Source organism: Erythrolamprus reginae, chromosome 1 (assembly GCF_031021105.1).
Source record: "Erythrolamprus reginae isolate rEryReg1 chromosome 1, rEryReg1.hap1, whole genome shotgun sequence".
In the NCBI taxonomy this organism is placed as follows: domain Eukaryota; kingdom Metazoa; phylum Chordata; class Lepidosauria; order Squamata; family Dipsadidae; genus Erythrolamprus; species Erythrolamprus reginae.
This window is the reverse complement of record NC_091950.1, coordinates 127,413,284-127,645,986: the sequence shown is the minus strand read 5'-3', so window position 1 is coordinate 127,645,986 and position 232,703 is coordinate 127,413,284. Positions and strand designations below refer to the sequence as shown.

Sequence of the window (232,703 nt, the reverse complement as noted above, 5' to 3'; positions counted from 1 at the left end):
TATGGACATAATCTGGATCTCCCTAGCAATTAATTAGCACAGTTTATTGTAGCGATTTCAAAATATAACAGCCATTTCAATATGGAATTTTATGAGACGTTACAGAATATTTTCACAAGACACTGTATGGAACATGATAGCACCAAAATTGACATATGGAGGAATCGGGGATGAGAAACATAAGATGAGGATGTTTAAGGAGTTCTCTAGTTCTATTTTTGTATCCTTGCTTTGAAATTTATGATTACAGTACTTGGTTTTGGTTGCAATGAAAACTCTTGTTTTGCTTAAGCCATTTTAGTAAGAGTTGCTGTAAATTACACAATAAATAGCAGAGTCCTTGCTGAATTGGAAGGCTTGCTAAATATTTGACACATTTTGGAGCCAGAACCCCAGCAAAGCTTTGATTTGTGAAGAATGCAAATCACCAGGGCACAACTGTGTCCAGAATATTAAGCCAAAAATAGACAGATATAACATCACATAAATTATAATTTGTTATTTTAAAATGACCACAAATACAAAACAATAGTGTCCCTTCCAAGTTTAGAATTTGTGTAAGCCAAAATTGTTTTGATGCTATATATACTCTCAAGACAGCGATGTCACCAGTGCATTCTGTAGAATAAGCAAGAAGAAATGTCACAGCCTGCCAGTAGATACTTTGTGAATAAATTGCTGCCAAGCATAATAGTTGCTAGCAAGGCTTCCCAAAATGCATCAGTCAACAATACATGACACCCCAACAGGATGTCACAGAAGCATACGCAATGCACAACTTTAAGCTACACCGCCTTTCCTCTCTGACCTTGGCAGCCACTCCTGTCCAGGTCTTTGTCTCTGAACCTCATTTGACTCCAAACATCGGTGTCAAGTCTAAGAAAACAATTTTTCTGCCAGGATAAAATAAGATCTAGCGAGGGAAGAAACAGCTGCCATTTTTTTTACTGGATCCACAAGTTAATTTTTGAAGCTCCAAGCAATCTTTTCCATCTCCTTGATGTTCTGGGCATATAGATTGGATAAATGAAGAGAGAGTATACAGCTTTGTCTCATTCCTTTGCTGAACTGGAACCAATGTGTTTTGCCATGTGCCATCCAGATCTGGCTTTGGATCAGGACAATGAGATGTTCTGGGATCCCCATTTCTCTAAGCACGTTTTACAACTTGACATGGCCAACACAATCAAAGGCTATTCAATAATCAATAAAGTTAAAGTTTGCACTATTGGCTTTCTCAATTATCCAAAGAACATCAGCAACATCACTTGACCTCCAGTGTTTTCTAAGGCCAAATGAACACCTTGCGTTCCTTTTTTTACAGGTAGAACTCTAAAATGTGTTGATTGATTCTAAACATTATTTTGCTAGCATGTAACATTAAGAAAAATAATTTGGTCACTTTATGAATTTGCTGAATCTCCTTTCTTTGGTATTGATGTGTAGACTAACTTCATCCAATTTGTCGACCATTGTGTCATTCTACAGATTTGCTGGCAAACCTTAATTATGGTCTTTATAGATTCTTCTCCTTCTTGTGTAGATATTTCAACAATTCCTGAAGACTTCTAACATGGTAATATTCCTATACTGCTTTAGCGGAACAGCTAGGATGGCCTACCCACCTTATATGACCCTGCTAGGATTAAATATCCTTGGCATACACTCATGGCATTCTTTAATCATAGCCAATTCCCCTGGCATGAGGAGGCAGCACAGCCAGACCTTTGGAGAGTGGGGGCTAAATGTCATATCCCTAAATATTTCATCAAGAGGGATGGATCACTTTCTGGTTTTTTTTCCTTTGCCAGTTGAAATTATGCCCAGGAAAATGTCTTCCCTGGAAATATACATGACCTTGGACCCTTCCTTGGCCCTGGCAAACAGCACATGTTGAAGATTTGTATATTGCAAGCACTATGTTGTAAGTAATGTAGGTATGAGCCTGGGGATAACATCAATCATAGAACTAAACACAATGTCCTAGTCAAAACAATACCTCTTTCAGGTGAGGGGAATCATGAGTCTGCTTGGGTAAGCAGAGCCCTTACATCAAGTGTAAACCTTTCATTATGAAAAGAATTGCTCCAAACAATAGTTCCAGTATCTCACTACATAGAGCAGCCATGCATAATACATTTCTTCAAGATTTTAAGAATGACCTTAAAAAGAAACAACTTGGAACAAAGATTATGGTAGAAATCTTGCCCAAATATTTATGAAATGAATATTTAGACACATGTAGATGTCCTTTTTGGCATGTAAAAAATATAAATCACCATATACGCCTTTGTGTTTTGGAAATAATTACACTTCCATGTTAGCATGGTAATGTATTTTGTGAAACCTGTGATTTTTCCAAACTGGCTCATTCAGCTAGGCAAATAAGAGCAGCTGATACCATGGGCATAAATGTAGCAATGGCACATGAATTATAAGCCACAAAAATCAAGCTTTTCTGTTGAATAAGAGAGTTTCTCAATGGATTTAGGGCTTCCTTGGTGGGTAAATAATGTATTTTCCCCTAGAGAGCCAGGAAGATGATTTTACAGGAATACCCAGAACTGTTACTTAGGCAAAGAATCTAAAACATTATTTAAGCCCCATAAGATTCAACAGGCATTTGGGCAAATACCTTATTCACTTATTCAACATACAAGAGGGAGGGGATATAAAGCACAATACAATTTGCAAGATTCTGTTATTATAGCTTATCTCAATAAAATATGGTTCTAGTCCGCTGGGGAATTGATTTTCTGGTCTCATCTACTTAGTAGGCCCAACATTTCTACAGAATTGTGTCCTGTATGAGGACCCAGATTGTTGTGGGCAATATGCTTACTCTCTGTAAATCACATAGAGAGGGCTGTAAAGCACTGGGAAGTGGTATATAAGTCTAAGTGCTATTTATTTATTGTTAGGGTTGAAAGGGACCCCAAAGGTCATCGGGTCCAACCCCCTGCTCAAGCAGGAAACCCTACACCACGCCAGCCAGATGGCAGTCCAATCTCTTCTTGAAAATGTCCAAAGTCAGGGCGTTCACAACCTCCACTGGCAGGCCGTTCCACTGGTTGATCACTCTGACTGTCAGGAGGTTCTTCCTTATTTCCCAGTTGAATCTCTCTTTGGTCAGCTTCCAACCGTTGTTTCTCGTCTGGACATCTGGTCCCCTGGAAAATAGTGTGTCCCCCTCCTCTCTGTGGCAACCCCTCAAGTACCTGTAGACTGCTATCATGTCCCCCCTGGCCCTTCTTTTCTCTAAGCTATCCATGCCCAGTACTAGCAATCTCTCTTGGTAAGTCTTGGTTTCTAGCCCCCTGATCCTTTTGGTAGCTCTTTTCTGCACCTTCGCTAGAGTTTCTATGTCTCTTTTGAGGTGTGGTGACCAGAATTGGATGCAATACTCCAGGTGTGGTCTTACCAGGGCATTATAGAGTATTCGCAATAACAAATATATTGTTAACATACAAATCTAAATAATAAATAAATAAATAAATAACAAGTAATAACAAGTAGCAATAACTTAAAAGCGGAGAAGCTTGGATGGTGGTCAAAGTGGCACAAATTTCCACAAATTTTAATGGCATGATTAAGTCAAGACCGAAAGTCAGTGACCTGCCTGCAATTTGAAACTGAAGGCTAATATTTTCTACCAGTCACATATCGCAAGCACCAATGTGCCTTACTTTATCTTCGCACTAATATGTTCTTATAGCAAGTCTAGAACAAAGTCGATGCAGGTTGTCTCATGACTCAATACATGCTGATAGTTATTCACTGTACATCATTATCAGTGTTCCCTTTACATGCATATTAAACCAGGTGGATTTTTTCCCCCTGCTTTGCCTTGATCAGTTGCAAAATTAAAAATTAGCAACAGAGTAAGATTTAGCCACCATAGCGATCAGTTTTAGGGATACATTTTTATCACAGTACTATAGTTAATGAGTAAAAAAACAAAAAAAACAATATCCTGAATAGTGACTTCTTTGAAGTTAGAACTATTTGGTTCTATAGTCAAAATTGTTTTTGATTAAAATATGCATTTTGACTTTGTGTCTTCCATTTTATAATTTACAATTCTAGTGTAATTCAATCTAATTTAACACAATTTAACCTAATCTAATCTAATCTAATCAGAAGAAAATTCCAACCTTTTTACTTTATTGCAGCAGGAAAGATGGAAGAACATACTGTACTTCCATTTACCTTAAACATTGGTGTGCCTTAATCTAGAAAAGGAAACTGCTTTGTGGGAGTGTTTCCATACATGCAACTGATGCATAAGTAAACTCAAAGTATTTACATATCCATAATAATGCTTATCACTGTACAGTTTAAGTGAAGTTATTACAGTAGATAGTTATTTTTTCCTAAAACAAATAGATGCCTTTGGCATGTGCTCTTTGTCCATTAGAAAAGAACCCCTGGCCACAGGGAATATGAACAAATGGTTTCATTGGGTAAAAACATCCAAGCTTTTGTCTGCCATATTCTGCAAGATACCAGTGGTGGCGTGAACTATTATGCGTGACAAACTCCCAACAGGTGACTATAAAATCACTAAGCCAAAGGGGAAGGAAAAGAACAGAACTGAAATTGAAGCGGGGGAAATGGCACCAGTAGGAAGATAGAATTTATTTTATCCTTCACTGCTAAATCTGATGTTCATCACCTTGTTCGAAACACATAACCTTCAACTTTTGACTATAATTGAACCTAAACATTATGTAATTGATTGAGGATATTAATTATTTAAGTCATGACAGTCATAAAGTGGATCATTATGTTGATTTCACAACCTTTTTTGCAGCAGTCAAGCAAATGTTGTGATCATTATATGAATGCAGTAGTTGTTAAGCAAATTCCACAGTTTTTAAAGTGAGTCCATTGTTCGCTAGAGGGTGGTTTTTCTTCCAGAAACCAAAAGTAAACGGCGTAAAAACTTTGTAAATCCAAGTCATGTGGCCACAGGATGCTGCAAATGGCTGTAAATGCAGAGCAATTCTCAAATGCCAAAATACAGAGTCACATGACAATACGGCTTGTGTTCATAATTGCGCCTGTCAATTATGCAATGAATTGAGCTTGCTAATTTTAGTCACGGTCCTTGTAACTTCAGAATTGGTCGCAGGAAGGTTTTCGGGGTATGTGTGTTTGTCTGTCATAATTCTGTACAGGCCCCGAGATATTGGTCGGAAGTCAAAGACTACCTTTACTGTAGCTGGATAGTTCTTAATCCTGACTAAAAACTTGGCTGTTTCTTTTTTTTCAAAGGTTATAAGGCATGAACAAATTTTATTTTCTTGCTGGGCTCATGCCTTCTAGCTTAGGAAGAAGGAGTATTGAGCCTTTAGGCTTAACCTGTGTCTGGTTTGCAGATCTACTATACCTTGCTTTGAATGAAATGTAGACAAAGTGTTGGGGAAGGCAGAAAGTGTCTAATGGCATTTTCTGGTTTACCTAGTTTCCACCATATGTTGTATGAGATGCTGTGGTTAGAATGCAGTACTGCAGAGTACTTTTGATGTCTGCTGGCTGCCTGCAATTTGGCAGTTCAAATCTCACCAAACTCAAGGTTGACTCGGCCTTCCATCCTTCCGAGGTCAGTAAACTGAGATTGTTGGAGGCAATAGGCTGACTCTGTAAATCGCTTAGAGAGGGCTGTAAAGCACTGTGAAGTGGTATATACTGTAAGTCTAAGTGCCTTTGCTAAGTGCTAGTAGAAAGTCCTTTTCTTCATGCTGGAGGACATGGGAAACAAGTCTTCCATGAAGCAATGGATGAATTCAGACACGGCTTAACTAGCATCACAAAGTTAATCCTCCTGACATTGTAGAGCTCTTTTTAATACAATAAAAAGTGTATTAAATCGGGGCAGGCCATATCTGCGGAGTGGGGCGGCATGCAAATCCAATAAATAAATAAATAAATAAATATCTCCTACTTCTTTTCTAGTCCCCCAAATCACACCATCCTTCAGTAAGAAAGGAGATGTTTGGAACTATAGATAATTGGGATATAGATGTTGGGACCGGTAACTTACCAGTCAGGCTGCTTGAACTATTTGCTTAATATATCTACAGTATCGATCTACAGTATGTGACATTTCTCATTACAATCTCATTACAAATCTCAAAGTGTCTTACAAATAATAAAGCCCAGTGGGTTGAGTCAATTCAAAACATGCTTGATTTAAAAAGTGAACAACAAAAGGAGAAGAGAAAGAAAGAAAGAAAGCCAAAGCCGCATATACTGTGTTGAAACAGGAAAGGATTAGGTGAATATGTCACTGTAGGTTATGTATGATAACTGCAGCGAGATTATCGTGGATGGAAAGGTTTGACAATAGCTGTGACAGAGAAATGATTGGCGAACATGACAGAAGTGGTCCAACTTGCTTGATGAAAGAAAATACAATATCTACATTTCTTGGTGATTGTATTTTTACATAAAAAAGAAAAGAAGTTAACAATTGATGGTTTTGATAATTAGACAAGGTAGATTATAGAAAGAAGAGAGTCACAATGTAACTTTAAAAAGATATTAAAATAATTGTAGTTATAATTGCTGCAAAGAAGTTTGGAAGTCACTCCTTTGCAGCTTTCCTTTTTTTTTTGTTTTATCTGTTACTCTTTTGGGGGCAATTTTAATCTTTGTCATTCCCCCCCTTTTCTCTTTTCTTTTTTACTCTGCTAGTTTCTGTTAATCTTATTCTTGCATTTAAAATTCTCAATCTTATGTGTTTCTCTCTCTCTGTGGGTGTAATATGTTACTGTGTAGATAGAACATGTCTAATTCCAAAAATTCTGAATTTTCAATCTGAAACATTTTCCTTTGCATTCAGAATGAACTGTCCTGATCATTTAGAAATGGTTCAGGTCTCAAAGGCAGAACATTTCCAACAACTTTGAAGCTGCATGTCATGAACACGAAACAGCTGTTTCAACCCTTTCCCCACATCCCCCTAGGAGCCATTGCGTGCATTTCAGGAAAGAGAGCCTTTTGGCCTTGTCAGTAACCATAAGATAGCGCTCTGCGGTTTTCAGCCTTTCTCCAGTCATTTGTAGCCATCGACCCTGTCACAACAAAGCTGACCTGTCAGCTATCCTTACATTTCAACAGCAACATATTGAACCTGGTTCAATGGACGCTTGGCAATGTCATGACTACAGCAGAGGACTTGTGTGCAAATGCACGCTCATTCCATTCCACACCAGATGAAGCCTCTGGGTCAACTACAAGGGCAGACTCAAACAGAACATATTTGAATAACTTAAAATGTAAAAGTTACCAATACATAATCTGCAGGAATTGGGCATGTCTGGAGGCTGTTGGGGCCTGGATGGGTGTCATCCAGACTCAAATTCAACCCGGATAAGACGGAGTGGCTGTGGGTTTTGCCTCCCAAGGACAATTCCATCTGTCCATCCTTCACCCTGGGGGGGGAATTATTGACCCCCTCAGAGAGGGTCCGCAACTTGGGCGTCCTCCTCGATCCCCAGCTCACATTAGAGAACCATCTTTCAGCGGTGGCGAGGGGGGCGTTTGCCCAGGTTCGCCTGGTGCACCAGTTGCGGCCCTATTTGGACCGGGACTCATTGCTCACAGTCACTCACGCCCTCATCACCTCGAGGCTCGACTACTGTAACGCTCTCTGCATGGGGCTACCTTTGAAAAGTGTTCGGAAACTTCAGATCGTGCAGAATGCAGCTGCGAGAGCAGTCATGGGCTTTCCCAAAAATGCCCATGTTACACCAACACTCCGCAGTCTGCATTGGTTGCCGATCAATTTCCAGTCACAATTCAAAGTGTTGGTTATGACCTATACAGCCCTTCATGGCATCGGACCAGAATATCTCTGAGACCGCCTTCTGTTGCACGAATCCCAGCGACCGATTAGGTCCCACAGAGTCGGCCTTCTCCGGGTCCCGTCAACTAAACAATGTCGGTTGGTGGGCCCCAGGGGAAGAGCCTTCTCTGTGGTGGCCCTGACTCTCTGGAACCAACTCCCCCCAGAGATTAGAACTGCCCCCACCCTCCTTGCCTTTCGTAAACTCCTCAAAACCCACCTTTGTCGTCAGGCATGGGGGAATTGAGATATCTCCCCCGGGCCTATATAATTTATGTATGGTATGTTTGTAGATATGTCTGCTTAAAAATGAGGTTTTCTTAACTACTTTAAATTTTTAAATTGTAAATTATTAGATTTGTTATGAATTGTTTTATTATGTTGTGAGCCGCCCCGAGTCTACGGAAAGGGGCGGCATACAAATCTAATAAATAAATAAATAAATAAATAAATAGATAGAAGATAGATAGATAGATAGATAGATAGATAGATAGATAGATAGATAGATAGATAGATAGATAGATAGATAAATGTCTAGCCTGGGGAAAAGAAGGACTAGGGGAGACATGACAGCAGCATTTAAATATTTGAAGGGCTGCCAGAAAGAAGAGGGAGTTAACCTATTTTCCAAATTTACCTGAAGGTAGGACAAGAAACAATCAGTGATAGCCTGCTCCCGGTACAGTAAGGTGCTCCATTCTGGTAGCAATTTTGGGGATGCGTGCGCAGCTGTGCGCCCGATGCGTGCATGCATGCCAACTTTCGAGATTTCACTTCCGCGCATGTGTGGCAAGCGAAATCATGCATGAAAATGCTCGTTCAGGTGAGATTTAGCTGATTTTCATCGATTTTTTGCTTTTGCACATGCGCTGAAGCAAAAATATCATCGAAAATCACTGAAATCACGCTTGTGTTTCACAAACAATTTCACTTGCTGAGCATGCGCAGAAGCAAAATTTCACACTAATGGGTGCACGTGAACCCGCTAGGCACGTGCCCGCCCACAACGGCTTCTGAGGGCGCACCAGTAGCGCCGAAGACGGCAGGCCTTCCCTGGAAACAATGGATGGAAACTAATCAAGAAGAGAAGCAACCTGGAATTAAGGAGAAACTTCCAAAACAGTGAGAACAATTAGCCAGTGGAATGGCTTGCCTTCAGAAGTTTAGGGGTCACCATCACTGGAGGCTTTTAAGAAGAGACCAGAATAGCCACTTGTCCGAAATGTCTAGCCTCTCCTAGCTTGAGCAGGGACTGGACTAGAAAACCACCAAGGTCCCTTCCAACTCTATTACTTTGTATTCTGTATTCTATATACCAGTGTTGGTGAACGTTTCCGGTACCAAGTGCCAAAATCGGAGCATGTGCATGGGAGCACCAGAAACGGAACAGCAGCTCCCTGGCACGCACACATGGGAGCACCAGAAACCAGAAGAGCAGCTCACATTTGCATGCCAGAAACTGGAAACTGAAGCTGAGCTTCCGGTCACCTGGTCTCCCGGTTTCTGGACTGCATGCATGCACGAAGAAAAGCTGGCCAGCACACATGTGTATGCTGGAAAACCGGAAGTTCAGCTTCCTGGTCTGTGCATGCATACCAGGGACCTGCTCTTCCAATTTCCAGCACTCCCGCATATGCGAAAATCAGCTAGCCGGCGCACATGTGCACGCCGGAACCCAGTAGAGGGACGGGCAATGACTGGCTTGGCCAGAGAGATGGCTCTGTATGCCATTTCCAGCATGCACGCCATAAATTCACCATTATGGCTATATACCAACAGAAATTGTTAGGAGATATTCTTGGTTTTTATTGACAGAGTTGACTATGAGCCACTTTGAGTCAGCATAAGAGAAGTGATTACTGAGTGCACTTCCCGGCTGATACAGAATGAACATGTCTGAATATCCTACTATTCTTAAACGCACTTATGTTCTTCACTTCCTAATTCACACAACCTGGGAATCAAATTGCAAGTATGCTCCAATCTTGGGAAGCAGTTCAGGTAAATGACTATATGAGTGGAGTTCCACTCATGTTAGTTTCCAAATGTGTCATAGTCAATGGTATTGGCCACAGTAGAAAAGGCTCTTTCCCTATTCCTCACGAGCCAAAACTCTTTGACAATGAGGTCTGCAGCCTGCCCCTTCTGTTAGATTGAGTGGGAGAATGCAGTGAAATAACAAAAACAACAAACTTAAGTCCATTAACCAGTAGCTGTGATTTTGTCACAGCTATTCCTTTTCAGACGTTGTAACTCACTATGATTAATGATCAGAGTCCTGAAATCCAAACATAAGGTTCTGGGAAAATCCGGAACGGCAATGCGAAGTCCAAAAGCACGATCAGATAATCTTCCACACTGTGAGGCCGGCACACTGTCCATTTAACAGCAGCCCTGATTACTTGAACCCCACCCAACCACAGGTGGACTCTATTATCTCTTATATCATCTACGAAGCTGTTCTCTTCTATGCATAGCTCTACGCATGCATGGATCTATCACTGCTTCCTCATCAGAGTCTATCGAAGATAAGGAAGATGATGACTGGCTTCTTCCTGGGCTGCCTGCCAGCCCCCCCTCTGAAGGTCCCATCTCACAGACGCTCCCTTCTTCAGAGGATAATTCACTGCCCGAAGCTGTCGGCAGCAAAACAGGCCTGTGACATTTCGATGTTTCACCTACATCCACCCCCACAGTCCTTGGGGCAGGAGCTGGGCCAGAGCTAACCACAACATCCTAGCTAAAGATTAATTTTCAGATCTTCTTTACATGACTTGATTACAATGGTAGTGCAAAGTTTTCCTAGGCACATCAATTGGATGAAGCTGCAGAGGGATTTCTGGCTATGCCTTTGCTCTTGGATCAAACTGTCCGCTGGGTGAATACCACGGGAGGCTGACAAAGCTGAGGCCCATGTCAATTGACAGATTATTCTGCAAATAATAATTCAACCCAGATGAGGAGACATCTGATAACAAGCACTTCAAACCGGCTTCTCCTTAATTAACTCAGGAGTAAGAGAGGCCGGGAAATTCCTCTTACAGTTTCCAAGGTTCTGGACTTCCCCCATAAAACATACTTTGCTGCAAACCATGTCATTCTTGCTTCCTTGCTTTTGACAGCTTGGCCCCAAGCAGTGAAGGGTTTTTACTACCACACTGTGGGTGTGGCTTATTTTGTGGGTGTGGCTTGATGATCATGTAACGGGGGTGGCTTAAAGATCATGTGTTTAAAGGTGGACAACTTGATGTCACTCATGTCAAGGTTTTGGGTTAGGGTTAGGGTTAGGGTGCCTCGCCTTTCCTAGCCTCAAAGAGATACAATTTCACTTACTATTACTGAACATCCAAAATATACAATTTAATTCTATGTATACATGCCATATGGGTACATACATATTACACACAGGCACACAAAAATATACATTGTCTACTATATAAAGTGTATGTACACGCACACACAGCTCTTCTAAAATTATACACATTCAACCTCATTTACTGCGATAGGAAAAACATACCAAGAAGGGGGGGGAAATCATTTTTTTTCTAGCGGTTCTGTGTACCTGACCAAAATTTTTCTAGCGGTTCTGTCTACCTGACCGTACCCGTAGGAGCCCATCACTGGCCCCAAGCCTATGTAAATCAAACAAAATAGCGCCATGGAGAAAAATGACAACAGGCAATTACTAGACTATCCAGGCTCCCTCCAAGGCAAGGGACGTAATACACAGTACACTTCCCCCCCCCCCCAATATACTTGAGTTGGGTCTTGCTGGGATGACGCTGGGGACAAAAAAGAAAGTTTAAAGTCTGGCTGTGGGACTTAGAAATAGGACACCTTTTCTCAGGGAGAGCTGCAGGCATCAGTTGGTCAACAGCCATCAGGAACTGCAGACTCAGTAGATCCAACAGAGAGAACCACCTGAAAATCAAAACCCTGCCAAGTAGCGTGCAAAAACAAGGCTGTGAACGATCACTCTGATGCATCATCGCAGTGTCAGAAGTGAGCAAGAAGCCACTGAAGCCGACACACACTTGTCCTCATCAATTTTCTAGCGCTTAGGAAAGTCTGCTGCTTCTCCTACAATCCATTGCTCAGTATTTGCACCTGTCTAGTGCAATGTTGCTTTTTAATGAAAAGCTAGGTCCATATCCTGGCACGTCGGTCTGCCAGTTATAGCCGAGCACGCGTTTGCTTTTGCAACATTCAACACACTTTGAAAGTGTGGTAAGCCCTTTCGGGTTCCTCTGTGGCTTTCACGCCTCAGCCCCTGCAGTCCGGGGGAGCTGCCCCTGCCATCTTCCCCAAAGGTTTGGAGGAGAACCCACCCCTTCTTTAAGCAGCAGTACTTTTTGAAATCCACTTCTAGTGTTAAGAGAACTGTTGCTGAGTAATTTCGGTGCAATGCAGCATCGTGTCTCTTTAAGCTCAGGACACTTGCGGGCTGGTCAAAGTGAAATTTCTCTTTGTCTCTCTCTCTTCCCATCCCTCCCTCCCTCTTTTACAATGCCCTAGTTTTACTCATCTGGAAACCCAGCCCTTGCTGTACAACCTTCAACTGAAATACACCCACCTACAACTCCCTCCCAACTTCAAAATCAGGAACCCCAAATGAAACCACATTAATCAGCAAAGGTTTCTTTTCCGTTTTTCTTTTTATAACTCTGGTGATCTAGGCATTTTTTTTCTCCTTTATAGGCAAAAGGCTAAGGCTGCAAGGTAATATTTTAACATAGGCATCTTGCAGGGGGAAAAAAAAAGCCTCTGGCACAGAAAGGATCTTCTTATAGCCGAAGGAATTAATCAGAGGCAGAGCCCAATGCAGTAGTTCACACTCGATCCATTACAAGAATGACTGAATCTCAGAAACAATGGGGGGACATTTCCACACAGTTAAACACTGTCCGCTGATGCTGTGAGTTTAATTAGGTGCGTCAGTAAATCATCCACAGACACGGAACAACATGCAGAGTGAGAGCCTTTGAATCTACTCACTGTGCAGCAAGGCATGAGTGTGGTATCGTTCTCCAAGCAGTCCTTCCACAGCCTTCAGCGGAGCAATGTGCTTTTCACTCCCATCTCAAGCAGTCCAGCATTTGGGGAGGTGGGGGGAAAGGAGCTGGGGGGAAAAAGTGATGCTTCAGCCAATTAAATCTTCTAAAGCCGCCATCCACAGGAGACCATTCCTCTCTCGTGCCGTGGCTGCAGACGCCGGCATCAACCAATAAGGAAGACCGGCATCCGAATGTGCAGAAAGGAGCATTGCTCTCTCCGTGACTAACCAGACCTAGAGGAAACTCTGAGCTTCTGGGGTGTATGTGGAAGAGGGAACGTGACAATGGGAGGCAGATAGTAGGCGGATCTGGAAGAGTTTAGAAGGACACATTCTGTAATCATAAAAGTATTTTATGCCCAAGGGAATGTGATGGTTCCTGTTGCCTGCTCCCTTTAGAAACATAGAAGATTGATGGCAGAAAAAGACCTCATGGTCCATCTAGTCTGCCCTTATACTATTTCCTGCATTTTATCTTAGGATGGATATAGGTTTATCCCAGGGATATTTAAATTCACTTACTGTGGATTTACCAACCACGTCTGCTGGAAGTTTGTTCCAAGCATCTACTACTCTTTCAGTAAAATAATATTTTCTCACGTTGCTTCTGATCTTTAGAAAATTTAAAATTTATCAGGAAAGACATTTTCAATTGTTGGTCATTTAAATTAATCTCCTAAATCAAATAAATAGCAAAAGAAGCCTCTTGAACTCAAATATGTAAATGATGCACGCATCTGACATTATATTAAGAATGACTTAGTGATTCTGTTCGGATTGTCAGGGGAAATTTAAATGTCTACATTCTCTTCTTGAGATATTCTTGAAGTATTAATAAGCTGGTGAGACCACATTTGGAATACTGTGTTCAGTTCTGGAGACCTCACCTACAAAAAGATATTGATAAAATTGAACGGGTCCAAATACAGGCTACAAGAATGGTGGAAGGTCTTAAGCATAAAACGTATCAGGAAAGACTTAATGAACTCAATCTGTATAGTCTGGAGGACAGAAGGAAAAAGGGGGGACATGATCGAAACATTTAAATATGTTAAAGGATCAAATAAGATTCAGGAGGGAAGTGTTTTTAATAGGAAAGTGAAGTCTTTCCTGATAAATTTTATGCTGAAGACCTTCCACCATTTTTGTAGCCCATCTTTGGACCCGTATCTAATGGCAGTGAGTGAGTGGCTGTGTTCTTCTTTCATTCAGCTTATAAACTACCGTACTTTCCACCACTTACCCTAAGCAGTGTACGCTCTGTCCGCAACAACAATTAAAGCACTACATGGCTACAATTGCACTGAGGAAACATTTCCCAGCATGGATAATCAAAGTTATTGCTTTTCATTGCCCTTTTTTTTTAACGTATTGGGGTTTTAGATCTAATTTTAAATTTAGATTTCTTATATATTGTATTATTATATTTATTTTGTTGTGAGGCGCCCTGAGTCTGCAGAGAAGGGCGGCATGGGAATCTAATTAATAAATAATAAATAAATATCTTAAGCTAAGATTGTGGAGAGATCCATAAACAATACTGCAGTTTGCCATGGCTTTAAGCCAAGACTAAACACTTTCAGCGCAATATGTGGATCCGGCTTGTGTCATGCTGTGGAATGTGCTTGATCATGGAGTATGCATGCAAATGGTAGGCTGGGCCAGAGTACCTCTACACAAGATATTTTCTTTTAAGAAGTCCTCAAGCAAAAAGGAAAGCTAGGGAAAAAAGAGGGGAAATGAAAGGAGATGGATGATTTTAAATAAATACCTCCCTCTTAATTTTTAAAATTTGAGTAATACAGCATGTGCTTTCACACAAAGCCGCTCTAATATCTTTCTTTTCTACCCTAAATAATATACTGCTCAAAAAAATAAAGGCAGCACTTAAACAACACAATATAAGCGGTGGAAGTGATGTGCCGGTGCCTGGAGGCTGTTGGGGCCTGGATGGGCGTCAACAGACTCAACCCGGATGAGCTCAACCCGGATAAGACAGAGTGGCTGTGGGTTTTGCCTCCCAAGGACAATCCCATCTGTCCATCCATTACCCTGGGGGGGGAAATTATTGACCCCCTCAGAGAGGGTCCGCAACTTGGGCGTCCTCCTCGATCCACAGCTCACATTAGAAAAACATCTCTCAGCTGTGGCGAGGGGGGCGTTTGCCCAGGTTCGCCTGGTGCACCAGTTGCGGCCCTATCTGGACCGGGACTCATTGCTCACAGTCACTCATGCCCTCATCACCTCGAGGTTCGACTACTGTAATGCTCTCTACATGGGGCTACCTTTGAAAAGTGTTCGGAAACTTCAGATCGTGCAGAATGCAGCTGCGAGAGCCGTCATGGGCTTACCTAGGTATGCCCATGTTTTACCATCACTCCGCAGTCTGCATTGGCTGCCGATCAGTTTCCGGTCACAATTCAAAGTGTTGGTTATGACCTTTAAAGCCCTTCATGGCATCGGACCAGAATATCTCCGAGACCGCCTCCTGCCGCACGAATCCCAGCGACCGATTAGGTCCCACAGAGTGGGCCTTCTCCGGGTCCCGTCAACTAAACAATGTTGGTTGGCGGGCCCCAGGGGAAGAGCCTTCTCTGTGGTGGCACCGGCCCTCTGGAACCAACTCCCCCCGGAGATTAGAACTGCCCCTACTTTTCCTGCCTTCCGTAAACTCCTTAAAAGCCACCTTTGCCGTCAGGCATGGGGGAACTGAAACATCTCCCCCTGGGCATGTTTAATTTATACATGGTATGTTTGTGTGTATGTCTGTTAGTATATGGGGTCTTTTTTAAATCTTTAAATATTTTAAACTTGTCACATTATTTATGATTTGTTCTACGTGTTGTGAGCCGCCCCGAGTCTTCGGAGAGGGGCGGCATACAAATCTAAGCAATAAATAAATAAATAAATAAATAAATAAATAAATAAATAAATAACTCCAAGTAAATCAAACTTCTGTGAAATCAAACTGTCCACTTAGGAAGGAACACTGATTGACAATCAATTTCACATGCCATTGTGCACAGTCAACTTTGTACAGAGCGAAGTCTTCAATGAGAATATTTCATGCAGATCTAGGATGCGTTATTTTGAGTGTTCCCTTTATTTTTTTGAGCAGTGCACAATCTCCTCTGTCCCCGTTTTCTAAACCTTGACAACTTGAAGATGCGTGGACTTCAACTCCCTGGCTAGAGCAGAGGCTTTAAAATTTGGCAACTTTAAGGCTTGTGGACTTCAACTCCCAGAATTCTCCAGCTCTGCTGGCTGGAGAATTCTGGGAGTTGAAGTCCACAACAAGTCTTAAAGTTGTCAAGTTTGGCGACCCCTGAGCTAGAGAATTCTGAAAGTTGAAGTCTTCAAGTTGCCAAGGTGGAAGAACACTGTTGTGTCTTAATTGGCATTTACGGATAGAATGGAGGAGGTGCAAGGGGATGCAAGGAAAACAGGAGAGATTTAAAAAGAGGTCCATCAGGTGAGTCCCATCTCTGCTTCAGAGAAAATATAGTTCGTTAAGCTTTCAAATCCCCAGTCAGCAGTAAAGCTTACTGGATGATATCAAAATTCTACATTCCTTCTTTTCAAAGTGCGCAACTACAACAGGAGGGTTGAAATTAAGCACCCCTGAATATCATTGTGTTAATATTTTAAAACTTCTTACTTTTATTCTCTTGAGGAAAATTCTCTGCAAGTAACCACTTGACATTCAGCTGTTAAAATCAGTAGTTTACAAGCAAACCATAAACACTCAACAGTTAAAGGCTTATTTATACATGCATCTTTGGCAGTTTGGAAGTCTTGCTCTGGAGAAGTCTGACTGATCATGTTCTGGGAGATAATTTTCAGTTTCTTAAGATTGTGGATAGGACTAAATGGTTATTTTTCTTTGGCCCATGACAGGAGGCCCCAGCTCCTGGGCCCTAGCTCAGTACCGGGCTGTGGCCCATTGGAAACTGCGGCCCATTGGGAATTGTTACTAGCAGCGTGCAAGTGTGCAAGGCTCTATTTGTGCAAGTGGTGGGTGGCTGGGTGCATACACAAAAACCATTCCATCTCCCCATCCCTGCTACCATTGCTACAGGTCCACAGACTCAGAAATGTTGGGTACCACTGGCCTATGACATGTACTTTAGATCCTTGATCATCTAGGTCAGGGGTAGGCAAAGTTGGCTCTTCTATGACTTATGGACTGCAGCTCTCAGAATTCCTGAGCCAATCATGCTAGCTCAAGAATTCTGGGAGTTGAAGTCCACATGTCATAGAAGAGCCAACTTTGCCTACCCCTGACCTAGGTTATTAAAATCTAGCAGAGGAAGACAGCCAATCAGTTTAATATTGATGTAACAATTAATGAATTAGCTATTGAGCTAGTAGACTTACCAGAAGGTTCTTTTATTGTGTGAGTGTGTGTAAGTAGGGTTGCACAAATTGACAATAGTTGAATGTTCTCACAAATGATGAGAATAGTGTAAAGTTATGTGGAGAAAATATATGCTCCAAGAAGTAGTAAATGTCTCATTAAACCTTGGGGGGGGGGGGTGTAGATGTTCCGTCTCTCCTAAAGAAGACATCCCTTAACCTGGTTAGCTGAGAACAAATATCTTATTACAAATATCCCTTCAGAAGATGGTGGGTGATCATCTTTATACATTTTTAGAAGATATGGATTACCTGGATCCATTCCAATTGGCTTTGAACCTGATTTTTTGTATCAAAAGCATTTTGGGCACTGTGCCAGAAAGTTCTATGAGAAAGATGGGAAGAATACAGTTCTGTTCATTCTCCTGAGTATTTCTGTAACCCTTGGTAATATTCACGAAAATTATCCACTGAATAGTTATATGGGTTGCAACAGGAAATGCTGTATTTTCATCGTTCTAATTCTACCTCCAGGATGAGTCTTCAACATCTTTATAAATGATTTAGATGAGCAAATAGGAGTCAAGGGATAACATTTACAGATGGTATAAAACCATGTAACATCTCAGCAAATAAGCTCAAGATTCAAAAGGATCTTGTAGACTGGAGCATTGAGCCCCACCTAACAAAGTGCTAATCAGTGGAGAGACAGGGATATTACAAAGCAGAGAGGGTGGATTTATTCTACATAGCACCTGAGGATAACAACCGGAGGGGAAATGCTCCCGATTCGCTCGTGCTTGTCAGTCATTGGAGAGCTGGTCATGAAAGGAGGGTGAGATTTCGCCCACCTGCCCGGACACTTCCATTTGGGTTCTTTTACCCTCTGCACATGCCCAAAGTGTTCTATGCATGCGAAGAGGGTAAAAGAACCCAAATGGCGGCATCCAGGCAGGTGGGTGGAGCCTTGTGCTCCCTTCGCAACTGGCTCTCTGGCGACCGACACGCATGAGCAAACTGGGAGCATTTCACCCAATAAGAACCAATGAGCAGAAACTTCAAGTGGATTGTTCTGTGTTGTTCTTGGGCTGGTCCTTTGGTTTTATGGTGTTGAGAAATACCTGCTGGGAAGTAAAGATATGGTTTAATAATCAGTTAATGTTTTAATAATCATTAGTTTAATATTTATTTAATAATTAGTGAATTAGCTATTGAGCTAAAAGACATGCCAGAAAATATAAACTGGTTCTTTTTTTGTGGGTGTATATGGATGCAGGGCTATACAGATTGACAATGGTTGGATGTTCCAACAATTCCAACAAATAATGAAAATAGGGGAATAAGGGGAATAAGGGGAAAGTTTTAGGGAGAAAATATATGCTCTATTAAATGATATGGGTAAATAAGTGAATCAGACAAAATAGTATAGAAAAAGTTTAACTGGATAACCAGGAACACCAAGAATCAATAAGAAGATGAGAAGTTCTGAATGCTGGATAGACCAGGTTTTGATAGTGTCAAAGGTGGATCTTGGAGAGAAATGGACATGGAGGAGAATAACCTAAAGCAGAATCACTACAGGAAAATACAAATTCTGTATGGAAATATATTAGAGGGCAGATACAGCAGAATCTCTGGTCACAACTATAATTCATTGCATAAATTTGATTGCAACGCGATTTGGTTGTGACCTAAAATTTGGCACTTACCAAAAAAATGGTGAGGAAGGGGAAATTGGCTGCAGCCATGTTTGATCGCCACCCCAGTAAGTGTTCGTGACCAGATTAAAAAAATTGTGAATTTTTTTATCAGAACCTGATTAGGTTGTGATCAGAAGCGTTTGTGACCAGAGGTTCTATTGTATAAACTTTTAGCAGAGTGAAAATGGACATAAAAAATTAGGATTCGGAAGCTGCATGGAATACAGTGAAAAGAATTAAATGAAATAGCAAAAATTCAATTGAATGCTGGAATGCAGATGCTCCTTGCTTGCAACAGATCCCACAATAGCTTTTATAATATTGGTAAGCACGTGGCTGCAATCTTTTCTGGTGATGAAAAGTGTTTTGGTGCATTTTAGTATTGCAACTTATTAACTTTAGAAAACTAATACCCATACACATGGACCTAAAGATAGATGTTTGAATTGCACTTAATAGATGGACTAAAATTCAGTGTTAGGTATTCATTTGTTGAACATCTTTTAAAAACCTTTTAAAGGTTGACTCAGCCTTCCATCCTTCCAAGGTCGGTAAAATGGGGACCCAGATAGCTGGGGGCAATATGCTTACTCTCTGAAAACTGCTTAAAGAGGGCCGTAAAGCATTATGAAGAGGCACATAAATCTAAGTGCTATTGCTATTGCTATTATAGGAGTCATCATTCACTGCTGCCATAGTAAGACAGTGTAGATAGATGGCTCAAAAGAAAAAAAACCCCCACTGAAATAATTTATTATTGGCCATGGAGAAACAGAGCAACGGCCCTGCTTAGCTTCTGACAGTGACATTATCCACCACTTTCAGTGATGGAATTGATTGGGTGCTGGGGTCTTCAGCAATTGAATTGCATGGCCTCTTCCGCCATCTTCTAGATCTTCCTTTACCTTCCTTTTCTCCATTTTAAGGCATCAGAGGTGGCTCGCTTTTGTTATTAAAGGATAGCAGCTTTCCCATGTCCCATAAAAGCAAGCTTACATATGAGGTTTAAACAGACTCTTACCCTTGAAGAGTGTTCAGAGACGGCAGAGTCCAGAATGCAGCCACACGAACTGTCATGGGTGCACCTTGGTACACCCATATAACACCTTGTCATGGTCAGACCATTTTCTACTATGGCTTGACTTCGAGGCTCCAATCCTCCCCCGCAGGGAGGCAGAACCAACTAGGTGGTTCCGCCCCAGACGCCTGATGGACACTTTCAGAGGGTGCTTGGGGTTATACCAGACTCATTTATACACAGTTCAGCAGAGTCTCTTGCTGTGGCCTGGAACAAGACGAGTCAGTCGAGGTGACTGGGGCCCGTTCTTGTCCATCTGTCTGGGAAGAGTTTGATCTGGTGACACCTGATGAAGTGGACAAGGCCATTGGAGCTGTGAGTTCCGCCACATGTTTACTGGATACGTGTCCTTCCTGGCTGGGTCTAGGAGATTGTCAACGCTTCTTTGGGGAGCGGGTCCTTTCCGGCTCCCTACAAGGAGGCACTTGTGCACCCCCTCCTCAAGAAGCCTTCCCTGGACCCAGCCATTCTCAACAACTATTGTCCAGTCTCCAACCTTCCCTTTATGGGGAAGGTGGTTAAGAAGGCGGTGGCGCTCCAGCTCCAGTGGTCCTTGGAAGAAGCTGATTATCTAGGCCCTCAACAGTCAGGTTTCAGGCCCGGCTACAGCATGGAAACTGCTTTGGTTGTGTTGATAGATGATCTCTGGAAGGCCCGGGACAGGGGTTTATCCTCGGAGAGGGGCGGCATACAAATCTAATAAAATAATAATAATAATTATTATTATTATTATTATTATCTAGTAATATCTAGCTATTTGTAAGCCAGGTTCTAAGGCCCCCCCATGCTTCCCTTATGACAACACCAGATTGATAGCAGTGAAGACAATTTTCTGCATCTTTTCACTGCCCTCCAATAGTCACCCCAGATTTTGCAGCCTAGATGTAAAGCCCTTTAAAGCTTTTCCTATGGGAGAGGTCTTCAAACTTGGCAACTTTAAGACTTGTGGACTTCAACTCCCAGAATTCTCCAGCCAGCATAGCTGAATGTAGAATTCTGGGAGTTGAAAGTTGCTAAGTTTGGGGACCTCTGTTCTATGGTAACTGTGATTATCTCAAAACCCATGAAGGCTGCACTAGCAACAGCAAGTAGACCTATACAGTGGTACCTCTACTTATGAACTTAATTCATTCCATGGCCAGGTTCTTAAGTAGAAAAGTTTGTAAGAAGCAGCAATTTTTCCCATAGGAATCAATGTAAAAGGAAATAATGCGTGTGACTGGGGAAACCACAGGAAGGGTGGAGGTCCTGTTTCCTCCCAGCAGATTCCTCGAGAGGCTCTATGGAGACTTTGCCCTGCCTTTTATGGTTCTTTTCCTCCCAGCAGATTCCTAGAGAGGCCCCATGGAAACTTCGCCCTGCCTTTTATGGTTCTGTTTCCTCCCAGGAGATTCCTAGAGAGGCCCCATGGAAACTTCGCCCTGCCTTTTATGGTTCTGTTTCCTCTCAGGAGATTCCTAGAGAGGCCCCACGGAGACTTTCCCTTACCTTTTCCGCCCTATTTCCTCCCAGGAGATTCCTAGGGAGGCCCCACGGAGGCTTCTCCCTGCCTTTTCCGGTTACAGTTTTGAAGGCTAGGGTTTGTAAGTGGAAAATGGTTCTTGAGAAAAGGCAAAAAAATCTTGAACGCCGGTTCTTATCTAGAAAAGTTCGTAAGTAGAGGCGTTCATAGGTAGAGGTACCACTGTATACTGTTTCACAGGCCTCTCTAAGTAGTTTACAGAGTCAGCATATTGCCCCCAACAATCTGGCTCTTCATTTTAACAACCCTGGAAGGATAGAAGGCCGGACCAACCTTGAGCCGGTGAGAATCGAACTGCAGGCAGAAGAAATAGCCTGCAATACTTCATTTAAACCACTGCGTCACCATGGCTTAACCTTTATGTAATAAGCATTTTGTTATCCTCAGTTATTAGTTTTGTTATCCAGCAGGTTCTTTTTTTCAGTTAAACATGTCTGCAAAACTGTGCATCAGTTTTCACCAAAAGGAATCTTGTCTTTATAATCTGTATGGGATCTCACCAACTTGCAAAGGAAAAGTTACATTAAGAGGTGGACTGCTTCCTATTTAACATCTGCACACAGATAAATTATACATTTTGTATACATAACAATGAGAAAGACGGAAGGACAAAAATTATTAAAACCAAAGAAGGCAAGGAGAATTCATTTGGACAAACACACCAAAATCCAGTGCTATTTTACTGAAAGAGCAGAGTAAAAAAAGCCACCCAAGGCAAATTTCTGTTACTGTAGAAGCAGAACATACATTTCTATACAACAATCTGTATCTTTATAACACTGGAATATCTCCAACTCTTAAACTTGAACAAGGGGAGCAGTTTTACTCACAGGCTTAATGCAATGGTGGGTTGTGTTGAAGAAAGCTGAGTGAAATCTACAATACTATAAAATACAACATAGCAATATAATACACTCAAATATCATACCAATTTTTAATGCTGCCAGCGCATTGACTGAAAGAAATATATGAACCCCTTCCCTTTTACAAACCACATCCTTCATTAAAAATGCCTTCATAATTTTAAGATCAGTGTACCAACAAAAGTAATTCAATGCAGAACCTTTCGTTTTTCATTAATCGTATCCATTACAAACTACAGCAGCATAAAACAAAACCATAGCCATATACATACATACATATATGTCTACAGCAACATATGCATGAGTGTGTATGTATTTCACTGCATAAAAAATCTGCAGCTGAGAGTTTCAGTAGATCTTTGTATTTTTTTAGTCAAAAGAAATAGAGCAAATATGATTTTTCTAACTACAGGAGTTCAGGCTTTTGAAAACTATTTGCACAAGAATATAAGCCACAGAACAAAAAGGAATGATAATGAACCTGAGTAAACTCTATTCAAATAGAGGCAATCATTCATTCAATAAATCAAATATTGCACTTTTAAATAAATCTTCATCACAGAAAAGAACACAAAAATACAACCAGGGCAGGAGGGGTACCTACCCCACCAACGCCACACGCCATTACAACAATCGTATGCAAACCACAGTTAAAGCTACATAGCTTTTCTCCTCCCCTAAGAATGCTACTTGTGGTCAGTCCTCAAGATCAACTGAAGTGACAGCTTTCAAGTGATAATCTTATAACTTAGCTAAACCGTTCGCTCTAAAGTGGGCACTGAAAATGACCAGTGTTGTTTTATTTTTGCATGTGGTGAACCAATCCTTACTATGCTTCTATAAGTATCTGGAAACCTGAGAATGTATGGAGGGCGTATGTGCGATAAAGTTCGATTTAACGGGAAATCACACATGAGTTTATTGCTACAGTATTCAGTTCGCAACAAAATAACAAGGTTTAAAGTATCTAGTTAGTTAACATTTAATTTGGGCTCTGATTCAGAAAAAGGCAAGTCCAATCCTTGGTTTGACTTTGAGATCTGAATATGAAACTTAATTATGCAAATTTCAATGTCTCCACTGAGTGCAACTGGAAACCAAGTTCTGTTTATGTGTTTTGCCTTTCTATAGTAACTTCATGAAAATTGAAAGAATGGTAGAGTTGGGCGGGTTGCCTTAGGGGCAGCAACTCAAATTTGGCCTCTTTGAGAAGTGTAGAAGTCTCTGAGGGGCAAACAATACTTTTCCTCTCATTGGACACTTTTCAAATTCTCCTCTAACTCATGCTAATGAAACCTAAGAGCAAAGGATCCAACTTCAGATCATTTGCAAACATGTCAGGAGATGAAATGGGAGAAGGCTACCTCCCAGAGACCTCCTGCTTAGACTTCCACTTGTTTCAACAAGTTATGCTGAAAATCAGCCATTTTGTTTTGGAAGGAAAGCTGCAGAGATGGGGGCCAGGTATAAAATCTGAATGAAGACTATCCGTCCCCCCCAACCTTGTGATAAAGGAACAAAGCCTCCTAAATTTAAGTCAGGTAGATAAAAGCGGGGTTGTGCTAGGCATGTTGAAAAACTACTTTTTAAAATAGAAATAAATGGTGTTTAAAAACCTTTTGGGAGGTCTGAGTAACATGCCATGATTGAGATCCTTGAACTATCATGGTCAAGCAGGAAGCTGTTGATGAGGTATTCATAGGTCCCATAAACTCCACCTTTGATATTCCTGCTTTGCATGGAAAAGTATTACAGATAGTCCTTGACTTATGACCATAATTGCGCTGAAAGTTACAGTCCTAAATTGCAGCAGGTCATCACCTGACTGGACCTAATTTTATAACTTTTTTAATGGCAGTTAAGTGAATGCCATGATCATTAAGAAAATATATTTTAGCCAATGGATTTAGAGAAAGAAGTGGAAGAACACGGGGTCAGTCAAAAGAGGAATTAGCCTAGTCTTTCTACATAGCCACAAATGGGCTAAATCCAAGCCCTCTTGAATTTTGTGTGTCCCCTCCCCAGCACCAAGATAGTACTAACTGTTAGTTGGGTACCTTCCAATGTTTAGGTGTGATTAGTAATCAGTTTAACTGGAACTTTATGTGTGGTCTTGATCTACACAGTGGGTGTAGTTTGCTGGAAATCAGAAGCAAACACCAGAAACTGACAAAAAATGGTGAAAATTAGGGCAAAAGCAATAAAGGTGTGTGTCTGTGTGTGTGTTGCCAAATGTCCAAAATGCAATCATGTGACTGCAACAGTAGTGGTTTGTGGCTGTGATAACTTTGAAATCAAAACTGTTAGCTTTTGGAAGGTCTGCGGTAATGGTCCCTAAAGCAACCGGTCATAAATCAAGGACTACAGGTAGTCCTTGACTTACGACCATTTGTTTCATGACTGTGCAAAATGTCAAGAGCAAAAAGTGACCTTCCTTACACTTATGACCATTTAGATGCCCCTGTGGCCATGATTAAAATTCAGGCACTTGGCAACTAATGTGTCAATAGAAGAACCTGGATTTGCTTAACAACCATGGTGATTCATTTAACAACTGAGACCAAAATGTTGCAAAATCTGCCAAAACTCAATACTGCATCATTTGGCAGGAGAAGTCCTGGTTCAATTGTGGTCATTAAGTCGAGAGAACATCCTGTAAAGCACTGATCGCTGGAGATTTGTATTACTTAAAATCCTTACCCTGAAGAACTATGAATTGAAAAAAACTTGATGAAACCATTAAATTGATAAGACATTAAAAGTTGCCAATTCATTCGCACACCCTCTCCATCTTTGCATTATTATTTGCATACCCCTAATAGATAAACCTGAGGTCACAAGTATCAATGGCTACTTGGAAATCCCTTATTTTTTTACTTAGAAATTAGCATATTTTCCCAAAGTAAGAGCTTGACTTCCTTTTGTTTCACAAACAACTGCTAATTGTCCATACCATTTTCTTCTGTGGTGTCCCTACTATTGTCAAATGTGATCAACAACAGCTATTTGTAAGTATTGCTAAGCATACAAATTATGACAATACATGAAATCTCTACTCATTATACACATGGCAATGAAAAGGTATTAAGGACACATAAGCTTGAGGTCAAAGAAGAAAATGGTACAAAGAAACCAAACTAAGGATCTTCAAAGGGCATGAAAAGACTACTTTCATCACATTTTTTTTTAGAAAAATGGGAAATATTTTCAATACATGAAAATAAAATTGGATAAATTTTAATTTACCCATATAAGAAAGCCTTGTCCTTCTTATAAAAACAAAATATGATCATTATTGTGCTCACAAGATCAAGCAAATGAATTCTGAAATAAACTTTCTGCAGAATAAAGTATCATATAAATGAATGGTTGCTAATTCCAGAAGGAATGAATAAGCACAGGTATTCCAGATTAAAAAAAATTGAAAATAATCATATTCAAATGTTAGACATCATCTGAGAATTTCAATACAAAAATATAGATCTCTGATTATTTTGTCCTTAGCAAAATAGAAAGGCACAATTACATAATAAAATATCCTATTTATAAAAGGTTTACGTGTTCTCATTTTTAAATAAAATGAATTTGAGAAGTCACTGTGGAATTTAAATGTTAAAGTGACCAATATACATCATTAATATTTCTGGAACACGAACAAAAGAATCAGTATCCTATAAGTCTGAACATGAGCATGTTTAAAAAATAATTTAAAAGTGTCTGTATTTTTCATTCTTATTATTCAGCCAACATTGATTTCACCAATTTTTTTATCAACCCCCCAATGCAGAAATTTTCTGCAAAATACATTATAGATTTTTTTTTCTTTTAACACTATACTGAATCCACAGTTTCCACTGGCAATTTAACACGTGCATCTTCAAAACAGGTGCTGAAGTCTTTGTATATAAAGTCATACAAAAGCAGTGCATATTTTTTCCTTTCTCTGCAAAAGGCCCAAATGGGAATCAAGTCATTCCTTTCTAGTTATACATGGTAGCCATTTGCCCTCCCAATGTATGGTGATGATGGTGTGAAGTTCTCATAGATTGCCATGGCGTCTGTGTTCTGATAGATGAGATCCATTTTCTTCTCTTTCTTAGATTTAATAATATCCATAACACAGAGGTTTAGGAATACATATTGGTCCTAAGAGGGGGAAAAAACAAGGCAATTTTTACCATAGGTTTTGGATGATGCGTCCATCAGTTTAAAGAGAAAACTGCACGTCTAAAACCCATCATGAAGAGGGCTGTGTTTTGGACTCAGTCTCCAAAAACTGCTATTTATTCTGAAGCACTTTGGAAACTGAATGCAAAGCACCGTATAAACCTAATAATCACAAGTAGTCCTCAATTTGTGACTGTTTCAGGTTATCTGCCCAGACCTGGCCCATTTTTGAAGTTCCAATGGCTGCAGACATACTTCATCATGTTGGGGTGCTTGCAACCATCTTGCATTTAAAGCCATTTGCAGTGTCCTGCACGGTCACATGACCATGAATTTTGGAATTTTATGATGCCAAATAGTGTTGGGCGAATCGAACTTGCATAGTTCAGGTTTGTACCGAACTTTGCGGTGTTCGGCATGCCGAACCTGAAGCCAAACTTTTTAAAAAGTCCATGTTCAGGTTCGGCGTTTGCTCGAACACCGCGGTGGGCGGGAGGGGGAGGGCTCTGAATCAGTGAAGGAACTCTGGGAGTTGAGCCTTTTCCGTAAAAATAAAAGGAGACAGGCGGCTGCGGGCTGCCCTGGGCAATGGGCACAAAAGGGGAGGAGAGCCGTGCCGCCTCCAAGCCCAAAATTTCCCCGCCTCGGGAATGGCGCTGCAAGCAAAAGGAGGTGGGGAATCCAACTATGGGATTCTGGGGACGGGGCTTTATTTCTGGAAGACGGGAGGGCGGGGCCAGAAGTGTTTGGGTTCAGGGAACTTACCTGAACTCTGCCGCCAAATTCGTCCGAACCCGCCAAACCCGAACTTCGTTGGTTTCACCCAACACTAACGCCAAATAGTCATAAAATTGGGTGCTGTCATGGTGACCCACTTAATGACCATCATATCTTATAACCAGTAGTAGGTTGTAAAACCCTTTGCTATCGGTTTGCACATGCACGAGATACTTCTGCATTCTGGATGGGTGGGTGGAGCCTCTCGCTGCCGGCGCTACCGGTTCTTAGAACCACGCTGATCTGGGAGCAACCCACCGTTGCTTATAACCCTAATTCTCAGTTGTTACCCTTAGAAGTTAAGGACTACCTGTATCCAATGTTTGTTCTGCATGCTTAGAATAAAAGTCTGCCCATACCTCTGTTTGTACCATTAAAGATCGATGCATTCGTAGATCGTAAACAGTGCCGTACACATCAACTGTGTTCTCTATCTCCATCTGTTGTATCAAACGGTCAATTGCAATGAAAGTTCCTGTCCTCCCAACACCAGCGCTGTTAAAAATAAACGGCATAGGGTTGAAATACCTTCATCTCACTCAATAGAATAGAATAGAATAGAATTTTATTGGCCAAGTGTGATTGCACAGACGAAGAATTTGTCTTGGTGCATATGGTATCAGTGTACATAAAAGAAAAAGATACACTCGTCAATAATCCAAAGGTACAACACCTAATGATAATCAGGGTACAAATAAGTAATCATATCATATTGTGAACCAGTCAATATCGTAAGGATACAAGCAACAAAGTTATAGTAGTGCAGACTTAGTAAATAGTTTAACAGTGTTGAGGGAATCATTTTTACTATCTTTTTCAAGCATTACGTTTACAATCTAATCTAAAAATAGTACTGCCTAATTTTTGTCTCTTCTACATAGAGAAAAAATAAAGGAAACTAATGTCCTAACTGTCCAGTTGTTCTGTTTATGGGACTACAATATAATTATATATATGTATGTAAACAGAAACATCATCATTGTCTTGTCTATAGGGGATCACTGGATTACATGGATGGGATTGTTTCTATAATTGTCATTAAGAAAGCTTTATGATGGAGAGCCTCCATTTGTTTTGGACTCCCAAAAACATCTGCCACTTGAGGGAACTAACACTATTTCTTAATGGCTGAAGACAATCACCAGGGACAGTTTGTTTCATCCCAACTTATCAAAGGGACACCCCTCGTTTGATAATGCAGCCTCTCTCTGATACATGATAACACATGCCATGGTACTTGGAAATATACAGGCAGCTCTCATCACTATCCATTCCAACCCATGGAGTCATCCCATGGCAGCAGGACTCTTTGCCAGCCAACTATCATAGCTCAAATTTGGTTTCTTTTAAACCAAAGAGTTAAGACGCCATCGTCAGAAACTACAGTTAATTGTTCTATTTCATTAACACACTCCAATTACTTAAAAGTAAATACAAAAGTTCCGGATGCCCCCTTCTGGCTATGGAGAAGAAAAATGCAGAAATCCCAGGGGTCAAATATAATCAATATAAAATAGCTTCTCTTGTTCAGATAAGGTGAAAGCCACAAGATAGTGTGGCTCCATGTGTACAGTGTACTTCCTGGATTTATGTTAGACTGATAGCGTGCATTTGACAAGTGGGTGGATTGAATTCAGTTGTCACTCTCCAAATGGCATTGCCACTTCCTAGCAAATTGCCTGACTTTATAATTTGAAAAGTACCCTGTTTCAACTCCTACCCTCAAAACGTCACTACAGAGCACTGCACACCAAGACAACTAGACACAAGAACAGTTTTTCTCTAACTCCATCACTGTGCTAAACAAATAATTCTCTCAACACTGTCAAACTATTTACTAAGTCTGCACTACTATTGCTACTAGTTTTTTTCTCATCATTCCTCTCACCTATTTCCTCCCAGTTAGGACTGTATGATTGTAACTTGTTGCTTGTATCCTTAAGATTTTTATTAATATTCATGAGCCGGGATGGCGCAGCAGGTAGAGTGCTGTATTGCAGGCCACTGAAGCTGACTGTAGATCTGTAGGTCAGCGGTTCAAATCTCATCACCGGCTCAAGGTTGACTCAGCCTTACATCCTTCTGAGGTGGGTAAAATGAGGACCCGGATTGTGGGGGCAAGAGCCTAGCTCTGTTAAAAAGTGCTATTGCTAACATGTTGTAAGCCGCCCTGAGTCTAAGGAGAAGGGCGGCATAAAAATCAATCAATCAATCAAACAAACAAACAAACAAATAAATATTGATTGTTTCTTCATTGCTTATTTGACCTCTATGACAATCATGATTTTTGACAAATCTATATTTTCTTTTATGTACACTGAGAGTGTGTGCACTAAAGACAAATTCTTTGGGTGTCCAATCAAATTAAATAATTCTAATTCTGTTTCCATGAAGAGCCTTGCAAGACAGCCCCTCATTGTAACCTAAGAACAACTACACAGAATCATACTTAAATGTCAATAAAGGTATTTTATTTGCACCTGCAGTGAACTAAGGTTGGGGAAGAAGATGGCTTCTGTCTCATGAATTCGTGCACCAAGTGCCTGAAGCTGATGAGGAGGTCAGTGGTTTCCGGAACCCCATGATCGGGCCAGGCAGTGAAGTGAAACTGACGCACAGGATGACTTTCCGGTGAATCACTCTTGTCAAAATACAGAAGAGAAGTTAGAATTCACAAAGAAATTATTTCTGCTGATGCCTCCTGGCAACTTGCTTTAATTTATTTTTTTTAAAAAAAGCTTTGTTCAGACAAGCTATCGAAGGGATCGATTGTGACTCATCTTTATTCCGAGTCCTGCGATTGCTTTTTTGAAATATTTTTAATTAATTTTTAAAATAATAACAGATACACACAACATAAAACACAGTGCACAGTGATGCATGCTCCCACCACCCAACATCATTCATTCAGACCCCTCCACCAAAATGAGTGTACAGTGTTCCCTCGATTTTCGCGGGGGATGCGTTCCGAGACCGCCCACGAAAGTTGAATTTCCGCGAAGTAGAGATGCAGAAGTAAATACACTATTTTTGGCTATGAGTAGTATCCCAAGCTTCCCTTAACACTTTAAACCCCTAAATTTACAATTTCCCATTCCCTTAGCAACCATTTAGAAATTTTAGATTATTACTCACCATGTTTATTTATTAAAGTTTATTAAAAAAATGTTTTTTAATGCAGATGAAAGTTTGGCAATGACATATGACATCATCGGGTGGGAAAAACCGTGGTATGGGGGGGGAAAAACGTGAAGTATTTTTTAATTAATATTTTTGAAAACCCGTGGTATAGACGTTCCACGAAGTTCGAACCCGCGAAAATCGAGGGAACACTGTATACCTTTTTAATAACATTTTAAACCAAGAGCATTACCATATTTACAAATTATAGAGTGATTCCAGTTTATTCTTTATGCCTTGAATTCTACTAACCATATAACCTCTAACCCTGTCCCATCTTCTCATCAGTTCTTTTTCACTTTATTCTCATTAATCATATTCATCTTTATATCCATAATTTCAAACTGAATGTGTTCCACCATATACCGGGTCCTGTGATTGCAAACCCAGGAAATGCAAGAGACAAGAAAAAAAGGCAGATCCAATCTATCTGGGCAAACATACATTTTCTCTCAACTTAATGCCCCCTCAGCTGTGTTGGAACTCTTATTTGCCAGAATTATCAGGCAGCAATGCCAAAAACAAAGCTCACTGGGAATTCTGGGAAGAGTGTTTTGCACGATTGGGGGCATCAGGTTGGCAGAAATCGACATAACTGGAAACAAAAACAGCGGGAATGAAACTAGATCCAAGGGTAGCTATAGTAGGAGACAAACTGGCAAGGATAAATATAGCAGGAAAACAAACCCACCCTTATGTTCATGAGGTCACATAAGAATCAAACAAATTTCCGGATCTAAATTTTCTATCCAACATTTTTTATTTTTTATGGAAATGCTAAAAGATGGTTAAGTGAAATAAAATATAGTTAATGCAGGTGCCGGCAAACAGGCATTTATATATAGCTTTATTATGATCTTTAAGAAGATGATTTATACTCTGAATTTGGGGTGTGGAATAATTTATTTTGCCCATTTTGAAACCTGCATAGGAGTACTATGTTGCTTCTGTCTGGAATAAATTAAAGATAAGACTAATCTCTATATTATGGCGCAATGAACGGTAGTGGCCAGTGGTTAAAATGCAATACTGCAGGCTACTTCTACTGACTTGTCTGCCGTTTGGCCATTTGATTCTTACAAGCTCAAGGTTGAATCACTCAAGGTCAGTAAAATGAAGACTCAGACTTAGGCGAGGTGGGGGGCAATATGCTGACTGTGTAAACCGCATAGAGAGGGCTATAAAGCACTATAAAGAGATATATAGTGATCCCTCATTTTTCGCGGGGGCTGCATTCCAAGACCATCCATGAAAAACAAATTTCCGTGAAGTAGAGGAAAGATATTTTTTAATGTATTTAACGAGTATTTGGACTTTTAAATCCCACCCTTTGCATTAAACAGTCATTCTATAATGTTTCTCATCTGGAACTACATGTGATATCCTAAAAGTTTCTTTTATAGAGTACAGTAGTACTGTAAAAGAATTTTATGAATTTTTAATGGATTTAAAATTTTCAATGGATTTAATGGATTTAATCTCCCTTTGAAAACCTGTGTAGTAGCGAATCCGCAAAAGATGAACCATGGTAGCGAGGGATTACTGTACAGTGTTCCCTTGATTTTCGCGGGGGATGTGTTCCGAGACTGCCCGCGAAAGTCGAATTTCCGCAAAGTAGAGATGCGGAAGTAAATACACTATTTTTGGCTATGAACAGTATCACAAGCCTTTCCTTAACACTTTAAACCCCTAAATTGCAATTTCCCATTCCCTTAGTAACTATTTAGATTATTACTCAACATGTTTATTTATTAAAGTTTATTAAAAATATTTATTAAAGGCAGACGAAAGTTTGGCGATGACATATGATGTCATCGGGCGGGAAAAACCATGGTATAGGGGAAAAACCCACGAAGTATTTTTTAATTAATATTTTTGAAAAACCGTGGTATAGACTTTTCGCGAAGTTTGAACCCGCGAAAATCGAGGGAACACTGTATACCGTATTTTTCAGAGTATAAGACCTTTTTACCCCCAAAGAGGGTGAAAACATGGGTGCATCTTATACACTGAATGTAGACCCACCCAGCCACCCCCACCCTTTGGTCTCTGCCTCCTAGCAATTTACCTCCTTGCAGCAAACAGAAACAGAGCCTGTTAAGACAAGCAACTCATAATCAGCTTCCCTACCCTCAGCTGATTTGAGGCTGCAGCCACCTAATAGAACTGAAAGTGAAACTAATGCTGCAAGGAGGCAAATTCTAGGAGATAGAGGCAGAATTTTATTTTCTTTTGCTAATTAGACTGCTGTAACTGGATACAAGAAGGCAAGTCAATAACTATAATATCTGCAAAATGTTCAAATTATTGGACTTATTTTTTTATTATAACTTATTTATTTTCAAATCTTTTCTTTAAAAACAATGATACAATGATACTTTGAGTAATTGTTATACATTTTTATATGTTTCCATTTTCTCTATACCAAATCACATATTTCTTTATATAACACCATTTATTTCCGTTTTCTCTATACAAAATCACATTGTATATATTTATTATTTCTATTATCACATTTGCATTAAATGTTTCTATTTATATATTTACATGTTATATTCAGTTATTGACTATCATCTTCTCTTTTTACTATTCTCAATCCACTTTCCCAAACACTGTAATAATCAGATTCCATTTGGTCCCGTAACTCCAAAGTGAACCTATTCATTTCTCACACTCATATTTTTTTTTAAATTATATTCTTTGAAGGAATTTCTGAATTTTTCCAGAGTTGCACAAAAATTACTCCAGCTGCAGTGGCTATATGTAGTACCAAGTATTTGATACTTTTATTGTATTCTTTTTTTTAAATGATGTGAATTCAATTGAATCTTTTTGTTTTGGGGCACAACTACCACATGTGAAAGAAGGTGCCTTGTGTTTTTTTTCATTGCCAGCAAATTGGGTTTAATTTTGGGTAATTTTTTGCCAATCGTGTTGGGGCCAGGTGCCATCTATAGACCATTTTATAATAATTTTCTTTATACGTCACTGATTTAGATAGTCTAAGATTTTTATTCCATACTTGTTTCCAATCTGCCAAATAGATATTTCAACCTATGTTTTGCACCCATGTCACCATAGGACTTTAACTATATCTTCGTTTCTTTCATATTGTAAAAGATAACCATAAAATTTAGAAATATTTTTTTTCCTCTGGGCCTGTCAAGAGTTTATCCAGAGTACTAGCTTCGAGGTCAATTCCACTTTCTTTCCTATGTATCTTATAATGTGATTATATCTGTGTATAAGACCACCAATCAATAACTATATTTTGTTTTTCTAATTCGTCTCTACTTTTAAGTTATCCAGTGCTCTCCAATAGTCATTTTATTTATGTCAAATGTATTTGGATATATAATTGCTTCCATTGTTGAAAGCCAATTTGGGATTTAAAAATAATGTTTTATTTTTATTTCCAGCCAGATTGTAATTAATGCGTCCCTGACCATATGAGATTATTGGACTTATTTTTTAAAGATTGCTTTATTATTCTTTCTAGACAACTTAATCAAATGAAGAAGCTTTTTAAAATAAATGCTTGATCTGAAAAGGTCTAGTGCTTTTGTCTTTTCTTTTAAATAGCAGAGAATAATGTCCTGTTTTAGTATTAAAATAAAGCAGTTAAGGTAAACCCTGACTTATTCATGTTTGGAGTAGATTTACTTAAATAATTGGGAGGAGTTAGTGTGACTAGAATTAAGAAAACTTTCTGGCATTAATATGCTGCCATAGTGTACATGTCTCCCATTCTTTGCTATTTCTATGGTTCGAGCATGCATGCACAGCAACAGTGTATATCATATGTGCTGTTTGCTGGGAGGCAAATTGCTGGGAGGCAGAGGCAGAATTTTCCCCCTTGTTTTCCTCCCCCCAAACTAAGGTGTATCTTATACTCAGAAAAATACGGTAAGTCTAATTGCTATTGTATTTACGCTTAATAAAAACTGATACGTTGTTTCCCAGCTCCAAACTTCAGGGCTTTAAAACATTTTTTCTGCCCAAATTCCTTGAGATTAGGCAAAATAAGTACTGATCTAAAGTACGTAAAGTAGGTAAGCAAGTAGATAAATACTAAACCTAACTCTGGGAACAAACTACACATGGTTAAAACACTGGCCCAACCCCAATCCTGGTACAACTATGAAAACCTCCTTCGATCAGGTCTGGTTTTACAATATTTATTTTATCATAACTGATAAAGAGGGAGGGTATTGCAGGATTACTTCTATTCAGCATTACATAAAACCACTTGCTGATTATGATTAGCATGGTGTCAAGTTTCATTACTCTCTTGAAGCACCCAAATTGAACATCTTGACTCCTGGCTACTTGGTAACCGGACAGCACAAATGGCAGCAATCAAGCTGCCAAGGGCAAATGTGTAAGTGCTCTTGTTCTAGATCAGGTTGCAGTGAAGGTACCACCTTAAGTTGGACAAAGGCTATCCTAGCCATGCTCTCCATGTGCTCCTGTGATGCCTGCAAGTTTGATCCTGCACCCCACAATCTCAGACCTGGTCTGTCCAGAAAGAAGTGGAATTACCATAAAACAATGCCACCTACTCTCCACTCTTCTAAGGAGCCCAGGAAGATATTGTGCCTCCCAAAACTGAAAGCTGCCCTGCTGTCTTTTAAGGATGATTATGATTCCACTTTCTACGCTTTGCCACAAGTCATCTATGCAGTTTTAGTCTCATAACATGGGTTCAAACCCTGATTGCTCAAAACCCAGATAATTTCCTTCTATCAAGAGAAAGCTCTGTAATATATGATCATTACTCACTTGCTGTATGGAGAAATCTCTTATTGTCCACTCGGGTAAGAAAATTTCGGAAGTCATGGCCACCATTATATCCCCATAGTTCTTGGATTGTTTGTTTGGCCAATACTCTTCACATTTTGTCTAAAAATATAAATGACCCATAGGTAAAATAAATTCATTGTCAAATCCTTTCTTGGACTGGAGATACCACAGCTGCAAGATACTGTAATAAATCAGCTTCCTATAACATTGTGCCAGACAAACGTTATGTAATGACCATTTTTACAAAATTCTTAGGCAACACAGTTAGAGAACTGAAGAAACGATGAAAATCAGCTTTGCCCTTTTTTTTCCCTTAAGTACAATCACATTCAATTCTTGAAGACTGCCTGGAGAATTCCGTGCAGTTTTCTTGGCAAGATTTTTCAGAAGTGGTTTGTCCTTGACTGCTTCCTACCCACTGAGAGAAAGTGACAAGTCCAAGGAGACTTGATTGGCTCTGCCTAGTTTGGGACTAGAATTCACAGATTCCCATTACTCGGCTGATGCCTTAACCACTGCACCAAACGGCCTCTCGTTTTTCTTCTACTTTGAATATTAACATGATTCCAATCACCATCTATGGCAGGGGTAGGCAAAGTTGGCTCTTCTAAGACATGTGGACTTCAACTCCCAGAATTCCTGAGCTAGCATGATTGGCTCAGGAATTCTGGGAGTTGAAGTCCACAAGTCATAGAAGAGCCAACTTTGCCTACCCCGATCTATGGGACAGCTACAAGAAATTTCCTTATTCTTGCCACAGAACACTGTTTTAATTATCTGCTGTTCTGTGTCATTAGACATGGAGGATCAGCTTCTCCTTAGTAACAGCATTATAAGAACTATGGTTGCGCAATGGTTAGAATGAAGTACTGTAAGTTACTTCTGCTGCCTGCCAGCTGCCTGCAGTTAGGCAGTTCGATTCTCACTTGCTTGAGGTTGACTCAGTCTTCCATCTTTCCGAGGTTGATAAAATGAGGAGATAAATTGTTGGGGGCAATATGCTGATTCTGTGAACCACTTAGAGAGGGCTGTGAAGTGCTATATAAATCTAAGTGCTATTGCTATTATCTCTAAAAACATAAATTAAATTTAAATGGAAATATCTGTTAATAATTTACTTTTATTTTTTACCCCGTCAAACCTATTCCTCTGCCTTTTCTCTAAATTCAATTTTGAAAATTTTAGTATGGACATTGGCATTCCTTGCTTAGTTACCACAGAGTAACTCTTGCATACAGTTACACTGTGGTAAGATGAGCAGCCAATAAATTTAATAAATAAACAACTGCCTTTGCCAGCAGTATATATTGTATCTGCATTTATTTAGAAACAAGTCATATTTATTTGTGTAAGGAGCAAGGAATAATAGTTTTAAATAAATTCTAATGCCACTCATGTATATGATAAATAGCTGTGGTTCTGATGCTTTGTAATGGGTCCTAGAAACATAGAAACATAGAAGTCTGACGGCAGAAAAAGACCTCATGGTCCATCTAGTCTGCCCTTATACTATTTTCTGTATTTTATCTTAGGATAGATATATGTTTATCCCAGGCATGTTTAAATTCAGTTACAGTGATCCCCCGCTCGTTGCGAGGGTTCCGTTCCAGGAACCCCCGCAACGAGCGGGTTTTCGCGAAGTAGCGCTGCGGAAGTACAAACACCATCTGCGCATGTGCAGATGGTATTTTTACTTCCGCAGCGCTAGCGAGGAGCCGAAGATTGAGGACTCAGCTCGGAAGCTGCACGGGTGTTTTAAAAGGTCTCCGCCGGCATGGGGGGCTTCTTAGCACCCCCCCAAACCCGAGTTGGGGGTTCGGGAGGTGGTAGGAAGCCCCCCATGCCGGCGGAGACCTTTTAAAACACCCGTGCAGCTTCCGAGCTGAGTCCTCAAGCCAAGCGCAGAAGTTAGCCTTGAATCCCTTTGAATCCCGCCGCTTCTGCTGGATACGGGCGATGGGGGGGCGAGCTGCCACAGCCCCTGGCTTCCGCGCCGCTCGTCCCACCCACCGCCCGTATCCAGCAGAAGCTGCTGGATTCAAAGTGCTGCTGGGAGCCGCAGGCGAAAGGAGCTCGGGCATCGGAGCGCGGCGCCAGGCATTGTTCTCCGGACCCCGCCCGCTCAGCCCCGCGGCGGCCCTTTCCCTCTCCAGGCTGCGGGCGGGGTCCGGAGAACAATGCCCGAGCTCCTTTCGCCTGCGGCTCCCAGCCCACCGCCTGTCTCCTGCTGCCCGGTTTAGCCAGGACACGAGCGGCGAAATGACTTGGAGGAATGTGAAGCTGAAACCGGCCGGTTTCAGCTTCACATTCCTCCAAGTCATTTCGCCGCTCGTGTCCTGGCTAAACCGGGCAGCAGGAGACAGGCTTTGAGTTTTGGCTGCGGGGGGAGAAGTAGGACTTTCCTAACTCCCTCGCCCCGCAGCCAAAACTCAAAGCCTGTCTCCAACGCGCGCTACGATCTTCCGGGCGAGCCAGGCTCAGCGGATCAAGGCAGCCGCTTGGGCCGAGAGGAGCCGGCCTTGATCCGCTGAGCCTGGCTGGCCCGGAAGATCGTAGCGCGCGTTGGCTGCACCGGCGGCGAAATCGCTCGCCGCTGCAGCCAATGCGCGCTACGATCTTCCGGGCCAGCCAGGCTCAGTGACGGAAGGCAGCCGCTTGGGCCGAGAGGAGCCGGCCTTGATCCGCTGAGCCTGGCTGGCCCGGAAGATCGTAGCGCGCGTTGGCTGCACCGGTGGCGAAATCGCTCGCCGCTGCAGCCAACGCGCGCTACGATCTTCCGGGCGAGCCAGGCTCAGCGGATCAAGGCAGCCGCTTGGGCCGAGAGGAGCCGGCCTTGATCCGCTGAGCCTGGCTGGCCCGGAAGATCGTAGCGCGCGTTGGCTGCACCGGCGGCGAAATCGCTCACCGCTGCAGCCAACGCGCGCTACGATCTTCCGGGCGAGCCAGGCTCAGTGACGGAAGGCAGCCGCTTGGGCCGAGAGGAGCCGGCCTTGATCCGCTGAGCCTGGCTGGCCCGGAAGATCGTAGCGCGCGTTGGCGGATCAAGGCCGGCTCCTCTCGGCCCAAGCGGCTGCCTTCCGTCACTGAGCCTGGCTCGCCCGGAAGATCGTAGCGCGCGTTGGCTGCACCGGCGGCGACATTGCTGCCGGCTTGGCTTCGCTCGCCGCTGCAGCCAACGCGCGCTACGATCTTCCGGGCCAGCCAGGCTCAGTCACGGAAGGCAGCTGCTTGGCCCGGGATGCTGGGCCGAAAGGAGCCGGGCTTGAAGATCGCAGCGCGCGTTGGCTGCGGTGGCGAGGGCTTGCAATAGAGGGTGGAGGAAGCGGCCATGGGAGGGCGAGCTGCCTCAGGGAGGAGGATCGGGCGGGACCAGGTGGGGGCTGGAATTTCTCCGCCAGGGCGAAGGGCGGGCGAGCGGCGAAGGGCGGGCGAGCGGGTGCTGGGGAGGGCTTCTCGCCCTCCCGACAGCAAGAGGGGGGAGCGAACGGCGTGGGCAGGCGAAGGGTGGGCGAGCGGCAGCGAGGAGTTTGCGTGGGCGGTGGGGAAACTCCTCGCTGACGCCAGCAAGAGGGGGAAGACCCAGGGAAGCCGCTGCCATCTACGCATGCGTGCCCGGCACGCATGCGTAGATGGTATTTTGACTTCCGGGTTGAAAAATCGCGAATTACCCTGTTCGCAATGGTCGGGGACGCAATAACCGGGGGATCACTGTACTGTGGATTTACCAACCACGTCTGCTGGAAGTTTGTTCCAAGCATCTACTACTCTTTCAGTAAAATAATATTTTCTCATGTTGCTTTTAATCTTTCCCCCAACTAACTTCAGATTGTGTCCCCTTGTTCTTGTGTTCACTTTCCTATTAAAAACACTTCCCTCCTGGACCTTATTTAACCCTTTAACATAGTTAAACAGTTTTTTAAAAACTTACCCGGCCTTGTTCAATGCATTTAGTCAACATAACCACTGTGTAAATCTTTTTCTCCCAGATCACGCGCCAGAAATCTTGCACAGTGTTAGGCAAAGGGCCTTGTGCTGCAATAAACTCTTTCTTGGAGTTATACCCCTGTGACAAAAATATGATCTCAGTATCATTTTTCAACAAACTTGCCATTCTAAATAATGTGCTTTAAACACACCAGGAAGACTTACCGGCAAATAATTTGCATTAATGTAATCATCATTTGGATGATTTTGAGCTGAAAGTTTAACACGAGAAATATCATCTGCAAGGAGAAAAAAAAAAGATGTCAGGTCTTGCTTTTTAAATGTAATTTAGAAAAATTCATTAAATAAATAAAATGCATTTATTGTGAAAGGTCATATGAAAAGTGAAAAAATATAGGAAGGGAGGCTACAAGTAAGTTTAATTATGTGAGGTCCTTGGTGCTTTCTTAGTTGGATAGTTTTTTTGCAGACATTTCATTCAGTGGCGGATTCCACTTACCTGCATACTGGTGTGCTGCATGTTTGGGAGGTCATGCGAGCATCCCCTTGCAAGATTTTGATTCTGCGCGTGCGCAGGAAGCAAAAAAAATCCCCAAAATTTAAAAAAAGAGATGGTGCTGCCCGACGGACCGGCAAAGATGGCACCGGAGTGGTTGTGCGCAAGTTGCACATTCTGGCGGCTGCTACCGGAACAGAGCTCCGGGGCATACCGGTAGCAACCCACTACTGATTTCATTACCAAACTATCCAACATTATCAGTAAAATTCAATTATTCAAGTCAGGTTGTAAAATTTAAGGAAGTACTAATAAATTAGCACTTCAATCAAATTAATTATGCTTCAACCAAATAATATCTCACTAATTTCATGAAAGAAAGGAGCTAAAGAAACTTTCAATTTTCAAATCCAATTTTCAATATTTTTTTTTAGGAGACAGTGGTCAACATATATTTATTTATTTATTATTTATTTATATTTATTTATATTGTCCAATACAAATTGAAAGTTAAATAGAATTAAAACATGTAGTAAATACCGGGGAAAGGATAGAAGAAAAGATATGAGAATAGAATGTGTCAATGAAGAGTAGAGGAAAGGATATATGAATAGGAGAAAAGATATATAAAACATAGGAGTTTTAACTTTTTATATATTATATAATTATATATATTAACTTTTTATATAACTTTTTATCTGGTACACATAAGAATTTGATGCAGCTCAGTAGAGAAGCAAGGTTACTGAGAGAGAGTTTTTGAGCACTAAATACCTATTTTCCACTTCATTTTTTTTAATAAACTCAAGGCCCAGAGGCCGGATCCGGCCTGTGGGGTGCTTAGATCTAGCCTGTGGGGCATCCCTGGAAACAGCAAAGGACTGGCCCATGATAGCTCTGCCAATGAAAATTGAGTTCGGGAGGGCTGCACACAGCCCCCGAGCTCTATTTTTGCTGGCAGAGAGTTGCAGGATGCCCTCGTAGTCAAAAACAGGCCCTGAAAATATGGACAATTTAAAATCAAAATCAAAGTTCCATTTGGTATGACAACTAAACACAAAAGCAGAAAACATAGCAGGAACTGTTTTGTGCCAAATGGAAGTTCTAATTACATTTTATAAAGTTAAAGTTGTAATAATTTAGGTAATAGTAAGAGTAAATAAAGAAATACAGTGGGGAACTTACAAGGCAAAACATTGTTGTATCTATTTTTTCCTTTGTTTTCTGGCGATTCAGCAGCAAATTTAGGCTGATTAGCACCAACTGGCCTGAGATCCTACAACAGAGAAAAGATATAATTTATTACTTTCTTGTCTCAAAACAGAAGAAACAGTTTTTGAATATTTAGCATTGTTGTACTTTAGTAACAGTCGATGCCAGGAAAAGGTAATTGTTATTTCTGTTTGTTAATTTGTTTTTACAATTGGGTTACTGAATGAAATGCACTCAAATATATAACTCTTGAAAATTGCAAGGACTCACTTAATAATGGAAGTGAGTATGTATATACACAAGAAAAAAAAATCCTGTGTGAATAAGAATTGTTAAAAAGCATACCTCGTACTCTTCAGCAAACCCACAGTTTGAGTCAGCTTTCTGTTTCTTAAAATAAGATTCGTAATTTTCCACTTTAAGCAATATTGATCTGCAAAAGACAAAAATAGCAACTACTGTTTAGTGTACAGTTTTGTTGAAACCACAAAAAAGTACTGAGTCACTTTGGGACTCAGCTCCTTAATTATGCAAAAAATGTCCCTGCATAAGAGTCAAGTGTTCATTGAGAAATGGTAGAACATGTCAAGGTATGAATGAGAGTCAATAACAATTTAGAAGTTCCAAAAGTCAAAAGCAAAGTGAAGAAAAGAAACACTTGACACGTGAAGCATTTTCAAGTAAAGTAAAACAAAAAATTCACTCAAAAATCATGTATATAGCTTGCTTGGAAACTAAACAGATATCAGAATGTATAAATATTTGGGAAGAAAGGTAGAAACAATAATTATATTTATTCAGGATGGAAATATTTACTTACTTTTTAGGTCTGAAAAGGAAAAAAGAAAGAAAAAGGAAAATATAGATTAGCTATTGTCCTTATTAACTGAGCAAATCAATTTTTATATATAACATTTGGATTCAGCAAAGGTTGTAATGAATTCCCATAAAATAATTCCCTATTGTGATATTAATGATTCCAATTAAGCTTTGGAAACAATGCATTGCTTTAAAAATTTATCTTATCCATATTTAAGCTATGCTATTTGTATGCCGCCCCGGGTCCTCGGAGAGGGGCGGCATACAAATCTAATAAATTATTATTATTATTATTATTATTATTATTATTATTATTATTATTATTAATGCTCTTTCCAATTATTCCTTTTCCCCTGCTTCTTACAGACGTTTGGAACAACTTTAACATTGTTACTATTAACATGAAACTAGATAGGATACCATTTTCAGAATTAGCAACTGTGTGAATTGTTTTCTTAAAGATTAAGTGGCTTTTTAAAATAAACCGTAATTGTTTGTAAAGCTTTGGAAATGCTATGGCATTTATTTATTTATTTCAGTGTATTGGCTTCTGCCCAAATCCAACAAATTTCTGAACACTAGACAAAGAAAAGAAATTCAACTCACTCAATTTGAGTAAACGGCACTTCGTTATTTCTATCTTTCCTATAAAAGAGAAGATTGAAAACAAGTTACTTGGGATTTTCATTTTTTAATATTTACATCAAACTATTTGTGTAGCTTTCCTTCTTGTTAAGGCACTTACATTATACCATAAATTATGCTTTTCTGCAGGCAACAAATATGTTTTCAGATATTAGTAAATGGTGATGTATTCAATTTTCTGTGACAGGACAGTTCTGTGTTTCTCCAAAAAGACAACCCACTATGAAAAGAATCCCATCATGTTTTTGAGTGTATGCGATCAAACTAAGCCCCACCCACAAAATTAGCCTTAATTAAGATCATGCCCAGCCCGGGATGCAGAGGTGGGGTAAGGCATACAGGTAAAAAAATAAGCTAGGGTGGGGATGGGAGGATGGAGCTGTCCTACTTACCAGGTGTCAACCCCCCCGACACTTGTCTTGCCGCCGTTTCTTCTGCGGCCACTTGCCACCACTCGCATACATCACTCTGGCCTCCATTTTATTTTCAGTTGCTTGCCGGAAGGCATCTGCAGCTGATAACAGAGCTCCGGATCGATCTGGAGGTCTATTATCAGCTGCAGAGAGCTTTCTGGAAGGTACCTGCTGCCGATAACAGAGTTCTGAATGCGAGTGGCAGCAAGTGGCCGCCCAGTAGCGAGCTCCTGCTGGGCGGAGCTGTCAATGCCACCGCCATGAGGTGAGTCAATAATTAGAACCGTCTAGAAAGAAGGCCTAGCTGTTTTTTCGGGGGTCAAAGAAAGTAAGACCCGGACTTCTTTTTGGAGAAACACAGTAGCAATCCTACCTTATGATTCCAGTACAGTATACTTAATACAAGCTTATCACCAAGAAAAATCTGACGTGTAGCATCAGATTTAAAGCAAGAACAAATAAGAAACAAACTGTCCATGTTTTGAATTACAACTCCCATAATCCATTAATAGCTATGCTGACGTTTTGGCTGAAGATTTCTTAAAAAAAAAAAGATTACGGAAACAATAATCGATCTGAGAATGCTGGGAGCCCAGGCTTAATCAATTTGGAGAATCTTGGTGGACTCTGCAGTAGAGATGTCCACAATTTATCATGGAATTCAAAATAGCTGCATTATGAAGTTGATTTTATACCTGTTCTTTTTCCAGAAGATGAATCCAACAATTGCAACAATAACTAACAGAACCAAAATGCTTCCAACAACAGCTCCTGCGACGACAGCTGGAAAATAGAAAAGCAATATACAGTCCTCTTCATATTATTATGCTCCTTTACATCCTTCTAATGCTTCAATCTGCTCTTAGTCTCTCTCTCTCTCGCTCTCTGTCTTTTATATCTTGTAGCTTTTTATCATTCTTTTTATATCTTCATTTTCCCTCTTCATGTATATTTTTAGATCCTCTATGCCTCTTTTTAATGACTGTATCCCCCCACTTATGCTGCTGATTTTGCTATTATTATTATTATTATTATTATTATTATTATTATTATTATTATTATTATTATTTTGCTTTTATTGCCACAATTTAGTCCTTAATAAAGACAGTCACCTAAATTGGATCACTTTCAAAACTTCAAAACTTAATTGACACAGAGCATGCTGGCTGGGGAAATCTTGAATTTGAACTCCATACATCTTAAAGCTGCCAAGCTTCAGAAACCCTGATATAGAATGATGTACTGCATAAAAGCAAAATGAATTGTCAATTCACAAATCTGTTATATTTGTTACTGCTAACGATAGGGAAGCAGCCCCAGTTCCTGAATCTTGGAGCTAAGAACACGAAGTAAAATGTATAGCGTATGAATTCTCATATATGCTAGCACATGTAAGGCTTCAGACTAGCATACAACAATTCCCATGTACAGTCATACCTCGTCTTACGAACCTAATTGGTTCCAGGGGGAGGTCCGTAAGACGAAAGGTTTGTAAGACGAAACATTGTTTCCCATAGGAAACAATGTAAAGTCAATTAATCCGTGCAACCAAAAAACCCCCCCGCAAAAAAACGACGTTCGGCGACTGCTGGGAAGCCGCGCGGCTATTTTAAAAGGTGACAGCCGGGTTGGGGGGCTTCCCAGCAACCTCCCGAACCCCAAACCCGGAAGTTCGGCAAAAGTTCGGGGTTCAGGAGGTTGCTGGGAAGCCCCCCAGGCCGGCTGTCACCTTTTAAAACAGCTGCGCGGCTTCCCAGCAGCTTCCCGAAGCCGAACGCCAAACCCGAAATTCCGCGTTCGGCGTCTGCTGGGAAGCCGCGCGGCTGTTTCAAAAGGTGACAGCCGGGCTGGGGGGCTTCCCAGCAACCTCCCAAACCGAACCTGGGGTTCAGAAAAATTTTGCCTCTTCTTACGAACTTTTTTCGAGTTACGAACCGGCGTTCGGGAGGCCGCTGGGAAGCCCCGCCGCCCAGCTGTCACCTTTTAAAACAGCCGCGCGGCTTCCCAGCAGTCTCCGAACACCGGTTCGTAACTCGAAAAAAGTTCGTAAGAAGAGGCAAAATTTTTCTGAACCCCGGGTTCGTATCACGAGTTGTTCGTTAGACGAGGGGTTCGTATCTTGAGGTACCACTGTACAGTATATATGCAAATTCCTTTAAGAAGGAGAAAACACCAAAGTAAACTATCTGGATGGACAAAGCTTTCCTTCAGTAATTCACTGATACGATAGATTCAAATTAGGAATGGCTTAGAACACTGGTCCCCAATCTTTCCAGCTTAACAGACAGGCAGTGTATGTGTGTTACGGTTCCATATGAGTAGTTGCCGCAAGCAGCTATATTTGTGTAAGTGGTGGCTGTGTATGTACACTATTTATGAATATGCAATATTGATTTTCTCTTCAACTTTAGTAATGATTTTAATCTGAAGATTCAAAGGTTTGGTCAGAATAGAGCTGGGTTTGTAACAAGAATTTAATCAATACCTGGATTCTCAGGTAAGCCAACAAACGGTGAAAAAGGAGAAAATGAGACATAACTCTTCTCTCCGTTGACAATGGTGCCGTTCAAAAATATAATTCTAGTGAAAGCAGCAACACATGCCCTAATCAAGGGTAGAGGAGAAAGGAAATAGCTATTAGGCTGAGATACAATCAAGAGTTTTCAAAGACATGTAGATTATTCATTCAGCATGTTTTATTGACATGTATTATAAAGTTGCATTATGAAATATGAGAAAAATTACCTGTATGACCCAAGAGGATCTAATTTTCCATTAACATAACCATATGTTTTAGATTCATCTCCTATTTCAACAACATAAGACTGATTTTTGCTAGAAGAAGATGAACGCTTTTCTTCAGTTTTGATATATGCAACGTAACTATTTGTTTCTTTATTCTTGAAATCATTATATGTGTAGTTTAAAGTCTCAGTTGTGGCTGTACCTAATTATAAAGAACAACACATTGTAAGCTAAAGTTAAATGATAAGCAGCACTTCAACAAAATACTATTAGACTGGTTTTAAAATGAAACAAACAAAACAGTGAGATGAATTTTTACTATTTACATAAAAATCCAATTAATAAAATAAATAAAACAATAAATTTATTTAGTTATCTGGGGAAGTTTGATGCATAAAAGATCTCACTTCTATAGATGCAAGATTTTTTTTACTCCCGAACAAAGGTTATTGTGAAAATTTTGGAAATAGTTTATATACAGTTTTAAGAGTAAATTAACAAAATGGTGTTTTGTTAATTTGGTTTCTAGAATTTATTGTGGGAGGAGAAGAAATATTTGCTTTCAGTTGTATGTTTTTGAAGTTGATTATACTGCCTTTTAATTTCTTCCTTGTTCACTTTTTAAAAGAAAGAAATATCCGATGCTCACATTACTTGGGCAATTTGGGTATTTTGGTGTGGACAATATTACAAATTTTGCAAGGGAGGGTTTTTATAATAGTTTCTGTTTATTGCAGGGGTCCCCAAACTTGGCAACTTTAAGACGTGGACTTCAGCTTCCAGAATTCACCAGCCAGCTATGCTGGATGGAGAATTCTAGGAGTTGAAGTCCACAAGTCTTAAAGTTCCCAAATTTGAAGACCTCTGGTTTACTGCTTTGAAGCTTCTTAAATTTTGCTGAGCAGTTGTTCAGGTACATGGGTGGTCTCCTATAGCAGTGTTTTTCAACCAGTGTGCCGCGGCACACTAGTGTGCCGTGGAACATGGTCAGGTGTGCCGCAAGAGGGGAGAGAGAAAGAGAGAGAGAAAGAAAGCAAGAGAGAGAAAAAGAGTGAGAAAAAGAAACAAAAAAGAGAAAGAAAGAAAGAAAGAAAGAAAGAGAGAGAGAGAGAGAGAGAGAGATAAAGAAAGCAAGAGAGAGAAAAAGAAAGCAAGCGAGAGAGAGAGAAAGCGAGAGCGGGGGGAGAGAAAGAGAGAGAAAGAAAGCAAGAGAGAGAGTTTGTGTGTGAGAGAGAAAGAAAGCAAGAGAGAGGGAGAGAGAGAAAGAAAGAGAGAAAAGGAGAGGGAGAGAAATGGGAGAAAAAAGGGGAGAAAAAAAGAGAAACGAGAAAATAATTGAGGCAGAGAATGAGAGGAAAGAGAGAGAAACAAAAGAGAGAAGTGACTCTTGATTTAAAGCATATGATAAAAAGCACCCAAAGAATAAGAGAGAAACCCCCCCCAGCCCTCACCTGTTTTTGGAAATGGTTCAAGAGTGTGTATGCACACACACGGGCGGGCCCCCCCCCAAAATGTATAATATGTACTGTCTTAGAGTGTCATTTTGGTTGGTGGTGTGCCCCAGGATTTTGTAAATGTAAAAAATGTGCCGCAGCTCAAAAAAGATTGAAAATCACTGTCCTATAGGACAAGTGTCATCTTTAAAATCTCATGCCTTCTCATGTCTTCAAAATGTCCTGCAATTTATAAAAATTGTGTAATACCAACAGGACTTAGAAAACTACTTTAGCATAGGTTTATATCCTTCTTCAAAACAAAGCTCTGCCTTCTGCCTAAGTGTATCGGTGATTATTGAAACGGATGTCCATGTGCTACCTCTATGTTGGATGAGGCAGGCAGGATTCCCTTGAGTACCATTTGTTGGGGGTCAAGGGAAAGGGAGGGTCTTGCCTTCTCTTTTGCTGAAGATCCCCATGGTGGGCCACTGTGCGACACAGAATGCTGGACTCAATGGGCTTTGGCCTGATTCAGCATGGCTCTTCTTATGTTCATAGTGATCACAATACACAAGTGCAAACTCAGGTGTTGAATGTTTTGCAAATCAAAACAAAGGAGAAACATTTAACTCTGTACTAGAGATGCTTTTTCAAGAGGCAACTGGACTTTCTTGTTTTTCTTTGAAGACATTTTGCTTCTCATCCAAGAAGCTTCTTAACTCTGTAATGATTGTAATTGAATAAATGAATCCATACTAAATTGTTCTGGAGGTTTTATAGGAAAGGAGGCAAAAATACAGGCAGCTAATTTCATAACATACTACTATCAGCCATCTTGAAACTGAAGGCATTTCCTAACACTAAATACTCGCATTCAATAAATTAAGAAGTGATGATATACAGGGCTGTATTTACAACACTCATAACAGAGTTACTGCTTTGAGATGGATGGCCATATAAAATTGCATGTGTGTATCATTCATTATTGGAGGACAGAAAATTATTTATGTATATATACATCTTCTATACACATTTATGAATGATAGGTAGAACATTACTGTGTAACACTCACCACAAAATACTGTTTTGCCAATAATCACCTAGAATTAATAAACTGCATGACATTGCCCTACAGTGCATTTATCCCACCAAAATATAGATACAATACTTTGGGAAGGAAATAGATTGATGAGCTGTCTATTTCAGCACAAAAATTAAACACATGCTGTTTAATTTTATGAAAATTCATGCTGTTCACATTTTATGAAAAAAGATACAGTATTTAAAATGTTTGGAAAACTGTTTGTGATTTCACTGAATTATCTGTGTCATTTTTTAATATATTTATTAGATTTTTTTTTTAAAAAATCAGCATTTATTGCTTTTAAAAGTAACTCAAGGGAGTAAAAATACCATTACTTCCTCCTCCTGTTTTCCTCGCCACCAGAGCCCTGTGAGGTGAGTTTAGGCTGAGTGAGTGACTGGTTCAAGTTCACCCAACTGGCTTTCATATTTATGGGAGACCTGAGACCAAGTCTGATATCTGTGCCAGCCCCTTTATCATTACACCAAAATAGCTCCCAGCAACAATATGGAAGTTGTTCGCCACTGCTTTCTTGAAGATATTTATTTATTTATTTATTATTAGATTTGTATGCCGCCCCTCTCCGAAGACTCGGGGCGGCTAACAACAATAAAGACAAAATAACAAATCTAATACTGTATTAAAAACAATCTAAAAAACCCCAATTTAAGAGACCAATCATACAAACAAGCATACCATGTATAAATTCTATAAGGAAGGTAAAAATTTCAATTCCCCCATGCCTGACGACAGAGGTAGGTTTTAAGGAGCTTGCGAAAGGCAAGGAGGGTGGGGGCAACTCTGATATCTGGGGGAAGCTGGTTCCAGAGGGTCGGGGCCAGCACAGAGAAGGCTCTTCTCCTGGGTCCCGCCAAATGACATTGTTTAGTCGATGGGACCCGGAGAAGGCCAACTCTGTGGGACCTAACCGGTCGCTGGGATTCGTGCGGCAGAAGGCAGTCCCGGAGATATCCTGGTCCGATGCCATGAAGGGCTTTATAGATCATAACCAACACTTTGAATTGTGATCGGAAATTGATCGGCAACCAATGACTTCTCAGTTTAGCTCACAATTATGATAATTCCTGGTCTGCCATCAAATGAAATCTAAACTACTAAGCTATCAAAAAAGCCAAGATCATCTAGGCATTTGATAAAAAACGTAACTGCTATTTTCCCAATAGTTTTAAAAACAAGAGGAGGTGACTTTTGCATGTAACATATACTGGATTTAAATGCTGGTTTAGAAGTTACCGTATTTTTCAGAATATAAAACGAACTTTCCCCCCTCCCAAAAAGAGGGTGAAAATTTGGGTGCATCTTATACACCGAATGTAGCTTTGCTCCGTCTCTTTTTTTCCAAGCCTCTGAAACCTCCTTTTGAGCGGCTGAGTTAGGCTACAATGAAGGTTTTCAGAGGCTGGAAAAATGCCTCTGAAGCAAAGGATGAAAAAGAAGGCACAGAGCTCACAACCAATGAACCTGTTACTAAAGTTCACCTCTGGGAACAACTGATTGAGGGTATTTAGGGAGGCCATCCACCCTCCCAATCAGCTTTTTTCTTATTTTTCTCCCCAAAAACTAAGATGCGTCTTATAGTCTGAAAAGTTCAGTAGCTTTCACAGACTTTGACTTCATTTTTTTAAAATAAAAGAGCCCTCATATATACAGTAAATATTCATGACATAAAAATAAAACACTTTTAGATCAATAGAAAAAAAAATAATTATCCCAGGGATATTGTACTTTACCTTCTGATGTGGTAACAATTACTGCATATGCCGTTATAGGTCCATGACTTGAACTAACACTGTTGAACTGAACATTGAAAGAGTTGTGGCTGGTGGCCTCGACAGTAGGGGATATGGTCAAAGGTGGGGGATCTGGGAAAGAAAAAGTGACCATGACCGTATCAGGATCAGGAATACCATTGTGCCAAACCCCCACTGCCCTGAGATTTATTCACAAAGTAACAGCCCTAAGCCCATCATGCAAATTTTATGACCCCATGTTCCAAGTACCACTTCTACATTGGTGTTCAAAGCATCTACCAAAGCACTTCCAGGTTGAAAGGTGGTGGCATCACCATTGCCCAGGGAGAGGATACCTGAGGGGGGGGGATTCATTTCATGTCCTGGTTATTTTCCCACTTGTTTTTAATCTACTTATCTACTTTTAATTTCATGCTTTCAAACCGCTAAATAGACAGGAGCTGGGCAAGGATGGGAGCTCATTCCGTCATGTGGCATGCTCTTGGGTTTTGAACTGCTGATCTGTCGACCCCTCAATGGTCATTTGATTCAGCATCCTAATCACACGGGACACCATGCCCCCCCTTTCTGTTCCAAGCTGAACTGCAGAATGGATGTAATGAGGCTGTTTTGAAAATTACTCACAACTGCCTCCATTTTCCTCTATGCACTAGCATCTCCTCATTCGAATTAGTAATTTTGCAATACAGTGTTCCCTCGCTTTTCGCGGGGGATGCGTTCTGAGACCGCCCGCGAAAGTCGAATTTCCGCGAAGTAGAGATGCGGAAGTAAATACACTATTTTTGGCTATGAACAGTATCACAAACCTTCCATTAACATGTTAAACCCCTAAATTGCAATTTTCCATTCCCTTAGCAACCATTTAGACTCACCATGTTTATTCATTAAACTTTATTTAAAAAAATATTTATTAAAAGGAGATGAAAGTTTGGCAATGACATATGACGTTATCAGGTGGGAAAAACCGTGTTATAGGGAAAAAACCCGCAAAGTATTTTTTAATTAATATTTTTGAAAACCCATGGTATAGACTTTTCGTGAAGTTCGAACCTGCGAAAATCGAGGGAACACTGTACATACATACATACATTCCAATTAGATAATTTACCTCAGGATATGGAGATATAAATGTATTGCCAATACAAACGAATTATATGCCATCAAACTGGTGTCAACACTTAGTGGCCACATACATATCTCTTATTAATAAGAAAATGCCCCCCTCTGTATATCTAAAAATGTTATACAACCAATATATAAAAAAGAATGGAGGTGTCATTTTCTTCACATATGTTCTCCAACACATCTGCTCCAATAATTATTAAGAAATTTATAAAGCTTTTGAGAAGTACCAGGGAGAAAAACAGAAGCATCAATCACAGAGATTTTCATATAAGTACATTTCTCACGTAAAAATACATATATGCATCCAACAGCTGTATCATTTTTATTCTTTACATAAGTCCATACAAGGTAGCTTTATATTTACCTGTGATACTTGTGCGACATTGTTTTTCCTGAGGAACACTCATTTTCTTACACGAGAGAGTGACAATGCTAATGACATAAGTGGTAAAGTAATCCAGGCCTGTCACAATGGTTGAATAGTTTTTCCCCAAAGTCTTGTTCCAAGTATTGTTTAGGACCTCAATTCTGAAGCCTTCGTAACTTCCATTTGGAGTGTTCCAGTTTAGACTTAACTGTGGCTTCTTTTCTATCAGATTGCAATCAAATCTATCCACTGATGCTGGATCTACAATAAAAAAAGAACATCTATGGTTGTCCATTTGCTATTTAACAAGCAGACAAATTACAGTAAAAAGTACAGTAGCATGGAGCAAGGAAAAACTTCTTCCTCAGTTATTTCTTTCTTTTTCAAAGAGTTATTCATCCCAGAAATGCAAATGGGTACTAAGAGAAAAACCATACCAACATAAACACGGGTTGTTATCGCACAAGGAGATAAATACTGAACTGAAAAATATTTCATCTACCCTGTGAATTAATTTAGCCTATTCTATTAATAATTTCTATGGAATAAGCTTTATTTGATTCACTGGCATTTATTTTTGAGGAGATCTGAACAGATTTCTACTAGCAACATTCTCATTGTCACAAATTTAAAAACATTTGAGGAATCATTCCCTATTGTTCTGGATTCTGGTTAGAACTTTGGTTAAATTGGAAATAACGCTTACTGAATGCAGGATTTCATAAACAAAAACTCCATTTTTATTTCTCCTCTCCTCCGTATTCAAAATGCATTACAGGCATTCACATTCCTTCCTCTCTTATCTTTAGCAATTAGAGCACACAAACACATTCCTCCAAGCCTCCTCCCTTATCTTAAGGTTTATGTCTATGCAGTATACTGGCACACGTCCATGATGGATTTACAACATTGACAACTCCCCCCTTCTTCCCTGCTGGCACCCGGACATGACGAATAAATCACTTCATAAATTAACCCATTCCTCCCCTTAATATCTCTTCCCTAACACTTATTCCCTACGCCTTTGAACCCTTCTGAAATGAGGGTTTAACCAGTGATTATCTGTCTCTTCTTCACTGGAGTCTGGACTCATAGCAACATCCTGTGGCTGGCCTCCCACCTGTTCTGATACCTGTAACCCAAGACCTGCCACTAATTCATAAACACTATCTGTATCAGAGTCATCAAGCTCTTCACCATCCTCCAACTGACCAGGAGTATGTACAACACCTATGAGCTTGAAAAGATTCAGAATTACAATTTTTGCAAGATAAGGATTGAGTCATTGAAAGAAAAAAACACCAAGCTATTTGCTGTAATCTGTTTTCCAATCTTCTATTATCATCTCATCATCTTTAGACTTCTATTTGTCCTGCGTTTTCTGATTTTAAGACAATCTTAGGTAGATATTGACTGGGTTCACTCAAAGCATTTAATCAGATCATAGTCAAGAGATACAAAATGGTAGGCATTATTAGTTTTATCCTTGTTTAATTTTTATTTTGATAATTTAGTATGGTATAGGACAGACCATTTTGTGAGATATAATATAGATATTGATATAATGTCATCCCAGGAAAATAGAATATTTTGGTAATTACATTATTTGTTATATCAATACACAACTTTAATGTGCTATCCAGCCAGTAACTGGAGCAAATAAGGGCCTCTCCATGCATAATGGAAATGACAGGGATTCCTGGTGGTACAAGAGCTGATAGGATATAAAGTCTACTTTTGTATGTAACCCCAGCTCTTCTGCAAAGTGCATCTTTAGAGTAAATCTTTTATGAATTACAGGAATTGTAGGACTTGGTGGCACTGGTCAATATCTCTTAAAATTATGTATCCTAATATTCAGTTGCTGTATTAGCCCAGATGGGAAATTAAGAAATAATTGCTAGGTATCCAACTGCTAGGCATAAGGTAGTATCTAATTGAAATAGAACAGCATATCTGAATACTAAATTTGTCCACTCCAGAATACATTCTTTTTGGATTATGTTCACAGTAAACCATATTTTTCTTCTAATGCATAAAAATCTAATAAATAATAATAATAATAATAATAATAATTATTATTATTATTATTATTATTATTCCTCCTGAAATTAGGTTGGTCTCAACACTATTTGTCTTTCAAAACTAATTGATAGGTTAGGTGAGTCTATGGGTTGTTATTATTATGCATGTTGTCATCCTTTTTGCACTTTGTTATGTATTGTTATTTTTTAATTTTAATTACTGTACCCACCTAGAGTGCTTCTGTTACACTGAATAAAATAAATAAAATATTCAACTCAGTTTTCGGATGTATCCAGACTGAAGACTTCCATTTATGTACACATGGTATGACAATGTTTATTCTGTGCACCGAGCAATTTGCACCTCTTTAATATGTACATCTCTAGAGACTTACTTGTACAATGATTTATGTTTTTAGGGATCCCTTCAGTCTTGTTATCTGCTGCTATGGAATATATGCTAAATTGGTAATTAGTACCAGGATTTAGTTCTGAAATTTCAATGCTAGTAGTGGGGGATGTTTTATTAGTTGCTTCATTGATGAGTATCCTATAAGAGTATGTAGAAGCAGCTGCATCAGGATTTTTCCATGATATGTTGACCATGGTTGTACCGACATCTTCAGCTGTGATGTTGAAGACTGAGTTAGGTTCTGTAAAGGAAGAAGAGTATTTCAATACACACATACATGAGAGACCTAAGTCCTTCTTTAATCCCATTTATTCCTTTCTAATGGCAATTTGCTTTGACCATTAAAATATCAGATATGTGTATAGGTAACATGGAATAAATTTGATACACTATGAACTAAACTCCTGCTGCAAGTTATTTGTGACTGACAGGTAATAAACATTTGTCTTTAAAAAAAAATAAGCAGACTACTTCATGGAGAAGTATTTTCATCATCACACAAAGCTAACTTTTGTGCTTAAAAAAGTCAGAAATATGATTAGGTTTCATGTGGAAAGCACAAAAGAAAACTTTAAAACTTTGTTTTACAAATATCAAAGTCAATATCATTCAATCTTGTTTTCCTTGAAAACATAGTGCAAATGTAAACAATACTCTTTAAGCATTACCATTAACACACTTATATCACTTTATTTAATTAACATTTTATTTACTTTTTACTACTGTATTTTTCAGATATAAGACGCACCTTTTCCTCCCTAAAAGAGGCTGAAAATTTGGGTGCGTCTTATTCTTGGAATGTAGCTTTTTCAAAGCTTTTTTTTCCTAACTAGATGCTAACACTCTTCCTGGCTTCCTACTCCCTCCGAAGAAGGCCTAAGTCTTTGCAGGCTTGTTTTCATTCCCTCTGAAAAAGACTTTTTCAACCTTAACACAGTACAGTGGTACCTCATGATACGAACCCCTCGTCTTACGAACAACCCGAGATATGAACTCGGGGTTCAGAAAATTTTTGCCTGTTCTTATGAACATTTTTCGTCTTACGAACGCCAAACCCGAACATCCAGGTTCGGCGTTCGGGAGGCTGCTGGGAAGCCCCCCGGCTGTTTTAAAAGGTGACAGCCGGGCGGTGGGGCTTCCCAGCAGCCTCCTGAACCTGAACGCCAAACCCGAACATCCGGGTTCGGCGTTCAGGAGGCCGCTGAGAAGCTCACCGGCTGTTTTAAAAGACGACAGCTGAGCTGCGGGGCTTCCCAGCGGCCACCCGAACGCTGAACCCGGAAGTTCGGCACAAGTTCGGGTTCGGGAGGCCGCTGGGAAGTCCCGCAGCCCGGCTGTCACCTTTTAAAACAGCCGGGGGGCTTCCCAGCAGCCTCCCGAACACCAAACCCAGAAGTTCGAACTTTTGCCGAACCTCTGGGTTCGGGAGGCTGCTGGGAAGCCCCACAGCCCGGCTGTCACCTTCTAAAACAGCCGGGGGGCTTCCCAGCAGCCTCCTGAACCTGAACGCCAAACCCGAACATCCGGGTTCGGCGTTCGGGAGGCCGCTGAGAAGCTCACCGGCTGTTTTAAAAGACGACAGCTGAGCTGCGGGGCTTCCCAGCGGCCACCCGAACGCCGAACCCGGAAGTTCGGCACAAGTTCGGGTTCGGGAGGCCGCTGGGAAGTCCCGCAGCCCGGCTGTCACCTTCTAAAACAGCCGGGGGGCTTCCCAGCAGCCTCCTGAACCCGAACACCAAACCCCTAAATTACCATTTCCCATTCCCTTAACAACCATTTACTCACCATTATTACTGGTACTCACCAGTGAATAAGACACTTAGTGATCCTGATATTTATAAACATATTTATTTATTAACAATAATTATTTCTTTTGTTATTTATTTGCAAAATTTATAAGTTTGGAGATGACATATGACGTCATTGGGTGGGAAAAACTGGTATAGGAAATAAACCGCGAAGTATTTTTTAATTAATATTTTTTTAAAACCGTGGTATAGGCTATTCGCGAAGTTCGAACCCACGAAAATCGAGGGAACACTGTACTCCATTTTTAGATACATTATCTCTTATTCATTTATCTCTTTGGGCTTTTATGCTTCTTTAATTCCAATGTATAGAGGGCCAACATTTTCCAATTTCAATGGGTTTAGAAACATAATGTGACAAGTGATACACATTGTACTTGTTTTCTTTCATTAGGCTCCACAATGGCAGAATTTGTTAATTTAATTTCAAATAAATTGCAAGTCAAATTTATACATTATCCTAGGACCCATCAGACATCAAGGACTTCCAGTACAATCATATCATTTAAATACACTTACTTGTATAAACACTTTTATCCTTTGGATCTCCCTTCGTGCCATTAATTTCTGCATAAATTTCAAATTTGTATAATGCTCCTGCTTCCAAGCCATCAACTTTCACATACGGAGTATTAGAAGTTTTACTGTCAAAATAACTAGTTCCGTTGATGTATATTTGATAAGTATAATTAGATGCATTTGTATCATTATTTTTCCACTTTATATCCAGAGTTGTGGTGGTGACATTTTCAAATTCAATATCATACACTGGATTGGGTCCTGTTTTAAGAAATAAAATGATTTGATGTTATTCAGTATAAAGTATACTGGACAGAATGATATTCATGGTTTTAACACATGCAAGAATGTTGAATAAGTATCTGCAGGAATTTTATTCAGTTTAATTGAAACTAATTAAGAGTTTGGGTAAACTTAATCAAGGTCAGGTAGGAATGTGAGAGGAGAGAATGTGATTAAACTTGCATGGAGTAAATGTGGACACGTTATTATCAACCAGACTTTGCAGCATCATAAAAGTGAAAGATTTAAAAGTGAAATAGCTAAACTTTTAGCATTAATATTTATTTTGGCTCTGTCTTAAATAAAATTTCAGGAATACGTAGTATAATCTATGTTTGTATGTGTTTATATATGCTGCAGAGATGGTCAAATAAGGTTTGGTGGGCAAAATGTTGCTATTTGAATAGGGCCTAAAATTCAGATCCTAGGTAAACATAGCTCGGAAGAATTTGAAACAGCCGCAAGCCCTAGAGAGAAATGTGGGGGAGAAAGTGAATTACAATTCTTGTAGATGTATAAAACAAATACAGGTAGTCCTTGATTTACAACAATACCTTTCAAAGTCACAACAGCACTGAAAAAAGTGATTTATGACTTTTTCACAGTTACCACCCAGGGGAATGGGCTCTAACTTACCTCGCTGTTGGTTTGCTTCCTCCGGTGCCACATGGGCGCGCCTTGTGGGCGTGCGCGCACTTTGTATTTTTGGCACTGCATTTGTGGCAATGCCAGGGGAAAAACCCCTCCCTCAAAAAGAGCCGAAAATAACACGGTGACACATGCACAGTGCCGGAAACCTGGCTTCTGCATATGTGGTGAAGGGGGGGGAAACGGGGGGGGGGGGGATCCCAAAGAAAAATCCCCCCGATCCCCCCCTCCCAAATGGTGGTGTCCATGGACTGGCATGATGTCATCATGACGTCACCAATGGGATGATACCTGTTTGGGTGAACTGGGAGTAGCCCACCTCTGTTACTACCTTTGCAGCATCCCCATAATTTGGTGATAAAATTGAGATGCTTGGCAACTGATTCATATCTATCACAGTTGCAGTGTCCCTGTGATCACCTTTTGTGACCTTCTGACAGGCAAAGCCAAAGGGGAAGCCAGATTCACTTAACAACCGGGCTACTAACTTAGCAACTGTAGTGATTCACTTAACAACTGTGGCAAGAAAGGTTGTAAAATGGGGCAAAACTTACTTAACAATCACACTTGGCCAATAAAGAATTCTATTCTATTCTAAATGTCTCACAACAACATACATCTTGGATTCAATTGTGGACCTAAGTTGAGGCCTACCTGTAAGTACTATTGAAAAATACAACTAGTCACATTTGTATATTTTTTTCAAATATATACAGTGTTCCCTCGATTTCCGCGGGGGATGCATTCCGAGACCGCCCGCGAAAGTCGAATTTCCGCGAAGTAGAGATGCGGAAGTAAATACACCATTTTTGGCTATGGACAGTATCACAAGCCAACCTTTAACACTTTAAACCCCTAAATTACCATTTCCCATTCCCTTAACAACCATTTACTCACCGTTATTACTGGTACTCACCATTGAATAAGACACTTAGTGATCCTGATATTTATAAACATAATTATTTATTAACAATAATTATTTCTTTTGTTATTTATTTGCAAAAATTATATGTTTGGAGATGACATATGACGTCATTGGGTGGGAAAAACCGTGGTATAGGAAATAAACCGCGAAGTATTTTTTAATTAATATTTTTTAAAAACCATGGTATAGGCCAGTGAGGGGCAACCTTTTGAGCTTGGTGTGTCAAAATTCACCAAAAAACCAAGCATAACTCGGGTGGTGTGTCACCTTGAGAAAAAAAGTTTGGACAACCCCCCCCTCTTTTCCTCCCTTTCGCCCTATTTCTCTCTCTCTCTCCCTCTTTCTTTCCCCTTCTCTCTCCATCCCTCTTTCTTTCTTCCTTCCTCTCTTTTTTGCTCTTTCTCCCTCCTTTCGTCTTTCTCTCTTTCTTGCTTTCTCTCTCTCTCTCTCTTTCTCTGTCTCTCTTGCTATCTCTCTTTTATTCTCTTTCTCACTCTCTCTCTTGCTTTCCTTCTCTTTCTCTTTTGCTTTCTTTCTCTCTCTCTCTTGCTTTCTTTCTCTTTCTCTCTCTCTTCCTTGCTTTCTTTATCTTTCTTTCTCTCTTTCTCTCTCTTGCTTTCCTTCTCTCTTTCTCTCTTGCTTTCTTTCTCTTTCTTTCTCTCTCTCTTCCCCCCTTTCTCTATTTCTTGCTTTCTTTCTCTCCCTTGCTTTCTCTCTTTCTTGCTTTCTCTCTCTTACTTTCCTTCTCTCTTTTTCTCTCTCTCTCTTTCTTTCTTTCTCTCTCTGTTCCTCTCTTTCTTGCTTTCTCTCTCTCTCTTGCTTTCTCTCTCTTTTTCTCTCTTACTTTCCTTCTCTCTTTCTCTTTTTCTCTCTCTCTTGCTTTCTTTCTCTTTCTCTCTCTCTCTTCCTCTCACACACACACACTCTTTCTCTCTCTCTCCCTTGCTTTCTCTCTCTCTCTCTCTTGCCTTCTCTCTCTCTTTCTCTCTTATTCTCTCTCCTCCTTTTTCTCTCTCTCTTTCTCTCTCGTGCACCACGGCAGCAACAGAGAGAGAAAGAGAGAGGGAGAGTGGAGAGAGAGTGGAGGGCAGCTTGCCGGTCCGTGGACCCCTGGATCAGCGTCCCTGCATGGCCCCAGCGCAGACTCCGCCATCGCCTTCGCCTCCACCTAAGAGGCAGCAGCCACATTCACCCCTTTGCCCTCCCAGGTGTCCATGGAGCTCAGCGCCTGGCCACGCGCCGCCTCCGCCTCCCGGTAGCACGCCAGACATCTACCTGAGGAACGGGTGGTTGGGCGCCACGAAGGGCGACGCTTGAAGGCCACCATGGCGCCGTTGTTGTCATCACGGTGCAAAGCCAGGCAGTCCCGGATCGCTCGCTTCTCCGGCCAGCAAGCCGGCTGCCAGGCAAAGTGGCGCGATTTTTAAACACGCGCTTTTCAAATGCGGCGCTTTCCTGGGCAGCCGACTTTGCTGGCCAGAGAAGGGAGCGATTCAGGACTGCGTGGCTTTGCGCCAATTCAAAAATTTCTGCCGGGGGAAGGGGTTCCTAATGGCTGTGCGGGCACACAATGGCCGGCGCCCTCCCACCGGGCCCCAAAAGCTCACGTGCCATCACCGCCAGGGAAGCTCCAGCCGGGTTGGGCTCCTATTCTCGCTCTTCGCACGTCCTTTTTTTTTTTTTGGTGCTCGGAAATCAACAACGCGGATCCTTTAAGAACCTGCGCTTGCGCTCTGCCAGCTTTTTCCTTCCCGGGCTGGGTGGGGGGGAGGCGAAGGAGGCGCGGGCTTCTCCAAGCAGCAATGAAGGTGAAACAGGAGGGAGGGGTGAGAGTGAGGAGGCTTTTTTTTTTTTGGCTCGCGTCGCGTGCGTTTGGCGGATTCTCTCCGAAAGTTTCTCCGGCGGCCGCGTGTCACTAAAAATGGCTACGCGTGTCAGTGCTGACACGCGTGTCATAGGTTCGCCATCACTGGTATAGGCTATTCGCGAAGTTCAAACCCGCGAAAATCGAGGGAACACTGTACTCCATTTTTAGATACATTATCTCTTATTCATTTCTCTCTTTGGGCTTTTATGCTTCTTTAATTCCAATGTATAGAGGGCCAACATTTTCCAATTTCAATGGGTTTAGAAACATAATGTGACAAGTGATACACATTGTACTTGTTTTCTTTCATTAGGCTCCATAATGGCAGAATTTGTTAATTTAATTTCAAATAAATTACAAGTCAAATTTATACATTATCCTAGGACCCATCAGACATCAAGGACTTCCAGTACAATCATATCATTTAAATACACTTACTTGTATAAACACTTTTATCCTTTGGATCTCCCTTTGTGCCATTAATTTCTGCATAAATTTCAAATTTGTATAATGCTCCTGCTTCCAAGCCATCAACTTTCACATACGGAGTATTAGAAGTTTTACTGTCAAAATAACTAGTTCCGTTGATGTATATTTGATAAGTATAATTAGATGCATTTGTATCATTATTTTTCCACTTTATATCCAGAGTTGTGGTGGTGACATTTTCAAATTCAATATCATACACTGGATTGGGTCCTGTTTTAAGAAATAAAATGATTTAATGTTATTCAGTATAAAGTATACTGGACAAAATGATATTCATGGTTTTAACACATGCAAGAATGTTGAATAAGTATCTGCAGGAATTTTATTCAGTTTAATTGAAACTAATTAAGAGTTTGGGTAAACTTAATCAAGGTCAGAGAGGAGAGAATGTGATTAAACTTGCATGGAGTAAATGTGGACACGTTATTATCAACCAGACTTTGCAGCATCATAAATATTACAGTATATCAAAATAAATCCATGATCATATCTCTGAGACCGGAGATATCTCCGAGACTGCCTTCTGCTGCACGAATCCCAGCGACCGGTTAGGTCCCACAGAGTCAGCCTTCTCTGGGTCCCATCGACGAAACAATGTCGTCTGGCGAGACCCAGGGGAAGAGTCTTCTCTGTGGTGGCCCCGACCCTCTGGAATCAACTCCTCCTGGAGATTAGGATTGCCCCCACCCTCCTTGCCTTTCGCAAACTCCTTAAAACCCACCTCTGTCATCAGGCATGGGGAAATTGATTCCCCTGGACCATTTTTATTTTATGCATGGTTTGTGTGAGATGTATGATTGCTTTTTATATGAAGGGGTTTAAATTCTTTTAAATATTGGATTTGTACTGTTTTTAATGTTGTGAGCCGCCCTGAGTCTTTGGAGAGGGGCGGCATACAAATCTAATAAATAATAATAATAATAATAATAATAATAATAATAATAATGATAATAATGCATTTTTTTCCAATTAGGTCTTCAGCAAAATGCAAGCCACTTTCTTTTCGTATCTTAAAAATATTATGTATTACTGAAATTTGCATACAGAAGAAATCACATTTTAGGTTATAGCATTTCTTGATTGTTTTACTCCTGGAGTAACCCTTGAAATAATATTCAACTCTTAGCATAAAAATCACAAAACATTCAAAACAAAATTCACTTTTAATCTATACAACCCTCATTTTACAAAATTCACTACCACAAAACAGCAGGCTGGTCACTGAGCTGCCATACATTAAATCAGTGTTTCCCAACCTTGACAACTTGAAGATATCTGGACTTCAACTCCCAGAAGTCCCCAGCCAGCATTCGGTGGCTGGGGAATTCTGGGAATTGAAGTCCAAATATCTCCAAGTTGCCAAGGTTGGGAAACACTGCATTAAATGACCAGCACACTGAATGGTGTTATTGTAACACTGATTCTCCTTCAGAATTAGATGGTCCTTTAAATCTTTTTAGCAGTTAACTTAATCATCAGTCAATGGAAATTAATCAAATTTGAGAACATTTCCCAAGAAACAGGGTAGAATGCAAATACAGTAGAGTCTTGGTTATCCGTCCTTCAGTAAGCCGACATTCTGGATTATCAGACGTCGTGGCTGCTTGGGGGCGTGGCTGTAGGCCCCCCTGACACTCCCCCAAACATGACAGCCACGACAGCCATGATGGGGAGGAGGGAAGCAAGCTAGAGAGAGAGAAAGACGGAGACAGAAGCCAGCAAGCTAGAGAGAGAGAGAGAGAGAGAGATACAGGGACAGAAGTGTGCGTGTGTGTGAGAGAGAGAGACGGGGACAGAAGCCGGCAAACTAGAGAGAGAGAGAGCCAGGGACCGAAGCGGGTGAGCGAGCGGGCGAGAGAGACAGGGACAGAAACAGGCGAGTGAGAGAGAGAGAGAGAGACGGGGACAGAAGTGAGAGAGAGAGAGACAGGGACAGAAACAGGCGAGTGAGAGAGAGAGAGAGAGACGGGGACAGAAGTGAGAGAGAGAGAGACGGGGACAGAAGCCGGCAAACTAGAGAGAGGGCCAGGGACAGAAGCAGGTGAGCGATCGGGCGAGAGAGACCGATGGGGATAGAGAGATGGGGAATAGAAGCAGGGGAGAGAGAGAGATGGGGAATAGAAGCAGGGGAGAGAGAGAGATGGGGATAGAAGCAGGGGAGAGAGAGAGAGCTGATTTTTAGCTCGCACAGAGGCTCTGGGAGGGCATTTTTGGCTTCTAGAGAGCCTCCGGAGGGATGCAAGAGAGCATGTTTACCCTCCACTGGCTTCAGAGAAGCCTTTGGAGCCTGGAGAGGACTTCCAGTACAATCACATCATTTAAATACACTTACTTGTATAAACACTTTTATCCTTTGGATCTCCCTTCGTGCCATTAATTTCTGCATAAATTTCAAATTTGTATAATGCTCCTGCTTCCAAGCCATCAACTTTCAAATACGGAGTATTAGAAGTTTTACTTTCAAAATAACTAGTTCCATTGATGTATATTTGATAAGTATAATTAGAGGCATTTGTATCATTATTTTTCCACTTTATATCCAGAGTTGTGGTGGTGACATTTTCAAATTCAATATCATGCACTGCACTGGGTCCTGTTTAAGAAATAAAATGACTTTATGTTATTCAGTGAAAAGCATACTAGACAGGGTTGAATATATTCAGGGTTTCAACAGATGCACAAATTTCATTTATTTATTTATTTATTTATTCAATTTTTCATGCCGCCCTTCTCCTTAGACTCAGGGCGGCTTACAACGTGTTAGCATTAGCACTTTTTAACAGAGCCTGCATATTGCCCCCACAATCCGGGTCCTCATTTTACCCACCTTGGAAGGACGGAAGGCTGAGTCAACCTTGAGCCGGTGATGAGATTTGAACCGCTGACCTGCAGATCTAGCAGTCAGCTTTAGCAGCCTGCAGTACTGCACTCTACCCACTGCGCCATCTCGGCTCATGCAATATTGAATAAATATCTGCAGAAATTGTATTCAGTTTAATTGAAACTAGTTAAGGGTTTGGGTGAATTTAATCAGGGCCAGGTAGGAATGTGAGGGGTGGGTGGGGGTGGAATGAAGCTTGCATGAAGTTTTGAAGCTTACATGGAGTTTTTCCTCATTTTATGACCTTTCTTGCCACAGTAGTTAATAATAATAATAATAATAATAATAATAATAATAATAATAATAATAATAATTTATTAGATTTGTATGCCGCCCCTCTCCGAGGTCTCAGAGCAGCTCACAACAAGAATAAACCATGTACAAATCTAACGTTAAAAACAATTTAAAACCCTTATTAAAAAAAGAAAAACAATCACACAACCTAACAGACTATACATAAAACCATAGTAGCTAGGGGTATATCAGTTTCTCCATGCCTGGCGACATAGGTGGGTCTTCAGGAGCTTTCAAAAGGCAAGGAGGGTGGGGGCAGTCCTAATCTCTGGGGGGAGTTGATTCCAGAGGGTCGAGGCCGCCACAGAGAAGGTTCTTCCCGTGTCCCGACAGACGGCATTGTTTAGTTGACGTGACCTGGAGAAGGCCAACTCTGTGGGACCTAATCGGTCGCTGGGATTTGTGCGGCAGAAGGCGGTCCCACAGGTATTCTGGTCCGAGGCCATGTAGGGCTTTATAGGTCATAACCAACACTTTGAATTGTGACCAGAAACTAATCGGCAGCCAGTGCAAGCCGTGGAGTATTGATGAGACATGGGCATATCTGGGAAAGCCCATGATTGCTCTCGCGGCTGTGAATCACTGCAGTTGTTAAGGTAGTAACATGGTTGTTAAGTGTACCTGCCTCCTGCATTGATTTTACTTGTCAGAAGTTTGCAAAAGCTGATCACGTGACTCTGGGACACGGCAACTGTCACAAATATGAACCTGTTGCCAAGTGTCAGGATTGTGATCACGTGACCTTGGGGATGCTACAACAGCAGTAAGTGTGAAAAAGTCCTAAGTCACTTTTTTCAGTGCCACTGTAATCATCTTTCGGCTGTGGCGAGGAGGGCATTTGCCCAGGTTCGCCTAGTGCATCAGTTGCGGCCCTATTTGGACAGGGAGTCATTGCTCACAGTCGCTCATGCCCTCATCACCTCGAGGTTCGATTACTGCAACGCTCTCTACATGGGGCTACCTCTAAAATGTGTTCATGCAGAACGCGGCCACGAGAGCCATCGTGGGGCTTCCTAGATTCACCCATGTCTCTGCAACACTCCGTGGCCTGCATTGGCTGCCGATCAGTTTCCGGTCACAATTCAAAGTGTTGGTTATGACCTTTAAAGCCCAACATGGCATTGGACCAGAGTACCTCTGGAACCGCCTGCTACCGCACGAATCCCAGCGACCGATAACGCCCCACAGAGTTGGCCTTCTCCGGGTCCTGTCGACTAAACAATGTCATTTGGCGGGCCCCAGGGGAAGAGCCTTCTCTGTGGCGACCCCGGCCCTCTGGAATCAACTCCCCCCGGAGATTAGAACTGCCCCCACCTCCTTGTCTTTCGTAAATTACTCAAGACCCATGTATACCACCAGGCAGGGGCGAGTTGAGACACCTTTCCCCCAGGCTTTTTTATATTTATGTTTGGGTATGTATGTGTTGTTTGCTTTTTAAATGTGATATGGTTTTTATGTGCTTTTTAATATTAGATTTGTTTTCGCTAGAATATTGTTTTTATTGTTGTTGAGAGCCACCCCGAGTCTTTGGAGAGGGGTGGCATACAAATCTAATAAATTGAATTGAATTGAATTTGAATGGTCACAAAGTGAACTCTCATTAAGTCGATGACTACTTGCACTTACAATCTTCCATGTATATTATGCTGGAAAGTGTTTTCCACATAGTATACACAGTAGTGCCATCTTTTGTTCAATCTTTATAAAAAATGTATAATTTTTTACCTATGAGGGCACATGCAGATAGAAAAAAATCACACCTAATTGCATATTTTATATAACCATTTTATGTAATAATGAAATGTACATAATATCTCTTATTTTAAAGTACTTACTTGTATAAACACTTATTTCACTTGGATCTCCTTCGGTTTTATCATCATCATCGAGTTGTGCATATATTTCAAACCTGTATAATATTCCAGGTTTCAAGTAAGGAATTGATACATAGGTAACGTTGGAAGTTTTATTATCAGAATGACCAGGTCCATCAATATGTATTCGATAAGTATAATTTGATGCATTTGTATCATTATTTTTCCATTTTAAATCCAGGGATGTGCTAGTGATATTTTCAGCATTAATATCATATACTGGACTGGGCTCTATTTAAGAGAAAAAAAGCTTTTAGGTGCTGAATGATAATCAAGATTAAAAAATTAGCATTTTTTCTGTGGGGTTTATAAACCATCATGTAATTTGCACAACATGCAGTATGTCTCTAGTTAATAATTTTATTTGACAAATTAGGAGCTTATTATAATGTTATAATATTGATCCTTTGGGTGTTGACTGAAAAGCTGGGCTCAATTTAAGTAAAACAATTAAATGTTTCTTTCAATTATCTTGGATTAGGAATGGGATCTGTACCAAATTGTCAATTAGGCTGGCTGATATAAAACTCTATTTAGGTTTTCAACAACCATAAGTAAAATAAACTGAACTGGAATAATAATTTGCCCATTTGTTTCCCACCTCCACCCTCCAGTTGTATTTGCCTCAATTTTATTTCATTTTTATTTCAGTTTCACTGAACAGAAAGATGAGAGAGAACATCTCTTTTGTGTCAGTTAAAACATAATTGTTTCCAATAATTACTACCCTTGTGCTACAATATTCTCAACCATACAGAAAATTCTAAGCTGACGCAACCCAATACCTAAAATTCCGCCTGAATTATGATAAGATTAGGCCTGATGTGGCAAGCCAATAAGAAACACACAATAGATAAATCTTCTTTTGTAACATTGATATTTACAAATAAAATGCCAAGAAATTGTGTGTTTTTGTTTTAAAAAAGAAAGGAGTGGGCTTGTTTTACAAAAAAACCACCCCAAAATATCATCATTGTAACATAGATTAAACATATGGAAAAGTTAAACAAAATTAAGTGAATTATGTACTTCCCTCCATAAAGAGTTTACATTTAGTTTTAGATGATGATAAAGGAGAGCGATATAATAATGACTGAAGCTCACTCAATAGCCACAAGCATTAACTACAATTACTTCACTTAATTAAGTGTACTTACTGGTATAAACAACTGTTTCATTCGGATTTCCTTTAGTCTCACCACCATTTAACACTGCATATATTTGAAATACGTATCGTGTTCCAGGTTGCAAGTTAGTAATTGTCTCACTTGATTTATTAGAACTTATATTATTAAGTTCACCAGGTCCAACAACAACTATTTGGTAAGTGTAACTGGATGCATTTTTATCATCATTTTTCCAACTTAAGATCAGTGTTGTGTTGGTGATATTTTCAGCATGAATACTATGAACAGGACTTGGCTCTGTTTAAGAAACAGAAAACATTTTTTTAAATCAGAGTATTAAAATCATATCAAACCATTATTACAAACCCAGACTATGATTTGTTACTCTATACATCTTCTCTTTTTCACTGTTTCTAGTACTGTGGTACCATTTTAAGGTATGGCAATTAAAATCATGTTTAATATTATGATAATTTTAAAATGGCATGGCCATTTTATCACTCATATTAAGATTTTAGAAGTAGAATGTAATAAACCAACGCTACAACACCAATAATAAGATTTAATAAGGAGGAAGATATACTAGCAAAACTTAATTATTTTTTTACTTGAAAGTTTCAGGCTGAAACCCTATGCAGTACCATGCAATTATATTTTTATAAGAAAGATATTTGTATAAGAAAAGAAAGAAAATGTAATTTACAGTCTACATCCATATGTAACCAGTTTGGCAAGAAGGCTTTTTAATAGTGCAGTAAAAATTTAACAAATTAATCTATGAGGCCCGTGTTACCATGACTTATTGATAAATAATAATAAAGTCTTTATTAAAGAATTCCAGCAACTACTATGTATCAAATGCAAGCCCTATTTACTATGAAATCAAGATTTAATTTTTTGCACATTTTTGCCCTGCACTTCATCTTGAAGCTGCTCTTTGTTGAATGGGAACTATTAAGGAGAAGAGGATGAGAGATTCCTCTACCAGCAGAAGTTTCTGAGCCAAGCTACTGGAGGGTAGAGAATAAAAGCTCTACACATTACACACCAAAATTCTTGGAGGTGGTCACTGCAGTCTGTTTAGAACATAGGGCAACCTGAAAAAAAACAGCTAATGGGTGGTTCTATCAACAGATATTGTAGGTGGGAGACACTTGGTATAAGTAGATGAATTCTGGTTTGCTGTATCACCTATGTGCAACTTAATTTTCATGACATAACCAGCCATAACAGCGAATTCAAAACCTTCCCTGGGCAAATGTTAACTATGAGAATCTACAATTAGCTGGAATTTTAAAAGCGGCCCCGAGTCTACGGAGAGGGGTGGCATACAAATCTAATTAATAATAATAATAATAATAATAATAATAATAATAAAAAAAACAATGACATCGCAATCCCAGGGGATAGCGGAATTGAGGAGAAGCAGCTAGAGAAATTAGTGAAATACGAAGTTCTAAAAATTGAGCTGCAACGGCTCTGGCATAAGCCCATGAAAGTGGCCCCAGTGGTACTTGGCACGCTGGGTGCAGTGCCAAAGGATTTCGGTGGACATTTGAAAACCATTGGAATTGACAAAATCTCCATCTGTCAATTGCAAAAGGCCGCTTTACTGGGATCGGCAAACATAATTCGCCACTACATCATGCAGTCCTAGGTGCTTGGGAAGCGCCCGACTGATGATGAAATACGAAATCCAGCATAGTGATCTCGTTTGCTGTGTTGTATTGACATAATAATAATAATAATAATTATTATTATTATTATTATTATTATTTTATTTATAATAATAATAATTTCACTTAATTAAAATGTTAGCTGAAGTAAAATGAAGAGAAGGGGAAAAAGTTTTACATTTAACAGATTGTGTGCTGAGTAACATACTGATTCTGATTACAATACCAATCTATGCAAAGAAAAAAACTTAAAACAGTTCCAAACTGGTAAAATTTCATATTATTACCCATTTCCATGCACTAGCATGGAATTTCCTCCCCCCCCCCAATAGCTAGATGCATCTTACAGTTCGGAGAGTGTTATACTCCAAAAATACGGTATACCTGTATAGCTCAGGCCTGAACAGTGGAACCCACAGTGCTCTCTGGGAGTACCAAAGAATGTCTTATCTGATTAAAACATGTAGGTAAGAGCAAAAGATAGAAAAATCTGAACTTTGATTACATTATAAATAAGGCTTGTACTCAAAACCTACTTCCTGGAATTCTTTCACAATGGCTTCATGGACTTTGCTACAACATATCTACTTATCAAACCTTTGGTATCTCTGCAAGTCTTAATTTTGCAGTTTCTTGTGTAGATAGCCAAAAGGAAGTCTGATAGTAAGGCAATACTGACAAAATTAAATCCAGGCTTCATTTTCTCAGTGACTACATCTAGTTCCGGGGAGATGGGGAGGGAGCTGTGAACAACTCAAAATCATGACCTTATTAGTTCATTTTAGTGAGCTCAAGTTATTGATGTTGGAAAAACAATCCAGGTCTATTTTCAAGCTGGGAATAAAATGGAGGATGATTAGAAAGATGATGAAGCAGAACCAACCAACCGCATGTGGTTCTGAATCAGCTGCCCCAGTACGACAAACCCTGGTGGTTCTGTTCATCAATAAAAAACATATTTCATTCAAACCAGCCTCTGTATTTGCTCTGTATTTTCAGTGTCTTCCTCCCAGCTTGGAACTGAACCAGATGGATTTTTCTTCCAACACCTACTATACATTTTTTTCTCCCGTGGTGAAATCCAATGTTTTTTAATACTGGTTTTGTGGGCGTGGTGTGGCTTGGTGGGCGTGGCTTGGTAGGCGTGGCAGGGGAAGGATACTGCAAAATCTCCATTCCTTCCCCACTCCTGGGGGAAAGATATTGCAAAATCTCTAGACCCACCCTACTTTGGAGCCAGCCAGATATGATATTTCCTGGTTATCCAAACTACTCTAAATTTCTGCTACTCATTCTCCCAACTATTCCAACTTTTCACTACTGGTTCTCCAGTACCTGTCAGAACCTGTTGGATTTCACCCCTACTTAAAATGTAACAATGCCAATCCTATTCAGAATAATCTTGAAAATTATTTTTGTGGAATTTCTAATCCATTACTTACTTGTAAAAATATACTGGCAGCAACTTCTATTGTCCTCAGTATTATTGATATGAACAATATACTGAAAACCAGGATAAAGATCAGATATTGAATTATTCTCAGGAAGACCGACATCTGTATTATTTTGGAAAGTTACATTTGTTATCGTAAAGCTGTCGTTTAACTGGATGCTTATTTTTGTTTCTGTTACGCTGTATAAGAAATTGCATTCTTCATCACCTACACAGAAAAAGGAGGAAAATATATTTTTAAATAACCAGAACTTCATAACATCGTACAACATTATTTCATTTTTATTCTTTATTAATTGATGGGGGAAATAGTTTATGATTAATACAAACCCCAGATATGATGAACTGAACAAGAGTTGATGCTGTTAAGGTTAGCAGGCAGGTAGTGCTGATGGGCTGTTAATGCATTTTTCACTGGACCATTTGCAAAGGATATAATGCAAAGAGTGGGGGAGCAGGGTATGTTGTACCCCATGGATGTCCCACTGTCAGATAGTAAAAGGCTAGTTGAGGTAGCACAAAGCCAATGTATCAAGATTCGAAAATATGATTTATTTAGTATGTGTGAACCCAATCAACTGCACAGTAGTTCTCGACTTATAAACACTTATTTAGTGACTGTTCAAAGATTTAACAGTACTGATCATTTTTCATAATTATGACTGTTGCAGCATCCCCATGGTCACGAGATCAAAATTCAGATGCTTGGCAATTGGTTTGTATTTCTGCCAGCTGGGGATCATGGGATCACTTTTTGTGACCTTCTGACAAGCAAAGTCAATGGGGAAGCTAGATTCATTTAATGACCGTGTTACTAATTTAACAACTGTAGCAGGAAAGGTCATAAGGTGGGCAAAATTCACTTAACAACGGCCTTGCTTAGGAATATAAATTTTAGGCTCAATTGCAGTTGTAAGTTGAGGACTACCTGTAGTTTATTTTAACAAACATGCTTAATCAGAGCTTAGCATGCTACATAAGCCATCTACCTCTGTATATGAAGTTTATAATGTTACCCTTTCAACATTCAATAAAATTGTTATGGTGAAAAGCAGTGAATTTCAAATTATAGGTTAAATATAATAATCTTTCCTAGGTTCTTTACAGAAGAATGTGGTTTTAAGTATTTATACAATTACAGAATCGTCAGTGTTCATTTTGGGAAAACCTTTAAGCATAATACTGAAAGTCAGATATATATAACAGCATAGTACTTACATGCAGCAGTGACTTTTACCTGTAAAACAAAAAATTATACACAGTGTTAGAATATTTTGAATCTGTATACAACGGATCACCCTAGTACTAGTTGTACTGTATATCTCTGTATCAATATTATAACAATGCTATTGTTCTAACACACCAGTCAAATTTAAAAATATATCGATCCAGATTCAAATTGCAAAAGTAAAATTTTATTTTATTCCAGCAAATGGCTGAATGTTACTGAACAGTGTTAACTGAAACCATCCAGTATAGATAATTCTCATACACTGACTGCGGAGGAAACCAGCAAGTCTGTCGCTAAACGGTGTGATCATTTACCACGATGTCATGTGACAGCCCTGAGTTATAACATCAATTCCCACTGCAGTTATTAAACAAATAAGGATGGGCCATCAAGTGTGATGTCACACAACTGTGACTTGTAACTTTCTACTAGTTTTCTATTGACTTTGCTTGTTAAAAGCCAGCAGGGAACATTTGCAAATGGTGATCAAGCAGCTGCGGGACACTGCAGCCATAGTAAATATATTTGGGTTGTCAAGCACGCAAATTGCAATATGGGGACACTACAGCTACAAGGACCATGATAAGTCTAAGTCAGGGCCATTGTAACTGAATAGTTATAGTTGCTGAACAAGCAGTCAGTCAGCAAGAATGACCTGTATTGTAAACTAACATTTCATCTGGCAATCAAGTGGTAGGAATACGAATTAGTTATAAATTCTACAATTAGAAATCAATTTACATTGAACACAAAACTTGTCTCTGTATCAAGAATGTCAAACTCGATTTAATTGGGGGTCCCATTAGGGTTGTGTTTGACCTCAGAGAGCTGGGGTTGGCATGGCCAGTTTGCTTAGTCCTGTTGGCTCCTGTGGTGGCCCGAGAGCTGTGCCAGCAAAAATGGGCTCCCGAGCTCCGTTTCTGGCTGCAATGGCCTCCTGCAACCCTCTGCCAGTGAAAATGGAGTGCTGGCACCCTGCGGGCCAGATCTAAGCTCCCTGTGGGCCAGATCTAGCTTGCAGGCCTTGAGTTTGTCACCCCTTATATAAACTGCGAAGATAGCTCCCCATTTCTCTTTCTTAGTCTGGGTCCAGATAACACTAAGTATACACAACTATGTATAGTGATATGCATGATTCTCAGCCCAGCCTGAAATCCATGAATGCAAAGGTCATTCAGGGCCTCACAATGAAACTCAGCTAAGCAAAGTACTGCAAATACATTAAAAAGGGCATACTTTCTGGTTTTATATGAATTGGACATTCGGCAGTTTTACTACTTCTGATAAATTCTAACTCAGAAGTATTACAGATTCTGCAAAAGTATTGAAAGCCTGGGAGTCTCCTTACATAAGGGCTTGTAACATTCTTAAACTTATCTGAACATTGTCTCTAAAAACACAAATTAATCTGCTTTTCCACAATCTGTATTTCCTGTTGAAAAATTACTTTCACATTTGATTTAATTTCTGCTTCCGTGAGATAATGTGTTAAAGAGAATGATCCATCGATCTATGCACATTGAAATATATTAATAGTATCATTCATATTTCATAAGACACACAGGACACTGGGAATTATCCCATGTAATATTGATAGAACACCACAAGAGGTCAGAATAAAACCATAAATGCACTGAAAACATATTAAAAAAACTTAGTATTGACACATTTCTAGATTGTTTTCCTCTTTCATTAAAAGAAGATCATCATTGCTTCCTTTCCTTTTCTGCAATGCATTTTATTCAACTTTGATTAACTTTTGGGATTTATTGCATAAACATTGCAAAGTTAAATCTTATCTCCCGTTCCAAAATCCCTCATACACATGGCTTGAATTTTGAAATCACTGATTTACTCATTCAATTTACCGCTGTTATCTTGGCTTTTCATTTTAAAGGAACAAATAGAAGAATGTAATATAATAAATTCTTATCACTTGGCAGGGATCAGAAAATTTCACAGTTTATGTCTCTACAAACAAGATGCTTCCTTATCAGCTGTCACCAGACTTCAGATTTCTGATATAATCTAATGATTTGCCTAAGAAGTTATGCTTATATCAGGAAGTTAAACCTAATCTTAGTCTATATAAATGAAAAGGCCAATGCGAACTACAAGTAGGTTGGTTTACAAGTAGGAGAGGGGCGGCATACAAATCTAATAAATTGAATTGAATTGAATTTTTAAAAAATCTTTGTATAGCTCTTCCAATTTGTTGCTTTTCAATTAAAATACCTGACTTTTGCACAGTATTTTGTTCTCTTAAAGATGATTATACAGCGGTACATCAATACTCAGCTGCTTTGAAAACTTGTTAAATTTTTTTACTCAATGCATTTTTATGCAAAAATTTTATCCCGGTACTCTTTTTTATTTGATAATCAACATGCAAGCTAGAAACTTGTCAGTATCTTGTTGATGTGCTACTCTTGCTGGCCAAAACCAAGGTCAGGCATTAGTCACGTGGTTTGTTTGGTACCGGCCACCTGTAGCACTTGTTGTGCCTCCTGGAAACAATTAACAATGAATACCTACATATCACTGTATTTGAAAGAATAGGAACTATGCCTCTAACACCATTTTTTTAGTTATGAATTAGTCACTTTTAATACAGATAGTCCTCGACTTACGACATGTCAAAGGGTGATATTCACTTACTTTCCCTACCGGTTCGCAAATGTGAGTAAACATGCATGCGTGTAGCCTTCTGCACATGCGCACAGCCTCAAAAATGTGGATAAATGGAACATGATTTAAGTCTGGGCAGGTGGACGTTCCTACCCTATCCTTCGCTGAACTGGAGAGAATTGGCTGAATGCCACCTCTGGACCAGTCGTTTAGTGACAATTGGAAGTTACGACAGACTCCACCACACACAAATCTTATCTGGTTTCAAAGTTATGACTAATGTAGTGCTCCTATGGTCATTCGACATTGCTTCAATCACCGGGATGCTGCAGCACCTAACTCATGCGTATCTCCCCTGCCCATACCACCTCACCAAGTCTCTACAGGCTTTTGTCCTACTCCTCACACAACACTCAGCCACCCAAGGGAGCCTCAGGTCAGTTGCAGAGGTTACAGAGCTATTGCAACTTGCAAGCTGCATTAACAGGGGGATAAAAGCAAGATCACGTGAAGTGTTAATACCCCTTTATAAGGCCTTGGTAAGGCCACATTTGGAATACTGCATTCAGTTTTGGTCGCCACGATGTAAAAAGGATGTTGAGACTCTAGAAAAAATGCAGAGAAGAGCAACAAAGATGATTAGGGAACTGGAGGCTAAAACATATGAAGAACGGTTGCAGGAATTGGGTATGTCTAGTTTAATGAAAAGAAGGACTAGGAGAGACATGATAGCAGTGTTCCAATATCTCAGGGGTTATTGCCACAACCTATTCTCCAAAGCACCTGAGGGTAGAGAAAAAAGCAATGGGTGGAAACTAATCAAGGAGAAAAGCAACTTAGAACTAAGGAGAAAATTCCTGACAGAACAACTTGACTCCGGAAGTTGTGAATACTCCAACACTGGAAGTTTTTAAGAAGAGATTGGGCAACCATTTGTCTCAGGTGGTGTAGAGTTTTCTGCATAAGCAGAGGATTGGACTCCAAGGTCCCTTCCAACTATTCTATATTCTATATCAGTGATGGCGAACCTTGTTTTCCTCCGGTGCTGAAAGAGCGTGGATGTGTACTATCATGCATGCTACATGTGCCCACACCCATAATTCAATGCCTGGGGAGGGCGAAAGCAGCTTCCCCCACCCCCTGGAGGCCCTCTGGAGGCCGGAAACGGCCTGTTTCCCAACGTCTGGTGGGCCCAGTAGGCTTGTATTTTGCCCTCCCCAGGCTCCAAAGGCTTCCCTGGATCCTGAGGAGAGTAAAAAACGCCCTCCCCCATCCCCCTGGAGGCTCTCTGGAAGCCCAAAATGCCCTCCCAGAGCCTCTCTGTGAGCCAAAAATCAGCTGTCTGACACAAACATGCAGGCAGGAGCTGAGCTAGGGCAACAGCTCGTGTGCCAGCAGATATGGCTCCGCGTGCCATAGGTTTGCCATCACTGTCCTATATTCTATATTATGTATTCTATGCCTCAGCCTGCTCCCAAAAAAGCCATTCAGCCACCCAGGGGAGCCTCTGTATGGCCCAGTGAGAAGCAAATCCAATGTCTGCAGGGCTCGCAAGTTACTCAAGACCCACCTATATCGCCAGGCATGGGGGAATTAAGACATCTCCCCCAGGCTTTCTTATATTTTATGTTTGGTATGTATGTGTTGTATGGTTTTTAAATTGTTGGGGGTTTTTAATGTAATTTTATTATTAGATTTGTTCCATTGTTATACTGTTTTTATTATTGTTGTGAGCCGCCCCGAGTCTTCAGAGAGGGGTGGCATACAAATCTAATAAATTGAATTGAATTGAACTACGGTAGTATATTGGGAGATCATGTTTGGGGGCCATTATGCAAGACGATGATATGGGAGCTTCACTGAATGACTATAATGACCTGTGACCATAATGCACTGGCTAGGCTCCGTTACAACTATAACTTGAGACTATCTGAATTTTGTATATAAAGAACAATACGGAAATTCGGGGGGGGGGGGGAGCAAATTCTGCATTTGCACAGTATACTAAACCAGGATAAACTGGATTGAGTAGTTTGTGGCTCTGTGTGTTCTGCAAGGTCAGCCTTCTACTTCATCATGTTGTGTAAATTAGTCCTTATTGTAATTCATAATATGTGATTATTTGTGGCACAGCGCATTAGATATATGAAGAAAACTTGCACTGAATTTCATTTTACCATGTTGTACGGACACAGCCAGTTTTCTTTCCCACTTACTCCTACTACTTACTCCTCCTCCTCCTCCTCATTGACTTCAAAACATTGACTTGTGGATGGAAGAGTGAGGTGACTGTGAGCTCGCTGCCATTTCTAAGAATGACTGCCTCCTCTACAAAATGTGCTTTCTACCTCCAGGGATTGGATTAATAAGGAAGGAGTTTCAAACCTATCTAGGATGTACAGTAGAACCCCGACTTACGAGACTAATTGGTTCCGGAAGGAGGCTCGTAAGTCGGAACGCTCGTATGACGAAACATTGTTTCCCATAGGAAACAATGTAAAGTCAATTAATCCGTGCAACAACAAAAAAAACCGCTGCCGCCGAACGCGGAAGTTAGCGTTCGGCTTCAGGAGACAGCTCCTTGGCGCTCGTATCCCGAATGTGAGCTCGGGAGGCGAACAAAAATGTCGCTCCCCTCCCAGCTCTTATCTCGAGTAGCTCGTAAGTAGAGCTGCTCGTATGTCGAGGTTCCACTGTACTGGTAATTGGGGGGAGAAATTAATAGAAAGGGTATAGGCCTAAGATAAAAATAGGTCTAATATTATAGAATAGAATAGAATAGAATAGAATAGAATTCTTTATTGGCCAAGTGTGATTGGACTCACAAGGAATTTGTCTTTGGTGCATATGCTCTCAATGTACATAAAAGACAAAAGATACATTCGTCAAGAATCATGTGGTACAACACTTAATGATTGTCACAGGGGTCAAATAAGCAATGAAGAAACAATCAATATTAATAAAAATCTTTGGATACAAGCAACAAGTTGTAGTCATACAGTCCTAAGCAGGAGGAAATGGGTGATAGGAATGATGAGAAAAAACTAGTAGAAATAGAAGTGCAGACTTAGTAAAATGTTTGATAGTGTTGAGGGAATTATTTGTTTAATAGAGTGATGGCATTTGTCTTGGTGTACAGCGCTCTGTAGTGACATTTTGAGGGTAGGAGTTAAAACAGCTTGTGTCCAGGATGCGAGGGGTCCATAAATATTTTCCCCGTCCTCTTTTTGACTCGTGCAGTATACAGGTCCTCAATGGAAGGCAGGTTGGCAGCAACTGTTTTTTCTGCAGTTCTGATTATCCTCTGAAGTCTGTGTTGGTCCTGTTGGTTTGCAGAACCAAACCAGTTACAGAGGTGCAGATGACAGATTCAAGTTATAGAGGTGCAGATACAGTTCCTCTGTAGAACTGTATCATATCGTATAGTATAGTATACTGTATAGTAGTCAAAAATATTGCCTGATATTTTATTTATTCATTTTATTTGTCAAGTACTTATTGGTAATATACCCAGGTATAACACAGTTTACAGACAGTAAGATGGGTATTGATAAGAGGGACCATTAGGACAGGGATGATAGGCACGTTGGTGCGCTTATGCATGCCCTTTGTCCTGCTTTGTACTTTCACTGGACATTTCCACTGGACAACTCCCTTGTCCCCAACATCTTCCTTCTCACAGTAGCTTTCCATAACGTCATAATAGTTAAAAAGAGTGTTGCAAGACAGTGTTTTTTATTGCTGTTTGAAGCATCTAGCATTTAAAGTTGATTTTAAAAGTTATCTGCTGTCATAGGCTATATGTTATCTTCCCAAACTATAACGGAAGAACATTTTGTCCAGAAAGCTCTTTTATGTGATAATTCTTTTCATTGCATAACATATAATTTACATATGTATTAACTTACTTCATTAATGGTATCTTTTCTAAATTTAGTAAGTTATTAACTTATACAAGGAAACTTTAATGCTTCTTTTTGAAAGAACATGATAATTTGTGTGTATCTAAGCTTCAACCCAAGCAATTGCCAACTACATTTCTTCTAAGTCATTCCCCTTGATTCTTACTCTGCTTTTTCTTCTCTCCATAACAAATATATACATATACCTGTCAACATAAGACATATCAAGGCTTTTATTGAAGCAATGTAGTCTTTAAAGCAATGCAGAGTACAGGTAGCTCTCGACTTACTTACTATTTAGTGACTATTGAAAGTTACAACAGCATTTAGAAAAAAATAACTGATGACACATTTTTCACATTTACAACTATTGCACAAAGCCATGATAAAACTTCAAGACATTTGGCAATTGGCATGAATTTATGACTGTTGCACTATCCCGGGTTCATGTGATCACCTTTTCTGACTAATTTAACAACTGCTGTGATTAACCTAACTGCAGCAAAAGAGGTTGCAAAATGAGGCAAAACTCACTTAGCAACTGTCTTGCTTAGCAACAGAAATTTTGGGCTCCGTTGGTTGTAAATCAAGGACTGCCTCTAATAGCTATCCCTCTAACCCAGTGGTCTTCAAACTTGGCAACTTGTGGACTTCAACTCTATGCTGGCTGGAGAATTCTGGGAGTTGAAGTCCACAAGTCTTAAAGTTGCCAAGTTTGGGGGACCCCTGCACCTTAGGTTGTTTTAATTTACAAAAACCTGATATCAAATGCAGATGATACTGCCTGGGCATGAAAGACCAGTTTCTCTTACTGAAAATATGCAAAACCTAAGATAAAGGAAGCGTTTTGCAAAGGTATCTTGGAATGAAATATGGAAAAAAGAACTTTCTGATTATGGAGGTAAAACCAGGCGCAGGCAGGTAAATTTGATTCAGTGGTTATGTTCATTTGGAGAGGTAAAATTTTATTGATTTATTTATTTCCTGCCTTTATTATTTGAACATACCTTATGCTTCTTCGTCCTTCTCACTTTCTTCCCAAAAGTAGAAAGCTAGTTGGGCTGAGAGAGAATGACTGATCCAAATCATTCAGCTGGCTTTCATGACCAAGTCAGGACTAGAACTCGTGTCTTAACTACTAAACCAAGCTGCCTCTAAAATTCTCTCTTTTTTTGAAAAATTATAGGCAAAAATATTTCTATATATTTAAAAAACAGCAGATTTGTGCCGTGGGTACCAAGATGTAAAACTTACAGCCTAATGCCACAGTGATTTACACAATTCAGAGATTGTAAAATGTATTAAATGTTTCTAATTCTTTTTCTATTATGTTCTCATGGTCAAACGTGAGCAATATCTATGACAGTATTCCTAAGAAAGACTAATTTATCCTACCTATCTGAAAAATCTGAATTAAACAGTCTCCATTATGCCTACAGAATCCAGATATCTGCAGCAATTTGTTATTTCACAGCCTATAGAATGTTATGCTTAACTATATTATGACTGTTTCCACTTCCCACACAAATAACTGTTTAAAGCATGTATAGAAACTTCATTGAGAAATACATATTTCTCAATACATAAGCAATCAATCCCATCTACATATACAGTGATTTGTGAACTCTTGGATTTTTAATATTTCTGCATAAATATTATTTAAAATGTTTTTTTCTCCCTACAAATCTTAAAACTAGATAGAAATAATCCAATTAAATAAGTGAGTCACAGAGGTTTTGCTAGTTCATTTATTATTGCGGAAAAGCATCCAAAGCTATGTTCTTTATGTGACCCAAAAATATGCAAACCTCTAAAATCTGTCAGTTTATTGGAAGGAGAAATTAGTGTCAGGTGTTTCAATCAATGGCATGATAATCAGGCATGAATGTAGAACATCTTGTCTCTTTTAAAGAACATAATTCTATCAAAGTCTGATTTTTGCATGGCACAAAACAAAGGAGATTTCTTTTTTCTTTTTAAAATATATTTTTATTATATTATATATTATTATTATTATATATTCTTATTAAACACACACATACATAAAACACACACATACAAAACAAACCTACAATTTCACCATCTGTACTATAAGCTTACATAGGTTAATATTGACAATTATAACATCCCTATATATATTTACGTTTTATAAATTATAAATTATTTTTATAAATTTCATATTGGTCATTCCAAATGGACAGTTCAAATCCCTCTTTTACCTATTTTTTCTCTCTTCCAGCCATTCCATACTAAGTAATAATCGGTTTCTTTTTCTTTTATTTTCTTCGTTAATTAATTTGCCCAATTCAGCACAAACCAATATTTTTCTAATTATGTCCTCATCTTTTGGTATTTCCTCAATTTTGTCAGAATTGCGCATATGTTATTTTTGCTGCCATAATAATGTGGATAATCAGATACTGTAATTCCTTTTTTATTTTTTATCAATTATGTCCAATATAAATAACACGGGGTTTCCTATCTATATATTCTTTTATTATCTCTTTAAATCGTGATATAATTTTATTCCAGTACTTCTTTGCCTTTAAACAAATCTACCCCATAGATGGCTATAAGTTCCACTATCCTCGTAGCATTTCCAGCATATTGGTGATGAGTCTGGAAACATCTAGTAGATTTCTGAGGACCTCTCAAAAACAATTGTTGATGCTCACCAGGATGGAAAAGGCCATCAAACTATTTCCAGGAAGTGCACTATTAAGCAGTTTGTGTACAAATGGAGTCAATTCAACACAATTGTTCTCCTCCCCAGGAGTCATCAATCAACCAAGATCATGCCAAGAACAAAACATGTAGTTCTCTGGGAGGTCTCAAAGAACTCCTGGAGGAACTTTATTTATTTTTTATTTTATTTGTTTGTTTTGTCAAGTACATATTGGTGGTATACAAAGATATAATAATATTCATATACATGATACTAGTAAAAGAGAAACATTAGCACAGAGGACAGAAGGCACTTATGCATGCCCTCTTAGGAATTGGGAGAGGTCAACAGTGGATAGTCTAAGGGTAAAGTTTTGGGGGTTTGATGATGATACTACAGAGTGAGGTACTGAGTTCCATGCATCAACTATTCGGTTACTAAAGTCGTATTTCCTGCAGTCGAGTTTAGAGTGGTTTACATTAAATTTGTATCTTGCAAGTTTGTATTCCATGCAAATCATGTTTTTAGATCATGTTTATGCAGAAATATTGAAAATTCAAAAAGGTTCACAAACTTTTAAGCACCACTCTGCTTTCTCCAACTAGTAAAAAACATCAAAACAAAAAAAAATGTAGAAATGTTTGTTGTGGGATGAGTTTCTTATTACTTTTCTTTTTGTTTCATTATTGTGGCTTCTGCCATAAAGGACAGAGAAGATTTTTTTGTCTCGTCCTGAATTTCTTCTGAAAGTGTCTACTTTATTAAAAACCAACAACTAACCATTTTATACCAAAAAAAAAAAGACAATACTTTTGGAGTTACAAGGTTAAAGTACATTATAATTTAGCATTCCTTAAATCAGTACACTCCAAATATGCTGGACTTAAAATTTTAATATCCCCTGCTAGTCTTGCCACATTTGTACAATGTACAAAAGTTATTTTTATTAATAAAAATGGATCCCAGCACATCATTTCAGGAGGGTGCCAAGTTATAAGAACACAACTCCAACCATTCTTAGTTCCTATTAGATCTTGTGAAGAAAAAGTGATTTGTAAGGCCGCTATTGGCAGGAAGTTTATTAAGCCTTTGGCTTAAATCGGGGTGAAATTCAAAAAAATTCTCTGCCGGTTCTGTGAATGTGGAAGGAGAAGAATACAGTAATACCTTGTGATACGAACCCCTCATCATATGAACTTTTCAAGATACAAACCCGGGGTTCGGAATATTTTTGCCTCTTCTTACGAACAGTTTTTGCCTTACGGATCCGCCACTGGGAGCGCAGAATCCAGAACTTCGGCAAAAGTTCGGGTTTGGGAGAACGCCAAGAAGTGCCGCCGCCCAGCTGTCACCTTCACAGAAGAGCCGTAGAGCTGTCGGCCGGTCGGGAGGCTCAAACGGAGGTGGGGAATCCCAATAGGGAATTCCAGGGTGGAGCTTTGACATCATGGAGACGTCCTTCCTGGCCAGCTGAAACGTGGACTCCAGGAAGGATGTCTTGATGACATCAAAGCTCCGCTCCTGAAATTCCCTATTGGGATTCCCCACATCCGTTTGAGCCTCCTGACCGGCCGACAGCACCACAGCTTTTCTGTGAAGGTGACAGCCGGGCTGCGGCGCTTCTGGGCATTCTCCCGAACCCGAACTTTTGCCGAACCTTTCAGGTTTGGAGTTTGGGAGAACGCCAAGAAGCGCCCGGCTGTTTCAGAAGGTGACAGCCGGGTGACGGCACCCAGCGGAATGCCGTTTTTGCGATTTTGGGGGGGGGGGGCGCTTGCACGCATTAATCAGTTTTCCATTGTTTCCTATGGGAAACATTGTATCGTCTTACGAACCTTTCACCTTACGAACCTCCTCCCGGAACCAATTAAGTTCGTAAGACAAGGTATCACTGTACTTGCAAAATATCCACTCCCTCCCCACTCCTGGGGAAAGTAGGGGTGGGCTACTGCCTGGACGGTGGGGGGGGATGGCCGCAGTGGGGTAGCAAAAATGGAGCTCCACCCTAAAGCACCCAATTTGCACTGAAATATGTTGAAAGAAAATGCATAAGCCACGCCCACAGTGTGGTAGTAAAAATTTTGGTAGCTTTTCACTGGGGGGAATGATATTGCAAAATCCTCCAAATGTCCATACAGCCATTTCCTGTAGCTCCAGGAGCTCACAGCTCCAAAGGTAGACCAAGGCAAGCTCTTGATGGTCAATGCTGATTCAGGAGCATGGACACACATCGACTTTGAAAGCCAAGCACCCAGATGGAAGAGGGCTTTATTCAATTAATCTATCAAATTTGAGGAAAAACTCATGATGGAAAGTAATCACAAAGTCCAAATTTCAAGCAGTCAATGAGAGAAAAGGTAGCCATGTCTGTCTGGTCTGAAGACAGAGTCAAAGCTGGGTCCTAGGAGGGCGGATGCAGCAAAAAGTAACAGATTCAGTCCTCATTCTGAGTGGATGAGGACAACCCATCCTGAATGCTGGCTCCACCCACGATGGAGAATAAAGGTAACCAAAGTGATCTGGAACAAGAGTCTTCATAGGATACAGTACGCCCATGATAGTGAACTTATGGCACGCGTGCCACAAGTGGCACACTGAGCTCAGCTCCACTGCACACTCCACTGCACATGTGTGAATGCCTCCTAAGGGCCAGCTGATTTTTGGGTTCAGACAAGCTCATGCTTTCTCCTCACTTTCTGCGGCCCGTGCCTTCCCAGATCTCTGGAGATTTTGCTTCAGTGCTGTTTGGACTTTGGCTTTGCCCGCCTCCCAGCTCCATTTGGGAAAAAAGGTTTTTCCCTTCTATCACCACTGTTTTGGGTCATGCATCCATGTGCAGTGCGCACACACCCACACTTTCGGCGCCTGAGTGAAAAAAGCTTCACCATCATTGCGGTACAGCATCTGAGATGTTTTTAAAATGTAATAGTAATAATAATATTTTATTCTTTCATGTATAGAGGTGTATAAAATTATATAAGTATTAAAGAAAGCTCCCCCATCCTAAAAAGTTAGGACAGGGAATTTTCCGGGCATAATTCCAAGCTGAATGATGGGAGATTTCGAAAATAATAACGATACAAGGAATCTCTGTAAACAGTGGAATTTTCAACAAAAACTTCTAGTTTGTATCAGAGTTCACATAACTGTATCAGTTGCTAAGAAACAAGAGAGCAAGAGCACGGAAATATATTATCTTGTTTGTGGGTCCACCACTTGGAAATGATCAGCCACCATGGGAGTTAAATGCTGGAATCACCTTTGATCTAATCCAGCCCTACTCTATTTGTCCACTGTTAAATGAAATTTCTAACACAAGAAACTAATTTACATAGAACTAGAATGCACCAACTGTGAAAAAAAGGAATGATATATTGTATTTGTTTACTAATGAAGGTCTTTTTTATTCTGATCCTCTCCAATTCAGTCGAAATATAGTTACTAAAGGAGACGATGCTGAATTATTTTACATTATTAGTTAAAATGTTATTACAGATCTACACCTAGAGAACATTTTAATACCTAAGAATTATCTTTACGTTACTTAGATGTATTGGCAAAATGTGTTTTTTAAAAAAATATGATGTTTACTATTGATTTTATGTAAGCTTGCTTGGATTTTTGAATGAAGATATTTTTAAAAATAAAATATGATATACCGGTAAAGCAGAATGAAACAACAGTACATATTTGAATATAATCAAATATATTGGGTGAGATCATCCGAGGGCACAGGGTGAGTTACCATCAGTATGCTGATGATACTCAGCTATACATTTCCAACCCGTGTCCACTCAGTGAAGCAGTAGAAGTAATATGCCGGTGTCTGGAGGCTATTAGGGTTTGGATGGGTGTTAACAGGTTCAGGCTCAACTCCGACAAGATGGAGTGGCTGTGGGTTCTGTCTCCCAAAGACACTTCCATCTGTCCATCCATCACTCTGGGGGGGGGGACTTCTGACCCCCCTCAGAGAGGGTGCACAATTTAGGAGTCCTCCTCGATCCACAGCTATCTTTAGAACATCATCTTTTGGCTGTGGCGAGGGGGGCATTTGCCCAGGTTCACGTGGTGCACCAGTTATGGCCCTATTTGGACAGGAAGTCTCTACTCACAGTCACTCATGCCCTTATCATCTCAATATTTGACTACTGCAATGCTCTCTACATGGGGCTACCTTTGAAGAGCGTTCAGAAACTACAAATCATGCAAAATGCAGCCATGCAAGTAGTCATAGGCCTTCCTAGATATGCCCATATTTCTCCAACACTCTGCAGATTGCATTGTTTGCCGATTGGTTTCTGGACGCAATTCAAAGTGTTGGTAATGACCTATAAAGCCCTACATGGCATCGGGCCAGATTACCTATGGGACCGCCTTCTGCCGCATGAATCCCAGTAACCAGTGAGATCCCACAGAGTGGGCCTTTTCCAGGTCAGGTCAACTAGACAATGTTGCTTGGCGGGGCCTAGGGGAAGAGCCTTTTCTGTGGGGGTTCCAGCCCTCTGGAATCAGCTCCCTCGGAGATTTGTACTGCCCCCATCCTCCTTGCCTTCCACAGGAGTCTTAAGACTCATCTATGCCGCCAGGCTTGGAGCAATTAGATCCTAGCTTCCTGGCTGATGAATGTTATGTATGATTGTTGTTTGAGTCCTCGGAGAGGGGCGGCATACAAATCTAATAAATTATTGTTGTTGTTGTTGTTGTTATTATTATTATTACTGTTATTATTATTGAGTGGGTATGATTGGTTTTTTCATAATACTGGGTTTTATAGATTAGTACATTTAGTTTTAAATGAATTGGATTTAGATATTGTATTGTTCTTCTTTTTATATGATGCAAGCCACCCCGAGCCTTCGGAGAGGGGTGGCATATAAGTCCAATTAAATAAATAAATCAAATAAATCAAATAAATATAATATATATTTACCTGCTACATATAGCATTATCTACTTGAACATAGTTTTACAGAAGGAAAGGTACAGATCACTTAATTATGTCTAACTAAATGGTAGATGTCCTTAAGAACCAAAACAGGTGTATTCTATCAATATAGAAATTGAATTAGAGAGGCCAATAGTGAATATATTTTGGCCTATCAGTACAACATATTAGTTGTCCTCTCTAAGGAATGGATCAACTTAATGTTGAATATAATGTTCATTGTATAGTGCCTTTTAAATCTTGATTATTTTATATCTTTGATAGTTCACTGACAAGAAATTTAACTCAGAAATATTTTGATTGAAAATAAATATAACATCGATTTCAAGTTGCTTTGAACTTTAAATTTGGAAATGGCTCAGAATAGGAGAATTCAGGAGAACATATATCCCCCAAGGAAGAACTATCTTCCTCAAGACATTGATAAATATGTCTCAACCTGCTGAACAGTTAGAATTGCCTGCTTTATGGTGGACTAAATCATTTGGGGTATACTTTTTTCTAAGACAGGGGTGTCAAACTCACTAAGGAATGGGCTGTGAAATGCATGCGTCAGGCACTGGCCATGCCCAGCCCCATTTTAGCAAAAGGGGGGAATCATGATATGTTAACTGACAATGTGATGTTGCAAGTTTGACACCCCTGCTCTAAAACATGGTTGTACAGTCTTTTGATTTGCAAGAGCCACATTGACTGAAAAGGAATTATCTTGAGTCACATATAAAATACATAATATTCAATGTATATAAATAACTTACTTTATATACATATTTATTATCTTGGGGGGTTGCATTACTACCCTGTTTTCCCCCAAATTAAGACATCCCCTGATAATACGCCCAATCAGGTTTTTGAGTATATGGCAATAAAGCCAAGTGCTTATTTCAGGGTTCAAAAAATGTAAGACGGGGTCTTATTTTGGAGGAAACACAGTAGCTGTCCAGGGTCGTATGTGGCCCATTACTACTCTAGAGATTATCAAGCACCAAAAGGTGCTTGATAGTGACACCATCATTATCTCTGACTGTGACAGCAGAAACAAACTAAATCATGCACTCCTAGATGTAGATAATAGTGTTCTCTAAGGTATATTTTACTGTCTTGACAAGCACTTTAATTCATATATTGAGTAATGCTAATTTACATCTTAGTGTCTATGAATAACTATACATCAGTTTTTTATACCACATTCCCAGTCATGATATGACTGAAGCACATCACAACTACTTTCTTCAGGGGAAGTCAATTCTGAGAGAGTTCAAAAGTTTTGTTTTGAATCAATATTATTTATTTCCTAAGCTTTTCTAATACCAATTCATATACTGATCTATTTGCTTAGAACCTCGAGAGATTCAAGAAACTGCTTTCCTCCCCTTTGAATATTATTACGCCTAAATTGCTTTTCACACCAATTTAGCTATATTCTCAGTTGTTTTATGAAGCTCAAGCACTAAGAAATGAACACAGGCAATCCTCAACTTATGGCTACAATTGGGATGATAATTTCTGTTGCAAAGCAAGATGATTGTTTTTATGATTTTATGCCATGGTTCTGAAGCAAATTGTAACAGGAGTTAGGTGAATGAAGCAGCTGTAAGCAAATCCAGCTTCCCCCATTGACTTTGATTGTCAGATACTGGCTGGGAGGTTAGGAATGATAATCACCACTCTGAGACAATGCAACTGTTATAAATACATGCCAAGCACCCAAATATTGACCATGTGACTGGGGATGCTGCAACAACCATAACTTTGAAGATTATTCATCAGTCACTTTCTTCACTGGCATTGAACAGTTGATAAATGAATGGTTGTTAAGTTGAAGAACAACAACCATAGCCGCTCCGAGTCCCTGGAGAGGGGCGGCACACAAATCTAATAAATAATAACAAAATAACAGAGTTATTTGTTTGGAGGTCTTCTTGTTCAAACCCTTACTCAAGCAAGAAACCCTATACCATTTCTGACAAATGGTTGTCCAATCTCTTCTTTAAGACCTGCAATGTTGGAGCACCCACAACTTCTGCAGGCAGTTGTTCTACCAATTAATTGTTCTAACTATCAGGAAATTTTTCCTTAGTTTTATGTTCGTTCTCTTGTTGGCTAATTTATTTATTTATTTATTTTATTAGATTTGTATGCTGCCCCTCTCCAAAGACTTGGACAATAAAAAACAGTATAAACAATGGAACAAATCTAATAATAAGAATTATATAAAAAACCCCAACTGTTAAAAAACCATACAACACATACATACCAAACATAAAATATAAGAAAGCCTGGGGGAGATGTCTTAGTTTCCCCCATGCCTGGCGATATAGGTGGGTCTTGAGTAACTTGCGAAAGACAAGGAGGGTGGGGGCTGTTCTAATCTCTGGGGGGAAGTTCTTTCCAGAAGGCCGGGGCCGCCACAGAGAAGGCTCTTCCCCTGGGGCCCGCCAAACAACATTGTTTGGTCGACGGGACCCGGAGAAGGCCAACTCTGTGGGACCTTATCGGCCGCTGGGATTCGTGCGGTAGAAGGCGGTTCCGGAGGTAATTTATATCCATTGCTTCTTGCAATGCCTTCAGGTGCTTTGGAGAATAGCTCGACTCCCTCTTATTTGTGGCAGCCTCTCAGATATATTGTTAGATAGGGCACATTTTTCAAATCTATCAATATTCTTTTGTTGAGACTACCTTCTGGAGTAATGGCTATTTCTGCTGCATATAAAAGTTGGGTTCCATATGAATCAAACCAAGCATTTTTAAATAGAGTAAGCTCATTTACTATTAATAATCTGCAAACTCACATAACATGAAATAAAATGAAGAAGAGACAGGTTACAAGCGGTGTGCCATAAGGGTCTGTTCTGGGTCCTATTCTTTTTAATATGTTTGTGAGTGACATAGGGGAAGATTTGGTAGGGAAGGTTTGCCTATTTGCCGATGACTCTAAAGTGTGCAATAGGGTTGATATTCCTGGAGGGGTCTGTAATATGGTAAATGATTTAGTTTTACTAGATAAATGGTCAAAGCAATGGAAACTGCAGTTTAATGTTTCCAAATGTAAAATAATGCACTTGGGGAAAAGGAATCCTCAATCTGAGTATTGCATTGGCAGTTCTGTGTTAGCAAAAACTTCAGAAGAGAAGGATTTAGGGGTAGTGATTTCTGACAGTCTCAAAATGGATGAGCAGTATGGTCGGGCAGTAGGGAAAGCAAGTAGGATGCTTGGCTGCATAGCTAGAGGTATAACAAGCAGGAAGAGGGAGATTGTGATCCCCTTATATAGAGCGCTGGTGAGACCACATTTGGAATACTGTGTTCAGTTGTGGAGACCTCACTTACAAAAAGATATTGACAAAATTGAACGGGTCCAAAGACGGGCTACAAGAATGGTGGAATGTCTTAAGCATAAAACGTATCAGGAAAGACTTAATGAACTCAATCTATATAGTCTGGAGGACAGAAGGAAAAGGGGGGACATGATCGAAACATTTAAATATGTTAAAGGGTTAAATAAGGTTCAGGAGGGAAGTGTTTTTAATAGGAAAGTGAACACAAGAACAAGGGAACACAATCTGAAGTTAGTTGGGGGAAAGATCAAAAGCAACATGAGGAAATATTATTTCACTGAAAGAGTAGTAGATGCTTGGAACAAACTTTCAGCAGATGTGGTTGGTAACTCCACAGTAACTGAATTTAAACATGCCTGGGATAGACATATATCCATCCTAAGATAAAACACTGGAAATAGTATAAGGGCAGACTAGATGGATCATGAGGTCTTTTTCTGCCGTCAGTCTTCTATGTTTCTATGTTAAGAAAATAATTTCCCCCTATTAATTGGGCAACAAAACATTAGAGATGTACAACTCAAAATAATAGGTAGGTAGAAAATTAATGGCTTGCTAAATCATGGGAACTTTTAAAGAAGTATAAAATAAGTACAGTGATACCTCATCTTACGAACCGAATTGAATCCGGGACGAGGTTTGTAAGATGAAAAGTTTGTAAGATGAAACAGTGTTTCCCATAGGAATCAATGGAAAAGCGATTAATGCGTGCAAGCCCAAAACTCACCCCTTTTGCCAGCCGAAGTGCCTGTTTTTGTGCTGCTGGGATTCCCCTGAGGCTCCCCTCACGGAAGTCCTCGAAACCCCACCTCCAGGCTTCCGTGTTTTTGCGATGCTTACGAGGTATCACTGTATTTGTTGGATGTAGCTCTCTTCTTTGCTTTTTCCATTTCTTGGGTTACCTTCTTTTCATTCACTATCCATACCATGGTGCAGTAAACACATTGTTAGATTAATCAGCAACCACAGTCCTTTATGTCTAGAAAAACATTGGCAGCATTGGCAAGCTCTTCCAAGCAGCTATTGAGTCTGTTTGCCTACTGAAGAAAAGCATTCCTGAACCTTAATAAACAGAACAATTCATTATTTCCCTTCTCTTAAACCTGGGCAGCCGTTCCCAAACAATTCAGACTAGCTAAAAGATTTCTTGATGACAGGAACTTTTAAAAGGATAAATCGATATATTGCTGTATGGCACTTGTGTAGGCAACGTTTTTAAGCAATGAATAAGAAACTACCCTAATTCTGGCATTTTCAGTAAAACTTTACTACATCATTGCTTTGGGAAGGATATTCTGTGAATGGGGCTCTACATTTTTAATTAGTAACTACCAAAGACAATGTATTAGAGCAAAACAGAGGAGCTATGTTAAGAGATAAGAGGTGTGTTTGCCTCTCTCTCTCTCTCTCCTCCCCCCCTGTTCTCTGTTCAATAAAGTTTTTCTGTACAAATAGGTACATTAAAGGGAAAAAAATACAAAGTACATGCGTTTCTGGTCTGTTCTTCCCCTTTCCATAAAAAGAAAAGGAAAAACCGCAAATCAAGCAAAACAAAAAAAGCAAAACCCACCAAAATATTTGGATGTCTCGTGGGACCCATTCATATCAAATTAGTTCCATCCAGAGTTTTAACTGACCATGAGAAACTTATATTATTCGGCCTAAGCTTTCGGACTCACACTGGAGCCCATCTTCTTTATCATACTCTGCTAGAGAGAGGTCTCCTGAAGATGAGCTCCAGTACAAATCAGTACAAATCTGAAAGCTCAGAAAACCAAAGCTCTGATTCCAGTGACCAACCCAGATTCGATCTTACAATATTATCCTAGGACCGTGATGGTGCACCTATGGCAAATGTACCACAGGTCGAACGTGGAGTCATATCTGAGGGCACGTGAGGTGCCCTATGTCAGCTCCAGCGCGCATGTGCGTGCTTGTCCAATTCATTTTTGGCATTCCGGAGTAGAGGGGAGAGGTCATTTTTGCCTCCCCTAGGTTTCAGGAAAGCCTCCGCATTCTGGGTAGGTGAAAAAGGGACCCAACGGCCCAACTTGAAATTGTTTCCGAAGTTCCTGTTAGGCCATTGGGTCTGTTTTTTCCCATCCATGAGCTCCAGAGCCGCCCCGAGTTTTCGGAGAGGGGCGGCATATAAATCCAATAAATCTAATCTAATCTATCCCAGAGGCTTTCTGAAGCCTGGGGGAATAAAAAATGACCTCCCCCCATCTTCCAAAAAGCCTTCCCTCCCCCCACCTTCCAGAAAGACAAAAATCAGCTGGAATCTGTTTTTCACCATCCAGAGGCTCCGGAGACTTCAGTAAGCCCTGTGCATATGTGGGTGAGGAGGCTGTGCATGCATGCAAGGGGGGAGGGTATTGCATTATGGGTCTGGGCACGTGCATGTGTGCTATTTGGCACCAGAGCAAAAAAAGATTTGACATCGCTGTCCTAGGATATACAGTGGTACCTCTACCTAAGAACGCCTCTACTTAAGAACTTTTCTAGATAAGAACCAGGTGTTCAAGATATTTTTGCTTCTTCTCAAGAACCATTTTCCACTACAAACCCAAGCCTCTGAAACTGTAACCAGAAAAGGCAGTGAGAAGCCTCCATGGGGCCTCTCAAGGAATCTCCTGGGAGGAAACAGGGCTGGAAAAGGCAAGGAGAAGCCTCTGTGGGGCCTCTCTAGGAATCTCCTGGGCGGAAACAGGACCTCCACCCTCCCTGTGGTTTCTCCAATCGCACACATTAATTGCTTTTACATTGATTCCTATGGAAAAAATTGCTTCTTCTTACAAACTTTTCTACTTTGTCATGGAACAAATTAAGTTAGTAAGTAGAGGTACCACTGTATATAAAAACCTTATAATTTACTCTGATAACCTGCAAGTCACTCTCTGGGTGAAAGCAAACATATGGTCCAGTGATGGTGAACCCTTTTTGGTTCGTGTGTCAAAAGAGGGGGAGCGCGGAAGCGGTCACGTACATGCGTGTCCACATGTAAATTCCATGCACCCTGCACATGCATGTGTGACACCACCATCACACTCCAGGCACACAAAGTCACAACAGTTTTTCACTCTCCCTAGATTTTCAAGTTGGGAAATATTCCAATTCTGGCCTCGGAGTACCTCTTGAGGGGTGGGGGTGGGAAAGGCCATTTTCGCCCTGCCCAGGCTCCTAGAAAGGCTCTGGAGCTTGGGAAGAGCAAAAACGGGTCTTCCCCACCCCCTCCAGAGCCTTGAGACAGCCTGTTTCCTGACTCCCAGTGGGCCCAGAAGGCCCAAAAATCAGCTGGCCAGCTTGCACCACATCTGAGCTCACATGCCCACCGATATGGCTCCGCATGCCTCTGGTGGCACATGTGCCATAGATTTGTCATCATGACTATAGTCTAATCAAATGATTATGTCATTTTACTTTATATTTGTGAATGTATTCGCTGCAGGATACAATATTGATGTAAGCCAAGAGCTATTTTATCACATTTTTGAAAGTTATGTTATTCTTTATTTTACATCTAAGAATAGAGAAGTAAGATGTTTGGGCATATTTACATCTGTTAATTTTCATAATATATGTTCTGCCGGGCTCTCTGGTAGAAGCCTCCCAAAAATTCACGGGTACAAACTTCAGACACACACACACGTTTGAAAGTTCAAAACAATGCACTTTATCACAAAATTCAAAAGAAACAAAGCACCCTTTTTGTATTGCAAAGAGCACTCTTCTCCAAAACAACCTTGTCGGCAGTACAAGTCCCTTAATCAGTCCTTAAGTGCTTAGCTAGTAGCTGTGAAGAAACGTCACAGCCCTTCTTCTTCCCCCAAAGTGAAACACACACACACTTTGCTCTGCTTTGGTGTCAAAGGCGTGAAAAATCCACAAACAAAATTCAGAAACAGCAAGGCATGATCCTGAAGAACTGCGATCAGATAATATTCCATAACGGCCAAACTAGCACGCTGCCCACCCAAACACAGGTGGCCTCTCTTATCTCCTGTAATATTTCCTCAATTGGTCTCTTCAATGCATAAGTCTGAGCCTGCGTCATCCGAATCAACTGAAGATAATGGTGATTGGCTTTCGGGGCTGTGTGCCAAGCTCCCCTCTTCCAAGTCACCCCCACCTTCTTCTTCGTCTGAGGGAACTGCATTCCCTGACTCTGCCAGCAACAAAACAGGCCTAGGACATGTTGACATTTCCCCTGCATCCACCTCCACATTCCCTGGGGCAGGAGCTGGGCCAGAGCCAACCACAACGATATATAACCCCGTACATCAATATAATTAATAATAATTTATTGGATTTGTATGCCACCCCTCTCCAGAGACTCGGAGCGGCTCACAATAATCACAACAATATACAAGTCCAATATTTTAAAAGAAACAAAACATTTAAAAGGCCCATCATTAAGAACCATTCAATACAATCATACCATTCATAAAACTATAGGTGCTCAGGGTATCTCAGTTACCCCATGCCTGGCGACAAAGTCGGGTCTTAAGTAACTTGTGAAAGACAAGGAGGGTGGAGGCCGTTCTAATCTCTGGGGGGAGTTGATTGCAGAGGGCCGGGGCCGCCACAGAGAAGGCTCTTCCCCTGAGGCCCGCCAGATGACATTGCTTAGTCGATGGGACCCGGAGAAGGCCAATTCTGTGGGACCTTATCGGTCGCTGGGATTTGTGCGGCAGAATGCGGTTCCGAAGGTATTCTGGTCCGATGCCATCTAATATACATTTCTTCAGTCAGGGGAAGTCTCAGAAGTGGAACAATCTATTTATCTGTGCTACTTTTCCATGGAATTTAAGGCTACAAAATTTATCCTGCACACCAGCCAAAGTTTGGCCTTGTCTTTTATTTCTAGGGATTCTTGAAATAAAAATTAGATGAAAAAGTCGAAGAAAAAAATGCGGTTTGATAGGGCCCATCAAAATAAAGCAGAGAAGGTTCAGCTTCCAATTGTTTCAAATTAACTGCCATTAAACTAATGTTTACATAAGGAGGGACCATATATAAACAAACTTACTTTTTAAAAAAACTTGTGAGGTGCTGGAATAATTCCACAGGAATGGAAGCACAGTATTTTTATGTGGTTAAAAAGAACCACTCACAACTCTCAGCATGCTGCAAATTCACTGAATTTCACAATTCTGTTTAATAGAGATTTAGTAAACTAACCTTCAGAGGACGTAAGGAAATAAAAAGAAATCCCAAATGTAAATTGGATTGCAGTGAGGACTTTTGGCAGAATTGAGTGTTCTGACCCTTTCATGAACTCTACATACCCAGCTCATAATTTCACAAAACATTTGGAATGGAAAGCATGTTGCATGATGTTAAGAATTTGAGCCTCTCTGTCATTTTGTTTTGTTAAGTAGCCAAAGAGCTGAAAAAGATGATTTGGGTTGTAAAAAGCATCTTCTGTTGATTGTTGTCTGGTGGTGAATGTTTTCTACAGTGTATAAGTTGTCTGATACTATACTTGCATAGAAGGCATTATGTCTCTATACAATTTGCACATTATTTAAATGGTATAATATGACTTAGGACTTACTACCAATATCAGTAACCTCAAGAAACATGAAACGCTAGGCCAGCGGTCCCCAAACTATGGCCTGTGCACCGCATGCGAGCCACTGTTCACTCTAGCCTGTGTGGTTGCGCGACTGCGAAGGCAAAAAACAAAAACCGTGCAGGTTCTCCCACCCGACAGCTGGATGTGTTGCTGGGATAGGTCCTTCCCCCCCTCACGGACGCGGTTCTCCTTCCCTCCACCCCGCAGCCAGGACGCCACCTTCGCCTTCACCGCCCTTGCCTCCCCACCGTCTGCCTCAGGCTCCCACGACTTTGCCGCCCCGCGGGGAGGGCGCTACCCTCTGCGCTCACCCTGGAAGCCCTGCAGGAGCAGCTGGAGGTGCTGCAGGGCCAGTACCTCTGGGGCCATAAGTATCTGGGTCCTTGTCACGGCATCCTGCAGCCTCCTGCGCACGGCTCCCTTGCCTCCCCACGACCCTCAGTGCTTTGGCTGATGCTCCTCGTGTGCCCCGGCAGGCGCTTTCCCCAGGCACCCCTCACTGCCTCTGTACGAGCTGCTGGCCTTGGCTTTTGCGCACCAGGGCCTCTCCGCCACCACTGCCTCCCTCTCGGGCTGCTGTTGCTGGTGTGGTATACGAGAAAGAGAGAGATAGCAAGAGATCAAAAGAGACAGAGAGAGAATAGGCGTTGATTGCTTACCTGAACGCCTCTTCTCGTACGGTGAGCGGGTACAGCAGTCACATGGGTTGCTCATGTCCAATCCGGTGGAACTGAGCCTAGTATTAAAAAAGCTTGCTGGATCCGCCCCTTCCCCAGAATTCGCGAATCCGTAGACTAGGCTCAGATGTGAAGCTCTTTAGTGTTCAACTCTCATAGTTAGAGGAAAGAAAGGTTACAGAAGATAGAAGATAGAGAAGACACAAACAAGGGCGGGAAGTGACTGCTGTACCCGCTCACCGTACGAGAAGAGGCGTTCAGGTAAGCAATCAACGCCTATTCTCCGTACTGAAGGAGCGGGTCCAGCAGTCACATGGGACATACCCAATAGATTGGTCCCTAGGGTGGGATTAAATTGCTATCGTGAGAGATAACGGATTGGAGTACCCTTCTGCCGAAGGCAGCGTCCGCTGAGGCGTAAGAATCAATCTTGTAGTGCCTGATGAAGGAATTTGGCGAGGCCCAAGTGGCTGCTTTGCAGACTTCCTCCAACGGGGCTTGAGTCGCCCAAGCGGCCGAAGTGGCTGCGCTCCTGGTGGAATGCGCTGTGATGTTCTTTGGAACTGAGAGGGAAGCCGACTCGTAGGCCTTAGAGATAGTCCCTCTGATCCAACGGCCTATCACTGTTGAAGACACTTTGGCGCCCATGACTCTGGGGTGATAGGCTACGAAAAGTGCTTCCGACCTCCGAAAGGGTCCTGTGCGTTGGATATAGATCCTAAGCGCTCTAATGAGATCCAGGGTGTGCCATCTAATTGTCAAGGGATGGTCCCGTTGGAGACAGAAGGAAGGTAAGACAATATCTTGGGTTCTGTGGAACATGGAACTGACCTTGGGTAAGAAGGTGGGGTCCAGTCGTAAGACTACCTTGTCCTGATGAAATTGGCAGAGGTCCTGCCTGATTGAAAGGGCTGCCAACTCCGAGATGCGTCGGGCCGAGGTAATAGCCACCAGGAATGCTACCTTAAAGGATAGGTACCTTAGGGATGCTGATTTTAGGGGTTCGTAAGGTGCCTGAGTGAGGGAATGGAGAACCCGTGGCAAATCCCAGGAAGGATATCTGTGGACCTTGGAAGGTCTGAGGTTGGCTATACCTTTGAGGAATTCCTGAACTTCTGGAAAGGAACAGAGAGGCTGTCTGCGGGGCCCTGCTAGGACAGAGGAAATGGCCGCCAGATGACGCCGGAGAGTGATGGTGGAAAGGCCTTGATGGAAACCTTGCATAAGGAAGGAGATGATCCTGTGTATGGGGATGCACAGGGGAGAAAACCCTTCCTGTAGACACCACTGGTGGAACTTAGACCATGTATGGTCGTAGATTCGATTGGTCGAACCTCTTCTGGCCTTTAAAATGACCTCCACTGTGTCGGGGTCGTGTCCACGCAGTTCTAAGTCTCTCCTGATAACAGCCAGGCGGTGAGGTGGAACCACTCCGGGTCTGGATGGAATGAGGCCCCCTGCCGTAGCATATCCCCCGAAACGGGGAGTCGCCAGGGGTCCTGGACGGACAGCTGTTGTAGATCCGCGAACCAGGGCCGGCGGGGCCAATGAGGGGCGATTAGGATTACTCGAGCCCTCTCGCTGAGGACCTTGTGAATCACGTCCGGGAGAATTGGGATTGGAGGGAATGCATACAGGAGTCCTGGAGGCCAGGGGCTCCTGAGGGCATTGATTGCTTCTGCTCCCGGGGATGGAAATCTGGAAAAAAAGCGAGGGAGTTGGGCGTTCGCTTCGGTCGCAAAGAGGTCCAGTACTGGTAGGCCGAATTTGAGACTGATTTGATGAAACAGGTCTTGATGGAGATTCCACTCTCCTGGGTCGATCGTTGCTCGAGAGAGCCAATCCGCCTGGACGTTGAGGCTCCCCGAGATGTGATCGGCTAGGAGCGACTGAAGGTGTTTTTCTGCCCAAAGGCCTAACTTGAGGGCCTCCCTCATGAGGGCCTTGGATCTCGTGCCCCCCTGTCTGCAGATGTGGCTTTTTGTGGCTATGTTGTCGGTGAGAATGAGAACGTGCCGGTTGGGGATGCGAGGAATGAATTGTTTCAGAGCCAGGGAGACGGCTCTTAACTCTAGCCAGTTGATTGGCTTGGAGGCTTCCTCCGGAGACCACGTGCCCTGGGCTATCATCCCCTGGGCATGGGCGCCCCATCCTGATAGACTGGCATCTGTGGTGATGACGAATTGTTCCGGGCACCTGAAAGGGGATCCTTTGTCCATGGCCGGAGACATCCACCACTTGAGAGATCTGCGAACAATCGATGGGATGACAATGCGACGACTTGAGTTGCTGTGCCCCGATCTCTGAAAGGGTAATAGAAGCCACTGTAGTTCCCTAGCGTGAAGGCGAGCCCAGGGAATGATGCCTATGCATGACACCATCTTCCCCAAAAGAGAAGACAGGGTTACTATGGAAACTGACGGTTGAAGTAAAATGCGTGAAATCAACTCCCCTATATTATTCTTTCTCTCAGGAGAGAGGAAGACCTGGGAGGATTCTGAATTAATAATGGATCCCAGGTGCAAAATGGAGGTGGAAGGCTGGAGGTGACTTTTGTCAAAGTTGATGGAAAAACCATGGTTCTGTAGAACTGACATGGTGACAGAAAGATCTACTTTCACTTTCTCTAGGGAGTAGCCATGAACCAAAATGTCATCTAGATAACATAAAATGTGGATGGGCGAAGCCCGGATATAGGCCGCCAGCGACCCCAAGAGCTTTGTAAAGACCCTAGGGGCCGAGGAAAGACCAAATGGCATAGCCCTATACTGGAAATGCCTGCCCTGGAAGGAGAAACGTAAGAATTTTCTGTGGCATTTGGCAATAGGAATATGGAGGTAGGCCTCAGTGAGGTCTAATGAAACCATGAAATCCCCCGGGTGGATGGCGGCTAAAATGGATGGTAAGGAGTGCATCTTAAACTTCCTATATTTGATGAATAGGTTCAGCTTCTTTAAATCCAAAATAGCTCTCCAACCTCCGGAGGACTTAGGAACCATAAAGAGGATGGAGTAAAAACCTCGGCCTTTCTGACCGGGGGGAACCGGTTGAATGGCTCTGATGGACAATAAATGGGAAATGGCCTCCTCCATACGGATACGATCTGAGGAGGACCTGGGAGAAGGGCAGGAAATAAAACGTTTAGGGGGAGGAGAAGTAAACTCTAAAAGGAGACCTTTTTGAACAGTATCAATAACCCAGGGATCCTTGGAAGTGAGACGCCAGCTAGAGGAGAAATAGGCTAGGCGGCCACCTATGGGAATTGAGGAAGAACTACCATCTAGGTTTTTTAGAAGCCCTGTTAGAGGACGCTCCTCTTTGGTAGCGAAAACCTCTGCCCCTGGAGTTCCTTCCTTGGGAACGAAAGCGGGGGGAATACTGACCTGGGTTTCTCTGATAGGTAGCCGCTTGATCTTGTTGACGCCCTGGGCGGCGAAAGGACTGCGTTTTGGTGGCCTTTTTGGTGGTTGGACCCAATACTTTCTTCTTGTCCGTGGTTTCTGTGAGGAGTGGATCCAGAAGATCTCCGAAAAGCAGATCGCGCTTCAATGGCCCCAGAGATAACTGCCACTTCTGACGTACTCCTGCTTGCCAGGGACGAAGCCATAGGAGTCTTCTGGCCGTTGTGGAGGCCGCAATAGACTTGGCTGCGAATCTGGTGGACTGTAACGTGGCATCAGCCACGTACTGAGCAGCTGCAAATACCTTGTTGAAGTCTTGTTGACCTCTTAAATCATCGGGAGGAATATGCTGTTGAAGTTGGCGAAGCCACAGAAGCATGGCTCTGGAAAAAAAAGGAAGCCGCTGCGGAACTCTTAATAGCCCAGGAGTCTGCGGTGAACCCTCTTTTGAGCATCTGTTCAATCCGCTTGTCCTCTGGACGAAGGACCTCCTCTGCTTCGCCTGGCACGGCAGCCGCCGAGTGAAGGATTTTGACAGGTTCATCCGGTTTGGGAAAGGATAGAAGATCCTCATAGGAAGAAGAGAGTTTGTACAACTTTTTGTCCTTGGTAGTGGGATTAAGCCCAGAAGCTGGAAAGTCCCACTGCTTAAGTAAGGCATCTTTAAACAATTTTGGCATAGGGATTACCTCGTTATCCTCCTGTTCCTCTGTGAAGTAGGGTAAATTCTCCTCCGGAGGATCAGTGGATGTGGTGGCCTGCTTCTCTTGGGCCGCTAAACCTGTGGAAATTCTAGCTTTGAGAAGGAGAGATTTGAACAATTGAGAGGGAAAAATAGTAACTGGAGAAGGAACCTTTATTTGGGATTCCTCATCATCTGAGAGGCCCTGAAAAGGATCCTCATCCTCTTCCATATCCTCATATTCATCCTGAGAGGAATCTGATTCGTCCTGAATTGGAGCTCTAACCGTTGGGGGAGAACCCAAGGGACGGGAGGGACGAGGAGGTGGATGAGGTAAGGAGGGCGCATTGATGGCAGAAAGTTTGGCATCAATGGCCTTGGATAACACAGAAAAAATAGATTGGAATTCTGGAGGTAAGCTAGAAATATCAGCAGGAATGGCAGAAGAATCCCTGAAAGCCTGAGAGGATCCTGGCTGGGGGGAATCTTCAATAATATCTGGTTCCTCTGGACCTAATCCCCATAGGTTAGGTTGGGGTCTGTCTAGGTTTGGCTCATCCAGAGATAACACAGTGACCCCAGAAGAAGGCAGATTAGAAGCCTCTGGGGGGTCATGACTACTGAGCACTTGGGCCTGCACTTTTAATCGCTTTGCTGATTTATCATGGATTTTTTGTAGGGCTTGGTCCCTTCTCTTCTCAGCCCTGGTGACTTTGGTCAAGGGGCGGGCCCCTGAAGAAGAGGAGGTCGAGGCCTGGGGGATACTGGAAATCTCATCACCTGTAGGCCTGGCCTCTCTGGGACCTTGAGTGGTGCCTCTCTTGGGAAAAGAAGCCATAGTCTGACAATTAACAGAAGACAAGGCTGAGCCAAATAACTGAATTATTAGGGAGAAGAATTCCAAAGCTTTCCCAAGAGGAAGGGATCCTGCTCCTAGGCCTCGGAGCTGCTGAGACTTGAGGGCAATCTGGGCAAACCCAGAGTTCGTGTCCTCAAATACAGCGTGGCCAGCCTCCCTAAACTTTAACTAAAGTAACCAAGGCACTCTGGTTGGAGGCTTAGCCGGTGGAGAATTAAGCCTGAGCGTCTCAAAGCCCACTCCAGGATCCGAGCGGTGGACTAAGGCACACGCGGCTGGCAGAAGGCCAACACGAGAGGCCTAAATTAAAAAGGCGCGAAGGCCTTCGCGCCGAAAAAATCGCTCCGTAACTGTTATTTTAAAAGAGAAGCGATCGGCTAAGTCCAGGAGACTAGAAAAAAGGCGTCTCGCACCGCAGGAGGTAGAGCCCTTTAAACAATAGGAATATAAATATATAAATATATAAATACTTGCCCAAAGACCTCCGGGCCGAAGGATTGAAAGAAATCCACAAGCAGCAGCGGGAATCGTTAACGGCGAAAAAAGCCGCGGGAAAACGAAACCGCTACTTCTCCCAATAGAAAAGCCGAGCCGCAGACGGCTGGCGCTAATTAGGCAAGTAACAAGATAAGTACAATAATATCTTACTAATTTTGAAGGAAAGATCGAAGGGAAGGTGTTAGAAGGTTGAACGAGCTAATCACAATAATACCGCAGGATGCGAGAACTGAGCGAATTCTGGGGAAGGGGCGGATCCAGCAAGCTTTTTTAATACTAGGCTCAGTTCCACCGGATTGGACATGAGCAACCCATGTGACTGCTGGACCCGCTCCTTCAGTACGGAGAAAGAGAGCAAGACACAGAGAGAGCAAGAGAGAGAAAGAGAGAGGGGGAGAGAAAAAGAGAAGAAGGAAGAGAGAAGAAAAGGGAGAGGAAGGAAAAATCTGGTCACTTTACTCAAGCCAGGAATTTTGGAGAAATACCACCCCCCTTCCCTCCCTATTGGCTCAGACAGAGATGGAGGCAGAGACAGAGAGGCAGAACTGGGGGGGGTGTTAGAGGGGGAGGAAATGTGAGAGAGAGAAAAAAGAAAGAGAAAAATGAGAAAATGATGGAGGGAAAGAACGAGGGAGAGGAAAAAGAAACAAATGAGAGAGAAGACAAAAAAGGGAGAGGGAAAAGAGAGAAGTGGAAAGGAATGAAGTAGGGAGGGAGAGAAGGAAGGAGAAATGGAGGGAAAGGGAAGGGAGGAAGGAAAGAAGGAAGGAAGAAGAAATGGAGGGAACAAGGAAGGAAGGAAGAATGAAATGAATGGCGGGACGGAGGAAGGAAGGATTTTTTGGTGTGTGTGTAAATTTTTCTCTCAACAAACATTCAAACAATAAAGTGTACCATCTAATTTTCCATGAAAAAAATGCGGTATTTTGTCAGTAACTAATATCAATCATCAAAAAAGTTGCAAAAGTTTTTTTCTAATGTTTTCATCCAGGTACATACTTTTTTTTAAATTAAATTCCCTCCTTAATGTTCCTTCAAAAAGTACAACAATTATATTTCTAACTTATTAACCATTTTGCCAAAGTGCTTCCTTCTTTCTTTATACATTTTTCTATAAGCCAAGAAAACCTTGTATCAGATGTTAACAAAAGAAAACTAAAAACAAAACATAAACATATATGAATTTCGGACCTCTCCCCCCCCCCTCTAAATAGTATGTTCCCATTTTGTTTTTTACTTTAAAATAAGGTATGTGTGGTGTGCATAGGGATTTGTTCATAGGTTTTTTTAATAGTATGGCCCTCCAACAGTCTGAGGGACAGTAAACTGCCTCCCTGTGTAAAAGGTTTGGGGATCTTTTAATACCTACGTCATCCCTTTACCAACTTGGTCACCTTCATCCTCTAACTACTTTTTTTTATTGTAACTTAGTTGTTGTGGGTGTTGTACTAACTCTAGTCTCCAGGTAAATGCCAAGACCAAAGAGAAAGCAAGAAGAAGATTATGGGGGAGATAATATTTTGTAGAAATTCTCTAATGCAAAACCCAGAAATAAGACAATCCAGAAATTGAAGTGCTAGGGACAGTTAAACATAAATAGTTCAAAACTGCTCATTATTAGCAAGCTATAGCCTGTACTGAACAATGACACTGTATTTTCTCAGGCATTGGTAACAAGTCCGTGCTTACAAACAGGTACTATCCAACTTGAAGCAGCTCCTCAGAAGCAGCAAGAAACAACAGGACAATAATGCAAACTTGGATAGCAGATATTTACTTTATCCCTAGGGGCCAGGAAGAGCATATAGAGGTACTGTATCTCTAATATGATATATCCCATCATCTGCCAGCAACACTCCTTTGGACAAACGGACATACCTTGCACAGAAGAATTAATGGGCAGAAATCTGAACTCAGGACTCAAAACAAGAGGGGGGGGGAAATATCAGAGCATTTCAGTCTCCCAGGATATTTTATGGCAGATCTCAAAGTGATAGTTTTGGGTGGAAAATGTGACTTTAACACCACTGAGTGAGAGATTGTTGTCAATTCACGTACATCAAAAAGTTTCAGGCAATCTCAAAAGGTCTGAACATAAACAACGAGTTTTAACGCATTACAATTGTTAATTCTTAAGGTATTTGAGATTTGTATCACATTTTATCTGCCTTACCAATCTATATTTCCTTTCATTCCCACTTGTCTCACCCCAAATTAAACCTTACCCAGTTCCAACAATGCTCTGCATCATATGAAGTGAGCTAAATGCACGGAAGCTTAAGCCTTCTTATAAAATTTGTTAGTGAGCAAATGTGCTATCAAGACGTCTCTGGATTTGGCCACTGTAAACTGACCTGCCTCTCCCTTTACAATATATACTACGAAAATTGTGACATTAGTTTTTCCAGAATAAAACTTTTGGGTGCATACATTTCACCATAATACTTGCACAAGTCGGAGCGGCTATAGGAAAAGTTTATTTTTGATTTTCAGAAACAGAAATACTTTATACAAATATTATACAATGCCTCTATAAAGGGCTAATGTGTGTGTGTGTGTGTGTGTGTGTGTAAAAATCACACAATTGTAGATGTTCTGGCTCATTAGGATAAATGAAAGTAGCTAGCTGGCTACATTAAATCAGAAAAATGAAAATTTGGAAAGTGATAAGTACCAAATAATGTGAGGGCAAAAAACACAATTTTTAAAAAAAGTACAGGTAATGAACTGAATATTGTGACAGAATCAGCGGCTAAAAATAACTAAAATTGTTAACAGAAATGAGTCATCCAAGAAACAATTTAGTCCAAAGGATGGCTTGGCTATTCTCTCTCACATAACCTAGCATAGTCATCTTTTGGCCAAATAATAAGCTGTACAGTACTTTCTCCCTTTTGGGGGGGGCAGCTGAAAATGAAGAAAGCTACTAGTGGATGCATTTTAATGAAAACATATCTTCTGAGAAGATGACTAATTAACCATCAGCTGAATATTCCAAATATTTTTTAAAGGTATGTTGGAAGGTAAAAACCCTAGCCGGACCATACATCAATTCTCTCCCCCCACCTTTCCACTAATTCTGCAAGCAAAGGTCTCTCCTCATCTAGATGCAGTTATAAAAACAGATGAAACCCTTTTTATCTTATGTAGGCTGAAACTGACAAAGCTCAGCCATCTGCACCTGGGAAACCTCCTAAATCAGGGGGCTCCAACCTTGAAAACTTTCTGACTTGTGGACTTCAACTCCCAGAATTCCTCAGCCAGAGCAGGCTAGCAATGTTACCTCTAAGGTGTGCGGTCAAGCGGCTGCGCAGCCCAAAACAACTTCCCGTGCAGCCTTTTCTAAGGCCGCACAACGGGAGGCGCCACCCACCCCTGCCCACCGTAGATATGCTGGTGTCGATGCCAAGCCTCCCTGCCCCCCGCTCCAGGCGCCTCCGGCCCCCTCGTGCCCCTGGCCTTCTGCCGCTGCCTGCCCAATCTGCCCCTCTCTCCGGCTTTCTTCTCCTCCACCTTGGGGCACGGCTGCGGCTTCTCCTCCTCCTCATCCGGCCGCTAGAGAAGGGGCTGCGAGAGGGGCGGGGCAGGTGTTCCCGAAGCGCTCCCAGGCTATGAGAGGGTTTTCTCCGAGCGCTCCAAGAGCGCCTGCCCCGCCGCTCTCGAGTTGCAGCCCCTTCGCTCAGAGCGCTTTCCCCGAGTGCTTTCGATATGCCTCAAAATAAGAAAAACCTTCCACAGCCTCCAGAGAAGGGAGAGAAAGAGAGATAGCAAGAGAGAGAATGAGAGAAAGAGAGAGAGAGCAACAGAGCGAGATAGAAAGAAAGAGGGAGAAAGTGAGAAAAAGAGAGAGCAAGAGGGAAGAGAGAGAGAGAAAGAAATAAAGAGATAGAAGAGATGAAGGGAGAGAGAGAGATGGTTTTGTTTTATTATTAATTTCTTTTAATAAAAAAGAAGGGAATTTTTTTTCCTTCCTTCCTTCCTTCCTTCCTTCCTTCCTTCCTTCCTTCCTTACTTACTTACTTACTTACTTATTTATACTTCTATGCTGCTCAGTCCCGAAGGGACTGCCGCTCAGACACTATAATTTTCCGCCCACACTGAAAAAAAATTAGAGGGAACATTGCATGCTACCGAGGAACTCTGGAAGTTGAAGTCCACAAGTCACAAATTTGTCAAGGTTGGAAACTCCTGTCCTAAATCACAGTAGTGCTCCTTAACACTAGATCCTCAAAGTCAATCCCACTCCCTCATAAAAATTTCACACATAGAAAATATTTATACATCTAAGATCAGCACAACCCTCGGGGCAAGAATTGAACTTTCTCTCCAGACTTTACATATCCCAGGCAAGAAAGTTTCAATTTACACACTTATACACACCTCAGGATCAAAGTCCATTGTTATTATAGATGTTTACTACTCTCAGCTTTCTTTGCAGCCTACCTTTTAATTGATGTACTTACACATTTACTGTGAAAATATAATCTCTCCTCCAAGTGACTTGGAAAACCTGGCTAGATTTGAACTGAGAACTTTGCTTCTAAAAGGGTACAAAGAACATTCCAGTATCTTGAACATTACATTTGAGGGCTCTGCCCATTGCAAATAATGCCAAACAGGATTCACTATTATGTAAGATGGTAAAAATCACTATTTCTTATTTGATCAGAATAGATGGTGAATATGGGGAAGCTCCCACAAATTGCACAGAAGAAAAGTCGCAAGTGCAGCAGAAAAACTAACGAAAAAGAAGAAGTTATCCAAGAACTACATGTTTTTATTTTTTCACAATATTCCTGCTATCAGCCCTTAAAGATATTCCAGACAGGAAACCCAAACCATGAATAATAGCATTAGTTATATTGTTACAATAACAGAATTGTGCAAATCTGAAAGCACTCCCCACCCCTTTATTTTTATTATTTAATTAATTAAATATATATCAAATATAAAAGAAACACAAAATGTATATTTCTATGCTGCCCGACTCCCTAGGGACATTGGGAGAAGTCAGAGAACTAGGTGGAGTCCTTACTAAAATGCTTTCTCTACTCACATGCCTCCCATGGGCTAGCTCTTCTCTGAAGGTTACCATAGTGGCATGGTTGTATAACAAACTCTCTGATAAACTGAGAGACAAATGCCAGCAAATATCCCTAATCTGCAAAGATAAAGTCAGGAAAATTAAGGCTCAGAATGAACTAAGACTTGCAACCAATGTCAAAACTAATCGGTTCTTATCAGCATGTAAAAAGCAAGAAAAAAGTTAAGGAAATTATTGGTCCACTAACGAGAGAAGATGGCAAGGAGTAGGGGGGAAACGGAACTGTTTATTGTAATTCATTTTTTGCATCTGTCTTTATACAACAATCTATCAAAAGCAGTGCCATAAAAGACAGATAAAGAATCCAAGTCAAAATAGGCAAAATAGGCACAGGCACAGAATAGATGATACCTGACTCAAGAGCAGTAACTGTAAGAGGGATCTAGGAGTCCTAGTGGACAACCACTTAAGTATGAGCCAGTAGCATGCCACAGCTGCCAAAAAACCCAATGCAGTCTTAGGATGTACCAACAGAGGAATAGTATCAAGATCATGTAAAGAGTTAATAATGCTCTATATTGCACTGATTAGACCACACTTGGAATGCTGCATCACTATAGTACAAAAAAAGATGTTAAAACTCTAGAAAGACTGCAGAGAAAAGCAACAAAAATGATAAGAGGATTGGAGACTAAAGCATACGACGAACAGTTGCAGGTACTGGATTGCTTAGTCTAATGAAGAGAAGGATCAGGATGACATGTTGGCAGTCTTGGCAGTCTTGGAACAAACTTCCAGCAGACGTGGTTGGTAAATCCACAGTCACTGAATGTAAACATGCCTGGGATAAACATATATCCATTGTAAGATAAAATACAGGAAATAGTATAAGGGCAGACTAGATGGACCATGAGGTCTTTTTCTGCTGTGTTTCTATGTCTTCCAATATTTGAATGGCTGTCACATAGGAATGAGGAGTGTCACCAAAGTGCCTGAGGGCAGGATAAGAAGTAACGGCAGGTGGAAGTTTATCAAAGAGAGATCTGACCTAGAATAAAGGAGAAAGTTTCTACCAATGAGAACTGTTAACCAGCTCTCCTGAAATAGCGGGTGTTCCATCACTGGAAGTTTTAAAGAACAGACTGGACAACCATTTGTCCGACATAGTATAGGATCTCCTACTTTAGCAAGATCCTTCCAACTTTGTTATTCTGTATTATGATAGTTATCTAGATAGTGACTCCTCTTCCTGTGAGGTTGCGAAAAGGTTATTCTCAGAACTCCATTATACCTGCAGATCAAGGGTAAAATTAAAAAAAAAAATCCTATTGGTTCTGTGGGCGTGGCTTGGTGGGCGTGGCAGGGGAAGGATACTGCAAAATATCCATTCCCAGCCCACTCCTGGGGAAAGAATATTGCAAAATCTCTAGTCTCACCCTATTCTGGGCCCAGCTAGAGATGTATTTGCCAGTTCTCGGAACTACTCTAAATTTCCACTACCAGTTTTTCAGAACCTGTCAGAACCTCCTGAATTTCATCCCTGCTGCAGATTGAAAAGTTTTGGGAAACCTAGAAACACACATACACACACACACACACACACACACACACACACACACACACACACACACTGTCAAGCTGTCTGTAGAATAAATGAATAAATAAATTTCACTGCATTGAATATTTCAAAGCTATACTTTACACAGTCCAATTTACATGGGAAAGCCATCATTCATGTTTTTGTTAAAAAGTTAGATCTGATGTTAAGAAGTGTTGAATAACTTAAATATATCCCTACATTTCCCCCCTCCCAGATACTAAGTCGCATAATTTTTCTTCCATTTTCTAATTATCTAACTCTTTGGATATATTCACCGTCTGTAGTTTTTACTTCTAGAAATGAAAAATCATTTCAAAATGAAAAATACTGGCTCAATCATAAGCTGATATAGCTTCCAATTTTTTTATTTCAATCAGGACTGTCATATACATTTCTAAGACACCATGCCCCGGAAATCACAAAATATTTTAAGTTCCAGGAAACAATTATATTTACGTTTCTGCCCTCTTTCGCTCAATTGTTTTTGGGATGCCAATCCAAATAATATCTAAGTGCCAAGCAAATACATTTCTTTAACTTCTGATACCAAATTATTTCCTTTGATACCAAGTTGAAGTTGCACTGTTCACATAATCTGATTGCGATAATGTCAAGAACTCTATTTTAAACATACCAAGATTCCATTCAAGGTTAACAATTGCTTTTATATATTATAAGTAGATATCAACAACTTATAAAAAAGGGGTAAATAACATTTCAAACATTTTTTGCCTACCACAAAAAGTGTATAAAAATTCCTTAGGCTCAATATGAGAGGCATTTCCTTGTCCTTTCAAAAATGAAAGCAAGTAAAACTGCAACCAAGATTAGCCCTTAGTTATTTATTAACATTACAGTTTTGTGAATATTTACTAAACATAAAATGACAGTATGGACTAGACTCTTCCAGTAAGAATTCTGCTAAAGGAATCAGAAGTTCACTGGACAGCCAAAGAATGTTCCTAACTAAAAATTAAAGCATACGTCATCTCTACAATACAGTACATGCTTTTGAAAATACGTAGTAGAGTAGCCAGTTATGCTAGGTCTATACCTGTGGCGCAGTTTCCTGTTTCTAGAATTCTGAATTTATTTTATTTCCTACACTGGAATATGAATGGATTATGCCTTTGAAACAAATGCAGGTTTGTTTATTAAAAACAGAAAAGCCTCAATTATTACCTGCTTTCAACAGTGGGAAATGGATGGGAGGGGAGGGGAAGGAAAGGAAGTCCATAACCCAGTCCTTCTGATCCACGAGTCTTAATTACAATTATATAAGTCTTATATAAACCTTACAACCTTTCTTTCCTATTTCCCATTCTTTTCTAAATAATATTTCAGGGCCAATACCAACACATGATGCATACCGATCATATCCAGGTCTTCCTTTTCTTCCATTCATTTTTGCCAAAAAAAGGGGATAAGAACTGCTCCTGGAGTAGGATCTCTCCCACTGTCTGTGTCATCTGTTTTTAAACCATGAACCCAAAAGAGAAGCATTCACTAATTTAAGAGAAGTTTTATAGTATACTGTTCTGATAGGAGATCATTTTGGCAGGAGATTGAAATAATAGGCTTTAGCATCTAACTACTGTACCCCACCTTATAATTTGGAAATAAGCAGTCCTGAAATGAAATATGGATGCACTCTCCTTGGAACATACTTCGAATTTTGTATCCCCCCCCCCCCCCCACTGGCTGTCTGTCAAAAAACATAAATTAGAAAAAGAAGGTAAGGCAGAAATTACCTCTGGATAATTAAAAACTGCTTATGGCCAAGTCTCCATTCTGGAGTGCAAAATACACTCAGATAAAAAGTGCTTATCGAAATAGGCATTATTTTGAATCAATCAATAAATCAATCTGTCTATTTTCTATACTGCTCATTCTCACCGAAGTGACTCTGTATAAAAACATCATAAAAACAATAAAAAACATGACTAAAACACAATTAAAAACAAAGTTAAAATTTAAAAGGGAAAAAAATCAGTTAAGAAATTAACAAGGCTAAAAATCTTGTTCAAATTATAAAGAACACAAGCAACAAAAGCACATTAGAACAGGGGAATGCAGACTGTATTGTACATCTCAGCCGACAGCATCATCTGGCTGACCTATACATTCAGAAGCAAGCATGGTTGGGCTGGGTTGGGTTGGTACTTCAGTGAAAAATCTCCAGAGAATATCATCCCAGAAGAAGGGATTAATAGAGAAATTATCTTTTTCAGTCCAGAAAATAAACAGGGTCTATCTTAGTATTTCAATAAGGGATCCTAATGGAAAGCCAGAATTTTAAGATGCAGTATACTGAGAAAACAGCAATGACAAACTGTTCTATATTACAATTAACAAAACCGTATTGCCATATCCAAGACATTATTAGGAGTCAAGCGTGACTTGAAGGAAGGTTCACTTTTACGTAGAGCCCATGCATTTAGTGCAGATTGTCCAGCATGAGTACAGTACTTTCACTTCAAAACACCGAAACTACGGTTTTAGATTGTATGAGTGGAAATGTAAAATGTTGTGAGTTTATTTGAACTGAAATTCTCAGGTTCCTCCTTTATGATCTTTGGGGGAGGGGGGAAGAAGTAAATGTTTTATAAATATACTTCCCCAAAGAAACTCTGCTGTGGCACTGAATTCATTTTCCCAAGGTTTCAACACACACTACTCTAGTAATACTGAACAAAATACAGTCTATGCCTATGGCAGTGATGGTGAACCTATGGCAAGTGTGCCACAGGTGGCACATGAAGCCATATCTGCTGGCACATCAAGCCATTGCTCCAGCACACATGTGCGTGCCAGCCAGCTGATTTTCGGCTTACGCAGAGGGTCTGGAAGGGTGTTTTTGGCTTCCAGAGGACCTCCAGTGGCGTGGGGGGTTGGGGAAGGGCGTTTTCATTCTCTGCAGGCTCTAGGGAAGCCTCTGGAGCTTGGGGAGGGTGAAAAACGAGTCTACTGGGCCCACCGGAACCAGGAAATGGGTCATTTCCGGACTCAGAGGGGGCTGGGGAAAGCCATTTTCACCCTTCCCAGACACTGAATTATGGGTGTGGGCACTCTCGCATGTACAATAATCTATGTGCATGCGCCTTTGGCACCTGAGGATAAAAAGGGTTGTCATCACAGGCCTATGAAATAGTTCATCTCGAGAAGACTGCCATTTCTCACCTGAAAAAGACTATACAGGAAAACGAAGGCAAGGCCCAGCCAAAGGGTTCTTCAAGAAGAATGTGCTTTGAGAAACCCACATATTTCCCAAAGCATTATCAGACACTTCTTAAACAAAATGGAAATGGTGGTGGACAATTTGCCAGCAATACAATCATCACTCTTTTGTTGAACTGCACAGCCACAGCTCAAAAGTTACTTTCTGTTCATGACATAAGACGTACTATACATAAACAAGAGTATGTAATAGATGTTTGCAATGCACTAGAATTCTGTAGATGGAACACCATCCTAGCAGATCTTCATATATTTCTTTGCATTAACAATGAATTAATTAACAAGTGTGAAAGCCACTATCCCACTGCAAAAGTAAGTAACCATTGAAAAATGTTATCCAGCTTTGCCAAGTCAAAGGGAGAGAACTGTCTATCTTTCCCTCCAAAGAACAAAACCTTGTTGAACTGGCTTGCCTTTCTCACCTAAAAGCAAGGGTGAAATACAGCAGGTGCTGACAGGTTCTGGAGAACCGGTGGTACCAATTTTGAGTAGTTCAGATAACCGGCAAATACCACCTTCGGCTGGCCCCCGAGTGGGGAGGGAAAGGAGATTTTGCAGTATCCTTCCCCTGCCATCCCCACCAAGCCACACCACGCTCACCAAGCCATGCTCATAGAACCAGTAGTAGAAAAATTGGGGTTTCACCACTGCCTAAAAGAAAGAGGCTTGTTCAAGCAGACTGACAGACCTGGACATTAAATCTTGGTTATCATTACACAGGCAGGAACCCTTGTTTAAGAAACATGTTACAAGGCAGTAGCCTTCAAGTAACATTATCTGCATAAAGTTGGAATATTGTGTTCAGTTCTGGAGACCTCATCTACAAAAAGATATTGACAAAATTGAAGGGGTCCAAAGACGGGCTACAAGAATAGTGGAAGGTCTTAAGCATAAAACGTATCAGGAAAGACTTCATGAACTCAATCTGTATAGTCTGGAGGACAGAAGGAAAAGCGGGGGACATGATCGAAACATTTAAATATGTCAAAGGGTTAAATAAGATTCAGGAGGGAAGTGTTTTTAATAGGAAAGTGAACACAAGAACAAGGGGACACAATGTTGGGGGAAAGATCAAAAGCAACATGAGAAAATATTATTTTACTGAAAGAGTAGTAGATCCTTGGAACAGACTTCCAGCAGACATGGTTGGTAAATCCACAGTAACTGAATTTAAATGTGCCTGGGATAAACATATATCCATCCTAAGATAAAATACAAGAAATAGTATAAGGGCAGACTAGATGGACCATGAGGTCTTTTTCTGCCGTCAGACTTCTATGTTTCTATGTTTCTAAAGTAATTCTGTCAGTGGGGTAGGGGTGGTGTCTCTTGGCCAAGACATGTACATTGAACATTACTAATGGGTTCTGACTTGGTGGCACAGTGGATAGAGTGCAGTACTGCAAGCTGCTTCTACTGACTGCTGGCTGTAGTTCACCAGTTCAAATCTCACCAGGCTGAAGGTTGACTCAGCCTTCCATCCTTCCAAAGTAGGTAAAATGAGGACCCAGATTGTTGGGGGCGATATGCTGACTCTGTGTAAACTGTTTAAAGAGGGGCTGTAAACCACTGTGAAGCGGTATATAAGTCTAAGTGCTATTGCTATAGCCTTACTCCATGGAGCTTTTATACATTTTCACCATGTAAACTGAATACAGTCAGATTGTAGTACATTTATTACTCATTAGATGCAATCTCAGCTGATCCTCTTCCCCATTTACTATGCAAACCAGACTGACTAAATGGACCTCCATTTCAAGTTCTATTTTATTCAAATGGCCTTTTAAAAACTACAGTAGCTTGCATGGTAAAGTTTACCCTACGAGGGTACTTTATAGAAGACAGCAATAGACAATTAACTGAACTAAGGACAACAGGATTACTGTTACAAACTCTGAAGTAATCTGCTCTATCAGAGACAGGCAAAATGGACAGAACAGAAGCTCTCTCATTTGTCTCAGTTAAATTCCATATCTGAATTCAAAGCAGTGTTATTAGCTCAATGAGACCAGCACTGACATTTTTTTCAGGATAGTGGTTAAAATCATTTAGTGTCCAGCCATCTCTAATAATAGCAATCTTAAAAAAAAAAAACCAGACAATAGCTCCATTGACAATTTTCATCAGACTAGACAGTCACCCACACAGAACATTTTCTATAATTTGCTAGATGGACTTACACAAAGATACAATTCAGGGATCATACTTGTCTCTAGCAAATGCAATACATTTGGGGGGGGGGGGGGAGAGTCCCTTAATTATAATTTCCTATCTTGGAAGTCTGTTAACTAGAAAATTCGGACCTTCTACATTAAGACTGCTCTAATGACTAAAACATATATCTATTACCTACGAGGGTCGCCTAGAAGGCGACCACATTTTTTTTTTCTCTGCCTACAGTAATGGTACGAATGCAAAACTTTAAGATATATATTATTTGAATTGTCAGGAGTGTGTGTGTAAATTTTGTGTTTCTTCGGACAGACAGCGTAGCTGCAGCAGTGTTTCGAAATGGCATCTGCAAGTGATGTACTCATAAATAAGGAAAGAAACAGTTAAAAACAATTTAATATCTGGGATATTAAAGAAAATCAAATCACAGTTGATAGTAACCCTATGATAGATGGTTAAAGACATTGAGCTTGTCAGCTAGAAATCTGACAGCCCGGTTTGAGACCTGAGCATCACGTGACGGAATGACCTGCTATTTTTTAACCCAACTCCTGCCAACCTAACAGCTTGAAAGCATGAAAATTCATAAAGATACACAAGATACCATTTTGGTGAGAGGGTAACAAAGTTTCCTATCTACTTCAATTACCTACTTACAGTATTTTCTCCAAATGACAAAGACAAGGCACTTCATGAAGATGACCACATAGGGGAAAAAGTGGGGGAAAGACCATAAGAAACTGCCTTTCGTTTTTCTCATCCTTCCTATCACCCATTTCCTCCCATGTTGACTTTATGACTGTAACTTGTTGCTTATATCCTAAGATTTTTATTAATATTGCTTCTCCATTGCTTCTTTGACCCCTATGACAATCATTAAGTGTCGTACCACATGATTCTTGACAAATGTATATTTTATTTTATGTACGCTGAGAGCATATGCACCAAAGACAAATTCCTTGTGTGTCCAATCACACTTGGCCAATAAAATTCTATTCTATTCTATTCTTTATGTCACAATTTGAATTTATCTCTTTTTTTAATTAGGTGAAGCATGATCCTCAAATGTATTGTGCAATACTATTGACTATTTCTGTTGTAACAACAATACTGTAAATGTGAATTAGTGGAGCTATGCTGGAAATTCTGAAAGAGTTTACATAAGGAAAAAGTTTAAACTTCCTGTTTTGAAACCAAGTAGACCTATTTTACATGAACCGCAGCTTGCTGGTCAGAACTTTGTCTTTGGTAACAGTGTTTATTCCTCCTTACGTAACAGTGTTCAAAATTGTTAAGTGACAATTATCATCATCTTACTATTTCAGCTATCCGTATATGTACTGGAAGACATTAGTTGCAATTCTTTCCTCTATCTATTCAATAGTTTTTTTCAAATTCTAGCACAAAAATATCATTGTACACCAGCAACAGTGAATTGACTGTGAGATGAGAGGCTACATAACTATAATGAATAAATGAATAAACAAATAAACTTTTAGACCTATAGAGTAACAGATGACAATTAGAATCTCTTAGAACATGGGTCTCCAACGTAGTCGTAAAGTACGAACTTAGTCGTAAAGTTGCCAAGGTTGGAGACCCCTGTCCTAGAAGACATTCTCCATCTTAAATCACTCATACAACACTGTCTGGAAGTTGAATCATGGCAACTGAATTTATTTTCCTTCTCGTTTTGGCTTTCCCAAAAATGCCCATATAACACCAACACTCCGCAGTCTGCATTGGTTGCCGATCAATTTCCGGTCACAATTCAAATTGTTGGTTATGACCTATAAAGCCCTCCATGGCACCGGACCAGATTATCTCAGGGACCGCCTTCTGCTGCACGAATCCCAGCGACTAGTTAGGTCCCACAGAGTGGGCCTTCTCCGGGTCCCGTCAACTAAACAATGTCGTTTGTTGGGGCCCAGGGGAAGAGCCTTCTCTGTGGCGGCCCTGGCCCTCTGGAACCAACTCCCCCTGGAGATTACAATTGCCCCCACCCTCCTCGCCTTTCGTAAGCTCCTTAAAACCCACCTCTGCCATCAGGCATGGGGGAACTGAGATATTCTTTCCCCCTAGGCCTTTACAATTTATGCATGGTATGTTTGTTTGTAGATATGATTGGTTTTAAAATAAGGGTTTTTTAGTTGTTTTAGTATTGGATTTACAAGCTGTTTTTATTATTGTTGTTAGCTGCCCCGAGTCTGCGGAGAGGGGCGGCATACAAATCCAATAAATAAATAAATAAAATAAATAAATAGCTACTTTAATCTGAGCAAGTTGGTTATATTGGTAAAGTGATACCTCTACTTAAGAACTTAATTGGTTCTGTGACCAGAAAAGTTTGTAAGTACAGTGGTACCTCGAGATACGAGTTTAATTCGTTCCGGACCTGGGCTCTTAAGTCGAGCAGCTCTTATCTCGAACGACTTTTCCCCATAGGAATTAATGTAAATAATTTTAATTGGTTCCAGCCCTCAAAAAACTCACAAAGTTAGTCTAAATTATGCAGAAAGACATGTTTTTAATGAAGAAATGTACATGTACATATAAATGAATAATGAAGTTTCTTTCACTTAACTTGTAAACTTTCTTAAACTTTTAAATTTACATATGTTCAACTTCTCTGCCACCCAATCCTGTAGGACAGAGGTCCCCAACCCTTTTTGCACCAGGGACCGGCTTTAAGCGATCAAGAGAGGAATGGGTGAATGAATGGACGGAGGGTGGGAAGGAAGGAAGGAAAGAGGGAAGGGACAGGAACAGAGGAAGGAAGCAAGGAAACTTATGAAAGGGGAGAGTAAGAGAGGAATGAGTGAAGGGAGGGAGGGAGGGAAGAAGGTGGGAAGGAGAAAGAAAAGAAGAAATAGAGGAAGGGAAGGTAAAAGAGAGAAAGAAAAAGAGCAAGAAAGCAAGCAAGCAAGCAAGCAAGCAAGCAAGCAAGCAAGCAAGCAAGCAAGAAAGAAAGAAAGAAAGAAAGAAAGAAAGAAAGAAAGAAAGAAAGGGGGAAGGGACAGGAACAGAGGAAGGAAGCAAGGAAACTTATGAAAGGGGAGAGTAAGAGAGGAATGAGTGAAGGGAGGGAGGGAGGGAAGAAGGTGGGAAGGAGAAAGAAAAGAAGAAATAGAGGAAGGGAAGGTAAAAGAGAGAAAGAAAAAGAGCAAGAAAGAAAGCTGCAAGCCCCCCCCCGAGCCCCCCAGGCCGGCTGCAACCTTTTAAAACACGCGCGCCGCTTCGCAGCTGTCTCCTGAAGCCGAACGCGGAAGTTAGCGTTTGGCTTCAGGAGACAGCTCCTTGGCGCTTGTATCTCGAATTTGGGCTTGTAAGTAGAACAAAAATATCTCTCCCCTCCCAGCTCTTATCTCGAGTTGCTCTTAAGTAGAGCAGCTCTTATGTCGGGGTTCCACTGTAGAAGCAATTTTTCCTATAGGAATCAGTGTAAAAACAAATAATGCGTGCAAACCCATTAGGAAAGAAATAAAACCTCAGAATTTGGGTGGGAGGAGGAAGAGGAAGAAGAGGAGGACAGTCGCTGCTGAAGGAAGAAGGTGAGGTGAGGGGAATCAAAAAAATCCAAAACTTTAAGGCTTAAAAAAAGGAGAGAGAGATTCTGAGGTGGTGAGGAGGAGCACGCACCTCCCATACATCTGGCACAAGGCTGCCTCCCAGGTACTGTGCAGAGAGAAACCCAGGGGGAATGGCAGGAAACTGGCTGGGCCTTTATGCTGCTCTCAAATTTCCTAGGAAATTTTTTCGGGCTCGGGTTCTTAAATAGAAAATGGTTCTTAAGAAGAGGCATCTTGAACACCCGGTTCTTAGCTAGAAAAGTTCTTAAGTAGAGGCGTTCTTAAGTAGAGGTACTACTGTATTTGCTTATACATATCAGCTCATTTTAATCCATTAAGTGCTGTGTACAAAATGAAATCACAATGCTACACTATAAAACTACAAAGAGGAAAATATAGTCAAATGCTGATCTCTCTATATAAAATTGTGTGTGTGTGTGTAGTCCAGCATAACTTTGGGGAATGCCTCAAGCAAATTTAGTACACAGATGATTTACCATCTGGAAATAAATACTGGGGGGTGGGGGAGTGTAAGACACCCCAACACACCTTGGGGTGTGTGTCTGTGCAGCATAACACCTGGACGCCTGGGCCCTTAAAGAGAGCAAGTGTGGCATCCTATTGAAGTAATTGTTTGTGATGTCACTTCCTTTGCGGCTTCCTCTAGAAAACTAGCTGTGATGTTTGCCCTCCAGCGGACCAATGGGGAAGTGCCTGATGCTCCCTTCTTTTAACAGAAGGTGTCCCACGGTGGATTTGGTGCAAATCCACCGGTGGATTTCGTAGAAAAGGCGGGAGAGAGGAGAGCATGGGAGAGGGAAGGGAGGGAAAGAAGAGAGCATGGGAGGGTGAAGGGAGGGGGCAAGGATGATGGACATGGGAATAGGAGGAAGAAAGGCCCCTCTCAATGGCTCCCTATCAGACCAAGACTCCGACATCCATGGTTCTTTTCCCCCAATACAGGATTGGGATAAATAAATCCCTTGGCAATGATGAGTCATCCTCTATTATCCTATAAAAAGGGATGCTAACTGTATTTTACAGCCAGTTGGTGCTTGGTTAACCTTCCTTTGCTAATGTTCTTGTTAGGATAAAATAGTTTCCAGCAGGCTTTGGTAATTCTTCATAGTTCTTTCTGGACAAATATTCTAGCACTTTCCGTGTTCTTATTAATGCTAGTCTTCTTATTTGTCTAAGCTGGGCTAAGGGTGAGCGCTTCATTATGCCCCTTACAGTCTGTATCTGCTTAATTGAACTCCTTTTTCTCATCTTGGCTGAGTTGCAGGAAGAGAAAATTCCCACTTCACAATCAAATAATTGAATAAAGCTGAGCAGAACAATAGGCAAAAACTTGTCTATTTTCTCCTCCATTCAACCATGCTCAGATATCCCCTAATCCCCAGCTTAGCTGTTGACTGAACGAGAAATATTTTTCCTTCAGCCCATCCAAATCATTAGGTTGACAGATCATAGAGTAAGCCACAATGAAGTTAATTCAATTTTGACTTATTTGTGCCCACCCTCTGTGGCTTATTAAATGACATGTGGATTTTTAAAAAAATTCTGATTGTATAATACTAAATGCCAGGGATAATTATAATTGGGCTACTTTTGTTCTTGAGACTTAATAAAGGCATTTTGACAAATATAAGTTTTTGCTATTTTAGGGTTTCGATTGAATGAACGTGGCAGCTAATTTTAAATACTAATGCATCTTACTGAATATGAAATATACTCAGATCCTCTGTGTCCTCTAATTAAGTACTTGATGCAAATTATACTGGCATGTATGTTCTAGAACTCTATGAAATGATGCTGTAAGTTATGGCTCATTCATCAGTCCCAAGGACAGCATTATCTCAATTTCCATTCTCCTGCATGTGGTGTATCCTTCTGTCCTGGCTGCTAAAATCTGCCCTTTAATGAATGCTGAATGTTCAAGTATGAATTCTTAAATATTCAAATGTTTTATTTTTAAATGCTAGATTTAAATATGAATGTGACATCACAGTAATTGAATACTATTCATATATTCATATTTTATACTTTGTTTTATGTTTGGTATGAATGTGCTATTTGGTTTTTTAAAGTAATGATAGGAATTTATATTTTTTTTAATATTAGATTTGTTCCACTACTATATTGTTTTTATTACTGTTGTGAGCCGCCCCAAGTCTTTGAAGAGGGGCGGCATACAAATCTAATAAATAATAATAAATAATAATAATAATAACCCATCACATAAATATTTCACTCTAAAGTACTGTTTAACTTTTGCAATTTCAAGTCTTTATAATCCTTCAAATCCTTCAGGGCCTTACCAAACCTATGGTCACTAGCCACGGTCATCCCCATCGTCAAAAATGGAGATCCGAGTCTAGTAGAAATAGTAGATTTATAAACCACTTTACAGTGTTTTACAGCCCTCTCTAAGCAGTTTACAGAGTCAGCATATTACCCCCAACAATTTGGGTCCTCATTTTACCAACCTCAGAAGGATGGAAGGCTGAGTCAACCTTGAGCCTGGTGAGATTTGAACTGCCAAACAGCAGTCAGACAGCAGTCAGCAGAAATAGCCTGCAGTATTGCATTCTAACCACTGCACCACTGAGGCTCAAATGTCAAAAATACTGTATGTTTTACGCTCTGTTAAGGACAAGATTTGTTAAAGAAGCAAATTGTGTCAAAAATGTATTTAGTAGAGATATTTTGAAAATGTGAACCTAAAAGCATACTAAATTTAGAATCCTTTTAAAAAAATGTTCAACATTTAAAACAAATATACAGGTAGTGCTCAATTTACAACCATTTATTTATTGATCACTTGAAATTGCAACAGCATTGAAAAAAATAATTTATGACCAGTTTTCATACTTACGACTGTTGCAAGCATGGTCACATTATCAAAATTCAAGCGCTTTGTAACTAACATGTATTTATGACCATTGCACTGTTCCAGAGTCATGTGATCACTATTTGTAACCTGCCCAGCCAGCTTCTGACAAGCAAAGTTTATGGGGGAAGCCAGATTTGCTTAGTGGTCACATGATTCACTTAAAACTATGGCAAAAAGGTCATAAAATGAGATCCAACTTACTTAACAACTGCTTCACTTAACAAATGAAATTTTGGACTCATTTATGGTGTTAAGTCCAGTTTTTACACATGACTGTAGTAGCATCCCCATAATCATATGATCAAAATTCAGATGCTTGGCAATTGACTCATATTTATGACGGTTGCAATGTCCCAGGTTCATGTGATCCCCTTCAGCGACCTTCTGTCAAGCAAGGTCAATGGGAAAGCTAGATTAGCCCACCAACTGCAGTGCTTCGTTTAACAAGTGTGGCAAGAAAAATTCAATTCAATTCAATTCAATTTATTAGATTTGTATGCCGCCCCTCTCCGAAGACTCGGGGCGGCTCACAACAATAATAAAAACAGTATAATAATGGAACAAATCTAATAATAAAATGTATATTAAAAACCCCCAACAATTTAAAAACCATACAACACATACATACCAAACATAAAATATAAGAAAGCCTGGGGGAGATGTCTTAATTCCCCCATGCCTGGCGATATAGGTGGGTCTTGAGTAACTTGCGAAAGACAAGGAGGGTGGGGGCCGTTCTAATCTCCGGGGGGAGTTGATTCCAGAGGGCCGGGGCCGCCACAGAGAAGGCTCTGTTTGGTCAACGGGACCCGGAGAAGGCCAACTCTGTGGGACCTTATCGGTATGGTAAAATGGGGCAAAATTCACGTAACAATCTCGCATAGCAACAGAAATTTTGGGCCTAATTGTGATCGTAAGCCGAGGACTACCTGTAGCCTAAAACTCTGTGGAGTTATACTAATATGAACTATGGAAAGATTCTAGGTGAAATGGTGAAGATGAAAAGAAAGTCTTACATGTTTGAATGTTGGCCAATGGTAAGGTAGAAGATACATCTGGAGAAATGCCAAAATATGGATACAATCTGTTTATAGAGTTTGTGTATAATTTATATATAACATATAACTAAAGACTATGCCTACATCTGACAATTGGAAGAATATTATTCCATACAACCGTGATGGCGAACCTGTGTCACGCAAAACCATATTTGAGGGCATGCGAGGCATTGGCCTATGTCAGCCCCAGTACATATGTACGTGCTGGCCAGCTGATTTTTGGCCTTCTGGAGAGCAGAGAGAGGCCATTTTTGCCCTCCCCAGGCTTTAGGATATGTCAGCTCTAGTATGTATGTACGTGCTGGCTAGCTGATTTTTGTCCTTCCGGAGCCTGTGGATGGTGAAAAACTGAGCCAATGGGCCTACCAGAAATTCAGAAACAAAGCTCCCAGAGGCCCGTTGGGCCCATTTTTCACCATCTATAGGCTCCGGTGACTTTCCTGGAGCCTAGGAAGAGCGGAAAATGGGCCTACGGGAAATCCAGAGGCTTCAATGAGGCCTGCAGACATGCATGGGGGGCGGCATAGAAGTCGAATGGAAGAAAGAAAGAAAGAAAGAAAGAAAGAAAGAAAGAAAGAAAGAAAGAAAGAAAGAAAGAAAGAAAGAGGTGCACGTATGCAGGGGTATGCATTGTATTATGGTTGTGCATACTTTTGGCACCCAAGCAAAAAAAGGTTTGCCATCACTGCCATGTAACATAGAGGAGGGAAAGCTGAATGCAAAACCAACAGGGAGATTAAGTGTGTTTCAGAAGTCACCTGACAAGAACTTTCACTGAAAAGTATGCACAGCAGCAATAAGCAAAATTAGGGAAGTGTAAACCAAAAAACCCCATTTATGATATGCTTGTCAATTTAGAGGAAATGTATAATCACATATAACACTTGGCTTGAATTATGGTATTTTTGTGAACACGTAAATCTAGCTGCTAGATGACGTAATTTTAAAGAAGTTATATAATTCATAAGTTTATTACTGTGAAGGCAGGTTGCAAAAATGTAGCATAAGAAAGAATTATGTAGATAGCCTTGATCATACTCATAGATGACCTTTCATCTGGGGAAAAAGAGGAAAAATCTGCCAACGTAAACTTTATGGGCTTTATTGCTGACAAGGTTCAATCAGAAATGTAGTACAATTGACAGCTGTCATCTGTGAGCACATTGCCTTTCTCTTTTTGAAAAACTTCCCTTAGAAATGAAAATTTTCAATTTTCACTGTAACACAGTAATCTTTTTGCCTTTTTTCATTTTGCCAAAGAGTAGTATAAAATGCTCCAAAAATATATTTTTTCTTCATACATATGCAAAGTTTAATTCATAACAAAGGAACTAGACACTGACATAATACCGAATGTATTAAACCTTCATGCATTTTATTCCATACCACATGTTGTCTGCTGTGTTCTGCACCAGCATTCTTGTCAGTTTTAGGAAGAGCGAATTGCTCCACAGTTTCTTAGATATTAAGTGCTAAACAGTGACAATATACTCCAATAATGCTACATGAACACACTTTTGTTTTGTCTTTAGTAAGAGCTCAAATAATTTATACATTAATCCCAGCAATGTACAGGGTGCGTTCCAAAAGTAATGCAATTTTTAAAAAAGTATTTTATAGAACAGATTTGCACAAATACTTAAAATTCTTCAAAGTATTGTCCTTGGGCCTCTACACATTTTTTTCCAGTGACTCTGCCATGACCGGTACGCGCCCTGGAAGGCATCTTTGGGGACCTCTCGCAAGGCCTTCGTCATGGCTGATAGGATCTCTTCTATGGATGAAAAACAGGTTCCTTTCAGGGCTGGGAACAAGAAGAAGCCTGCTGGGGCGACGTCAGGACTATAGGTGGGATGGGGCAGCATTGACACATGGTGTTTGGCCAGGAACCCGCGGACTCGTAGTGCATTGTGGCAAGGCACGTTTTTTGTTAAGTGTTTGTGCAAATCTGTTCAATAAATTACTTTAAAAAAAATAATTGCATTACTTTTGGAACCCACCCTGTTTGTAACTGGAAAGAAAAGAAGGATTAGGGGTGACATGATAGCAGTGTTCCAATATTTGAGGGGCGGACACAAAGAAGAGGGTTGAACTTATTTTCCAAACCACCAGAAGGTAAGAAAAATAACAATGGATAGAAACTAATTTAAAGAGAAAAGCAATCTGCAATTAAGGGGTGTGGGGAATCCTAACTATGAGGACAATTAACCATGGGACAGTTTGCCTTCAGAAGTTGTGAGTGCTTCATCAGTGGAGGTTTTTAAGAAAAGACTAGACAGCCACCTGCCAGAAATTGTATAGGGCAGTGATGGCCAACCTATGGCACAGGTGCCACAGGTGGCATGTTGTTGGCACGCAAGCCATTGCTCTAGCACAGCTCCAACATGCATGTGTATGCTAGCCAGCTGCTTTTAGGCTCGCATAGAGGTTCTGGGAGGGTGTTTTGGGCTTCCAGAGAGTCTCCAGGGGGATGGGGGAGGGTGTTTTTACCCTCTCCCTGCTCCAGGGAAGCCTTTGGAGCCTGGGGAGGGAGAAATAAGAGCCTACTGGGCCCACCAGAAGTTGGGAAACAGGCCATTTCCGGCCTCCGGGGGGCTGGGGAAGCTTTTTTTCACCCTCTTCAGACATTGAATTATGGGTGTGGGCAATCATGCATGCTTAGAAAGAAACAATTAAATACCTCATTCATTTTGTTTCCAAGGATACTATATGACAAAGTCAATGAAGTCACCAAGCCTTTATTTACATGTAATACCCAGACTATTACATCCTCTTACTTCCTCTTACTTTCCAACCAGTGGCTTAATTACAACTATCTGTACCTCTCTATCACGAAGTGAAATTCTACATTCTTTAGTGACCTTTATTGCTTCAAGATGAAATAAATTCTTCACCTTATTTTAAACCTTCTGCTTTTAAGTCAGGCAAATTAGAAAGTCAGTGATGCAGTACTTATCCTCCTCTCAACCCACAAAACTAAAACGAGAAACAGACTGCATAGAGTTTGCTAATACCACAGCTTTCAAGCAAAATTGCATCTAAAAATCCTAAATGTAGATGTGGTTTAGGGCAACAGATGAAGTGTTCTTTTAACTTAGTGACAATGATCTTCAAAGATGAACTGAACTGCAGTACCAAACAAATGAAAAACATAAGGACTGCACTTATTCCAGACAGGGGAAAAAATAGGCTAAACTATACTTGTCTCAGCAGATGGTAGCGCTTGGCTTACCTTGCCCAGGCCTGGGAGCTAAGCAGAGTTGGACCTGGTTAGAACTTTGATGGGAGACCCAATAGGGAATATGGCCTCATCTGGGTAATTGAAAAAGTATCCCCAAAAGTGGCAATTGCAAACCACTTTTTACTGTTTCCAAGAAAACTATTTGGATGTGATCATGAGTCTTGAGCTTGATCCAAAGAAGAGTTAAATGTAGTGAATTCAACTCCTTTCAACCCATTTGACTGAAAATTCTGGGAGTTGCAATCCCAACACATTTGGAGCCTGGAGTTTGAGAAGCTGTAGTACATACTCATGAGAGCAAAGCAAATTGGGGCATTTAACCAAAACTTACATGCATCTCTCTCCACTTCTCTTCCAATACAGGGGTGAAATGCTCCCGGTTCAGACGTGCCTGCCGGTCATCGGAGAGCCAGTTGCGATGGCAGTGGGAAGCATCATCCACCCCACCAGATGCTGCCATTTGGGGGGGGGTTGCCCTCTGCGCATGCTCAGAATGCTTAGCACATGCGCAGAGGGTAAAATAACCCAAATGGCAGCAGCTGGGTGGTTGGCCGATGCCGCCTCCTGCTGCTGTTGCGACTGGCTCTCTGACGACCGGCAGTCACACCCGAACCAGGAGCATTATCTGTTCCAATATCTAGTTTTTACAAGGATTAACAAACATTTATCTCAAGTCTTTAAATTAGAATCTATAATTATTTTTATGTACTGCTCAAAAAAATAAAGGGAACACTCAAATAACACATCCTAGATCTGAATGAATGAAATGCTCTCATTGAATATTTCATTTGCACAACAGCATGTGAAATTGACTGTCAATCAGTGTTGCTTCCTAAGTGGACAGTTTGATTTCACAGAAGTTTGATTTTCTTGGAGTTATATTCTGTTTTTTAAGTGTTCCCTTTATTTTTTTTGAGCAGTGTATTATTGTAGAATTATATTATTTTCTGAGAGAATCAACAACCTGGCCCCCATGAAGCATTAACGACTATAGCACTATCAGTTAGGTTTTGCGCACTACAGTGGTACCTCGACATACGAGTTTAATTCGTTCCAGACCCGAGCTCCTAAGTCGATCAACTCGCATCTCGAACGAATACCTTTAGACTGTTTTTCGCGCCGAGATAACTGGAAGCAAGGAGATTCTTGCACCACCTAGTGGAAGCTCGGCTCGTATTCCAAATTTGAGCTTGGGTGTCGAACAGAAATTTCGCTCGCATCGCGGCTCGTAACTTGGAATACTCGCATGTGGAGCAGCTCGTATCTAGAGGTACTACTGTATAGAGGTTTGCTTCTTCTGAAGTGTTGTCCCGTTCCTGTTAAAGTAACATATCTTTATTTCAGCACATATACAGATAGTCCCCATTTACTGATTGCAATTGGGACCATCACCTATATTGGTGAGTAGCACAGTCATGAAGTAAAATGTCACGTGACTACCCCAATTTACAATGTCAGTTCCTGCCGGCCTGTTGGAAACCAACTGGAAGGCTGAAAATGGTGATCACAGGATGCTGTGATAACTATAAATGTATGGCTGCTTGCCAAACACCTGAATCATACTCATGTGACAGTGGGGATGCCCCAATGGTCACAACTTCAAGGACCGATCAATAAGTCTCCTTGTTTCAGCATTGCTGTAACTGTAAATAATTGTTTAGTAAATGAGGATTACTTGTAGTTATAAATGTATCTTTTGATAGATATGAATCTGATCCATCCCTAAATGATATCACACATTTGAGATGAAATAAACCTCACAGCAGAGCTAGTAGTTAAGCAAAGCAGCTACGGAGAGGGGCGGCACACAAATCCAATAAATAATAATAATAATAATCCTCCCACTAACAAGACAAACAGCATTGATTCACCTCTAGAGGCTCTGCTGTTTGATATCATAAATTCATGTTTGCTTAAATTAAAAGAAGTTATTTCCAACTAGAATAGAATAGAATTATTATTGGCTAAGTGTGATTGGACACACAAGGAATTTGTCTTTGGTGCATATGCTCTCAGTGTACATAAAAGAAAAGATACATTTGTCAAGAATCATGAAGTACAACACTTAATGATTGTCATGGGGTGTCAAATAAGCAATAAGGAAACAATATTAATAAAAATCTTAAGGATATAAATAACACATTACAGTCATACAGTCATAAATGGGAGGAGACGGGTGATAGGAATGATAAGAAAAAACTAGTAGTAATAGTAGTGCAGACTTAGTAAAATAGTTTGACAGTGTTGAGGGAATTGTTCGTTTAGCAGAGTGATAGTGTTTGGGGGGGGAAACTGTTCTTGTGTCTAGTTGTCTTGCTGTGCAGTGCTCTATAGCAATGTTTTGAGGGTAGGAGTTGGCAGCAATTGTTTTTTCTGCAGTTCTGATGATCCTCTGAAGTCTACTGTATGTTGGTCTTGTTGGGTTGCTGAACCAAACCAGAGTTATAGAGGTGCAGACTCAATGATTCCTCTGCAGAACTAATTTGGAAGTCAAAGTAAATATCCCAGGGTGCTTTTGTTTTACTGAATAATTCTGCTTTTGTTTGCAAGGCAAAAGCATATTATACAAGTCATTCTATAGATTATATCAAACTGACTCAATTGAATCAGAAGTTCTGAACAAAAACAGAAAAGGGTTACAAATGCAGAGAAGCACGGAGTCTCTACTTTTTGAAACTTACAAAATAGCATATTACATTAGAAGAGGATGTTTCCACTTTTTTAGCTTATTAGAATATAATTTGGCAGGTAAAAAAAAAAGGCAGCAGATGTTGGGCGAAGAACTGGAAATAGTACGATATCTTTTGGAACCACTACTTAAACCTTTTATTATTAGTGCGTAATGTAACAGCAAGAGGGAAAAAGTATTTCCTATTTGATATCTCTCCTCTTTAAGATAGAGCACTAAGAAATATTTCACAGCCCCGCTGGTTATCATGTAGTGGCCACTAAGGAATAACTTTTCAAGTAGCACTTCCTCAACCCTAGAAGTAACTCATTTCATCAACCAGATAAAAAACGTATCTTTTAAAAGCATGAACATTTTTCACATGCTACTGTGTTTTCCCCAAAATATGACCTATCTTGAAATCCTAGCCTGATTTTTTTGGGGGGGGGGTCTAATATGCCCTACCCCCAAAATAAGCACTAGTGAATGGGATGGGCTTGGCCAGCACAGGAGGAAGACCTTCCTTTCCTTCCCCTTAACCTCAGGGCTGCTTGGTCCTTAAACGCGGCCCGCAGATTAGCTGATCCAGATTAGCTGATGTCTCTCTAGGTGCCTGGCGATGTTTCCAGCACACTCTTACTAGCCCCAGACCCTTTTGATATACAGTGTTCCCTCGATTTTCGCGGGTTCGAACTTCGCGAATAGCCTATACCACGGTTTTTAAAAAAATATTAATTAAAAAATACTTTGCGTTTTTTTTCCTATACCACAGTTTTTTCCACCCGATGACATCATATGTCATCACCAAACTAATAATTTTTGCAAATAAATAACAAAAAAAAATAATTATTGTTAATAAATAATTATGTTTATAAATATCAGGATTACTAAGTGTCTTATTCAATGGGGAGTACCTGTAATAATGGTGAGTAAAATGGTAATTTAGGGGTTTAAGGTGTGAAGGGAAGGCTTGTGATACTGTCCATAGCCAAAAAGGGTGTATTTACTTTCGCATCTCTACTTTGCGGAAATTCGACTTTCGCGGGCGGTCTCAGAACGCATCCCCCGCGAAAATCGAGGGAACACTGTAGTATATTAAGGCTACTATTGTTTTTTTAGCAGCCACATCATGTTGCTAGCTGATGTTTTATCATCACCTAATACCTCTAGATATTGTTGGTTTGGCCCAGAAGAAATAAAGAACGAGACATAATATAATTCCTATTATAACTTTATCTGAATCACCATAAAGACACTGAATAACACTTATGAACTACAAGTTGTAAACCTCTGTTCACAATATTTCTTCCATTTTTTCCACATTGGTTACAATTCTGCTGCAGTAGATAAGCTAGTGTAGAGGTAGTCAAAGTTGGCTCTTCTATGTGGACTTCAACTCCCAGAATTCCTGAGTTAGCATGATTGGCTCAGGAATTCTGGGGATTGAAGTCCACAAGTCATAAAAGAGCCAACTTTGACTACCCCTGAGCTAGTGTAATGTAATGATTACGGTGTTAGAATAGAAATAGGAACAAATTATAGAAAACGTAAATTTACCAGACTGAATAAATTGTATACAGAAACTTTATGGATAAGTTTTAGCTTTATTAACTGATTTCAATTATTTTAATCACAATGCTATAACGAAAATGCTGAAGTATTCAGATGTTATATTAGAGTAGTATGTTAAGAAATATGTTATTAACAATTTTTACTTTACTGTACTGATCTGAATCATAACTAGTCTTTCTTTTTTGTATTAGTAAGACTTCTATGCTTAGCGGAGCAATGGTAGCTCCTTTACATGTTAAATGTTGTTTGTCTTGTTTTAAAAAATCAATAAAAATGTTTTAAATTTTTTTTAAAAAAAGAAATAGGAAGAGCCAACGTGAAGAGCTCAGTCAATAGTGCCGTTTGATCAGATATTGGACTGGGAAACAGTAGCTAGTTACTTTCTTCCAGTTCAACTTAATTCACAAAGTTACTTTGTACAGATCAAAACAATTAGGGGTAGCTCCCATGGATCCTATTGCGAGTAATAAATGAGTTGAGGGTACAATGTGAGATGAGAAGCAAAAAAGAACAAGACAGAATAGAAATACAATAGTTGGTGTTCAATAACACCAACTATTCAGTGAAATATAAACTCTGACTATTCAGTGTCTGCAGAGCTGAATTTACAAGTCAATAATTTATCAATATGTATTAGATATGGGTAATTGTAACAAATTATGCCTCCTACTCACAGAAATGCTTACTGTACCACTTTATATATATGCATCTATAATTGTGATTATATGCCCTGCATTCTTTCTTCTTTTAACTTTCTTTCTCCTATCCCCACTTTTATAATATTATATATTCTTTGGTGGATTTTTTTTTTGTTTAGTAAAAGAACAAGAATTTTTTTAAAAAACCACTTGAGGAAACAGCAAGCATATACCTTTTCCCTCATATTTTCTCCACAATTATAGTTACAAAAAAAAAATCCTTTGAACTTTAGTCTGGGAAACCCTGAGGACCAGGATTATAGTCAACATGCTTACTCCAGAGTCTTTTGTTAGGCCATGTAGCATTAAGAATTCAAGGAATCGCCCAGAGGGAGACTAGGAGAAAGGGTGTCAAAGGGGAGATCTCCTGGCACCAGTTTATAGGACAACCATATGCAGCAGTTACTAAGGAAATTCTTTTTGCTACCAATAAAGCAGAACTTGGTAAGAACTGAAAAGGGCCAGAACATTCTTCCCACTACTGAAATATCCAAGACCATAGCAGCTTATCAGCAGTGACCCAAAGACGTCCTACTTCACTTTAAACAGGAAACTGTTCCCCAGATATGTGCAAAGAATGCGAATTAATTGAATAATGAAGGTAAATGCCAACCAGTTAAACTATCATACATTTCATTAAGTGGAAAAAATTTACAACTTAGGACAGTCTCAGAAGCTATAATAATTGGCAAAGATTAAAAGTAACTATGAGAATACATACATGGCTTTAATATGCAAATGATTATTTAAGATTCTTTCAGAAAATACTTATGACACTTTTCTTCCTTGGATTTATATTTGAAAGAGAGACAGAGAGAGACAGAGAGAGAGATGGTATGTATTGTGTTCCCTTAAGATTTCATAGCATGAGACTAATTTTGTGTCTGTGTAATGCTTTTGAGTCATTGTTGACTGCTTGGAATAGTCTCTTAATTTTTCTTGGCAAGATTTTGAAAGTGGTTTGCCCTTGCCTTCTTCCTAGGGCTGAGAGTGAGTGACTGGCATTAGAATACCGGGCTTTTCTGACCAAGGACTAAATCTTCCTGTCCCATGGTTTTTAGTCTAATGCATCAAACTGGGTTTTCATTTTTTTAAAATTACTACAAGCTATTTTGGTAGCAATATATAAATAGTTGCAGCATTTTTGGAATATTTGAAGGTATTAGTAATCCTAATAAAAGTTTTGTAACTGTTGTCATTGACTTCATATGGCAGAAGTTGGAAGCAGAAGTAGAAGCTTATCTAAGACTTTTGTAAAGTCAGAGCTTAGGTAAAGATTGACTTCTTGGGTCAGAATTCCCACTTGTATACTCTACAACAATCCACCTGTATTTTTAACATTCCCTATTGTGAACTTTTTTGTTGTACAGTGAACCCGCGAGTTTCGCGTGTTCAAGTATCGCGAAAGGGCTATTTCGCGAGTTTTCAACCAGGAAGTAAACTCCACCATCTGCGCATGCGTGCCCTTCCACGCATGCATAGATGGTGGAGTTTCCCCGCCGGGCAGAAGCTTCCCTGGGTCTTCCCCCTCTTGCTCCCGTAAGACCCCAGCGGCGGCGCGAGCAACGGCGTGGGCGGGCGGGCGGCACGCACTTGGGGACATCCCAGCTCCGCTCCCCAGCTGGGGAAAGCGCGCGCGTTTGGGGACTCCCTAGATCCGCTCCCCAGCTGGGGAGCGGATCTAGGGAGTCCCCAAACGCGCGCGCTTTCCCCAGCAACGCGCGCGCGGTGGGGACTCCCTAGATCCGCTCCCCAGCTGGGGAGCGGATCTAGGGAGTCCCCAAACGCGCGCGCTTTCCCCAGCAACGCGCGCGCTTTCCCCAGCAACGCGCGCGCGGTGGGGACTCCCTAGATCCGCTCCCCAGCTGGGGAGCGGATCTAGGGAGTCCCCAAACGCGCGCGCACCCCAGGCACGAGCAACGGGGTGGGCGGGCGAAGGGCGGGCGGCAGTGGAAGCAAAAACACTATCTGCGCACGCGCAGATGGTGTTTTTACTTCCGCACCGCTACTTCGCTAAAAATCGATCATCGCGTGGGGTCCTGGAACGGAACCCTCGCGATGATCGAGGGTTCACTGTATTATCTTTTTTTCCTCAAATAGATACACAATCAGAAAGCTTCCCCTCTTTTCTGAGTTTTAGGTCAGGCACTTTGGATGGGCGTTCAGGAGGGGGCTACCTCAGTCTTCAGCAGAAGCAATTTCTTCATTCATCATAGCCATTGCAAGAAGCAGAAAAGGAGAGGTTGGCTTTGATTGAGCAGATTCCTCACTTAACTATATTCACATCAGGAACTGATGTGCATCACATAAAACCATGATTTTTAAAACACCCCAGCTTATTGGAATGAGTCGATGGCCTTGTTTGCACACTAGGGTTAAGGTCAGAGCAATGTTCTTTTAAAACAATAAATCACCAAAAGTGTCATTAAACATTTGGAATGCATTAAGCCAGCTGTTCTCAATCTGTGGGTTGCGGCCCCTTTGGGGGTCGAACAACCCTTTCCCAGGGGTCACTTAAGACCAGGGGTCCCAAAACTTTTTACACAGGGGGCCAGTTCACTGTCCCTCGGACTGTTGGAGGGCCGGAGTATAAAAAAAACCTATGAACAAATTCCTATGCACACTACACATACCTTGTTTTAAAGTAAAAAACAAAATGGGAATGTGCTATTTAGAGGGGGGAGAAGGTCTGAAATTGATATATGAAATAAAAGGTTAATAAGTTAGAAATATAATTGGTGTTGCACTTTTTGAAGGAACATTAAGGAGGAAATTTAATTTTTTTTAAAATGAATGTAACTGGATGACAAAATTAGAAAAAAAACTTTTGAAACTTTTTTGATGATTGATATTAGTTACTAACAAAATACTGCATTTTATTCGTGGAAAATTAGATGGTACACTGTGTTGTTTGAATGTATGTTGAGAGAAAAATTTAAAAAAATTACACCCCCCCCAAACAGTCCTTCCTTCCTCTGTCCCTCCATTTATTTCATTCTTCCTTCCTTCCTTTCTTCCTTGTTCCCTCCATTTCTCCTTCCTTCCTTCCCTCCTTCCTTCCTCTCCACTTCTCTTTCCCTCCCTCTCTTTCCCTTTTCTTTCTTTCTCTCTCTCTTTTCCCTGTGCTCTTGTCACTCACCAGCAGGCCGGATAAATGGCCTCAGTGGGCCGCATGTGGCCCGCGGGCCGTAGTTTGGGGACTGCTGCTTAAGACCATCAGAAAACACACATTTCCAATGGTCTCAGGAACCGAGACACTGATCCTCTATCCATCTGCAGGTGGGTCAACCCACTTGCAAATATATAGCAAAAAAAACCCCAAATTGTACCATGGAAACTTCTGAGCATGCACAGAAGCTGAATTGACGGCATTGCATATGCGTCATCATCTTGTTTTTGGCTTCTTTATTTTTCTCCCATGTGCAAAGTGCATGTGCGTTCATGAGACACAGCCACGCAGTGCAGGAAGAAGTGAACCAGCAGTGAGGTAAGTTAGAACCCACCCCTGAGCTTCCTAATTATTTCATAATTTTATAGTGGGGGGATCACCACAATATGAGGAGCTGTTGTTCGCGGCATTAGGAAAGCTTAAAACCACTGCACTAAACAGGATGCACGGTTCACATTTATAGTAGTTAGGTAACCCAGAGGCCAAGAGATTTTAATGTGAAGAACAATCAATAGATACAAAATGAACCATTCAATAAAATTAACTGATTTACAGAGTGTAAACTGTCACAATATGGTGTAGGAATTAAGCATTTACTCAGTGAATTGTCTGACATATATGATCTGTTGGATAGATACTCATTTAGTCGTATTTACTTACTTACTTACTTACTTACTTACTTACTTACTTACTTACTTACTTACTTACTTTGTTATAGTGTTCCCTCAATTTTCGCGGGTCGGAACTTCGCGAAAATTCTATACCACGGTTTTTCAAAAAATATTATTAAAAAAATACTCTGTGGTTTTTTTGCAAACCAAGGGTTTTCTGGGGCTGGCCAATGTACGTTTTAACTCTCCTCCTCCTCCACTCCGTCTCAGCCATCCTGCTTCTTTAAATAAAAGCTCTGTTTCTGCCCCAGCCTTCCGATCCTGCCCCTTTAATTCTGGGAGCGTTGGTACACTCCAATTGAAGCCGAGCCTTACTGCCGCCCACTGCAGCGAGCGCAACAAAGCCCCCTGTTTGCTGTCCCGTTGCCCCTGTGGGTTCTGGGGGTAAGTAAAACCAGGAATGAAGGAGGGAGAGGGAGGAAGGAAGGAAAGAAAGGGAGCATCTCTACTTCGCGGAAATTCGACTTTCGCGAGCAGTCTCAGAACGCATCCCCCGCGAAAATCGAGGGAACACTATTAGATTTGTATGCCGCCCTTCTCCAAAAACTCCAAAAAATATATTTCCTATAGCTCTCCCACTCTCATCTACTTGCAAAAACTAGCTAGTATAACCAAATGGGGCTTGATCAGAGCAGAGAGATTAGACCAACCGATGTAAATAACAAGACCGAAAGTGGTATTGGCTTCAGTGAGTAGTGCCAACCTGCAAATTAGAGCTACATTTCTAACCAAATTCTCTGTTCATATTCCTGCTCTGTTCCGTGTTCCTGTTTATCACTGCCCAACATAAAGTGAGCAATGCAGCATAGCCAGACGCTTTCACACCATTTAAAAGTGAGGAGGGAGAAGAAAACAGTCATCTTTCACCATTCAAGAGAGGCAGAATCTCCCAAAGCAACTTGGCTGCTAATTTTCTGAGCAGCTGGATCCCATGTGGAAGCTATGAATTTGTTTCTTTAAGGAGACTGGCTTAGCCAATACAAAGACAAAAAACAGAAGGGAAATGAAGCTTTCACTGCAAATTTAAAAAAAAATAAAATACTGAAAATGAAATTAGAAAAAGGCCTTATTTAGCCTAATTGTTTTCTTCTTAATAACTGCAATATGCAGCCTAGGCAACTATAGTATTTTTTTGCAGTAAGAATCTGTACAACATTAACTTGGGACCTCAAGCCCGTATCACTACATCTCTATGGTTCTAATACAAGATAATCTCATATCTCATAATCAAGATAATCTCATATCTTGCAACATGTCCAAGGCCTCTATATCACCCAATTGAAAATTACAATCCATAATGACTGAAAAAGCCATTTTTCTGTAGCCTATTCATTTCCATTACACCAAGGCGGAATATAAATCAAATCAAATCAAATCAGATCAATAAATAAATGCCAGCTGATCCTGTGCCATTCATTTTTGTTAGTATCCTTTAGCATCTGCCAACAACCTGCTTCCAATTGGGCAAATGTTCAGTTTCATAGATATAGCACAGAAAAGATATAGAAAACCAAGGATTCAGAGAATGAATATTTTATTCATTCATTCATTCAGTTTTTTAATGCCGCTCTTCTCCTTAGTCTCAGAAATTATTTTCCACTAGAGGTTAAATGCAAATCCTCAATGTTGCATTAGGATACAGGAACTGGCATATGTACACTTCACAAAAGCCAAGCATTCCAAGGATTTTTTTTTACTTCTCTGAGTTGTAAAATTATCTGAGCTGTTTGAAAAAAAGGAAACATATGCCACAGACTTAAGAGCTATTGCTACTTGGAATGTAAAATATTAATCTGTTGTGATTTATTTGCTAAATGTTGTAGTTACAAATTTCTTATTTTGAAATGAAAAAACATTGATTAACAATATTCAGTTAGAACTACTCCTCACTTCCTTATTTCTTCCTTTAGCATTGCCAACAATTAGCAGATCTTGACTGAGCATCAGAAAAAAAAGTAGATTACTTTTTCTTGCCTTAAACTCTCCATATGTTGCATTCACTATTTTTGGAAACAGCAACATTTTTTTGCTAGATATAAAAGCCAGCATTCTTCAACTACAAATCATACTATACAGCAACAGATCTATAGCTTAGTTACTCTCTTCTCTAACAGAAAAAAACCTTCTCTTAACTACTAGCTATTTGCATTAAATACAATTGAGAGATAAATACTGATAGCCCAGCATAAAACTCATATTGGAATTTATCTAAGTGATCCGGTATTACAATTTTCAAACTCACGGACAACCAGGTTTACCAATTACTCTAAAATGGAATTCAGCCAATAAACTGCTGAATCTGTGTGGTGTTTTTAATGAGCTGCTGAAGTTGCAAATTTTTAATATACAGTGTTCCCTCGATTTTCGCGGGTTCGAACTTCGCGAAAAGTCTATACCATGGTTTTTCAAAAATATTAATTAAAAAATACTTCGCGGTTTTTTTCCCTATACCACGGTTTTTCCTGCCCGATGACATCATATGTCATTGCCAAACTTTTGTTTGCCTTTAATAAATATTTTTTTAATAAACTTTAATAAATAAACAGGGTGAGTAATAATCTAAATCAGGGGTCGACAAAGTTGTTCAGAATCTAGGAGCCAGCCAAAAAATTTAGGAGCCAGAATTTTTTTTAAGCAAACTTGGTTTTTTGCCGAGTCTCCACCTGACATCGCTTTCACCCCCTCCCCCCCGGCGCAGGCCTGGCTCCGCCGAGCCGGCTCTGCTGTACTCCCGTCGGGATCCGAGGGGAGACCGTTAGTCAGAAACCGAAACAGAGAAGAAGGAAAGGGAGACCGGGCCGGGGACGCGGGTGAGGGGGGGAGGGGGGGTTACTGGTCGGAAGTCACCGCGCACGCGGCCGGAGGAGGAATGAACAAAACCTCACGCCGGGAGGGGAGGGGCTTCCGCTTCTCTCCGAAGGCGGGTGAGCGGCCAAGATCGGAGCGTCTGTGTGCGGTGGGGGGGAGTGAAGGGGTTCGAGTAGGAGGCGGAATGGAGGCAAGGGGGGGAGGGAGAGACGCACGCAAGCGCAGGGGACGCTGGGAAAGCAGCTCGCTCCGAGGTTGATGGGCGGAGCTACGGAAGCCAAGATGTACCATTTCTGGGCGTAAACACAAGGCGGGAAAAATATACTGTATACACATACAGCAGTGTTTCCCAACCTTTTTGGAGCCGCGGCACATTTTTCATATTTTCAAAATCCTGGGGAACATGGGGGGGGGGCGCTAAAAAAAGTTTGGACAAAAAAAATATCTCTTCCTCCCTTTCGCTCTATTTCTCTCTCCCTCCCTCTTTCTCTCTCTTCCTTCCTTTCTCTCTCCATCCCTCTTTCTTTCTCTCTTCCTTCCTTCCTCTCTTTCTGTCTCCTCCTTCCTCTCTCATCTCTTTCCTTCCTCTCCCTCCCTTTCTCTCTTTCCTTTCTCTCCCTTTCTGTCTATCCTTTCTATCTCTCACCCCTTCTCCCTCTTTCATTCCCTTTCTCTCCCTCCCTTTCTCTCTCATTCCTTTCTCTCCCTCTTTCCTTCCTATCTCTCTTTCTTTTTCTCCCTCCTTCATATCTTCTTTCTCTCCCCCTTCCTCCCTCTTTCCTTTCTCCCCCTCCCTTTCTCTTCCTTTTTCTCTATCCTTTCTACTTCTTACTCTTTCTTTCTCTCCCTCCTTCATTCAATTTTCTCTCCCTCCCTTTCTCTCCCTTTCTCTCTCTTTCCTTTCTCTCCCTCCCTTTCTCTTCCTTTTTCTCTATCCTTTCTACTTCTTACTCTTTCTTTCTCTCCCTCCTTCATTCAATTTTCTCTCCCGCCTCCCTCCCTCTTTCCTTTCTCCCCTTCTTTCTCTTCCTTTATCTCTATCCTTTCTACTTCTTACTCTTTCTTTCTCTCCCTCCTGCATTCAATTTTCTCTCCCCCCCTTCCTCCCTCTTTCCTTTCTCCCCCTCCCTTTCTCTTCCTTTTTCTCTATCCTTTCTGCTTCTTACTCTTTCTTTCTCTCCCTCCTTCATTCAATTTTCTCTCCCTCCCTTACTCTCTCTTTCCTTTCTCTCCCTCCCTTGTTCTCCCCTGGGGCTGCCTGTGCCTGCCCTGCACCACCCAACACGGACGGACAGCCCCCGGTCGTCGGTTCGTCGCCCCCCACCCCCCCACGGAGGGAGATCAGGCTGGCGAGGGCGGTAGAACTACGTCACCAGCCACTGGAGGGAGATCGGGCTGGCGGGGGCGGCGAATCCACCTCCCCAGCCGTGCGGAGGGAAATCCGGTAGGCGGGCGGGTGGCCGCGGCTCCCTGCGCGCCCCTGGAAAAGCATACAGGGAACGGTGCCCGGGGCCGCTTTAGCCGCCCCCCGCTCCCCCCGCCATCTCCCCGCGACTGCCTGTGCCGCTGCAGCCGCGCCCCCCCCCCGCTCCCACCGCCAGTGCCCTCCCGCCAGGCCCCAAAGGACACTTGCCGATGACGACAGGGAACCTTCAGCTGGGCGGGCGCTGCCGTGCCGGTGCCTCCGACCTCCCGGTTCCTGCTCGATGCCGCGGTTTCTGGCGCTCTCCTGCTGGGCCCCAAAGAAGGAAGGCGGGAAAAAGGCGCGAAGAATGGAGCTCTCCTTCCTGCCTGCCTTCTTTGGGACCCAGCAGGAGAGCGCCAGAAACCGCGGCATCGGGCAGGAGCGGAGAGGTCAGAGGCACCGCAGCGCCCTGCCCAGGCGGCACACCTGGCGGTGTGTCGCGGCACCGGTTGGGAAACGCTGACATACAGTACAGCAGGCAACATTTTCTAGGCGCCAGACAACATTTTCTAGGCGCCACTGGCGACCAGGCGCCTGGGTTTGTCGAACCTTGATCTAAATGGTTGCTAAGGGAATGGGAAATTGCAATTCAGGGGTTTAAAGTGTTAAGGGAAGGTTTGTGATACTGTTCATAGCCAAAAATAGTGTATTTACTTCCGCATCTCTACTTCGCGGAAATTCAACTTTCGCGGGTGGTCTCGGAACGCATCCACCGCGAAAATCAAGGGAACACTGTACAGGTTAAAAATTCATTGTTCATTGTGTCTTCACTGGTTGGTCAGCTCAAGGAAGGAGAACGCCATTCTCCATTTTTAGTAATAGTCTGTTCATAGAGATGAGGTCTGACTTACAAATTTCAATTAAAAGTCTGAATTTGAAATGGAACTTTTTCTTAAACTTGTGTTGGCCAGGCAGAAAGAAACCTCACCATCCTTAACCAATAGTAAATCTCACTGAATTTCATAGTTCTTACTCCCAAGTAATTATGCTGAAGACTTTTAGTCCCATTCAGTCAGTCTTATTATCTTCCCCTCCATCTGTAAAGTTTAGCTATTTGTACCAGAAAGGTTGTCCATTTATTAAACATTTATTAAACTGGCTGCTGATCAGTTTCCGGTCACAATTCAAAGTGTTGGTAATGACCTTTAAAGCCCTGCATGGCATTGGACCAGAATACCTCCGGAACCGCCTGCTACCGCACGAATCCCAGCGACCGATAAGGTCCCACAGAGTTGGCCTTCTCTGGGTCCCGTTGACCAAACAATGTCGTTTGGCGGGCCCTAGGGGAAGAGCCTTCTCTGTGGCGGCCCCGGCCCTCTGGAATCAACTCCCCCTGGAGATTAGAACGGCCCCCACCCTCCTTGTCTTTTGCAAGTTACTCAAGACCCACCTATATCACAAGGCATGGGGGAACTAAGACATCTCCCCCAGGCTTTTTATATTTCATGTTTGGTGTGTATGTGCTGTATGGTTTTCAATTATTGGGGTTTTTATATATTTTTATTATTAGAATTGTCCTATTGTTATACTGTTTTTATTACTGTTGTGAGCCACCCCGAGTCATACAAATCTAATAAATAAATAAATAAACAAACAAACAAACAAACATGCTTTTGCTTTGACATTGTCCATCAACAGAAGGACATGGTTGTCTGAGAGATCCTGTTGAAAATGGCGGAGTGCCAGGTGAGTTGCTCTCAGCTCCAGCCAATTGATGTTGTTGAGAAGGTCCTGCCATGACCAATGACCCCGAATGACCTTGGCATTGAGATGGGCGCCACATCCAAACAGGCTGGCATCTGATGTCAGTACCAGTCATGTTGGCTTTCTCGAGAGCCAACTTTATCGAAACTTTCTCCATGGCAGGTGACACCCACCTGGGCACTTTGATGCAGGACAGTGAATTGCTGAGACCTGACCTCTGGCTGGGCAGGAGCAGCCATTGTAAAGGCCTGGAATGGAGCCAAGCCCAGAGCAAGATGGGAGAGGCACAATATCATTTTGCCTAACAACTGGGAAAGAAGTAGTAGAGGCACCAATTCTAATGATTGGACCTGCTGTATCATTTCCCTTACATTGTCTCTGCGTTCTTGTGAGAGGAAGACTGGAGAGGACAGGGTGTAGATTACTGCCCCTAAGTGGAACAGTCTGGTGGACTGACCTTTCTCCAAATTTACAGAGAAATCATGATCTTAGAGGGTCTGGACTGTAAAATGACTGATGTCCTTCAGGTGTTGAATCTTGGCCATTCTGAGGCCCTCTTTGTGGCAACTCTGAAAACAGGGCATTGGACAAATCAATGCGGAGGACTGGATGTAAATTCCAGGGTGAACCCAAGCCGCAGAGTTACTAATGCCCATGCATCTGTAGTCGTCTCTCGCCATTGGTTGGCAAACTCCTATAACCTGCCCCCAATGGGAATGTGTGACTGTGAGTCACTTATAGCACCTGTACAGACTGTTGCTAGACCCACAGAAGGGCTTTCTAAACTGAGGTTGATGAGCCCTGCCCTGAAATGATGATCTGTCTTGAGACCTGTCAGGATTTTGGGAGTACTGACGCTGATAGGGTTGAGCGGAAGACCCTGAGTCAGATCCACAAAAGGAATGCCTTCTTTAGAAGATCAAAGGTCTCCTCTCTGCTTGCCTATAAGAATGAGGCAAAACCTTCTTTTTGTCCTTCCCTTCCACCTCTCCAAAAAGCTGTTGATCCTTGAATGGGGCTGATGCTAGTCTCCATTTGGATTTTATGTTGGCTTGCCAATGGTGAAGCCACAAGAGACATCTGGAGGCGATATTTGAGGTCACGGCCCTGGAAGCAAGTTTAGCGACATTGATAGTAGCATCCGATGTATATTCAGCCACTCCAGTTATTAATTTACAAATGTCCTGCTGCAACCAGACATCATCAAGAGCAGAGGTCTCAAACCCGGGCCACTTTAAGACTTGTGGACTTCAACTCCCAGAATTCCTCAGCTAGCAAAGCTCAACATCTCACCTCAGCAAAGCTGGCTGAGGAATTCTGGGGATTGAAGTCCACAAGTCTTAAAGTGGCCTGGGTTTGAGACCTCTGATCAAGAGAGACCCTATCCTGCATTTGATGGAATCATGAAAGAGAGGTCCTGGTGAAAAAGGATGCTGCCATGACTGATCTAAGAGCCCAAGCAGTTGCCTGATGAGTTTTGCGAGCAGACAGCTCTGCCTTCCTATCTTCAGCCTTAAGTCTGCTACTTGCATGGACTGACCAAAGCCTTTGTAGTTAGCAAAGGCTAATTGCTCTCCGCTTCCACCCTGAGCTGCAGGAAAAAACTGCCCACACAATCAGCAAGCCGATCAGCACAGCGTCTCTGAAATCTGAAGCTTCGAGCAGCCAGCCGATGCAAAGGCTTTTTGCAGAGACAAGCCTTGGGACTTTAAAGGCGGATTTTATTAGGCTGCAGTTTCTTCTATCGTGCCTGCCCTCTCAGCCAACGTGTGGCAATGGCGACCACCAGGCAATCTCAGTGCCTTGCTGGGGGCAGAAGCAGCAAGCCTCACACAAACACACCAGACACTTTTCCAGCCAAATTGGTAATTTTCTTCAATTTAACACAATTTTCCAATTAAATCCTAATTAAACTTAATTTAATGCAATGAATCAATAACAATGATTAGGAGCAACACAATCTGCATCGCTTTAGGCTGACTGAGTTGAAAAAAGCTGGAGCTTGGCCGGAGGAAGAGGTGTGGCCAAAGAAATTCACAACTCAGTCCCTGGCCAATCAGCCGAAATGATAACCCATGCTTGGATACTCCAAGCCAGTGTTTCCCAACCTTGGCAACTTGAATATATTTGGACTTCAACTCCCAGAATTCCCCAGCCAGCAAATGCTGGCTGGGGAATTCTGGGAGTTGAAGTCCAAATATCTTCAAGTGGCCAAGGTTGGGAAACACTGCTTCAAGCAACGAACAGGAGAATGCTTAATTTCTCTTTCTACTGCACTTAGAGGTTATATTTAGTGCTGTCAAGTAGAAAGAAAGATTACAGAGATTTAGGGCACTGTTCACTTCAGATTTTTTCCCCACCTTTATATCCCAGGAAGACAGCTTGCCTTGTCCATACTGATTCTTTGCAACATTAAAAAAATAATCTGGGTTTAAGTGAATTGACATTGCTGGGATTATTACACTAAACCAGTAATGGAGAACCCCTGAATGCCTATCTTGATTCTGCTGGTGTGTCACCAGGGAAAAGGTACCCGGTACTGGTCAAAAGTGAAACAATTTATAACGGAGTAATAATTTAAAGTTATTTAATAACTGGGTACATACACTTATTAACTTGCACAATTTTTCAAAAAGCCTATCCAAAGCAGCTCCAGGACAAACGAGGCCTAGAAAGTTTGGCAAATGTTCTTGGGTAGGGTTGCAGTCTGTAAAAGCAGATGGAAAGCCTGTACTTTTCTTGCATGCTTTTGGGAAGCTCTAGAAGCCGTCTGAGGGCAGAGCTTTCTCCAAAGGGTCTGTAGGACTGACATGTCACCAAATATGATCTGTGACACATCTTAGGTTCACTGTCACAGCCTTAAGACGCCAGAAACCAGAAGCTCAGCTGCATTTCCGGTTTCTGGCACTTCCCCCACACGCTCTCCTGTTTTGGCACTTGGTGCAGAAAAGGTTCACCAACACTACCCTAGTCCATCTAGATCAGGGGTGGGCAATTAATTTTGTCATGGGGCCACATGAGAAATTGGGATGGTTTTAGAGGGCCGGATTAATACAATTACAGTGTTCCCCCCAGTTTCGCGCTCTCGATCATTGCTAATCGCTATATTGCGATTTTTCAACCCGGAAGTAAAAAACACCATCTGCGCATGCGTGCCCTTTTTTCTATGGCCACGCATGCGTAGATGGAGTTTGCGTTCCCCGCCGGGCAGATCAGCTGCTGGGCGGCTTCCCTGGGTCTTCCCCCTCTTGCTGGCGGGAGGGCGAGCGGCGGGCATCAGCGAGGAGCCGGGGTTTCCCCTTTGCGTGGGCGGCCAGTAAGACCCCAGCGCCGCTTCCCAGCTGGGAAGCGGCGCGAGCGAACGGCGTGGGCAGGCAAAGGGCGGGCGCGCGGGCAGGCAGGCAGGCGGTGGACAAGCAGCGGGCGCGGCAGCAGCGAGGAGTGGGCGGCCGGTAAGACCCCCAGTGCCGCTTCCCAGCTGGGAAGCGGCGCAAGCGAACGGCGTGGGCGGGCGAACGGCAAGCGCGCGGGCAGGCAGGCGGCGGACAAGCAGCGGGCGCGGCAGCAGCGAGGAGTTTGCGTGGTCGGCGGGGAAACCCCAATCTTCGGCTCCTCGCTGCTGCGGCGATAGTAAAAACACCATCTGCGCATGCGCAGATGGTGTTTTTACTTCCGCACCGCTACTTCGCGAAGAATCGATTGTCGCGAGGGGTCCTGGAACGGAACCCTCGCGATAATCGGGGGACCACTGTAACTCAGTTCTACACAATACTGTATATTATTGGGTAGAACTGAGTTAATTATATTATAATTATAAATTATAATTATATATTATAATTATATAATATTATACAGTGAACCCTCGAGTTTCGCATCCTCGAGCATCGCGAAAGGGCTATTTCGCTAGTTTTCAACCCGGAAGTAAACTCTACCATCTGCGCATGCGTGCCTTTTTTTCTATGGCCACGCATGCGTAGATGGTGGAGTTTCCCGCCGGCTTCCCTGGGTCTTCCCCCTCTTGCCCCGGTAAGACCCCAGCGGCGGCGCGAGCAACGGCGTGGGCAGGCGGGCGGCACGCGCGGGGACACCCCAACTCCGCTTCCCAGCTGGGAAGCGGCCCCAGCAACGGCGTGGGCGGGCGGTGCGCGCGCGCTTGGGGAAACCCCAGCTCCGCTTCCCAGCTGGGAAGCGGCCCCAGCAACGCGCGCGCGCGCTTGGGGACATCACAGCTCCGCTTCCCAGCTGGGAAGCGGCCCCAGCAACAGCGTGGGCGGGCGGCACACGCGCGGGGAAACCCCAGGCGCGAGCAACGGGGTGGGCGGGCGAAGGGCGGTGGAAGTAAAAACACCATCTGCGCATGCGCAGATGGTGTTTTTACTTCCGCACCGCTACTTCGCGAAAAATCGATCATCGCTTGGGGTCCTGGAACGGAACCCTTGCGATGATCGAGGGACCACACCACTGTATATTATAATTATAAATTAATTATAAATTAATTGCCCAGCCCTTCCTTCCTTCCTCTTTCCATTTCTCCTTCCTTCCTTGCTTCCTTCCTCTTTCCATTTCTCCTTCCTTCCTTCCTTCCTTCCTTCTCCAGATGGAGAGAAGCTTCTGTCTCTCTGGTTTTCTCTGCCTTTTATTTCTGCTTTTGGGCAGTTCTTTACTTCTCTTTCAAAATATTCCTTTCAGGTGCCTCTCTTCAACTGACCTACATTTGTCAGTTGAGAAAACATAGTGGAGGCTTTGCCTGAAAGTTGCTTTGGATTCCTTTTCTTCCTCCTCCTCCCCTTTTTCCCCCTGAGAGGTAGGGTAGGGGGTTTGCTTTAAATTTCTTGGAAAGGCCAATGAAACCAATGAACAATTAAAAAATGAGCATTTATTGGACTTTTGCAAAAGGGCATGGAAAGAGAATTTCTCCTTCTTTCCTTCCTCCATTTCTCCTTCCTTCGTTCCTTCCTTCGTTCCTTCATTTCTCCTGCCTCCCTCCCTCCCTTCCTTCATTTCTCCCTCCTTCCTTCCTTCCTTCCTTCATTTCTTCCTCCTTCCTTCCTTCCTTCCTACCTCTGCAGGCCGGTCACAGACAGCGGGTGGGCCGCATCCGACCCCCGGGCCGCACTTTGCCCAGGTCTGCACTAATTCATAATTTACAAACAGGATTCCTTGTTTTCTTCTTTTAAGGAAAAACCCCCCACATCCTCTAGGGTTCTGCAAGAGAGTTTCCATGACTAAGGGAGACTAAGGGAGAAAAACTAAAATGCAGTCTCTTTTCTATCTTTAGAGTTCTGCCACTTGATAGGAGACTGGGGATTTTGTGTGTGTGTTTTTTTTTTAAGTAGCAGTTTTACTGAAACTTTTTGAGAATCCTTTCTTAAAGCTGTCAACCTAGCAGTTAACATGACAGGTGAGAAGGAAAAGTAATAGTTTAGATTAGATCAGAGTGCTTAAAAAAAAAATGGTTACATTGCCATGCGGAAGTGGGATAGGTTATTTTCCCAAAGCAATCAGCAGCTGCTTTTAATTGCTACATTTATTTATACATATTTATATTAGATATTATATTAAATATTTGTCCTTTACAGATACTTTTCACACAACTGTTGCAGGATCGCCATGGTCATGTGATCAAAATTCGGACACTTGGCAATTGGTTCATATTTGTGATGGTTGCACTGTCTTGGGGCCACATCAGTAGCAGGTTCCTACTGGTATGGTCGACACCACCGAACCGATAGTGAAAATTCAGCTCCGTGCGCAGCTGATGTCGCCGGCGTGAGTGCGTGCACATGTCAGAGTGAGATTTTGCTTCTGCGCAAGCACAAGAATCAAAATCTTGTGAGGGGACACACGTATGCGAGATTTTGATAAGTTCCGCATCCGCCAAACCAAAAAAATCCCACTGAAATCTCTCTCTTGTGTGTGCGCCTTGCAAGATTTAGCTTCCTGCCCATGCACAGAAGCAAAATGTCGCTCGTACGCACGCCGGAGATGCAGAGTTGCACACGCAGCGCACCAGTAGCAGCAGGACGGGCAACCCTTGCCTGGGTCACGTGCTTCACTTTTGCGACCTTCTGATAAGCAGAGTCAATGGGGAAGCTGGATTCCCTTAACAATCCCGTTACTAAATTAACATATGCAGTGATTCATTTAACAATAGTGGCAAAAAGGTCGTAAAATGGGACAAAACTCACTTAATTATCTTGCTTAGCAGCATAAATTTTGGGTTCAATTGTGGTTGTAAGTCAAAGATTACCTGTATTGATTTAGACCAGTGATGACGAACCTATGGCACGGGTGCCACAGGTGGCACGTGGAGCCATATCTGCTGGCAAGAGAGCCATTGCCCTAGCTTAGTTCGAGCATGCATGTGTGTGCTGGCCAGCTGATTTTTGGCTCACACAGAGTCTCCGGGAGGGTGTTTTTGGCTTCCAGAGAGCTTCCAGAGGGAATTTTCACCTTCCTTTGGTTCCAGGGAAGCCTTTGGAGGAGAAACACAAGCCTACTAGGCCCACCTGAAGTTGGGAAACAGGCTCTTTCCGGCCTCCAGAGGAATCTCATTTGACAATCATTATGACATACAACTATAGTGGACAGGCTCCATCATGGTCATAATTTGAGGATTATTATTATTATTATTATTATTATTATTATTATTATTATTATTATTATTATTTATTAGATTTGTATGCCGCCCCTTTCTGTAGACTCGGGGCGGCTCACAACAATGATAAAAACAATATACAATGACAAATCTAATAGTTAGAATCTAAAATAACAATAATACATTTTAAAAAGTCTAAAAAACAAGAAACCCCAATATATAAAAAACATACATACAGTCATATCATACACACACAAACACACAAAAAAAACCCTACATAGGCAGGGGGAGATGTTTCAGTTCCCTTGACGACAGAGGTGGGTTTTAAGAAGTTTGCGAAAGGCAAGGAGGGTGGGGGCAGTTCTAATCTCTGGAGGGAGCTGACTCCAGAGGGTCGGAGCCACCACAGAGAAGGCTCTTCCTCTGGGTCCCGCCAAACGACATTGTTTAGTTGACGGGACCCGGAGGAGACCAACTCTGTGGGACCTAACCGGTCGCTGGGATTCGTGCGGCAGAAGGTGGTCTCGTAGATAACTTGGTCCAGTGCCATAAAGGGCTTTATAGGTGATGACCAACACTTTGAATTGTGACCGGAAACTGATCGGCAACCAATGCAGACTGGGAAGTAACATGAGCAATTTGCTTGTATAGATGCAAGGGTAATGCAAGAATGTCTTTAGCATTAGCTATAAACATTTACAAATGGCTTCCTTGCAATGGCAACAATCTGGGAAAGACAACTAGGAACAGTAACCATTGCTCAATTGCCCATTCTGTTCTGGATGGTGACTACTTTATCTCCTTTTCATTTTTAAATTGCATCTCCAAAATCTACAGGACGGCAAATACTCTTCAGTGACACAGGCAATTTGCTGGTTCCTGCTTCTCCATTGCTGCCCTTGCTATTCATTTGCAAGACAAGAAAACAAATTATTGCTCTGAGTGACTCCACACCAAGCCAGTTTCTCTATCTCACTTCTCCAGGCAATTACTTCTTCCTCTTTTTCTATGGTAACCATTAGAACTTGAATACAGCATTAATTAGCTTATTGCCTCCTCCAACCCACTAATGCAAAAGTCTTCAAACTCAGCAACTTTTAAGACAGGTGGACTTCAACTTCAGCAGGCTGTCTGGAGAATTCTGGGAATTCACCAGTCTTAAACTTGCCAAGTTTGGGGATCCCTGCTCTAATGGAAGGAATTCAGAAACTTGTTTGTAGCACCTGTGGCTGAAGTTCTAACAAAAAACCCTTTCAAATTGAGACTCTCCAAACTCCATCTTGAACAGAGACACTACTTGTCATACTAGTATCCACGCAACTTTGTTCTCTCTCATTTTTCTTTTCCTCTGATACATTATGGATGTGATAGATTTCAGAATCTCAGGGAGTCTTCCAGTTTGTAGGTGAAGGAGATACTGGCTATGAGATGGCAACACTTGGAATTTTAAACTGACTTCTTACTGAGAAAGGTAGCAGAATTGTAGCAAAGTGAATAATTGGGTCTATTATTATTATTATTATTATTATTATTATTATTATTATTATTACTATTATTTATTAGATTTGTATGCTGCCCCTCTCTGGGGACCCGGGGCAGCTCACAACATATAATGCAAACAATAAGTATACAAATCTAATAGTTAAAAATATAGCTAAAAACCCATTAATTTAAAAAACAGTCAATTTACTCAATCACACCCCCCCACATAACATTAATGGTCAGAACAGAGGGGGTATGCACTAGTTGCCCCACGCCAGGCGACATAGATGGGTCTTAAGCCTTTTGCCGAAGGCGAGGAGGTGGGGGCAGTATGAATCTCTGGAGGGAGCTGATTCCAGAGGGCCGGGGCCGCCACAGAGAAGGCTCTAGCCCCCACCAAATGACATTGTCTTATTGACGGGACCTGGAAAAGGCCAATTCTGTGGGACCTGATCGGTCGCTTGGATTTATGCGGCATAAATACCATACTGTACATCTCACTATATCATAGTTATTTTGAAGGTTGTGCAAAGTATTGTGATTTGTTTGTTTGTTTATTTATTCGTTTGTTTAATTAATTGGATTTGTATGCCGCCCCCCTCCGAGGACGCGGGGCGGCTCGCAGCACATACAAAAACAGAGCAATAATATAAATCCAATTAATACTACATTACAATACTACATGTGCAGACCTCATTTATGTCTTAGTGTGTTCTGTGACACCATTTAGTTTATTCAGTAAATTCTAAGTTATCAGGTCACTGTATTCTTAAAGCAATGCTATGAATATTATATATAAGCACTAGAAAGAATGAGCTTCATGTCCCATTCAATGAGTGACTGATTTACTAACATGCTAAGCTAGAGGCTGGCATCCTGTAGTCCCCAAGATTAATGCTTTGATAAGTTTAATGCATCTATTTCATTCTATACCAATGAGACACATCAGTGTTTCGGGTAACAACACTGAAATGCGGCTGAACGTTTTGGTTTATCCTTAGTGATGTCACTAGTGTAACCTTGAGACCTTTTGCAGCTGGTTTCTTTACTATAAAAAGTACAGTCCACACCCATAAAAATGTTGCTACTTGTATGCTAAGCAATAAATCATGGACTACAAAACATTAAATGTTCTTTTCAATCAACTTGCTAAGTCAAATCCTAAATTATGAGTTAATGCAAAGTGTGAAGTCACTCATTACAAAATAGCATTTTTAGGTCTTTATTTAGCACCATGTTAGTGCCTTTAAAATTCTTAAGTCTCAGATGATGCAATCTGTGGCCTCTCCTATTTGACATTTTTTTCTGAAGAAGAACACAGTGTTCCCTCGATTTTCACGGGGGATGCGTTCCAAGACCACCCGCAAAAGTCGAATTTCCGCGAAGTAGAGATGCGGAAGTAAATACACTATTTTTGGCTATGAACAGTATCACAAGCCTCCCCTTAACACTTTAAACCCCTAAACTGCAATTTTTCATTCCCTCAGCAACCATTTAGATTATTACTCACCATGTTTATTTATTAAAGTTTATTAAAAAAAATATTTATTAAAGGTGGACGAAAGTTTGGCGATGACGTATGACATCATCGGCGGGAAAAACCGTGGTATAGGGGGGGAAACTGCAAAGTATTTTTTAATTAATATTTTTGAAAAACCGTAGTACTGTATAGCCGTTTAACAAAGTTGGAACCCGCGAAAATCGAGGGAACACTTTACATGTTTTTTGCATTCCTATTTTATATATTTTTCCGCTGGCTTCTGAGAATGCCAAATGTATTATGATTTGATCATGAAATAAAATAGCTATTCGTTTCTCGATTACATTTGTATGCATTTAAGGCACCTGTGCTAAGTATTTTTGGAAATGACAGTGAAAGATCTCAACAATACTTTGATCACACATAACTACCCATATCCCTATTAAGTTGTGTTGGAGGTACAGCCAGCCCTTTAAATTACAAGCCAATCTTATGCGCTCAGAGCCACCAAACACAAGGGCCAATGGAAGGAAAAAAGAGGGATCTGTCAGATTGTAGAAATGGATAAAGAGTTTGGAAGTGATTTGAGAGAAAGTCGGCAAGAATCCTGGATGGGAGTTTATGTCAAGTAAGGTTGAACGTTTTGTAGCTGTAGTTAGAGCTTTCAGTGCGAGTGTGTGGTGTGGTGTGTGGTGTGTGGTGGGGGAGTGTATTTTATCTTATTTGGCTGTGTGTTGTGTGTGGACTCCTATGATCTTTTGATACATTTTTAATAAAGTTGATGTTTGTTTAAAGCCTGGAATTGACTAGTGACCTTCTGTTACCCACTGAAGCTTGGCTGAGCTACAAAGTTTTTGTTTCCCTTTTGGTATTTAGTCAGACCTAGAGCTGGTGAGGATTTCCTCCCCTTCAATCCTCTCCTGGTTTCCAGAGGGCTGGGATGGAAGAGGAGAAGTGGTTTATATTGAAGAGATGGTGATGATAACAAGAACACCTGAAAGGCTTGTCAAAAGTGCTAGGGAAAGGTAGCAAAAGTCTTTGTTAATTTGCTAAGTTTCGAAAACAGCTTCTGCTAGGAGAACGGTTGTAAAGAACCCCAATATATGTTTTATGTTTGTGTGTGTTTTGTATTGTGTTATGCAAAAAAAAAATTTTTTTAAAGATAACAAGGATCCCTAATTTTCCAGGCACGTTTGTCCACAGATATGATTGCCTTAAAATTGAAGGATCTCAGAGTTTGAGATCTTGCTGTATGCCCATTTACAGTGGTACCTCATTTACGAACGCCTCTTCTGACGAACTTTTCGAGATACGAACACGTTGTTTAAGATTGTTTTGCCTCTTTTTATGAACTATTTTCACCTTACGAACCCAAACCACCGCCGCTGGAATGCCCCGCCTCCGGACTTCCGTTGCCAGCTCAAGCGCTGGGATTCCCCTGAGCCTCCTTTCGCTGGGAATCCCCACCTCTGGACTTCCGTTGCCAGCCAAAGCGCCCATTCTTGAGCTGTTGGGATTCGCCTGAGGCTCCCCTTGCTGGGAATCCCCACCTCCAGACTTCCATTGCCAGCCAAAGCGCCCGTTCTTGTGCTGCTGGGATTTCCCTGAGGCTCCCCTCGCTGGGATTCCCTTCATTTTTGCCGGCGCTGCTTTGAATCCCAGCGATGGGAGGCTCAGGGAAATCCTAGCAGCGCAAGAACGGGCACTTCGGCTGGCAACGGAAGTCCGGAGGTGGGGTTTCCCAGCTAGGGGAACCTCAGGGAAATCCCAGCAGCACAAGAACAGGTGCTTCGGCTGGCAACGGAAGTCTGGAGGTGGGGTTTCGCAGCGAGGGGAGCCTCAGGGAAATTCCAGCAGCGCAAGAACGGATGCTTTGGCTGGCAATGGAAGTCCAGAGGGGGGGATTCCCAGTGGTGCAAGGCAAAAGGGGTGAGTTTTGGGATTGCACGCATTATTCGCTTTTACATTGATTCCTATGGGAAACATTGCTTCAACTTACGAACTTTTCTACTTACGAACCTCATCGCGGAACGAATTAAGTTCGTAAGACGAGGTACCACTGTACTAACCGAATCATTAAAATCACATCAAGTTTTTCTATTTTACTATAAATGTAAATTGCACAATCAACCATTAGTCTCTAGAAACAAGTCCTTGGAAAACCACAACAATACACTACAAAGTTAGCCAACAGTGTACAATTAAATTTCATGACATTTAAATTTAAATAAAATGAACATAATTACACTTCAGCTATGTGTCTAATAAATTATCCTTCTTCCTTTGCATTAGAATTCTAAGTATGTAATAAATTTTGGAGATCTTAAAGAATCTCTCTAAAGAATTGAGAGAGCTGGTATAGTTTCCATAATTTAATTTGATTTAATTCATTTAATTTATAGGCTGCCCAACTCCTTACAGACTCCGAGAGATAACAGAGATTGAACTACAGCAAAGATGCACTATCTTTCTCTACATAAATTAATCAGATCCAACATGACTTCCCCTTTTTGAATTAATGCTACATAGCTTTTGTTTTTTGTTATTCCATTCTACTGTTTATCTCAGCTATCTACCATCTGTTCATTTTGTAATAGCATATTAGAATAATTGTTTCTTCTGTAAACTCATATCAAAATGGATATGTATTTGGGGGGAAAGGGAAGATTTGCTGCTTTTGCTTTATGATCAGCATCCTAAACCACATGAAGATAAAAAAAGAACATAGTGCAAATGAAAAAAAACCTAAGCAAATATTTCACCAAGTACAGCTTGGGTAGCAAAACTTCATTCTTCCAACTCCATTACAGCTGAAATGAATTAAAGAATATTTCTGAAAGTGTGGTCCAAAGATGCCAAGCCCCTCCCCCAAGATCCTCTTTAGGGGTCCACAAAATCAAAATGAATGCATTTGCAAAAAATTAAAATGTCACTTTTCTTTTTGTTACAAAATTTTACAGTTTTGTTTTGTTACAGTTTCCATGATAAAGTGTTCTTTGTTAATATTTAATTAACAAATAACATTTAATGGTTTAATATTTTTGATCATCATAATTTATATCATTTATAACAACCATTTAGTAAGTACTCTATTATGTGTCCACATTAATTTTTGTTATCGTAAATATTGATAAATATAACCCATACAAAAAAACCCCTCTTTTGTGAACCTCCATAGTTCTTAAAAGTTAGAAGGGGCACAAAGAACAAAATATTTTTAAAAAAACCAATCACAGTATTATAGATTTACCCAAAAAATCAATTGACAGGTATACTTTGAGATTAAATATTATATTAGATTACTGGCATAATGTTTTTCAAACAAATTGAGAAGTCACTTCAGAAAATAAATATTTAAATACATATTCGCAACCCCGGGAATGCATAGGCTAGATTCATGTTAAGTTAAACCACAGTTTAACCAAGATTGAATAAACCATAGGAAACTATTAAAACAGTAAACCATGAACCATATGTGTGAAATCATTCACAGTTGGACTCTTGCTTGGCCTTTACATTTATGTTTTCTTGTTGTTAGTTTGCATTCATATACCATTTCACTTTTCTGTCACACTGAAAATTGCAACTTTGAAAATGTTTTAAGAGTGCTTTGGGGAGCTCATATTCAGAGTTTTAAGCCACTGCTTTTAGTTCTGGGGCTTTTACTACAAACTATGATTTGTGAACCCGAGTGGTGAGTAACGCAACATCCAGCCTAAAAACAGAACCAACTGTGGCTTACATGAGATAGGCCACACACCACAAACTGAACACATTGTATATTCGCTTATCTTTTATTCCGATGTTAGGGATAAACTCCAGTCCCTCAGGAGTTGGGTGGCATATAAATTTAGTTAATAAATTAATAAAATATTTGGAATGCAAAAATCGGGGCAATCAGTAAAACAGAGCAAAACAATTTCATTCTTTGCTCTCATGTAGCACAGTCCGGATTTCTGTAGCCAGATTTGTGAATAAAATACGTATGGGAATGCCTGCAAACACATCCCCTTAATTCCACTGTCATAACCAAGCAGGTTTTCACAATCATTTGTGAACTGTCTCTGCAAAGTTGACCTCTCCCTGTTCCTAAGAGGTCTCCAAGCGCACCACTGTGCCTACCATGCCTGTCCTACTGTCCTTTTTTATCATTACTTTTTACTTGTTATGTTTATACAAACTACTATCCTATACATGTTTGACAAATGAATAAATAAAAACAAATAAAGTTTAATCTTCGCCTAGTTAGTCTATATATACCGCTAAAAAAAATAAAGGGAGCACTCAAATAACACATCCTAGATCAGAATGAATGAAATATTCTCATTGGATACTTTGTTCTGTACAAAGATGAATGTGCTCACAACAAAATGAAATTGATTGTCAATCAGTGTTGCTTCCTAAGTGGACAGTTTGATTTCACAGAAGTTTGATTTACTTGGAGTTATATTGTGTTGTTTAAGTGTTCCCTTTATTTTTTTGAGCAGGGTACTTTTCCCAAGAGGTTTTTGACTCCTGGGCTAAAAGTCCCTGCGATTTCCCCACCAAGGTGTTTCAAGGTGCTTTAGCCGCCCAGAGTCCTTCGGGAATTGGTCCAAACCAATCAATCAGTCAATCAATCAATCAATCAATCAATCAATCAACCAATGAGATTTGCCATTGCCCACTTCCTAAGGACAAGAGAGGGAGACTGACCCTTATTCTGGGGATTGCAAAACCTGAAGCCGGGCGGCATGACCTGAAGGAAGTTTTTCGAGGGCCTTTAACATTGCACACAAAGACCGACCCGCAGGTCCCTCAACAAAACCTGCTCGAGCAGCTTCCCTTTTTTTTTCCCTTGAAGGGAACCGAGAGACTAAAGTTGAAACCTTTCCCCTCTTCCCAGCTTGGGGGAAAGAAAGAAGGAAGGAAGGAAGGAAGGAAGGAAATGAGGGAGGGAAAGAAAGAAAGAAATGAGGGAGAGAAAGAAAGAAAGAAATGAGGGAGGGAAAGAAAGACAGAAAGAAGGGAGGGAGGGAGGGAAAGAAGGAAATGAGGGAGGGAGGGAAAGAAAGACAGAAAGAAGGGAGAGAGGGAAAGACAAGAAATACAGAAAGAAGCGAGGGAGGGAAAGAAAGACAGAAAGAAAAGGAGGGTAAGAAAAAAAAAGAAGGAAGGAAAAGAAAGAAAGAAGGGAGGGAAAGAAAGAAAGAAGGAAGGAAGAAGGGAGGGAAAGAAAGACAGAAAGAAGGGAGGGAAAGAAAGAAAGAAAAAGAAAGAAAGGAGGGAGGGAAAGAAAGGAGGGAGGGAAGGAAAGAAAGAAAGAAGGGAGTGAGGGAAAGAGAAAGAAAGCAAGAAGGGAGTGAGGGAAAGAGAAAGAAAGCAAGAAGGGAGGGAAAGAAAGAGAAAGAAAGAAAGAGGGAGAGAGAGAGAGAAACCACCGGTGTCACAAGGACGACGGCAGCGGGGAGGGGGGGCGAAAGAGGGAAGGGGGAGTAAACAGGTAGAAAGGAGGAAGTTAAAAGGAGTTGAAAGCGGGAGGCGTTAACGGGAGCGAGTTTGTCGAAGGTGGGGGGGAGGGGTTACCTCACCCGCGGCAGAGGTGAATGCGGGGAGAAGGGGGGGGGGATTGCCTGACCACCAATAACTTCTCCCGCAGAAGACCGGTCTCTTTCCTCACACACACACACACACACACAAACTACACACGTCCCCCCACCCTTCGACCTCCACCTCCACACGCCTTACCTTGCCAAGGTACAGCAGAACCAGGAAAAAACCCTGCGCCAGTCGCCTCATGGTGCCCAGAAGCGGCGGCGGCGGCGGCGGCTGCAGCTCGGGAACGCGCTGCTCCCTCAGCGCCGCTCCACTACGTTAGCCATGGCAGAAAGTCTCTCCTTAAGCCGCCCGCCAAAAAAAATATTAAAACGAAAGCCGCGCCGTTCGCCTCCCGCTTGCTTTCTCCGAGGAGCCCCTTCCGCAAAAAAAGCAGCCCCCCCCCCTTTTTGTCCCCTCCTTTCCTCCCCGCAGCCGCTGGGAAGAACTCGAGGCGAACTAACAGGCAGAAAGCCCAGCACGGCAACCGCTTAGGGAGGGCAAAGAGTCAGCCACCGCCCCTTTCTGGCCATTCATCGCTTCCTCCCTCCGCGCCGCTTGCTGTTCCCAGAGGGCAGAAATTTAAGCTCCACGTTGGCGGCAGTGAAAGGGTTGGTTGGGGGGGGTTTTCTTCCAGCCTTTGCTGCTGGCAGCCGAGGAAGAAGTTGTTCGTGCCCACGTTCCTTCCTTCCCTCTCTGTCTCAAACCCCGGTACGGGGTTTATAGGTGCAAGTGGCTCCCCTGAAGCTTCCCCCCCCCCTCCTCCTCTTCTTCCTCGCAAGAGATTATTTTCTGCGTGGGGGGAATTTCAAAATGCCGCTGGATGGAGGGGGGGATCTTCCGGTTTGTTTGGAAGAGTGGGCGTGCATTTTTTTATATACCCGGATTGCAACCGGGACGACTAGGATCTTGGGAAGCGAAAACTCTTGCGTTGAAATTCACGCCTTGTGGTCAAAAAGCGTGCATTTTTGCCTGCTTGGATCGAAGAATGTTGGATCGGTTCGGTAGGTTTACCAAACTTGGCGTGGTGTGTATAAACTACCTAAAGGAAGGAGTTTTGCAACAACAAAAACCCGTGCGTGAAACGGTTGCGGTGTGTCATCTCTTGAACGTTTCAAAAATGTCAAGCTACCAGGTCAATGTGCGGTGTTTGGTGGCTCCTTCACAAGTAGTGTTTTGCAACAATATAAGAGTGGTTTCCTATAGTCTTCTTAACTCTTTGAAATGAGCATCCGCCTTTGCAGTGATTGCAATGGTTTTGTGTTCAGGAGCCACCAACGGACCTCTTGTCATCATCAACATCATAATAATATAATAATAACAACAACAATAGAGCTGGAAGGGACCTTGGAGGTCTTCTAGTCCAACCCCTGCTTTGCCTAAGCAGGGGTTGGACTAGAAGACCTCCAAGGTCCCTTCCAGCTCTATTGTTGTTGTTATTATTATATTATTATGATGTTGATGATGACAAGAGGTCCGTTGGTGGCTCCTGAACCACCCTACACTACTTCAGACATGTGGCACAAGAACTGGGCTGGCCAACAGGTTGACTATTTTTTTGTAGCTTAGTGTTACATAGAAACATAGAAGACTGACGGCAGAAAAAGACCTCATGATCCATCTAGTCTGCCCTTATACTATTTTCTGTATTTTATCTTAGGATGGATATATGTTTATCCCAGGCATGTTTAAATTCAGTTACTGTGGATTTACCAACCACGTCTGCTGGAAGTTTGTTCCAATGATCTACTACTCTTTCAGTAAAATAATATTTTCTCATGTTGCTTTTGATCTTTCCCCCAACTAAATTCAGTTTCTGTCCCCTTGTTCTTGTGTTCACTTTCCTATTAAAAACACTTCCCTCCTGGACCTTATTTAACCCTTTAACATATTTAAATATTTCGATCATGTCCCCCCTTTTCCTTCTGTCCTCCAGACTATACAGATTGAGTTCATTAAGTCTTTCCTGATACGTTTTATGCTTAAGACCTTCCACCATTCTTGTAGCCCGTCTTTGGACCCGTTCAATTTTGTCAATATCTTTTTGTAGGTGAGGTCCCCAGAACTGAACACATATTCCAAATGTGGTCTCACCAGCATTCTATATAGCGGGATCATAATCTCCCTCTTCCTGCTTGTTATACCTCTAGCTATGCAGCCAAGCATCCTACTTGCTTTCCCTACCGCCTGACTGCACTGTTCACCCATTTTGAGACTGTCAGAAATCACTACCCTTAAATCCTTCTCTTCTGAAGTTTTTGCTAACACAGAACTGCCAATACAGTACTCGGATTGAGGATTCCTTTTTCCCAAGTGCATTATTTTACATTTGGAAACATTAAACTGCAGTTTCCATTGCTTTGACCATTTATCTAGTAAAGCTAAATCGTTTACCATATTACAGACGCCTCCAGGAATATCAACCCTATTGCACACTTTAGAGTCATCAGCAAATAGGCAAACCTTCCCTACCAAACTTTCCCCTATGTCACTCACAAACATATTAAAAAGTTATATGCTGGTTGTGAGAAGACCTTTGTAATGTTAGAGGCTGACACCTCAAGCTTGATCCTAACCGTTCTCTGAACAAATCTGCAGATCCCTGCAACAATCCATAGGTTTTTGGAAATCATTTTACCTTGCTCACTTCATCTGTAGTTTTTTTTTTCTTTTGATCTCCTTAAGGCAAATTTAATCATTTTTTCCTAATCTGTCATCCATTTGCCTCAAATAATGAGTTTTCCGCTGCTGATCACTGCCTCAGTCAGCCTTTATTTCCTATTCCTTGTGGGGCCATGATATTCTTAGCAACATTGCCAAATCCATAATTCAATTGTGATTACATTTCTCTTGTTCTATCTCAATGTACAGCTTTTTACAGTCATATATTATCACCTTGGAAAGTCACTGCTTTAAACTCTCAAAATTTATTTCCATCAAGTATGCATAAGACCGCAGCCTCCTTGGTTTGTAGCAACAGACCAGCTGCAACAGAAAATTGTAGTTGGAAAATGATCAGAAAATGGCTCCACTGAGTACAGGGAGATGTTTGTTCTACAAAATATAACAGAAGGGCAACAAAAAGGGCCAGCAGCTGGTTTCAAAGCCTCTGCACCCTTTTTAATAAGCTGCGTAGATTTACCATATAAGCCACCTTTAGATTTCACTTCTCCTTCCGTCATAAAAAAATTAAGGGAAGCAGGCATGTGTCACCAATCAAATGAGAAGTCTGCAGTACAGCACACTGTACAGTACTTAATTATTTTGCTTTCAATTTCGTACAAAAGAGCATGCTTTGAGGTTTGGCATTCTTTTTTTTTAATAAAAAGTTTTTATTTTTTCCAACAAACAATACATCATCAAATTACAGTATGTTGTTTGGGTACAAGATTTTAAATCAACATCTTATCTTTTACCACTATTTTAATAATATGTAAACAACTCTACTTTTACAATTCAATTAAACGTATCCTCCATCAAAACCTTTCCCTTTCATTTTATTTAACTCTTTTCATTTATATTCATTTTCTATCCAATGATAAAAATGCTCCCATACATCATAATATTCAGATTCTTCTTTCCTTTTAATTGCCATTGTTAATCTGTTCATTTCTGCATGCTCTAGTATTTTCTTGATTATCTCTCCTTTTGTAGGGATTTTACCTGCTTTCCAATTTTGTACAAATACAATTCTCTCTTCAGTTACTACATGAATAATCAAGTAAGCAATTTCTTTACTATATTTCTCTGATAGAATACCCAACAGGAACAGTTCTGGTTTTAATTCAATAATGTTGTTGTATCATCTTTGCTAACCACTTTTGAATTTGTGCCCAATAATTTCTTGTTTCTGCACATGTCCACCATGTAGGATCCCAATGCCTGGTGGCATTTCCAACATTTAATTGATTTATATTTGAACATTTTTGCCAACCTTTCCAGGGACGTATGCCATCTATAGAACATTTTCTACAGATTCTCTTTATATGTTGTTTCCATTATTAATTTATAATTTCTTCCCCATAATTGCTGCCATTTTTCTAACTCTATCGTATATCCAATTTTTCCCCCATGCTATCATATCATCAATTGGTTTTCTTCTAATTTAATGCTAAATAACTACACAATTTTTAAACCACTCTGTCCTCTGTTCCTGTATTTCATCCAGTTCTGTCATTTCCAAATAAAAACTATATAGTTTATGATTGTGAAGAGAAATATGATCAGTTGGGGAAAAAAAAAATTGGACATAACATCAACTTGGATCAGTGGAAAAAGATTTGGCCCATAAATTATAAATTAACCAAAGCAGTTGCATATAAAGAAAACCAATATAAAATGTATTATAGATGGCATCTACCACCGGCAAGATTGCCCATTGAATTCGAAATGTTGGAAATGGAAACACATAAATGGAATATATTATCAAATGTGGTGGGCCTGCCCAATAATGTTTTTAAAATTGGGAAAAAATACATAGATGGTTGGAAGCAATAATAGACACAAAATAAATATGAAACCAGAAATATATTCTTATTAGGAATATTTGATGAAAAACGTAAAACAAAACACCGGTATATTATTCTCCATATATTAATAGCAGTAAGAATATTTGTTGGCACAATATTGGAAGCAAAATGATGTACCAATTGATAAGATGATAATTTAAAAAAATTTAGACTGTGCAGAACTAGACAAACTAACAATTGAATTAAATCAAAAAGAGGATACAGAATACTTCGAGGTTTGGAATATGTTCTGTAAATGGTTGGGGGTGGGGGAAAGAGGAAAAAGGGATCTATAAATGTATATATTTATAAATATGATTTTAAAGGGAAATATATGTCTTAAACTGAAAATTGTGTATATATAAGTAAGGATATATAAACAATAGGAATAATATATAAGAAGATAAACATGTTAATTAAATAATTAAGTAGATAAAAGCTGTAAAGGAAATACAGCTTAACTTAACATCAAGACAAATTACTGTAGAAATGTTATAAAGGTGTATATGTAAATGTTGTGTATTGTCTATATGTTTGTACATTTTAATGTTTCTTTTTAAATGTTTATAACCAATAAAAATATTTTCTTTTTAAACCGTACAGTTTAGCATCTTTTTCATATCTTACTGTATCTGCAATTTTGTATAGCATGCCATATCAATCCCTTGTTCTTCTTGTTTCCCTTTCAATTTCCATTCTCTGATAAAAAAAATAAAATACTGTTTCCATTGTCCAAAGCCATATTGGTATAATTCAATGGGGCATTCGAACAATTTTTAACACAAAATAAAAGTCGGAATGAAATGGCAGTCTACTTAACATGGAACTAATTATCTGTAGTTCATTCTACCTGGGCATTGAATATGACCCAGTTCTTATTGATCAAAGTCTGGTTTCACGGTCAGAATTTTTAATTAGAGAATACCAATGTAATAAGACAAAACAAAGAAGCTGTTGTTCCTTAACAAATTGTCTTTGAGTTTCTTGAACCGGACCCCCTTTATCTGACACATCAGCCACATTGGCAGAAGAAAGTTAGGATTCTTCTCCATGCTAGCCAACTCAGATGTTCTAAAAAAAAACCTGATTGCAAATTGAACTCCAATTCTATTTTGACAGTAAAACAGAGACCCTGGAGAAGAGGAGAGGGAAATTCCTCACACGATACCAGTTATTCTGTTGGTAATGACCTATAAAGCCCTACATGGCATCGGACCAGAATACCTGCGGGACCGCCTTCTGCCGCACGAATCCCAGTGGCCAATCAGGTCCCACAGAGTTGGCCTTCTCCGGGTCCCGTCGACTAAACAATGCTGTTTGGCGGGACCCAGGGGAAGAGCCTTCTCTGTGGCAGCCCCGGCCCTCTGGAATCAACTCCCCCCGGAGATTCAAATTGCCCCCACTCTTCCTGCCTTCCACAAGATGTTGAAGACCTATCTATGTCGCCAGGCATGGGGGGACATAGATATCTCTTCCCCCATCACAACCTTTTTTCTGACGGTAATACATGAGAATAGTGTGATTGTGCAGTACCAATTGTTTTTAATATTTATGGGTTTTAAATTTAGCTTTTTATCTACTATTGGATTGGTATTCTGTATACTGTATTATTGTTGTTGTGAGCCACCCCGAGTCTTCGGAGAGGGGCGGCATACAAATCTAATTAATAATAATAATAATAATAATAATAATAATAATAATAATAATAATGGCAAAGAAGACCAGTGGGATGTCGGGACTGGAGCCAGAAGTGTTTTTTCTATGTTGCTCTTCTCCCTGTTTTTCCCATTATCCATGATAAAAGATATGGAGAGAGAGAAGGCCCAGTCCTTCCTTGACTGCTCCGGCTTTTCTTGCCAGGGTAAGAGAGTTAAAACTGGGTAAGCAACACTGTTGGAAAGCTGCTTTATCATCTTTAACCACGTGTAAGTACAGCTGCTTTTCCCAGCTTGGAATGTCCTCTCCCTTATTAAATGTTTTAAACACGTCCCCTGTGGCGTTGACATCCCTGTTAACAAAGCCACCAATCATCCAGAGCTTCGAAAAGGCTTTTAAACACTTGTCCAGGGGCCGACCTGCAGCTTCAGCACCCTAAGATTGAATTTGTGAAGGTTGTTTGAGATGTGTGAACAGTTTGCTGCTGCACTGCCGGTCCACATCAGAGGGGTTTTAACAGCTTACCACAAGGTCAGTCGACACATGCATAAAAATCTCTCGTGCCTTGTTCTTCCATCTAATGCGCAATGCAGGGGAAGGGCTTCTGCAGGTGGCAGAATTGCAGACCTGTGGGAGACACTGGATTTTGGTTATCGGAAGAACTGCACCTGCACCTCTATAATTGTCTGGCTTGCTGCTGCAATCCAACAAGACAGACACAGACTTCAGAGGATAATCAGAACCGCAGAAAAAATGATTGCTGCCAACCTGCCTTCCATTGAGGACCTGAACACTGCACAACTCAAAAAGAGGGTGGGGAAAATATTTACTGAGCCCTCACATCCTGGACATAAACTGTTTCAACTCCTATCCTCAAAACATCACACCAAGACAACTAGACACAAGAACCGTTTTTTCCCAAACGCCATCACTCTGCTAAACAAATAATTCCCTCAACACTGTCAAACTATTTACTAAGTCTGCACTGCTATTACTACTAGTTTTTTCTCGTCATTCCTATCACCCATCTCCTTCCACTTATGAATGTATGACTGTAACTTGTTGCTTGTATCTTAAGATTTTTATTAATATTGATTGTTTCCTCATTGCTTATTTGACCCCTATGACAATCATTAATCACTATATCATTCTTGACAAATGTATATTTTCTTTTATGTAAACTAAAAGCATATGCACCAAAGACAAATTCCTTGTGTGTGCAATCACACTTGGCCAATAAATAATCCTATTCTATTCTATTCTAATTGGCATCCAAAAGACCAGCTTTCTGTCCATTATCCTCTCCTACAAGCGGTTTACAGAGAATAAACTTATTGCCTCCAACAATCTGGGTCCTCATTTTACTGACCTTGGAAGGATGGAAGGCTGAGTCAACCTTGAGCCTGGTGAGATTTAATCTGCCAAACTGCTGGCAGCTGGTGATCAGCAGAAGTAGCTTGCAATACTGCATTCTACTGTGCCACGGAGGCTCTATATTTTAAGTTAGCATACAATTATTTAGAGATCTTCAGGGATAATTTGGCCATGATCCTGACCAGAAAGTGACCGGCCTGTAGGATTTATATTATATACTTATTTGTGCAACATTCTTAATTTTGCTACTAAATTAGCAGTTACCTACCCATTTGGCAAAGAGCTTCACCCAAACCATTTCATTGTAAATGAATCAAATTTTTTGCATAACATTGTTTAGCTAATTTGTAGATTGTGGCTATGTGCACAACAGTTAATTAGCCAGCCCCACTGACTGCACCCTATTTTATGGTAGGATCAGGGATAACAAAAAAACTGGGATAATTATCAAATCATTAATTCAACTGTGAATAAGTATAGTGAGGACATAGTCTTAGGGTTAGTGCAAATTTAACAAGAGTAGATTCAGGGAAGTTTAAATAATTTGTTTCATAGATTTCACTATTTGATTTGCTTGGCTTGGCAGATTATACAGTATGAACACATCAGATCCATAGGTCTCTTTTTATTATTTAATTGCTATTTTTCATGCTCTAACTTCCTCCTGTGTAAATGAATGGTAAAGCTTATGCTATCTTAATTATTTCATGTCTTTGTCATGTATAGGCAGCTGTTTGTCATCTTGGAATATCTTGGGTGTTCAGTGTTCGGAAACTTTTTCGAAGTAGTTTGTTATATTTCTTTCCACTGTGACTTTATTTCCCCATCATTCTTCATAAGTAATCTGAATAAAGCAACTCAATCAAAACTTTGCTGTGTTCTGTTATGTTTATTGGCACAGGATCAAGAGCCTTTCCCTGTCTTTCAGATTCAAAGTATATACCAGAGATGGCAAATCTTTTTTTCTCTCGGGCGCCAAAATAGTGTGTGCACACTCATCCCACCCCCCCCAGCGCATGAATGCACGATGCCCCACTCCCCTATTTTATGACTTCCAGTGGGCCCGGTAGGCCCATTTTTCGCTCTTCCCAGGATCCAGAGGCTTTCTTGGAGCTTGTGGAGGGTGAAAACGCCCCTTCTGCCACCCCGGAGGCTCTCCGGAGGCTGAAATAGCCCTCCCAGAGCCTCCACCCAAGCCAAAAGTCAGCTGACAGGCACAGACAGGCATGCTGGAGCTGAGCTATGGCAACGGCTGACGTGCCGGGAGATATGGGTCTGCATGCCACCTGTAGCACACGTGCCATAGATTCGCCATCGCAGGTACTGTATATACTTTACGCAAGAGAAAACACAAATAAAAATAAAAGTTCAGTTTGCAGTGATTAAGGATTGTAACTGCTTGCTGTCCCCTCTAGGTAATCTTTGCAGATCTTATGGTTCCCACCCACCCGCCATCTACTTTGAAGAGATGGATAACGGTTAATCAGCAAAATTAATATTTAGAGCAGTCTAACAGATTGAAGACCTATTGGGGAGTTGTAAGTCCTCCTTTCCATGTAATGAATATACAGTGGTACTTAAGATCTTAATTCATTCCAGACCAGGTTCCTAAGTAGAAAAGTTGGTAAGTAGAAGCAATTTTTCCCATAGGAATGAATGTAAAAGCAAATAATGTGTGCAAGCCCACTAGGAAAGAAATAAAAGCTCGGAATTTGGGTGGGAGGAGGAGGAAGAAGAGGAGGAGAAGGACAGTCGCTGCCCAGAGGGAGCGTTTATTCCCTTTCCAAGTGCTCAGAGAAAGGAAAATCTTGAATTGTCTTGAATTATTGTATTATTGTTGTGAGCCGCCCCGAGTCTACGGAGAGGGGTGGCATACAAATCTAATAAATAAACAAACAAACAAACAAATAAATAAATAAATAAATAAAATGCTCCATTCGCTCTAGACTGCCAAAGCCTCCTTAAGCACCAACGAAAGGCTCCTCTGGCAGTTCAGAAAAGCCCAAGATGGCTGGGATTAAAGGGGGAAAGGCAGGAAACTGGCCAGGCCTTTGTGCCGCTCTCAAATTTCCTGGGAAATTTTTCCGGGCTCGGGTTCTTAAGTAGAAAATGGTTCTTAAGAAGTGGCAAAAAAATCTTGAACACCCAGTTCTTATCTGGAAAAGTTCTTAAGTAGAGGTACCACTGTACAAAGTACGGTAACATGGAGACTTTTCTATCCTTAATTTTGTCTACGTTTGTACATCACATCACAGAATAGCCAAAGGTTATTTTAGCTAGTATGTAATGATTCATGGTTCAGTGTAATGTATAAACCCAAATAGCTGAGTAACCGATGGTTAAGTTAACTAATATTGCAGAAAAAATGGGACATCAATCAGTTTTGTAACCAATTGATGTCCCATTTCTTCTGCATAAATCTCTAGAAATGTGCATAAATAATCATGCGGAAGAAATGGAACATCCTTCTTCATCTGGCTTCACCCCAAAAGGTAGGCTTCATATGGCTAGATTGTGGTTCTACAGCTATATTTCTATAATACATAAAACCATACATTAACTAATCTCATTTTAACCAAATGTAAAACCCAAGCAATTGCCTTGATTCGGTAAAATTATAATTTCATAAATGAGTTAACACATTCTGTGAATGAATCTTTTGTATTATTCCTACTTTATCCTAGTAGATCCTTTTCTCCTACAGGGGAAAATTGTTCTGTTTTCTTAAACAAGTTTTATTTTTAATAGAAGTGAGGCATAAAGAAATCCAGCAGACATAGTTGTACCAGCATGAATGAGGACAGAGGAGAAAGCTGTGCTATTCCATTCAGACGTTACCTTGTGGTCAGAAAGGCATACAGGTATTGTTGGAATATAAAGTTCATAACCACACTTTCCTGAGCACCACAGTGCCCTTTTGTCCAATGCATCTGGAATTCATTTGCAGGATTTACAAGAACTCCTGGTTTTTCCACTTAACTTCTATTCACTTTGCAAGAGGATCCCTGCTGGAGATTGTCTAGATTTGCAGATTCAAGGCCAGGAAAAATCTTGACCTGTTGCCTGGGGCTGCTTGAGGAAGGGATGGATATGGGCTACCACACAGGAGGGGTTTTCTTGTCCTAAGAGTCTCCTTTCATGCAAATACTTCACTCAGTCTCACTCTTTTCATGGAGGAAATGACAGGGTGTGACCAACCAAGTAAAAAGTTAAATTTGGTAGCAAGTTTCCAGAAGTCAAAAGAGAAATCTGCTAGGATCAGCTTTATTGAGAAAAAAAACAGAAGTGTTGCTTTGCTTCCTATTTAGAACAACATGGAAATATAAATTGTTACTGTTTTGTGTTTTTTGGCCCTTTTCATTTTTTTCGTTGCAGTTTTCTTCTAGTTGGTTCAGTGGAGTCACATTTATTTATTTATTCATTTGTCCAATACACAAATACACAGAAAGAAAAATAGACATGTGGTAATATATATAAGGGTAAAAGTGAACTTAGAGGAGAGGATATATGAAAGGAAGATAATACATATGATAGGTGAATGAAAGGAAAGACAATTGGACAGGGGATGAAAGGCACACCAGTGCACTTATGTACGCCCCTTACTGGCCTCTTAGGAACCTGGAGAGGTCAATCGTGGAGAGTCTAAGGGAGAAATGTTGGGGGTTAGGGGTTGACACAATTGAGTCCGGTAATGAGTTCCACGCTTCGATAAGACTAGATGGACCATGAGGTCTTTTTCTGCCGTCAGTCTTCTATGTTTCTATGTTTCTAACTCGATTGTTGAAATCATATTTTTTACAGTCAAGTTTGGAGCGGTTCGTATTAAGTTTGAATCTGTTGCGCGCTCTTGTGTTGTTGCGGTTGAAGCTGAAGTAGTCATTGACCGGTAGGACATTGCAGCATATGATCTTTTGGGCAATACTCAAATCGTGTTTTAGGCGCTGTAGTTCTTGGTTTTCTAGGCCCAGGATTGTTAGTCTATTTTTGTAGGATATTCTGTTTCGAGTGGAGGAGTGAAGGGCTTCTTTGGACATTTTCAAGGGTGTTGATGTCTGAGATGTGGTATGGGTGATGAGCAGTAGTCTAGGATGGGTCTGGCAAAAGTAAGATGCTTTTTTTCTTTACCACATCTAGACGGCATAAGTTGCAGGATGCCTTGCAGTTATAGACATTGATCCTTCAACTTGTATTCAGTACAGGTAGTGTTCAACTTACAACAATTCGTTACTATTACTATTAGCCTTCTCATTGTTCCTAGCACCCATTTCCTCCCATTTATAACTATATGGTTGTAACTTGTTGCTTGTATCATTACGATTTATATCAATATTGATTGTTTCCTGATTGCTCATTTGTACCCTATGACAATCATTAAGTGTTGTACCTCATGATTCTTGACAAATGTATCTTTTCTTTTATGTACACTGAGAGCATATGCACCAATGACTAATTCATTGTGTGTCCAGTCACACTTGGCCAATAAATTGTTCTGTTCTGTTCTGCTCTGCTCTGCTCTATTCTATTCACTTCATGACTTTCCAAGTAACAACATTGAAAAAAAGTGACTTGTGACCATTTTTCACACTTACAACTGCAGTATCCTCATGACCACATAATCAAAATTTGGATACTTGGCAATTGACTCACATCTATGATGGTTGCAGTGTCCTGGGGTCATGTGATCCCTTTTGCAACCTTCTGACAAGCAGAGTCAATGGGGAAGTCAGATTCACTTAAGAGCTGAGTTACCAACTTAACACCTGCACCACTTCATTGAACAACAAATGTGCTCTTCAACATTTTCATCAATGACCTGGATGAGGGAATAGAAGGGCAACTAATCAAATTCGCAGATGACACCAAGCTGGCGGGGGTAGCCAACATCCTTGAAGACAGGCTCAAATTACAGAAAGACCTGGACAGACTAACACAGTGGGCCCACACCAACAAAATGATGTTCAACATCGACAAGAGCAAAGTCCTTCACGTAGGTAAAAATAAACCTGGACACACATACAGCCTGGGAGAAACCCCTCTCAGCAGTAGCGATGGCGAAAGAGATCTCGGAGTCTTGGTGGATAATCAACTAAACATGAGCCAACAATGTGCAGCAGCAGCCAAAAAAGCCAATACAATCCTAAGCTGCATCAACAGGGGAATACACTCCAAGACCAGGGAAGTCTTAATACCACTCTACTATGCCCTGGTCTGACCACACCTGGAGTACTGTGTTCAGTTCTGGTCACCACACTTCAAAAAAGACATTGAAACTCTGGAGAAGGTGCAGAAAAGAGCAACCAAAATGATCAGGGGTCTAGAAACCAAGACTTACGAAGAGAGACTGCAGGAACTGGGCATGGATAGCCTGGAGAAAAGGAGGTCCAGAGCAGACATGATAGCAGTCTACAGGTATACGAGGGGTTGCCACAGAGAGGAGGGGATCACTTTATTCTCCAGGGCACCGGAGGGCCGGACGAGGAACAGCGGCTGGAAGCTGACCAAGGAGAGATTCAACCTGGAAATAAGAAAGAACTTCCTGACGGTCAGAACGATCAACCAGTGGAACAACCTACCAGCGGACGTTCTGAACTCCAATACTCTGGACATTTTTAAGAGGAAATTGGATTGCCATTTGGCTAGGATGCTATAGGGTTCCTGCTTAGGCAGAGGGTTGGACTTGATGACCTGCATGGCCCCTTCCAACTGTAACAATAAATAAATAAACTGTCAAGAAAGGTCGTAAAATAGGACAAAATTCACTCAACTGTTCCACTTAGCAACATGAATCTTGTGCTCGATTGGTGTTCTTGTGCTCATCAAGATAAATGGTCTCATCCTTTACAACTGATAGATAAAATAATTCAACTGGGCAATCAGCAAAGTATGGACAACCACACTTTTGTCAGAAGGACAGCATCTGATATAAAGGAGTAGACTTAACAGAGTTGCCACAGATGACCAAAGCAGCTCCGGACCACAGTCCCTACCAAAAGCAACATTGAAAGAGACATATCACCACCAGGTCTCAAACTTTTCAAGCGCAACTTAAGTGTTCAAGTGATTTCAAGGACTTGACACTATCAACTTCCTGAATACATTCTTTTAGCAGAGCTGTCAGAAAAGCAAACTGAGAATTTAGCATTAATTTAAACAGTGAAAATGTTCCATTTTAGATTGACGCATTGATGATTGGACCTTTTTACACTTGGGAGGGGAAAACACCAATGAGTCACCTTCTGAAGGTGACTCTACTTTTCCCATAAATCAAATGCTTACAATGAGGACAACTCAAAGTCCAAAATAATGTAAGAAAGAAAAAAAACCACCCTCTTCGCATTCTTTTAAAAACACATGTTGTAAATATTGCATTTTTGAGCCAACCCTAGAATTGGGAAATAAAGAAATCTCTGGGTTTTAGATATTCTGTATTATGAAAGAGGAATTTAGCTCATGCTTTCTTAAAATGTAACCGCTATTACTTATGAGGATATGATTTTAAACACATATCAAAACAATACCTTAAATTTAAACACATTTAGGCTGCAGTCCAAATGCATTTCTCTAGGGAAAAAATCCCACTAAGGTCAAGAATGACTTACTTTAATAGAACTGCAGTTTTAAATGTTGTAAATTGTAAGAAAGTTTAATATAATCTGCTGGAGGTTATAAAGCTACCTTGTTCTAGTGATCATTTTAAAAATCTCACCATTTCTCATTCTATTGCCTTTAAAATACCAATACAGTGGCACCTCTACCTAAGAATGCCTCTACTTAAGGATTTCTCTAGATAAGAGCCGGGTGTTCAAGATTTTTTTGACTCTTCTTAAGAACCATTTTCTACTTAAGAACCCAAGCCTGGAAAAATTTCCCAGGAAATTTGAGAGTGGCACAAAAGCCCTCTCAAATTTGAGAGTGGCATAAAAGCCAGTTTCCTGCCATTCTCGACCATCTCAGGCTTTTCTGGGCTGCCAGAGGAGCCTTTCAGTGGTGCTTAAGGAGGCTTTGGTAGTCCAGAGTGAATGCTGGGAGGCGCGTGCTCCTCCTCGCTGCCTCAGAGTCCCTCTTTTTTTTCTTTTAAGCCTTAAAGTTTTGGATTTTTTTGATTCACCTCACCTCACCTTCTTCCTTTGGCAGCGACTTTCCTCCTCCTCTTCTTCCTCCTCCTCCTCCCACCCAAATTCTGAGCTTTTATTTCTTTCCTAATGGGTTTGCGCGCATTATTTGCTTTTACACTGATTCCTATAGAAAAAATTGCTTCTTCTTAAAAATATTACTACTTAAGAACCTGGTCACGGAACGAATTAAGTTCTTAAGTAGAGGTACCATTGTATTCTACAAAAACCCATAATTTAAAAGCATACACACAACATACCATACATAAACTATATAGGCCTGGGAAAGATGTCTCAATTCCCCCATGCCTGATGGCAAAGATGGGTCTTAAGAAGTTTACGAAAGGCAAGGAGGGTGGGGGCAATCATAATCTCCAGAGGGAGCTGGTTCCAGAGGGTCGGGGCCGCCACAGAGAAGGCTCTTCCCCTGGGTCCCGCCAGACGACATTGTTTAGTCGACGAGACCCGGAGAAGGCCAACTCTGTGGGACCTAACTGGTCGCTGGGATTCGTGCGGCAGAAGGCGGTCCTGGAGATATTGTGGTCTGATGCCATGAAGGGTTTTATAGGTCATAACAACACTTTGAAATGTGACCGGAAACTGATCGGCAACCAATGCAGACTGCGGGGTGTTAGTGACACATGGGCATACCTAGGGAAGCCCATGATTGCTCTCGCACCTGCATTCTGCATGATATAAAGTTTCCGAACCCTTTTCAAAGGTAGCCCCATGTAGAGAGCATTACAGTAGTCGAGCCTCAAGGTGATGAGGGCATGAGTGACTGTGAGCAGTGACTCCCGGTCCAGATAGGGCTGCAACTGGTGCACCAGGCGAACCTGGGCAAATGCCTCCCTCGCCACAGCTGAAAGATGGTTCTCTAATGTAAGTTGTGGATTGAGGAGGATGCCCAAGTTGTGGACCCTTTCTGAGGGGGTCAGTAATTCCCCCCCAGGGGAATGGATGGACAGATGGAATTATCCTTGGGAGGCAAAACCCACAGCCACTCCGTCTTATCAGGGTTGAGTTTGAGTCTGTTGACACCCATCCAGACCCCAACAGCCTCCAAGCACCGATACATCACTTCAACTGCTTCGTTGACTGGACATGGGGTGGAAATGTACAACTGGGTATCATCAGCGTACTGAGGGTACCTCACCCCATGCCCCTGGATGATCTCGCGGTTTAATGTAACGGTCAAAAAGTTCACATTTGTCTTTATAATCTTGTGGATAAATTTGGGGGTTTTTTTTAAAAGGGAAATACAGAAGATAAAAAAAAGAAGTACAGCAGTCCAATGCAGAGATACAATAAATAAAGACTTTATTTTATCCTTGTTGTTGGCTATGCCCGGAAGGAAGCAGAGAACTATCAAAAGACTATAAGAAATGTCCTCTGCCTCCTGCCCCGTCCCCACTGAGAGATAAAAATATGTGCCCAGATACAGAAGCAAAATGAATGGCCATCACATAGAGCTCTCATAGATGCTCTCCCGCCTCCTTGTCTCATTCAGGGACTTTTAAATACTTTGTGGGGTTACATATTTCCATGTTGTCAAAATAAATAAATAAAAAGAACTCTTAGTATTTCAGACCAGCAAATGTTTGAAGACATGTGAGGCTTTGACATGTGCCTATCAATGTTCCCGGAAGCTGATAGATAACTAGCCCGCCAACCCTTAATAGAAATGCTCTGGTAATGGAGTCCAAAGAATTAGCAATCTGTTTGAGAATCAGGGCACATAATTATAGCCAAAAATGAATTCTAGGAAAGATGATACAGTACACAGTTTTGGGTAGCATCTGCCTTTGCAGCTCTAGAAGCTGGAAAAACCTGGTACCCTACTTTTTAATGAACTTGCTATTTTATGTTAAAGTCCAGAAATCTTTCACAAGAGTTCTTCACTCCTCCTCTCACAACAAAACAGCTTACTCCACCAGATTTGAAATACTGTGATTAGACAATTTACAACTACATCGCCTCCAATCTGATCTAACAATATCATATACCAAAATGTCCTTCCTGTTAGTGACTACTTCACCTTCAACTGCAACAACACAAGAGCATGTAATAGATTCAAACGTAATGCAAACCACTCCAATCTAGATTGCAAAAAATACGACTTCAGCAATAGAGTGATCAATGCATGGAGTGCATTACCTGACTCTGTGGTTTCTTCCCCAAACCCTAAAATCTTTAACCTCAGATTGTCTACAGTTGACCTCTCCCCTTTTCTAATGGTCTGTAAGGGGCGTGCCTATCCTCCCTGTCCTACTGTCCTATTGTTTTCTTTTATCATTACTTACTGCAGCGTTTCCCAACCGGTGTGCCGCGGCACAGTAGTGTGCCGCAAGACATGGCCAGGTGTGCCGCGAGAAGCTCCAGCTGGGCGAGGTGCTGCCGGCGCCCCTGCCTGAGTGTCGTCCTGTGGATGGTCTTGGGCTTCACAGTCGCTTCCTAGTTCCCTCTCCTCCCACCGCCTGTGTCTCCCGCCGTCGCCTCCCACCAAGCCGTCGCCCGTTGCCATGGGTTCCTCGAGTGGGAGCTGCCGCTTCCCTCCGTCCAGCTCAGCCACGCTGCCGTAGAAAGCACAGAGGTTATTGCCACCACTTCTGCCTCCACTCAGGGAGCCACCGTGGTCACCGCGCCTTTTCCTCTCGCTCAGCTCAACCACGATGGCTGCCTGAGTGGAGGCAGAGGCGGCGGCAATAACCTCTTGGCGGAGGGGAAGCGCTGACGGGCTCTCCTCCTTCCCCACCCCCGCGCTTCTCTCCCGCCCTGGCTTTTGCTTCGCCCCATGATTTCCCCGCAATTTCATCCAGGCCACCTCTTGCCTCCTTTTGAACTGCGGGGAAATCTGCCGGCGAAGCAAAAGCCAGGGCGGGAGAGAAGCGCGGGGGTGGGGAAGGAGGAGAGCCCATCAGCGCTTCCCCTCCACCAAGCTGCCTGCTTGTCCTCGCGCCTCGTTGCTACCTCCTGCCTTTTTCCAGGGGCCTTTGGAAGGTACCCAGGGAAGGGGGGGATTGGGGGTGGCTGCAGCGGCTTCTCGTCCTCCTCATCGGGCTGCTAACGCCCGCCCGGCCCCTCTTGCATGCAGCTGAAGCAGGATTTGGAATGTCGGGGGTGTGTGCGTGCGGGCTCCGCATACCCCTGCCACCCGGAACATTTAAAATAAGAAAAACCTTTGCCGGCCTCCGCAGAGAAGAAAGGAAGAGAGAGAAAGAGAGAGAGAGCAAGAGAGACATAGCAAGAGAGGCAGAGAGAGAGAGAGAGCAAGAGAGACATAGCAAGAGAGGCAGAGAGAGAGAGACAGAAAAAGAGAAAGAGAGAGAAAGAAAGAGCTAGCAAGAGAGAGAGAAAGAGAGACAGAGAAAAAGAAAGAGAGACAGAGAGAGAGAGAGAAAGAGATAGCAAGAGAGAGAGAAAGAGAGAGAAAAAGAGAGAGAATGAAAGAGAGATAGCAAGAGAGGCAGAGAGAGCAAGGGAGAGAGAAAGACATATAGGAAGGGAAGGAGGGAGAGAGAAAGAGAGCAAAAGAGAGGAAGAAAGAAAGAGGGATGGAGAAAGAGAAAGAAGGGAAGGAAGGAAGAGAGAGAAAGAGTGAGGGAGAAATAGAGCGAAATGGAGGAAGATTTTTTTTTTGTCAAAACTTTTCTTTAGCCACCCCCCCCCTTTCAGTGTTCCCCAGGATTTTGAAAATGTGAATAATGTGCCGCGGCTCAAAAAAGGTTGGGAAACACTGACTTACTGCTTATGTTATGCTTACATAAACTACAATCCTATACTTGTTCGACTAACTAAATAAATAAACATAAATATGTTGAAAAAAGAAAAAGGCATGCGTGGAGGCCTATCCTCTTGCACTGATGAAATATTGCTAACACGGTAACACAACTTCAGTAGATGTTTTAATTTGTAAGGCTGAAGTATTTGAGTTCTTCCAAGCACTGCTGATCAGAAATTCTCACTATCCTGAGGTTGATAAGAATACCTGGAATTGTAGTTCAGCACCATCTGCAGGACAATAGAGTGTCAGAAGACTTTGCTTACATAGATTAATATGGCTCCCCTTTTGGAAATTCAGCCTGTTTTGTACTTATGTTTTCACACCATTATTCATGGCTTTCCAGCAAAGGTAGCTGCTTGTTTTTCCTGTTTCCAAAACAAAACAAAACAAAAGTACTGTACTACTTGCAATCTATGTTTATTTGTAACTCCCATAAATTACCTGCTAACATAATTTCATTCTCTCCTGAAAGATTAAAATGCTTTTCCCCCCTCCTGTTTTCAAAGCACACCGTAAATTATCCAGATGGGATGCATGACATTGGAATGACAAAGAAAAATGACAAAGAGAAAGAAACGAGCAAAGATCCTTGACAATATACTGTATCTTCAGTATTCTATGCCGTATATAGCCAAGTTGCTTAGGACTTCTATACAACTGAAATTCAAAAGGCAATTTATAGTGTTTATTAAATTGCAAGCTATTTTGGCTGGACATAGGATTGTGTCTTCAAAAAGTAAAAAGTAGTGACTTTTGGTAGTGGGAGGTTAAAAACTAGAAAGCCTTGGATTTATTTGCTCCTATTTTAATGCTAGGTATGGAAAAGTTTCTTCACAGTGTCACATATTAGCACTTAAGAATGAAGCATGTTTTCGTTTCTTCAATTACAAGGTCTGGGAGCTAACTGAATAACAAAAGCCAATTAAAGTTACACTGTTAATGGACTTTCCATGTTTCCTTTTCTTCTGTGTACTTTGCATTGCCAAACACCATCACCCTACTGAAACTATCATAAACATGACAGATTAGTGAAAGTATTTCCTAAAACATCTTGCCCACACACCATAACTCTTTCTTTGCTCTCCTCCTATGAAAGTCTTAAGACTTAAATGGAATTGAAGACTTTGAAAGAACTTTATTATTAACAACAGAACAGACAAGTAGGTCAAACCAGCACATAAACAAGAGCTTTTTCCCTTCTTTTAAGATCAGCATCCAAAACAAAGAGACCCATTGAGTGTCTAAATTACAATATGGGGGACTTAATGTTCTATATTTTGTCTACAAAAGCAGCTGCAACTTTCCAGTAGCCAACCAACCAAATAAATAAATAAATAGAGATTCCTGGCTCCCTTTATACAAAACATTGCATGACTAAAGGGTATTTTGTATTGAAAAACAGAAAATAGTCCTATTTGTTAATTTAATGTTGATAATTTTTATTAGTCATTGAATGCTATTTTTGAAGGAATGTTTTAAAAATTTGAAGATGAGAACATAGTTGCCTCTTTCATAGGATTGCACCCTTGTGGCCATGCTAGATTGATATAAAGTATGTTGAGTATTCTTGTGGTTTTCTTGTAACACAAACGCTTTTAGGCAACGATTCTCAACCTGTATTTTGCAGAACAGGCTTACAAGCAGAAACCACCAGTCTTCCACAGCTACTTCCCCACATAAACCACCAGGCAATATCTTATAATCTCTTTACCACCTCTGTCACCATCTCCCAATAGATGAACACTGGTACATTGAAATGTTTCAGTGAAAATGTGAATAGGAAAAAAATGAACTCCACAATTCAGAAAACTGTATAACAGGGAACAGGTTTTAAGTTCAGTTATCAACTGTGACCATACGTGATGCTTGCTAAATAGATCTGTCCATGGTCTTATATATCCAACATAAAAAGAAAAATGTAAATCGGAAATACAATGACTATCTAAAAAGAGGGTTGGATATTCATTTGTCCTTTGGTTTTCATACCAAGAATTATTCTTGACCAGTAAGTTTGTACTAAGACTTGCAGTTTTGGCTTAATCTTTTATTTAAGGTTTTAATGGAAAAATCGTTTTAAAGATGGAGGGGATGGAAATATATAAATAGTGCAAATATAATTATTATTATTTTTAGCTTTAAAACATGAGTTTCTACATTCTTAGATGAAATAATCGGCTGAAAGTATTTGGTAATTGGGGTTCCCTACATTTTTTAAATTTTTATTTAAAGGTCTGCAGAAAGGTTTGAGAAACCCTGCTTTGTAGCTAAGTAAAGTGAAAGGGAGAAGATTATTTAATCTTGGATAAACAAAGCTATTACTCATCAAGATGGCCATGTACAATTAAGGCTTAATTAATTCAATGTTTCACTGAATCTAAGGCTGCTTCTAGCTGCAAACTATGATTCATCATTTACTATACATTTGAACATACATATCGAACATAAATAAATTTCTGCTTCTTGGCTTAGTGCACATAAAGACTGAACATTTCCCATCTACAACTTTGATATTATATGAAACCTATACAGAAATGGATTTAAAGTATGAAGATTTTCAGAGATTGTAGCAAGTAAGTTTGGAAAAAACTATTATGAATTCAAACATATCTGTCCAATGAAAATAAAAGGGCAAGTGAAACTAACAGCACTAGTAATAGCAATAGAACTTATGGTATATATCATTTAACTTATATATCACTTTACTCTCTGGGCAATTTTCAGAGTCATCATCAGGGGTGGATTCTGAATTCTTTTGCTGCCAGTTATTTATTTATTTTATTTTTATTTATTCTTTGTCCAATATACAATACATATGAAAGAGAATAGACATTAAGTAATATATATAAAGATAGGAAGTAAAAAAGAAGAGAAGGAGATGGGAAGGAGAGAATATTTATGATATATGAGATAAGGAAAGACAATTGGACAGGGGACGATAGGCACATCAGTGCACTTATGTACGCCCCTTACTGGCCTCTTAGGAACCTGGAGAGGTCAATCGTGAAGAATCTAAGGGAGAAATGTTGGTGGTTGGGAGTTGACACTATTGAGTCCAGTAATGAGTTCCACGCTTCGACAACTCGATTGTTAAAGTCATATTTTTTACAGTCAAGTTTGGAGCGATTAATATTAAGTTTGAATCTGTTGCATGCTCTTGTGTTGTTGTGGTTGAAGCTGAAGTAGTCGTTGACTGGAAGGACGCTGCAGCGTATGATCTTGTGGGCAATACTTAAATGGTGTTTTAGGCGCCGCAGTTCTAAGCTTTCAAGACCCAGGATAGTTAGTCTATTTTCGTAGGGTATTTCGTAGTTCACTCAGAGTGGCACCGTCTGCGCGCGTGCCCACAGCAATCAAAAATAGCTTCTGCGCATACGCAGAATAAAAATAGAATAAATCGAATAAATAAAATCGAATAAATAAAATCCAAGATGGCGGCACCCACAGAGACACAGGCAGAACCAGCTGTATGACATCATCACCGAACTACCAACGGTTCTAAAGAACTGGTTAGAACTGGTAGGTACCCATCTCAGAGTCAGTAAAAGGCTGAGTCAACCTTGAGCTCTCTAGGCTGTGGGCAGAGTTAGCCTGCAATATTACATTCCGACTACTGCATCACCAGGGCTCCTCAACTAAACAAATAAAATAAAACAAACAGTTCCTCCCATCCCTTTCAAGCATTTTTTAAAAAACCAGTCAATATTATTTGACTTCCTCATGTTAAATTGTCATCACACTTGTAGCACAAAAGCAGTGGAAACATGCAACTTCCTGGAAGAACCTTCATTTTGCAATGCAGCGGTGTTTCAGAAAGATTGAGGACATGCCTGAATGGAGAAATGTTTGCCTTTTTTCCAGTTAATCTTAAAAGGGACTCCCCCTCCCAGGGTTTGAATTATTGAAGCAAACGCTATGGTTGTACGCATGAGTTCTTCATAGATGGCACATGTACATGGTAATGCAGTAAATTATAAAAACATTTATAAAAATATTTTACTGTTTCTCTGAGTGTATAATAAATAAATAATAATAATATTCCCAAATAAGAAATAAGATATTATTTATTGGGAACTTTAACTGGGAACTTTATCACCAAGCTGCAACGCTTAACTCTTATTTATAAAATAATTTTTATTTACATAATAATGAGACAATAACGACAAACAGTACATTTACATAAACAATGAAAAAACAAGCAAGAGGTATGTTTCTTCTCTCCTCCTGTAGTAGGGACCGTTGACAGCGTCCTCTCTTTTTAAAAAAAAAATTATTGGCGGTGTTAAGACCAGTGGTTTGAGTTGTATATTGTTATAGTTAAGTTCTTATGTTATAGATTCTTATCAAATAAACAAAACAAAAGTTGTATTGATTGTTTAAGAAGATTGTTCTTTGAGTTATTTCTTTATCTCGCAGCACTATAAAGAGATGTTCTTTTATTTAACTAGATGTAAAATTCTTCCCATATTTGGTAGTACGGTATTTCGTTTTTTCTTTTAGTTCCATTGTTAATTTATCTGCTTCAGCACAAGCTAACATTTTTTTTATTAAATTCCGTTCGTTTGGCATATTTTCATTTTTCCAAAATTGTGCTATGGCTATTCTCGTTGATGTTATTAAATGTTGTATCAAGTAGTAATGTTCCTTATTCATCTGATTTTCAATAATACCAAGCAAAAATATTTCAGGTTTCATTTCCAATTCAATCTTAGTTATTTCTTTTATCCACTTTTGAAGTTTGTGCCAAATTACTTTAACGCTTAACTCTTAATGATAATGTCAGATGCTATCAAACTGAGTTTTGTGATAAATGCTATATAATGTAATCTCTTAAATCCTATCCATCTATCTTATCCATTGTCTTCCCATACTTCTGCTTCCTTCAACGTTTTTTTTAGTTCATCATTTGCTCATATCACATGCCCAAAGTATGTGATTTTCTGTTTGCTGATAATCGTTTCAAGGAAACATTCTATCTTGATTTGGTCCAGAACGGATTGAATGGGTTCTTCTTGGAATCACTGCTAGTCTTAGTAACTTCCTCCAGATTTATAATTTATTTTCCTTATCTTGCTCTTACTCTTTCAAACTATATATTTTCATTGGAAAACCCCCATTGCTTTATCTATTGTCTACTTTCATAGAAATAGCCTTATCCTTTTCTTTTCTTTTTGCGAGATCAACAATCATAAGCCTGCTGGAAACTTCCGTTTGCTGGACTCATTTTTACAAACCACTCTGCAGAATCAGGGGGTCATCAAGCTGTCGTTATTCTTGTGCTCAGGGCCTCTCTGGAAACTTTGATGATTTCTTCAGGGGTAATGGTTTGTGTATGATGGCTGCTGCTGATATTGTTGATATATGTTGATGTCAGGCTTATCATTTTCTTCTAGTCCAAATAGGATTGCATTGGGACTTTTTTGCTCAGGCTCGATGGTGTCTTTGACTATAATGGAGATGTTGGTGGTTGAGTTGGTAGATCCTTGTAGTTATTGTTATTATTTGAAGTGATGGTTGTTGAGTGGTGCTAGATATTTGGTTTGTTGGGTTTGCATTTTTCTGTGCTTGGATTTTTTAATCTAATGATTGTAAAACATGGTTCTAGGTACGCCAGCAGTCGTAATTCTAGGCATGCCAGTAATCATGCTTCTAATTTTGTTTCAGTGGTTTGTATGGTTGTTTGTTGCGTCTTTGTGGTTACTTCGGATCCTGCCAGACATAGCAATGAAGTTGTCTAGTTTTGGTGAACAGGATGGGCATATATAGAAAAATGAAGGAGTTTTTTAGAGAAAGTTGGCTACCTGCTTGGTTCTTTTTAGGCAAAAGTGATGGGCAGGTTTGGTGCAAATGTGGCATTTCTTGGAAGCATCATGTTCATTGATGGCAACATTACATTTATACCATGTGCTGGAGTCATTTGGGTTGCTGCTGTTTTCCAGGTCTTTTGTTTGTGAGTGTTTGGACTTTTTGCTTGGCATGGTCGTTGATTTATTTGTATTTGATACCCAATAGAGTAAGTTCCATCCAATAAGTATGTAACAATGAATACAATCAGATAGTTTTAAGATGATTTAAAATGGTCTGCATTTGGCTCTGGTTGCTAATTAATTAATACTTAATTTATTAATTCAAATTAATTAATAATTAGTAAACAACAAACCAATTAATGGACTAGCTGGTGATCAATCAATTATTAATCAGTTTCATCAATCATCAATCAATCATTCATAATTTTAGAAACATAGAAACATAGAAGTCTGACGGCAGAAAAAGACCTCATGGTCCATCTAGTCTGCCCTTATACTATTTTCTGTATTTTATCTTAGGATGGATATATGTTTATCCCAGGCATGTTTAAATTCAGTTACTGTGGATTTATCTACCACATCTGCTGGAAGTTTGTTCCAAGGATCTACTACTCTTTCAGTAAAATAATATTTTCTCATGTTGCTTTTGATCTTTCCCCCAACTAACTTCAGATTGTGTCCCCTTGTTCTTGTGTTCACTTTCCAATAAAAAACACTTCCCTCCTGGACCTTATTTAACCCTTTAATATATTTAAATGTTTCGATCATGTCCCCCCTTTTCCTTCTGTCCTCCAGACTATACAGATTGAGTTCATTAAGTCTTTCCTGATACATTTTATGCTTAAGGCCTTCCACCATTCTTGTTGCCCGTCTTTGGACCCGTTCAATTTTGTCAATATCTTTTTGTAGGTGAGGTCTCCAGAACTGAACACAGTATTCCAAATGTGGTCTCACCAGCATTCTATATAGTGGGATCATAATCTCCCTCTTCCTGCTTGTTATACCTCTAGCTATGCAGCCAAGCATCCTACTTGCTTTCCCTACCGCCTGACTGCACTGTTCACCCATTTTGAGACTGTCAGAAACCACTACCCCTAAATCCTTTTCTTTTGAAGTATTTGCCAACACTGAACTGCCAATACAATACTCAGATTGAGGATTCCTTTTCCCCAAGTGCATTATTTTACATTTGGAAACATTAAACTGCAGTTTCCATTGCTTAGACCATTTATCTAGTAAAGCTAAATCATTTACCATATTACAGACGCCTCCAGGAATATCAACCCTATTGCACACTTTAGAGTCATCGGCAAATAGGCAAACCTTCCCTACCAAACCTTCCCCTATGTCACTCACAAATATATTAAAAAGAATAGGACCCAGAACAGATCCTTGTGGCACACCGCTTGTAACCTGACTCTGCTCAGAATACTCGCCATTAACAATAACTATTTTTATCAAATATCTATAATTTTCATCAAATATCAATCAGTAGTTGCATAGTTTTCATCAGTTATCAATTGAGGATAATTATTTATCAATTATCAATCAAAACCATCAATTATTATACCAGTTGAGCAATCCCTCTTATCTTCTTAATATTTAACACTGACACGGATTTTTTATTTTCTTGCAAGAGTCATTTAAGAAAATACTGTTGCCTATCTCATATTGCTAGCATTTGTACTCTGTTTTTTATTCCAACTGTTCTTTCTCTCGATCTTGCCAATCTTGTATTAGTGTACATCTAGTGCAAAAGTTAGAGGCATACGGGTACCATGTATGTTTTTTTCTATATTATGAACCGTTCCATTTCTCCAAACTCAATTCTTACAGTCCATTATAGAGTTATTTCAGAAGAATAACCTGCATTTCTAGCATAACTCTTAGCTTTAATATAGTCCATATTCTTGTATGATCTGCAAATTAAAGACTTGCTGATTGATACCTCCAAAAAAAGCAAAGTGAATTTATTTATTATTGTTTGTTTGTTTGTTTGTTTGTTTGTTTGTTTGTTCGTTCGTTCGTTCGTTCGTTCGTTCGTTCGTTCGTTCGTTCATTCATTCATTCATTTATTTATTTATTTGATTTCTATGCCACTCCTCTTAGGAATCCATGAACCACGGTGGTGCAGTGGTTAGACTGCAGTACTGCAAGCTACTTCTGCTGATTGCTGGATGCCTGCAGTTTGGAAGTTCAAATCTTACCAGGCTTAAGGTTGACTGGGCCTTCTATCCTTCCGAGGTGGGTAAAATGAGGACACAGATTTTGTGGGGGCAATAAGTTGATTCTGTAAACATTTAGAGAGAGCTGTAAAGCACTGTAAAGCAGTATACGAGCCGAGGTGGCAGATTAGGTAGAGTGCAATACTGCAGGCCACTAAAGCTAACTGCTGGGGGGCAAAATGCTGACTTTGTAAACTGCTTTGAGAGGGCTGTAAAGCTGTATATAAGTGCTACTGCTATTAGATTCTCTTGTTTTTCTATTATCTATCAGATATTAATTATTTGATCTTGTTTTCCTTAGACTTTTCTGAAACCTTTCTGCCAATTTAGTGTTTCTCTGCGTGTATGTCTCTATGCATAAATGTCTTCCCACCATAAGTCTTTAAGGAAAAATTTGGTCTCATGAGAAAATCTGTATTTTGCATACTCTTTTGCTTTTTTGATGTAGGTACTATATATGCCTTAAATTTTAAAAAGAGAGATTGTTACTTTTTTTTTTTTAAATAGAACTTTTAGCACTTTAACAGCTTTTTCTTCTCCAGCTTTAAATAGCTCAATCGGTCTTTCATTTCCAGTGCAGCAGATGCTTTATGCTTGACAGTTGGTTTAATGCCTCTCATAATACATTTTCTGGTTGAATCAGTATCTGAATCTATTCTTTCAAAAAAAAAATATGTCGTCTATAATCCCATCTGGAAGAAGTTGCAATATAGTCTTTCCAGCTTTATCTTCATTTCCCTCCTTCTCTTTCATGATTGCTCTTAAGCAGTCCTCCCCGTCATTTTCCGATAATTTATTTGATCTTATTATTAATTATTTGATCTTATTTCTTGTTTTCTTTCTCTTGTTATTTTTTTCTGTCTGTTGAGGGCTTGATTGAAATAGTTTTCCACATAATTTTGTAAGTTGCATTCCAAATGTTGCCAAATGTCTTTCTTGCCCAAGGCATCCATCCTCTGTCTCTTATTATGGTAGCCTATTCAGTAAAGCTATTTGGAACCTTTCCTGTCTAAAATTATGGATTTCCCCCCCATTTTATTTTACACAATGGCTTATCTTTTCCTATAACTCCTTGGGTTCTTTTTCACTTAAATTAGTGCAGAGTTACTACCGTATATCTGGACTGCAGAAATACAAATGACATATGATGGCAGCAGTGACTTAGAATTTTTGCATCTCTTTACTGCCACCTAGTAGTTTTCCAGATATAGCAGGCTTGGTTTGTGCATTTGATGACATCTGTGCATAGAGACTCGTTCTGTGATGGCGAATCTATGGCACGCGTGCCACAGGTGGCGTGTGGAGCCATATCTGAGGGCACATGAGGCGTTGTGTACACTGGCCAGCTGATTTTCAGGCTTCGGCCTACCGGAAGTTCGGAAACAAAAGTCTCTCCATCTCCTTCCCCGAGCAGTCATAACTGTATGCTAGGCCTGGCATCCAAGGTAGAATCCTTCCGCTTCATCCACAGCCTCCGCTTTCCTTTCCCAAGTTGGGGGTTCAGCTGCCATTGAGGAGAAAGCGAAGAAAGGAGGACTCGCCCCTCTCCCTTTCTGACCCAAGAGGTTTACCGCTTCTGGAACTAGACATGGTCAACTCATTGCCTCTGTTGGAAGGAATATCCATCTAGTTCAGTTCCAAGCTGTTCTGTCGAGGTCTCCGGTAGAATCCTCCCAAAAATGCACAGATACAATTTCAGACACACACACGTTTGAAAATTCAAAACAATGTCCTTTATACCGAAAATTGCAAATAAACGAAGCCCTATTTTTGTATAGCAAAGAGCACTTGTCTCCAAACAAATTGGTAATTTGTACAAGTCCCTTATCAGTTCTGTGATACTTAGCTTGCAGCTGTGAGGCAATTCACAGTCCTTATTCTTTCACAAAGTGAAACACACTTTGCTCTGGTTTAGTTTCAAAGCGGGGGAAAATCAGCACATGTCAGCAAAGCAGGCATGAAACACAACGATCAGATAATCCTCCACAATGGCCAAACCCACAGGCTGCTATTTATAGCAGCCTCACTAATTACCACAGCCCCACCCAACCACAGGTGGCCTCATTTTCTCTGATAATAATCTCACAGTTGTTGTTGCCTATGCATCGCTCTCCGCATACGTGGCTGTATCATTAACTCTTGTTCTGAATCCAAGGAGGAGCTAGATAATTGATCTCCTTCTGAGCTGTCTGCCACACTCTCCTCCTCCCCTTCACTCATGTCTTCTTGGTCAGAGGAGCCTTCATCAGCAGACTCTACCGGGGGCAAAACAGGCCTGCAGCATGTGGATGTCTCCCCCACATCCACAGTCCTTGGGGCAGGAGCAGGGCCAGAGCCAACCACAACACAAGCCAGCAGAAAGACAGTGGAAACATGTAGGTTGATTGGAAAGATGGCTTAATGGTGAAGCAGAACCATCAAGCACATGGTTCTGAGCAGTTGACCACATGGAGTTGAGAGTGGGTCTCTTTTATACCTTCTCTTGGGCTTTGAACTTGGACTTCCTATTCCTATGCAAGAACATGCATTTTATTGGCTATTGTCAGACTCCCATGGTGCCATGTACAAATCCTAAGAATCTATCTGAGATTTGGATGATGCAATGTCCTTAGGAGATTATGCAATGTAGTGAGCTCTGCTGCTAGTGGGTTAATCCTGTTATACCCTGGAGAGTCATGTCTTATTCTTATCACCCTGAAACTTAAAGTCTTTTGTTTTGTAGATAGCCTGGCCCAGTCTATAATGGGCACAAAATATATGCTGGGGAGAGGGAGCTGTCTGCCTTAAGATTTATATTTCTCTTTTAGGGGAAATATTTTATCCTGTCTTTTAAAATTATTTCTCAAAATATTTCCTTATTCTAGGAAGGGGGTAGCTTCCCACACCTCTGTCAATCTGGGTCCTTATTTTACTGACCTTGGAAGGACGGAAGGCTGAGTTAACCTCCAGCCCCATCAGGATCGAACTCTAGGCTGTGGGTAGCGTTATCCTGCAATACTGCATTCCAGCCACTGCACCACCAGGGCTGTTAAATCTTTAATCAATTCTTGTCCAAAACAACAGCGTTCCATTTATTCAGTCCAAAGTTTCCTGTAATTCCATGCTCTTTCATATATCCAGCTTTTTCATCATTGCTGTTGTCAGCAGAAAAGTTTCTGACACTTAACATAACATACAGTAATGGGCTGAGGCATGGACGGTCCAGTATGCTATCCTGGTAGGAAAAGTGGAAATGTACATGCACCTCTGCGTCTCTGACATGGGCATGCCCACGCTCACATGAGATTTGGCTGCTGAGCATGCACAAGAAACATGAGATTTCACCAGTTTTTGGCAATTTTTTTGTTTCTGCGCATGCACCAAACCAAATAAATTGCCAAAAATCCACAAAATCACATGTGAGGATGTTCGCACATTTTGCCAATTTTTGGCGATTTCTTTGCTTCTGTGCATGTGCGGAAGCAAAAAACACTGGAAATTGGCAAAATCTCATGCATGTGAGTGTCCTTGTGCAAGACTTTGCTTCCTGCGCATGTGCAGAAGCCGAATCTCACACCCGTGCATGCCGGACACACACACGCGGCTGTGCCAGTCACCGGTAGCACATCGGAAGCACCAGCAATGGGGAGCCCTTCACTGATAACCAGTGATGGGCTACCAAAATTTTTACTACCACACTGTGGACATGGCTTATGCATTTTGTTTCAACATCTTTCAGTGCAAATTGGGTGCTCTGGGGTGGAGCTCCATTTTCGCTACCCCACTGCGTTCCTCCCCATCCGAGTAGTAGCCCATCCCTGATTATCTACTATATAAAGTGTATGTACACACATGCACGCACAGCTCTTCTAAAATTATACACATTCAGCCTCATTTACTGCGAAAGGAAAAACATACCCAGAGCCCAGAATGGAAAAAAAGAGAAAAAAAATCAAAATTTTGCTACCGGTACTGTGTACCTGACCAAAATTTTGCTACCGGTACTGCGTACCTGACTGTACCCATAGGAGCTCATCACTGCTGATAACATAGCCCCTCAAAGTGACAGAGGGTGGATGTTTTAGGTTCTCATCCTGCAATAGATTCCAAGACGCAGAATTCCAAAAATGATAATCATAGAAATATCTCCCTTTCTCTGGATAACCATGCCCCCAAAGTCAGGTCAAACCTTATATTTATAAGCAGGGCTCTCCAGCCTTGGTAGCTTTAAGACTTGTGGACTTCAATTCCCAGAATTCCTCAGCTAGTATGGAATTTATGGTAGGAAACTGTAAATATGGTTCTCTTTCAGAGGCCATCAATTTAGGAATGTTTTAATCGGAGGAATTATATGTCTTAATCTTATTTAATCTTTTCAGATACTGAAAAGATACTTCTGTACATGAGCTGATAAGAATCTTCCACCCATTTCACTATCCAGGGCAAGAATAGCAAGTACAGTAGTTACCTAGTAGATTGAAGTAACTTTAACCAAGAGATTTGTCCCTATCAAGTTGATCAGTATACAATTAATGTATACATAGCAGTTAATTACAGTATTGTCAGGTGCAAGGAATCAAGACCATACATTAACTTGCAGTTAGAAGATTTACTGCTCAAGCTTATACACAAGATTCTAATCAACTGCAATTCAATATTAAATAGTTAGGAGATAAGGATCTACAGAATTAGTTGGACTTGGGACTATTTGTGGGATCCTAATTACTCTAGGCCAGGGATGTCAAACTCCCATTGTCAGGTGGTTTCACTTAACATATTGTGACTTTTTCCCCCTTCGGTTAACCAAGCATGGGCGTTGCCAGTGCATGACACATCTGCTCTAGGCTGACGGGTTGTTTAACTCCACCCCCAGCAGTGCCTGCTCATCTCCTATTACTTTTGTATTTGTATTATTTTTTGCAGTCTTTCCTGTACATTAACAGATGAACAAATTTTTGATTTTCAGCCTTGAGGCTAGACAACTCTTGATGATTAGCATAAGCAACATTTCTGCCTGGAGAAATCCTACATCCCTATATAATTCTCCCACACCAGCCAATTATCAGTAACAGGAGGTGCTAAATGCAGTAATCTTTATGTTGCATTTAGCACCTCCTGCAATCTGCCCTACTCCTCCACAGCTGCTTCTGTATCACCTGCCACAGCATGCCAAAGCAACATTATGGTTTACAAATCTCGATAGGTGGGTTTCAGATACTCAAAGCATAACAACCAAGCCACATTTTAACTTCAGACTTCATGTCAACCCAACCATTATCTTTTTTGGAATATTTCCATATAGTAAGGCTCAAGCTGAAATTGAAGGAATTACATGCCTGGCTTGCTACTTCCCCAGGTGCTGAGAAGTGCAGCCGTCTCTGCAGCTGCTGCACACTTGCTGAGATGAAGTATAAAACATCTACAGAGGAGGGAAGGTTAAATTCAGTGCAGATATTTTACAAGACACACGAGGATGAGAGAGAGAGAAAAAGGCTTTGTCAGCAAGTTGTACCGAGATATTAATCTAGGACTAAGAGGCAGGATAAAGAAGTAGCAGGCAGTTAATGTCAGGAAACAATAACACTAATACTGCGCTAATTATTATTTTCCTCTGGGCTACTAGCATAGCTTAGAAGTATGGGGCTGGGGTGTGGTGAGGGAAGCCAGTAATTTATGTTAGGAATTAGCGGATACATCTGCTTCCGGAGTTAGGTTAATCAACTCAATGTCTGTCACAGGTTTTTCTCTTCTGAGACGTATCTTCTTCAAATAGGACTTTCCCTTATTTTTAAATTTTATTTTTACCAAGCACTGCATGTAAGCAGTAGTGAATATTACATCATTTGGTAATAGTGAAAAGAAGATTTCTGAAGGGGCAAACCTCCTGCTGGTGTGGAAACAGATTTTAAGAGTGAAAATGGGCTGAAAGCCATAATTAATTGTGGAATGGGTGTCCCTTTCTTATGTTCGAGTTAAACTAAATTAAAATGTTTATAAACAAGTCTGCCTTGTGCTAGAATATACAAAATGTAACCAGAGATTCAGCAAAAGGAAGTACAAATACTTCCTCTTTTTATGCAACTTGGCATTAACTCTTTCACTGAAAAAGCCTCTGTTCTGATGTTCTCTGAGATCTACCTATACTGCAGAGAAAACAGTGTTGCTATTCTTTCTTTCTTTCTTTCTTTCTTTCTTCCTTCCTTCCTTCCTTCCTTCCTTCCTTCCTTCCTTCCTTCCTTCCTTTCTTATTTATTTGATTTCTCTGCCACCCTTCTCCGCAGACTCAGGGCAGCTCACAACAGAAATACAAAATACAAAAGTAGAGTATGTAAGAAATCTCAATTTAAAAAATAACCTAAAGACCCCAATTCATAACAACAACCACCCACATTTATTCTGCATCCACATATGCAGAAACAGCCTAACTCTGGATGTTGAGATAGGGAAGGAGTTCATGTGATAGCCTTTTCAGAATTAATTCCCTTTATGTTGGACTTAAGTAAGGATGCTTATAGTCTGATAAATATGGATAACATGGTAACTGTAGAGATGCCCAATTTACTCCTGGTGCAGTATAACATGAGCAGGAGCTCTAGTTCTTTTAGCAAAACAAAGCTATGGAAAAGTAGTTTATATTTTTCAAGACTGCTGCCTGCAGTCTATCTGCAAGTCAGTGCATCTTTCTGCCAGTTTCAGTCAGTGTTAGATGTGGGCGCAAAAGAAGAAACCAGCCATGTGAACAGTTTGCCACCTTTTATTTCCCTAGCTGCTAGCAATTCTATCTGCTGGCAGGCTGCAGGGATGCCTCCTTTATAGGAGTCCGAGTCCTAGCCAGCCACTGACAACAGTTTATTTCTCTTGCTGCAAGATTATCCAATCAGCAGCAGATATGCAAATCCATGCTATGTATGGCTGTACGTAATACCCCTCCCCTCTTACTTTGGGCATAGTCCAATCGGTGCTTCATGCAGGTTGCATAATCACGCAGGTAGGTGGGGCATGCCGCTATGCTATCCTACTGGGTCTGTGCAATTCAGTTGTGCGGTCGGTGATGAGTTCTAATTTGACTATACAGATATTCATGGAAGCATTTGATGCCGGCCACTTCTGCCAGCGCTTTCTTGTCCAGCTACCTATAGTTCCTTTCAGCTGGGGACAATGTCTTAGAATGATAGGCTATGGGAGCTTCAGAACCATTGGGAAGTCAATGGTTCAGGACAGTCCCCATTCTGAAAGAATTCCTTGCTGTCAGAGGAAAGTAAGTCTCTTGGCTTCTCTTGGTCCCCATGTCCACATGGCTGCTTCCCCAAAAGTCTATGGAGTGGTTCAGCAAGGGTTACCTTCTGTTTTTTTAAAAAAAATGGCATAAAAAGTTATTATTAGGAAAGGCTTGCAATTCAGTGTTATTGTTGAGGGTCGGCACTTCTTTAATGGCCCTTAATTTGCTATTGGTGGGACAAATGCCTGACATAGAAACATAGAAGACTGATGGCAGAAAAAGACCTCCTGGTCCATCTAGTCTGCCCTTATACTATTTCCTGTATTTTATTTTAGGATGGATATATGTTTATCCCAGGCACGTTTAAATTCAGTTACTGTGGATTTACCAACCACGTCTGCTGGAAGTTTGTTTTCAGTAAAATAATATTTTCTCTCATTGCTTCTGATCTTTCCCCCAACTAACCTCAGATTGTGCCTCCTTGTTCTTGTGTTCACTTTCCTATTAAAAATACTTCCCCCCTGAACCTTATTTATTCCTTTAACATATTTAAATATTTAGATCATGTCCCCACTTTCCCTTCTGTCCTCCAGACTATACAGATTGAGTTCATTAAGTCTTTCCTGATAAATTTTATGCTTAAGACCTTCCACCATTTTTGTAGCCCGTCTTTGGGCCCGTTCAATTTTATCAATATCTTTTTGTAGGTGAGGTCTCCAGAACGGAAACTCACCTACAAAAAGATATTGATAAAATTGACCCGTCAATTAGGAATCCTCAAAATTTGACCTTTTTTACTCTGATTTTGCACTTTGCACCTGATGATTCTTGACGGACGTATTTTTTATTTTATGTACACTGAGAGCATAGGCACCAATGACAAATTCCTTGTGTGTCCAACCACATCTGGCCAATAAAAATTCTATTCTATTCTGTTCTATTTTCTCTCTTTATCTTGAGCCCCCTTTTTGGGAACCTTCCCGAAGTTTCTCATTGTCAGTTCACAAGTTGTTCCTTTGAGTCCCCTGAGATGAGGACATTGTCAAAACAAGAAGCCACTCCTGGAAGGCCTTGGAGTAAGCATTCCATCATACTAATTCCATCATTCCATCATACAAGCCTAGAACTACGGCGCCTAAAACACGATTTGAGTATTGCCCACAAGATCATATGCTGCAACGTCCTACCGGGCAATGACTACTTCAGCTTCAACTGCAACAACACAAGAGGACGCAACAGATTCAAACCTAATACGAACCGCTCCAAACTTTGACTGTAAAAAATATGATTTCAACAATCGAGTTATCGAAGCGTGGAACTCATTACCAGACTCAATTGTGTCAACCCCTAGCCCCCAACATTTCTCCCTTAGACTCTCCACAATTGACCTCTCCAGGGTCCTAAGAGGCCAGTAAGGGGGCGTACATAAGTGCACTGGTGTGCCTTTCATCCCCTCTCCAATTGTTTTTCCTTTCTCTCACTTATCATATATATTTTCTTTCTTTCATGTATCCTCTCCTCTAAGTTCACTTTTACCCTCATATATATTACTACATGTCTATTTTTCTTCCTATGTATTTGTGTATTGGACAAATGAATAAATAAACTTTGAAAAAGCCCTGGGGCCACGCTTACTCCAAACTGCAGGTGGTTGCATTTGAATGCTCCCCTGTGAATCACTATTGTTTGGGCCTCTGTGGTGGTGGTGTCTACTGGTAATTGCTGGTAAACTTGTTCCAGGTCCAAATATGTATATTTGAGACAAAAACACATACAAAAAAGGCAGAATATCAGTTGCTGAAAAAACTGAGCAGGAGGAAGCCATGTCCTGCCTGAGAATTGCCCCTAGATCGGGGTGAAGTTCAGCAAGTTCTGACAGGTTCTGGAGAACCAGTAGTGGAAATTTTGAGTAGTTCAGAGAACCGGCAAATACTACCTCTGGCTGGCCCCAGAGTGGGGTGGGAATGGAGATTTTGCAGTATCCTTCCCCTGCCATGCCCATCAAGCCACACCCACAGAACCAGTAGGGAAAATTTTTGAAAATTCAAAAAATTTCCCTACTGGTTCTGTGGGTGTGGCTTGATGTCTGGTTTTGTGGAACCAGAATGCTGGCTTTAAAAAGGCCTTTGATCAGCTCCAATGTCAATGCATTTATTTTCTTAGCATATGGAGAAGGGAAATATTTAGCACTATTCTAGGAAGTGCTTTGGTTTACAAACGCCTTTCAAAAATGGAAACATTAATGCCTTGTTTATGGAGTGCCTGAATTCCAGCTATTAAATTAAGGTAGTAATACATCGCTACTGATAATGTTAGTGTTTGGCCCGCAATGAACTCTAGATTATAGTATTGTTAAAATTAAAGGAATTCCTGTTCCCCACTGTTATTCTTGGCTGGGTGAATATTGTAGATTTTTCAGTGCAAGCAATGAATTTTCTTCAGTACAAATTTCCTTCAATTCATCAGTGGAGATTTGGCTTGCTCCACTTAGACTTTGTGACTGGCTTTTTGGATAAAGATGTGAACGTGCTAGTGATGGTGGGGGTGGGGTGGGGTTGTTCGGGACATATTATCTTAGACATTTTGTTCTATTTTTGTTGTATGACCTTCCTTTGCCAAGGTTTCTGTTCTCCTTAAATTCCTCAGATATATTTCCTTCACAACAGCCTGCTTTGGCATAGGTATGTCTTTATGTGTACAGTAGATATTCCCATTCTCCCTTTCACAAAACGAAACTAGACTTACAATCCTGGGCCTAGAAAGCTTAGAACTATGCCGCCTTAAACATGATCTAAGTATTGCTCACAAGATCATATGCTGCAATATCCTGCCTGTCAACGACTACTTCAGCTTCAACCACAACAACACAAGAGCACCTAACAGATTCAAGCTCAATATTAACCGCTCCAAATCTGACTGTAACAAATACGGCTTTAGTAATAGAGTTGTTGAAGCGTGGAACTCATTGCCGGACTCCATAGTATCACCCCCTAAGCCCCAATGTTTTACCCTTAGACTGTCCACAGTTGACCTCTCCAGATTCCCTTAGAGGTCAGTAAGGGGTGTGCATAAGTGCACTAGCCTGCCTTCCGACCCCCGTCCTATTGTCTCTCCTATATCCCATATACTGTATCTTCTCTTCTATCCCTACATCTTTCTTCTATTCTCTCATTGATTTATTTTATTCCTATATTCTCTCTTCTGTTCTTTCTCTTATTTCCTCGAAGGTGTCCTCTGTTACCTTCATTGTGTATTATTGTGTATTGGACAAAATAAATAAATAAAATAAATAAAAATAAGTGTATTACTGCAGAACACTGCTGAGTCTTCCTGCAAATAGATACAGCTGCTTTAAAAGTTTGCAAAGGAGGTGTGGTGCTTGTCCTTTCCTCCACATTGATTCAGCTTTTCAATTATTTCCAAAATATTGCATATTACCTGTGCAGTACCTGTGCACACACACACACAGCAAAAATATTGAATTGTTTTTAGAGAGATATACTATGCATAGTCCCAGAGTGTATGGGAGCTAGTGCTTTTCAGGACTTTTTAAGAACTGACATGGGAGAATCATTGTATATAAGTTTAGAATGTCTTCATAAAAGGTGAAAATTATTAAACATACATTAATCAAAACATTTCATTGCTAATGCTAATCTTTTAAATATAAGCACAGGGTGTTTTTCCTATTTTATTTCAAAAGAAGAATGAGTTTGGGTATGAAGTATTAATGATGGGAATTTTGTTTGTCTAGGCTTCCATTGATTTTGGATATATATAAAAGACTTAGATGTATTAGAATAGCTAAATATTTTTCCTTAATGATTGAACCTATCCATCAAAAATGTCCAGTAGTCACAGAATATGGAACTGCTGCCAAGTCCAATCCCAATGAAGAATGAATTTCAGTTGTGATGGCTTTGGGTATCCTTTTCTGAAATAATGCTCTCCAGTTATGTTGGATTACATTAACCCAATTAACTGAGAAAATGAAGAAAAAAGTCACACTACTTATGCAAGCTGTCTTCCTCGCTTTACATTTAAAATAACCCAACACAACAGTCTTTTTTCTGGTTCCCTATTCAAACACATTAGTGCAGATCAAAAACATTGCTTTCATCCTGAGAGGGAAAATCCATCCTTTAACCATGAAAAATAACTAACAACAACAACAACAACAGAGTTGGAAGGGACCTTGGAGGTCTTCTAGTCCAACTCCCTGCTTAGGCAGGAAACCCTACACTACTAAAGAACATATATAAGAATTGTGTACATCCATCAGGCAGTTATGTACAAACAAGTTATTCTTGAGACAGTATTGTATAAAAAGCATACAAGCTTCACAGTTAACCAGCCATAAAGAATCTGACAGAAATATTTTAAGTTATCAAATACAATCTGCATCCTGTTTGGATTAGCATGGTCCACCCATTCCAATCAGTGAAAAGAACCAGTTCAGCTGAGACTATATTCTCTGTAACTTTTCAAAATGCCTGTATGATCCTTTGTCTAAATACTCAGTCTACCGAGGTTCAGCCTTGCCTTTGATACTTGGATAGATTGGGTGGATAAAGGAAAGGGCTGGGAGTTAGGAATGTCTCTTGGGACTGCTTACTGACTGCAGGGTCACTTCTCTTTTCTCTTTGTAAGCAACCCAACCACCGACCTAAGAATCCAGATCGAGAGCAAAGTTTCTTTGTCAAAAACTTAAAATTTCTTAACCTCTACTAAGCACCCAATGGTTCAGTTAGAAACTGTAAAATATAACCCAGATTAAACAATTGAAACATAATGCAGATAATCTCTGCCCTTTCTGATGTTAATGACCCAAAACATCTACCACTGTAAGCAATATTGAAAAAACACTGAATTGAGGTTTGGGAACCATTGTTGTTAAAGTGTTGGACTGGCTCAAGGGCGGCTATGTTCAAAGTTATCTGCAACCAGGAAAGCTTCCTGAGATATTTTAGCTAAGCATTATTAGATCAATTTACTATACACTTTTGTGAGAAAAATTTGAGAAGGCACCAATATTAGGTGGTTAGGTCTCACAGTGTCGGCCTTCTCCAGGTCCTGTCAACTAGACAATGTCGCTTGGCGTAGCCTAGGGGAAGAGCCTTCTCTGTGGCATCCCTGGCCCTCTGGAATCAGTTCCCTCCGAAGATTCATACTGCACCCACCCCCCTCGTCTTCCGCAAGAATCAGAAAACCTACGTATGCCACCAGGCTTGGGGTCACTACTAGACCCTAGCCTCTGGCCAATGAAAGTGTGGTATGTCTATGGTTTGAATCTGGAAGAATGATTTTTAATGTTTTAGCCTTTTTTGAATCATTTTTAAAGATTAGTTATTTATATTAATTGGATCAGATATGTTATTGTATATTATTTTATTGATGTGTTGTGAGCCGCCCCGAGTCCACAGACAGGGGTGGCATACAATAGATAAACATGAATTGCACTTTAAGATCCTGAAGGAAAGATGAGGTATAAATGTAGCAGAGAAATAAGTAGCAGACAAACATGTAGAACCTAAAAAGTTCCCCATCCTTGAAATCTAATCTCCTTCACTTACTTATAAAGGGGTACAAAAATGTGGCTTATGAGATCCATGCAATCCATTATCAGCCTTTTTACAACTCTCCGGAATGAATGGGCCAAATTCTTTAGCCGGTTGTATTTTGGGAGGTTTCTGATGTTTTAGGGCAGTGTTTCCCAACCTTGGCAACTTGAAGCTATTTGGACTTCAATTCCCAGAATTCCCCAGCCAGCGAATGCTGGCTGGGGAATTCTGGGAGTTGAAGTCCAGATAGCTTCAAGTTGCCAAGGTTGGGAAACACTGTTTTAGGGGACTGGAGTGTAGGACTTGTAGACATTAATTCATCCTTTAAAAACCCAGGCTTTGGGATTATGCCCCACTGAGAGCATGAACCTGACAGGCCACCTTAAATTCAGTGCAGCTGTCATAGTGACTGAAGTTCTGCAATGCTGAGATATAAAAAAGGCAAATAGGAGAAGTGCACAATAATACTTTATAGGTTTATAAATCAAAAACTTTCATAGGTTTGACAATAACAGGATGGCAACCCTTATAATGCCACCTTGATCCATTTAACCTCTGACCATAAATGCTAAGTACTTCCCACCCTGTCCTTTACAGCTAGTTTCCCTGACTCACATCAGGAAACAGAGGAACTGCAACAAACCAGGAACAATATGATAAACTGCTGTTGAGTAGTCTGTAAAATGTGGTGTGTGCTTAAGGCGTTCTTGGGGAATCCTCTTAAGTGTCTTTTTAAAGCTGTCTGGTTAAGGATATTTTGAGAAGTTAGTATTTTGCTGGCTGCAAGACATAAACAAACCATATAGGCCACAAGTAAACTTGGCTCCATAGGGTCATAAGTGGGATCATAGTTCCCCACCTGGGCTGTAGTGGGACAAAAGGTTCTTATTTTTTGGTGGGCATTTCATCTTGAGAACTATCTTGTCACTTTTGCAAAATACTATGGTAACAGTTGTGATCCATCCAGAGTCTATTCACTTACATTGTGGTGGTTTTTTTTTTTTACTAAATTCATATCATCATCAGCTACTCGGTGTCCTAGCTATTAACAATAAAAACATTTAAAAAACCATTAAAAAGATATTAAAATAATCAATGATTAAAACCTTTTTAAAGTCCCACATTTTGGAGCCTTTTAAAAATCAGACCGATTGTTTAGTCTCCCTTGCACAGTAGGGAGGGCTGGCATCTTAGTCATGAAAAATATGGCTTTGAAAAAAGGCCAATGGGAGAGGCAAGCTGGATCTGGACTGTAATGGGGACTAATGGAGCTTAAACCTTTGTTCCCTCCATGGTCTGGTACTGAACTACTGTAGATTACTTGAAAGAAGAGAAAAAAATCTATTTGATGGTCTGGTACTGAACCAGATTACTTGAAAGAAGAGAAAAAAAATCTCTTTTGATAGCACTAAAGGCATCATGTATTGGTCCTGAGAATAATAACTTTTAATGTGGCAAAGGCAAGAATGATAAAGGTTTCAGTGCTAGTGAGTTTCACTCACAACATTTCAGCACATAATTCCCACAATGGGGAAAAAGTAGACAATATAAGAGGGTTTCTTGTTGATAAGATAAAGCAGTTGGACCATGCGTGGTGAGAATTGGAGCAACATATTGTTCAGCTGTTTTCTCCCCTCGGAACCAGTATTGGCTTGCTATCCGGACTGGGGAGGGGCAGCATTCCGGTAGCAAAAATGGAGCTGTGTTCAGTTCCAGTTGATTGGCAGGCAATGTCAGAGCAAGATTTGCTTCAAAGCCAAATAAATCTTGTGTGAGGACGCATGTTAGCATGAGATTTTGGCAATTTTCACTGATTTTTTTTGCTTCTATGCCTGGGCAGAAGCAAAAAAATTGGTGAAAATCACCAAAATCTCATGTGTCTCCTCACATCTCACTCCAATGTACACCAGAGTCGCAGAGGTCTGCGGGAAGTGTACTGGTAGTGGTGGTAAGTGGAAACCGCCCCTGCCCAGAACATATAATAGTCCTTTCATAACCCATGTAGCTCCAAAAAAAGTAGAGATCAGTTGTTTCCTACAGGAAGCTACCATCGTGCCTGGTTCTGAGTCTCTGTTTTGACTTCTCTAAACTATGGTATAGATTGCATCTGGGCTATTGATACAAATACATTTAGCTACATACATACATTACAAATACATTTATATTTAAAACATTGCGAATTACAGAAGACAATAATCAAGTCGGATTATAGTCTAAACAATATACTTGACAATAGACCAAGACAAATAGACAAAAAAGTCAATAAACATACAGAAAGGAAGAAAAGAAATAAAGGGGGAAAAAAGAGTAAAGGGAAGAAAGGAGTGGGCGGGATCTGTGTTGAGATTATGAACTAGATATATTGTCAGCAGCTCATTTCCTTATATCCAAAAATGAAATATTTTAAAAAATAAACAAATACATTTATACAAATACATTTAGCTTTAGCTTTAGATGGGTCAGTTCTGAACTTTGTGGAACTAAAGAATTGATGCAGTTGCCATCCATATTCTGTTAAACAAATTTTTGAGGGTTTTCCCCCCCTTCCAAATTAACGTTGATTTATTATATTACAAATGTATATACCACCTTATCTTAAATGATTCTGGGTGGTTTACATCCGTCAGACAACAAAAAGGAATACTTTCCTGGATTTTCCATTGTTGGTAATACTGTGCAGTGATTCCGCCCACCAAGGATTTGGCTTGCCACCAGATTTCAAGAGGCAAGTGGCTTTCTAAGAGAGGTGGGTGAAGTAGACCCAGAGACAGGGTTTTGAGCAATCGGTACTTTTATTCAGCTCAGAGAACAAGTGACAGCTCAGCAAGGTAAAGTGACAGTTCAGCGAGTACCGACTGGCTCTGCAGGGAGAAACCGCTTCTTTTATACTTTTGCGGTTCCCGCCAAAGCGAGAGCCGGCCGCGTCTGAGCCAATCAGGAGCGACTTCCTGCTTGGGCTCAGACAGCGCTGGAAAAGAGGAACAAACTATTTACAGCGTTACAAGGTAGCCATTCCAGGATACAACACCCCTCCCCTCATAGTTGGACTCATCCATCAAGAAAGCCACGTGACGAAGTCGTCCAATCGGTGAGGCCTTCGAGGCTCTCGCGCTGACCTGCGCAGTCCATTTTCTCCTTCGCCACTGACTGTGGAGGATGGCTCGCCGCTGCTTTCCCGGTGCGGCGGACTTGGCCTGGCGGGCCCAACGAAGGCCTCGGAGGACGAGGATGGCTCGGCGTCGCTGGATGGTTCCCCCTGGCCCGATAAGTCTCTTTGCGTGTTTCTTAGTTCGGGCAATGTACAAAAGTCTGTTGAAGGGGGAGAGTCCGAGTCAGCGGGTTGTTGCAATTGGTTTTCAGTTCGTTTCCGAATGTGGTCTATGTGTCGTTTCCACAAACGACCATCCTCCAGTTTAACAATATAAGTCTTGGGTGCGTTTTGCTTAACAATAATTCCCTTCATCCAGTTTACATTTCCATCAAAGCATTTTACATATACATTTTGACCCAAATACATTTCTCTTTCTGGTTTCATGCACATTTGGTTATTATTCACACAGAACCTTGGGTTTAACCTGTCTAATGGTGACCTCAACTTTCTCCCCATCAATAACTCTGCAGGGCTTACATGTGTGTGCGAGTTAGGGGTAATGTGCTGGGTTAATAAGAATTGGTCCAAGTTCTGTTGCACATCTCCAGGGCCTGACCTGTGCAATGCCTCCTTTGCCACCCTTACGTAACGTTCTGCCAACCCGTTAGCCCAGGGCGAGTAAGGCGAGATGAGGGCATGTCTGACCCCTAGGCCATCTAGGAATAATTCGAATTGCCTGGCTGTTAGTTGTGGTCCATTGTCAGACACTAATAGATCAGGGCAACCATGGGATGCAAACAGTCTGCTCAATACCTTGATAGTGGCACTTGTGGTTATGTTGTTCATTGCTATTATTTCCAACCATTTGGAGAAAGCATCAACCACTATTAGGAAGTACTGAGACCCCACTGGGCCAGCAAAATCAATGTGGATCCTAGACCAAGGGCCAGCAGGCTGTTCCCACTCAGCCGGAGTTGTTTTGGGGGGACTGGGCCTAGACTCTTGGCACGGGTCACACTTTGAAACCCAACTTTCAATATCAGCATCAAGCCCTGGCCACCATAAATGCCCCCTTGCTAGGCTCTTCATCCTGACAATCCCAGGATGGCCCACGTGTAACATTTTGAGTACCTTTTCCCTTAGGCGTTTGGGGATGATCACTCTATCCCCCCACAGCAAACAACCTTTTACATATGATAATTCAAGCCTTTTGTTCTTAAAATCACACAATTCAGGTTTAACAATATCATTTTGCCATCCCTTTAGAACACAGTTCACCACTTGTTTAAGGATTTGGTCTTGCTGCGTGTGTGCAGCTACCTCTTTTGCTGTGGTTAGTGGGTTTTCCTCGAGTTCTATCATTAGCACATCTGTGGCAGGAACAGGGTCTTCTACCAAGTCTGCTATGGGGCATCTGCTGAGGCCGTCTGCATGATTGATTTCCTTCCCCCCCTTGTGGGTGAGCTCATACTGATACCCTGAGAGGAAAAGGGCCCATCTGATTAGTCTTGGAGACATAAAAGGTGGAGTGGGCTTGTTGGGGGCTAGCAGGCCTAGTAGGGGTTTGTGGTCAGTGACTAGCTCAAAGCTTCTCCCAAAAATGTAATTGTGAAACTTCTTTACCCCTGCCACTAATGCTAGAGCCTCCTTGTCTAACTGGCTATAATTCCTCTCTGTGCTGGTCATGGTTCTTGAAAAGAATGCTATTGGGGCCTCTGTCTTATTCGGTAGAACGTGAGCTAAGACTCCTCCTATGCCGTACGGCGAAGCGTCGCACGTGAGCCTAATGGGTAGTGAAGCACTATATTGGACTACTACACTTTTAGAAGTTATTAAATTTTTTATTTGAGAAAAAGCTTCACGTTCAGTTTTCCCCCATGTCCAGCGGGCTTCCTTCTGGAGTAAACGATGGAGAGGCTCTGCTACTGTTGCCTTCTGCTTTAAAAAAACGGAATAAAAATTAAGGAGGCCCAAAAATGCCTGCAACTCATTCTTATCTTGTGGCTCTGGGGCTTCTCTAATTGCTCTCAGCTTCTCTGTTGTGGGGTGGATACCTTCCTTATCTATTTTATACCCAAGGAATTCAACACTGTCAGTTCCCCAGACACATTTATCAGGCTTGATTCGTAACCCTTTGTCCTGTAGCCTCTTAAGTACTTCCCTTATTCTTTTGTTCACTTGCCCCTGGTTTTCCCCTGCAATTAAGATGTCATCAAAATATGGAATTGCCCCATTTACCCCTGACAATAGGCGTTCCATGATGCTCTGGAATATTCCTGGGGCTATGCTTACCCCAAACTGTAACCTCGTGCATTTGAAAGCCCCCCTGTGTGTTACAATCGTTTGGGCGTTTGCTGTTTGTTCATCGACCGGAAGCTGCTGGTAAGCCTGGGCCAGGTCAATCTTTGCGAACCTTTTTCCCTCCCCCAGGGAGTGTAAGAGTTGTTGCACGACCGGGATGGGGTAGGGGTGGTGTTGGAGTGCCTTATTCAAGGTTGATTTGTAATCAGCGCAAACTCTTAAAGAGCCATCTGGCTTCAATGGTGTCACTATGGGAGTTTCCCATGGCCCCTGTTCCACAGGGACCAAAATACCTTGACTAATGAGTTTGTCCAGCTGCATGTCCAGCTTGGGGAGAAGCGGAAGGGGAACCCTGCGAGGTTTCAGTCTGACCGGTGGGACCTTTGGGTCGATAGAGAAAGATATAGGGGGTCCCTTATACAATCCCAAGGTGGGGCTGAACACTTCAGGGAACTCTTTCACAAAGTTAGGCATATTATCACAGTTTACATTACACACACCCGAAATTTCGATCCCCAACGGTTCCATCCACGCTAGACCCAGCAGGGAGTGTTTGGCCCCCGTCACAATAAGCATGGGAAGGGTACATTTCACATTCTTAAAGGCAATAGGTACATTTGCTGTTCCCAGGACCGAGATTACCCCCCCTTGGAAGTCTCTGATCACCAATGAGGTTTGAGTTAAGTCAGCCTTAGACACATTAGGCATGTATAGTTTAAATTTTTCCCAGGGCATGATGGTATATCTCGAGCCCGTATCCAGCTCCATTGAGCAAGGCTGGTTATTTAGTAACAATGAGATAACAATTTTAGCCCCCTTTTTGGTTGCCGTGTTATTCACGGAAAATTTAGAGTTACCTCTATTGTAGTCGTGGTTAGCGCTTGAGTAGTTCCTTTGACCCGAGCTGCGGAACGGTCTCCTTTCTCGCGATTGGGGGGGTTGGTTTTGAGGTCGCTGGTATTGTTGTGTGGCAAACGTTTCTTCTGGTGCCGTTGCTCTGCATGCGATGGCGATGTGGCCTCTCCGGTTGCAACGGTGGCAAGTAGCGTCTCGGAAGGGGCATCGATGGCGCTGGTGATTTCCCCGGCAGCCCGCGCAGGGGGCTGGGTGAGTAGCTCTAGGATGTCTCGGCTGGTCTTGCAGGAGGAGGCAGTTGTCCCCGTTTCTAGTCGGCTGGCTGAGGTCGTCTGTTCCCTCGGCGCTGGGAGACTCGGCGTTGATTTTGGCAATGATTTCTCGCCTTCCGTGCTCCTTTAATTCTCTTGCCGCTGCGTCGGCTGCTTCCGCGGTTTGTGCTAATTTAATTACGGTTTGTAGCGTCGGCTCTTCTTCGGTGAGGAGTTTGTTTCTCACCGAGTTGCTCTTCATGCCGAAAACCAAGGCGTCGGTAAGGCGAGCTTCCGGGTCTTGAAACTTGCATTGAGCAAGTACCGTTCGAAGCCGCGTTGTGAATTGGCTGATTGACTCGGTTTCTCTCTGAGCCATCATGTGAAATTGATGCCGGTAAACCATGGCTGGTCTGGTTGGTTTAAAATGGCTCGCTAGTTTCTGTTGAAGGACGTCCCACGCTGTGGCTCTTGCTTGTTCTGGCTCGGTGAGAGTTTGGGCAAGTCTACGGATCTCTGCGCCGCAGTAGTTGAGAAAAATAGCCCGTCTGCGATCGGCTCCGGCGTCCTGCATTCCCGCCGCCTCGAGGAATATCTCGAAGGTGGCCATGTACTCGTCCCATGTCATTTTCTCGGAATCGAAGAGTTCTGGAGCCTGGCCGATCTGGATTTTGTCCATGTTGCACGCGAGGTTCTTCCGTTCGTTCGTCGCCAGTGAAGTAGACCCAGAGACAGGGTTTTGAGCAATCGGTACTTTTATTCAGCTCAGAGAACAAGTGACAGCTCAGCAAGGTAAAGTGACAGTTCAGCGAGTACCGACTGGCTCTGCAGGGAGAAACCGCTTCTTTTATACTTTTGCGGTTCCCGCCAAAGCGAGAGCCGGCCGCGTCTGAGCCAATCAGGAGCGACTTCCTGCTTGGGCTCAGACAGCGCTGGAAAAGAGGAACAAACTATTTACAGCGTTACAAGGTAGCCATTCCAGGATACAACAGTGGGTTTTTTTGTAATATGCAATATGAAGGCTGAAAAACATACTGTTATAAAAATATAAGCCGTTATTCCTAGTCTATTTGAATTGCAATTATATTCAATGTTCTTACAGCTCAGTTCTCTGCCTCTATCTTCTTTTAAACGAAGCAGCACTTCAAGAGAATAGAATTGTGTGTGTGGGAGAGTTGTATACACAGTAAGTGTACTAACTAATAGCAAGAGCACCACCTGTTGACTTAAGGGCATATCTATGAGACCTGTGCAAATCAGCCCTGATTCAACTTGGGCTAGGGCTTCAAAAAGGGCATTTTGATTTGAGTTTGTGATTAGACTAGGATCAAAGGCCATCTAATTAGATTTGCCCTGATATGAGATCTAATTAAAAGCAGTTTTATATAATAAGGAAAAAAATGTCAAAAGACAAGAGGCTGCTTCGGGGTTTTTGGCAGAACGGGGTGAAAATAGCAGAGATGGTTGACCTTTGAGAGGCAATTAATCATGCCATGCTTCAAGAGTTATCCTCTAGGATTTTATCATAATGAATCTCTGATGCAAGAAAGTTTGGTGAGGAAATTACTGCATATAATAAACATTAATAAAAGAAATTGTATGTAATATGCAAAGTGTTTCCTCTCCAGCAAGTAATGCCTGGGAGCCACTTCCTTGTGATGGATGTTTACAATAGATGAAGGAATACTGTAGACACAGCACGTTACTGAAACCAACTGAATGCTATTCCAGGGGTGGGTTTCTGATAGCGACCCGCTGTTGATGTCAAGATGATGTCACCCAACCAGATCGGTCAGTGCCGGTCTGTAGGTGCCACCATCTTTTTTTAAAACAAAAAATAAAAAATGTTTTTTTTCTGGGGTTTCTGGCACTGTGCATGTACCACCAGATTGTTAATGGCTATTTTTGCCCCCCACTGCTCCCTCCCTAAGCAACCGCAGAAGTTTTCAAGGTCATCTGCAGAGGCGAGATCTACAAGATCCAGAGTTGATGATTTCTGGTAAGATGCACACTTTGTAGCGTGCCCCGCCCCATCCCCTGCCATATCTGCCCCATCCCCTGCCATATCTGCCCCATCCCCTGCCCTGCCCCATCCCCTGTCCATCCAAATTTATTTATTAGATTTTATTAGATTTGTATGCCGCCCCTCTCCGAAGACTCGGGGCGGCTAATTGCACTCCACTACAGCCTCTTCCATCCTCAGCTGTGGGAATAAGTGGCGGCTTTAGTTGCCACCAAGGGCGGGCTACCATTCCCAGCCTTACTGGAACAGGCCACCTCTGCACGCCCCCCTGCACGCAGAAGTCGAATGTAGCGTCAGGATGCATGCGTGTGAGATTTCTGGGGGGGGTTGCTTCTGCACATGCTCAGAAGCGAAAAGAACCCAGAAATAGGCACAAATAAGGTAAATACCTGCTCGCCGCTGTCCGCCGCCATTTGCCCCCTCCACTACTTGCTCACCGCCGTTTGGCCCACACAGTGGCTTCACCCACACTTTGCCACGCTGCTGTCCCTCGCCGCCATTCACCCATGCACAGCAGTGGGTTTCTAGTCCGAACGCTAAATTGGGATTGCCGCCACAGCTCGTGAATGGTTGCGGGCTCAGCGCAATTTTGCTTCTGCACCTGCAGAGATAGCAGAATCCAGCATGGAGCCACAAGTGTGCCCGTGTTTTGGTGAGGTTCTTTTTGCTTCCATTCATGCTGAAATATGGGTGCACCTGTGGCTCCGTGCATGATTTGGCTACTTCCGCAGGTGCAGAAGCAAAATCGTGCTGGCCCCACAAGCACTCACCAGCCACCGCAGCGAGCACAATTTAGTGTTCCATCTAGAAGCCCACCCCTGCCCATGCACCGCTCACACTGGCTTCCCACCCGCTGCACTATACTGCGAGCGGTCCGCCCAGCCCTTACCTTGCTCCGATGACCTCCTATACGGGTGCCGAGAGCATGCAGGCTGGGTGGTTCTGAGCTCTGGCCACACACCCTGCTCTGTGCACTCCTGTGCCGCAGGCATCTCTCTCCTGTAGTGCGAGAGAACAGGCACGTGGCCAGAGCTCGGGCAGGCTATTTTTGCCAGCGGCTGCTCTAGGCGCTGCACCGAGATTCTGGCTGCTGCGCATGTGCAGCAGCTAAAATCTTACACGCGGACGTCCTTCCGCACATGCATGGAAGCAAAAAAACCGGTATTTTTTTACCGGAATCGCTCTGGTTGCATGTGCACAACGCATGCATGCCCAATGGCAATGGAGCCAGCCTATGTGCTCCATTTCCACTGGCGGAATGGCGGTTCCGGTGTTCCGGCTGCTGCCCATCATTGGTTGCCGCCATACCCACTTCACTCTCTGGTCCTTCTCCTTCCCTCGCTCATCTGCTACTGCTGAGGTGCTGCCAGGGCAAGCGGCGTGTGTGTAGGGGGGGGGCATGGACCATTCAGCATTTAGGTAGAAGCAGCCACATGCGAAAATGAAAGTTCTATGCCAGCCTCCCAGCTGGCAAAACATAAATTTTCACCATGGCTATATGGGAAGCGCATGGGCCTGAGACTGGGAACAGCTTACCTGGACAGCTATTGTGACAACCACAGAAGTAGAAACCCTTCCCACCTCTGATGGGCCTTCCCTGCTGTTATAATGCATCAGAGATGAGAAGGGTTTCTCCTCCCGCGGTAATCACAGCAGCCGTCCGGGTGAGCCGCTCCCAGCCTGAGGCTTATGCCCCTCCTACCTACCCATGGCAAAAATTTAGAATGCATCTGCTCCTGCTGGCGCTAAGGTGGAAGCAGACGGGGAAAGCAACACTTCTTTATACAGGATCTGATAAACAGGATCTTTTAAAGTAACCTCCTCTTTCAGATTTCTCTGGAAGATTCCATCTGTAGAAGATGATTTCATAGGTCTCCAGTCATGAATCAACATGATACCATCCAGTACTGACATATAAGCCACAGCCTCTTGAAACAGTGTCAAAAGACAGAGCTTGTTGCTCATAGGAAGGAAAAACCTTTCTGAAGACCACTTTTGCAGATCCATACAATATTACAAGAACTTTCTTTAAAAAGCAGTAAAAATCCAAAAGGGCTCATGTATCACATTGATAGGTTTAAAACAATTATTGATGAACTGCAAAAGTATGAGATGACTGATGGTAGTACTTCAGCAAATTAGGATGGCCATGGACAATTTGCAATTCGAATTGAATATGGATAAAGCTTGGTATATTGAGAACCCTTTTTGGCAGATTCACAAATATATTTGGGGATGGTTATTTGGATTTCTCTTTGAAAGCCCCCCCCCCCCAGACTTACTTTCCTTTGTTTATAGAACAAGCGGAGTCAGAAACAGGAAGGGATGTCAAATCTGGAGCAAATTGCATTTATTCCAACAATCAGTCATTAAGATTGTAATCTTTATTTCCATTTGAAAATCTAGCAGGAACATATTGGGGGAACCAATAATCATAAAATTAAAGAAAAAGAAAAGTCTTATCCTCAATCAGCATGATTTTGATCAAGTAAACACGGGTTAGACGAAGGAACGGTAATTATGTACAAAGAAGTAGTGAAGGGAAATAAAGAGTCCACAGAGAGGGGCGGCATACAAATCCAATAAATAAATAAATAAATAAATAAATGAACGAACGAACGAACGAACGAGCGAGCGAGCGAGCAAGCAAACAAACAAACAAACAAACAAACAAACAGATAGATAGATAGATAAATAACCGTTGAGTAATCTTACAATGACTTTTAAATATCTATTGTATACCATATTTTTTAAAAAAATTGGAAAGAGGTTGTTCCCCTACAAGCCACTAGGCAATATTAATGCTAATACAGTTAACTAATAAATTTATCAACCACGTTATCTCATAAAATGTTTCCTCTGGCAAGGAGGCAATAATTTTTGTTTATCCCCACATTATAATGGAAGCTTCCTAGATAAATTTATTTATAGAAAATCAGAGGACTTCAAATTTGGCAACTTTTAGACTTGTGAACTTCACTCCCAGAATTCTCCAGCCTGCTATGCTGAAGTCCATTAGTTGCCAAGTTTGAAGACCTCTGCTTTAAGTCAACACGTGCTGGCTCAGAGTCTTGGATCCATTCACCCAGTTTGGTTTAATTGATCTCATGGTAACTCTTGAAATCAGAGTTCTTCCCCAGACCTGCTTCCTGTAAATTGGGGAGAAAAAATAGTAAGGATTGTCCTCAAATTCTCAAGATGTATTCTGTTATTGTGTAATTGTTCATAGTTCTGTTTTGGGTATTAATGTTTTTAGTATTAGCAATTTGTCTTACTTTAGATCTTGCTTGTTCATTTTGGCCCAGAGAACCAGGATTTCTTTGGGGAGGGGGAATGGAAGTTATTAAAGATTGTTGATTTTTGACACATTTTTGCTGAGCTGGGTTGGATCTGAGCATCACTGAGCCATATTCCTTTTCTTGTGACTCAGAAACTGATAAAACATACTTTAGTCTGCCCTCAGATTCCTAATGGACTTCCATTTAGTCTACTCCCAAGCTGAAACATGGACAATATTGCAGTACTGTCTGTTCTTTTGGCTTTCACTTATGGTCTTTCCACATGATCACACAATGAGGCCAGGGGTGGGATGCTGAGGGTTCGCAGGGGTTCGGGAGAATCTCTAGCTCAGATTCTGTGCAGTTCGGAGAACCCCCAAATCCCACTCCTGATTGGCCTGGCCTACCCCACCCCACTCATCCCAGGAGTCCCCATGCGGCCCGTTTGGAATATAGGTAAGTGCAGGTTGAGTGCGGAGGCTCAGGGACAGTGAAAAACAGACCTACCAGAAGTTTGAGAAGGCCATTTCCAGCTTCCAGAGGGCCTCTGGAGCCTGAGGAGGCCATCTTTGCCCTTTCAGAGGTTCAGGGGAAGCCCAGAGAAGGCAAAAAGCTCCTCCTGCCTCCATGGTGCAGGAGGCCGTCTAGGCTATGTCTACCGTGGCCATGCCCACCCAGCAACTGGACAGAGTACCTCTTGTTAAAATTTTTGAAGTCCACCCCTGGATGAGACAGATAGTTTGGTACAGTGTTGAAAGATATTGGCCTAGAAACTTCTCTTTCAGCCCAACATACAGTGGCACCTCATGATACGAACTTAATTGGTTCCAGGAGGAGGTTCGTAAGATGAAACAATGTTTCCCATAGGAATCAATGTAAAAGCAAATAATGCGTGCAAATCCTTCAGGAAAATCCCAAACTTTATAAGGGAGGCGAACAGAGGGCAGGGAGGAGCAGCTAAAGGGGGTGGTTGGAAGAAGCAAGGCTAGGCTAAAGGGTGAGTGGGAAGGAAGGAAGGCAAGGGGGGCGCCCCTCCCTTTTCTTTCTTCAAAAGACACCGTTTCAGTGCCTCTGCAAGCAAGCTGTTCTCTGCAAAATCTTTCCTCCTCCAAGCCGCCCCTCCCTTTTCTTTCTTCAAAAGACACCCTTTCAGTGCCTTTGCAAGCACGTTGTTCTCTGCAAAATCTTTCCTCCTCCAAGCCGCCCCTCCCTTTTCTTTCTTCAAAAGACACCCTTTCAGTGCCTTTGCAAGCACGCTGTTCTCCTAGTTTTTAAAATGCAGTCTTTCCCCCTCCAAGCCGCCCCTCCCTTTTCTTTCTTCAAAAAGGGGGAAAAAAAGAAACCCCTTCATCCCAGCAGCAGCTGCTTGGGTTCATAAGGTGAAAATAGTTTGGAAGAAGAGGCAAAAAAATCTTAAACACCGGGTTCGTATCTTGAAAAGTTCGTTAGAAGAGGTGTTCATAAGATGAGGTACCACTGTACTTGCTATCATGGGAAAATAAGAGAAAGGAGTATTTAGGTATATTCACCACCTCTGAGTTGAACAAATATATATGAAAAAAATCTGGAGATATATCTAGTCATCATTATCATTACACAGATGTCTTGTCTTGATTTGTTGTGTTATAACCTCCATGGAAAAAACTCACCCCTCCCTTTCTCATACTACATGATTGTAACTATGTCAATATACAAAAATATACAATATACAAATATATATGTGTGTGTGTGTGCGTAGATATAGATATAGATATATAGATATAGATATAGATGCTATGCAGCAATCTGAATGCCCATGAGGTTTCTCTAATTGATTTCATTTATATCTTTCAGAAGCTCTGAATAGGGAAACAGAAAACTGACCCACAATAATGGCCTCCCGCCCCCCCCCCCCATAATGTTATATTGTCATATTGAACTGAGGGTACATTAATACTGAAACTTATCCAATGAATACTTTGAATGTTCACAGAGAGTTTCTCCCTTTGCCCTTAATTTAAATGGTATAATTCAGAATTGAAACAATGACATCTTGTTCAATCATGTGCTAAATCCATTAAAATCTATTGGACATTTTGTTTGCTTATTAATAACTCTTAGAGCTTGTGAAAGAGAAGGACTCTTGTTCTTCTTTTGAAATGAATAGTTGAATATCTTATTTCTCCCTGTCATATGAACACCCAGAATATTTTAAAAATTGCTCCTTTATTCAAAAGATCTCATTCTGAAATGTCTTTGTGCCTCCAAACCAGAATTTCAATAATAAATGGGCCTTTAAAAACTACAGTATTATCTACTTATCTAAAAATGACCCTCTTCTGAATATGTCAATATAATAGTACTAAGACTAGACATGATCAAGAAATAAGTAAAGTCCTGCCTTCCCCAGATTATAGATCTTTATATTAAAAAAAGTGGGATACGGGATGTTGCAAAAGGCTGTAAATGCAGCCCAATTGCCTAGTGTCCAAAGTGTAGTCATGTGACCACAGGGGAAGGAGCACCTATTGGAAATTCAAATCTTTGTTGTAAGTAGCTCCTTCCCCCAGATAGGCCTGTTGGAACTTAGTGTTGGAACACTAATGAACCTGTTGCAAGTTGAGGATTACCTACACCAGTGATGGCAATCCTTTTTTCCTCAGGTGCCAAAAGAGTGTGCGCACACACTATCACGCATGCGCAAGTGCCCATACCCATAATTCAATGCCTGGGGAGGGTGAAAACAGCTTTCCCTGCCCCCTGGAGACCCTCTGGAGGCTGGAAATGGCCTGTTTCCCAACTTCTGGTGGGCCCAGTAGGCTTGTGTTTCGACCTCCCCAGGCTCCAAAGGCTTCCCTGGAGCCGGGGGAGGGTAAAAATGGCCTCCTCCATACTCCTCAAGGCTCTCTGGAAGCCAAAAGCACCCTCCCAGAGTCTCTGTACAAACCAAAAATCAGCTGGCTGTTATACACATGCCCGTCTGAATGTCCCCCTGCAAAACACTCCTGCAGCCTCTCAATCTCCACCTAATCTCTTGAAAGAAAGCCTGGCTTGCTCAGCAGAGAGGCAGGCAGCAGAGAGGCAGAGCTGCTCCTTTCGAAGTGGAATAGACATCTCCAAAATACCTAGAACAATGAAAATATACTAAAACAACTACTGAAGAGGTGCCCACGGACTTCTACCTTCTAGCGGAAAGCTTTCACAGAGCTCAGCTGGAAGAGAGCTAAAGGACTTCTACTGGAAAGCATCCACAGGGCTCACCTAAGAGGAAATCCTTTGGATCCTTCAGCTATCCTGATCAAAGGGTAAGCAGGGACTATTGAGACGTAGCGAGACGGGTAAATACCATTTGGGCTAATAAGGCAAGCTTAAACTACCAGGTGCCATCAGCCTCAAGAGGGCTGTTCAAAACTGCTTAAAATTTCAAAGTGCTGGCTGTGAAGGAAGAGGGGGGGGGTACTGTACATTTGAAAGCCATTGTTCTTGCCTGTTTCAGCTATTTGTCTCTCTCTTAAAGTTACAAACTGCTTGTCACCATGACAACCAGGTTGTAAAGAGGCCCACAGAGCAGGAAGCCATAAACCCAGGCAGGGTATTGTTTAAAAGCCAAGATTTTTCCTTCGCTAAGTGCAAACTATGCTGGGATTCCCACAGTAATCCCCAAAGCCAGCAAGCCCATTCTCAGCTGAACCCAGAAATAAGGAAATAGCCTTAATTAACCTGGATTCAACTGGTAACTGAAAGACTTTCCTGAAGCACTAACACACCCCCACACACATCCTGGAGCCAGCCGCTGTTACAGAACAACACAAAGCATCCCAACACCCTATCTTCAGATCTGCAAAGCCTTTCCCAAACCACACCTCCCCCTTCTGATTACATCAAAGAAGAAGCCTAACTTCTCAAGCATCCTCAAGCATCTGGAAAACATCACACTTCCTACTCCATTCCATCGCCTCTCCCTTCATACTCTGAATCTCAAAGCAGACATGCCAATCAAAAAGAATATACAACAAGGAACAATTGATAATAACAACTATCAATGCTTTAAATGCAATGACATTATCAATGATCATGATGGTTTCATAAAATGCCAAACTTGCAATCAGTCTGTACACAACTGCCTCAATATTTCTAAACATATTGCCACCTTTCTAAAAGCAAACTCTTCATTTCTTTATATGTGCTCATTCTGCACCCCCAAGCTAAATATACTCAGCAGTTTGTCTGATGAGATTAACACCTTAAAAGAAGCCATCAAAACCCAACAAGCATTGACAGAAAGTATTGAATCAAGACTTTCATCCTTGGAGAAAAATATCCAAACACTGATTAATCCAGATCCACCCAACAAAATACCACTCACCACTTCACCACCCCAACCTCAACCTCAACCACTTCCAATACTCCAAAAACCCACTAAATCTACCACTGATATATCTACCCTAGTCAAGGATGCCATGGAACGTGAACAAAAACGCCAGAATGCTATCCTCTTTGGTCTTGAAGAAAGCCATGAATCAGATATAACAAAAATAAGAAATATCATCCACCTCCATCACTCACATGCATAAACAATCACCCAAGAAGACATTCTGGAAGTTACCAGAATTGGACCTGAGCACAAGTATAATGATGGCTCAATAGCTCCCCACTTCTGCAAAGTGGTATGCAAAAATGAACAAATAAAACAGCAATTCATCAAGACCATTAACCACATTGCCAGAAATAACAGGTCCTTCAACAAACTCAGATCCAGACCAGATCTTTCTCTCCTCCAACGTATTCGCTCTCACAAACTACGGGCAGAACTCAAGAGACGCTATGAACTTGGTGAAACAAACCTTTACATAGATTACCGCATGGAAAGCATCAAACCCAAAACCCATAATCCTCCCTACATCTTCCGGTCTAACTTCCAACCTACCATCTCACAACATCAAACTGACACCTGCCAGACCACCATCTCACAACAACAAATGGACATCCCTACCACCTCAAACAAAGAATAGGAAAGTGTGCCCCTTACTTCCTCTAACCACCCCAAAACCAATCCCCAACACAAGACCAATCTCAAATGTAAACTATTAAATGCTAGAAGTTTAGTCAACAAGATGTCTGAATTCCTCCTTCTACTTGACACCTCCAACTTTGATAGAATTTTTATATGCGAAACATGGCTAAATGCTTCCTACCCAGACTCCATTATCACATAAAAAAACCACCATGTTTTCCGTTCAGACCGTGAATCCCGCAAAGGAGGCCAATAACTACAGACCAATTTCACTATGCTGCATCCCATGCAAAGTCATGGAATCAATTATAAACAAATCAATTACTCTCCATCTAGAAACTAATAATTTGCTCTCTAACAAACAATTTGGTTTCAAAAAAACCCTATCCTGCAGCCTGCAGCTTCTCCACTGCAAAAATATATGGACAACTTATCTAGATCAAGGGAAATCTATAGATGCAATTTATATCAACTTCTGCAAAGCCTTTGATTCAGTGGTCCACGACAAACTACTTCTAAAACTCAAATCCTATGGCATCTCAGGATCCCTCCATAGCTGGATTACAGCAGTCCTGTCAAACAGACAACAAGTGATCAAAATAGGAAGCACCATATCCACCCCCGTCCCAGTTAAAAGTGGTGTTCCCCAAGGTAGTGTACTGGAACCAAGGCTCTTCATTCTCTATATCAATGACCTTTGCAATTACATCACAAGCAACTGTGTCCTCTTCGACGACAATGTAAAACTCTTCAACCCCACTGATAACACAACTACTCTCCAAAAAGACCTGAGTGGTCTAACACATGGCAACTCCAAATCTCAATTAGCAAATGCTCTGTCCTAAACATTGGGAAGAAGAATCTGAACTCCAAATATGAACTGAATAATCAAATTATCACAAATAATCCCCACTCGGTTAAAGACCTCGGTATACTAATAACAAAAGATTTAAGTGCCAAAGCCCACTGCAACAACATAGCCAAGAAGGCTTCAAGAGTTGTAAACCTAATCCTACGTAGCTTCTGCTCTGGCAATCTCACACTACTTAGCAGAGCTTACAAAACTTTTGCCAGACCCATCCTCGAATACAGCTCATCTGTTAGGAACCCATATTGCATCTCAGACATTAACACCCTTGAAAATGTTCAAAGATACTTCACCAGAAGAGCCCTTCACTCCTCCACTCGAAATAGAATACCCTACGAGATTAGACTTTCAATCCTGGGCCTAAAAAGCTTAGAACTAAGACACCTTAAACAAGATCTAAGTATTGCCCACACGATCATATGCTGCAACGTCCTGCCTGTTGGCGACTACTTCAGCTTCAACCACAACAACACAAGAGCACACAACAGATTTAAACTTAATATTAACAGCTCCAAACTTGACTGTAAAAAATATAACTTCAGTAACCGAGTTGTCGAAGGGTGGAACTCATTAACGGACTCCATAGTGTCATCCCCAAACTCCCAACACTTTACCCTTATGGTTGACCTATCCAGATTCCTAAGAGGTCAGTAAGGGGAGAGTACAAGTGCACTAGAGTGCCTTCCATCCCCTGTCTTATTGCTCTCCTATATCTCCTATACCTTTCTTCTATTCCTATATCTCTTCTTCTATTCATTCATTGATATGTTCTATTACTATATCTTGTTTTTTATTCTTTCTTAGATATATTTTACTATGAGTATCTCCTCTATAACCTTCATCACGTATTTTACTATATGTGTATATAGATATATACCCACAAAAACCCTCATTGTGTATTGGACAAAATAAATAAATAAATAAATAAAATACTTTGGAGCTGAGCTAAGGCAACGGCTCACGTGCCAGCAGATATGGCTCTGCGTGCCACCTGTGACATCTGTGCCATAGGTTCACCATCACTGACCTATACTGTCTGGCCATTTTCTGAATTGCAATCACCTTCCTGTGTCCCTCAAAAAATTGAGTAGTCCTCTTTTCAGTATTGCCAGGATTCCTAATATCATTCCTAAACCTATTTCAGGTGCGCCACCAGCAGACAGTATATCATCATTAATATAACAATGGGAATTAGGGAAGTCCAGTTCTCTGACAGCTACATGTCATTAGTCCCCATTATAGGAAGCAGACAATTGTAAAGGTGGGTGCTGGAACATTTGTAGCTGGAGATGACTGTTCCTTGATTTATATGCAATCAGAATATTTTTAAAATGGCTTTTCAGCCCACACGGGAAAACTGCATTGCTCCATACTCCCACATTGCATTGTACTGAAGTGTGCTGTATTGTTAAATCGGTATCAATGGTTTGTATAACAGCATTACTAATATATCCTAAGTTAGAAATAGGAAATGAGTAATAAATGCAATCAAGTGCAATTTTTGTACATTGTATTTTTATTCCCATTGTTTAAGTGATGTATAATGATTTGCAATGGGGGAAAAACTTGAATATTTAGTTATATTAGTGAGATTAAAAGCCTATACATTATCTTTTTATGTTAAAAGTTGGGATTGCGGTAACAAAACTAGTTTTTTTTAAAGGCCTTAAAGGCTAATTAATTAAAAGTATTATTTAAACCTGAGGGGTTTTTTCCCAGGGGTGAAATTCAGCAGGTTCTGACAGGTTCTGGAGAACTGGTAGTAGAAATTTTGAATAGTTTGGAGAACCAGTTAGCAAAAATTTTGAGTAGTTCAGAGAACTGGCAAATACCACCTCGGGCTGGCCCCAGAATGCAGTGGGAATGGAGATTTTGCAATATTCTTCCCCTAGGAGTGGGGAGGAAATGGGGATTTTGTAGTATCCTTCTCCTGCAATGGGGTGGGAATGGAGATTTTGCAGTATCCTTCCCCTGCCACGCCTATCAAGCCATAGCCCTAACACAGAACCGGTAGGGAAAATTTTTGACTAGTTTCGGTTTGGCAATACACCAAAAATGTTTGCTTACATGTATTAGAACACAATTGCTTTAAGAGCAGTGTTATGGATTGCCACAAGAGGGAGCCAGAAGTGTGATTCTCTCTCTCTCGGCTATTCTCTGCTATTTCTGTTTTATCTTTGTGACTATGCTGTAGTAAAAACTGTGTGTTCAAATGATGGTTTATGTATTTGTAAGCTGAACAAGTAAGCTTATAATATTTTATATGTATTGTGAGTTGTCGACTGATTTAACTTTGTATGACTCGGATTGTTGTTGACTAAGATATTTGCAAAAGCAAATAATATTTTATACACTAAATGTAACAGGATTATATTACTGAATTATTACTTGTATCTCTGAGCTATCAGCTGGATATCTGCTAGATCTCCATGTTTCCTCTGTGTATGTGTATCTTTGACCATTCAGAGATAACTCTGCATATTCCTTAACAATTTCACCTCTGGATTTTTTTTCCTGTGTGTTTCTTCATCACATGCAACTCTGTTTGTCCATCTTTTATCTTTCTCTTCTTCTCTAAGACAACAAATTTCCCTTGTTCTCTTTTTATTGGTGCTCCATTTTTCTATAGCGGGATTGCTTTCTTATATTTCAATTCACTGTTAAAAGAGTCCTAGTCACCCCCTCCCCTGGCAAGAAAAAGAGAGAATAAATTCCATTCTTTAAATTATTTAATTACGGTATTCTAATTTTTCAAATTTCCAAGCTGTCACAGAGAATTCATGTTTCCTGGGTCCTAGAAGGTGGCACTTCTCAATTGACGGGACCTAAAGCTTGTCCACTATACTTCCATCACTGAATGGGCCAATACATATGGAGACAGGTGGTCCCTCATGTGGCCATGCGCTATATCAGGGGTGTCAAATTTGCAGCCCGCAGGCCAGATGTGTCACATGCTGGCTCCGCCCCTGTCCTTTCTGGTGAAGGGGAAAAAAGACCGAATACATCACTGTGATTCTGCGAGTTTGACACCCCTGCTCTATATCATGAAAGGCTTTATAGATAATAACTAGCACCCTGAATTGTAATAGCTTCTTAAAGGGCTGAGGAATTCTGGGAGTTGAAGTCCACATGTCTTAAAGTTGCCACGGTTGGGGTACACTGCCATATTGGAATGATTTGCTCTTTGACTATGGTTACTCAGAAAATATCATTAAATGAAGTTACACTGAAAGCTCGTGAAATTGGCCCTGAAATTATGGGACAGCATTGATGTCTGTCAACAGCTAAGTTGTTTTCATACTCATTCTTGCACCCAATGTACTCCTGTTGATTTGATGATGTATGGTGCCATTAACACTTAAATAACATTCTGAGAGAGAACTTTCAGAGCATAGAGCATAGATGTTGTATTATGCCATGCTCCAGGGGTGGGTGCGCTTCCTCCTGTGCCATGTGGCTGTGCCTCATGGGTGCGCCCATTTTGCACACCTTTGCATGCGCACTGTCAAAAAAATCTGGGGGGAAAATCTGAAAACAAGATGACGATCACATATACAGTGCTAGAAACTCAGCTTCTGCGCATGTGCAGAATAATTTTTTTTTTAAAAAATACATTAAAAAAAAAAAGATAGCAGTGCCCATGGACCGACACTGACTGAACTGGTTCCGTGACATCATGGTGACTTCATCAGCAGGTCGCTACTGGTTTGGGAGAACCAGTCAGAACTGGGAGGAACCCACCTTGCTATGCTCCCTTGAGTTAGATTTTATATAATTTATATAATTTCCACAAAGCCCCAGGCATATGATTTCCTAATCCCTTTATTTTTGTGCAGTGGTTAGCCCATGTGGTGTTTAAACTACAGTTGTTCAATGTCACCAATATCTCCGATTAACCTTGTGAAATACTTTTTTAAAATATGCAGTATCTTATTCTAGTGCTAGGTTCTAAATCAGCAAAGAGGTAAGATATAGGCCTCTTGTTAGCAATTTACCATTCAAAGGATCACTATATATGCTATACTACCTCCTTTTCTGGGTGCTTTAACTTCTCACTTAGTTCCTTTCAATAAATAACCCAAATGCAAAAATGTCATCTCAGAAATTCCATTGAATTAATTAGTATAGAACTGCAGTTTTAATAATGACTTGGAAATAGGCCAATTTACACTGAATAATATTTCACTGATACATTCATATAACACTAGATTTTTAAACTCAGTCCTACTATGCATAAGGCAAGAATATTTAGCACCTAGGTAATTTACTACCATTTTTGTTACAAATTAAATATGAAAGGATACGATAACAGCACGGTTTCTTCCTTTAAAAAAGATTATAAATCAAGACTAAACTTTGAAAAAGCTGCCTTCCAATTGCCTTGAGTATTTGAAATATATGAAGATCCACGTAACCATGGCATTTTGATGACATCATGGTAACCATGACAACAAAAGTGGAATGGTGTCATTGGACCCCCGCTTTCCAGCAATGCTGCAGTTTCCAAGTGGAAGAGCATCCCATTCTCATTGTATAAATAGCATTAAAAATGTAATTCATAAATTTAAATGAAAAAAGTGGGATGATTTTTTTTTTTATAATGATCTATTGCTCCATTCCGGGAGCATCACAGAAGACTATGTCATGTTGGGATAATTGCTCTGCTCCCTGTCTTCCAAAGTTTATTCATTTAGAGAACAAAAGGAAAACATCATACAAATGAAGAAATCTCAAATGAATAAAATTAAAATGTTGGATATATTATTAGCATTTGAAGCCAGAAAATAATTAAGGAGAAGTCAGTAAAAAGCATAAAAATTACCCATAAGAATTAAATAATACGGTATTTTAGAAAGGGGATCAATCATTGCAGTCCTTGAGGATTTAGCAATTAGAAACATACACTATCTAATATTTATGTATCTACTATATACCAACAGCATAACTACACATAGCAAAACTAGGAAGGTTTTAGTTCTGTGAAGCTTTCATGAATACAGATACCTAAATCAGGCACAGATACAGTATACAAAGGAGCAAACCAGAGTGTTTCATATGCTTTGTTATCTTTCCAAGCCCTTTACAGATATAACTGGGGTTGGGGACTCTGTTTTTGTAACAGACAATGTCTTATGTTGCACCTTCACCTCCATGAAAAGAGAATGCTGAAGGAGTTGAATGACTTAATAACTTTTTTTTTTGACACTGACATGAAGAATCAGCTTTAAATAAATAAATAATAATAATTTTGTTAAACTCTGCCTTGAAAAACTCTTCTGTAGTTTGGGCTTTGTTTATTTTCTCAGCTCTTAATTTTTTTAATGGGGCCTGCTTCAGCATTTCTTTTGTTCTTTTGTTTATGGAATGCTACAGTTCTGTGCTGGTCCTTACTCAACCAACATCTGGAACATAGACTCAAAACTGATCCATATGTGGTTTAAGTGTTTGGGCAATGAGTTAATGGGCGCCAGAATGAAACAACAGAGAGGATAAGCTATGATCTCTAGCTCCCTCTTATGGCAACTTGCAATACTACAGCCAATCAGAACATAGCATACATTTTAAAGCTATATTACATCAATCCATACAACCATACATTGTTGGTTTGTTTATATATTACCAACCCAACTGTTTGGACAGAGTACTAACATACACAATTACATATACACACATACATCCCAGAGTTGCATTGTTACATCAATCAGAATAGAGCTGGAAGGGATCTTGTAGTCCAAACCCCTACTCAAGCAGGAAATGTTTCCATTGTTCATTTTTTGTTCATTTTGGTGTTAGAATTTTTAGGAAAGGTGTGTATATTAAGATTACACTAAAGGAAGGTTGATGGTAAAAAATGTAGAAACCCCTGCCCTGGACTAGTCATTCTTCTTATCCCCTTCTGCCTTAAAAAGGTCATGTTCTGCTCCTAAGTTCTGCCCTGTCTTGCACTACTCTGAAACCAGGACAAACCAAGTTTGGCAACTAGCCACAACTCATGAGGCAGGAAAGTACTTCCCCTCCCCTTTCTTTTGTCATATTCTTCAGGATTAGACTAAGATCTTACACATTTTATAATTTTTCAAGTGTTTTCTTTTTTAGTTTGGGGTAGAATAATTCCAGCTTTGGTTATGGATTTATAAAGGTTCTTTGCTGGATACCTCAAAGGTGATTTTGCTATCTCCGTCATCTCTGCCTTAAAGAAGGTGCAGGATGAATGCTGATTATCCTCATTTAGCAGCCACAATTGGAAACAGAAACTGATTATTAACAGCATATGTCAAGTGAAATGGTGATTGTGTGTAGATATTTCTTGCTGTGGAAGGTTGTAAATGCAGGAATTTGTTGCAAAGTTTCTTTGCATTACCATCATAACTGCGAACTAAATGAGACAGTTACTAAATGTGGATTGATTGACTGCGTTTCACCCTGCTGCAGTAGATACTTAAAGGTATCTAATTTAAACTGGGGAGCATTAATACTCTTATGAGCCTACCATTCCCACTTTCCCTTATTCCACCCCAAACTGAAGCAGCTGCAGGCAATTCAATGCCCCTCATTATCTTTTGTCTAACTGAACCTCAGCTCTTATGGAATAATTGAATTTATGGGCTGTACGAGATTTTGTAGGTCATCTAATCCAGTGTTTTTCAACCGGTGTGCCGCGAGACATGATCAGGTGTGCCGCGAAGCTCAGCTTCTGAGACCGGAAGCTGAGCTTTATTCTTCGCGCCCAGCTGGAGCTTCCCAGTGGAGGCGGCAACAAGTGTCCTTTCAGGCCCGGCGGGAGGGCAATGGTAGCAGGAACGGGAGGCTTCCGGCTGCAGCGGCCCCGGGCAGTTGCTGGGGGATGGCAGTGGCGAGCAAGAGCTCCAGGGCGGAGCCACCGGCAGCACCCTGCCCAGCTGGAGCTTTCCTGGCGGGGGTGGCAACAATTGTCCTTTGGGGCCCGGCGGGAGGGCAATGGCAGCGGAAACAGGAGGCTGCCGGCTGCAGCGGCCCCAGGCACTGTTCCCTGTACGCTGCGCATGCCTGCGCCAGCGCACCCTAAAATGCCCCTCCGCGCACCCTTTTCCAGGGGCGCGCAGGGAGCTGCGGCCACACGGCCGCCTGCCCAATTTCCCTCCGCGCGGCTGGGGACGCGGATCCACCGCCCTCGCCAGCCTGATCTCCCTCCACCCGGCTGGGGAAGTGGATTCGCCCCCCCGCCAACCCGATTTCCCTCCGGTGGCTGGGGACGTGGATCCACCGCCTTCGCCAGCCCGATTTCCATCCGCCCGGCTGGGGAGGTGGATTCGCCGCCCCGATTTCCCTCTGGTGGCTGGGGACGCGGATCCACCGCCTTCGCCAACCCGATTTCCCTCCGCCCGGCTGGGGAGGTGGATTCGCTGCCCCCGCCAGCCTGATTTCCCTCCAGTGGCTGGGGACACAGATCTACCGCCCTCGCCAGCCTGATCTCCCTCCATGTGGGGGGGGGGTGACGAACCAACGACCGGGGGCTGTCCGTCCATGTTGGGTGGTGCAGGGCAGGCACAGGCAGCCCCAGGGGAGAACAAGGGAGGGAGAGAAAGGAAAGAGAGAGAAAGGGAGGGAGAGAAAATTGAATGAAGGAGGGAGAGAAAGAAAGAGTAAGAGGTAGAAAGGATAGAGAAAAAGGAAGAGAAAGGGAGGGGGATAAAGGAAAGAGGGAGGAAGGGGGGAGAGAAAGAAGATATGAAGGAGGGAGAAAAAGAAAGAGAGATAGAAAGGAAAGAGGGAGAGAAAGGAATGAGAGAGAAAGGGAGGGAGAGAAAGGGAATGAAAGAAGGAGAAGGGGTGAGAGATAGAAAGGATAGACAGAAAGGGAGAGAAAGGAAAGAGAGAAAGGGAGGGAGAGGAAGGAAAGAGAGATGAGAGAGGAAGGAGGAGACAGAAAGAGAGGAAGGAAGGAAGAGAGAAAGAAAGAGGGATGGAGAGAGGAAGGAAGAGAGAGAAAGAGGGAGGGAGAGAGAAATAGAGCGAAAGGGAGGAAGAGATTTTTTTTGTCCAAACTTTTTTTAGCCCCCCCCCCCCCAATGTTCCCCAGGATTTTGAAAATATGAAAAATGTGCCGCAGCTCCAAAAAGGTTGGGAAACACTGGTCTAATCCAGCTCTCTGCTCAGTGCAGGAATTCATTAAACCAAGAGGCCTCTCTCTATTCACCAATCACAAAGAGCTTTTTGGTTTACTGAAGTCTTTCAAGAAACCATGTGATACCTTAAAAACTATTAAAGAAAGATGAGGGTGAACATGGTCATTATTCAGTTAGTGCTCAGATGGACCTGTATTATAGCAGTAAGAGTTGTGAATGTCAACAGCCCTGTTCTCATTGAATCAACAGAAAGTCACCTACCTTTTAGGGGCATTCTCCCTGTGGAGGAGAGGTGGACAGGATAATATTCTGACAGCTCACTGTGCAACTTCTGTTGAAGTGACTGAGGCAATGTCTTGCAGTGTTTTTTATTTATTTATTTGTCAAGATACAAGATAATAGGTATTGGTATAAACATAAACATTAGCAAAGTAGGTACAGGTAAATTAGGCAATAGGATAGTAAAACACGGACAGTAGGCACGATGGTGCGGTTATGCATGCCCCTTACGGACCTCTTAGGAATGGGTTGAGGTCGACTGTGGATAGTTTAAGTTAGTGGTTCCCAACCTTTTTTTGCCTGTGCCCCTCCTAAGCATCTCTAAAATCCTCATGCTCCCCCCATGACATATAAGTCTTACTATTCAAAAAGTGAACCCCTACTCGTGTGAAGGAAGCCTAAAAAGGCCATTAACTTGGTTTAAACAAGATCCCAATTATTATTATTATTATTATTATTATTATTATTATTATTATTATTATTATTATTAGAAACATAGAAACATAGAAGACTGACGACAGAAAAAGACCTCATGATCCATCTAGTCTGCCCTTATACTATTTTTGTATTTTATCTTAGGATGGATATATGTTTATCCCAGGCATGTTTAAATTCGGTTACTGTGGATTTACCAACCACGTCTGCTGGAAGTTTGTTCCAAGGATCTACTACTCTTTCAGTAAAATAATACTTTCTTATGTTGCTTTTGATCTTTCCCCCAACTAACCTCAGATTGTGCCCCTTGTTCTTGTGTTCACTTTCCTATTAAAAACACTTCCCTCCTGAACCTTATTTAACCCTTTAACATATTTAAATGTTTCGATCATGTCCCCTCTTTTCCTTCTGTCCTCCAGACTATACAGATTGAGTTCATTAAGTCTTTCCTGATATGTTTTATGCTTAAGATTAATTAGATTTGTATGCCCCTATTAATTGCCCCTGTTAAAAATCAAATTTCCCCCTTGAGAACCAGGCGTCTAAGATTAAAGGTTTTGGGGTTTGGGGTGAAAACCACTGAGTCAGATAACTCTGTTACTGAAGTGGAAATTTTATATGAAGTTGAAATGTTATCTGGGATTCATTTCAGCTGAGGAAAAATCTTCTCTGTGTCATCTGTGGGCTTGATCCACACTATCCATATGCATGTTTGAATCTGGAAGATTATTAATATTACTTTGAGAGATAAATCAATGGCAGCTATTTTCCAAGTGTGTGGTGGGGAGTGTTTTGATCCAACCACATTAGACTCCTTGTGCACATTCTTCAAGCCTCCTTACTTAAAGGAGATTGTTGAAATGATTATGGGGCTCCAGTTATAGATTTACTAGAGGAAATAGTTTATCTGGTTATAGGACAAAAATTGCCTTGGTTGCACTCAGGGGTGGGTTCTGGTTTTCTTCACTGCTGGTTCGCTCCTTGACATGCCGCACACACGCAGACATGCACAGTGCTAAAAAAAACAACTTCTGTGCATGTGCAGAAGCAAAAAACAAGATGGTGGCCCCATAGTTGTTGAGAGAGCCAGTTTGGGGACGTGGCAGTCCTGGGGCGCTGCCAGTTCTAGCGACCCTGGCCGCCAAATTACCAGTTCCATAGAACTGGTCCTAACTGGGAGGAACCCACCTCTGGTTGCACTAACGTTTGTTACAATGTGTGGAATTACAAATTACAAAGTTTTTTACTGCAACATGGGTATTACATAGCGTGGAATTACAAATACAGTGGTATCTCTACTTAAGAACTTAATTCATTCCGTGACCAGGTTCTTAAATAGAAAAATTTGTAAGTAGAAGCAAGTTTTCTCATAGGAATCAATGTAAAAGCAAATAATGCGTGCAAATCCATTAGGAAAGAAATAAAAGCTTGCAATTTGGGTGGGAGGAGGAGGAAGAAGAAGAGGAGGACAGTCGCTATTGAAGGAAGAAGGTGAGGTGAATCAAAAAAACCCAAAACTTTAAGGCTTTAAAAAAAAAGAGGGACTCTGAGGCGCTGAGGAAGAGCATGCGCCTCCCATATACCTGGCGCAAGGCTGCCTCCCATACACTGCGCCAGAGAGAGAAACCCAGAGGGAATGGCAGGAAACTGGCTGGGCCTTCATGCGCTCTCAAATTTCGTGGGAAATTTTTCCAGGCTCGGGTTCTTAAGTAGAAAATGGTTCTTAAGAAGAGGCAAAAAAAAATCTCGAACACCCGGTTCTTATCTAGAAAAGTTCTTAAGTAGAGGCGTTCTTAGATAGAGGTACCACTGTACTCACAAGAATCATGAACAATAAAGGCAAATTTAACATATTATCCTGAAATGTTTATCAAACTGGGTGTTTTATTTCTTTGCTCAGTATTAGTGTCTGACCTGAGTACATTTTGTGAAATTTTGCTTCTTTGAGTATGTGTATGGGTGCTTTGAACAAACATGAACTGGGCATATTTTATTACTACTAAAGCTGGGTTAGTTTTATTTCTTTTTGCATTGAACAGTTTATATTGCATGCTATTCAATAATACATTTACAATGGCCTTTGAATAACAAAACCTTCTTCTTTCTTCTTGTCAAAATTTATTTTTCACTGTGTTGAGTTCTGTCTCAGAGCATGCAAATACTTACTAACAATATATGTCCTATGGAGAAAATCAATAGAATTGGGCTCACCAGAATTATCCGCCAAAGAGTCACTGTATGACTCAGAGCAATGTCTACAACAGCAATGGTAGTAATATACAATATATGCTGAAGATTAGTCATCTTGCTACACCTATATGAACATAAAACTGGAAAACTGAGGAACTGGCCAAGTGACTCCTAAATGTTCCACTTGTTTCTAACTGTTCCCATTTTTTATTTATATTCACAATTACAGTCTAATTTCTTTCTTACTGCAACCCAGGCACAAATGGGCAGATCTCAGTATGCCCATATAATACCTTTGCTTCACCAGTATGATTGAAGTCCCTTTTCTTCTTTTTATTTTGTTCATACTTGGATTAAAAAAAAAAGAAATCTTTGCCATTTTTGCTCCATTTTTGCTAGGTCAAATGTTTTCTTCTTTAAAATGTATTTAACAATTTGTAAGCTATCCAGAGTTCCTGGGAATTGGGTAGCATATTATGCAAAATGTAAGCAATCCCAATTCCATTTCCATGATTACAACTCCTATTTTTTTTCTTTTTAAAATATCATCTCCTTCTGGCTACCAATCCTTATATGTGGCTATGATAGAAGATATAAAGATTCAGAGCATACATTCTGTTTCCTTATAAACTTCAGGAAATGATTAGGTCATTTTTACAAACTGACTATTTAACACCTAAAAATGTGGATTTTTTCCATCCAGGCATGAATCACTCAGTCTTTGAAAAATGCTACTCTCCCCCCCTGTCCTCTAATTGATATGGGAAAGGGTCTTTTTGGGGGGGTGCAAGTTAGGCGAAGGTCAAGTAGCCCACACTGGATACAAAGACATACTTCAAACTAGACCACAAAATGCTAAGACAAATATGACAATCTACTGATTAAAGTCATAGAATATTGTACACATTTTAAAACCCAGTTTGAATATTGAAATATTTAAAAGCAAGGAGAGACAAAACAAAATTAATTCACAGTACTTAATAAGGTAGTTTAACAGTGTTGCACACTGAAGTAAATATGCAGATGTTTGCCTAATATATGTAAGGAACATATTATTAAAATAAACATGCACTTTTAATACCAAATTATATTTACACTACCAATATACCAAAGAACAATATATAGCATGATGCGTGCAAACAATCAGCTTAAATTAGTTCAAAGGAACTGATATTAAAGGCTGGAGAAACCATTTTGTATGGACATAAAATTGCTTTTACTAAAACATGAGGACAGGAATAATTTAAAATAGCTTTTTAAAGTATTAACCCTTAATAACCTTTGTAAGTAAAAAGCTATTAAGTAATCTTTATCCAATAAATTAGAAAATTATGTCATTAGATTTCATAGGAAGAGGGGGATGTTTTGCTGAAAAAGAACAGCTTTAAAAAAGGTGTGTGTGACCAGAATATCAGAAAAATATACCTGATTATATATCTGCTAAAACACCCAAAACAATATTGACTTGCTGGCAACATGCAAAGTAACCATATCAAGCTTCAGGAACAAATAAATTAATGTTGAAGTACCATTGAAAAACAGGCCTTTAATGCCTGAAAGTATTAGTATTTAATATTTTTATTGAATATATGCATGGGACATGGGTTGAAAGTGAAAAGTAAACTTGAAAATGAGGTTTAAAAGCAGATATTAAATGGAGGAAGAGGCTCAAACAATTATGGTAAGAAGTAAATATTAGAAGTGCAATCGGTGGAATAAGAAGCACATTTGTATAAAGTACAGCCTACTGGTAATTATTTTTTGGGGGGGGGGGATCATGGCTCAGTGGTTAAGATGCTAGGCTTCCTAGTTGGAGACCTGAATGCTACATGAGCTCCTTTTCTTGCCCCAGCTTCTGCCAACCTAGCAGTTCAAAAGCATGCAACTGTAAGTAGATAAATAGGCACCATTTCAGTGGAAAAGTAACAGCACTCTGTGTGCCTTTGGTGTATAGTTATGCTGGCCATGTGTTCATGGAAACAGTCTTCAGAAAAAAGCTGGCTCCTTTGGCCAAGAAATAGAGATGAGTACTTCCCCCTAGAGTCGGCTATGACTGGACAGGTAAAACCTTTATCCATATCTTTACTGCCTTATTTGACACGTTTTCCATATTTACTGTTGGACATTACTAATAATTCTTTTCTTCTTAAAAATAAATTACAAAAGCCAATTTACAGAAAATTATTTTTAATATACGCACCTCTACAAATTGAGGATTTTTGACTTTGAATATAATGACGAACCAATATAGAAGAAAATAGATGTGTGTATTTTAGCATGTATTTTAAAATATCACATCTTATTTGGTACATTTTACATTTGTCCCTCCATTTTATCCTCATTAATATAATCCTGTATTGTAAAGAAATTTAGGTTGAAAATCACTCATCCAAGGACATCTAGTGGTAGATTACCACATTGCATAAACCCTTAATTTCTTTAACCATGGGTACAGTACATTATTGACTAATCTGTACTTAGTGTATTGTGGTTTAAAAATCATATATTTACTGAAACTCACCAAGCCATATTAATATATTAATCTGACATATGAACCCTATCATGAGTTATTGAAATGAATGAGGAATTGGAATTTGGATCCTTCCCAATTTAAATCCAGGAATCTATCCTGTTGGATTTAGAGATTTCAGAAATTATAGCATCCTATGTGGCATGCAGCAAGCTGGGAAGGTTATTATTATTATATTTATAATTTATCTGATTCTTAATATGATACTCTTTCGAGTAAGTCACAAACTTTTCATTCATTAATTTCCCTCAACAGCCTAACTCCTGGTGACTACATTGAAATGTTTTTCTAGCAACAGTTTGTCACTGATCTTTTGAAGCAGATCTACACACTTAGCTGGAAAAATGCCTCTGAAACGGAGGTTTCACAGTCTGAAAAAGCAAAGCGCAGAGCTCACAACCAACAACCTGTTGCTAAAGTTCATCTCTGGGAACAGCTCTTTGGGGGTATTCCAGGAGGCCAATTCACGCACCAATCAGCTTTTTTCTTATTTTCCTCCCCAAAAATTAAGGTGAGCTTTATACTCCAGTGCATCTTATAGTCCAAAAATTATGGTGCCTTTGCTACTGGTTCAGAACTGTGAACACACACATGTGCTCACTTTGCTCACATGGGGCGTTTCTGTGCATGCACAGAACCTTCCCCACCTGCACAGATCATCTGCAATGATGTCCAGGCAGGTGGGCAGAGCCTCCTGCCGCTACCTGTTCGCCTGAATTAGAGCGAACTGGTAGCAACCCACCATGGCTGCTCTCTGAGCTTGGTTGTTTTCTTGCAGACATTTTATTAGCCAAGCTAGATAATATCAGCAGTGTTAGCAAAGCAACCAAATTCAGAGAGCACCAAGAACTCTTTATTTCAACCCTGAGCTACAAGTGTTCTTGTTTATTGATGTTGAACTTTTGAGATTAGCCAAAGTTGGCTACATACTATTTATTTATTTGTTTGTTTGTTTGTTTGTTTGTTTGTTTGTTTGTTTGATTGATTGATTGATTGATTGATTGATTGATTTTTATGCCGCCCTTCTCCTTAGACTCAGGGTGGCTTACAACATGTTAGCAATAGCACTTTTTTAACAGAGCCAGCATATTGCCCCCACAATCCGGGTCCTCATTTTACCCACCTCGGAAGGATGGAAGGCTGAGTCAACCTTGAGCCGGTGATGAGATTTGAACTGCTAATCTACAGATCTACAGTCAGCTTTAGTGGCCTGCAGTACAGCACCCTACCTGCTGCGCCACCCCGGCTCTTGATTAGCCAAAGTTGAGATTAGCCAAAGTTGGCTACGTACTATTACATGATGTAATGACACATGCTTTGAAATCACTCAATTGAGGCTTACTTCTGGTGCCTGGTGGTATCTTTCTGCAAACTAAAAGCCAGGTGCACACCAAGATGACCGAGATTCAGGACCATAGAGAGTTCCCAGTAAAGCAAGATTCAAAATTGACTGAATGGGAGATTTGTTCCTAGGTATTAAGGAACTAGGAATATTGTTCAATAGAAGGGACTTTCAATATTCCTTAAAATCTTGTAGGAGGTGATATGAATGAAGCCTCATCTCCCTGGAACAGTCTGATTTGGTAGTTAAATGACTTCATTCCAATAGGCAAGCATGGGTTCTGGCAGAGATGAAATGCCTTTTAAGGTCTAGTGACATGACAAGGTGAAGGAAGAAGAGCTTTTTAATGGATAACTCAGGAGAGGAATCTTTAAAGTGTAAGAAGAGCAATTTTTTTCTTTTTAAAAAAAATAAACCTACAATGCACCAAAAATGTAAATATGTTAAACGATATGAATAACTGCATAAGATATAGAAAGATATAAGACTAGACTAGACTAGACAAGAATAGACTAGAATAGACTAGAATAGACTAGAATAGAATACTTTATTGACCAAATGTGATTGGACACACAAGGAATTTGTCTTTGGTGCATATGCTATCAGTGTACATTCAAGAACAATATAGTTAAGAGAGAAATAGGACATTTCTCTCTTTTTAAACTATCATTTCTGGTTTTTGACTTTTTAATTTTTATATTTTTTGGTTGCTACTCTGTACATCTTTGTATATTGCAACTTATATTTGTAAATACCAGTACATTGTATAAGCTTTAAAAAAACAATAAACATTTATATTAAAAAAGAAGAGCAATATTTTCATTTACTGAGTTTTAGTGATACTCATTTTGGAGAGTATCTCATGGGGAGTTTGGGAAGACATGCCCCATCAGTGTTCTCACCACAAGCTAAAAAACCACACTGAGTGTAATGAAGAATGTAGACACACATACCTATAGGACTAATGCAGATGTTTTTTTAAACATGGTATTCCATTTCAAATATGGACAGATTTCTCTCAAATCACACTCTGGAAGTAGCAATCCCTCCCTGTTGACTGTCTTCAACAGCTTCTCTTCAATGGTACACTGCAATTGGGAATAGAGTTTCAATTTAGTTGCCATAGTGATCATAGGCATGTTAAACAATAAGTTAAGAATCAGGAAGAGGCAACTAAAGTCAAGACCATTATTATTAGTAGCAGCTATGTGGCATTTTGTCATTCAGTCCTGTGCTAAATGTGCTTTAATAAAATCCAAAGTGAGGAGAAACCCAGGAAGTTAATTAATCAAGATGGCCAACATGGCAGAAACTGTGAAAAACCCCATATGCTTGTTCTTTGCTCGTAACCAAGCTCTCTGATTAATTAAGGTCAATTTTAATATGTGATTAAAGGTTTGTTGATTAATCACATCTATGCTTGCGGCACTAATTAATTTAAATTAAATTAGAATTTTGCCATTTATCTTAACTGAACATTGATTGCATCTTCCACTCTGCAGAAGAGGAGTAAAATGACGATAGTTTAGGATAAAATATTGTCGCTGTTCAAAAACATTGAAATACTATATTTTACTTCAGGAACGCTAAAAACATTTAATAACTGTTAAATGCTTTAACTTAGTATTCTGTACATATGGTAGTTTAAACCAGCAAAGCCACTGACTGAATTTATGGTTCACTAACTTTTTTTTTACATTTGTTAATTGGGTAACCAGCAATGTGTGGGTTCACACACTTGCTGAACCACAATGTGGTGTGTTTGTTCTGCTCACATGATTATACACAACCCCAGTTGCTGATTTGAATTACTCCGAATTATTTTATATACTTTTTAATGATTTTACCTTTAATGATTGTACCTTGTTTTGGGGTAACTTTTGATGGAAAAGTAGGCTAGAAATGTACATAATAGAAATCAATCTTCAAGTAACTTCAGAAACTGGTTTGTTGTGCTTTTAAACTAGTCTTGTTTCAACCTAACTAAGTGACAGGTAATAGAAGCAGCAGAATAGTATTATTGCATTGTGCTCTGAATCCTTGTACAGAAAGATGGGCTAAAACCACTAGAAATATCTGATGATCAGCCTATTAAACACTTGGCCATCAATGGCTGTTGTTTTACCCTCATTCCCAAATGGGGGGGGGGAGTTGTGCCTTTGAGTTAAGGGCATTGTCATTATTATTATTTATTAGATTTGTATGCTGCCCTTCTCTGAAAATATCAGTATTGCCATGGCTCATCACATCCGAGCTAAGTTGCAAAAGCTTAATAACAACAGCATCATCACAAGCAGCAGCAGCACCAATCAAAAGCATTAGCCAAAGACATAATCTTATTGCAATACAAATTGAGGTAGTGTAAGTTTGGGCTATTATCAAGAGATGTTTGAGCATATTAGCATTCATGCTTTAGTGATGGTGCCCATGCCTAACTTGTTAGGATCCAAATTGGAAACATAGAATAACATAGTTGGAAGGGACTTTGAAGGCAATCTATTCCAGCCCTCTGAATGAGCAGGAGAGTCTCTATTCTATTTCAGACAAATGGCTGTATAATCCCTTCTTGAAAGCCTCCAGTGGTGGGGAACCCACAACTTCTGAGGGCAAGTCATTCCACTAATTGTTCTAACTTTCTACTTAGTTCTCTCCTTAGTTTCCATTCATTGTTTCTTGTGCCTTTGGGTCCATTATTGTTGTTGTTGTTGTTGTTGTTGTTGTTGTTGTTATTATTATTATTATTATTATTATTATTATTATATTTGTATGCCGCCCCTCTCTGAAGACTCGGAGCAGCATACAAATCCTTTGGAGAATAGTTGTCACCTTTATCATCACCTTGTTTTCTTTTCTTACTCAAGGATGATTCTTAAGCTGTGGAAGTGGCAGTGCTGACTGTTTTGGAAGATGTGAGCTGATTTAGAGCAAAAATAATTCAAATGATAAGACTTAATATTTCACTTTATTTTATCCATACACCAAGAAATGTATCCATTTCTGAGCATGCACCACATTTAAGAATTCCAACAAATGAGAAAAGATTTAAGAAAGATCAATGATGAAGATCTGAGGATTAAAAATTAAGCCCTGTAGAGATTTTGGAATGTGTTTAACCTTGAGAAGGACAGCCTGAGAGGGGATATAATTACAATCCTCCAGTACCTGGAATGATGCTACATACAGGAGATGAAGTAACATATTTAAAACAGGGGAAGGAAGATGAATGTTAGAAGAAAGTTTCTGATAGCAGTTGGACCAATCATCCTCTTACTGAAATGCTCAGTAGCATACTAACCCAAACAATGGAGTGATTTGTTATCATTAACAAATCTGTTTTGAATTATTATTCTGCTACATTAGTCTGCATAGAATTGTGAGATGTTTTTAAAAAGTGATTTGACAATCCATAGCTGTTTCTCTCTGTGCAGATTAATATCTATGCAGAGACATTTCAATCAATATCAAGCTTATCTGAGGAAATCAGTTCTAGTCTGCAAAATCTTTTTTCTTTATGATATTGTGCTTTATCTATCCCCTAACCCCCAACATTTTACCCTTAGACTATCCATGGTTGACCTCTCCAGATTCCTAAGAGGTCAGTAAGGGGCATACATAAGCGCACTAGAGTGCCTTCCGTCCCCTATCCTATAGTTTCTCCTATATCTCGTATTTCTTCTCTACTATATCCTCTATAATCTTCATTGTGTATTATTGTGTTTGGACAAAATAAATAAATAAATATGGCTCCAAATTTCACAACAATCAGTAGCTATAAAACATATTTCCTTCCTTCCTTCTTTCCTTCCTTCCTTCCTTCCTTCCTTCTTGCCTTAGTGCCCTGCCTTGCCTTGCCTTCCTTCCTAAAGGAAGGATTACTTTAGTAACTATATACAGTATTCCTGTCTATATATTTTCTAGCCAGGAACCTAGCTTTGAATTTATCAGGCTTACAATGTATACTGGTGAGACTTTTTTTTCCAAAACAGGAGCCTGTAGTTTTCCCAATTATCCATTTTCCTTAATTGTCATGGCTTTGCAGCTTTAAGTGGTGTTTTGAGTCTTCCTGGGAAAAAAAGCAAAAAAGAACTCACAGCCATGTGGCTGGGACTGCTGCAGCAGTTGTATGTATATTTTCATTTTTACTATGGTGTAATATATTTTCCTCACAAACAGCAAAGAAGGAACACATGAATATGTTTTACAATAATTCAAGCTATGTTTTTTTCTTTGCAGCATAACTCTGTGCATGTTGATTCAGAAACAAGCTCAACTGAATTTAATAGACATCAATATTTATAGGCCATTCTCTATATCCTTGGCATAGGTATCCATAAAACACCTAAGTGGCTGATAAACTTTTCACTTAAGTGTGTTTTTCTGTGACAACCATTCTTATGGATTCTATTCTAAAGAATGTTCATATTATCTGGTACCTAATTTTTAACTAATCAATAATTAGAAGTGTCCTAAGATTTTTATTAATATTGCTTCTTCATTGCTTATTTGACCCCTATGACAATCATTAAGTGTTGTACCACATGATTCTTGACAAATGTATATTTTATTTTATGTACGCTGAGAGCATATGCACCAAGACAAATTCCTTGTGTGTCCAATCACACTTGGCCAATAAAATTCTATTCTATTCCAAAGTAAACATTTTTCCCTTGCCAAATTCTCAGTTGAGAATTTGCTTTATATTTCCTTCAAGAGATAAGAATTTGCTTTATATTTCATTCAAAACATATAAGAACATATAAGAACCCTTCATTCCTCCACTCGAAACAGAATACCCTACGAAACTAGACTTACAAGTCTAGGTCTTGAAAGCTTAAAACTACGATGCCTTAAACATGATCTAAGTATTGCCCAAAAGATCACATGCTGCAATGTCCTGCCTGTCAAAGACTACTTCAGCTTCAACCACAACAACACAAGAGCACACAACCGATTCAAGCTTAATATTAACCGCTCCAAACTTGACTGTAAAAAATATGACTTTAGTAATTGGGTTGTCGAAGCATGGAACTCATTGCCGGACTCTGTAGTATCATCCCCTAACCCCCAACATTTTACCCTTAGACTATCCACGGTTGACCTCTCCAGAATCCTAAGAGGTCTGTAAGGGGCATACATAAGCGGACTAGAGTGCCTTCCGTCCCCTATCCTATAGTCTCTCCTATATCTCGTATTTCTTCTCTATTATATCCTCTATAATCTTCATTGTGTATTATTGTGTATTGGACAAAATAAATGAATGAATGAATGAATAAATAAATAAATAAACTCCAGCATTTTCTTGGTCAGAGCACAGTTTTTCTTGCAGATAACTAATTACAAGTGATGAATGTACAAACTACCGAAATTTCTTTTCAAGAGCTTCCCAAATGTTATTGAAATTCCAAGGAACGAGACAACATAGTAGTACACAGGAAAAGGTCTAGTGCTGAGAAATTTGGGGTTAATTTTATTTTTCTCTAGAGCAGTGATTCTCAAAGTGGGGGTCCCCAAACTCAAGAAATCTGCAAAATCAAATGAATAAACATTTTAAGCAGTCTAAAGTTTTAATTTCTAATGCAGCAAATATCAGTAAGATACAATCCAAATAAACCAAAGCTCTTTCAGATGCTCAGGTTTTTTTTAAAGAATGCCAAGGGGTCTAGAGATCAAACTTCTGCCCTAGAGAAGTAATTTACCCAATTACTCTTTTTTATAAATTTGGTAAGGAATTTTGATGCCCCCTTTTTTGTGTGCCCAGTGTTATGTGGAAATGTAAAACATGTTTTAAATGAAGTTAAAGATAATTTATTCATATTATCTACATATGTCTATGTGTATGTGCATATATGCCTCTCATTAATGATTCTTACAGTTCCCTAATTAATAATTATCGATTGATACACTACTCTGCTATGCTCACAGGAAGGTTTTTGATATGCCACTTGAAAAAAAAGCATTTCAGTGATGGGGAAGAATAGAATGGAATGGAATGGAATAGAATAGAATTCTTTATTGGCCAAGTGTGATTGAACACACAAGGAATTTGTCTTTGGTGCATATGCTCCAATAGAAAGTATACATTTGTCAAGAATCATGAGGCACAACACTTAACAATTGTCATATGGTACAAATAAGCAACCAGGAAACAATCAATATTCATAATCAATATTCATAATAATCAAGAAGGCTGAGATTGTCCTTATGCCCTCATCACCTCGAGGCTCGACTACTGTAACGCTCTCTACATGGGGCTACCTTTGAAAAGTGTTCGGAAACTTCAGATCGTGCAGAATGCAGCTGCGAGAGCAATCATGGGCTTCCCCAAATATGCCCATGTCACACCAACACTCCGCAGTCTGCATTGGTTGCCGATCAGTTTCCGGTCACAATTCAAAGTGTTGGTTATGACCTATAAAGCCCTTCATGGCACCGGACCAGATTATCTCAGGAACCGCCTTCTGCCGCACGAATCCCAGCGGCCAGTTAGGTCCCACAGAGTGGGTCTTCTCCGGGTCCCGTCAACGAAACAATGCCACTTGGCGGGACCCAGGAGAAGAGCCTTCTCTGTGGCGGCCCCGGCCCTCTGGAACCAACTCCCCCCAGAGATTAGAATTGCCCCTACTCTCCTTGCCTTTCGTAAGCTACTCAAAACCCACCTCTGCCGCCAGGCATGGGGGAATTAAGACTTCTTCTCCCCCTAGGCTGATACAACTGTATGTATGGTATGTTTGTACGTATGTTGTTTTTATATATTAGGGGTCTTAAGTTAGTTTTTTAGTATTGGATTTTTTACTGTACATTGTTCATGATTGTTGTTAGCCGCCCCGAGTTTTCGGAGAGGGGCGGCATATAAATCCAATAAATGAAATGAAATGAAATGAAATTGTCCTTAATCTGTCTTTTCATTGTTGTTAGCCGCCCCGAGTCTTCGGAGAGGGGCGACATACGAATTTAATAAATAAATAAAATAAATAATCTGGTTGGTTGTTGGCTATCAAGAGTTTTGTAAAGCCTTACACAAGCATGTTTGCCTCATTTTGCCAGTAATTGTACATAAAGGAAGTGCTCCTGACCTTTCCTGAAGACATCCTTGCTTTGCAGTCCTTGACTGCAGCAACATAGCTAGATTATCTCAACAATACAATGCATGTTTCTTCCCAGAACAAAAGAAAAAAGAAAAAAAGTACGGCTTCAGAGGCTGTTGATTTCTTCAGGAATAAAAGAAGAGCCCTATTGGTCTCTGGGCAGCCAGTGGGTCTCTTTCCCCTGCCCCAGCAATCCCCAAAGTGCTTCCTTGCTGCTGGGCACTTCTGCTGCTGGAATATTTCATTCAGGTTTCTCCCTCCCTCCCATAATCTCTCTCGCATGTCTGTGTATGTCTCTGTGCAAGAGTGTGCGTGGGCGGCCTTTGAAAGGCTTTCTGTCAGTCAACCACTGAGCTGAAAAGAGACAAGAGATACGGGGAAGAGTAATTTTAATGGGGAGTGTGGGCGGCTGTTGTTGCTGCCACGGCCAGCCATCAAGCCGGCCTTGAAACCCTTCCCTGGGGAGGGGGGCACTTGCCTAAAACTGGGGAAAGAAATACTTTCCAAACTTGTTCCAGTGACCTGCCCGCCCCCACACGTCACATCACCTGCCATAAAGAGAAACAGGAAGGGAGGAAGACTGGAGGAGCATTTTTTGAACTACTTCAGCTAGCTGTAGTTCACCAGTTCAAATCTCACCACCGACTCAAGGTTGACTCAGCCTTCCATCATTCCAAGGTGGGTAAAATGAGACGCCAGATTGTTGGGGGCAATATGCTGATTCTGTAAACCACTTAGAGAGGGCTATAAAAGCACTATGAAATGGTATATAAGTCCAAATGCTATCACTGTGCACGCTTGTAACTTGTGGCTTGTATCCTAAGATTTTTATTAATACAGTGTATTGTTTCTTCGTTGCTTATTTGACCCCCCCATGACAATCATTAAGGGTTGTACCACATGATTCTTGACAAATCTATATTTTCTTTTATGAGAGCATATGTATCAAGACAAATTCTTTGTGTGTCCAATAAATAAAGAATTCTATTCTATTCTTAATTCTCTTACGCCAGAGCTCTACACTTTAGGAATGGGTAGTAGTTTGCACACCGGGAAA

At 40.9% G+C, this 232,703-nt stretch overlaps 1 protein-coding gene across 1 annotated transcript; it reads right to left on the bottom strand.

The window, feature by feature from the left end:
* Nucleotides 1-22,208: 22,208 nt before the first annotated feature.
* PTPRJ (protein tyrosine phosphatase receptor type J) lies at nt 22,209-153,367 on the bottom strand. The gene is made up of 24 exons (XM_070764557.1): nt 152,952-153,367; nt 70,908-70,926; nt 69,679-69,897; nt 66,591-66,857; nt 65,395-65,664; nt 62,717-62,977; nt 60,334-60,594; nt 56,174-56,434; nt 53,830-54,087; nt 51,408-51,671; nt 49,898-50,029; nt 45,627-45,828; nt 45,367-45,485; nt 43,577-43,664; nt 42,430-42,468; nt 41,825-41,833; nt 41,350-41,437; nt 40,978-41,068; nt 39,501-39,574; nt 39,280-39,414; nt 35,331-35,450; nt 29,849-30,009; nt 27,728-27,863; nt 22,209-26,570 (listed from the first exon to the last, which is right to left on the bottom strand). Exons 1-24 carry the CDS (start codon nt 153,000-153,002, stop codon nt 26,409-26,411), a joined length of 3,687 nt encoding a protein of 1,228 aa, XP_070620658.1. The 5' UTR covers nt 153,003-153,367; the 3' UTR covers nt 22,209-26,408.
* Between the last annotated feature and the right edge of the window lie 79,336 nt (nt 153,368-232,703).

Coding starts and splice junctions, on each gene's coding strand:
- PTPRJ (XM_070764557.1), bottom strand. CDS start 153,002: ATGAGGCGACTGGCGCAGGGTTTTTTCCTGGTTCTGCTGTACCTTGGC. Junction 66,858..69,678: donor CTGCCAGTATATTTTTACAA/GTAAGTAATGGA, acceptor TTTCTTAAACAG/AGCCAAGTCCTGTTCATAGT. Junction 65,665..66,590: donor TGAAACAGTTGTTTATACCA/GTAAGTACACTT, acceptor TCTCTTAAATAG/AGCCCAGTCCAGTATATGAT.